This window comes from Phacochoerus africanus, chromosome 9 (genome assembly GCF_016906955.1).
Source record: "Phacochoerus africanus isolate WHEZ1 chromosome 9, ROS_Pafr_v1, whole genome shotgun sequence".
NCBI classification, from domain to species: domain Eukaryota; kingdom Metazoa; phylum Chordata; class Mammalia; order Artiodactyla; family Suidae; genus Phacochoerus; species Phacochoerus africanus.
Window position 1 is genome coordinate 33,098,961 of NC_062552.1, and position 252,394 is coordinate 33,351,354.

The window sequence follows — 252,394 nt, forward strand, 5'->3', positions numbered from 1 at the left end:
AGCTCAGCGTTAATGAACCGACTAGTATCCATGAGGACGCGGGCTCCATCCCAGGCCCCACTCGGTGGGTTAAGGATCTGGCGTTGCTGTGGCTGTGATGTAGGCTGGCAGCTGCAGCTCCAATTTGACCCCTAGCCTGGGAACTTCCATATGCCAAGGGTGTAGCCCTAAAAAGACAATATATATATATATATACACTTGTCATGCTTTAATATCATGTCCCTCTTACTGGGAGGACACTGAACTCAGAGAGGGGAAGGTATTTTGCCCAGGATCACACGGCTGGTAGTTCAGAGGCAGGACGGGAATTAGGGTCTCCTTCCCAGCTTGGTTTCCTAACCCCCCACCTGGATGGTAAGAGGGCAGAAACCAAGGCAACGACATTGCGCCAGTGTCTGGGGGGAGAAGAGCAGGGGGGCCTTGGAGCTCAAAGAGGAGAGAGCCCCGGGGATGTTCCCGGTGACCCCAACCTCTTCCACTTCCATTCATGACTTCCCAGCCAGGACCATCCAAGGTACGTCTCTCCAAGGCTGCAGAGTAAACACAGGTATAGCTGAGGAGGCCAGAGATGGGGGTCACTGTCATAGAGTCTGAGGCCTGAGTCACTTCCTGACCATTGCTTAAGAGGCATCTGGAGCCACAGCCTGAGTGGCCAGCTCATGCCCTTGCAGGATTGCACCCACTTGGGCAATGAGCACTTCCCTGGTATTCCTCACCTCTCTGGGCTCACCTCTTCACGCTCAGGCAGACACACAACGCAGAGGCTCATGGCCGGTCCCTGCCCTGGAGAACAGGATCCTCAAACCAGAAGGAAACCTGAGTCTCCTGGACAACTCTCTCTTGCCTGTGCCCAGCCCTCGACTCTGGCTTCCGGGATCCTGCCCAAACTTCAGAGTCAGAGAGGCTTCCACTGGCACTACTGTTGCCGAAATCTCGGCCACCTCTGTTCCTGATGACAAAGAGAAACACAGAGACAGAGTTGGAAGAAACAGAAAAAGTAGCTTTCATGGCCAGACAAAGAGGGGAACACAGCAGGCTAGTGCCTCAAGAACTTGGGACCCCCCCTTGGAAGGGATAGTGAGGTGTCTTACAGTGTTTGAGGAGCAGGGTGTGATCAGCTTGGGGACATTTCCCTGATGGGTGGGTGAGGAGGTCATTGGGAATCGGCATCATGAACCTTCTGGTTCCAACTGGTCTGGGGTCTGCATGCATGTGGGCAGCATCCAGTTGATTTCCTCCACCTGGTGGGGCTTCAGCACCTGCCAAACAGCGCCAAGCACACGGCTCAGAATATTATCTATAGTCTTTGAAGAACTGAAGGTCCTTGACTTTGTTGAGGCTAAATTATTATTACTGTTTTCCTTTTTCGCTGTATTTTCTTACTTTTCTGATTAAATTTGTTCTTTGAGGACATGAGTGGAGGTCAACTCTGGGGAGGCCTCCCAGGGTCCTGCTCGGTTACAGTACCAACCCCAAAGGTCCAAAACTCCACACTCGATATCTTAGCCAAAAGGCCAAGAAGCGATCAAGGGTCTGAACCTCCTGCAGCCCTTCCAGGCTCGTAGTCCCTACCCTTTTCTCCCCCAGGGTCTCAGGGCTTGAGGAGGGAGTGGAAGGGGGAGAGGGTAGGGAATGTGTCAGATCCCCAGGGTGGGATGAACGAGGGAGATGTGGTTTGATCAGTAGACATGTCCTTATGATGGATGAGGCAAATGATTTGAAACACGCCGATCTCCTTTAAGGAGCAATGCCTCTCAACCCAGAAATGCTGCATAACCTCGGAACCTTGAATTCGGTGGTCCTAGCATCTTTAACCCAGCTCTGGCCCTTACCAGCTGTGTGACCTAGGGCAAGTGACTTAACCATTCTGTACCTCAGGTTCCTCATCTCTAAAATGAGGATAATAGTACTGACTCATAGGCCTCTTACCAGGATTAAGGGAGCTGTGTATGTAAAACACTTAGAATAATGACTGGTACATGGCAAGCCCAAGTGTTCATTAAGTAAGTATTTTTTTCATTTCTAATGGGCTGACTCTTCCATTCATTCGCCATATAGTTTTTGATATCCTACTAGGTGCTGGATATGAATAAGACAGTATCCCTGCCTGCAATGCCCGATGGGCATTTCTGTGGGGTTCAAGCACCCCTCCCCCACACCCCCAATGGTCTTCCAGGACTGCACAGGAAGGGCTTGGCACAGGGTTTGGGTTCTGAAGACTTCCTAGGGAGGGCCCCCAGCTTTCTGTAAGCCACAAGCTAGTTCCTTTCCTTCTTCTCTCCTGTTGACAAAGTGAAGCAAGTGGTCCCCACCCTTTCCGCAACCCCAGGCCAGCAGGGGGTCAGACAAGCCAGGCCAGGCAACTGGATTTCTTGTGGCCATTTTCTGCCCCGACCCTGTTCCTCGGAGACCTCTGTGATTTAATTTGAGCACAGAATCTTCCTCAGGCTGCACAAGCCATCAGACACAGGTGGCAGAATACCCTGACTTGTCATTGCCCTCTCATGGAATTAGAAGGCCAGCAAAAACCCCATTCAAAACAGGAAATTTGAACCTAGACTAGATAGTTGGTATTACAGAATTAGTTAATTAACTTTAGGTGTAAAAAAGGATATTGTGGTTGTGTTTTTATTTATTTATTTATTTTTTGTCTTTTGTTGTTGTTGTTGCTGCTATTTCTTGGGCTGCTCCCGCGGCATATGGAGGTTCCCAGGCTAGGGGTTGAATCGGAGCTGTAGCCACCGGCCTACGCCAGAGCCACAGCAACGTGGGATCCGAGCCGCGTCTGCAACCTACACCACAGCTCACGGCAACGCCAGATCGTTAACCCACTGAGCAAGGGCAGGGACCGAACCTGCACCCTCATGGTTCCTAGTCGGATTCGTTAACCACTGCACCACGACGGGAACTCCGTGGTTGTGTTTTTAAAATAATCCTTATCTTTTAGAGACACAAAAATATTTGTGGGTGAAATGATATACTGCCTGGTTTTGCTTCAGAATGATGGAGTGGGTGGGTGTATGTAGAGGAAACAAAACTGACCAAGAGTTGACATTGTTGAAGCTGGGACTGGGGTCAGGCAGGGTCGTTAAAACCTCTCTATCACAGTGCAGTCCCAGGATCCCCTGAGCCTAGGAGCTGGTTAGAAATGCAGAATCTTGGCTTCTTTCCAGACCTTCTGAATCAGAATCTGTACTTAATAACACGTCAGGGGATCCATGTGCACATTCAAATGTGAGAAGCACTGAGCTATTATCTACCTCTGTATATGTTTGAAACTTTCCATACTTCCATAATCAAAGTTGTGGAGTTTGGTTTTATTTTCCAGAACGGTTTCCAAAATCTCTGGGAGATCTTCCTACAGAGTCCCGCGCTTGAGGGAGCCAGGAAGCCCTGTCCTCCCGCCCTCTTGCCCAGGGAGCCCCTGGGTCGCTCGGGCCCCCGGCCCCCGGCCCAGCTCATGGAGGAGGAAAGCACCCCTTCCTGCAGGGCAGTGCACCTGCCGCTCCTGGCTGCTCTGTGCGGGGGCCCCGCCCACCACTCTCGGGCTGGCGGAAATCTGGGGCTCCGCGCGCGAGCCGTCGGGCAGGCCTGGGCGGGGCAGCGGCGCACCTGGGCGAGCCGGCAGGTGGGCCGCGCGGCCCGGGCCCCCGCCCTCGCGGGGGAGGAGCAGGCGGCGCGGGGAGGGCACGGCGGGGACCGCGGGCGGGGTGGGGGGGGGGACCGGTGCTGAGAGCCTGGCGGGCGGCGATCGCAGCCACCGCGCTGGAGGCCGCGAAGATTGAGTGCCCGGGATGAGCCTCACCCGGAAAAGGGGTTTCTACAAGCAGGACGTCAACAAGACCGCCTGGGAGCTGCCCAAGACCTACGTGTCCCTGACGAACGTAGGCAGCGGGGCCTACGGTGCAGTGTGGTGAGACCCCCGGGCCTGCGCGCCCGCGGAGGGGCGCGGGAGGCGTCTGGGGCGTCGGGACGAAGGCCGGCGGGCGCCTGGGCACCCGGACGCCGGTGGAGCCTCGGGATGAGCCGGGGCCCAGCCAGTGCCCTCTTCCCGGACCCGCCTCCGCTGTCCCCTGTCCTGCTGAGCTCTCGAGGCTGGGCGCCCACCAGCTTGATAGAGGACCCCAAGGCCCAGAGCCCTGCGGGCTTGGAAGTCCTTGGCGGGTGCTTTTCTAGGCTGAACCCCAGGAGAAGGCGGCCGGCTGGGCTGCGAAGCCGGGAAGGAGCGGGAAGCCTCAGGCGCCATCCCACTTTAATCACCGGCTTGGCAGGGGTCTCTGTGGGTTGAACTAGGACTGGATCTGTTTCTTCAGGACTTGAACCTTACCCGGGACCCCAGAGTTCATGGGGGCGAATCCCCATTGTTACAAACGGGTACACTGAGGCCCAAACAAGAAGGGACTTGCCAAGTTGCTCTGGGTCCTGTTGGCATTCACCTGTGTCTGAACCCGTGCTGCACACCTCTCGGATTCTGCCCGCTCCCTCTCCATCTTCCACCTCCCACCCCACTGTGCTCTCAGCTGCCCCCTCACAGTCCAGGAGGTGGGGCTTCACCACCACCCCAGCCTAGACTGCTGACTGGGAGAGATAGGGGTGAGTCTGAGGAAGCCGCTGCCTGCTGACCTGCCTGTGCCTCCACAGCTCAGCCATTGACAAGCGGTCGGGGGAGAAGGTGGCCATCAAGAAGCTGAGCCGGCCCTTCCAGTCTGAGATCTTTGCCAAGCGTGCCTACCGGGAGCTGATGCTGCTGAAACACATGCAGCATGAGAATGTAGGCTGGGTTGGGGGGCTGCCTGGGGAAGACAAAGGGGAGGGGGCCCCAGAGACCTGGCTAGGCCCCTCCACGTGTGGGGAGAAGGCCCTGGAGGGTGCGGGGAGCAAAGGAAGAATTTCCTGGCTCCTCTGACCCTTGATTCTCACCTAATAATTAAAACCGGGTGCCAGGACCCACCCTGCCTACTTCCCAGAAAGGGTGCAAGGAGAATTTCTGGCAGTGGAGCAGAACAAACCTTGTGAGGTGCTCCTTGTAGTTGTTCTAGATCGAAGAGCTGATGCCCAGAATCCTCCTTAATGTTGTTTCCACATGTGACCCTGATAATAATAATAACAACAATAATGGATACTCATCGGGGACTTACTATGTGCCCAGGGCAGTTCTAGGAACTCTACATGCAACTAACTTGTTTAATCCTCACACTATCACATAAATACCATTGCTCCCAAGTACAGATGGGGAAACTGAGGCACAGACTCAAGGATTATATGGTTAATCAATGGCAGAGCTGGGATTTGACCCAGGCAGCCTGGCTCCAGGCCCTAATCTGTAGGCTGTCCTGTCCGATTGAAAGAGCCAGGAAAAGTAGTGACTCAGTGCTGGGCCTGCTGCAGGATACCTAGAATGGAAGGCAAACATTTAAAATAATGATTTCAAAATATTGTGCACATTTAAAGCCCCAGGCCTCTTCAGCAAACCCTCCCCCATGGCCTCCAACCAGGGTAAGCTTGCCCCCAGACCCAAACCACCCTTCAGCAGGCATGGCTGGATGTGGTGAGAGACCCAAGGTCAGGGGCAGGGAGCCTGCTGGCTGCAAGGCCCCTTCTCTCTTCTCCCCTTGAGTCCTTTTACCATTCATGGGTCCCTGCTTACACTGAGAGTGGGTTTGTGCTGCTTGTCCTGAACAGCAGACTTGGGGTCAGTGAGCGCAAGAAGGTCCACCTCCCCTTCTCCCCGGCTTGACTCCATCACTGTGCCCTACAGACTCTCCCGTCGCCCCTTTGACTGCCTCCAAGAAGGTGGGGGACCTGCCTCCTGCTGGAGATGGTGTTTTAGGAAAGGGCAGATGGTCCCGGACAGGGCTAGGGCCCCAGGAGGTAGCAGAGGGCTGCAGGGGCTGCCTAGCCCTCACTGGTAACCTTCTTCCCAGGTCATTGGGCTCCTGGATGTCTTCACCCCAGCCTCTTCCCTGCGTAACTTCCACGACTTGTGAGTAGGGCCTTGCTGGGTTCCCAGACATTTGCAAGCCCAGAAGGGGAGGGACCAGACTCTCTCTTCTGGGTAGGGAGGGGCTTCCTGTCCCAGGAGTCCCTGGGCCTTTGGGCTATAGAGAGGTTCTTTCAGCCAAGGGTGGAGAGAAAGGCAGGTAGGGAGAGGTGGGAGGGAGGGGCTTTGTAGGCTGCTTGCCTGACACAGAGCCATCTGCTAATCAGATGGCTTTGCTCTACCCAGTTTAACACCACAGAGACACCAGGGCAGTGTCCACAGGGTTCAAATCAACCTACCTTGCCATTTCCTGGGGACACAGATGTGGATCTGGACCTTGGGGCTTTTCCTAGCATGAAGTGAGGATCAGGAAGCCTTGGCCACCTCTGGCTGATGGACACAGAATGAGAAAATTTAGTTGCTCAGAGTTCCCCTGGTGGCTTAGTGGGTTAAGAACCTGACTAGGATCCATGACGCTGCAGGTTCAATCCGTGGCTTTGCTCAGCAGGTTAAGGATCCAGCATTGCCGTGAGCTCTGGTATAGGTCGCAAATGAGCCTTGGATCCAGCGCTTCTGTGGTTGTGGTGTAGGCTGGCAGGTACAGCTCTTATTTGACCCCTAGCCTGGGAATTTCCATATGCTGCGAGTGTGGCCCTAAAAAGACAGAAGGAAGGAAGGAAGGGAATTTTGTTGTTCAGTGCACAGCTTTGCCAATGTGTGCCTGGTCTAAAATTTAGGAACTTTAGGAAGGTGAATTTTTTTGTCAATCGTATTTCAATTGCAGCTGCAGGTCTCTTTGTGAGGATGCTTTTGTTTTCAATTTAATGAAGTGATTTTGAATGGAGGTTTTTCCTAGCTGCTGGGCTTTGCATTGGGAATTGAAAGTGGACCGGCCCCTTGGGGGTGGCGGTGGTGAATATTGGCTGTGGTGGTCAGTGCCCAGGTCTGGGAAGAGCGCTGGCAACTGCAAGCTGCCTCAGCAGGCTCTACAGAGGAGTCAACTTGAACTCAGTCCTGACGGGTGAGCATACATTTGCCCTGAGGCAGCAGGGGTTGAGGCAACCCAGGCTGAAGGAACTGCACCAGCAAAGGCCCCCGATGCGTGACAGACACTGGACCCTTTGGGCAATATTGAGTTCAGTGTGGCTAGTGGAGGCCAGCGGCTGGTTTGTTTAGGCCAAGTCCTGACTTGATCCCACAGGCAGCCTCAGGTCCGAGGGAGTTTGGAGCAGGGAAGTGATGTGGTCAGACCAGGGTTGGGGGAGGGGCTCTGGTGGCAGCTAGAAAGGAGCTGGGAGCAGCTCTGGGAGGCTGAAAAGGTCAAGGCCCAGCCCTTGATCTAAATAGAAGTGACGGATCCGAGAGCAGACGTGAGACCCACTGGGAGGCACAACTGTCAGGATACTGTGTCCCTTGGGATGTGGTGGCTGGGCAAGGTGGCAGGGGTCAGGGGATGCCGGGTCCTGTGTGAAATACAAGGTTGAGGAATAGATCTTGGGAGAAAGATAAGGAGCTCCATTTTTTTTCTTTTTCTTTAGGGCCACACCCATGGCATGTGGAAGTTCCCAGGCTAGAGGTCGAATCAGAGCTGTAGCTGCCTGCCTATGCCACAGCCACAGCAACACCAGATCCTAGCTGTCTGTGTCCTACACCACAGCTCACAGCAAAGCCCGATCCTTAACCCAGTGAACAAGGCCAGGGGTCGAACCCGTATCCCGTGGATACTAGTTGGGTTTGTTACTGATAAATCACAACGGGAACTCCATTTTGGACACCTCATTTTTGAAAGGCCCATGAACATTCAAGTGTTTAATCAGCAGCTGCAAATAAATCTGGACCTTAGGAAAGTCTGGGCCAGGGATGTGGATTTAGGCCAGAATAACCGCCTGTGGATGGCAGCCAAAGCCCAGGGACAGGCTAGTGCAGAACCTGAAGAGATACTGTTGGAGTTCCTGTCGTGGCTCAGTGATTAATGAATCCGACTAGGAACCATGAGGTTGCGGGTTAGATCCCTGACCTTTCTCAGTGGGTTAAGGATCCAGCATTGCCGTGAGCTGCAGTGCAGGTTGCAGGCGTGGCTTGGATCCCATGTTGCTGTGGCTCTGGTGTAGGCTGGTGGCTACAGCTCCGATTAGATCCCTAGCCTGGGAACTTCCATATGCCGCAAGGGCAGCCCTAGAAAAGGTAAAAAGACCAAAAAAAAAAAAGAGAGAGAGAGATACTGCTGATGAAGATGTCAGCATTAAAGGCACAGGAGGCCGAGCAGGTGAAGAGCTGAGAGAGCCTGCTCAGTGGTAGGAGCGGCAGAGAATCTTGAAAGAGTGTCAGACTTTGCTGGGGTTTCAGTAGAAAGAAAGAGAGCCATGGCTGTGTGTGCTGGACTGTCACTGGTGACCTTGGTTCCAGCAGTGCTGGCTGTGGGGCAGAAGCAGATGCCAGGTCCTCGGGGAACCGGAAGTGAAGGCAGTGGGGTCAAGAGGTGAGGACCACTCTCTCTAGAAGTTTGATGGGGGAGGGAGAGAGAGAAGGGATGGTTACTTGTAGAAACAAGGTCAGGGGAAGGTGGTTGTAGCACAGGGAGATTTGAGCAAGTTCATCAGCTGAGAATCAGGTAGAGGTGACACTCAAGGTGGGAGGGGCCTGTGCCTAGAGCTGTCTGGTCCTGGAGCGGGTGTGATCAAGGTGGAAGAAGGCTCCAAAAGTCATAGGCTCCTGGAGATGGCCTCTGCATCCTTTTCTTTTCTCTTTTTAAATTCCTTTTATGATCTTCATCCCTTTTTGTTCTGGACTTCGCTGTTACTTTCTTGAGTAATAGTTGCATTTTGTTGACCTGGACCTGTTTTGCAATCCCACTAAGAAGGTGCCTTGGCTCCGCTACATCCTTCCTTCTTCACTCTCCTGGAAACTGTTTTATTGTTTCCTTCTTGGATGGAGAACTTTTTGGATGTTTGAGGAGCCATCTTAGCAGGGCATGAACCTCTGGGGGAGAAAATATTTGTACAGAAGCAGAAGGAAATACTGGCAGATGTTTCTAACTCACAGCCAGGCTTTCTGTGGGGTGTGGAGGGGTACCTTTGGGGTTTCTCTGAGCAGCTCCAGATGAAGTACTTACCCTGAGGTCTGCCAGCTGGGTGGCCCCCTGGCCCAGGCTGGGATCCAGGAGGCCCCCTGCACAGGGGTCTGGTGGGCTGTGGTGGGGCTGGTTCACACAGAGGTCATTTCTAAGGCCCCTGTTCTGCCCCAGTTCCTCGCCCCTCCTCTGAGCTTATGCCTGGGCTGGGTGGGCCTGGGGACTGTTCAAGAAGCCCTCGTGCCTTGCAGCTACCTGGTGATGCCCTTCATGCAGACAGACCTGCAGAAGATCATGGGGATGGAGTTCAGTGAGGACAAGATCCAGTACCTGGTGTATCAGATGCTCAAGGGTCTCAAGGTGGGTGGGAGCCTGTAAGATGGCAGAGGAGGGGGGCTTGCTGTTGAGACCTGGGGTTTGGGGAGGCTGGGAGAGCCGCTGTGACAGGGCAGATGAGAGCTCTGAGCCAGCCTGAAACACCTTGTGGGAAAGCCGGGCACTGGACTCACCCTTCTCTCTCTGTCTCCCCAACACAGTACATCCACTCCGCTGGGGTGGTCCACAGGGTGAGTGCTTTCCCTGCCGCCTCAGAGGCCCCACCCACTGGGGGGGGGTTCTCCTGTTGGGGGGATGAGGGGAGGTGGAAGGAGCAGGGAATGTGGATTTTTCAGACCCAGCCTTGGCCTGGGAATTGCTGTGTTCTGGAGAACTTTCTGGGAAAACGTTGCAAGTACTGAGCTGAGTGTTTTGGGCTCCAAGAGTCAGGCACGTTTTTGAGCTGAATGGCCACGGAGGACACCTAGTCCAATCCTCATTCTACACAGGGAATCAGCACCCAGAGAGGGGAAGGGGCCTGGCCGAGGGCGCATGCTGGGTGGCAGCCAAGTGGGGACAGCTTCCATCTGTGCCTCTGCCCAGTGCTTGCTCTCTCCCCATCTAGGACCTGAAGCCAGGCAACCTCGCTGTGAATGAGGACTGCGAGCTGAAGGTGAGCGGAGCCAGGCAGGGTCAGCCTGGTGTGGGGGTGGGCCCCTCACTCCCGGGAGCCCCCAGAAGCTGCCCCGAGAGGCTCTTCACCTCAGCAAGCTCCTTTTTCCCATGTGCCCGAGTTAGATCTTGGATTTTGGGCTGGCTCGGCCTGCAGATGCAGAGATGACTGGCTACGTGGTGACCCGCTGGTACCGGGCCCCTGAGGTGATCCTCAGCTGGATGCACTACAACCAGACTGGTCAGTGGTCAGATGCCCAGGGCGAGGAGCAGGGGGCGGCAGGGGTGTGTGTGTGTGTGGTATCTTTGCTGGCAGCTGCCCCAAGGCCATCCAGGTAACTGTGGGGTGACTCACTGCTGGGTCCTGGTCAGCCAGTCCAGGTGACACTTCCTCTCCCGCCCTCTGCAGTGGACATCTGGTCTGTGGGCTGTATCATGGCAGAGATGCTAACTGGGAAAACTCTATTCAAGGGAAAAGACTGTATCCTTTGCTGGAAAAGCCAAACTCCATCCAGGGATTCATTACTTTAGCAGACACTTTATTATTTAAACCTCTCCTTTGTGGAACAATTTCAAAATGCAGAGAAGCAGAGTTCCCTTTGTGGCTCAGTGGGTTAAGGATCTGGTGTTGCTGTGAGCTGCAGTGTAGGTCTCATACAGGGCTCAGATCCTGTGTTGCTGTGGCTGTGGTGTAGACCGGCAGTTACAGCTCCGATTCAACTCGTAGCCTGGGAATTTCCACATGCCTCAGGTGTGGCCATTTAAAAAAAAAAGAAAATGCAGAGAAGCAAAATGATGAAAACTAGTCACCTGTCATTCCACCACATGTAGGAAACACTTGGCATTTTGGCACCACGCACACACAAAATAAGCGCCTGTGTGTGCTGTGCAGGGACTAGGAGAAGATGTGGGGTCTGTGCTGTGAAACTCAGAGTGGGAGGGGAGACGATGACAAAGAAATGGGTGGGGTGAGGCTGGGAAGGTGACCCATGCAGGAGCATTTGTGGGGAGGGACCTTTAACCCAGCATGGCAAGCGAGCAGCCTTCCAGAGACCTGAGCCCAGAAGTAGAACCTCCCCTCCTGAAGCAGGGGGAGGCGAGCTCCTGGAGCTTGGATGGTCCACGCTTCAGGGTGGGCTTGATAGAGGCATGGTGGGGAGGGTGGCTTCAGACCCGCCCCCAGGGCATGAGGCTGAGCCTTAACCTGCTGCCAAGACCTGGACCAACTGACCCAGATCCTGAAGGTGACCGGGGTGCCGGGCGCCGAGTTTGTGCAGAAGCTGAAAGACAAAGCGGTGAGTGGCAGAGGGGCCCAGGCGGGCCGGGGCTGTGCGCGGGGCTGACCAGGATCAGGTGAGCCGTAGGCCTTTGTGGAAGTGGGCTCACCTGGGCCTCCCCTCTGCCCTGGCAAGGGCTCTGGCCTTTACCTCCCCTTGGATTCTGACCTGAGCCTTCAGCCCTGTGTGGGGGCTTTTCTGGGGGGGTCCCTGCTCCATACTCCATGGCCTGAGCCCTGAGGAGCTGCCAGCTGGGGATTACTCAGGGCTTTTCTGTCTTCCAGGCCAAATCCTACATCCAGTCCCTGCCACAGAGCCCTAAGAAGGATTTCTCTCAGCTCTTCCCGCATGCCAGCCCCCAGGGTGAGTCTTGGGGCCCAAGGGCTGTCTCAGCAGGCAGGCTCTCCCTGGCCTGGGCTGCAAGGCTCACACTCCATTGCTGCAGCTACAGACCTGCTGGAGAAGATGCTAGAACTGGACGTGGACAAGCGCCTGACGGCCTCGCAGGCGCTCACCCACCCCTTCTTTGAACCCTTCCGGGACCCCGAGGAGGAGACAGAGGCCCAGCAGCCACTTGATGATTCCTTAGAGCATGAGAAACTCACAGTGGATGAATGGAAGCGTAAGAGCGGGGGCCTCTGGCCCCTTCCCCCCTCTGCCCACAGCCGCTCTCCCCTCTGCCTCCTTGGCTCCAACGCCCTCCTAGAGACTCCCCTCCTTCTATGAGCAGGCATCGGCTCCTGCATGCACTTCTTTCTCCCTAAGCTGGGCTGACTTCCTGCTCCACGCCGTGTCTGCTGGGGAGGTTGTTTCTCTCTTGCCCCCAGCACGCCCTACCCACCTTGAACTGCCCTGCCTTTCTCAGAGCACATCTACAAGGAGATTGCGAACTTCAGCCCCATTGCCCGGAAGGACTCGAGGCGCCGGAGCGGCATGAAGTTGCAGTGACCTGTCGAGCCCCATCCTCAGCTGAGCCCAGGAACCACCACATGGCACCACCTGCCAGCCGCTGCCCCTGGGACCCCTATTTATTTGTCACTACTAATGTTTCCACTTGGACTGTAGCCTTCCAAGTGGAGGAGAGAGGGCTGTTGTCCTGGTATAGGAAACAGGCCTCATAGATACAGAGTTGAGAGGGGTTGGTTGGGAGAAAACGGCTCTGATCATAACTGGCCTCATTAAAGCACCCTTCTGGAGAACTGCCTATGTGAGGGGTCCTGCCCTTCTTGGTGCTGAGGGGTGGGCCGAACCAGGGCAGGGGGCTAGGGCAATGCTGATGTATGAGTGTGCTAGGGCTGCATCACAAATTACCACGAACTGGGTGGCTTAAAATAATAGAGGTTTATTCTCACAGTTCTGGAGGTTAGACATCTGAAATCAAGGAGTTCCTGTTGTGGTTCAGTAGGTTATGAACCCGACTGATATCCATGAGGATGTAGGTTCGATCCCTGGCCTCGCTTAGTGGGTTAAGGATCTGGCATTGCCGTGAGCTTATGGTGTAGGTTGCAGAGGTGGCTTGGATCTGGAGTTGCTGTGGCTGTGGTGCAGCCCGGCAGCTGCAGCTCCAATTTGACCCCTGGCCTGGGAATCTACATATGCTGCAGATGCAGCCTTAAAAAAAAAGGTGTCTGAAGTCAAGGTGTTGGCAGGGCCATGTTCCCTCTGAATGTTCTAGGTTAGAATCCCTCCTGGCCTGTTTTTAGATTCTGGTGGCTCTTGGAGTCTCTGGTGCTCTTAGGCTACAGCTGCTTCCCCCTGCCTCTGCCTCTGCCTCTGTCTTTGCACGGCCTTCTCCCCCGTGTGTATCAGTCTTGGGAAGGTCTTACAAGAACATCACTGAATTTAGGACCCACTCTAATCCAGTCTGGTCTGGTCTGGTCTTAATCCTTACTAATTACATCTGCAAATATCTTTTTTTTTTAGGGCCACACCCATGGCATATGGAAATTTCCAGGTTGGGGGTGGAATCAGAGCTACAGCCACCAGCCTACACCAGAGCATAGCAGTACAGGATCCAAGCTGCCTCTGTGACCTACACCACAACTCACAGCAATGCCAGATCCTTAGCCCACTAAGCGAAACCAGGGATCAAACCCGAATCCTCATGGATCCTAGTCGGGTTCGTTAACCACTGAGACATGAAGGGAACTCCTTATTTTCAAGTAAAGTCATGTTCTGAGGTTCTGGATGGCCGTGGATTTGGGGGGGCACACTATTCAACCCAGTACAGTTGGCCATGAGGGAGGGGCGCCCTCCCAGAGCCCCTTTGTTGTGGAGCCAAACATGTCTGGCTGCTAAATTAGAGGAGTTACAGAGCGCTGCAGCTGGTGAGGCGCTGCGTGCAGGTTATTTTGGGTGAGTGATCAGCAATCAGGATAGGAAACGACAGCAGGCTTGGTGACTGGGAGCTGCAGAAACCAAAATGGGCTTTTTCCAGGAAATCGGTCTTGCTCGTTTCCCTTTTGGGGAATTGAACATCTCTCCTGAGCTTTAACCTGACGATAGATCGGATTTTTCTGTTTAGGTTTCGAAACTTTGGTGGAACAAATTCCCAAGAGCAAGGAGGCAGGAGATTAGTCCAGTGGATTCTGCTGCCCTGGGCAGGGTGGGTCTCAAACATCCCTATGCACCAGAGCCTGGTTTAAATGCAGATTCCTGGGGAGTTCCCACTGTGGCGCAGGGGGTTAATGATCCAGCTTATCTCTGTGAAGGTGCCGGTCCAATCCCAGGCCCAGTGCAGTGGGTTAAGGTGTTGCTGCAGCTGTGGCATAAGTTGCAGCTCTGGCTGGGATTTGATCCCTGGCCCAGGAACTTCCATAGGCTGTGGGTGGGATTCCTAGGCTCTACCCGTGGGATTCTGATTTAACAAATCTGGGGTTGAGACCCTAGAGCATTTGAATGAGGACACCCCCTCACACAAACCCAAGCCTGGTGATTCTGATGACTGTCAAACAACATTTAGAGAAACATTTTTTTTTTTCCAAAAGAGGAACTGAATGGTTAAACTTTATTTTATTTATTTATTTATTTATTTTAAAATTTTCCCACTGTACAGCAAGGGGGTCAGGTTATCCTTACATGTATACATTACAATTACATTTTTCCCCCAGCCTTTCTTCTGTTGCAACATGAGTTTCTAGACAAAGTTAGAGAAACATTTGATTTCACTACCGCTTAATTTGTCAAAAGGCCTAAATTAGAAACTTTGATGGGAGACTGAGGGGCTTTAGATGAGTTTCACACTCTCATTCTAGAGAAGTTAAAAGCGAGGCTCCATCAGGGCATTTTTAGAGCAGTGACACTATTCTGAATGACGTAATGGTGGATACATGACATCATGCATTTGTCACAACCAATGGAGCTGTATAACACAAAGAATGAACCCTCAAGTAAGCTGTGGACTTTTCTTTCTCCTTTCCTTCCTCCCTCCCTTCCTTCCTTCCTTCTTTCTTTCTGCCTTAGAGCCGTACCCACAGCATATGGAGGTTCCCAGGCTAGGGGTCCAATCAGAGCTGTGGCCACCAGCCTATGCCACAGCCACAGCAATGCAGAATCTGAGCCGCATCTGCAATCTGCACTGCAGCTCACTGCAACGCTGGATCCTTAACCCACTGAGGGAGGCCAGGGATCGAACTGGAATCCTCATGGATGCTAGCCAGGTTTGTTAACTGCTGAGCCACGACGGGAACTCCTGGACTTTTTTTTAATAATGTACCGATATTGGTTCATCAGTTGTAACAAATGTACCACATTAATGTGAGATGTTAATGTTTAATATTAGGGGAACCCTTGGATGGAGGTGGGAGGGAGAGAGTGTACGGAGCCCTCCGTACTTTGAGCAGCACTTTTCTGTAAATCTAAACCTGCTCCAAAAAATAATGTCTGTTTAAAAAAAGAAGAGGTAATTCCTGTTGTGGCTCAGTGAGTTAAGAACTTGACTAGTATCCATGAGGATGCAGGTTTGATCCCTGGCCTGGGAACTTCCATGTGCTTCTTTCAGAGCCTTGGTGGAAAAGGCCCACCCTTTCTCCTTTCTCCTCCCTAGAGAAAATCCCCCTATCACTCAGGACTTTGCCTCAGGCTTCTCTCCAGGAAGTCACTCCCCTGTCACCCTTCTCTGCCCCAGGGGACAGTGTGTATGGTTCTGCCTCCCCTCCCCCCTGCCCACCTCTAGTGCCTACTTGAAACAAACATCTACAAATGAAAGATGTCCTGGGGTCCTGCGGTCATTTCTCTGCCTTGATCAGACCAGCTTGGTATCCAGGGCAGCAGAGAACCCAGCAGGAAGCAGAGCCTTAGAGCTGTTCCCCTGAAAATCTCAGGCTCTCAGACTCCCAGGTCCCTCAGCATCCTCCAGCCCTTCCCTCCCCCAGAATTAAACAACTATGTGCCACCTCAGCTCCTTCCCTACAATTATCTCACCAGAGGGAGGTGAAGGTGCTGAGCTGTGTGAAGGGGTTTGGTGGGTCTGACCTTACCCTGTGCGCACCTGGCCAGAGTGACAGGAGGCTGGTGGGGGCAGAGAGGCTGAGCTTGGGGATCCGGGCGCAGTTACTCTCACGGCTGGTCTACAGAACCTCAGGCAGGTCTTTTGCCCCAGCCCTTAGTGGATAAGGGGGTTCTCTGCTTTGCCCTGTGGCCAGTGGGGCAACTCAAAAGGTCTTGACAGGAGTTCCCGTTGTGGCTCAGCGCTAACAAACCCGACTAGTGTCCACGAGGATGCAGGTTTGATCCCTGGCCTTGCTCAGTGGGTTAAGCATCTGACATTGCTGTGGCTGTGGTGTAGGTTGGCAGCTGCAGCTCTGATTCAACCGCTAGCCTGAGAACTTCCATGTGCTGCAGGTGTGGTCCTAAAAAGACAAAAAAAACCCAAAAAAACAAAAAACCTGACAGAGACAAAGAAGCCACTCAGGGGACTGGAGAGAGGTCAGTAGCAGCAATTGTTACTGGATTCCCTCCTTTGTGAAGTGGAGGGTGTGTGTGCATGAAGGCACAGCTCCTCTGCTGAAGCAGCTGGGGCCTGTCACTAGGGTCTGGCCATTTGTGTCACCTGGGGCAGAGCTAGCCTGGCATGAAATGGGGGTGGCACTGCTCCCATGGAGGGGAGCACATGTGAAGGCAGAGACGGGGGACCTGCCCCCACCAATGGAGAGTGGTGTGTGTGGATGCGCGGTGCCTGCAAGGCTGGAGGCTTGTTTGAAGAGGGCTTGGCTCAACTTTGCCCTGGCACATGGAAATGGCTTTTGTTCTCCAGGAGGGTGTGGGTCACTCTCTCCTCCTATCCCTGAGCTGAGCTCCAACCACAGCTGGGGAGAGAGGAACGTCTTCCTGCCTCTTCTGACCACACTTGGATGTTGTGTCCTTAAACTGCGCTAAAACGATTCCCTGAGAACCAGAGCTGAGGGAGATCCCATTGTGGCTCAGCAAGTTAAGAACCCAGCTAGTATCCATGAGGATGCAGGTTCAATCCCTGGCCTCAATCAGTGGGTTAAGGATCTGGTGTTGCCATGAGCTGCGGTATAGGTGGGAGACAAGGCTTGGGTCTGGCGTTGCTGTGGCTGTGATGTAGGCCAGCAGCTGCAACTCAATTTAACCCCTAGCCTGGGAACATATGCTGCAGCCTTAAAAATAAATAAACAAGAACCAGAGCTGAGTGCTCCCTTCCCTTTATTCCATAGTGAACTTAGGGCTCTGCCGTCATTCTCCCTAAACCCCCTGTGACTTAGGGCAAGAGGCTGGTGACTTTTCTCCTTTTCTGAAATCGGCAGCAGAGGCCCAAGGCCATTCCATTAAGCTAAAGATCTTAGTGAGTTGTCACTGTCGTTCATGCCTCCCCCACCCCCCATCCCAAGATTTCTGGGGGCAGGGGCCACACCTGGTGGGATCTGACCTGGTTCCTCCTGCAAAAGCCTGTGCTCAGCTGGGTGGCTGCCCTCACTCTGGGCCAGAGTATCAACAGACCCCCTCCAGTCTGTCTGGGGGCCCCTGACCTTCTTTGTGCTGTGAATCCCTTCCCAAAATATTTTCATACTCATAAAGTAAAATACACAGGGTCGCAAAGGAAGCTAGTTATGTTGAAACACAGTTGTGAAAATATTTGTGTGTGATATTGTAACACACGGGTTTCTTTATTAACACATTAAATAGCAAGATCGAGGGGCGAGCCTAATAAACTACTGTAATCTTGAAGTAGAAATGAGTACAAGTAAGGTTTCAAGCTCTCTGTAGCAAGTATAAAGGGAAATGAAAAGCCCTGCTTTCTCCTGACCCTGCTGATGCAACTGTAGTTTGCTGCCTTTATTCATAACTGAGGAAATGAAGGTGAGCGAAAGGAAAAGTTGTAATATTTTCCAATTCAAGTTCATGGACCTTTGAATTCCAGTGCAGAGTCTATGGTGTGTGAACCTCAGTTAAAAACCCTTGTCCCAGATACTAGAATGTGACTTTAGGGATCCTCAGCTGCTTCTTAGCCTACCCCCACTCCGCCAGCTTCGGCACCTGCCCCACCCCCGTAAGAGCACAGAGCCAGGTTGGAAAGCCTAGACCTGCACCTGGACGCCTACAGCGCATGTTACCTACCATTTCCATGCCTCCCAACCTCGATGTCCAGGTAGGAATGCGTCTGACTGGGGCGCTTTGCTGGGGGATTTGCCGAGGCCTCTACATCTAGTTTTCCACTAGGTGGACCCCTCCCATCCCCACCGTACAGGGTTCCTCTAAACAGTTTTACTGATGAAGATGTCTGGGCCCAGACATCACACTGTGTGGCAATAGCAATGTCACCGCCTATTGCGATCACTGTGGGCTTTTCTCTCCTGCATTACTGTCCCTCTTCCCGCAACCACCACAGGCACAAAAGCAGCCGAGCCTTTTCTTTCTTCCTTCCCTTTTTTTTTTTTTTTTTTCTTTTTAGGCCTGCACCTGCAGCATATGAAAGTTTCCAGGCTAAGAGTCGAATCGGAGCTGCAGATGCCGGCCTACACCACAGCCACAGCAACACCAGATCTGAGCCACATCTGTGACCTACACCACAGCTCGTGATCCTTAACCCACTGAGCAAGGCCAGGGATTGAACAGGCATCCTCAAGGATACTTGCTGGGCGTGTGACCTGCTGAGCCACAACGGGAACTCCCTAACTATTCTTTTTAATTATTTTCTCTGCCACATCCTCTTCCCTCCTTGATCACCCCATCTTCCTGACATCTTGACCTCTTCCTCTCAACAGCAGTTTTTGCCACTCACCCGGTCTCCTTCATGTTAAATCTCCCCTCAGAAGTCCTCAAGAGATCTAATCGCAGTCACTCACACCACAGACACGGTACACTTCCCACTCTGGTGTCTGCAGCTTCTCGTGCAGGGTCTGGGAGGCAGCAGAGAGTGGAGTTGAGAACTGGGCTTTGCATCTGAAAAGACCTGGGGTTGAGAGAGAAGGGGGATGGGTTTAAGGAATTGGCTCATGTGACTGGGTGGGGCATGGTTAGCAAGTCTAAGATTTGTAGGGAAGGCTAGCAAGCTGGAAATTTGGGCAGAACCCTTTTTTTTTTCTTTCTTTCATTTTAGGGCCACAACCGCAGCAGATGGAAGCTCCCAGGCTTGGGGTCAAATCGGAGCCACAGCTGCCGGCCTACACCACAGCCACAACAATGAGGGATCCGAGGCTCACCTGTGACCTACACCACAGCTCACAGCAACGTGGGATTCTTAACTCACTGTGGCTACTAGTCGGATTCGTCTTGCCTAGTTGTGCCACAACGGGAACTCCAGAATTTCTATATATATTATAGCCTTTTTTGGGGGCTGCACCTGTAGCTTGGAGAAGTTCCCAGGTCAGGGATCAAACTTGCACTATAGGAGTTCTTGTTGTGGCTCAGTGGTAACCTGACTGGTTCCAGAGGACATGGGTTCAATCCCTGGCCTCGTTCAGTGGGTTAATAAGGATCTGGCATTGCTGTGAGCTGTGGTGTGGGTCACAGAGGTGGCTTGGATCTGGCGTTGCTGTGGCTGTGGTGTAGACCAGCAGCTACAGTTCCAATTCAACCCCTAGCCTGGGAACTTCCATATGCTACAGGTACAGCCCTAAAAAGACAAAAACAAACAAAAACCCACACCATAGCTGTAACCAGAGATATAGCAATGACAACACCAGATCCTTGACCTGCTGAGCTACGAGGGAACTCCCCATATTAGAGTCTTGAGGCAGATTCTTTCTTCTCTAAGAAACCTCGTGAGTTCCCTCCGTGGCTCAGTGGTTAACTAACCTGACTAGTCATGAGGATGGAGTTTGATCCCAGGCCCTGCTCAGTGGGTTAAGGATCCAGCGTTGTCATGAGCTGTGGTGGTATAGGTCCCAGACACAGCTCAGATCCCAAGTTGCTGTGGCTGTGATGTAGGCCGGCAGCTGCATCTGATTCAACCCCTAGTCTGGGAACTTCCATATGCTGCAGGTGCATCCCTAAGAAGCAAAAAAAAAAAAAAAAAAAAAAAGAAAAGAAAAGAAAAGAAAAAGAGAGAAAAAAGAAACCTCAGTGTGTGCTGGTAAGCCCTTCTACTGATTGAATGAGGTCCACCTATACTATGGAGGACAATCGACTTTAAGTCAACCGATTCTAAGTATTAATCACATCTACGAAATTTCTTTCCAGCATCATCTAGACTAGTGTTTAATACTATAACTTGGACACAAAGCCTAGCCAAGTTGACACATACGATTAACCATCACACCATGTGTTTGGGGGCAGGGGGTTTAGTCCTCCGGCCCTCATTTTTCTTTCTCTAAAATGGAATAATAGAAGGCCTGCCTCTCAGGACTGGTGAGGGGTACGTGCACACAGAGTGCACAGTAAGTGTTAGTTATTGTACCAGGATACACATATGGACGATGACAATCCTCTTGGCAAACATGGCCATGGCCACTGCTCTCAGGCTGCTGGCTGAGTCACCGTGCATCACACACGCCTGTGTGCGAATGCAACCCTGCTCCCACCCAATGGCATGGCTCAGAGCCTTTCGTTCACGTGAAGAGTCCCCAAGAAATGAACCATCCCCCTCTTTTTTAGGGAGAGAGAAAAAGTTTCTCCACTGGGTTTCTTCATCTTTGAGACAGCGGAGGGCTGGAAGCAATACGTCAGAAAGAATTAGATTTCACTTCTTCAGCAGCCATTTCACATTTTGGGAGAATTGCATATTCATGTCGGTAAACAGCCAAGGAGGAACCAGATGACAGCTCAGTTTTCCTGGAAATCAGGAAATCAATCAAGCTGCCAAAATGAGATGACTGCATTGTGAAATACTGCTAACATTCCAGAAAGTTGTTTTAAGTAAGAGGAATTTTTTGAAATGGAAATTCTCTGCTTCTCCCATCCTCCCTCCCTCTTCTCCTCCTTCCCCCCTCCTTCCCTTCCTTTCTTCAAGGCAGTTTTAGCCACTGTTCCATTGCTTCTTTTAATACGTTCAGCCTGGGCATGAGTTTTTGAAAATAGGTGAGATGAGACATGGTCTCTCTGAGACCTTTCATTGTTCCGACTAATTGGCACCCCTCTCAGATTGTCCAGGAGTCTGCTTGCTTTTGTCCACACCTCTCCCTTCTATTTCCCATTCTTTTTTTTTTTTTTTTTTAAACAGTGAAACCACGACTTCAGCTCCCTCCTTCAGAATCAGGAATAAAATGACTCCCCCCAAATCTTCTCTGTGTCCAGTGTCAAGCTGTACCTTAAAATTTGTTTAAGTATATAAAATAAACTTGGGGTTGAATCGGAGCTGCAGCTGCTGGCGTACACCAAGCTGCAGCAACACCAGATCCAAGCCTCGTCTGTGACCTAGGCAGCCAAAGCTCAGGGCAATGGTGGATCCTTAACCACTGAGTGAGGGGCCAGGGATCGAACCCGCATCCTCATGGATACTAGTGGGGTTCTTAATCCACTGAGCCACAACAGGAACTCCCTAAAATAAACTTTTTAGGATAGTTTTAGATTTATAGAAAAGCTGCAAAGAGAATACAGGGAGTTTCCATGTACTCCACACCCAGTTTCCCTATTATTAGTATCTTATGTTAGTATGGCACATTTGTCACAACTAATAATATTGATAAATTATTATTAACTAAAATACATATTTTCAGATTTCCTCAGTTTTTACCAATTCTTTGCTACTCCAGGACCCCATCCCAGATGCCATATGTCTTCTTAGGCTCCTCTTGGCTGTGACAGTTTCTCAGACTTTGTTTTCAGTAACTTGAACAACTTTGAAGAATATTGGCCAGGCATTTTGTAAAATGTCTCTCAGTTGGGGTTTGTCTGATGTTTTCTCAGGATTAGACTGGGATAATGGGATTGGAGGACCAAGACCACTGGGGTAAAATGCCATTCTCATCACATTATATCAAGAGTATATGGGGGTTCTCTAGTGGTGCAGTGGGTTAAGGATCCAGTGCTGTCACTGCTTTGGCTGGAGTCACTAATAAGGCACGGATTCAAACCCTGGATTGGGAACTTCCACAGGGCACAGGCATGGCCAAAAAAAAAAAGAACAAGAACATTAAAAAAAAAGAGTAAGGAGATCCCATTGTGGCTCAGGGGTCACGAACCTGACTAGCATCCATGAGGACAGAGGTTCGATCCCTGGCCCCACTCAGTGGGTTAAGGATCAATCCAGTGTTGGTATGAGCTGGGGTGTAGGTCGAAGAAGAAATGGCGTGGCTGTGGCTGTGGCGTAGGCAGACAGCTAGAGTTCTGATCTGACCCCTAGCCTGGGAACTACCATATGCCCCAGCTGAGGCCCTGGGGAAAAAAAAAAAAAAAAAAGAGTACAGCATGTCAAAAGGATTTATCACTGTCAATGCTAACCTCAATTACCTAAGTAAGGTTGTATTTGCCAGATTTCTCCTATGAAGTTACTTCCTCCCCCTTTTCATCCTATGCTTTTGGAAGCAAGTCACTAAGCACAGCCCACACTTAAGGAAGGGAGTATCTACAAAAAGCATCTTTAGTTCTCCTGCATTGGAGATATATTTAACAATTTATATTAGAGTAGACTCATGAATATTTACTTTATACTTTGGGTTATAATTTGACAAATAACGTAATAAAACGATAATAATAAATAATAAAATCTTTACCTTTTGACTTAATCTGTAGGTTTTCTTCCTCTTGTGTGGCTTGAGCCCATATCCCTGAAGGGACCTGGAGGTGCTGCCCACAGCCAAGAGAGTCCATTCATCAGTCTTGCAAACACATAGGGTCCTAGATTCAGTGGGAAACAGCTTTCATGTCTCCTATTTATTTATTTATTGTCTTTTTTTTTTTGCCTTTTCTAGGGTTGCTCCCAAGGCATATGGAGGGTCCCAGGCTAGGGGTCTAATCAGAGCTGTAGCCACTGGCCTACGCCAGAGCCACAGCAACTCAGGATCCGAGTCTCATCTGCAACCTACACCACAGCTCACAGCAACGCCAGATCCTTAACCCACTGAGCAAGGCCAGGGATCGAACCCACAACCTCATGGTTCCTAGTCAGACTCGTTAACCACTGAGCCACGACGGGAACTCCCATGTCTCCTATTTAGATGCTGGTCAATCCAAAGTCCGCTTTAGACAAACATCCTAAAGGCCCTTCCCTCTCTTGTCTGTCTTCTTCCTTGTTAATCCTCTCAGTCTTTTCCATCCCTCTGCCCACCTACTCCTGGTAAGGAATCAGGGGGACCTTCATTCTATTTGCATAAAATAATAAAGCTAAACACAACAAATAACATTCATAGGTGTTATCACTATCCTCTAGTTACATGTTTCCTAGGTGCACTATTTGGGGGATTTTACATATATTATTTCTAATTCTCACACGAAAAACAAGGTCACTGTTATTCCCATTTTATAGATGTGGAAGCTGGGACTCTGAGAGTCTAAAAAATTCAACCAAGATTTTCCTCCTACTGTACAGTCTGCTCCCTCTTGGTAGTCTCCTTCTTCCTCTTCTCATCCACCTTCTATGTGACCACGGGCAAACCACTTCCTTCTGAGTCTCAATGTCTTGTCTGCTGCTGATGCTGTCGGACATATTCAATAAGATGCATGGAAAGTCTTCCACAAAGGGTTCAGTAAATAGCATCTGTTATTACTGTTAATTTCATGAGGATTAAATCAATTTTTAAAAACTTTTTCTATTCCTTTTTTGGCTGCAGCTGCAGGATGTTTTGAACCCCAGTAGTGACCTCTGCCACAGCTGTGGAAATGCTGGATCCTTAGCCCACCGCGCCACTTCGGGAACTCCTTTATTCTTCTATTCTTGTTTCCCCTTTCTATTTATGCTCATCTCTTAATGGTCTCATCTATTATCATGGCTGTAAATACCATCTGTAGGTCAGTGAATACCAAATATATACATCTACCTTGGATCTTTTCTTTAAATTTCAGACAAGTCAACATCCTCACTGGAGTGTTTTGAAACAAAAGTTGGAGGTTCTGCTTCCAGGAGTGGTGGAGTAGCCTATATTGTATTATAACAATTATGGACTCTGGACAAAATAAAAGAATACAATTATTTGAAGGAACTGAAGAGAATACCAGCAAGAGGAAACTGGAGGGGAGTCAACCATGGTCAGAAGGGAGGTGCCGTGGATAAGATTTGTGATCATAAGGATTTTGTCTGAAGGTACTATCCGGAACACCTAGCATAGGATGGCCAGAATTCAAGCATAAAGTTGCTAGTCTTACTGGTTTGACAAGTCAGAGAATCAAGTTTTTTATTTTATTTTGTTTTGGCTGCACCCACGGCATACAGAAGTTCCCAGAGCAGAGATCTGAACCTGTGCCATAGCAGTAACCAGAGCCACAGCAGTGACAACGCCAGATCCCTAACCCACTGAACCACTAGGAAACTCTAGATAATCAAGTTTAGAAAAAAAATCTAAGAGGAAGAAACCACAGAGGCTTCTTAAAAATGCATATAAAATCTGATCAAATCCTTGGCTGACTCCTGACCTGTGCATGTGCAGAGACTACCAAGGAGCCCAGCAGAAAACAACTAGAAAAAGACAACTGGAAACCAAAAGAACCGAGCAGAAATAGCAGCTGCCGCCCATCTCAAGTTAATTGCTTGATAAAAATAAATAGTCTCTAGAGAAAGATAACAGAATCACCTACAATGTCCAGTATTAAATTTTTATTTACTTATTTATTTTATTTTTTAACATTTATTAAATACCATGTTTTATTTTTAATCAAATGTTTGTATCATTGAGCTTCCTCAATACACTCTTTTGAGCTTTCGCATATATGGATACTGGCTGAGTTTGGTAAAATTTTTTCTATTTTTTATTTTTATTTATTTATTTATTTTAGAGCCACACCTGTGGCATATGGGCATATGGAAGTTCTCAGGGTAGGGCTCAAATCCTGCACTGTTGCCAGCAGCTACAGTTCTGATTCAACCCCTGGCCTGGGAATTTCCATATGCCAAGGGTGTAGCCCTAAAAAGCAAAAACATAAAAATAAAGATAAAAATAAATAAATAAAAATACTTCCTTTACCTCCCAAATTCCCTCAATTTGGAGTCAATTTGTTCCCTCAACTCCTAGTACTTGGCAACCACTGGTATGAATTTTGACCCTATGCCTTGCCTTTTACAGAATGTGATTTATATAGACTTGTACATGATGTATCCCTTTGTATCTGGCATCTTTCACTTGGCATAGAATATTTTTAAATGGATGCAAGGCTTAAAGAAATAAAAGTGCCATCAGGGAGTTCCCTGGTTAAGGATCTGATGTCACTCCTGCAGCTTGGGTAACTGCTGTGATACAGGTTCAAACCCTGGACTGGGAACTTCCACATGCCAGGGGGCACACCTCAAAAAAAAAGTGCCATCATACTGGAAGTGAAAAACAAGACCCAAAGTGGAACATAAAGAGATAAGAAGTTGAAAAGCTCTGAAAGAGTTTAAGAAATATGGGGGATAAATGAAGCCTAGTGTAATCAAATCAGTCACAGCAGAAGAAAAGAAAGAGATGAGAGAAAAAGTGCCTAGAAAAGCAATTACTGAGAACTTTTCAGACTTGAATCCTCTGACAACAGAAGGCAGAATGTATACCAAGCCAGCTAAATAAAAAAGAGCCACATCTAAGCACAATAATAGTAAAACTCAGAACATCAAAGACAAAGAGTAGGCTTCCAAAGCAGAAAAAGAGAATAGGTAGATCACCTACAAAGGAAAAACAAACTGACTAATAGCAGATGTCTCAACAGCAACAGTAAATTCTAGAGTATTGGAATAGGGCCCAAAGTGTTAAGAGAAAATAGTTATCAACCTAAACTTGTAACTAGAAAATAATCTTTTTTAAAAAAATTATGAACTAAAAATATTTCCACATTAACAAAACACAACTAGCCTTCTCTGAAGGAATTTCTTTTTCATTTTCTTTTCTTTTTTTTTTTTTTTTTTGGCCTTTTAGGGTTGCACCCGTGGCATATGGAGGTTCCCAGGCTAGAGGTTGAATTGGAGCAGTCGCAACTGGCCCACGCCACAGCCACAGTAACGCAGGATCCAAGCCGCATCTGTGACCTACACCACAGCTCACAGCAACGCCAGATCCTTAACCCACTGAGTGAGGCCAGGGTTCCAACCTGTGTCCTCATGGATGCTGGTCAGATTCATTTCCACTGAGCCACGACGGGAACTCCTGAAGGAATTTCTAAAGAGTGTAATTCATGTAAAGGGAAAATGATCCTAGTAAGAAGGTCTGAGATGCAAGAAAGAATGGCAGACTGAAAAAATAAAGTGTAAAAATGTGTGCAAATCTGAACAAATATTTCATATTTGAAATATGCAGTGTTTTCTTTTTTGTCTTTTTAGGGCCGCACCCACAGCATATGGAGGTTCCCAGGCTAGGGGTTCAATTGGAGCTGCAGCTGCCAGCCTACGTCACAGCCACAGCAACGCCAGATCCAAACCACATCTGCAACCTACACCACAGCTCTTATGGCAACACCAGATCCTTAACCCACTGATAGAGGCCAGAGATCAAACTTTCATCTTCATGGATATTAGTCAGATTCACTTCCACTGAGCCATGACGGAATTCCTGATGTGCAAAGTTAATAAAAGGCCAAGGGTGGAGATCCCATCATAGCTCAGTGGAAGCAAATCCAACTAGGAACCATGAAGTTTCAGGTTCAATCCCTGACCTTGCTCAGCGGGTTAAGGATCCAGCATTGCCGTGAGCTGTGGTGTAGGTCACAGATATGGCTTGGATCCCACATTGCTGTGGCTGTGGCTGGCAGCTGTAGCTCTGATTAGACTCCTAGCCTGGGAAACTCCATATGCCATGGGTGTAGCCTTAAAAAAAAAAAAAATTTAAAAAGGCCAAGGGTTGCTGAGAGCAACTTCTCTCTTGTTCTTTTGTTTTTGTTTTTGTTTTTGCTGGCCACACCTGTGGGATGCGGAAGTTCCTGGGTGAGGGACTGAACCCAAGTCAAAACAGTGACACTGCCAAGTCCTTAACCACGAGGCCACCAGGGAACACCCAATTTCTCTTTTCTTAAAGATGTCTTACAAAAACTGTAAGATACATGGGGAGGGGAGATAAAAGCCAGTAAATTCCATTTTCAGGAAAACTGAGTGATAGATATCATCTGTATATTCAAAAATGCACAGGTGCTGCCAGAAGCATCAGAGAAGCTGAGTGGGGATCAAGTAGATACCACAGGGATTAAGAGAACAGAAAGAGGCCAGAGGTGACAGATCTCAGAAAATATTAGTAAAACTACATTTCCTGTGGGTAAAGGGCTCAGCCCGAAGTAAGCAACCTACATCCTTTACATACCACAAGAGTTGAGAGAGCTGGAAATCACCAAGCAGAAAGCAACTGGTCAGAAGTTGTGTGGGTGGAAGTACAAGAAAGTTAAAGGGAAAATAGAGAAATGACCCAGAGGTGGCTGATCTCAAAAAAATGCCCATAGAATACAGTCACTGCAGGAATCTTTTACAAATGGCTGCGCCAGAAAAATCCAACTCATTGAATAAAGAGTGATAAAAAAGGAACTGGCAGAAGACATACGGATGGCCAAACAACACATGAAAAGATGTTCAATGTCGCTAATTATTAGAGAAATGCAAATCAAAACCACTGTGAGGTACCACCTTACACCGGCCAGAATGGCCATCATCAAAAACTCTACAAACAATAAGTGCTGGAGAGGGTGTGGAGAAAAGGGAACCCTATTACACTGCTGGTGGGAATGTAAACTGGTGCAACTACTGTGGAAAACAGTATGGAGATTCCTTAGAAAACTAAAAATAGAATTACCATTTGATCCCGCAATCCCACTCCTAGGCATCTACCCAGAGAAAACCATGACTCGCAAAGACACATGTACTCCAATGTTCACTGCAGCACTGCATACAGTAGCCAAGACATGGAAACAACTTAAGTGCCCATCAACAGAAGAGTGGATAAAGAAGATGTGGTACATATACACAATGGAATATTACTCAGCCATTAAAAGGAAAGAAATAATGGCATTTGCAGCAACATTGGACCTAGAAATTATTATGCTAAGTTAATTCAGTCAGACAATGAGACACCAACATCAAATCCTATCACTTACATGTGGAATCTAAAAAAAGGACATGATGAACTTCTTTGCAGAACAGATACTGACTCACAGACTTTGAAAAGCTTATGGTTTCCAAATGAGACAGGCTGGGGGGTGGGGGGATGCACCGAGGGTTTGGGATGGAAGTGCTATTAAATTTGGTTGTGATGATCATTGTACGACTATACATGTAATAAAATTCATTGAGAAAAAAAAGGAACTGGCACATCATCATTACAAAGATATTATAAGAAAAAAAAAAGGCAGGAAGGAATAGCAAAAGTTAACCAAAAACTAACTATAAACAAAACAAGCATCTACCTCGATGAAGAAAGGCTTCATAGCAGAAATGCAAGAAATCAATGAAGAGATAGCAAGAAAATAGGAGATGGACTATGAGTTGGCCAAACTTAAGAAAGAAGTAGAAGAGGAAAAATAAACCACCCCTGAATTCAGGATCTAATTAGTAAGAGCCCAAGGGGGAACAGACATGAAGCAAAACACAATGGGGGACACAGAGGACAGAATGACAAAAGCAAACAAAATGAAATGGAAATAAAGAAAAGTTCAAATGAATGGCCCTGCCCAGTAGAATCTCCTATGATAACAGAAATGATCTATATATGTGTTATTTAGTATAGCAGCCTCTAGCCACGTGGTAGCTAAAAGCCATGTTGTTGATCACATGAAATGTGGCTACTGTGGGTGAGGAACTGAATTACTCATTTAATTTAATTTATTTTTTCTTTTTCAGCCACATCTGTGACATGGAAGTTCCTGAGCCAGGGACTGAATATGAACCTATGTCACAGCTGCAGCAACATCAGATCCTTTACCCATTGCATTGGGCTGGGGATCAAATCAGCACCTCCACAGAGACAAGCCAGATCATTAATCCACTGTACCACAGCAGGAACTAATTTAATTTAATTTAAATTAAATTAAATTAATTAAATGGCTACATGTGACCTAGTGCATGCACACACATTATTTTATACTCTGATATTGAGACTATACTTTCTTTTCAAAGGGCCATGGATACCTATCAAACACACACACATACATATACACACACGAAACTTCACTAAATTCTCAAGAGTAAAAGATAATACGAACTGCATTCTCTGAATTCAAATGTAGGAATTAACAAAACAGAAAACAAAAAAGCTCCTTCTTGGAAACTTACACCCTCTTAGACAAACTTTCAGTTAAAGAGGATCTCAAAACTGATATTACAGAATTTCTTGGAGTTCCTGTCGTGGCGAAGTGGAAACAAATCCAACTAGGAGCCATGAGGTTGCAAGTTTGGTCCCTGGTCTCGTTCAGTGGATTAAGGATCCATCTTGTTGCTCTGAGCTGTGGTGTAGGCCGGCAGCTATAGCTCTGATTAGACCCCTAGTCTGGGAACCTCCATATGCTGCGGGTGCAACCCTAAAAAAGACAAAAAAAAAGAATTTCTTGAAAAACAAAAATATAAAACTATATATTAGAATCTGTGGGATATAGCTAAAGCTACACTGGAAGGAAAATGCACAGCCTTAAAAACTTCTGTCAGGAAAGTTCCAATTGTGGCTCAGCAGGTTACGAACTGAACTAGTATCCATGAGGACGCAGGTTCAATCCCTGGCCTTGCTCAGTGGGTTACGGATCTGGTGTTGCCCTGACCTGTGGTACTTGTTGCAGACATGGCTCAGATCCCGCATTGCTGTGGCTGTGGCATAGGCCCCACAGTGTAGGTCTGATTCAACCCCTAGAGCTTGGGAACTTCCATATGCTGCAGCCCTAAAAAGCAAAAATACAAAACAAAAAAACTTCTGTCATTGAAAGAGAATGAAAATAAATACATTTATGCAACCCACTCAAACAGAAAACAAACAAGATAATAAATCAAGGAATAAACATGAGAAAAATAAAAGTAAAGGCAGATATTAATAAGGTAGCAGACAAAATGAAAAAAACCAATAAATAAATGGAAAAGGTGTGTGTATGTGTCAAGAAATCAAACCACTCTAGCTTAACCTAGCGAAGAAAAGATGGAAGGACAAAATCACAAAATAAAAAATAACCATAAAAACAGAAAGTTTATTTATTATTATTATTTTATCTTTATTTTTTGTCTTTTTAGGGCCGCACTCATGGCATATGGAGGGTCCCAGGCTAGGGGTTGAATCAGAGCTACAGCTGCCAGCCTACACCACAGCCACAGCAATGCCAGATCCTTAACCCACTGAGCAAGGCCAGGGATCAAACCCGCGTCCTCATGAATACCAGTTGGATTTGTTAACCACTAAGCCACAACAGGAACTCCAAAACAAAAAGTGTTTAGAGAATCACTTAAAAATTACTTTGTGGAGTTCCTGTCGTGGCTCAGTGGTTTATGAATCTGACTAGGAACCATTAGGTTTCGGGTTTGATCCCCGGCCTCGCTCAGTGGGTTGGGGATCTGGCATTGCAGTAAGCTGTGGTGTAGGTCACAGACACGGCTTGGATCTGGCATTGCTGTGGCTGTGGTGTAGGCCGGCAGCTACAGTTCTGATTGGACCCCTAGCCTGGGAACCTCCATATGCCTCGGGTGCAGCCCTAGGAAAGACAAAAAATAATAAAAATTACTTTGTTTTGGGAGTTCCCTTGTGGCAGTGTGTTAGGATTCGATGTTGTCACTGCAGCAGCTTGGGTTGCTACTGTGGTGTGGGTTCAATGCCTAGCCTGGGAATTTCCACATGCTGCAGGCATAGCCAAAAAAATAAAAATAAATAAAAATAAAAACCACTTTAACCCTATTCAAGCAATTCTGAAAACCAACATGAAATACACTACTTTTGAGGAATTATATAATTTATCAAAACAAACTCCCAAATAAGAAGAAAATCAAAACATGATAGTTTTTAAACACCCTTATCAGAAAAATCAGTCCCACTTTTCACAAGGAAGTTCTACCAGCCTTTAAGAAACAGATGGGTTTGTCCAATTCTTCTTTCTCAAATGCTTTTAAAACTATTTCAAGGGAAAAAAAAACTATTTCAAGGCATTGAAAAACCCGCAACCTCATGGTTCCTAGTCGGATTCGTTAACCACTGCGCCACAACAGGAACTCCCAAAAGACCTATTCTTGAACAGTAAGACTTACTATCAAAGAGGATTACATTTTCCCTTTAAAAATATCAAATTACTTCTTTTTAAAAAGTCTCTCTCTTTTTTTCTTTTTTAAACCAATTTCAGGGAGTTCCCATCGTGGCTCAGTGGTTAACGAATCCGACTAGGAACAATGAGGTTGTGGGTTCGATCCCTGGCCTTGCTCAGTGGGTTAAGGATCTGGCGTTGTCGTGAGCTGTTGTGTAGGTCGAAGATGCGGCTTGGATCCTGAGTTGCTGTGGCTCTGGCGTAGGCCGGTGGCTACAGCTCCGATTAGACCCCTAGGAACCTGCATGTGCCACTAGTGCGACCCTAGAAAAGACAAAAAAACAAAAACAAAAAACCAATTTCCTATCCCCAAATGGTATGGAAAAACAAACAAGAATAGCCAGCAAGAGATCATCTATAAGATTGTCTAAAAGAAAACTCTTTATGGTAATTTAATAAGAATGTGCAAACCCCTGCACTGAAATCTAAAACATACCTTGCTGAAATTAAAGACAAACATACATGGAAAAAATACTCTATTAATGGGTTGTAAGACTTGTATGGTTAAGCCATTCCCCCCAAGTTGATATAGAGACAATGTAATCCCAAATTCTCAAGCAACCTTAATAAAAGAAATTGACAAGCTGATTCTAAAATTTATGTGGAACTGCAAAGGACAAAGAATACTCAAAAAAACCTTGCAAAAGGAAGTAAATTTGGAGGAATTATTCTCCATGCCTTCAAAGCTTATCATGAAGCTAAGAAAATCGAGACAGTTTGACATTGGCAAAAGAACAAATAGGTCAATGTTATAAGAATAGAGTCAAGAAGTAGACCCACACATATACAGTCAAATTATTTTTTACAAAGTCATTAAATAGAGAAATAAAAATTTAAGAAATGACACTAGAAGTGTAATTTACATACAGTGAAATGGGCAGATTTAAAGTGCACAGTTCCATCAGTTTGGGCAAATACATATACAATTTAATCTGTTCATATTCTTGTCAATTCCTAGGAAAATGGCTTTAAACATATGAAAGAATGCTCAAAGTGATAATAATAGAAATTCAAGTTAAAACTACATCAAAATATTTTTTTCACCTATCGGATTGGCAAAAATCTAAAAGTTTGCTAACACATTCTGTGGATGAAACTGCGGGAAAACAGGCACTCTCATACCTGACTTACATGAGTATAAACTGGTACAATTCTTATGAAGAACTATCACAGTTCCAAATGTATACAGCCCAGTTTGGGTGATTTATCCTATAGATATACTTCCAAGTGGACGAAACTATATATGTATAAGCTTATCCTTCACAGAGTTTCTTTCAAGGATAGGGCTTGAAACAACACAAATTTCACCTGTATGGGACTGGTAACTAAATTATAGGAATCCATATGATGAAATATGGGTAGCTTTTTTTTTTTTTTTTTTGTCTTTTTAGGGCCGCACTTACAGCATATGGAGGTTCCCAGCCTAGGTAGGGGTCCAATCAGAGCTGTAGTTGCCAACCTACGCCAACCTATGCCTCAGCCACAGCAGCGCAGGATCTGAGCCACGTCTTTGACCTACACCACAGCTCACAGCAACACTGGATCCCTAACCCACTGAGCGAGGCCAGGGATTGAACTCATGTTCTCATGGATACTAGTCAGGTTCATTACCGCTGAGCCACAGTGGAAACTCCTGGATAGCTATTTAAAAAAAAATAATAACTTCAATGCACTAATATGGAAAGGTCTCCAAGATTCTGTAAGTGAAAAAGAATAAGATGCTGAGCAGTTAAAGCAGCATGTTCCTGTTTTTATTAAAAAGGAGAGGTGAAGAACTAAACAAACAAAAAATCTATGTTAATAGTTGCTTGTGCATAAAAAAATTCTGGAAGGATACATAAACTAAGACCAGTGATTCCCTATGGGAGAGAACTGAACAGACAGGGGACAAATGCAAGATGGAGACTTATTGCTCTATAACATTTACTTCTGGCTTTTAAATCAGATGAATCTATTACTTAGCCATAAAAATTAAATTCAAAAGAATAGGTCCAAAATACTAGAAAATTATAGTATGTAACCAGATGGTCAGGTAGTTGGAGTAGAAGAGTTCCAAGTTTCTTGTATGGTTTAGGAGGACTTACCTGTGCACGTACTTACTTGCCTATGCCTTCTTTTTCTCTTTTTAGAGCTGCACCTGCAGCATTTGGAAGTTCCTGGGCTAGCGGTCAACCAGATCCAAGTCACATTTGTGACTTATGCTGCAGCTTGCAGCAATGCTAGATCCTTAACCCACTGAGTAAGGCCAGGGATCGAACCTGCATCTTCACAGACACTATGTCAGGTTCTTAACCTGCTGAGCCACAACAGGAACTCTTGTGCCTTCTATCTGATTTCATGGATAACTTTGTGCCATCAGTTTAGTCCTATAGCACAAGGAAAAAAATTTCTTAATCAAGATATAATCTACATATAGCATTATTTTAGTTTCAGGTATGCAAAACCATGATTTTCTATCTGTATATATTATAAAATGATCATCAAACAAGTCCATACAGGAGTTCCCATTGTGGCTCAGTGGTTAACGAATTCGACTAGGAACCACGAGGTTGTGGGTTCAATCTCTGGCCTTGCTCAGTGGGTTAACGATCTGGCGTTGCCATGAGCTGTGGTGTAGGTTGCAGATGCGGCTCGGATCTGGCGTGGCTGTGGCTGTGGTGTAGGCCGGCGGCTACAGCTCTGATTAGACCCCTAGCCTGGGAACCTCCATATGCTGCGGGAGCGGCCCTAGAAAAGGCAAAAAGACAAAAAAAAAAAAAAGTCCATACATGGTTACCAACATTCTTTTTCTTCTGGTGAGAACTTTGAGGACCCCTCACTCTTAGCACTTTCTTATATACATTCAGTATTGTTAGCCATAGTAGTCATGCTGCACATTACATTCCCAGAACTTATTTTGAAACTGGAAGTTTGTACCTTGTAACTTCCTTAACTCATCTTGCCCACCCCAACCCCCACCTCTGGCAACCTTCATTCTACTCTGTGTATCTATGAGTTGTTTTGAAAGTCCACATAAAATTGATACCATATAGTATTTGTCTCTGTCTGACTTATTTTGCTTTGTGTATAAGGCCCTTGTGGTTCATCCACATTGTCACAAATGGCAGGATTTCCTTCTTTTTTATGGCCAAATAATATTCACATATATATAGTTGATTTATACAGCACATCTTCTTTCTCCATTCATTCATCAATGGACGCTCAGGTTGTTTCCATGTCTCGGCTATTGCAAATAATGCTGCAATGAACATAGAGGTGCATATATCTTTTCAAGTTAATGTTTTTGTTTTCTTTGGATAAATACCCAGAGGTGGAATTGTTGGATCACTTGGTAGTTCTATTTTTAATTTTTTGAGGAATCTCCATACTGTTTTCCACAGTGGGCACACCAATTTACACTCCCACCAACAGCTCAGGAGGGCTCCCTTTTCTCCACATTCCCACCAACATTTGCTACTTCTTGTCTTTTTAATAATAACCATTCTTGACAGATATGAAATGATACCTCATTGTTTTGATTTCTCTGATGATAGTGATCATGAGCATCTTTTCATGTACCTGTTGGCTATTTGTATCTTCTTTGGAAAAATGTTTACTCAGATCCTCTGCCCATAAGACATCTATAGGGGTCTCTGAAATGTTCTAACACATTTTTGGGTATCTGGAAGGCCACATGTATGTGCAGGGCTGTGTGCATGCCCAGGACAAGTGTGAGAAGTCCCTAACTCTCACTGCTGGGAGACCTTGAGACACTGTACAAGCAGGAAGTAAAGACTAAAGCAAAGTTGTCCAGTGTGCTAGAGTCTGGAAGATACACTACACACAGACACACAGACACACACACACAGATGCACACCATCCTTGGTAAAGGCCAGGAGACATTAACTCAAGGCATGTAAGGAAACAGTTTGTCCATTCAGAACCTGGGATTGCTGAACCAACCAAGCTGAGACTATAGTGACCATGCATCGTGATGAATACAGATTTACAGAATTAGTTCAGTAAAGTCACTAAACAAACTGCAACACAGCAGTAGCAACAGCAAACAGCAACAACAATAAACCCTGGGAAGTAAGGGGAAGGTGATTTCTAGAGTTGCTACATTACATTGTTTAAAATGTCTATTTTACTGGAATCCTCCTCCTCGATCCACAGAAACGAATCTGACTAGGAACCATGAGGTTGCAGGTTTGATCGCTGGCCTTGCTCTGTGGGTTAAGGATCCTGTGTTGCTGTGAGCTGTGGTGTAGGTCGCAGATGTGGCTCAGATCCAGCGTTGCCATGGCCGTGGTACAGGCCAGCAGCTGCAGCTCCGATTAGTTCCCCTAGCCTGGGAACCTCCACATGCTGTGGGTGCAGCCCTAAAAAGCAAAAAAAAAAAAAAAAAAAAAGTCTAATTTTCAAAAAACTTATGAGACACGCAAAGAAATGGGAAAATATGGGAATCCCCCAGTGGTTCAGTGGGTTAAGGATCTGGCATGTAACTGCTGTGGCTCTGGTTATTGCTGTGGCACAGGTTCAGTCCCTGACCATGATGGTGGACAAAAAGAAAGTTTAAAAAAAAAGAAAGAAAAAGAGCTTTAGTGCAATAACTGAAATGAAATTTTTACTAGAGGGGCACAACTACAGATTCAAGCTGGCAGAAAGAATAATCATAAAACCTGAAGACAGTTCAAGATTTTCTAGTCTGAGGAATATAGAGAAAAAAGAATGATAAAAAATGAACAGAACCTCAGACACTTGTGAAACACCATGAAATGTACCAACATGTGCATCACTGAGGTCCCAGAAAAAGAAAGGAAGGAACCAAAAAAAAAAAAAAGTCTGGCCCTAAAAGTCCCAAATTGACTGAAAATCATGAATCTACACATTTAAGTTCCACACACTCTAAATAAGATAAAATCAAACAGATTCATATCTAGACACATCACAATCAAACTGTCAAAAGACAAAGAGAAAAATCTTGAAAGTAGCAAGAGAGCTATGACTCATCACATATAAGGGATCCTCACAAAGATTAACTGCTGAATTCTCATCTATGTCAATATCCTGGTTGTGATATTTTCTACAGTTTTGCAAGATGTTACTGCTGGAGGAAACTGGGTAAATTATTATACATGGAATCTCTGTATTATTTCTTATAACTGCTTATGAATCTATAATTATCTCAAAATTAAAAATTTAACACACACATACTTCAAAAACAACACTGGGATGCAAGATGAAATCCTAATAGAAGTGTAAAAATTTTTAGAATTGAGCAATAATAAAGATACAATGGGAGTTTCCTCATGGCACAGTGAGTTAAGAATTTGATTGCAGTGGCTTAAATGGCTGCTGAGGCACTGGTTTCACCCCTGGCCTGGCACAATGGGTTAAAGGATCAGCATTGCCACAGCTGATTCAACCCCCAGCCCAGGAACTTCCATAGGCCATGGGTACAGCCATTTAAAAAAAAATATATATCATGAACCAAGACTTGAATAACAAATAAACAATAGTGGTAATTCGAGGTGAACTTACAGTCTTGAATGCTTATATTAGAAGTGAAGAAAGTCTGAAAAATTAAAAAACTAGGCACCTAACCTAAGTTAGACACGTAACACAATAAAGTGGAAGGAAGTAGATTAAAATGATTAGAGAAACAATCAAAAAATAGACTAGAAATAATTACCAAGGCCAAAAGCTAGCTATGGGGGGGGGGGTGTTAATAAAATGGAGAGGGGTAGGGGTAGAGGAAAGAAGAGAAGATGTTCGTAATGCAGAGGGGGACATAACTATTGATGAAGCAGAAATTCAAAAGAAAACACTTTTGAATTTACAAAACTTAAATGAACAAAATCCTAGAAAAATATTCCAGCTTCCCAAGAAACAGCTCATTTCAATCATATAAAACTCTTCCAGAAAATTGAAAAAGAGGAAATATTTCCAATGCATTCTATGAGATTAATACAACTGAATTCCCAAAGCACTCAAATTATAGCCAATCTCAATTGTGAACCTCGATGCAAACACATCAAAGTATTAGCAAACGAAATCAGTGATGTATAAAAGAGGTAATAAATCATGACAAAGTCAGGCTAATTCCAGAGATACAAGAATGGTTTAATATTAGAGAACCAATTCCTCACATTAACAGTAAAGGAGAAAACCAATTACCATCTTAATAGGTGCAGAAAAAGCATTTGATAAAATTCAACACTAATCATGATAAAACAACTTTTAGCAAAGTGAGAATACAAATGATATTTCTGAATCTGTTAAAGTGTATCTAACATAACACCTAAAGCAAACATCATTCTTAGAAGGGAAATGTCAGAAGCATTTCCTTAAAACTGAGTAACGAGACAAGGATGTCTACTGCCTCAATCTAACACTGTGCTGAAGGTCATTAAGAGAGATAAGGAAGGAAGGAGGGAGGGAAGGAAGAGGGAGGAAGGCAGGTCCTGTGTAATGTTTGAAAAAGGAAGATCAAAACTATTAGTTACAGGTAATATAATTATCTATAGAGAAAACCCTTAAGAACCAACCAAATCATTAGAAACAATAAAAAAGTTTAGCAGGATGGCTAAACATAAGATGAATAGGCAACAATAAACTATTATTTCCAATACCCGTAACTAATGGGAAAAAAAATTAAGATAATATTTATAATATAGGCAATATAGCCAGGAAATGACCTGGCTTGATTATATTTGATTTCTAGCTTGCTCCTCCAGTCTCCTTTCAATTCTGTGAGCCCCCTTCAGCCCTTCTAATAATTTCTGTTTTTTCCTGAGACAGCTAGAATTGGGTTTTAGTGCTTGCAAGCACATATCCTGTAATTACACTATTATTTTAGTGGGTATTTGGGAGTAAAATATGTGTGTCGGGGTCCTCAGGACCACCCCCAAATTCAATAATTCCATAGGAGGAATCAGGATGCCACTGTATGTATGGTTATGATTTACCAGAGAGAAAAGATACAGAGCAAGCAAGGATACAGCAAACCCAGTAAAATCAGCAAAGAGAAAAGGCACATGGGGTGTAGTCTTGAGGAAACCAGGACCAAGCTTCATGACCTCTCTCACACGGGATGCACTTAATTCCCTCAACAATGAGTTGTAACAACTAAGTCAAATGTTGTTTACCAGGAAGCTCATTAGAGACTGTCCAGAGTTTTTACTGGGGACTGGATACAAAGGTACCCTGAGCCTGGTGGCGTGTACTCAAATTCCAGACTTCCAGAAGGAAAGCAGATGTCTAGCATAAGCCATACCATTTGCACAAATAGTTTAGGCACAGCAAACCCCTCTTATCAGTGAGGGTGGTGAGAACCTTCCTGAAATCCAGGAAGTTCCCAGATGCCAGCCTTGGAAGCAGGGATTTCAAACGACAGCAGTCAGGCCTGCTATGTTAACTGTTTCCTGCATAGTGCACATTCTTTCTGCCATACTGAATTGGAATGCTAATTTATTATAGCTACTTTTCAATACATTCACTTCTGAAATAATCTCACTTAACTTTAAATACATTTCATATTAACTTTGTGTGTGTGCGTGTACGTGTCCTTTTGCCTTTTCTAGGGCCGCTCCCGCAGCATATGGAGGTTCCCAGGCTAGGGGTCTAATCAGAGCTGTAGCCACCTGCCTACACCAGAGCCACAGCAACTCAGGATCCAAGCCGCATCTGCGACCTACACCACAGCTCACAGCAACGCCGGATCCTTAACCCACTGAGCAACGCCAGGGATCGAACCCGAAACCTCATGGTTCCTGGGCAGATTCGTTAACCACTGAGCCACGACAGGAACTCCAATTTCATATTAACTTTTATGAAACTACATAGTTTTAAAAAGTCAAATAAAACTATGAGGTTTAAAAATAAAACTAGAGATCCCTGTTTCACCCTAATTCCTGCACTCCCAATCCACAAACTGTTTCAAACTCTTTAGTAGTTTCTTCTAGTTTTTATCTTTCTTTTCTAAATAACACGCATTTACTATTAGTTCTAGATTCTTTTCAATTTTATACATTATTAACTTTCAACTATAGACAATGAGGATTTAATTCTTGTATCTCCTACCACTCATCTCGTATTCCCGAAATTGTTTTATCATTATTTTTAGTTAAATATCTATTCTGTTTTTCATTACTATGATTATACAGATGTTTGCAGATGAGTCACATAAGCTCAACAGAAATTATATTTCTTTCTTCTCATGAGTTGTCTTTCCTGGCATTAATAATTGCCTGTTTTAAAATTTTCATTGTCTATGTACATATTATTAAATCCATCTTTAAACTCTCCATCAGTACTGAAAACCTCCTTTCATACAGTGAAATGTACCTGGCAAATTAGGCATGCCAATTCTTCTTGGAGTCTTTCAACATCAATGGTTGCACCCTAGGCCTGCCATACAACAACTCCTGAGATTTTCCTTCACCATAATTGAGGATGCATTATGCATCTTTCTTGTACAGGGTCCCATTTCATGGATCCCATGAATCCATAAAATGGATTTTCTTTTTGGGCTGCCCCATGGCATATGGAGTTCCCCAGCCAGGGATCAGATCCGGGCAGCAGTTGCCTCCCAGGCCACAACTGTGGCAATGCTGGATCTTTAATCCACTGTGCTGAAGGGTATTGAACCCACATCCCAGGGCTCCCAAGATGCCACAGATCCCGTTGGGCCACAGCAGGATCTCCACCACGACTTTTTAAATTTCATTTTTCCTCTATAGTTTTTGTGGAAGATGTTATCCAGTTGCTTCTTGAGAAAGAATAAATGTAACCTTGCATGGCTGAAAATATCTTTATACTATTCCCATATTTAATATTTTGGCTAGGCATAGACTTATACATGGGAAACTGTTCTCTTAGCATTTGAAGGAACTAGTCTGATGTCTTCTAACTTGGTATTCTGATTCCTGATCTTTTCTGTGTGAACTTGCTTTCTCCCTCTGGAAGGTTTTAAGGTCCTCCCTTTTTCTACCACAAGTCTTTTTTTTCTTTTGTTTTCTTTTTTTTTTAGAGCCGCACCCACGGCATATGGAGGTTCCCAGGCTAAGGGTCCAATTGGAGCTGCAGCTGCCGGCCTACACCACAGCCATAGCAACTTGGGATCCTTAACCTGCAACTTCATGGTTACTAGTCGGATTTGTTTCCTCTGTGCCACAATGGAAACACCTATCACAAGTCTTCTTGGTTTAGATATCTTTTTGCATTCATTGTACCAGGGCACTGGGGGAAATTCAAGACCTTCATTTCTGTGAAAATTTCTCTTTCTAGAATTGCTAGAAATGGGATGTCTGGTGTCCTGAATTCATTACCAAATTCTCTTTTCCTATTTCCCCCCTACTCTCTTGGAGACTTCAACTTCACCTTCCAAATATTCCACTGTATCTTTAGAAATCTTTCATATTTTAAATTTTCAAGACTTTGTTTTCTTTCTTTTCTTGTCTTTTGTCTTCTTAGGGCCACACCCGCAGCATATGGAAGTTCCCAGGTAGGGGTTGAATTGGAGCTGTAGCTGCCAACCTGCACCACAGCCACAGCAACTCGGGATCTGTGTCTGCGACTTACACCACAGCTCATGGCAACACCAGATCTTTAACCCACTGAGCAGAGCCAGGATAGAACTTATGTCCTCATGGATACTAGTCTAGTTCGTTAACCACTGAGCCATGACAGGAACTTCTGTTTTTGTTTTCTGACTGCATCTTTTCCTTCTCCCACCTTCCCTCCCTCCCTTTTCATGGATGCTACTCTTTGAGGCAGAGATTTTTGTTTTTTAAGACTTCTTTGGTTCTCTTCATTAACCATTTCCCTCTGTTGCTTTGTTGTGGGCTATGACATTGGTTTAATATATATAACATGGGGGCTCACATATCTGCTGATTTCTGACTACTCAATTTTGAGTGAGATAATAAAAAGCTGCTTAAAATTGTATGTGTCAGGGGAAGGGGAGGGAGTACTTTGGCATCTGGTGGGCTTCAGTATAAGGCAAAAGGTAACAAGTTGGATTTTTTTTTATTGGAGGTCTTCCTCCATTAATATTCATAAATAGGTCTTTACTTTCTGAGAGGAATCCTGGAATTCTCTAATATCCTCTAATCCACTGCTTCTCAAACTTTAATATGCATACGAATCACCTGGGGGAATCTTATTACGAGGCAGGTTTTGGTTTGGCAGTGGGGCCTGAGAGTCTGCATTTCTAACCACCTGGGGGGAGTGTGCCAATACTACTGTTTCTTGGACAACAATCAGCAAGATTCTAAAATGAACATGGCTCCTGGTGTTCTGAAGTGTGAGGTGGGGGAAGAGGCTAGACCACTGAGGATTTTGATCTCATGAAAACATTTTTTTTTCAATTCCCCACTGAAAGGATAAACTGGCTAACAATATTTTCACGGGATTTTTTTTTTTTTTCCTTCAGCCTCCTTCTGGACCACCAGATCCCAGCAATTTGGACAAGCTTCCCCTTTCCTCTTTATGCCCTGAGAAGGGAAATGAGGTGGTGGGGGGTGTCTTATCATTCAGTATTTTAATTGCCATTTTCAGAAGAGCACTTTGTCCCCGTCCTCAGTGGTGCCTGGAATCCCCAAGTCCTGATCTCTTCGGTTCAATTTCTTGAGACGGCAAATCTCCAAGGGGTAGCAGGGAGATCTGGTGGCATCTTTTAACAAGTTTTTCAGCCAATCCTACTTTCTGGCCTACTCTCTTAGCCACTGCCAACCCCTCACAATACCCACCGCCCAAGCACACACATTTCTTCAGAAGTACCTGCAGTCTCCTAATTTTAAGCCTTTCTAGTGGTCTAATGTGAATCAGCTGATTTTTACCAGCTCTTTTTGCAGACTTATGTTTTAGCTTTCTCTGATTTGTTCATTTGTCCACTTCCATTCTCCAAAATTTTATTATTGACTCTTCTCATCTGCTGTTGTTTCTTTCCTCCATTCTCTTTGTTCTTGTGGATTTTATTATCTTTTTTTTTTTAATCTTTTACTAACATATTAAGTGAAGTTTGGGGGATTAATGCATGTGATCAATCCACGCATTTTAAACATTTATCATTAAACTTTCCCCAAAATATTCCTCTCACTATAGATTATTCATTCTGTGGTGTAGAATGTAGATTGAGTTTTTTTTTTTTTTTTGGTCTTTTTGCTATTTCTTTGGGCCGCTCCCACGGCATATGGAGGTTCCTAGGCTAGGGGTCTAATCGGAGCTGTAGCCACTGGCCTACGCCAGAGCCACAGCAACGCAGGATCTGAGCCACGTCTGCAACCTACACCACAGCCCACGGCAACGCCGGATCGTTAACCCACTGAGCAAGGGCAGGGACCGGACCCGCAACCTCATGGTTCCTAGTCGGATTCGTTAACCACTGTGCCATGACGGGAACTCCTAGATTGAGTTTTTTATTTTATTTTTTGTCTTTTGTCTTTTTAGGGCCGCACTCACGGCATATGGAGGTTCACAGGCTAGGGGTCTAATTGGAGCTACAGCTGCCGGCCTACACCACAGCAACGCCAGATCCGAGCCACATCTGCGACCTACACCACCCTTCAGGGCAACTCTGGATTCTTAACTCACTGAGCGAGGCCAGCGATCAAGCCTGAAACCTCAAGGTTCCTGGCTGGATTTGTTTCCGCTGCACCATGATGGGAACTCCTGGATTGAGTTTAAATCTGCCATCATCTTACTGCTTATTTGTTCTACCTTTGCTGTTTTCCTTTTTCATTCTTTGTCTTCTTTTTGATTGGCTGAATATTACTCCTTTTTTCCCTCTCTACCATTTTGAGTTATATCCTCTTTTTCTCATTCTTTTAACGATTAGTTTAAAATTACAACAGGTATTCTTTTTTTCCCCCTTTTTACAGCTGCACCTGCAGCATATGGAAGTTCCTGGGCAAGGGTCAAGGTGGAGCTACAACTGCAGTACCACAGCCACAGCAACACCAGATCTGAGCCACATCTTCAACCTACGCTGCAGCATTCAACAACGCTGAATTCTTAACCCCCTGAACCAGGCCAGGGATCAAACCTGAATACTCAGAGAGACAACGTTGGGTCCTTAACCTGCTGAGCCACAACGGGAATTCCACAGGTATTCTTTTTCAATCAAATTGTGACAAAATTTATGTAAAATCAATCACAGCTATCCAGTAGTTTGATGCCTTTTGACAAAATTTTCTCTACCACCATAATCAACATATAGAATGCTTCCATCACTCCCTCAAATTCCCATGTGCCCCTTTAGAATCAGTTGCCTGCTCTGCCTCCAGGGAGCTACCAATCTGCTTTCTGTCACTATAAATTAGTTTACATCTTCAAGAATTTCATATATATGGAATCACACATTACAATTATTCTTGACAATCACAGGCTCAATCTTGGAGTTTTCCCTTTTCCCAGACAATGCAAGGACCTTAAAACCCTTTAATCCTAGAATTATCTAATATATTACAGGAATTGGTTCAAGCAATTAAGGAGGCCAAGGAGTCCCATGGTGTGTCATCTGCAAGGTGGAGAACCAGGAAAGCTGCTGGTATAATTCAGCCAAGTCCAAATGCCTGGGAGCCAGGATCACCAATGTCCAAGGACAGAAGATAACGTCGGGGCTAAAGTAGAGAGCACATTCAGCCTTTCTCTACGTTTTTGTCCTATTCAGGTCCTCAACAGTTTGGACAATGCCCAGTCACATTAGTGTGGGTGATCTTTACTCAGCCCACTGATTAAAATGCTAATCTCTTCCAGAAACACCTTTACAGATGCAACCAGTAACAATGTTTTGCCAGTTACCTGGATATCCCTTGCCCCAATTAAGCTGAGAAACAAATTAGCCATCATACCCAAGGGGATTTTATTAAAATGCAGGTTCAGGTTTGGTAGGTGCTAATATTTTTGTGCATTTTCTCTCTTCAGCAAAATTATACCAAGTTGGTTTACTGAGCTATCTGGTCAGTTCTTTTGCTGAAATATAGAAATAACATGTTTTATGGTGTCTGGATTTCACTCATGATTGAAAGTTTAGGATTTAACAGAAATGCTAATTAAAGGTTGAAATGAAAGGATATTAAATCAGGTTGAACAATTTACACTTGCCACATTCTATTAACTTTCAGGTTTGTGGTTTAACATTCCACTGAGTATATGGTAGAAAGTTCTAGCCAGAATTCAAGTCCACAGAGGATAACGTAGGCCATACTAGGTAGATAATTTAAACCATATTGTACCATACTCTCTTGCCTGGCTGGTTCTCAAAGCATGAACTATATAAGAGCCATTTCCTTGTGCTAAAAATCATGAGGCGGGGGAGTTCCCTTGGTGGTGCAGTGGAAACGAACCCAACTAGTATCCATGAGGATTCGGGTTGGATTCCTGGCCTCCATCAGTGGGTCTGCGACCTGGTGTTGCCGTGACCTGTGGTGTAGGAGGTTCTCTAGCCTGGGAACCTCCATGTGCCAAGAGTGCCGCCCTAAAAAACAAAAAAAGCAAAAAAAGCAAAAAAAAAGGAACTTCACATCTAATACCCTACCCAACAGACTTCATGCTCTTTGTTCCCAGTCTTTTCTCTCACTTTTTTTTTTTTTTTTTGCTTTTTTAGGGCTGCACCCACAGCATATGGAAGTTCCCAGCTAGGGGTCCAATCAGAGCTACAGCAGCAAGTCGACGCCACAGCCACAGCAACATGGGATCTGAGCCACATCTGCAACCCACACCACAGCTCACAGCAACACCAGATTATTTACCCAGTGAGTAAGGCCAGGGATCGAACCCGCATCCTCATGGATCCTATTTGAGTTTGTTAACTGCTGAGCCATGAAGGGAACTCCATCACATCTCTCATTTTTGATCAAAAAGAGTAACCCACTGTTCCCTGAATCAACATTATGATGCCACACCTTTCTCTGCTCATGCTGTTGCTTAGCCTGTACCACACTCCCTCTACCAGCCTCCTAATTGACACCCAACCCGAGCTTTAAGGTGGAGCTCAAATGGCATTTTTTTTTTTTTTTTTTTTTTAGGGCACATGAAAGTTCCCAGGCTGGGGGTCCAATTGGAGCTGCATCTGCCAGCCTATGCCACAGCAATGCAGGATCTAAGCCCCATCTGCGACCTACACCACAGCTCATGGCAACACTGGATCCTTAACCTACTGAGCAAGGCCGGGTATTGAACCCGAGTCCTTACAGATACTAGTCAGGTTCGTTACCGCTGAGCCATGATGGGAACTCCTCAAATGACATTTTCCTCATAAAGACTTCTCCTCACTCATCTCTAAACTCTCATACCACTTTCCTTGCATCTCTTTCAAGGTGCTTATATGCTACTGTATGTTCCAGTTACTAACATACTTGCTTTACTACTGTGATGAGTTCTTTTTTTTTTGGCTTTTTAGGACTGCACATGTGGCATACGGAGGTTCCTAGGCTAGGGACAGAATCAGAGCTGTAGTTGCTGGCCTACACCACAGCCACAGCAACTCGGGATCTGAGTCACGTCTGTGATCTACACCACAGCTCACGGCAATCTGGATCCTCCTTAGTAAGGCCAGGGACTGAACTTGCATCCTCAAGGATACTAGTTGAGTTAGTTAACCGCTGAGCCATGACAGGAACTCCTTCTGTGACTAGATTTTAAGTGACTTCAAGTGTGAGAGCATAGACTTTTCACCTTTGTGGTCTTCACAGGCATAAAATAGAACCTTCTGTAACTTACAAATAATTACTGAATGAATATGTATTTTACCGTGACTAAAAGAGACTCTGGAGAACTTGAGCTGACTTATCATTTCCTCCATCCTCTGGGCCTCAGACCCAACGGGCCCCTGAGTAACTCTTTGCCACCTCTTAATCTGCAGTGATTTATCAGCATTGTCAAAACCTCCTAAATGTGAGCTTAGATTCACCCTCGATCTTATCCTTTGTTCCTACAGCCAATCAGTCATTGAACTGTTGATGTCTTCTGATTTCTGATCTGACTCTTTTCCTCCTCTTTCCCCACATCTCTTATACCATTCTTGTTAATGCCATTTTATTTTCACAATGCCTAATTATCTACAGTAAATTCTTCCTGGTTTATGTAATACTGTTCCTGTTCTACTTTATCCTATGTGTAACAGGGACCATAATGATAATTTTATGGGGGGTTATAAATTGATAAATGAGATACAGCATGCATATTGGATCTATTTTGTACATGTGTCCACTGTATCTTTTGAGAATCACCTCCTGCCCTGTCCTTTGGTTCTCGTAGTGAAAAATGACCAGACCTCATCAGAGTATCATGTCTTTCTCATCACATCTATTAGTTCAGGTTGGCTGAATAGACTACGTCCTGATGACATAATTAGAATCTCTTGACTTGATCTTACCTAAAACCAGATGCAGCTCTGGACTTTCTGGTTACGAGAATCAGTAGGTTTTACTTTATTAGTTAAACCAGTTTGAGCTTGCAACAAAAAATTTTAATAAAGCACTAAGCACAGTACCTTGCACATAAGTGTTAGATATTTTTATCTAAGAGTATCCTTGCCATATCTCATATCCAATTCAGACTTCCCATACAGACCAGCTATGATAATTTCCTTATTGTTTCCTACATATTGTCCCTTTGCCTGGGCTGCTAGGTCATCAACCTAATAATGTCATTCTACACTTTTTACCAATTCACGTCCATCACTATTTAGAACCAGGCTAAAAGAAACCTCCTATCCTCCATTTGGGTGGCTCTATACTATTCACTGCCTTACCTAATTTCTTTTTGCTTGCTTCTTGAATATACGCTATTCAAGGCAAGGGAAAACATATTCTATGTTTAATATGTTCAATGTGCTTTTCTAGGTTAAGATTTTGTCATTATTTTCAAAGCAACTTGTACAGGGTTGGATACAGTAGCTGTTCAATAAGTGTCTGCTATAGGAATGAGTTAAATTTAGAGGGTGTGGTATTCGATTTAAAGTCTCTTAGCATAGCTATTTTTTTCCTTTTTCTATGAAAACTATATTCTTAAAAGCATTTCCATTTTAGCATGAAAATATCACAATGATTCTAAACCCCAATATTCTTCGTACTTATGGTTTCAGAATTCTTTTAGCCAAGGTCTAAGGTAGGAATAGTCTATTAAAAATAATTTAACAATCAATCAAAGTCTATTTTCTTTTCATCACACTTATGTTATTAATCCAGTGGGTACTGCATCTGATCTTTCAGAGGTTTCTTGCCTTTGGTAAACCAATGATAGTAGTAAGTCACTGACAAAGTTATTCTGAGATGCTGGGAAAAAAAATCGAGAGGGAAAGTTGTATACATGCTTCCTCTTCTGGGTCTAAATAGTAAAACAGTCTCCTACTCCAAATTAAGTCAGTCTCCACTTAGAAATAGAGGATTTTTAAAAACTACTTTTTGGAATCAAAAGTCTATGCCTCTGTTTGTTGAACTCAATTTAATGATAAGGCCAAGGGCTGGTAATTTAAACTCTAAAATAGCTAAAAGATTAAAGGGAATTAAATTTAGTGCCTCTGGGACTCTTGATAGCTATGTTCGAAATTTGTTTTTAATGATATAATTGTCCCACCTTACATTTAAGATTACATCATAGTAAATTGGTTATGCATGCAGTTACACTAACAGAAACTAATTCCAAATGCCAAAAATAAAAGTGAGGACAACTGTAATGTTGCCACTAAGAAAGAAGTTGAAAATAGAAAATACTTAGGCTGAATAAGGTTTTCTATGAAAGTTCTGAATAGAAAAACCTGGAAATCATATGTATCAGGTTAACAATGCATTTTCAATCACCTTTAAATCATTATTTTACTTACTGTTACAAGTGGAAACCAATACATTTTTTCAAAGTATTTATTCATCAATTTTAGTGGAAAAAGATAGCTCCCAATCACACAAATGGGAATTGTACTAAATAAATTTTGAGACCATCCATCAAGAAATAAAAGTTACTAGTCATATGTAGAAATGGTTCTATTTCACATTTTAAAAGAAGAAATGAAATTCAGTGTTCTTCTTTCCATTAGTCTTCTTTTTCCTTTTCCCTTAACTAAGAGCAACTGTAATAGTCTATTGCCTCTGGGGCTTTCCCTTCCACAATTAATCATCTTTTCTTCCACACCTTCCCTCCAAATGATTATTCCTCCTAGCCCTAAAACACTTGACGGTTAATTCATACTATTTCATCTTTACAGTTTTCAAACACTGCCCTGCCCTTACTTAGATCCACAAGCCACTCCCTTTTTCTTTTCTTTTTTTTTTCACTCCCTTTTTAAAACAAAATTGGTTAATGAAGTATTTTTGCTATCAATTTGCCAAAAGGTGCTACGGTATAATCAGGAAAACATCTTTGTAATACAAATTAGCTTCCTTACTTTTATCAAACTTTCAAACCCAAAACACAGTATGTTTAAATTCCTCAGGATCATAAACATCTATACCTCAAAAGTTCGTTCAGTTTAAACATTTGGAAGACTTGAATCCTAAGCTTTTATCCTTCATGCTCTGACTCTACAATCTATGTTCTTGATTGTCAGAACCAAGAGAGAAATTGTGAAAGTCTTACCAAGCTGTACTAAGAGCGCGGACAGCGGAAACGCTTTCAATATGTCATTCATCTTCACTTTTAAGGCAGTCTGTCCATACATACTTTCTGAACATTGTTAAATATTGGTGCTTAAGACTTCAGTCATGTGAGGTAAACGTTCCAATTCATAGGCAAAGTGGGTGGTGGTGGCAAAGGAGCGCTTTTCTAAAATTTATTTACCAAAGTAAAAGCCAAGCTGATTGTATCTGAAAGTCTGAAGCTGCCATTTGTCAAATATCAATTAGAAAGCCGCTTTTGCGTTAACCGATTCCTAGCCAAATCAGTCTTAAGGAGAGACTGTTTCCCTTGTCTACAAACGAGGTGCCAGACATCCTTAAGCAGACCGTCAAACTTTTACGTTTTTTTCTTTTTAAACACAGGAGGGAGACGATGGGACACTGAGAAACGTCAGGTCTGTTTCTTAAGAAGGATGTCTCTGGGGGAACCAGACGCTCACCTGTACCCAACAGTGGCAGGTCTTCCCCGGCTGTCTTCCCTGGGGGAGGGTACGGACATCGATAGACCTTTGTCCTCCGGACTGCAGCAAGGGGGTGGGGGGAGGGGCGCGACTTTCTGGGAGTAGTACAGGCACCTGCACCCCGAGACGCAGACCGGCTTTGACATCAATGTCTGCCGTGGCTTAACCTTTGGAGGGACCCTCAAGCCCAGGGAGGGGTTTGTTGCCCTAAACCTTGGCCGCCTCCCCCGCAGGGCTGGGGGAGGGGACGGCTGATCACTCTAAAGAGTTAGGGACCCCGGTCTTTCCCAATAGGACCTGAACGTCCTCCAGCTCTCTAGCCCGGCTTGCCCCGCGGCGAGCTGGGCCGGGGTAAGCCGGGGCAGATCCTTCTTTGCTCCGCGCCCCTACCGCGTCCGCACCGCCACCGTGAGGCCGAGCAGGGGACAGTGCCCTGTGGCGGCAGCGGCTCCGCGCTCCTCTCCGCGCAGCCCCGGCTGCCGCCGCGCCGGGCACGGGCGGGGGGATTTTTTTCCCCCGTTTCCCCCCCTCTTTCGCGCTCTCGCTCCTGTTCAGCGGGAGAGCCCGCGGAGCCAGGGAGGGAGCGAGGGAAGGGGTGGAGGTGGCGGGGGGGGTGGGGGAGGCCGGAGGGGCGGATCCTGCCTGGGGGCTGATCCCTCCCTCCCCTCGGCCGGGCTCCGTGGCGGCAGCGGCGGCGACGGCGGCTTCATTCCCCCTCCTCCCCCGGGAGCGGCGGCGGCGGCTGGGCTGGGGCCCCAGCGCGGGCCGGGAGGGGGCACGTCAGTGGCCGCCGAGGCTAGCGCGGGAGGAGGCCGCGCTTCGCTCCCCCGGCCGAACCGACTGCTCGACTGCCGGCCCGCCCGCGCCCAGGGGCCCCCGAAAGGTGGGGCCGGGCCAGCGGCTGAGGTAATGGGGGCGGCAGCGGGACCAGACGGAGCGGGGGCCGAGGGCAGAGGGGCCTACGGGGACCGGGGACTGCGCAGGGTGGGGGAGGGAAGCGAGGGGCTTCCCGAGCTGGGCGGGGGCGGTGCGAAAGCTGTTTCCTAGAGCCAGGGCGGCGGCGGGGAAGGAGAAGGCGAGCGAGGGGGGGAGCTGAAAAGCAAGGACCCCCTCCCGCAGCCGCCATCTTGTTTTCCCCCCGGCCCTGGAAGCTGAGCCACCGAGCCCCGCCCCCACCACGCTCTCCAATTGGACGAGCCAGAGGAGAGTTCCACCCTCTGAGCGTCCCTTGGCGCCCCGGTTTCTCCTGACGGGCAGGTGAGGCGGCCAATGGGTGCTCGCTTCTGTGCCCCGCTTGTTCTCAGGGGCTCGCTTTCTCTGTGTGAGGGTCGGACTCCGCGTCAGTCTGTCGCTGGCGCGCTCGCCCCCTCCTCTCTGGTGAGGAGATATTATTTCCCTCCTTTCTCCTCAGAAGGGTCGAGATTTTTCTGGAAGAGGTGCTTCTTTAAAAGGGCAGGAGCCTTGGCAGGGGTCCTCACTTGTCTCCTGAATATCTCGTGTAGGGTGCAGTGGGGGACGATAATAATTGCAGAAAGCCCTCATTCTTTCCGGACCTGGGTGGGGTGGGCGAGTGGGGGGCTCAGGGGATGCGGAGAAGACCTCCGGTGGTGTGGGAAATTTTTGGAGTTGTGTATGTGGGAAGGGCTGCGTGGGATAAGAAACTCCCGCCAAAAAACTAGATTGTAAGCTCTTTGCGGGCGAAACTCATCTCATTTTCCTCAGCAGCAGCCCTTCCCCCTCTAGAGTTTGCCCCTCAGAGACTTGAATGGGACAGCAGAGGTCTCTGTAGGTACTTGATGCTTGCCTGAGAGATGGCTGAACTGCCTGGGAGGCAGCCGGGAGGGAGGGAGAACACACAGTGGCTTTAACAAAAGAGGGGGCATGTCGCCTCCCTCAACTACTGAGGTAGCTTTTCACAGCTCTGCAAGGGTCTCCGTGCCCTTGAAGGGGTGGGGGCAGGTCTCTTGGCCCGGGCTGCCCCTATGGAGTTTGCATTTATGAGGCACGTAGTGGCCAAGGGTCCCTGGAACCTGTTCAAAATTGCCGTGATGATTCTCTTTCCTTTGGTTATGAATAGGATTGTGCCCGCCTGCCACTGTGCCTCAGCCAAATTGGTTGTTGGTAGTCTCACTTTGGGATTGGAAGGCCTTTTAAATAAGGATGTTAATAATAGCTCATTAACAAATAGGAACGCTTAAAGACAGATTTCATTAATTTCATTTTACTGATTAGAGTATGGGGGCACCAGAGATCGAGTGACTTTCTCCAGTTACCCAGGGCCAAGATTAGAACCTAGATTGCCCCCAGGCCTCTTTTTGTACCAGACCATGGCCTCTCTGTGGTGTTTTTACATCTTGGTGAGATGAGCTGAGCAGATCACAAGATCTGGGCTTGAGTTGTAGCTTTACGACTTAACCAGCTTTGGGTGGAGTGACACTTTTGTGAGCCTTTGTTTCTTCATCTGTAAAATGGAGATGAGAATATTCTACCTTCCAAGGTAGCTGAGAAATATTACAAGTAAAAGGGCTTCGTAGTTTATAAAAGTGTGCTAAATTATCACCATCTCCACTTTATGGGTAAAGATGGTAGATCCTGCAACCAGGGTGACAAGTTCTGTTTTTCTCCTTGAAATAACTTCTGTTTATACCCTTACAAGTCTCTGCCCATACCTCAAGGTGCCATATCCCCAAAGGTCTTTCCTTGTACTGATGGCCTCAATAACTGCCTACCACAGCTCCCTCCATCCCAGAGAATGATGTGGGAAACATTTAGGGCTTTCTTTTCGTTGCACAAGGGTAGATGGTATTTTGCGAGAGAGGGACTTTTGAGATAATAGAATGCACTGAGAGCTTACCCCAGGTATTTCCCCGGTTACCTTGGCCCTTAGATCCAGTGAGAATTCCAGATAGGCCACTCGCAGAGTTTCCAGGGTTTCTGCTTAGAGGTGTACTAGCCACTGTATGCTGCCTTTTGCAGAGAAAACCCTGCATGTGTTAGTTTATAGTTCTTGGGCCACATGTAATAGGCATTTTAGGTCCCTTCACACCTTTACCGCTGGTCATGGTCAGGGGATAGGGTTTCTGATCAGAATAAGATGGGTTGGGATAGGGCTCTAGACCTGTGGAGTTTTGATCCCTGATGGGGCCAATGTTTATGTATAGAACTTGTAAGTGGATGCTATTCTTCTTTATTTCTGAAGCCTTTACCCCACCCTCTTTCCATAGTAAACTGTGTCGCAACCTTATGTACATCATCAGAACATTAGGCCTCTCCCCACATGTTACACTGTTTACCTTTCTTTCCCTTCAGTCATAGCTGCTTGAGGGCAGGAACCGTGCATATTTGATTTTCATTCAACTGACACTTAGTGAGTGCTTACTTAGCAGTCAGGCACCATTCTAGGTGCTGGAGATAAGAGTAGTGAACAAGACAGGCAAAAATCCCTCTCCTCACGGACCTTTCATTCTAGTGGAAGGAAGCAAATATACACAAAAAATAGGTAAATTATATAGCACAGTAAAAAAAAAAGTGTTATAGTGAAAAATAAAACAGGATGAAAGGTTGGTGGTGGGAGAAAGGATTTTGCAGTTTTGGATAGAATGGTCAGAGAAGGTCTCCGTGAGAAGCACTGTTTATGGAAAGACTTGAAGGAGGTGAAGGAGCAAACCATGTGGGTGCCCGAGGGGCAGGATGTTCAGACAGAGGGAACAGTCAGTTTGCTCAGTGGCCGCTTGATAAAATGGAAGGGTGAATGAGTGCATGCATGCGTGCTCATCCAGCTCACGGTCTCCTGGCCTTCTCTCCTTAGGCCTGTCTCGTTGGTTCTCAGGTGCCATGAGGAAGCTTCGCCGGAAATCGCGGCAGAATGCCGAGGGCCGGCGCTCCCCATCCCCCTATAGTCTGAAGTGCTCACCCACTCGGGAGACCCTGACATATGCCCAGGCCCAGCGGATTGTCGAGGTGGACATCGATGGACGTCTGCACCGTATTAGCATCTATGACCCACTCAAGATCATCACAGAGGATGAGTTGACCGCCCAGGATATCACTGAATGCAACAGTAACAAGGAAAACAGTGAGCAGCCTCAGTTCCCTGGTAAGTCCAAAAAACCCTCATCCAAAGGCAAGAAGAAGGAGTCCTGCTCGAAGTATGCATCTGGCACTTCTTTTCACCTCCCGCAACCCAGCTTCCGTGTGGTGGACTCAGGCAGTCAGCCAGAGGCTCCCCCCCTGCCTGCTGCTTACTACCGCTACATCGAGAAGCCGCCTGAAGACCTGGATGCAGAGGTCGAGTACGACATGGATGAGGAGGACCTGGCCTGGCTGGACATGGTGAACGAGAAGCGGCGGGTAGATGGGCACGGTTTGGTGTCAGCAGACACCTTTGAGCTGCTGGTGGACCGGCTTGAGAAGGAGTCATACTTGGAGAGTCGTAGCAATGGAGCCCAGCAGTCGCTCATTGACGAAGATGCTTTCTGCTGTGTGTGCCTGGATGACGAATGCCACAACAGCAACGTCATTCTCTTCTGTGACATCTGCAACCTGGCTGTACACCAGGAGTGCTATGGTGTCCCCTACATCCCTGAGGGCCAGTGGTTGTGCCGCTGCTGCTTGCAGTCTCCTTCCCGGCCTGTGGATTGCGTCCTCTGTCCCAATAAGGGTGGCGCCTTCAAACAGACCAGTGATGGGCACTGGGCCCACGTTGTGTGTGCCATCTGGATCCCTGAAGTCTGCTTTGCTAACACCGTGTTCCTGGAGCCCATTGAGGGCATTGACAACATCCCCCCTGCCCGCTGGAAACTAACCTGCTATATCTGCAAGCAGAAGGGGCTGGGCGCAGCCATCCAGTGCCATAAAGTGAACTGCTACACGGCCTTCCATGTGACATGTGCACAGCGGGCTGGGCTCTTCATGAAGATTGAGCCTATGCGTGAGACCAGCCTCAACGGCACCATCTTCACAGTGCGCAAGACCGCCTACTGTGAGGCCCACTCGCCGCCAGGTGCTGCCACTGCTAGGAGGAAGGGTGACTCCCCTGGAAGCCTCAGTGAGGGTGGGGAGGACGAAGGACTGAAGGAGGGATGTGGGGAGGAGGAAGAGAAGGAAGAGGTGGAAGAGGAAGAGGAAGATGAAGGCCAAGGTGGGGTAGGCGGCTCCCTCAAGGGTGTGTCCAAGAAGAACAAGATGACTTCGAAGCAAAGGATCAAGAAGGAGCCAGAGGAAGTGGGCCGAGACACACCTTCTACTGTCCCCATGGTCACTGTCCCACAGATACCCTCTTACAGGTGAGCCTGCCCAGGAGGGCTCCCCAAGGACTCATGGTTTCTTCTTGGGCTGGTGTTGGCCCTGAGCCAGACCTCCTTCCCCAAGGTTGGTGGATATCTGTTCTCTTCTGTGCTCTCAGATTTAGACTTCTCCTTTGGACCCTGGGCTCACCTGGCATGGTTGGTAGTTTTGATTGTGCCCTTCAGAGCAGAGTGTCTCATTTGGTTCAAGGAGAGACAGACACTAAGTTGCTTAGAAACCCAGGTGACAGGATGTCTTAGGCAGTATTTCTTCAACAGGGCACAAGTGGCATTTTGGATAGGATGGTAATTCATTGTTGGGATTGTCCCGTGCATTTCTCGATGTTTAGCATCTGTGGTCTTTGTCTATAAGTGCTATTTGTATCCCCTTCCTCATTGCCTGGTCTTTGTGACAACCTCAGACCTCCCCGCATATGTTTCCAGTAACCCTCATGGGGATAGAAGTACTTCCAATTGAGAACCACTGTTTCTTGAGGGCTCAGTATGGGCCTCTGCTGTCCTGGGAATCATGGAGACTGTATGTAAGGGTGTGGTCGGGTAGAAAAGATATGCTATTTCTCCTTCTGAGAAGCATTTAGATTTAGAGAAAAGATCATTTAATTCAGCTGTGTAACTAAGCCACCTTGGCCTCCACTGAATTTGCTGTACAGAAACCATTGTACCTGTTTTATTTTATTATTATTATTATTATTATTATTTTTGTTTTTTAGGGCTACACTTGCGGCATATGGAGGTTCCCAGGCTAGGTGTCCAGTCGGAGCTACGGCTGTTGGCCTACACCACAGCCACAGTAACGCGGGATCCGAGCCGCGTCTGTGACCTTCATCGCGGTTCACGGCAACGCCCGATCCTTAACCCACTGAGCGAGGCCAGGAATCGAACCTGCAACCCCATGGTTGCTAGTGGGATTCGTTTCCACTGTGCCACTACAGGAATTCCCACTGTACCTGTTGTAAACAATCAGAAAAATAGTTGGAGCTGTTGGAGGGATGGGAGCTTGGCAGAGAAGCAAGAGACAGGAAAGGTTTTCCAGTAGAGGCTCATCTCATTGGAGATGTTCATTAAAAAGTGTACAGTGTCATGTTCCCTTGTGGCGCAGCTGGTTAAGGATCTGGCATTGTCACTGCTGTGGCTTGGGTCACTGCTCTGGTGCAGGGTTCAATTCCTGAACTGGGAACCTCTGTATGCTGTGGGCACACCCAAAGGAAAAAGTATATTGTGATAGAGCAGGAAGGAATCTTGGAGATTATTCATCTAACATAGTCCTTGCACCTTCTCCCACACCCCCAGATGAAGAAACTGCGACCACAGGAGGTAAAGTTCTTCACTCCTTAATTCATTCACCGAGATGTTTATTGAGTACTTACTATATGCCAAGTCCTTTTCTCAGTGCTGGAAGGCACCAGGGGGAAAGCAACAGACCCTGGACCACAGGCTGGGGTTCATGATGCCTCTCGCTTCTATTCCTGCTGTCTGTCTCTCTTGATGTGAGGGATGGGGAGAAAGGAGTACTGGAGTGGGGAGTGAGGTGTGTGAAGGAAACAGGCAGTCGAACCAAGACACAAGAGCGGAGGAGATCCAGAGGGAGAGGCTCCAACTCAGTCAATGGGAAATGGGTCTTCTGGCCACAGAGCTGTTCAAGGCTCCCCTCTTCCCTTAGGGGAGTGGGTCCATGCTTAGTCCGCATCTGCAAGGTGGTTATGGCCTGGACCAGACTTTCTGGTTGTTAGGTCTGCTCTTAGAGGTGGTCTCTTGCAGGGGCGAGCACAGTGTGCTGGCTAAGAACCAGAGAGACCTGCACTGAATCTTTTTTCAATGACTTCTATCACTAATTACCTGTGTGATATTTGGCAAGTTACTTAACGTCTTTTAGCCTTAATTTATTTATTTGTAAATGAATCTACCTCATAGGGATGTCAGGAAAAATAGATGAGATGATACAAGTAAAGCACTCAGCATAGTGCCTGGCAAATAGTAAGCGCTCAATAAATGGTGGCTGCTGCTGCTACTGCTATTGTGTTACTATTCTTTTCCCCACCTGCACAAATGCTCTTGGGGCCTTCGGTGGCCAAGAGTAGTGGGGGAGGGGGCTGCCTGCATCTGGGCAGGTGTGCTTGGCATGGGTGTTGGTGGGGGATCTGTCCTGTGGGGAAAGGCCTAGGCCTTGATTTTGTACGCTTGGCTTTGGGGCAGGAATGTCTGACCATGGAAAGGCACAAGGCCTTGGGTGAGCAATGTCCAGCCCAACATGCACATCCTTCTTAGGTTCTACCTTGTTGTTTAGCCACAGTTATCTTCCTTTCAGTGGAGTGAGAGGAAGAGAAGCAGAAGAAACACCACAGGAGCACTGAGGCCTTGCTTAACCAATTTGGGAACACAGCATGGTGTAGCAGAGAGATCATGGGTTCAAATCCTTCCCGGCTTCACCATCTTAACTGTATTAATGCCTTTGACAGTGCATTTAGCCTCTGTTCCTAAGCTGCCTTTTCCATCTTTTTTAACATGGGGATGATGTGATCCACTTTGCAGTTTGGGCATTAGGGTGGAGATTGTGGTCTCTCATTAATTCCATTCTCACCCCTTCCCATTCCCCACTTCCCAAACTCTGAACTTAAGACTTCTCCTTTGGAGTAGTTGAGCCAGCTAAATTTTTTTGTTTGTTTTTGTTTGTTTGTTTGTTTGTTTGTTTTTCCCTTTTGTCTTTTTAGGGCCTCACCTGTAGCATATGCAAGTTTCCAGGCTAGGGGTCAAATCAGAGTTGTAGCTGCCAGGCTACACCACAGCCATGGCAACGCTGGATCTGAGCCTCATCTGCGACCTACACTGCAGTTCACGGCAATGCTGGATCCTTTAACCCACCAAGCAAAGCTGGGGATTAAACCCGAGTCCTCATGGATCCTAGTTAGGTTCCAAACTCCTTGAGCCATTATGGGAGCTCCAGCTAAATTTTTTAAATTTATTTTTAATTTTTTTGTCTTTTGTCTTTTTTAGGGTCGCACCCGTGGCATGTGGAGGTACCCAGGCTAGGGATCTAATCAGAGCCACAGCTGCCGGCCACAGCCAAAGCAACAGCAACGCCAGATCTGAGCCACATCTGTGACCTACACCACAGCTCATGGCAATGCTAGATCGTTAACCTACTGAGCGAGGACAGGGATCGAACCCGCAACCTCATGGTTCCTGGTCGGATTCATTTCCACTGCGCCACGATGGGAACTCCCTAAATTTTTTTAATATTTATTTTTATGCAGGTTTTATTTTATTATTATTATATTTTTAATTTCTTTAGGGCCGTACTGTGTGGCACTTGGAAATTCCTGGGCTGGGGTCAAATTGGAGCTGCGTCTGTGACCTACACCACAGCTCATGGCAATGCTGGATCCTTAACCCACTGGGCAAGGCCAAGGATTGAACCTGCACCCTCATGGATACTAGTCTAGTTCTTAACCTGCTGAGCCACAATGGGAACTCCATTACACAGACTTTATTTTATTTTGTTTTTTAATTGATTTATTTATTTTTGCTTTTTAGAGCTACACCTGAGACATATGGAGGTTCCCAGGCTAGGGGCTGAACGAGAGCCAAAACTGTCGGCCTCCGTTACAGCCACAGCAATGCCAGATCTGAGCCACATCTGTGACTTACACCACAGCTCACAGCAACGCCAGATCCCCGACCCACTGAGCAAAGCCAGGGATCATATGCACATCCTCATGGATACTAGTCGGATTCGTTTCCACTGTGCCACAGTGGGAATTCCCTTTACACAGATTTTAAAGGTTACTTTCCATATCCAGTTATTACAAAATATTGGTTATATTTCTGGTGTTGAACATCATCTTTGAGCCTATCTTAACACCCAGTAGTTTGTTTCTCCCACTCCCTCATGCCTGCATTGCCTTCCCACCCCCACTGGTAACCACTAGTTTGTTTTCTGTATCTGGGAGTATGCTTCTTTTATATTCAGTAGTTTGTTGTGTTTTTTAGATTCCACATATAAGTGATATCATACACTATTTATCTTTGTTTAGCCAGCTAAATTTTCAGATTCTCCATCCTCTTACACTTTTAGATCCATTTTTTTTAAGTTTGGTTCAAATTAGGCATTTTTAGACTACTGAGATTTTTGTTTGTTTGTTTGTGTTTTTCTGCAATTTTTGGGGCAGCTCCCGTGGCATACGGAGGTTCCCAGGCTAGGGGTCGAATCGGAGCTGTAGCCAGCCACCAGCCTACGCCAGAGCCACAGCAACTCGGGATCGGAGTCTTGTCTGCAACCTACACCACAGTTCACGGCAACACCGGATCCTTAACCCACTGAGCAAGGCCAGGGACCGAACCCGCAACTTCATGGTTCCTAGTCGGATTCGTTAACTACTGCGCCACGACGGGAACTCCCAAGACTACTGAGATTTTTAATGAAAAGCCAGAGGTCAGACAACTCCAAGGCCTCAGAAAGCAGTAGCCTGCTGTGTTCCTACTAACTTTCTTTCCATCTTGGCTGTGGTCTCCTCCCTGGTCTGGTGGATGCTTAGGCACAGTAAGCAGGAAATAGTGACCACATTGGCCACAGTTTACTCAAGTTTCTGTTCTCTTCTGCTGCCTTTATCAAGAGTGGGGTTGTTGGAGCACAGGCCTGTTACTCAGGAGTCCATGACTGCAGGATCAGAGTTCCTGGGAGAGGATTCTTTCAGAGGATCAAGACTGCAAGGCAGGAGGTGGAAAATCAAGTGAAATATCTCATGCTGAATCTGAGCTGCTTGACTTGCTGTCCTTTTCAAGCCTTAGAGGCGAAGCATTTGGCCACTTTATTCTGTTCTCCTCTCTAAGGTTCAGAAATGAACCAGGGTCTGGATAGGAGGCTGTAATCCGGGCTGCTCACTGACCTTGTCTTTTACTCCCTGTGCCTCTACTCAAGGTTGAACAAGATCTGTAGTGGTCTCTCCTTTCAGAGGAAAAACCAGTTCATGCAGCGGCTTCACAACTACTGGCTGTTGAAGCGGCAGGCACGGAATGGTGTCCCCCTCATCCGGCGCCTGCACTCCCACCTGCAGTCCCAAAGGAATGCTGAGCAGGTAGGTGAAGTGGTAATTCGAGGGCGGTGAAGGGAGACGGAGAGTATGGAAAGAGAGATGGGAGTTCCTGCCATGGTGCGGTGGGTTAAGAATCCAACTGTAGCAGCTCTGGTCACTGCAGAGATGTGGGTTTGACCCCCTGCCTGGCACAGTGGAATCAAGGATCTGGCATTGCAGCAGCTGTGGTGTAGGTTGAGGATGTGGCTGGGATTCAGTCCCTGGCCTGGAACTTCCATATGCCATGGGTGCGGCCGCCAGGAAAAAAAAAAAGGAGAGATGGTTGGGGTGCCCCCCCTGAGCTCTCTGTGGGGCCTTTGCCTGTAGCCATCACCCCTCTAGGTAGTTCATCTGAGCAGGATCCACCATCCTTCTGGGTGAGATAGGCTTGGCTTAAAGCAAATTCCAGGGGAGTGGAAGGCAAGCTCAACCTTTCCATTTATGTGGGCAACCCTTTAGATAGGGCAGAAAGGAAGAAGTGGGCTAAATAAGAGAGGACCACATTGCATGAATTAGGAAGAGGCACAGTTTGCTCAAGACACTCTACCACTATCTGCCAAAAAGGTGTTTCAGAAATTGGAAGTTCCCATTGTGGCACAGTGGAAACGAATCTGACTAGGAACCATGAGGTTTTGGGTTTGATCCCTTGCCTCGCTTGGTAGGTTGAGGATCCAGCATGGCTGTGGCTGTGGCATAGGCCAGTAGCTATAGCTCCGATTTGACTCCTAGCCTGGGAACCTCCATATGCTGAGGGTGCGGCCCTAAAAAGACAACAGACAAAAACAAAACAAAACCCCACAAATTAACCACCTAAGTTGTAGTGCGCAGCCTGCCCAATTGTGACATTTTTTAGCCATTAGAAACTGGAGCTGCTGCACGTTTAGTGTTTGCCCAGATGGTGGAGGCCTCCTGAAAGCCCTTTTTTTTAAAAAGCATATTTAGTTCTCTCTCCCTCTTCACTTGTTCCATTATTTCTGCCTTTAAATATTCCCTCACCAATGCCCCAGAGATGAGGCAAACCTTTCCATGACTCTGGTGCCCTTTGTTGTGTCTAATTTCACTTTTGCTTTTGTAGGTGAAATCCTGAAGGGGGAGTGTGTATTTGCTCTCCTTGAAATGGTCTGCTTGCTCCCCTATAGCCTCTCCTGGAGCATCAGCAACCCTCTCCCAGCCTAGCAAGTCTTTCCTCCAATTCCCATCTTATAGACCGTTGGACTGCATTTGATACCACAATCACTTTGTCTTAGAGTTTCTCCGTGACACCATTTCTCGCCTCCTCTACCGCACTGACTGTACCATGTGCTGATCCTAATTCTTACTCCTTAATGGTAACACTTCCAGGGGCTCTGCTGCTGGCCTGTTGGCTTGAAGAGCTTGTCTACTCATAGTTGTCAATAACTGTGTAGCAGTAGCTCTAGGTTTCTTGTCCTGTCCCCTCTCTTTTCTGCCCTCAGTCCCTCTGGGGCAGAGGAACTATAGATGTCCATGTAGACATTGTTTTCTGTAACTCAAATATTAGAAACTGAATTCGTTATTGTTCTTCCTGTCCATAAACGTATTCTCTATAATTGTTATGGAACATTCTTCCTTCTTACCTCAGGCATTGCCCACCTTGGGGTTACTTTTGATTCTTCATTCCATAATGAGCGACAGTTCATCATCCTCCAACCTGTTTTAGGGGGATATATCAGTATCTGGCTCTTTATCTCCATTTCCCAGCTACCTTGCTCACCTTTGTCCCCTTGATTTCAGCCGCAGCTTCCTGGGTTAGCCTCCAGCTTCTAATTCTTTCTTTGCTCTACACCTGGTGCTATTTTAACTGTCTTTTATCCTGTCATTTCATTTCCTTTTGTAGAACACGTTCCCCTCTCCAGGAAGGCCATGTCCAGGCTTCTTTGCCTGGCACTGGAGGCTTCTTGCTAGCTGGATCCTGGGTGTTCCTTGGCTTTTGTGGTTTTCCAGTCTCTGCTCTGGCCAGCCCATTTTTCTTAGCAAGCAAAGGATCACTAATTCTGCCTCCATACTCTGCTCTGTGGTCCCTCCGGTTCCAAAAGAGGCCTTTCTTACTGCTTTGTTCACCATGTCGATTACTACATGTGAAACCCTAGTAAGATTGCTTGCCCCAGGAATCCCTAACACAACCCCAGCCACTGAGATCTGCTCGATTTTATGTCCTCTCAGCATCTTATATTCAGTTTATCTGATCAGTTTTTGTTGTCTTTATGCTGCTGTGCCCTTTATATCAAACTCGGGGCCTCTTTCTTCCCTCAGCTACACTGTAACCTCTTCTAGGGCAGGAGTCACGTTTGTGCTGCTGGTGGTGGTGTTTAAAGTATGTTCAAGTCAGTCAGTACAAGTTTGTATTAAAAACTTCGCTTTGTGTTCTAGCCAGGCCGAAGCTCTAGGGCGAAATTTTTTCCATCCTGAGGTGTCTATTAGTTTCCTCCTGAAATTCTTTCTTGCCCTGAGGATGCACAGCTGCTCTTTGGTATCCCTGGGGGTAGGGGGATCAGTCCCAGCTCTCACACCAGCAGTGAAGGAACATTGTTGTAAGGCTGAGGACACACAAGAGGAAGGCATGGGTGTAGAGGGGGAGGAAGGGCTCTTGGGGAGCGTGGGTCCAGGAATTGAGGCCCCATGAGGCTTGGGCAGGGAGAGGACTTTAGGTAGGAAGGAGGCCCCCAGCTCCTCTTTCCTTTCCCATCCTTCCTGCAGCGAGAGCAGGACGAGAAGACAAGTGCGGTAAAGGAAGAGCTGAAATACTGGCAGAAGCTCCGGCATGACCTGGAGCGGGCACGGCTGCTAATTGAGCTGATTCGGAAACGAGAGAAGCTCAAACGGGAGCAGGTGAGGAGGTGCCCCCAGGGGTCTTGCTCAGGATCTTTTTCTCCCCTGTCATTGCAGCTTCAGGAGACCCAGGAGCCTTGTATCTGCTGTCAGCTTTCTCACCTTCCTGACCAGCACTGTGGGCTCTTGTCTACTCTGCTTTGGGTGTGGTGCTGCTGATGGCTTCAGACTTTGGGGGTTTACTTTCTCGTGGTCTCAAGCATAAGCTTAATATCATAGGCTTGGGCCCATCCCTGGAGCTTCTGACTCAGGAATTCTCAGGGGCAACCTGGCCTTGACTATTTTAAAAAGCTTCCCAGACCATTAAGATGAGTATCACCTCTGACCAGGGAGCTTCTGAGGGTTCTCACTTGGCCGTTAAACACTTACAGTCTTGGAGTTCCCTGGTGGCTCGGGTTAAGGATCTGGTGTTGTCATTGCTGTGGCTTGGGTTGCTGTTGTGGCACAGTTTCGATCCCTGGTTTGGGAATTTCCACATGTTTTTGGTAGCCAAAAAACAAAACCAAAAAATACTTAATAGTTTTGAGTCATTTAAATTTTCTAACCTCTGTTCGAGGAGATTCTAAGCCTCTGAGCATAGGGAATGCTGAGGTAGATAGTGTAGCATAGGAATTAGGAATATGAGCTGTGGCACCAGGCTGCCTGGGTTTAAATTCTGGCTTTGCCAGTTACTCCTTGTGTGACACTGAATAAGTTGCTTAGTCTCCTTATGCCCCAGTTTCTTTGATTATAAAATGGGAGTAATAGTAGAACCTACCTCATAAGGTGGTGAGGATTAGATGACTAGTACCTGGTACATAGATGTGGCAGCTGCTATCATCATCATCATTATTGATACTCTTTGCATCCCTGAAGTGTCTCCTGTGGCCCTTTGCACATGACAGAGCAAAAACTATTAACTGAATGGATGATGAGCCAAAACTGTTCTCCCTGGTCCAGGAATATCAGCTGTTACTCACTTGCTTCAGAGGCCTGGGTTAGAGATGTTCCTCTTTCTCTTTTTCCAAACTCCACTTCATTGTTTGGCTCCAGCACAAGCCCTTCTCTCATGGACTTATAGCCTGAGTTTCCACCTCTGAGCCTGGGCAGCCATACTTAGCATGAGTGGCATGGAGGACATCTCATGACCCCGTCCATGGAGTCAAACTGGGTCATCCCAGGCCTGGTCCCATGTCCAAGCTTTTCTTCGCATTCAGAGAAATATATAAGGGAAAGGATATGGGCAGGCCTGTTTTGATGTAGCCAAGAGGCAGGGGTTCTCATAGTCTAATCCATGGATTCCCAACCTTTTCACATTAGGGCACACATAGAAAATAACATTTGTACATCATAGTGCTGCAAATATGTCAGGCTACTTGCTGCCTAAGGAGCTAAGCCCAGAGGCTCTGGTCACCCTAGGCTGACCTTAGAGAGTGGTCAGTGGTCAATGGGATCAGTCTCTCAGAATACTACGTGGGAATTCTGGCCCAAGGCATATTTTATATCATCAGTGTGCCCCTTGAATTAAGTCTGACCTGGGTTTAAATCTTTTCTCTGTTCTTTCCTGGCCAGGTGACCTTAGGTTAGTAACTCCCCCTCATGGTCTTTTTTAGGCCTCAGATTCCATGTTTGTAAAATGGGAGTAATCCTTCAGGGTTATTGTGATGCCTAATTAAGGTAATGTAAGTAGAAAGACTGTGTGGTGTAGTGGTCAAAAGCACACGCTGTGAATCCCAGCTCTGTCCCTTATTAGCTGTGTGTCACTTGGTTACTCCCTGTTTGTCTCAGTTTTCTCTTTGTAATAACGTTACTTGGCACTTAGTAAGGACTCTAAGAGTATTAGCGATTATTACTATAAGTGGTGCTGGATATATAGGAAATGTTCACAAGTGGTAGCTGTTGCTATAATTTCTAGGCTGAGGGTTCAGTGATAGTTCCTCAAATATACTGATCAGCTTAATATCCTGTGTAAATTTATTGTTCATGATTGGTGAAAGTCAAGTTATCAAGAAAAGATTCGGTGCTTCTTTGGAGGGTGTCCTGATTTCTCCGCACGTCCCCCATAGGTCAAACTCCAGCAGGCTGCCATGGAGCTAGAGCTGATGCCATTCAATGTTCTGCTGAGGACAACACTGGACTTGCTGCAAGAGAAGGATCCCGCACACATCTTCGCTGAACCTGTCAACCTGAGTGAGGCAAGTTCCCCTCTTACTTCCTGAGCAGTGAGCCCCACCTGAGATGGAAGTGGCGTGTGAGTAGGCCAGGAAGGGGTGGGTCACAGGGTGCACAAAATATGGGGGTGTCTGGCAAGGCTAGTAGACTTGCCCATGGTGAGGACTCAGCAGGCCAGGATGGGCCAGGGCCCTGGGCCTGTGAGTGAGACCCGTGTGGCCAAACCAGAAAATGGGGAGGCAAGAGTGCCGGTGAAGGGTGCGCCTGTTTGGCTAGTAAATGGTTGTTGTAATTGTACAGGTTTTATATGTTTAGGTTCCAGATTACCTGGAATTCATATCCAAGCCAATGGATTTTTCTACCATGAGGCGGAAGCTGGAGTCCCACCTGTACCGCACCTTGGAGGAGTTTGAGGAGGACTTTAACCTTATAGTTACCAACTGCATGAAGTATAATGCTAAAGACACAATTTTCCACCGAGCAGCTGTCCGCCTGCGGGACCTGGGAGGGGCCATCCTGCGGCACGCCCGGCGGCAGGCAGAGAACATCGGCTATGACCCCGAGAGGGGCACCCACCTGCCCGAGTCACCCAAACTGGAGGACTTTTACCGCTTCTCCTGGGAAGACGGTGAGAAGCATGGATGGGTGGGGATGAGAGGAGCCACAGCCTGAAGAGCCAGGGACCTGGGTGGGTCTGGGGGATGTAAGGTAGACTCCAGAAGCAAAGTGGGGTAGGCACAGGCTGGGGTATGTGTGCTTGTGGTTGGGAGAGTTCTGAGGGTGAAAGTTTAATCACTGAGCACTTACTGAATGGTAGGAGAGGGGTGTTAGGTGCTAGCTGTTTGAAAAGCTTCACCAGGGGCCTTTCTCTCCTGGGCTCTCTCTGTGTGGGCAGCACGAGTTCAAGGCTGGTATATGTCTGGCCCATTCAGAAGAATGTAGGTAGAGGACCAGAAAAATAGAATTGCCTCTGAGACCCCCATCCCCCACCCACCCCTGCCCCTGCCCTCTACTTCTCGGTGGCAGCAGCCAGTCAGTCACTTGGGCCATAGGATTGCCAGACTGCCTCATGCCTGCTTTACAGAGCCTGTAATTGTGACTGTGAATTGCTTCTGCAGATGTTTCCCAGATTCTGACCTTGTCTCTGTGGCTGCCCTCTGGGCAGTGGTGTTGTCAGGGGCAAGGCTCCACAGTGATGATGCTGGAAGCTACTGGCCCAGCATCCCAGGAGCATATTTTGCATCCAAAGAAATCAACTCCTTCCTTCCCCTTGTCCTGGCTGGGCAGGTCCTTCAGCCCCTTCTGTCCTCCCTTCTCCCTGGCAGTGGACAACATCCTCGTCCCAGAGAACCGGGCCCACTTGTCCCCGGAGGTGCAGCTGAAGGAGCTGCTGGAGAAACTGGACCTGGTGAGTGCCATGCGGTCCAGTGGGGCCCGGACCCGCCGTGTCCGCCTGCTGCGCCGGGAGATCAATGCCCTTCGGCAGAAGCTGGCACAGCCACCGCCACCACCACCACCGCAGCCACCATCACTGAACAAGACTGTGTCCAACGGGGAGCTTCCAGCAGGGCCTCAGGGGGATATGGCTGTGCTGGAGCAGACCCTGCAGGAGGAGCCAGAAGATGATGGGGACAGAGGTGAGAGACAGTCATGGGGGGGGAGGGGGCCGAGGCCAAGGTAAGGGGGAGGTATCTGAAGTCCCATACTGAGGGCATCCTTCTCCAACTCTACGTCTGACCGTCGTGGGCGAGAGAAGCCCTTCAGAGTGGCCACACTTCTATGCGTACCCAGGGATGATATTCAAGATATTTAACAATCTGGAGAGACCCAAATTAAACAGTCAGAGTAGATGTTGACTGTTGCATTAGAGGGAGCTCCCGAGGGCCACTATGTGGATATTTAGTTGCCGGATTGTGAGCAGATTTGGTCTGGGTCCCAGCAGCTGTTTACTAAAAAGAAGTATTTCAGCATTTTGTACCTGATATGGCCATATTGTACATACCAGTTAACTATGAGCTCACCTTATCCCATCATGTAGAGAGGCTTTTAGAGCAGGTTAGGTTTGTGGTATGTAAGGATAGAAAAGAAAGACAGACCCTAAAGATGGTCTGGGCTCGTGGCTTTGACCCTAGATGGCCACATCTATAGGCCCATCCCAAGCAGCTATAGGGCCCAAACTGCAAAGACAGCTGGGGGATGTGATTCTCAGAGACCCAAGGGCCTTACCTGGGTTGCTTTTCATCCTGTCCACTTTGTTGGAGACAGAATTGTCTCGCTTATGCCAACCCTTGGATCTGAGCCTATAGCTCTCATCCACACAGTCTAGAAGGTCAGAGTTAATCTTCAGAGGAAAAGGGGCCAAATTACAGAGAATGACCCATATTATTTTAGGTTGGTACATGGCTAAGAGGTCACTTTTAGTACTAGAGGGCTTCATGTTCATCGAGACTCTTGCCAGCTCCCCATATGGCTGTCAGCGTGCCGCTTGTATCCATCCCCGCTCCTGCGCCGAGGCAGTGCAGAGTCATGCCCAGTGGATCGGTTGCAACAACATCTAGAGTTTTTAGAATATTTTTAGTCTTCATTTTGCAGAGATTCAGATTAGGGAAATCTGAGCTCTGTCTTGGAAGTCTCAGTTTTTAACATTTTCAAGGTGGTAGGCGAACAGACAAGTTCGGAAACGACTGATTTAATTTCCTTGCTCTCATTTTTCCATATCAGTGAGCTTATTCTTTCTGCTCCTCCTACTTCACTTGGGTGACATGAAACAAAATACATTGACAGATGGGAAAACACCTGAGTCTAAAGACAGTTGTAGATTTCTAATCCTGAGGCTGAGGCTTATCTAATTATTGATTAAGTAGGAGGCTTTGGGCTTTCTTGGGTGTAGGGCAGTGGGTTGTAATCTGACTTCTTCAGACTTGGCTGATAAACTTAAAAAAAAAAATCCCATCTTTAGCAATTTTGTTTCAATTTGTCTGGGATAGGACCTCAGCATTGGAATTTTTAAGAAACTTCTTAGGTGATTCTGATACATAGCCAGAGTTTATAACTCCTAGTGTAGACACAACTTTATCCTAAGTCCTGCATTTTCCTCACCTCAGACCTGAGACCTAGGATGTGTCAAGCCTTCTGATAGGCTACGCTTTTGTTTCTTAGTTGTCAGTGTCATTATCTGGCTTATAGCAACAGACTTTTTCTAAAATGTTCAAGCAGGTTCTCTTTTTCTCTAACAGATGATTCTAAACTGCCTCCCCCGCCAACTCTGGAGCCCACAGGGCCTGCACCTTCCTTGTCTGAGCAAGAATCCCCTCCGGATCCCCCTACTCTGAAACCTATCAGTGATAGCAAACCTTCAAGCCGATTCCTAAAGCCCAGAAAAGTGGAAGAAGATGAGCTTTTGGAAAAATCACCTCTGCAGCTAGGGAGCATGCCCTTGCAACGCCTGCTAAGTGACAATGGCATCAATAGGGTATCCCTCATGGCCCCCGACACATCCCCTGCTGGTGCCCCACTCAGTGGCGTGGGTCGCCGCACATCAGTCCTCTTCAGGAAGGCCAAGAATGGGGTTAAGCTTCAGAGGAGCCCAGATGGGGCCCTGGAGAACGGCGAGGACCACGGTGCAGTGGGCTCTCCGGACTCCCCTGCCAGCATTGAGGATGAACGGCATTCCCGGAAGCGGCCCAGGAGCAGGAGCTGTAGTGAGAGCGAAGGGGAGAGGTCCCCCCAGCAGGAGGAAGAGACAGGTGACCTTGCCTGGGACTTCTCTTGCCACTTCTTATCTGCTTTTCTGCTTTGCCTTGCCAGCCAGCACTTGGCCCCAGTTGGCTGCTTCCCTTACGGCCCCTGTGGATACCAGTAGTATCATCGAGGGCTCCAGAGCCCACAGTTGGGTCTGGCACACGAGTAGTGACCTGGGGAAGTGGAAAGTAGTGGCCTTGAGCAAATGTTTTGAGAGGGCCACATTTTGTCTGGGGCTGTCTTTGGCCCTGAGGGAGATATAAAGCTATTTAGGATACAATGATTCCTACCTTCATTTTAGCTTACTTATTCATCAGATATTTATATCAGAGACTATATAAGCACTAAAATGTAGGGGGGAAATCAGTAAATAAAACAGGCAGATCTCCTCGCTTATCGGGAGAGAGATCAAAAGCAAATAAGTGAATTACATCCTATATGAGAGGCTATGGAGAAAAATTGAGCAGGGAAGAGGGGTTAGGGATGCAGAAGTGATATATTAGAGTGTGGCCAGGGGAGGTCTTCTGCATTGGTGACATTTGAGTAAAGAAGGAGCTGAAGGTGGGAGCTCTTTGGGTATCTGAGGAAAGAACATTCCAAAAAGATAGACAAGAGTTCCTGTCGTGGCTCAGTGGTTAACGAATCTGAGGTTTCGGGTTCAATCCCTGGCCTAGCTCAGTGGGTTAAGTATCCGGCATTGCCATGAGCTGTGGTGTAGGTTGCAGACGTGGCTCGGATCCCGAATTGCTGTGGCTGTGGTATAGGCTGGCAGCTACAGCTCTGATTAGACTCCTAGCCTGGGAACATCCATATGCCATGAGAGTGGCCCAAGAAATGGCAAAAAGCCAAAAAATAAAAAATAAAAGTAAAGGTTATAAAACAACAACAACAACAAAAATGATAGACTAGCAAGTGGAGGTGGAAACGTGCTCTGCCTGTCTGAGGAACAGGGAGGGAACCAGTGTGGCCACAGCAGAGTGAACCAAGGAGGCCCAGAAGTAGGTAACTTGTCACTGAAGAGTCCTTACTGCATGTCCAGCTCATCACTGGGAGGGTAGGAGGGTGGGGGTAATAAGTCAGACTCAGCTCCAGCTCTGAAAGAGTTCACAGTCCAGTGGGGAGACTACATGGTCTCCCAAGGTGCAGAGATGTCACAGTGCTGGACAGTAGGTGTGAGGTGACAGCACTGCTAGAGGTGTTCAGGGGGTAAGGCCTTGGGTGGGGTTGGGAAGGCTTCATGAGGAGTCAGTGCTGAGCTGACCCAGGGGATGAGGACAAAATATAAAGGAACAATGGGCTTGGGCACGAGTGTGTGGACACAAGGAGGGACAGTTTGGAGAGGGGCTTCTGGGAGCATCAGGAGCCAGTGCTGTGGGCGAGATGGGCCTGGATATACAGGGCCTCCATCACTAGGGTGGTTTAGTCCTGGTGGGATATGAAGACCAGCTTGCTTGGCAAGGAAGGGCCTGCTCTTGGGTTTTGCTCTTCATGTCCTGTTATGTGGTGGCTTTGTGCTGTGTGGCTAGCGCATGCTTTTCTCCGCTTTTCTCTCTAATGCTTTGTTTCCAGCATTGCCTTCCCTTTCCGTCTGGCCCAAGTTCCCCTGTTGGCTTCTGATAGGTAAAATGAATAAATACGTCACTTTTTGATCCCTGTGACTAAGATGTAAACGTTTGGGAAACTTAATGGTAGAAAATCTGACAGGAGGGGAACATTCTACAGGTTGGGCCTCGTTTAATATGCACCAAAAAGATGCAGGGCTGGGATCTCCCGACTGAAGAGGCCACTCCTTTTTTTTTTTTTTTTTGTCTTTTTAGGGCTGCACCTGGGGCATGTGGAGGTTCCCAGGCTAGGGGTGGCATCAGAGCTGTAGCCACCAGCCTACACCAGAGTCACAGCAACGCCAGATCCGAGCTGCGTCTGTGACCCACACCACAGCTCACGGCAACGCCGGATCCTTAACCCACTGAATGAGGCCAGGGATCAAACCTGCATCCTCATGGATACTATTCAAATTTGTTTCTGCTGAGCCATGACAGGATCTCCCAAGACACTGCTCTTTACTGAAAATTGTGAACTCTAAGAGTCAACAAATTTGCTAGAACAAGTTGTTATATTAGTTTTCTATGTTGGAAAGCAAATTACTGCTAGTCTATAGGCCTAAAATAACACCCATTTATTATCCACAGTTTCTGTGGTCAGGGGGCCAGGTATCTGCAATGAAGGTGTTGTCTGGGCTGTCTTCTCATCTGGGCCTTGTGGTCCTCTTCTAAGCTCTTACAGGTTATTGACAGATTTCTGTTTCTCATGGTTGTAGGAGTGAGGCTCTCAACTCCAAGATTAGATACCATCATTCTTTACAGAAAATACACAACGTGGCTAGTAGGTTGGTCATAGAGTCAAGAGGTTGAGGCATGAAGTTAGGCAAACTTGAGTTCAAATCCCATCTTCTTACTAGCTGTGTATGTTGGGGCACATCAGTTAACTTCTTGAGCCTGTTCTCAGCCTTAATATGGGGCAAGTGATACCTTTCTAATTATGAGTCCTGAGGATTGGAAATTGCCTATATAAAGCATTTGGTATATAGCAGTAGATGGTAGCAGTTATTCTTGCCATCCTCTCTGCTATATCAGGTGCAGCGAAACGGCACTGAGAATACTGTGCATTAAAAATGAAGAATCCTGCTGTTGGGAAACAGATCTCGACGTTAGGCTCATTCATCATGAAAGGGCCCACTGCTTAGGGTTACTGCTGAATCAATTTCTTCTCCGCCATTCCAGGTACCTGGTGCCCAGGAATATTTTTGCACAACTTTAGTAGAGTCTCATAAAAACTGGTGTTGATCCTTTCCAGATGAGGCACCTGAGGCACAGCTGGCCTTGGTGGTTTAAATTGAGGTCCGAGGTCGTAATGTTAGAGGCAGTGTCACGTGAGAGTCCAGATATGTTGGCTCAGATGTTTGCTTTTACAGGTGTGATGTGCCTCCTAGTTTTCTGGCCAAAGAGTATATGACTTAGAGCTCTTGGCTCAGCTCTCAGATGTTTAGGACTCTGGATTGTGGTTGGAATTAGAGAGAGGGGAGAGTTGAAGCCTTCACAGGTGAGGGTCAAGTTCCAGGAATGACCAGACAGTCATTTGCTCTGAAGGTCTCCCTGCTGTAAACAGACCTTCCCTATTCATACTTTACAGTATCTTCCATAAGTAAGAAAGTATTACCTGCACTTTTTTTTTTTTTTTTTTTTTGCCATTTCTTGGGCCGCTCCCGTGGCATATGGAGGTTCCCAGGCTAGGGGTCCAGTCGGAGCTGTAGCTGCGAGCCTACGCCAGAGCCACAGCAATGCGGGATCCAAGCCTCATCTGTGACCTACACCACAGCTCGTGGCAATGCCAGATCATTAACCCACTGAACAAGGGCAGGGACCGAACCCACAACCTCATGGTTCCCAGTCGGATTCGTTAACCACTGCGCCACGACGGGAACTCCATTACGTGCACTTCTTGAAAGGAAAAGCCAAGACTTAAAGAGAAAAAGGAACCCGTGTTTGTTTATTTTATTTTTTTTTTTATTTTTAGAAAGTGGGGAACCAGGAGGCACTCTTGTTCTGTAGAACAAAGGTGCCTAGGCTTTAGCCCATATCTTTTTTATTAAGGAAGGTGATGAGATTATTATTAATGGGATTAAGGAAGGTGACAAGATGAGTGGGCAGGGACAGGCATAGTCAATAATGAGGTTATCATCTTAGTAACATCAAAGGGGGTATCCTTAGGACATAGTGCAGCTGTTAGGAACCCATGTTTAAGGCCCAGTCAAGAACCCAGGGAATCTGACTCCCAATCCCAGGAAGGTCTGGTCTGTTGTACATCTGCTGAAAAGTTCCCCCGTTGTTAACTCTGACTAGCTCTGCTAGATGTCTTAGGGTGTGGTTGGCACAGTCCTTATCCTGCCCCAGCTCCCCTGACACCATCCCAGAAGAATGAAGCTAGCTGTTGCCAGCTGTGTGATGGATAGGGTGTGTGAGTGTTTATCTGAGGAGGCAAGGTGGGTGGGCTCTCCAGGAGGCAGAGGAGACTCCTTGATAATTGAGGGGAATTAGAAGCACATCCAGGGACTCTGCGGAGTGAGGAAGTCTTGGTATTTCCCTTTGTAGTCAAATGCCAGTAACTGGAATGAGCTGGGTGCCGTTTCACATCAACCCAGAAGGATGGGAAAGAAAATGCCATGTCTGCCTGCTGCCCTACCCAACATTACCCCCCAAAACCTTTATCAGGTTCTCTCCACCCCCCAAGACCTGTTTCCTAAGAGGAAGGACCAGCCATCCTCTCTACCCCTTCTGAGCTTCCCAAGGCAGCTGCCTTATGCTGCAACCTGTGTCGGGAAGGGGAGTTTCTGTGCTCAGGCTCACTTTATTTGTTCTTGGCAGGTGTGACCAACGGCTTTGGAAAACACACCGAAAGCGGGTCTGACTCAGAATGTAGTTTGGGTCTCAGTGGTGGACTGGCATTTGAAGCTTGCAGGTAAGAACACTTATCCCAAAGCTTTGTTGGCAGCTCTGCCACTTCTCCATTTATTTTCCTTTCAGTTGCAGATTGAACCTCCTGCTTATCTCAGTTTTTTCCTTCCCCACCCCTGCTGTTTCCTGAGGCCTCTTGTCTGTGACTGAAAGCTCCCAGGAATAACCCTAGGCAAAGCCCATGACTGCCAGGCCTGATGTGACTAGGGAAGGGAGAGGGTACTGATGGTTTACAAGGTTTGTAGAGCTGAATTTGGCTTCAGAGGATGGGGACAGCTGAGTCTTTATTGCCCAAAGAAGTTAACATTTGAGCCAGTCTTCACCTCCCCACCTTCCACCCCACCCCCTCCTGGCCCATTTAGATAACCCAACTACAGACACCCATTGTTTTACCCATTGTTGCTTTTGGGGGTATCATAACAATGGCCTTTTCATTTTATATTACTTTAAAAAATTTTTAAGAAACATTTTATTGTGGTATGGTTGATTTACAGTATTGTCTTAGCACGATGGCCTCTTTAGAGGTGTGGTGTGGGAATAAGAAATGAGCCAGAGTTCCTGTCGTGGCTTAGTGGTTAACGAATCCGACTAGGAACCATGAGGTTGCGGGTTTGGTCCCTGCCCTTGCTCAGTGGGTTAAGGATCCGGCGTTGCCGTGAGCTGTGGTGTAGGTTGCAGATGTGGCTCGGATCCCGCGTTGCTGTGGCTCTGGCGTAGGCGGGTGGCTACAGCTCCGACTGGACCCCTAGCCTGGGAACCTCCATATGCCGCGGGAGCGGCCCAAGAAATAGCAACAACAAAAGACAAAAAAAAAAAAAGAAATGAGCCAACAGGAAATTTGGAAACAGCCTTTTGGTGAGATAGAGGTCCCAACTGTTCTACCATCCTTGAGCTGGGGAGGATTGGGTTCCTTTTCCCATTCTTTTTTTTTTTTTTTTTTTTGTCTTTTGAGGGCCGCACCCGTGGCATATGGAGGTTCCCAGGCTGGGGGTCAAATTGGAGCTGTAGTTGCCGGCCTACACCACAGCCACAGCAACACCAGATCCTAGCCGCATCTGCAACCTACACCGCAGTTCACAGCAATGCCGGATCCTTAACCCACTGAGCAAGGCCAGGGATCGAACCTGCAACCTCATGGTTCCTAGTTGGATTTGTTTCTGCTGTACCATGACAGGAATTCCCTTTTCCCATTCCAAAGGGAGGATTTCTGAAGGGAGTCTAGAAAACTAAGTTTCTTCCAAGTCTAAGAGTTTATTGAGAAGTTCTCTCTGGCTTAGTGGGTTAAGGACTTGGCATTGTCACTGCTGTTGCTCTGGTTATATCTGTGGCATGGGTTCAGTCTCTGGCCTGGGAACTTCTGCATGCCACAGGTATGGCCAAAAGAAAAAAGGAAAAGTTTATTGAATCTCTGCTCTGTGTTGTGTCCTCTGCAAGACACCAGGAAGCATGGGACTCTTGGAAATGGGAGACTCTTGATGCCATAGAAGAAAAATGACTTATCCTGAAGGCTGACCTCGTGGTCCCTCCACATGGCTGCTGAATGGACCCTGGGTTCAGAGCTGGGGAGGAGTGGTTGCAGGGCAGCACCAAAGACTGTGTCTGTGTTGAAGTGCTTCCACGGCAGGCTGCATGTATTTTGTTGGGTACTGACTCCACCCCGGTGCTGGGATCCTGGAGGCTCCAGCTGCTGCTTAGGCCTGGACTGCTCCCCCACTTTAGCAGGGCTCAGCTTCCAGTGGCTCCCTTGAGATTTTCTTCCCCACCAAGCCTGAGAAATGTCCTAGCTTTTTCCCACCATGCTGCAGCTCTAGAGATATAGGGGGAGTGGATGGGAGGCAGAGATTTCAGAATCTTATAGGATGCTTCTGGCCTGGTCCTGGGTTGGATTTTCTCATTCCCTTCAAAGATAGGGTGCCTAGAATTCCCTCTGTGGGTGGGTGCTGTCTCTGGAGCGCTGGGATGCAGGTTCACCTGGCACAGTAGGTTAAGGATCCAGCATTGCTGTGGCATAGGTTGCAACTGTAGCTCGGATCTGATCCCTGGCCTGGGAACTCCATATGCCCTGAGGTGGCCAAAAACCGAGGAAAAAAAAGGATAGGATGCCTGGAAACGCAGTTCATTGGGGTGTGATAGGAGAGGGGTTATTAGATTCTCCCCTCCTAACCCTTGACTAAAAGGTAGATGATGTCTTGGGTTCTTCCTTCACGTAGGGTGCTCTTCCCAGCTGTGACCTGCAAGAAGCAAGCCTGGCCAGGCTCTGGTCAGCCTGCACATCCAGGCTGTTGGCCTTTTTGTAGAACATTCCAAGGCCGTGATTTCTCCAGGTCCCTGCTTAGTTTAGGAACATTGATGCCCTTGAAAGGAATTTCCTCTTAACTCAATAGCTCTCAGTAGAATTTCAGGGTTTAAAAGAGGAGATTCAGGACTTCTGCAGGATTTTTTTTCTTTTTCCACACTGTGGTAGTGAATACATAAAGGAAGTTTGTTGGTGGTGGTGGTGGTGGTGATTTTTTAGGTCTCATCCACGGCACATGGAGGTTTCCAGACTAGGGGTTGAATTGGTGCTGTAGCCGCTGGCCTATACCACAGCCACAGCCATGCCAGATCTGAGCCATATTATGACTTACACCACAGCTCAGGGCAATGCTGGATCCTTAGCCTACTGAGCAAGGCCAGGGATTGAACCTTTGCCCTCATGGATACTAGTCAGGTTGGTTCCTGCTGACCCACAATAGGAACTTCCGAGGAAGTTCTTATTAATTAGACCAGAATCATACTCAAAGAAGAAAGAACCTTGAAAGGATTTCTGGTCACTAATCCCATCCCCTTTCCCTCCTGTCTCTGAGTTTATCTTTTCTGATGACTTTCTGAGCAGGTTGGAGCTGCATCCTCTTCTGTGGGTCACTCATTCAGTTACTAATTGAACGCCTACGGTGAGCCAGGCACTCTTCTAAACCCTGATAATGTGTCTGTTCTCATGGAGCTTATAGAAGGGAGAGATGAATGGTAAGCCAGTAAACAAAATAATTATTGGAATTCCCGTCGTGGTACAGTGGAAATGAACCTGACTAGGAGCCACGAGGTTGCGGGTTCAATCCCTGGCTTTGCTCAGTGGGTTAAGGATCTGGTGTTGCCATGAGCTGTGGTGTAGGTTACAGACAGGGCTCGGATCTGGTGTTGCTGTGGCTGTGGCATAGGCTGGTGGCTATAGTTCCAGTTCGACCCCTAGCCTGGGAATCTCCATGTGCTGCAGGTGCAGCCCTAAAAAGCAAAATAATAATAATAATTATTATAATTAGAGATTAAGCTGTCTGCCTAGGCCTAGATAACTTGGAGAGAAGGCTGAAATGCAGGCCATGATCAAGTCACTTGTTCTTTTTTTCTATTAAACAGGAATATATGGATCTAGTTTTGGTGTTGCATCCTTTCTTATTGCGCTCATTCTTCTCAGAGCTTATCAAACAATAGTATAACAGTAGTAGTTTATAATATTTAAAGTGAGACATTACTATTTGTTGTCCTTTGTATAATAGCATTTACTATATATGCTGCTTATCGACTACCTGATAGATGCTGTACTGAATGCTTAATCCATTAACTCCTCACAGCAGCACATGGGCAGCAAAGGCCTCAGGTTAAGTAACGTGCTCAGGGTCACAGGGCAAACATGTAGAGGAGCCAGGTTCTGAACCCAGGTCCTCTGGCTCCAGAGTTTCTCCTCTTAACCACTTGGTTATGCCCTCTTCTCTTGTATTTGGAGTTGTCTCCCCAGATCCATGATGTGTTCTTGGAGGTGCTTTTCTTCTTTTTTTTCTTCTCTTGGCCACCCTGAGGCATATGAAATTCCTGGGCCAGGGACCAGATTCCAGCCACAATTGTGACCTGCAACACTGGATCCTTAACACACTGTGCTGGGCCTGGGGTCAAACCTGCATCCCAGAGGCGCTGCTGTTCCTATTGTGCCACAGTGGGAACTCCTGGAGAGGCTTTTCTAACAGAACCACCAGCACCTTACATTTTCATTTTATTTAAGTTGAAAAACTTAAAACTAGTTTTTAAAACTATGGCAGTGCCTGCCGAATGCAGAAGTTTCCAGGCCAGGGATTGAGCTTAAGCCATAGCAGTGACCCAGTTGCTGCAGTGACAATGCTAGATACTCAACCCATTGTACCACAAGGGAACTCCAGCACCTTACATTTCTATAAGGTCTCAGATTCTCTAAGCCCAGTGACAGATTTTTGTAGTGTGCATGGAAACTGAATCCTGAATGTAAACTCTCTGTTACTTGTTTTTTCCCCAATAGGTCCTAATTTTGATTATTAGGAAAAAAGCTCCCAACCTACTAGTTACTGAAAGATTATGATTCAACAGGGGTTCTGGTTATGCCAGTTTTTTTGTATCAGACCATGATAAAGTCAGTTATGAGTCAGTAAATGAGGAGTACCCTAATCTCCAACCAGTCTTAACCCTGGCCTCTTCTTTCTCCCACTAGGGGTTTCTTAAGCATTTCTGCTCTTCTGCAGGTGTTGTAAATGCTTAAAAGCACTTTTTTTTTTTGATTGAAATGATTATATAGCAGTAATATTTTTTAACATTGAGTGAAAGAAACCCTAGCCACATTATTCTTGCCCAGAGGTTTCTAATTATGGTTGTACATTAGAATTGCATTGGGAGCAGTTTAAAAACATTGATGCCTGGTTGGGTTCCAGTTATATCATTATTCTGTATTAGTATTGTCATTTTTGCTTATTACCTTCTAGTCTTTGTCTAATATATATTTTTTACCTCCTTGCAGTGCTATATATAAAAGAAAGTCTACTTGTTTAAAAAATTCATCTCTAAGAAAAACTTTGTACACATAAAGTAGAAGTGAGAAGTGGATTTTTTTTTCCAATTTAAAAATGTTTTTTCTAATTGAGGAGGTAAAGCGTGTCTATTATAGAAAATTTGGGAAAGAGGCAAAGTTTTGTACCTCAAAGATAAATTGGTTTCTAAAGAAGAAGCGGTGGTAAGAAATTCTGGGCAAATATGAGACAGGCCCTCCTTATGCCAGGCTGTTTAGACTCTGGGAGGACTGACAAGTGCCTGGGGTGACTTTCCCTCTGGGTGAAATCCAAGGCCCCCAGGCAGGGGAGCAGGCGTCTCTTTCCAAGTTGAGTCCTTCCACATGGATGAAATGGTTCCTTAAAGCCTTGTGGGAACATTTGGACAGCAGTATATCATGGGTTAGTGTGAATTTTTAGGGGAAGGTGAGAAACCATTCTCCTTGAAGTGTTTTTGCAGCTCTGCTCCTAGCAGAGATGGGAGAGTGGGAGTGGGTATGTGAGTCATTAAAATTGCTCATTTTGCCCCCCTTTTCCTCCCTGCTCTGTATGCAGTGGTCTGACACCCCCCAAACGCAGCCGAGGGAAGCCAGCCCTGTCTCGAGTGCCCTTCCTGGAAGGTGTGAATGGAGACTCTGACTACAATGGCTCAGGTGAGGGATGCTTTACAGGTGCATCTGGGGGGACCAGACCTTCAAAGTACCAGTTCTATAGGCAGCAACCAGATTTTGAGCTTTTCCAAACGCAGGGGGCACTGGACAAGGAGATGGCTCTTCCTCCCAGGTCATTCATACTTTTTTTTTTAATTCACCTTATTTTGAATAGGTAACACATGCCATGGTGATAAAGATCAGAAGGGTACAAAAGGGCGCGTAATGAAAAGGCAGCTCTCCCCTCTATAGAATAGCCACTGTGTCTTTGCATACATGCACAAGCCAAAAACTTGGGTGTGTGTATAAAAGAGTAGAAAAGCCTAACATGCACATTCCTCTAAACCATGCCTTTTTTCAGTTAATAATATATCTTAGAGAGTCTTCTGTGCCTGTTTTTGGCTACCTAATGCCCCGTTACGTAGGAGTGCTATCATTTACTTAGCTGTTCCTCTACAGTAGGACATTTAGGTTGTTTTCACTTATTTGTCACAGTCAGTGTTGCAGTGAGCAATCTTGTACGTGGATCATTTTGTACCCATGGGGAGTGTATCTGTAGAAGTAGAGCTGCTATGTTGAAGGAGGTGTGCAGTTGTACTTTCTGTAGACATTTCAGTCTGCCCTCGCAGGAGTGGAGATTGGATGTATCACTGAGTTTCACACGTGACCCTGTGATTTCATGTGACCCAGTGCTTCCATCTTACTCATGAGACATTCTACTCCAGCTGGTCCAGACAGTAAAATACATGGATCTTGTTTCCTCCGACCAAGGGAATAAAGGACAGCAGAGCCAAAGGAGAGGGCTGGGTGGGGCTCAGGTGGAGGGGCGTGGGGCAGGCTGTTCTCTGAGCAAACCTCTGTCCAGTCCTCCCGTGGGGGCTGTGCAGTCTGGATGCTTGGAAGCTTCCAGTGAACATATAGGCTCCGGGGCTTCTCTTCCCCTCTTTCTTCTTCCCAGCCTGGTTTATTTTCCCTTAGCACCTATTTCTTTTTCATATGTGTGTTGATGAGTGCATGCCTGCATGTTTCATTACTGTCTGGACTGTTGGTGCCCAGAAGGCAGGGCTCGTGTCGAGGTTAATTTGTACAGTATTTCGTGCAAGACCAGAAGCAGATTGGCACATACTTTGTGCTTCTGGTAGTGACACTGTGTTCTTATTTTAAAAACCACATACTTATTAAAATGATGCCAAAGGAAATTTAATAGGGAAACTGACTTCCCACTGTTCCATCACCTTAACACAGTTGTCTTCAGTTCTCTCTGTTTGTTGCCTTCTTTTTATTTCAGGCACATTTTTTAACAAAATGGTAATCTATAACACATGCTTTTGTATTCTGCTTTTTTTCAGTGTTATCACATACTTTTTAAAAAAATGTTGACATAATCTTTACATCTCATAGTATTGGAACATTGTATCTTCCAATCAATGCATTATAATTTACTTGCCTCAGAGTTCCCATTGTGGCACAGCGGAAACAATCCAACTAGGAACCATGAGGTTTTGGGTTCGATCCCTGGCTTTGCTCAGTGGGTTAAGGATCTGGTGTTGCCGTGAGCTGTGGTGTAGGTTGCGGATGAGCTTTGGATCCCTCGTTACTGTGGCTGTGGTGTAGGCCGGCAGCTGTAGCTCCAGTTCGACCCTTAGCCTAGGAACCTCCACATGCCACTAGTGCGGCCCTAAAAAGCAAAATAATAATAATAGTTTACTTGCCTCTTTCTTAGACATTTGGTTATTTCCAGCTTTTAACATAGTGTATTAAACCCATATTTTTGTTCAGAAAACCTCTTACTTATTTTTAAAGTATTTTTTAAAGAATAAATTCCCAGGGAAGGAATTTACTGGTGCAGATGGTTCATACTTTTTTTTTTATGGCTTTTGAGATTTACCACCAAATTGTGTTCTCAAAGGATTAGACTGGTCTGCAGTTTCCTCAGCAGTGTATGATTGCACCAGTTTCCCCACAGATGGCCTGCCTCTTCAGTATTGGATTTTATCTTTTTATTGTTATTAATATTGATTAAGTAGGTGGCAAATGAGACCTCATTATTAGTAGTACATTTTTAAAGAATTATGAATATGGGTGGTAATGTTTCCTTAACAACATAATCTCTAGACTGTGGGATTTGGGCCTTTTTCCTTTGTTGAGTGTGGTCACCTCCCCGTTGCCGTTTATAGATGTGTGGAGAGGAAGGGAAGGTTCCTCTGTATGTCCAGAGGGATTTGTGAAGTACCCCATCCATGTGTGCTAGTGCCTCGGATGCAGAACAGAGTAAGCCCAAGAGATGTGGTGCCTGCCCCAAGTGGAGCCCCCCAGTGTGAGGTTCTGACTAAAACAGGCAGGAGATAACCAGCAGGTCTGCTTGGTTCTGCTGAGTGCTGTGCAGCCAGGTGGCTTGGATGGCCAGGTGTGGCCCTGTCAGAAAAGAACTCATTTAGAAGTAGTTTAACTAGGATATCCATCCCAGGCATCTTTTCCCATGAAGCCTCCATTGTGAGGCCCACTATTCGGAGAGGCCCAGAGAGCAGTTTGTGTCTTTGTCAAGCTGGGTTATAGTCCTCCTTCCTGGTGTCCTGATGATGAAGCAATTAGTTTTCCAACCTAGAATTCTGGTTCAGATGTCAGGAAACGGTAACCTGTTGCCTGTTTTTTTGTGGGGCCCACGAGCTAAGAACAGTTTTTACATTTACATTTTCAAATCATTAAAAAATCAAAAGATGCTATTTTGTAACACATGAAAATTACACAAAATTCAGATTTCAGTGTCCAGAAATAAAGTTTTATGGGGACACAGCAGTGCCTATTTTACTTATGAATTATCTGTGGCTGCTTTCGTGCTACAACAGCAGATTTGAGTAGTTGCAGTGGAGAGTGTAGCCTGCAAAACCTAAAGTATTTACTGTTTAACCTTTTACAGAATAAGCTTGCTGACTCCTGATCTAGTCTTAAGAACTAGGAGAGGATAGGGAAGAGGAGGGGTGGAGGGGGTGTTGCTGGCTCCTTCCTGGGCTGCCCCAGTCAAATGGAGGCCCCAGGCAGGCTTCCTGGGCACCATTCCAAGTCCCCTTTGGGTGCTATCTCCTCCCCTCCCCCGCCCCCAGGCAGAAGTCTCCTGATGCCCTTTGAAGACCGCGGAGATCTGGAGCCCCTGGAGCTGGTGTGGGCCAAGTGCCGAGGTTATCCCTCCTACCCCGCCTTGGTGAGTCTGCCCCTCCCTCCCCACCTTGCCTTGGGGGCTTATCTGACTGGATCAAGCCAGCAGAGTGTTCTTGGGGGTCAGGGTGCTTTTAGGTGCAGGAGAGGGAGGTTTTATCTCAGCCTGGGTGGGTTAGACCAGTAAGGCTCCCTGCTTAGGGCATTTAGAATAGGCTAAAGAATGAAGGAGGCTAGGGTTCTTAGGGATTTAATATCATATATTTATTTGCTAAATTAAAAAAAATTATCATTATGCATAAAAGTAGTAGGTGCTCATTATTGAGAATTGTAAAAGCTGCTAGAAATGGCTAGATGTTTTCATAAATATATGTCATGCTAAGTTCTTGAAATACTGAGGAAGGTATGGTTATTCTCATTTTGTAGGGGGGAAAAACTGAAAACTGGTACCCATGACTCTAGCTATGAAGTGGCGGGGTTGGAATTAGAACCCAAGGCTCAACTTGTGTGATGTCAAAGCCTGTGTTCTGAGCCACTGAGTTCAAATTCACCCACAGTCCCTTCTATCCAGAGATTGCCTCTTGATGTATATCCACTCAGCCTTTTTTTTTTTTTTTTTTGCTCAATATGTAAATATGAGACCATACTGTGTTCAGCCTCCCCCTTACTTGCAGCACACCATGAGCATGCGTGTCTTATGCCATTAAACATTCTTCATCAACATCATTTTAATGACTGCATCATCTTCAGTTGAGTGCATATACCTCATTTTAACCCTAGTTGATCATTTTGAATTTTTCACTGTGATAAACAGCTAGCAGTAATCATCATTGTAGTTTAAGTGCTGTGTACATCCGTGATTATTTCTTCACAGTGAAGAAGTCTCAGGAATGCCTTCTTGGGGCAAAGTCTATGCAAAATTCTGATACAAATTGCCAGGTTGCCCCTTAGAAAATTAGTTCTGGTTTATACTAGCTCCAGCAGTAGCCAAAATTTCCATTTTTGCCATAGTAGCAGTAGCTCAAAATTCTATTTTTACCACCTTGGTTATTATTTCTTAGGGTTCTTTCTATACTGGGGAAGTAATGTCCACCTGTCCCTGGAAGATACTGATTCTACTAACCTTCAGGACATGTCATCATCTGGGGAATTTTTTTTAAACAATGCAGATACCGAGGTCCCATCTCAGAACTACCATTTTAGACTCTCTGAAGCCAGACCAACGTGTGAATATTTTTTTAAAAGCTTCCCAGGGGGTTCTCATTGTGGCGCAGCAGAAATGAATCCGACTCTTAACCATGAGGTTGCGGGTTCCATCCCTGGCCTCACTCAGTGGGTTAAGGATCCAGCGTTGCCATGAGCTGTGGTGCAGGTCACAGACAGGCTCGGATCCCATGTTGCTGTGGCTATGACATAGGTTGTCAGCTGTGGGTCTGATTCAACCCCTAGCCTGGAAATTTCCATATGCTGCGGGTGCAGCCCTAAAAAAAAAAGCAAAAATAAAAAAAGACTAAAAAGCTTCCCAGATGATCTGTAGCTAGGGTTGAGAACTACCCTGCTGGCTTCATGCCAGCACACACCGTACTCTGAGCCTCTCCAGCTCATTGGTGGCTGTGGCTCTTTCCAGACAGCATCCTCTTAAGGTAAAAAGTGCAGGAACTCTGATCCTTTTTGGACAGGTGAGGAAACTAGCTCCACAGGGTCTTACAACTTGCTGAAGCCATATTGGAACTCTGCTGCTTGCCCCATACCCCCTGTGGCAGGTGGAAGATCCACACTGATCCCAGGCTGAGGAGGCTGGGCCTGGGGCCACTTTCATAGGCTCTGTGTCCTGCCATCCTTGAGACCCCCTGCTTAGTTGCTGAAGAAGTGATTAAGGCTGTGTAAATTTGACTTTTTTTTTTTTAATCTCACAACACAGAAAAGGCTGGCCTAAAGTTAGTCTTTTATTTTCTTCCTTTTTCATTACCTTCTTCTTCTTTTTTTTTTTTTTGGTCTTATGTCTTTTTAGGGCCACACCTGAGGCATATGGAGGTTCCCAGGCTAGGGGCCAAATCAGAGCTTATAGCTGCTGGCCTACGCCACAAGCACAGCAATGCCAGATCTGAGCCGTGTCTGAGACCTACACCACAGCTCAAGGCAACGCCAAATCCTTAACCCACTGATCAAGGCCAGGGATTGAACCCGAGTCCTCATGGATACTAGTTGGGTTCATTAACCACTGAGCCATGACAGGAACTCCTCCATTGCCTTCTTAATCATACGTTTTCTTTCGTGACTAAATAAATTCAACCACCACCTGAAAATCCCACCTTTGAACAGAACCTGTGTTTTTATTTTAGTTTATGCTCTCCCAGTCGTTTTCCTCTGCATACTTAAATATGTACTTGCACCTATAGTGAATACACAGTTTTTTTAATTTTCTGAGGCTCTAGTTCTTTAAAAAAAAATTTTTTTTTTCCTGTAAAAAATAATGTATCTACCTTATAGAAGCTTTGGAAAAATAGAGAAAATCAACACAAATCCCCAGCATTCTGACACCATCTATAAACATTTTGTATTGTTGTTCCTTCTATTTATTGTTTGTGTATTATAGCTATAATAATATTTGTACGCATGTAATAATGTTATATGTTATCACAAACTTTATTTCCATATTGTTGTATATCTGTATAACATTTGAGTGAATGGACCATTGTTTATTATTTTGGGACCCATTGGCCTCTGTCTTTAAAAAGGGAGGAGAGCTCAGTCTGCCCCACGTTCCAGCAGTCAGGCAGCATGGCTTGGTGGGTGGGAAACCTAGCAGAGTAGCCCCCCTGTCAGTCATTGAGGGAGTTCAGGAGAGCTTTCCTGGCGGTTCTGATTAGGACCCTTAGCTTCAGTCCCAGGAGTGACAGACAGGCTAGGAGTTAAGAGTTTTTACCAAATCACACAGCTGGGGGCAGGGTAGAGGCTATTCTTCCTTAACTCTTAATCAGAGCACCTGCTTTTAGCTGCTTATCTTAAAGAGGATGTAGGGAAGCTGGCAGACACCCAAAAGTAAATAGAGCAATTTATTACTATGAGAAGAGGCCCCCTGGGACAGGGTATAGGAATTAAGATCACTCCATCTCTGGAGAAAGCTGCTTCCTCCGTAAGTTCCAAGTCTCCCTGGCCTTGGCGCACAGAGCTTGTCAGCAGCTGCTCTGGAAGCTGGGCCGGTGTAGGAGAGAGTGGGCAGCAGAGGCCCAAGCCTGTCCAGACACCTGGTTTTAGTCCCTGCCAGCTACATCCTCCTTCTGGGCTTAGTGTTTGCCTCTCTCAGCTCATTCCTATCAGCAGACTTCTCAGTTTCGGCAAGAGGAGGAGATAAGATGATAGCATGTGAATAAACTAGGATCTTTGGTAACCTGGTCAGTGCTCCACAGAGCTGGAGAACGATTGTTGTGTCGATACCACCAGGCATTTTGCTGAGCCCCTGCCCCGGGGAGTGTGCAGCCTCAAGAAATAATTCTTTCAGTGGCCCCTATTTCCAGCCACATTATTCTCCCCTCCAGCAGCCCTCCAAATTCAGTCTTTTAGCTTCCCTCTGGTCTTATGGAAGTGTTAAAACTGTGTTCTACACCCCAGGAAGGATTAGAGTTAGACAGAAAGGTGGTGGGTAAGCAGGTGGTAGAACCAAAAGGATGGGTCCTCTTGCTGATGCCCAGCGTTCTTCACAGCCATGGTTTCTAGGAAGGACCTTGAGAGTTTGAAGTGAATTACAGAGGTTCTAAAGGGAAATCGACAGGAGAGAAAACAGCCTCCATTCCGCTCCCGTAAGGGACATCAGGAGGAGGGCTTTTGTCCATCTGGCCTGGACATCAGAGACACTCCAGCGGCTCTGACAAGCCTCATGCTGGCTTCCCAGGATTTCCGGTCCTGGGTCCTGACATTTGGTGAGCAAGCCCCCTCGTCAGGACTGAGAAGGGCCAAAGCGTTAGAACAGAATCTGGGGAAGCAGAGTCAAGAATTCATTTAAGGGTGCTGAGGTCATTGGAGGAGGTCAGCCCCTCCATCACTGGGTCCCCTGCAGAGCCTCAGTGTAGCATGGTTCAGTGGTTAGTCCTACGGCAGGGTGCACTGTTCACCCCATCTACCCTCAGCTAGCTAAAGGCCATCTCCTTTCCTGCCTCCAGATCATCGACCCCAAGATGCCCCGGGAGGGCCTCCTGCACAATGGTGTCCCCATTCCTGTTCCCCCACTGGATGTGCTGAAGCTGGGAGAGCAGAAGCAGGCCGAGGCTGGAGAGAAGCTCTTCCTTGTCCTCTTCTTTGACAACAAGCGCACCTGGTGAGTGGGTGCTGCTGCTGGGGGCTGTGTTGGGATGCAGGCTGAGGGGCCCCACTGGAGACTATTCTAATGCTAATGTGCTGGAGGGGGTACACAAGGGGGTAATACTTTGACATGTTAATAGTAACTAAGGGGTATTGCAGATAAGATCCCCTGGGAAACACTGATATTTGTATTAGGAGGCTTACTGGGGAGATCTGAGGAGGGTGAGTGGCGCAGCTGCCATGCACTTGCTGCAGAGGCCTCAGCCAATCCCGTTTGGAGCTCTGGTGCTGGATGGCCCATTAGAGATGTCAGGAACTGGGGCTATGTCTTTGCACCCCTTTGTCAGCCAGTCACCGAATGCTGGCTGCCCTGGGAGAGGGTGCCTCCTGTGGAGGTAATCTGCCAACACTCCTAGCAGCTGCAGGGACGTGTGTCCCAGTCCTGGGCGCAGAGTTCTGGGCAGTGCAGGAACCACTGCAAGTGGTTGGTTGGCTCGTAGTTTACCAATGCCAGCAGAAGAGTCCTCCCACCTCTGCTTCTGCAGAGGGAGGACGTAGCTAATAGCTATCATTTTTTGAGTATTACTCCATATCCTTATGCAAGTTGCTTTACTACATGCATGATTTCATTTAATCCTCATTTAAATTTTCATTAATCTCCTCCCAATCCATTTTTCTGATGAGGAAGCTGAGGCTCAGAAAGCCAAGACCCCATAGCCAGAACCAGGATACAAACCAAGATCTGGCTCCAAAGGCTGGGCTCTCAACCATGTTGGAGTCACGCAGGGATCTTTTAAAAAACACCTGGTGCAGGCCCCAGCAGAGATCAGTGCATCGGTTCCTGGCATCACCTCCACTTCCTAGCCATTGCTCCCTGATTGGCCAAGGCAGGGTGAGCCTCAGAGCCCTCCCAGACTCTGCTCCACGGCTTTGGCACCCCTGTAAGCCAAATGAGTGTCCTGGGCCCATGGAAGGGCCTGATTGCAAAATAAGTCCCTTGGAGGCCTCCTGCCTGTAGCATCCCAGTCTGTCCCTCTGCCTGTCTCCTCCCCTGGCTTTGCTGGTCCTGGGCAGATGGGTCTGGAGGAGCCCCCCTTGTGGGATCCCCCATGGTCTAGGCCTCTTACTGTGCTTGTGTTTTAGGCAGTGGCTTCCGAGGGACAAAGTCCTGCCCCTGGGTGTGGAAGACACTGTGGACAAGCTCAAGATGCTGGAAGGCCGCAAGACCAGCATCCGCAAGTCAGTGCAGGTGGCCTATGACCGCGCGATGATCCACCTCAGCCGAGTGCGGGGGCCCCACTCCTTTGTCACCTCCAGCTACCTGTAAGGGCGGGGCCTGGCCTGCATCTGTTTGCCCTGCCTCCGTTCCACGGGGCACAGGAAGCCTGTTCCTGCCCCAGCCAGACAAATGGCCGGCAGCTTCCCCTCCCATGGCAGGCCGGGGACCGGGCTGTGTCCTCCCCAAGAGCAAGGCCCTAGTTTTGACCAACTGCATGGTTCCCGCGGTGGGCCTGCTGTGTGCCAAAACCTCCCACCTGAGCTCCTCCAGGGCCATTCTGCTGATGACTAGTTAGGAGCAGAAGCAGCTGTGAGGCTTGGGCCCAGCTGAGGGATAGACCTGGCCCAGTGGTGAGAGGTCCCGGGCTCTTTCTCACGGGTGTGCTGGCCCCTCCACTCCACTCCCAACTAACTACACCTCAGGGCGAGCGAGGCCCTGACACGACCCCAGAGGTGCTGTGCATCCCTAGGGCTGCGCAGGGAACCTCTTGGAGCCTACCTTCTCTCTCCCTCCGTCACCCATCCTCATTCCTCTTCCCTGTCCCATCTTCACCTCTGCCCAGTCTCTCTTCTTCCCGTGTTCCTTTCCCTACTTTCTCTTGTGCCAAACTGACAGAAACCATCACCAGACTGATCTTTTTCTTTTTATGTCTCATTCCCTTTGAGGCCAGCTGTTAGGTGGGTCCCTCAACCTGGCCCCTGGGGGCCCAGGACAGAGGCCAGCCCACCCCCTTGGGTGACCCCCTCACGAGCACACCCACACCCCTTCATATCTGCTGTAGACAACAGCTGAGGCCAAGCTGCAAGAGCTTGCCCCTTGGGTTCGAGGCAGGGCCCCTCCTGCCCGCTTCCATCTTGCCAGGAGGCGGGCTTCTGTCAGCAGCCCAGGCTGGGGTGTGCATGTCCATTGGTCCACTTGGGTTCTGGGGCTTGTTGGGGTGAAGCTGGTGCCCTTTGGCTGGGTCTGCCCTCTCACCCCTCCTGCCCTCTCCTTGTGGGCTTTTCCTTTTCTGCAGCGGCAGCCTCTTGCCTCTGCTCCACATGGATGGCGCGGTGCCTGCACTTCAGCACCTTCTGTCTTGCGCCTTGCTCCCCCCAGCCTCTGCTGCTCCGAACTCCAGGGAACGCAGCACTTTTATTTCAAACCCTCAGTCTCCTTCCCTCTTTTCCTTCAACCCCCTCACCACCTTTACCTTCTCAGAAACAGAAGGGAAGAAAAAAACTGTGAAACGGGGAATGCTGACTGACAAACCAACACAACTTTCAGAGGCTTCGATGTCTGTTCTCTGGATGTTCCTTTCACCTCTTAAGCACCAAAGTCGCAGGGCCAGGTTGCAGGCCACTGATCGCCATGTTGATTTTTAACCTGATGTTCTTTTTAATTGTTTTAAATTTTTCGTAGGGGAGTTTTGGACAAAACGAAGTCACTGGGGAGATCACTGCCATTTTTACATACTTGACTTTTTAAAAATACAACCAACCAACCGCCACGACTTCTTGTACATTTGGGACATGAGCCAGAGTTTACAAGGGAACCAACAAAACTCTCTATAACATAAAGGATGGGGTTTTGGATTTTGTACAATAATAAAACTACAATGCAGCCTATGGCTAGGGAAGGACATGATGTATATAATTGTAAAATACTGTTCTAAATTATTCAGGCCTATAGTTTCCATTACTGGAGTCCTCCATTGTGTGGCTGAGTATTTGACATGCACACAGTGTGGTTTATTTTAAGGAGCCAGTGCGCCCCCCTCTCCCCAGGTAGTTGGTTGGCTGTGGACTCTGTGACTTTTGTCTCAACCTGTGTTGTAAGATCTCGGGGCTCTCGTGCTTTCTCTTTCTGTGTCTCTTTCTTCCCCAATCTCTTCCTTCTTTTCTTAGTCTCTCTTTTTTTTTTCAATCTCTTTGACTCTTTCAGTCTCTCTCTGAGTCTCATTTTTAAAACTGCTCTTTTAGAATGGGAAACGGCTCAGATCCTGCTGTGGCATGGGGCCTATGTGTCTCAGTCGCATCTGCTGTGAAGCACACGATGCTCTATTTATTGTAGAAAGTGACTTTATTTGCTTTCTAGAATTGTTTATAACAGATGGTATAAGAGAGGTAATAAACAGAGAAGAATCTATGCTTGTAAAGAATACAAAAGTTAATTTTACCTACTATAATATGACTGTCTGAAACTTATTTTCTCTCTGAGAAATAAATGTTCTAATGGGCAGCAGTTGCTGTGTTTGATGTCATCAGTGGGTCTGCTCTCTTCCTAATCTCTGCAGCCTTCCCCATCATCAGGAAGCCAGGGGCCATTAAGAATGGGGTCGTCTAGCTGTTGTAGAGCCTCAGCTGGAAAGGGTTCTGTCTGTTTCCCTGCCTCTCTGTTTATTGGACCCCTGAGAGGGGTGCCAAGATGGTTTCTGACATTTTCCTCCCTAACAACACTGCGTGCTGTTTGCTGTGGCAGGTCCAGCTTACTTCCCATGCCTCAGCTTCCCTATGGCCTCATTCTCTCAGGGGCATCCTGATTCAGTGGGAGAACTGGCCCTTTGGACACCTGGGGCACCTGTTCACCCAAACTGCGCAATCGGAGACTCTAGGCTGCTTCCAGCTCCTCTGCCCGCTATTGCCCTTCTCATTCAGGCAGAGAGGGAGCCAGGACACTTAGCAGAATGTGAACCCAGCTCCTTTTACAGCTGGAAGGAAGCCTTGAGCTTACCTGGTATTCATTTTGCAGACATGGAAACAGGTCAGCAGGATTAAAGACTCGTCTGTGGTGAGCCAGCCAAGAAATGGTGGCAGATTCGTGGGACAAGGGCCTGGCCAAGGCTTTTCTCGCGGGCTCCATAGCACTTCAAGGCTATGCCAGCCTGTTGTGTACCTCCCTCCCCTCTCTTAGTGGCTGTGGCCCCAACATTTTGGAAAGGGATATCTTGAGCTGAAGCAGGGGCAGAGTTCCCAGGGACAGACTGGTCGCTGGGCCTAGGATGGCTTGTCCCTGTCCCATTCTTTCCAGTTCTGCCTGGCTCCTGTGCTTCCTGGGAGTTGTGTGTGTCAGTGTGTGGCTGGAGGATGTGGGAGTTTCCTGATCTCCTCCACCAGGCCTTTGAAATTCTTGTCATTGAAGTCACTAAAGTGTAAAGGTTCTCAATCTAGTATAACATTAACAAAGTATCTGTAGTGTACTCATAGTCCTTCTATTACCTGTTGAGGTGCAAAGTTACACATCTCTAGTCCACACTGCAACCTAGGTAGACACATTGCAGACAACTCTGAAAAAGAAGAATGAAGCAATTAATTCAAATCTTGAAAAAATGGTAAAAATCCCTATATGTGAATTTATATTGCGAATTACAAAAGCAATTTAGAGCAAAATTACAAACTCACCCGTTAAAACATTTTGGAAATAAAGGGAAGATGACCAGATGAATAGGATGTTAGCAGAGGAGGTAAAAAACCCTGTATAAATAGATGAGGCAGCTTAAACAAAAGGAGGCCTCAAGGACATATAGTGTGTATTCCAGCTCCAGTTGCTAACTGCCATCCCCTTTGACTGGAAGCAGTTTAAGAGGTGAGGCAGTATGTAAGGAGTGAGAGCCCTGTCACTCACTTGCTGTGTGACCTCAAGCATAGTGCTGTATCCCTCTGAGCCTCTCTAAGGCTGACTTAGTAGAGGACCCTGAATGCATTAGTTGAGGCACTAGTACTGGGTAGATGGCAGCATCTACTGAAGGATTTAAATAGAGAAGAAACTTAATTGGAATTTGGCAACATCAGAGTCCAAGAGGAGTGTTAACACGAGGTCACTGTGTGGCTGGAGGGGACCAGCAGTGGGTTTGCGGGGAAGAAAGAAGAGTTTAGTTTTTGATGAGTTTGTGTTGCCTACAGGACAGCTGAGAAAACCCCCCAGCAAGCAAATGGAACTGGACCTGGAGTTCCAGAGGAAGGTAGGAGCAGATGACGTATGCAGGGCCGCTGGAGCCCAACAGGGTAGTTAGGAGAAGGGCCAAGTAGAGCGAGGGGGAAGGACAGTTGAGGAGAGTCCCTTATATTGAGAGCTGGGGCTGGGGGACAGGATGAAGACAAGTGCCTTCAGAGGGGTTTGGTCCCCAGGGAGGGCCTCCTGCAGACAATGTCAAGCCCTGAGGGTCATCGAGTGCCCACCTCCCCCAACTCATTTCACAGAGAGAGTCAGGTTAGGTGTGCTCAGCATCACAGAGCAGGAAGAGGCAGTGCTGGACCAGAACCTAGAACCCAGCACTTTGCTGTCTTCACACCCACATATTCAGAGCCCTTGAGATGAGTAGAAGTTTCCTTAATGTTTTCAATGTTCTGATTAAAATATATGGCCTCAAGTCTGAAATATTATGACACTGGACCATGTGGGGGCACTCTGAATAGGATAGGAAGTCTCGCTTTCCTGACAAGTTTAAAAATAACATTAAAAGCATCTGCCAAAACCCTGGTCAGCTTGGCTGCTTTCATTAATGTAATAGTTGCCATTAACACTTGAGTGTGAATTTGTCTTTAGACAGGCTCTCCTGACGTGGCCAGTCGGTGAACTTTGACTTTGAGAAAAGGGTGGGGCGGGTGAGTGGTAGGACTGCTGGCCTCTGGGACAGGTGCTGAAGGGAGAGAGTGTAGGGCCTTATCTCTACGTTGTCCGAAGGGCAGTGAATGTGGCCATCTGGTCCTGCCAACTGCAGCTGGTCTGACCTTTACCAGGGGCAAGGGAAGGAGAACATTGGAGGAGGAAAATGGTTTCTCTGAAGGATGGGGAAGTTTCTGCCTCCCTGTGTGTTGGGGAAGACAGGCCAGGTTTGAATCTGGGCCAGGGCTGGAAGGGAGCTCTGACTTCACGTTGGCACTTGGAGGTTCCCTTCTGCTTGTCCTTTCCCTTCAAGGGTGGAAAGAAAAGGAAAAAAAATTTTTAATATATACATATGTATGTATATCACATGCTGTATTGTATATATTATATAATTACACATATACATGTTACTATTCTCTACCCTTTTATTTCTTTTTTTGGCTGCAACAAGTAGCATGTGAAAGTTCCTGGGCCAGGGACCGAATGGTACCACAGCAGCTGCAGTGACAATGCTGGATCGTTAACCCACTGAGGGAGGCCAGGAATTGAATCCACATCCTCATGGATACCAGTCAGGTTTTTAACCTGCTGAGCCACAACAGGAACTCCTATTTTTGTTTTTGATATCACTTTGCATGTAATAATTAAAATACACAAATTTTAAGTTTAATCTCCATAAACTTTTACCTTTATATCCATCCATGAAACCACCACCAGAACAGGACATTTCAGTGACCCAGAAAGTTCCTTCGTGTTCCTTCCCTGTCAGTATTCTGCACCCCCCACCTTACGCCCATCCCACCACGAGTAACTGCTATTCAGGATTCTACAGCCATAGATCAGTGTTGTCTGTTCTTATAAATGGAATCATACAGTGTGTGCTCTTTTGTGTCTGGTTTCTTTCATTCAGCATCATCTCTCTGGTTTCCCTCCCTGTTTTGCACGTAGCTGTAGCTTGTATGGAGAGGTATACTGCTATACAGATCTAGCACGGTGTGTTTATCCATTCTCCTGCTGGTGGGCATTGAGTTGTTTCCACGTTGAGCTATCAAAACAGGACTGCTTTGAACACGCTGGTACGGGTCATTTGGTGGACGCAGTGCTCGTTTCTCTTCAGGAGTGGAATTGCTAGGTCCTAGAGTGGGTATGGTTAGCTTTAGTAGATTCTACCAAATGGTTTTCCGTTGGCCGGATAACCTCTGGTGGCAGTGTAGGTCCAGGCGCTCCACATCCTCGTTCACACTTGGTATTGTCAGCCTGTGGTGGCTTCCACCAGGCTCATCACACAGCCAGACTAATTTCTTCCTTTACATCACTACCTTGCTCCTGAGGGAGGGTTATGAGTGGCCAAGGTGTTTTCAACCAGGGAATCCGCCCACCCCGGGGCTGGGGGAAGTGGGAGAGCAGCGTCTGTCCTGACCATGTGGCCCAGCTCCAGCCTGCAGTGCTACCCAGATTGCTTCATTGGCTCTTTGGGGAATAAGGCCTTCTTAGCTCAGAGTCACACAACCCTCCCTGCCCCCTCCTCCTCCTCCCTGGTCACCAGGCTCTAGGGGACTGAGCCCAGCCTCAGGGCCTCCCCCCTCATAGAGACCCATGCCCTCAGGCATCCTGGGTACCAGCTGGGCAGCGCACTTGGTGTCCACATCCTTCCTGCCCCACTGGCTGAAATTCCATCATCCCTTTACTTCTGGAATGTATGTATCCTTGGGGGCATGCCCATGACTCTGGTTTCCTTTGAGTTACTGGTATCCCAGTGTGATAAAGAATGTGCTAGCAGGTTTTGATAAGGCTGTAGAGCAGAGGACGCCAGGTCCTTGACGGGAGGATTAAAGGGGATGAAAAGGACCTGTTTGCTGTTGGCTGACCTTGGTGATACAGACGCACATTTCGGAACCATCAAGAATGAAGGATCCCTGAAGCGACTTCAAAGGAATTGTTAGATCACAGGTGAGTGAAGGTCTGAGATAAGACCATAGGGTCAGGCATGAAGACCCAGGGAGAGAAACAAGATTGAGGAGCCTGAGTTGATCTGGGCAGTCGTGTGAAGCCAGCCCTTGTCCTTGGCTCCAGGTGGTCTAGGCCAAGCTGTGGGATGAAGACCCGCCTCCCTGGGCTGTCCAGTGGGGCTTCCATCTCCACTTGTGATTCTGGGCACACCTGGAAGGTTTTGGTGGCCAGAGCCCCACCATTTCTCCTCCCGACCCCCCTGTCCTTCCCTCTTCCCTCCCTCACCCTCCCTTCCATTTCTCCCTCCCCTCTCTGACTCCCTCTCAGCCTCTCTCTCTTCAAACTTTATTATTTATTATTTTTAATCTCTGTTGATTTATGTGAGTCAAAATTTTTAAAATTCAGGAAAGTCTTCCTCCTTGTCCCCAACCTTTTAGTTTTCTGGAGGCAACCAGTTTTACCAGTTACATGTGTAACTTTTCAGAGGTAGTTTAATGTCAGTGTGTGTGTCCCCTTTTATACAAATGGTAGCATACTGTTCACAGTGATCTAGACCTCATTTTTTTTCCCCCTAGGGCTGCACCTGCGGCATGTGGAGGTTCCCAGGCTAGGGGTCCAATTGGAGCTGTAGCCGCTGGCCTACACCACAGCCATAGCAACGCAGGATCCGAGCCACGTCTGCGACCTATACCACAGCTCATGGCAATGCCGGATCCTTAACCCACTGAGCAAGGGCAGGGATCAAACCCAAAACCTTATGGTTCCTAGTCGGATTCGTTAACCACTGAGCCATGACAGGAACTCCTAGATCTCATTTTTTTAAATTATTTTTATTAAATATTGAATAGACCTAAAAATAATAGTTATACAATTTAACTTTTAAAAGGTGATACAACAAGCCACCTGGTACTTAATACCTGTCCTAGACAGAGAAGCAAAGCTTTAAAAATCCTCCCTGTGGCCCTTCCCAACCTCACCTTTTCTTCCCCTAAATACTGTCCCGAATGTTATGCTTATCATGCCCTTCTTTCCTTTATAGTCCGCCATGTGTTTATATCACTGTACAATGAATATCGTGTAGTGTCTCACCTTTTGGGATTTTGAAGAGAAGGAAGTGAATTGCATGCAGGCTTCTACATGATATCCTACCCATGATTAGATTGCAGGCCTGAGAGTCATGTGACACCAGTCGTTTTTTCGCTCTGGTATGGAATTCCATTGCATGAAGATGCCATAATTAACTTTTCATTGCACTAAATAAGGACATTTGGGTTGCTTTCAACTTTTTTTGCTACTAGGATCAGTGCTGGTGTGAATGTTCTTTTTTTTTTTCATGGCCATACCTGCGGCATGTGGCAGTTCCTAGGCTAGGGGTTGAATCCGAGCTGTGGCTGCCGGCCTGTGCCACAGCCACAGCAACGCTGGGTTCAAGCTACATCTGTGACCTACAGGAGATCCTTTAACCCACTGAGCAAGGCCAGGGATAGACCCTGCATCCTCATCGATAATAGTCGGGTTCTTAACATACTCAGCCACAATGGGATCTCCCAAAATGACTTTTCAATGGAGGCCAACTTTTTCCTCTGAAAGACTTGAGTCCTGTCAACAAAAGGAACTCTGATCCTCTGAAGTAGGATACAGTGTGGCTTGTAAAACGGGTTTTGGAGGCATTTCAGCCACAAGTCCGAAGGGGAAGTGTCAGAGGGCAGAGGAAGGGAACACACACCTGCTGAGGCCCATTTTGTGCCAGGCGCTTTCTCCACATTAGCTCCATTCCATTCTCACCGCAGGCCCTGGCCATGGGTTCCCACAGCTCGTTGGTGGTAGAAGTGGGATTTCTAGCTGTACACCTTTTACTCCAGCAAGAGGCCTCCCAAGTATGTGTTATACAAGACACATTTAAACTCCACAAATAAAGCATTTCTGTGTCATGAGCTTGGAATTTAAAGTAATCTTGGTAAGTCCCAGCTGAGGCTTTGACCATTACATGCTTTCCTTCCTCTTTATCACTTGAGAATTGAAAGATTTTGTACAGACTAGACTTTCCACTGAGATGGGTAAAAGAGGTTGAACCACTAATCACTAAGTTTTTATTGACTCCAAAAAAGGAAACAACTTGTTCTAATATGCCAAACCTTAAGCAAAAAAAAAAAAAAAAAAAAAAAGATTTTTAAACTGAATTGTCCACAGGAGCCTGTTTGGCTTTTTTGTCTTTTTAAATATCAGTGAACTAGGAGTTCTCTTGCGGTGCAATGGCTTAAGGATCCAGCATTGTCATTCCTGTGGCTCAGGTCACTGCTATGGCGTGGGTTCAGTCCCTGGCCCAGGAACTTCCACATGCCTTGGCCACAGCCAACATAAAATAAAATGAAAATAAAGATCAGTGAACTAAGGTGAGGTTTCTAAAGAGAAGCAGCCCAGTGTAATAAAAACTGTAGCCTGGGGGTTAGGACTCCTGGGGCCTGGGCCTGCCTCTGACTTAGGTTTGCTGTGTGACCTTGAGCAATTTACCTCCCATCCTGGGCCTCAGCACTATGAAAATAAAGGACTTGTGTCTGATGAGCTATCTGTTCCCCTCTAGACCTCATGGGCTCTGGATTTAGACATTGTAGCTCAAGCCCTTGTGTCATCTTTTACTAGCTGATAAGTGAGCAAATTGGACAAGCTGCTTAATTAGTCTGGGATTCAGTTTCTTCTAATGTAAGACAGATTAGTAGTACCTTTGTCACAGGGTTGCAAAGACTGAATGAGAAAATTCTGTGATGCCCAGCACAAACAGAAGATGCATGCTCAATACTGATTAGACACAGCGGTGATCAGGGTTCTCTGTATGCTATTAATCAAAAAGAATTAGATCATGGAAATCTAAACTTCCATCAACAAATATTTATTGAGCACAGAGTCTTCATTTGTGGTGACCTTTTGGCTGGCTACCCAAACCATTCCTAGCCCCATCTGAGCCATCTCCAACTACAAAAACTTGGAAGCTCAGAAATTCTCTTTCCCATTCTTGCTCAAAACTTAGGGTGGCTGTGTGATCCATGTTTTGGCTATGAGACATAAGCTTCTGAGTGGCTTCTAGGAAAGCTTCTGCTCTCTGCTGTAAAGGACAGTCATGGAGGAGAGCCCCTTGCTGCTGCCCCTTCTGTATTTTTCCTGCCTTAAAAATAAGTGTGTATGTGTGTATATATACATATATATATATTTTTGAAAGTCTGTTAATGAGGAGCAGTGGCAGCAGTCTTGTGACGATAAGGCACAAGCACAGGGAGGAAAAGCCAACAAGCCAAGCATACCAAAGTGTAATACTGGAAAGATTCTGAGTCCTAGGTGACATTGTTGAACAGAGAAACCAACCCCAGCTGCTGGCTGAGACATCTCACTATGTTAAAATACAAACCCTTTTTGTTTAAGCCCCTCTCATCTGAGCTTCCTGTTCCATAGCTGAGCCCATCCTATCTTGTACATCATTCAACAAACATTTATTAAGTTTTTTCTAGTACTAGGCACAATTCTAGGTATGAGCTTTACAAGGAGGAATAAGACATCTTTTGGGTTTTATAGCCTATTCAGGCAGGTGGCCAAGTTTTCTTTTCTTTTTTTTTTTAATGCAATAAAAATGTAAGAAGTGGCACAACTGAAGTCTCTAAATGTTAGCCTGAGCACATAAAGGAAGGGGTAGACTATTCCTCCTAGACTGAAAATGCTTTCAGAATGCATACTTTGTTCTTACCAGTACATCACTAGTGCCTCTCTGAGCATATTGTCAATGCTCAATAAATATTTGTTGAATTTGGTAACTGTTAGTGCTGCTTACTCTGCGCAAAGAATGGTTTCACCTCCATGCCCTTTTGAAGTTGAGTGTGGCCATGGGACTTGCTTTAGCCAATGAAAGGTAAAGCAGAATCGATACATGCCAGTTTCAGGTGGCAGCAGATAAAAATTGGTGCCAATTGGGGGGAAAATGTAATTGTAATGTATACATGTAAGGATAACCTGACCCCCTTGCTGTACAGTGGGAAAAAAAAAAAAAATTGGTGCCAAGCTCTCTGCTCTCTCTTCCTCTCTGTTTGTTGCTAGAACATAAACTAGCCAGACCTGATTGATACATCAAATGAATCACTAATTAAGTAAATGGACAAATGAGTCAATAGTGGCAGTGTTAGGAATGGATGAAAGGTGTGGAGAGACCCAAGGCAGGAAGTTTGGGGCTAACACTATTGGTTTCCTACCCTAATAGAAGCTGCCCCCTCACCCTTTTTTCTTTCCCGCTGGGAGAGCCTGCATCCCACTCTAGTGATCAAAAATGGCAAAAGCTCTTTTTTTCCAGCCTCCCCTGCTGCTAAGGCATAACTATGTCACTCAGTGCTGGCCAGTGGACCCTGGGGGAGAGTCTTCTGGAGGGCTTTTCTCTCAAATAAAAACACTTTCCTCATGGTTTAAGCCTCTCCACATAGAGTTTCTGTTATCTGGAGCCAAAAGCTTCCTAACTTAAACAACATTGATTGTGGGAGGTGAGGCTTAGTTGAAGAGAGAGAGGAAAGGGTTGAGCTGAGGAAAGCTTGGAAATAAAATCCAGAGCACTTGATGACTGATTGGGTGCAGGGGTTGATCAGTGTGCTGTGCACAACAAAAGAGGTTTAAAATCCAGTCACTGGAGTTCCTTGGTGGCTCAGCAAGTTAAGGATCTGACATTGTCACTGTAGTAGCTTGGGTCACTGATATGGCATGGTTTGGTGACTGGTTCTGCATGCTATAGGTGCAGCCAAATAAATAAATAAAACCCAGTCACTGATGTCAAGGATCCTGGTGGGAGAGATTCGTACTGAATGAAAACACCAGCTGTACCAGGCAGCCTATGCCAAAGGCCAATGTTTACTGTGGGAGTTGTGAGGAGGGAAGGAAAAGGGGTTGGTTCAGGACTCGAAGAACGGCTAGAGGAGTTCCCTTCATGGCTCAGCAGTTAACAAACCTGACTAGGGTGCATGAGGATTTGGGTTCAGTCACTGGCCTTGCTCAGTGGGTTAAGGATCCAGCATTGCTTTGAGCTGTGGTGTAGGTCGCAGATGTGGCTCAGATCTGGTGATGTTATTGCTGTGGCATAGGCCGGCAGCTGTAGCTCCAATTAGACCCCTAGCCTGGAAACCTCCATGTGCCGTGGGTGTGGCCCTAAAAAGCAAAAAAAAAGAATGGCTGGACTTTGGATTTGGATGGATAAAGAAGATGACGATAGTCTAGGCAGGCCCTTCCTAAAATATCTTAGATCAGATTTTATAGTTAGTACTTTACAAATAATCTTTGCCTTACAACTTTCATTTTTAGCTTTGTTTCAGCCATTTTCGTGTATTAGATGAAAGGCAGTAGAGGGACAATCTGGTTCTAACTAAATATGTAAGCATCATTTAAAATATGGCAATGGCTACTTAGAGTTCCTGCTGTGGCATAAAGGGACTGGTAACGTCTTTGGAGTGCACTGCACTGGGACACAGGTTCAATCCCCAGCCCGAAACTGTGGGTTAAGGATCCAGCATTGCCACAGTTGTGGTGTAGGTTCCAGAAACTCCACATATCAGGGATTGGGGAGGCAAAAAAGAAATATATATATGTGGCTACTTAATAAATCATTAGGTAGATACACTGTAGTTCCTTTAACTATTTCCTTACTCTCAGATGCTATGAGTTTTCTATGCTTGAATATCTAAAATAGTGCTGTGGTGAGCTCTTTTGGCTGCAGGTTTTCCTATGCCTCAAATTATTGCTTTAGGATGAATTTCCACAAGTAGAATAACTTCTTCAAAGAAATAGTGAAAGCAGCGAGCCTCACCAAGACACAACTGCTGCAATTCTTGATAAATAGCTAAATTGCTTTCCAAAATGGTTCTATCATTGCACATGAGAATTTTACTCCACATTGGAAAGTGCAAAACTGGGGAGTTCCCACTGTGGTTCAGTGGTAGTAAACCCGACTAGTATCCATGAGGTTGTGGGCTCAATCCCTGGCCTCACTCAGTGTGTTAAGAATCGTGTTGCTGTGAGCTGTGGTGTATAGGTCACAGATGAGGCTCAGATCCCAAGTTGCTATGGCTGTGGCTGGGTGTAGGCTGGCAACTGCAGCTGCAATTTGACTCCTAGTCTGGGAACTTCCATATGCTGCACGTGGGGCCCTAAAAAGACAAAAAAAAAAGTGCAAGACTTAGGAAGAACTTCATATATGTTATGGCTATCTTTATCTGTGAGCTAGGATCTCAGGACTCTCCTTTTCATCTACTTAGATTCCTAACAGGGCACCCTGCTCGTGTTCTGAGCTCACATGGTCTGAATATAGGGCTTAAGTTGTGGATATAGTTAACTGACCTAGAAAGCAATATATCTTTTCTAGAAATGAAACTCCAACCCTTTACCAAACAGTTAAACAAAGAAACCATTAAATGGCCAAGTAAATAATCCAACATAATGAATTGCTTTAAAACAACAACAACAAAAATTCTCTTGGTCTAAATAATAGTTAGGTTTCTTGAGAAATAAATGCTTCTGTCTTTCCTCACTAATCTTGAATTATTTTCAAATACGGCCCATTATGGTCTCCGTCCTCTGATTAGAATGGGCCATTCTAATTGGATTAGAATTAAAAAGGCCCTGCAGGCATTGAGAAAGGAACACAATCCTGCAAAAGGATGTTTCAAAGGGATGGCAGGGGCTTACCTCCCAGTTTGGCTAGATACCAAATGTCTGCATCATTGAAAGAAAAAAAAGAAAAAAAACACCTTGAGGTTACCTGCACAATGAATTGGCAACCTTTCCCCCAACTATAGGACTAATCAAAATTGAATATAGTAAGCTTCACTCCTCTGAAGTTCATTTCCTCTTCTATAAACAAAGGTTTTAACTCTAACTCTTAGTATTGCTATGAAAACCAAATGAGGTGATTATGTGAAGGTCTATGAAAACAGATTAAGAAATTATAATTAGCTTTCTGTTTTCATGAATAATAATGCAGCTGACATCTTGCAATTTATAGTTTACAGTACGTTCTTCTCAAACACTAATGTGCATGTGGATCTTAGACTCATTAGGCCTGGGGCATGAGCTGCTTCTGCTGCTGTTTCACACACCACACTTTGGGTAACAAGGGCTTGCAACAATTTGTAAACATGAAATTTTCTAATAGTCAGTTGTTCCTAGCAGACTTCACATCACCAATTTAGACGGTAGTTAGTGCATCCCATGTGTTATGTGAACACAACTTGAGGTCTTTACTGATTGCTGGAATAGACACCATGGTGGCCAAGTAATTGTCTTGGGTTTGACAAACTGTTCCTGGAAGGTGGATATCTCAGGAAAAATCCAAAGACAACAGGTCTTTCCTTGTAACCAGAGCTAAAGTTAGAGCTCAGAGCCTTGCCCCCGACAATTATTTAAGCTGAGGAAGTGGCAATTTTCATGGGTTTACTGCTTGGCAGGTTATCCGTTTCCCAGTGCTAGGGGATGCCTCCCTCTAAAACCATTGATTATCTCCTGAAAACAGTTTAAAATATGATCTTTTTAAAAAAGCTATTGAAAAGATGATGTGAGATACCAGGAAGGACCACCTTGAAAATGGAAGATTTCCCACAATCCCAGCACACTGTGGTTTTTACTGTTACAGTTCCTTTCCAGATGACACATTTTTATGTGCCATATATTCTTGATTCTAAAATACCACCAATTTTGTATGCTCCTCCTGTTGCAGTGGGTTAAGGATCCCGCACCATGGCTGCAGTGACTTGGATCACTGCTATGGCGAAGTTTCCATCCTTGGCCCAGGAATTTCTGCATGCCTCGGGTGTGGCCAAAACAAAACAAAAAACTCATGCTATAAGACTCAGCATCAATTTGGTAAAAACTTTTTAGGGAAAACAAAAAACAAAAAAAAAAACCACCACAGGAACCGATTAAGAATGTCCATCAGAGTTCCTGTTGTGGCTCTGCAGCAGCAAACCTGACTAATATCCATGAGAATGTGGTTTGATCCCTAGCCTCCCTCAGTAGGTGAAGGATCTTACATTGCTGTGAGCTGTGGTGTAGGTTACAGACACAGCCCAGATCATGTGTGGCTGTGGCTGTGGCTGTGGCTGGCAGGTGCAGCTCTGATTCAGCCCCTAGCCTGGGAACTTCCATATGCTGCTAGTGCGGGCCTAAAAAGCAAAAAAAAAAAAAAAAAAAAAAAGTCGGTTTAGAATTGCACCTTATGTTGTAGTCTCTGTACACAGGTGGAAAAAAATTTTTTCAGATACAAAACAAGGTTTAGAAAAGACAGGTTTATTGAGGCAAGAGACACTGTTAACACAGCAGATGGACTTCCTGATAATCAGGGAGAGCTAACCTGGGTTCATGGCTGTGTCTCTTTTTATAGCCCAAAGACAAAGCAGTTCGAGGAGTGGTCTTGCCATAAATCTGTTGACCTGCTGATTGGTTGGGGAAGAAGGAGGTTTTTCTGATACATTTGCGGGTTGGTTGGGGGCGTATGTTGCCCCTGTATGGGTGGGGTAAGGAGTGGGCCACATACCTTTTCTAGTAGGGGCTGGAAGGAGTAAACCAGGTTGATCAAGTGGAGGAGGTGAGGAGTGGGCCACATACCTTTCCTAGTAGAGGCAAGAAGGAGTAGGCCAAGTTGCTGGGATGGGGAAATGCTTAGGAACATTGTAACAGTTACAGTGAGATGGGTGGGATGATAAGGGTCTGGCAATTCTTTTTTTTTTTTTTTGGTCTTTTTTTGTCTTTTTGCCTTTTCTGGTGCTGCTCCCTCGGCATGTGGAGGTTCCCAGGCTAGGGGTCTAATCAGAGCTGTAGCTACCGGCCTACACCACAGCTCACAGCAATGCTGGATCCTTAACCCACTGAGCAAGGCCAGGGATCAAACCTGCAACCTCATGGTTCCTAGTCAGATTTGTTAACCACTGCGCCACGACAGGAACTCCAGGGTCTGGCAATTCTTATCTCGGCTGGAGGCTTTTTTCAGTTTTATCTCCTTGGAGGAGCCTTGAAGTCCCACACCTTAGAGTTGAGGAATATAGTAGGAAAAAAAATATTAATCTATTTTACTTCGCTGGTACCAGGAAGTGTTTTGTTTTTTGTTTTTTGTTTTTGGTCTTTTTTTCTTTTTCGGGTGGTACCTGTGGCATACGGAGGTTCTCAGCCAGGTGTTGAATCTGAGCTGTAGTTCCCGGCCTACACCACAGCCACAGCAATGTGGGATCCGAGCTGCGTCTGTGACCTGTACCACAGCTCATGCAACGCCAGATCTTAACCAACTGAGAGGGCCTAGAGATTGAACCTTATATCTTCATGGATATTAATTGAGTTCATTAACCATTGAGCCAGGAGGGGAATGCCAGGAAGTGTTTTAAATTACTTGATTTTTTTAGTCAGAAGCATATTCATCTGGTTCAACATTCAGAAGATACAAAAGTTGTCAGTGACTTTTCTCAGCTGTCCACCTCTCTACCCCTCCCTAGAGGCCCCTGAGCTTTCAGTCTTGTGTGCTGGTCAGAGGTATTTCGTGCTTGTAGCTACAAGTGAAGTCATTATTTATTTATTTATTTATTTAGGCTGCACCTGAGGCATATGGAAGTTACCAGGCCAGTGACTGAATCTGAGCTGAAGCTTCAATCTTTGCTGCAGTTGCAGCAACCCTGGATCCTTAACCTGCTGTGCCACAGTGGGAACTCCTGAAGTCATATTCTTTGCCCCCTTTTCTTACATGAATGGGGTCATATCATACTTCTTTTCTGGAATCGTGAGTTTTCACTTAACAAAATATTATCAGGGTTGATCCGCTTTGGTGGCTCAGTTGGTTAAGGATCTGGCTTTGTCACTGCTGTGGCTCTGATTACTACTGTGCCACAGGCTGGATCTCTGGTCTGGGGAACCTCCCCATGCTGTGGCCACAGTCAAAAAAAACAAACCAACAACAACAACAAAAACTATTGATCCATCCACATCAATCCACATCCATCCACATGCCCAGACCGTTTGATTTCTTTTGTTTTCCTGAGATTGCATCATAAGTATTTCTCTATCTTTCTATCCAATCACTATAATTATCCTTCTCAATTGCTGTTTGGTTTTGTGGGGTGACTGGGTTACAATTTGATAACAACTCCCTGTTGTTGAGCCTTTAGGCTGTTTCAGGGTTTGGCTATGACAGGGAACATGGGATGACTATTTATTCATTCAGCAAGTATTTATTTGACAACCATGAATTGCTATTCATCAGTGTACCAAAGTGCCTTTCCCTATAAGGAAATAAATAAGAGCACAGAAGTGCCCCAGCCCCCCATGGAGTATCTGAGTATAGTCCAGGCTCCCACATGGGGAGAAGAGAGGTAATGACAGATCCGCCTATAAGCCCTGGCCCCTGTGAATGAACGAGTCTGTTAACAGCTTATTCATCAGGTGTGTGAGCTTGATTAACGTGCATCCAGCTCCCACGTGTTGACCAAGTCACTGCCCAGTCACTGCAGTGAATGTACTAAGGTGGTAAATAAGGAATTGCAATGATTAATACTTTGTAAGCACTTACCATATGCCAGGACAACCCTCTAGGAGGTATTATTTTCCTATTTTATACATAAGAAAACTAAGGCACAGATGTTAAGTAACTTCCAATCCACATAGCTGTGATTTGAACCCAGACAGCCCAGGTCCCTGACCAGCTACACTGCGATGCCCTCAGGAATGTTGTTGGACTCAACTGAAGGGCATGTTTGGTCTTTGTTCTGTGAGACCTGATCTCTTTCCCTTCTTAAATTTCAACAAGGGTAAACTTAATGTGCCTTTTCTTTTTTCTTTCCATTTGCTATAATAGAAAAAATAGGAGTTCCTGTCGTGCCTCAAGTGGTTAACGAATCTGACTGGGAACCATGAGGTTGCAGGTTCAATCTCTGGCCTTGCTCAGTGGGTTGAGGATCCGGCATTGCTGTGAGCTGTGGTGTAGGTTGCAGACGCGGCTCGGATCCTGCGTTGCTGTGGCTCTGGCGTGGGCCGGAGGCTACAGCTCCAATTTGACCCCCAGCCTGGGAACCCTCCATATGCCATGGGAGAGGCCCAAGAAATGGAAAAAAAAATCATAAAATAAAAAAATTCTTTACTAAAATGACAAAAAAAGAGAAGTGGGTTTGTTTGTTTGTTTTTACAGCCACACCTGCGGCATATGGAAGGTCTTGGGTTAGGGGTCGAATCAGAGCTGCAGCGAAGGCCTATGCCACAGCCACAGCAACACAAGATCTTGCAGCAATGCCAGATCTTTAACCCACTGAGTGAGGCCAGGGATAGAACCTGTATCCTCATGGACACTAGTTGAATTTGTTTCCGCTGTGCCACAATGGGAACTCCCTGCCCCAGTTCTTTTTTTCTCTTTTTCTTTTTGCTTTTTAGTGCCACACCCACAGCATATGGAAGTTCCCAGGCTAGGAGTCAAATTGAAGCTACAGCTGCCGGCCACAGCCACAGCAATGCACGATCCGAGCCACATCTGTGACCTACACCATAGCTCACGGCAACGTCGGATCCTTAACTCACTGGGCGAGGCCAGGGATTGAACCCACAACCTCATGGTTCCTAGTCGGATTCATTTCTGCTGCGCCACAATGGGAACTCCCCATGCCCCATTTCTGATAACTCTATTTCTTCTCAGCTGTTGGGACAAAAGGCCCTCTTCACCCCAGAATACTTCAAATGCCAAAACAAATAGCAACTTACTGCCAATGGGTCCACCTACAGCAATTTTTCTTTGTTTACTGTAATGGAAGTAACAATGAAGACACAAAAGACTGACAATGAAAAATGGGTCCCCCTCCTCAGAAGTAGCCACTCTCGGTAGTGCTGTGTCTGAACTTTTATATGTGTACACATAGGGAATCTCCCCCCTTTTCAGTATAAATGGTAACATTATTTACTCCTCGGATCCTTGGGGTTTTTTATTTTAACTTTTCCTATTTACCGATATATCTTGGAGAACTTTCCCTATGAGCACATTCAGAGCGCCCTTACTCTTTTCTATGGCTGCAGAGAATTACAGTTTATGATACTTAGGTTACTTCTAGATTTTTACCATTACACTTGGTGCTGTATTTAACAACCCTGTGCATATATGGTTGGGGGGCAGAGGGACTCCTGTGAGTATTTCTGCAGGATGAATTCCTACAAGCATTTATTTTAAAACAGATGGCACCAAATTGCCCACCAGACTGCAGTTTTTCAGTGGAGACTGAACGAATAGGCTTGATAGCTAAATCATTTAAAATAACCAAGACTATTTTTATATGAGAGGGCAACTTTACAACTTTAAAACATAAGCACATAAGCAATAAAGGAGAAGAATTGTAGTGTTTTGTTTTGTTTTGTTTTTTTCCTTTTTTGGCTGCCCATGGCATATGGTGTTCCCTAGCCAGGGGATCTGAGCCACAGTTGCGCCCTGAAATGCAGTTGTGACCTAAGCTGCAGCTGCAGCCACACCGGCTTCTTAACCTCACTGCCTCCCAGTGCTCCCAAGACACCGCCTATCCTGTTGTGCCACAGTGGGAACTCCTTTCTTTTTTTTTGATTGCGCTCAAGGCATACAGAAGTTCCTGGGCCAGGGATCAAACCTGAGCCACAGCAGTAACTTGAGCCACAGCAGTGACAACACTCAGTCCTTAACCACTAGGCCACAAGGGAATTCCAAAAATGATACTTTTTACTGCATTAAAATTTTAAATTTCTGTTCCATAAACACATCATTAAAAAGTTAAAAGACAAAGCCACAAACTAAGAGAGGATATTTGCACTGCATTCAATGGAGCTATTATTAGCATCAACATCTACACATTAACAAAAGGCAAACACTTGCCTCACCCCAATAGGGAGAAGCCAAGAACAAGCAGTTCAGAGAAGAGGAACATGAAAGGGCAGTGAACATACAAAATGATGCCTAGCCTGTAATCAGGAAAATATCAATAAAGTGACAGTGAGATAGTATTTCACACCCCTCAGTTTGGCAACATTTAAAAAAATCTGGTAATACAAAGAGAAGGGATTAGATAATAAGGTACTGCCTGGGAGACTCCATATGCTGTGGGTGCAGCCCTAAAAAGAAAAAAAAAAATGTGTAAGATCATAAATGATTGTTATTTGCGGGAATTAAGTTTTGAGATAATTTGTTTTTTTTGCTTTTTAGGGCCGCACCCACGGCATATAGAGGTTCTCAGGCTAGGGGTCTAATCAGAGCTACCGCTGCCGTCCCACACCACACCAGGATCCAAGCCACTTCTGCGACCTGCACCACAGTCCACGGCAACACCAGATCCTTAACCCACTGAGCAAGGCCAGGGATCGAACCCGCCACCTCATGGTTCCTAGTCAGATTTGTTTCCCCTGTGCCATGACTGGAACTCCTTGGGGTAATTTGTGACACAGCTGTAGATGACTAACACAGTGTGTCTGCGATGTTTTGCCTGATGGGTACCAGATGGCTGCCTTAGCTCCATCTTCCATGTTTCCGTAGGACAGCATCTCAGGCAGGAGTAAGGGGGGAGGAGAAAAAGAGTATCTCCATATGTACCTTGCTCCTTTTATCAAGGAGGAAAACCTGGAGTTCCCACTGTGGCTCAGTGGTAATGAACCTGACTATTATCCTTGAGGATGCAGGTTTGATCCCTGGCCCCGCTTGGTAGGTTAAGGATCCAGTGTTGCCATGAGCTGTGGTGCAGGTCACAGACATGGCTCAGATCTGGTATTGCTGTGGCTGTGGCATAGGCCTGCAGTTGCAGCTCCAATTCAACCCCTAGCCTGGGAATCTCCATATGCTACAGGTGCAGCCCTAAAAAGACCAAAAAAAAAGGAGTTCCCGTCGTGGTGCAGTGGTTAATGAATCCGACTAGGAACCATGAGGTTGCGGGTTCGGTCCCTGCCCTTGCTCAGTGGGTTAATGATCCGGCGTTGCCGTGAGCTCGTTGCAGACGCGGCTCGGATCCTGTGTTGCTATGGCTCTGGCGTTGGCCGGTGGCTACAGCTCCGATTAGACCCCTAGCCTGGGAACCTCCATATGCCGCGGGAGCGGCCCAAGAAATAGCAAAAAGACAAAAAAAAAAAAGGAGGAAAACCTTTGTTGGGAACCACCCTGCAGATTACCCCTTCTTGTTTTTTTGTTTTTGTTTTTGTTTTTTGTGTACCTGGGGCATGTGGGAGTTCCCCAGCTAGGGATCAAACCCAAGTCAGAGCAGCAACACTGGCTGCTGCAGTGACAACACCTAACCTGCTGCTCCAAAATGGAATTCCACCCCCTTCTCATTGGCCAGAACTAAGTCTCGGAATGGCCTCTAGCTGCAAGGGAGGCTGGGAAATCAAGTATCCAGCCTCTCAGCTCCTCTGCAGGAAGTGGATAAGGACCAGTGGGCTGGGAATGGCTTCAGTGCAGCAACAAGTGTCTCCCAGCCCTTTCAATCTGTCTGGTAGTTTTCACCTGGCATCATTTAACTCGTTTCTTCCCACTCTGTATTCACTGTGACTAGATGTTAGGCCTCCATTAGATTCAGGTTAAACACTATTGGCAAGGTTACTTCTGAGTGATGCTGTGACCTTCATGCTCTCACATCAAGAAGCCCCAAGTTCTTCACTAAATAAACCTTTTACAAGATTTAACTAAAGGGTGGTGCACCATCAATGAAAAGCTAACTCAGAATCTCCATGTCGTCTTACTTCCCGAGAGAGCTCTGTCCTGGGCGGTTTCATGTATTTTATGTTTATGGAAACTCTAGATTCTCCTATAAATTCCTTTTGGCTTGGCTTGGAATGGTGTGTGATAAGAAGTCTCAGTTTCTTGCATGTCATTTCCTCAGGGCTGATGAGTCATATGAACAATGGAAGCCCAGTGTAAAATGCCTGAGAGGATTATGAGCAGACTTTAAAAATCAAATGCAGAAATGTCGGAATGTGATCCTTTCTCTATGGGGTCCAGTGGGGGTTCTTGGGGCTGTGAGTATAATGTCAAGAAAGAGAGGAAATGAGATGAACCTTCTCAGCTGTTTAACATCCAGGCACAGGAATGGGGGAAGAGACACTTCCCATAGGGCCTTCCCAGGGTGCACTGGTGAATTTCTGCTTTGCTTGTTTGCATAGAGGCTGTGCTGTGCCTCCTGTGGTCTCCATTGTCCCCGTGGAACTGAAAAATATTCTGACTCAGTGAGGACTGTGGCCTAATCCAACAGCCAGGTCTGTGGAGCTAGGTGTCAGGGCATGGCGCTGTCTTTGAAAGAGGCTTCTCCAGGCCCCAAAGTATGCAAAGAGCAGGAGACCTTGCTTTCTGTTTCACTGGAAATAGCCAAATGACCAGGAAGGATAATACTTCAGCATGACCTTGGTTGGGCCCATCTCCAGCTGCTCATCCTTTCTCTGCCACTCAGTGGCAGAGGTCTCTGTCTCCCTCTCTGGAGCCTTCCCTGTCCATCCCCAAAGCTCCAATATCCTGCTGTCACCTCAGACACATCTTAGATAAACTCATCCTCCAGCCAGTTTTCCCAGCTCTGTCCCAGGTAGAGCAGCCCCACCCCTCCCAGCACCCAGACTAAAAATGAGGCACCAGCCATGACTCATCCTGCCCATCTAACCAGTCTCTAGGTCCCAAGAGTCTCTGAGGCAATGGCTTCATTAACTTATCTTTCTTCAGCCAACGCCCTGGCCTGGCCACCAGCATCCCTCAGAGGATGAAGCACTGTCCTCCTTCCCCATCCTCCAGCCTGTCTCATCGCCCTTTTAGGACTCCTGCCTGAGACTTCTCCCAGCTCCTCTTGCACGTTACAAACGGATCATGCCTTCCTCTGCTGACTCCACATTTCTGTTCTACCTCATCTCCCAGATCTATCTGTTCCAGAAGCCTTGGCCTTTACTACCCTTTGAAAACAAGAGACATGCTATGTGCCAGGCATTTTATAGCCATATCTTAAATTTAACAGTTCCTCAACAGCATAGGCAGTATTGTCCCTTTTACAGATGAGAAAAACTGAGGCTGGGAGAAGTTACACACTGTTACAACGCCTATAAATAGCAGAGCTGAGATTTAACCCTTGTCTGCCTGATCCAAAGCCCTTCATCCTGTGTAATTGCCTGCCATGACACCAGGTTCCCTCTCTGTAAGGATCTCATGCAGCTCCTTGTAACACTACCCTCCCTCTTCCTTCGAGCTTCTTCAAACCCCTTCATGCACAGGCTCTGCCGCATAGCTTCTCTGATGGTTCCAGCCCATGCTCCTCATTCTCATCTCTTAGCTTTTTTGGCAGGAATCTCAGTCCTGGCACAATTTGGTACTTAATTATAGATTGCCTTGTGTGGCTTTCTGGCTATTTCTCATTTGTCTGTCTTGTTCCCAAGAAGCGTAGGTGTCTGAGTTAGGGGATGGTGCCTCCACTCCCTCCCACCTGCCAGGGCCTCCAGGATGGAGCTGGACAGGACAACCTGATTTCCCAGAGTCTCAATGTTCCAAAAGCTGACTGGACTCCACCCATCCTTTACCCCAGCCAATCGGTGGCCTCAGATCTCTGTGTGTTTGTGATCCTGCACCTGCGCACCTGCATGCACATATATGTGTGCGTGCGTTTTTCTCTGTTGCGGACACGTTTGGTCAAAATACACCCTGCCAGGAGTTTCCATCGTGGCGCAACCATGAGCTTACGCATTTGATCCCTGATGTCACTCATCGGGCTTGCCGTGACCTGACCTGTGGTATAAGTCTGTGCTGAACAGCAAAACAAACAAACAAATAAAACGGAGGTTAGAGACCCTAAGAAAACCCCTCCTGACCAAAGACGGTGCCTCTATCGTGAAATTTCACTAACATAATCAATGGAGTTGGGGTTGGTGGGAGCATAGACTGTCACAGCTCCTAGATTATGGAGCTGTACTGGGGCATTGAATAGACAGGGGACAGGGGAATCTATTCCAGTTCCTTTTTCTTTTTCTTTTTTTGTCTTTTCTAGGGCAGCACCCACAGCATATGGAGGTTCCCAGGCTAGGGATCTAATGGGAGCCATATCCTCCGGCCTACGCCAGAGCCACAGCAACGCCAGATCCGAGCCGCGTCTGCAACCTACACCACAGCTTACAGCAACTCCAGATCCTTAACCCACTAAGCGAGGCCAGGGATTGAACCTGAAACCTCATGGTTCCTAGTTGGATTCATTAAGCACTGAGCCACGACGGGAACTCCTCTATTCCAGTTCTGATTCTGCCTCCGTATGGAACAGAGAGATGTGATGAACTGAGAGACGTGATGACGTGATCTCATCACTTCGCTGCTGCTTTGCACCACTTTGGGGCTTGCAACATCCTCACCTCACCTCAGGTGGTGAATGGTGTATGGTGAAATTGGCCTCCAGGTGGGTGCAATTGCCCGCCGGCTGTAAGGAAGCTCCAATCATCTCTACCCAATCACCTCCCTACCCATCTCTCTACCCGGGTGCCCCCATACTTGCCGTCCCAAGCTGTGCATCTTTGTTGGGGTTAAATATTGGCATCTCAAACTTCTCATTTCAAAGTGAGAAGAACACTGTACAGTATGATGCCCCAGACACTTAGAATGATCGAGAATTTAGGTTGATTTCTTCTGGATGCTTAGGATGCAACAAAAAGATTTGAGGCTTGGAGGGAGAGCAGTGACTGAATATTGATGTGCCAGTGAAGGGAAGGGCCAGGGAGAAGAGAAGGTGAGAGATGGAGAGGCAGTGGTGAAAGCCTCTCTTACTTTACAAATTTGCTAGTGGCCAGTCCTAACATGTGAATGAACACACTAATGAATAAGCAAAGGCATGCTTGCGTAAGAAGAGCAAATAAAAATAATTGTGTAACACATCACACATGCCCTACGGAGCCTGCAGAAGGAACCTAGGGAGGGGCGTCACTGTGAGATGCATGGGTGGTATGATCTGGGTTCTCCTTAAAAACCAGAGCCAACTGGGCAGCCCTGGGAAGGGGTCACCATCCCTCTGAAGGGAGGCCAGCATTTCATTCCTCTACTGCCTCAGTGTGTTGGGGAGGGAGGTGCCTTCTGATAACCATCTTTGGAGGTTTTGCAACCCCATGAGTGAATCCTTGAGGGCTGAGAGCTGAGCAGCACCCTCCTTAAGTCTGGCCCAGCGCGGCGGCCACCTGTACTCCTGGGATACAAAGCATGGGCAGAGGGGGCGCTAGCAGGGCCAGGACGCTGCTCGCGAATCCATCCGGGGCCTTCTGTGCTTTGTCCAGGGCTTGGGGCCTTTACCAGCCTTTGGGAACTTCCTCCTGACAGAGCCTGACAGGTCCAGGCAGCCGCTGCCAGCGCCACCCGTGGGTGTCCCTGCTGCCCGGGAGAGACAGCTCCATTCCAGGCTCCAGGCTGGCAGGGCAGCTTGGCGGCGAGTTCTGACAGGAGGGCGGCCCGTGCTCGGGCAGCCCGCCTCTGAAGGGTTCTTCCCCACCACCGGAGGCCCTGTGCTGGGCAGATGGACGAACAGGTGTTCAAAGGGGACCCGGACACCCCTCATTCCATCTCCTTCTCCGGCAGTGGATTCCTCTCCTTCTACCAGGCCGGAGCTGTGGATGCCTTTAGGGACCTGGCCCCTCGAATGCTGGAAACGGCCCATCGCTTTGCCGGCACGTCGGCAGGTGCAGTGATTGCGGCCTTGGCTATCTGCGGGATTGAAATGGGTAAGACCTTTGTTCTGGGTTCCCTGTGGAATCTGGAGGGATTCCACAAAGCAGGAGGATGCTTGGCGATGCTTTGGGGATTAAAGCCAGGTCTTGTGGGTGACAGGACAGGAAGAAGCCAGTGGAATGGGACATCATTTTGAGGTTGGGATCTTCCAGGTCCCAGTCTCTGACCACTGAGTGAGATTGGAATGGTCTCTCCCTCTTGCTCAATGCCCTTACCTGTGATGCTCTGTCTGCCAGGGTCTGGGAAGGGGAAAGGCAGTATCCCTCCCAAACATGCTGGGCTTGGCAGTTACACCATGGCACAGTCATACACTGGGGTGGAGAGCTGCTCCTGCCTGGCCTCCTTTCAAATGCAAATATCCTAAAACAGCTTTACCTCTTCCCAGCTTGCTGTGGCTGGATTCATCAGACCAGCTTCCAGGTGGCTGGAGGTGAAAGCCCTGGGGCTGGAGGGATGGCCAGAGGGGGCACCTGGGAAGGAATGTGGGAGATCTCTCTTTGCCTTCTGCCCCGCTAGTCCAGGGGGCCCAGAGAGGATGATAGGCCACACCAGAGGCAGAAGCACCATCCCATGTAAAGGGAGCAGCCCCACACAGCAGGCCTAGACCAGGTCTGAGAGGGGCCCCACATCCACTTGGGCTGCCTCGGTGGTGGTTGAGGGGGCACGTTTATTTACTTTCTGCTCTGCTATTCCATGCCAGTCTCTGTTCCAGGCTCTGGGAACAAAGTTCCTGCCCTCATGGAGGAGGGAGAGGAGACATGTCACAAACATCCAAACAAGCAGTCTTACAATGTCATGTGTGGAAGTGATAAGAGCTGTGGTTAACATTACAGCAGGAAAGGGTCAGAGAATAAAGTGGGGATTATTTTAGAAAGGGTGGTCAGGAGTTCCCGTCGTGGCTCAGCATTTAAGGAACCCGACCAACATCCATGGGGACGTGGGTTCGATCCCCGGCCTCCCTCAATGGGTTAAGGATCTGACATTGCCATGATCTGTGGTGTAGGCCACAGACATGGCTCGGATCCACAGACATTGCTGTGGCTGTGGTGTAGGCTGGCAGCTGGAGCTCTGACTTGACCCGTCGCCTGGGAACTTCCATTTGCCACAGGAAAAAAAAAAATTGTAATGCCCATTCACTGAGTACATTTTGTGCAAGATACTTCTTTTCTAATAATTCACAAGTAATAAATTCTTTCTCACTGTACAGAATTCACACAATGCAAAAGTACTCACAGGTTTTTTTGTTTGTTTGTTTGTTGTTTTTTAAAGCCTCCACTCACTTCCTCCTTGTCCCCAATCCCACTTTCCCTCCTGTAGCCAATGGAAGGGCTCTGCTTGGACCCCCCCCCCCTCTTTTTTTTTTTTTGTGCTCGGCTGCAGCAATGCCCGATCTGAGCTGCATGTACAACCTACACTGCAGCTCACAGCAACGAGGGATCCTTAACCCACTAAGGCAGGGATTGAACCCTTATCCTCATGGGTACTAGTTGGGCTCTTAACCTGCTGAGCCACAATGGGAACTCCCTTTCTAGATTCTTTTTTTATGCCTAGTCCTCTATGAATGTAGCAGTTTATGCTTCATTTACACAATGGACGCTAGGACAGCCTTCAGAAAGGGGCTGGGGTGAGGGCTCCCACTCCCTCATCCTGGAGTCACAGAATTCCTGCCTTTGGGACACCGTGCCTCTGGGAACCTCTTTCCAGGCACCTGTGTCGCTAACTACTCCATTCATTGCTCCTGCCCTCCTCAGGTCTTTATTTCAACTTCTTAAAATACACCATCTGAGAGGGTCAATGGTGTCCTTACATCCAGGCATTCAAGGACTTCAGAAGTCATTCAGTTCAGTCTGTTCAATAGATACTGCCCCAGACTGCCTTGGACAGTATGGGAGAGGAACTCAGACCCATGAGAAGGACACTCGACTGCAGTGTAACCAAGGGCTGGGCCGCATGCTGGACCATGTGTGTGTGATTGGGAGGGAGTTGAGGGAGGGGTGAGATGCACGTGGGACTTGCTCTTTATACTCGGCTGCGTGTTCATGAGATTAATCCACATCACTCCTGTGTACATCATTCGTTTTAACTGCCATGGAATTTATTATTAACCAGCACCTCCTCTGTAGCAGGCGCCAATCTAAGTCTTTGGCGTGTTAACTCATTCAGTTCCTGACAACAACCTCGTGCGGCGGAAACTATTATCATGTGCATTTTACAGAGGAGGAAACTGAGTCTCTGAGAGTTGAAATAACTTGCCTAAGGTCATACAGACAGTGGGTGGTAAAGCTGGTGTTTGAACCTAGTCTGGCCTGCTTCTTGACATTGCAGTGTCAGGGGGTGTGGACTCTGGTGGTGTGGATACCACAGTCAGAGAAGCCTCTCTGAGCTGGTGAGATTTGCATAGAGACCTGAAGGAGGTGAGGGAGTGAGCATGAGAGCATCTGGGGAGAGCATTCAACGAAGACGGATGTGTGCCTTGTGTAGCATCCTGTCACCAGTGAGAAACAGAGCAAGAACCAGGACTCGGTCTCCTGACGTTCTTCAATCCTCTTTACCTCTTTGATCTCTGTCAGTATTTATTTCATTAAGACTATATCACAGTTCATCTAGCCGCTCTGTTGATGGACACGGCCAAGTTTTTGTTGTTGTAAACAATACTGCAGTGGGTATCCTCGTTTGTGTCTCCCAGACCCACGTGGAATTTTCCCCAGGGTACACATCGAGTGAACTTTACCAGACTTGGCTAAATTACTCTCCAAAGTGGTTGTACCAAATCTTTTTCTTTCTTTCCTTTTTTTTTTTTTTTTCTTTTTAGGGCCTACCTACAGCATATGGAAGTTCCGAGGCTAGGGGTGGAATCAGAGCTGCAGTTGCCGGCCTACGCAGCAGCACTAGATCTGAGCCAAGTCTGCACCCTACGCCGCAGCTTCTGGCAGTGACAAATCCTTAACCCACTGAGCAAGGACAGAGATTGAACCCACATCTTCATGGACATTACATTGGGTTCTTAACCTGCTAAGCTACAATGGGAACTCAATTCTTCTTTTTTTTTTTTTTTTTTTTTGTCTTTGTAGAGCCACACCTGTGGCATATGGAGATTCCCCAGCTAGGGGTCTAATCGGAGCTGTAGCCGATGGCCTATGCCACAGCCACAGCCACAGCCACGCTGGATCCTTAACCCACTGAGTGAGGCCAGGGCTCAAAGCTGCATCTTCATGAATATGAGTCAGATTCGTTTCCGCTGAGCCACGACCGCAACTCCTTGACTCTTCTTCTTGACCCCATCTTCCCCTATTTGAAAAGCTCTCTGGGGATTTTAATTGAAATTATATATTCCCAAATATAATATAGTCTGTCTATTTCTTCTGGCCTGTTTTGTCTTTCAGTATAGACTATGCTTGGCTTTTATTTAGATTTATTAGTTTTTGTTGCTATGAGGAATAGGATCTTTTTTCCTGTGGCATTTTTTAATCTAATAGATTCTTGCTGATATATTGGATGTTGATGGTTTATGATTATTGATCTTATTTTGACCAACTTTGTGAGATTTAATACTTCTGAAAGTTTCTTGGTAGAATATGTCATACTTTATGTGTAAATAATCACACTATCTGTGTATAGACAGAGGTTTGTCTCTCTTTCAAAAATTCTTCAGAGTTCCCATTGTGGCTCAGCGATAAGGAACCCGACTAATATCCATGAGGTTGTGGGTTCAATCCCTGGCTTCACTCAGTGAGTGAGCTGAGGATCTGGCATTGCTTTGAGCTATGGTGTAGGTCGCAGACAAAGCTCGGATCTGGTGTTGCTGTGGCTGTGGTGTAGGCTGGCAGCTACAGCTTCAATTCTACCCCTAGCCTAGGAATTTCCATATGTTGCAGGTGTGGCTATAAAAAGAAAAAAAATAGAAAAGAAACTTTATGATAGAACACTTACCATGCTCTCTGCCATAATTTTTATATTTTCTTCAAGTCATTAAATTCTTCACTTGGAGTTCCCATCATGGCTCAGTGGTTAATGAATCTGACTAGGAACCATGAGGTTTCGGGTTCGATCCCAGGCCTTGCTCAGTGGATTAAGGATCTGACATTGCTGTGAGCTGTAATGTAGGTCACAGACGTGGCTCGGATCAGACATTGCTGTGACTGTGGTGTAGGCTGGCGGCTGTAGCTCTGATTCGACCCTTAGCCTAGGAACCTCCACATGCCACGAGTGCAGCCCTAAAAAGCAAAATAAATAAATAAATAAAACGTCCATTGCCCAGGCTTCTCCCCCAAACAAATTAAATCAGGATCGCTGGGGATGGAACCCAGCACCAGTGTTTTCAGCTCCCAGGTGATTCCGATGTGCAGGATGGCTGAGCCCCAACACACTTTGCAAAGCTAGGGTATACTCCCTCCCTAAGATTCTAGGACTGCTATGACCAGGGGTGGACTTTTCGTATGGGAACCTGTATAATGCCCATCATAGTCCTGAACTAAAATTCCATATCTGATTATTAATGGGGAATGGATTTTTCGAGGGAGAGAAACAGTTTTACGACAGTGGCTTTACGACGGGAACTCCTATGTTCTCCTTTTTAAATCCACTCATCAGGTAATTACATTTTTTTAACTTTGGATTATTATGAATAATGTCATTATGAACATTCATGCACATTTAAAAACTTTTTAATAACTTTTGTAGTGGAAAAATGTCTGATATCTTGGGAAGATAATATAATGAACCCAAAAGAACCCATCCTCTAACTTCAACACTTATCAACATTTACCAAGTTTCACCTATATACCCCCGACCATGCTTTGTTTTGTTTTTTATCTTTTAATTTTTTAAATTTTTTGGCCACACCTGCAGCATGCAGAAATTCTCAGGCCAGGGATCAAACCTGCACATAGCAGTAACCTAAGCCACTGCAGTGACAACATCAGGTCCTTAACCCAATGAACCACATGGGAACTCCTGATTTTTATATTTTTAAATTTTGAAATAAGTCTAAATCTGCACAGAAGTTGCATGTAACCTCACTAGGCTTTGTTTTCTGTTTTTGTTCTTTTTTGTGTGTGTGTGTGTGGGAACGTTTTGGGACATGTCTCTGCAGATAAAGACTGTGAGTCTGAACAGATGTTGGGAGGAGTGAGGCCAGTCAGTCTCACAACATAGGCCTGTGCTAGGCAGGTACCAGCTTCAGGGGCTGCCCCCCCACCCTTGCAGGGTGATGGGAGGGACCAGGGACTTAGCTGACTTTCAGTTGAGCTCATCAGATGATTTTGTTTTGTCCTCTAAAAGTAATTATTTTCCACTTCCTTGGACCCTGCTTTCCTATCCATGCCAACCCACCAAACACCCAAACTGCTAAATAAAGTATGAAAAGGACAGCGCTGAGGATTAGGGTGGGGATTGAGAGCTCTTCGCTTCCGGTTCACAGCAGTCTCAGGACATGGCATATCTCTGTGCCTTTGCTGAAACTGTTCCCTCACCCAGGAACGCTATCCCCCCTGCCCCGTGTGGCATCTCTCCATCCCCCGAGGCCCTCCACAGACATCACCTCCTCTGAGAGACTCCCGATTTGCAAAGTCGAATTGAGCACCAAGGCACCAAATCCTTGGTGCTCCCACAGCCCCCTCTAGGAAAGCACCTGTCTGAGACTGGAATCCCCCCGGGGGAAGAGCACTTGACTAGAAGACAGGCTCTCTGGGTTCTGAGAACAAAAGCAACTGCAGTCAGATTGTGAGCCAGCCTAGCTTGCCTCTCACATTATGGTCTTTCAGAGTGGGGTTTAGGAGTTCCCATCATAGCTCAGCAGTAATGAACCTGACTAGTATCCACGAGGATGCAGGTTCAATCCCTGGCCCCGCAAAGTGGGTTAATGATCCTGCGTTGCTGTGGCTGTGGCATAGGCCGGCAGCTGCAACTCTGATTCAACCCCTAGCCTGGGAACTTCCATATGCTATACCTGCAGCCCTAAAAAAAAAAAAAAAAAAAAAAAAAACCCGCAACCCAAAACAAAAATTAAAAAAACAGAGTGAGTTTAGTGACTAGGGTGGTGGGGTTCAAACCATAGTTGGTCTGACCCCAAAGTCCAACCTATGCCCACTTGCCCTTCCCCTGAGCCCAGGAATCCACTCAGCAATGAGTCAAGTCACCTTGGACAGGCCACCCAGAGCCTCTCCTCAGCTGCTGAGCCCTCCCCACAGCTGGTCTGGGATCAGCAGTGGTCCTTAGGAATGAGCTTTGCAAAGTCGAATTGGTATTGCAGTGGCACTGGTTGGGGCAGCAGAGGCTTCAACACGACAGAAGAGTATTGCTCACTCCTGTGGCCTTTGCGTTCCAGCCCCTTAAGGCTGCTGTGTGGGCTGCACAGAGTTAGGACTCAGGTTCCTCCATCATGTTGTTCACTATCCAGAAGGGGTCCCCACCATGTCGGCATTCTGGCTATCTGGAGAGGGAAAAGAGGGGAACCTTTCTCCCCTTTAAGGGCAAGCCTTGAAGGTGACAAACAGCATGTCACCTTACATCCTATGGATCAGAACTTCGTTACCTGGTCATGGCAGTCATCTGGGAAGTATCGACTTTGTTCTCAGAGGACATGGCCAGCTAAAAATTGGAGGTTCAGTTACTAAGGAAGAAGGGGATAATGGGTATTGGGGACAACTAGCAGTCATTGTCACAATAGCTGTGATTGGGTAGAGTATGATGATGGAAAAACTCTGCCCCTGCCTGGAACCAAGACCATGACTCCATAACCAGAGGGCTCATCTCTGAGCCATCAGCAGGCAACCAGGATGTGAGTGTGGACAGGATACCAGGGCACCCACTGTGTCCCCTACCTAGAATGACCTTCTGTTTTTCTCTCCAGAGGTAACACTTCGTACCAACACACCCTCCCACTTTATCCACTGGATCTCTTTCCATGATCAAGCTTGACCATAGAATCTGTCTACCTAGTCGAGCCCTTGACAGCATCCTGTCTTAATTGTTCCAGACGTGTCTCTTTCCATCAACTGAACAGTCTGAGATCTTATTGGTCCCGTGGTTCCCAAACTGCTCGTCCAGAAAGAACTGCTTGACAGACTTCTGACAATTGCTGGCCGTTGTCAAGGGTGACACTGAATGTGTTTTGCAGTTTGTACTTTGGGGCTTACCTGACTCACAGATAATTTTCTGTAGTTATGGATATGGCTTCTAATACTAGAATGTCATAGAAGGAAGGTCAATGAGTCCGAGTTCTGCACTTTACGGGTGATTGTATTTAGACTTTGGAGGAGGAGGTGACTGGGAGTGGGCCTCACTTAGGCCATTGGTTTCCAAGTTGTGATCTGAGGAACTCTGGGGTTCTATGAAGGCTGAGGGGAGGCAGGGAAGAGGGCTCAGGGGGCAGGCAGAGGACGCACATTGAAGCCCTAGGGCCTTCCCCAGCTTCAACGAGTTCAGCTCTGCTATTGCCCATTCTTTCTAAAATTTCACTTAAAGTGTTCAGGAGTTCCCTTGTGGTGTAGTGGGTTAAGTATCCAGCATTGTCACTGCAGTGGCTTGAGTCACTGCTGTGGCGTATGTTCAACCCCTGGTCCCAGGAAATTTCATGTGCTTTGAGTGAGGCCAAAAAAAAAAAAAAAAAAAAAGTCAAGAAAAGAAAATGTTTCAATGATTTTTGTTTGTTTGTTTGTTTGTTTGTTTGAAAGACATCATTTATGTCTAATGCACTTAATGTGCAGAAAAGAAGTTGAGGACAAGATTCTGGCTGAATTTACTGTGCTAAAATAGGCCATTTATCCAGTCACTTATTCTAGGTCCTAGGGATCCAGCAGCAAACAAAACGGGCTGTCTCCTCTCATGAGGCTGACCTTCTTTTGGTGGGATCAAGCCATAAATAACTAAAACTACTGGAAAACATTAGCATTCATGCTCCAAGAAGAAAATAAAGTAGGTGAAGGGTGTGATGAATGGTCCCAGGGTGAAGTTTCAGGTGGCCTGGAGGGGCGGCCTCTCTGAGGCGGAAGGAAGGGAGGGAGAACCACGTGCCCTGAGAGAAGAACGTTCAGGCTGTGAGATCAGCAGGTGCAACAGCCCTGCCCGCAGATGTGCTTGCATTTTCAGAAAGGAAGGCAAGCTGCCTTTCCGGACAGGAAGTGGGCTCCAAAAGGACCTTGCAAAGCACAGGAGTGGGCCAGAGGAGTAGTGGGGGCCCCATCCAACAAACGTGGGCACAGTAGGACCTGGCCTGACTCCTTCTGTAGAGACAAAGGATGCTGCAGGTGCTTTGGTCTGCGCTCCACACCTGGGCCAGTGCTTCCTTAGGCAGCTCCCGCCACCCCTCCTGGACCCCAGAGCCTAGTGTGGCTGAAGTGATTGTCATTGGCAGGTGGCTCAGGTGTGTTCTGGGCAGTAGACGTGCTGAGGTCTCAGGGGCAGATGCTGGGAGGACAAGGCTGCCTCTGTGGGAAACTGTGTGTCACCCATGTTATCTGTCTTTGTCACTCAGTCAAGGGACAGGACACCCCAGGGTTGATGGAGAACTCAGCTCCCAGGAACAAGGAGGACCGGGCTGGTGGTCCAGCTTTGCCACTAATCACTATGGGTCCTCGGCCTGCCAGGGACCTCCCTCTCCCTCAGTTTTCCTGTTTGTAACTTGGGGGTAAGGACACATCCCTTGGGTATTACAGTGAGGGACAAAGACGTCATGGATGTGCCTGGCACAGTGCCTATCGAATATTCATCACAAAATAAGTCTTTGGAAGTTCCCATCGTGGCTCAGTGGTTAACAAAACTGACTAGGAACCATGAGGTTGTGGGCTTCATCCCTGGCCTCGCTCAGTGGGTTAAGGATCCGGCATTGCTGTGAGCTGTGGTATAGGTTGCAGACGCAGCTCGGATCCCACGTTGCTCTGGCTCTGGTGTAGGCTGGCAGGTACAGCTCCAATTCTACCCCTAGTCTGGGAGCCTCCATATGCCGCTGGTGTGGCCTTAGAAAGGCAAAAAAAAAAAAAAAAAACTTGAAATAGAAAAGCTTAGGTAGGGGTTCCTTTGTGGTGCAGCGGGTTAAGGATCCGATGTTGTCAATATAGTGGCTGGGGTTGCTGCTGTGACACAGGTTTTATCCCTGGCCCAGGAACTTCCACATGCTACAGACACGGCCAAAAAGAAAAGCATAGGTAATGCAGCAGTTTTCAAACTTAACTGAAGCACATCCTAGAGAAGTTATTAAACTTATTAAACCGTTATTGGATTCCAACTTGGTCTGATTTTAACTGTGAGCTCATCTGCACAAGACTTGGCTTTTCTATGAGATTCTATGTGGCCTGAGCAGTGGATGGACCATCTGAGCTGGTTTGTGGGGCCCTGGCCAGGCATGCAGAGTGATCAGCATTAGGACCAATTTTCGTGGTAATTGCTCTGTGGGTCGTATCTATTCAAGCGCTAAACCACAAGTAATACAGGCTCTGAGGCTTTGTGTCTTTATGGGAGATTCTGTGTTGTTTCACCCAGAGTCCTGGGCAGAAACAAGCTATTGACACATTTTCGTCGGCCCAGGAGCTGTTGGAGGGCCCTGGCTTTAAGCAGGGTCTCAGTTCAACTGCTCCTCACACTGCCCAGGACCACAGTCCCCCTGGCCCGGCCCTTCCAGTTTCTGGTCTGACAACCACATCATCAGTTTTCTGTCTCACAGCACTAGCTTTCAGTTCCTTCTTCATTTCTACTTGCTTTCTTGTGAAGTCAACCTTGTCTCATGGTTTTATTTTATATGGAGCCAGTTTGGGTCATGTGGTTCCATTTCAGCACTCTATTATTGTAGCTAGAACATTCCCCAGAGGTTCTTTAAGACATGAGCGAGATTTTTCCCTGGGGTGTGTGTGTGTGTGTGTGTGTGTGTGTGTGTGTGTGTGTGTTTTGCCCTGATAGAACCTGAAGCTTAGTCCTGGCTCCTGGGTGCAATTTCACACTCAAAATGTCTTCATCAAAAATCATTCCCAGTTACCTGCCTGAGATGGCAGCACTTTCTGTAAAATGAACTCTGCTCTGATTCACATCTTAGTGTCACACTAATAATACTATTTATCAGATACTTGGAGTGTGCCAGGTACTGTGCCCAAAGCTTTGCATAAATCATTTATCTTCTTACAACTTTATCAAGTAGATAGTATATTTATACCCATTTTATAAAGTGGGAAACAGGTGTTTGAGATAACACAGTGAGCCAAGACTGGGATCTCTCTTAATTTCTTTACATTTCTGTGTCTTCTTTAACCATGATTTCAGAAGTTACTTTGCAAGCAACACCACAGCTTTCCTATCAGAGTCCATTGGCCAAGCAATTAAGAAAGGGAGATCAGGAGTTCCCGTCATGGTGCAGTGGAAATGAATCCGACTAGGAACCAAGAGGTGGCAGGTTTCATCCCTGGTCTTGCTCAGTGGGTTAGGGATCCGACATTGCTGTGGCTGTGGCTGGCAGCTACAGCTCTGATTCGACCCCTAGCCCGGGAACCTTCATATGCCATGGGTGCAGCCCTGAAAAGACAAAAAAACCAAAAAAAAAAAAAAGAGAGAGAGAAAGAAAGAAAGGGAGATCAAATGACATGATGTATGCAAAGAAACCTTTTTCTTGGCTGCATATGCAGCATGTAGAAGTTCCTGGGCCAGGGATCGAACCTGCATCACTCCAATGCTGTATCCTTCACTTACTGAGCCACAAGGGAACTCAAGAGAAACCTTTTTTATAAAGTGCTGTAGAGGGAGTTCCCTTGTGGGTGCAGCGGGTTAAGGATCTGGTGTTGTCACTGGGGTTGTTGCTATGGCACACGTTTGATCCCTGGCCCAGAACTTCCACATGCAGCAGGTGCGGCCAAAAAAAAAAAAGCTGTAGAAATGACATCCCTTGGTGGTGGTGGTTGTAACTCCACTACCACATTGGAATTGATATCTTTCAATTCACTCAGAAAAATTTCTGTTTTCTATGTTTAACCTCTCCAACCAAGTGGACAAAGATTTATTCCCCCCCCCCCAATCCTTTGGACTCCCTAACAGAGAAGAATTGAATGGAAAATCATAATTGAATGTGTTGGTTACACAGTAGAAACATCTATTTAAAAAGCAGCTCATACATATGATCTATGGTTCATTCATTCCCCTCAACAACAGCAGGTATTAACTGAGCCCCTGCTAAGTAGCAGGCACTGACTGTCAAACACACTGTCATGTGTGTTTTTTAGCTTTAATAATAATAAGATTGTTATTCTGGTTAAGAACCCGATATAGTGTCTGTGAGGATGCAGGTTCGATCCCTGGCCTCGATCAGTGGGTTAAGGATCCAGCATTGCCTCAAGCTGAGGCTCAGATCTGGTGTTGCTGTGGCTATTTTCCTGCTGGTTTTCCTTGAAAACAAAACAGAGCCAGAGGGAGTTCCCATTGTAGCTCAGCGGGTTAAGAACATGACGTAGTGTCTGTGAAGATGCCGGTTGGATCCCTGTCCTTGCTTAGTGGATTAAGGATCCGATGGTGCTGCAAGCTTTGGCGTAGGCTGCAGTTGTGGCTCAGATCCAACGTTGTTGTGGCTGTGGGGTAGGCTGGCAGCTGTAACTCTGATTTGACCCCAAGCCTGGGAACTTCCATATGCCGTGGGTACAGCCAGAAAAAGAATAATAAATAAAATGTCCTTTCCTTATAAGCACGAAAAACCATTTGAAAATATAATTGAAAAATAAACTTGTTATTCTGGAATAATTATAGATTACAGAGAAGTTGCTGAGATGGTACAGAGAGTTCCATGTGTCTATAACGCAGTTTCCCCTAACGTTACCGTCTTACACAACCAGAGTACATTTGCCAACTCTCAGACATTAACGTTAACTTGGCATTACTATTAAGCAGAGATTTGACCAGTTTTTCTACTGATATCTTTTTTCTGTCCCAGGATCCAATTCAGGATCCACATCTGGTGGATCCATTTTAGACCAGCTCACTTTGGGATCAAATTTAGCAAAGATGACTGAGCTCCATTTCCAACTCTACAAGGGAAAAAACCAGCAAATGATACATCGTCAGACTGATTTGGCTCTCATTTGAATTAGGAGCTGACCCATCAACCTGAGGGTAACCCAACTCTGTCCTCCTGAGACCACCACATAAAGAAGAATCTCCTCTTCAACCCCAGCTCAGGGTCTTGTGTCCATTGATGTGGGGGCAGGCTTAACAGAGCAAACTGCCCTGTGCTTTGCCCCCTCACAGCCCCAAGTCTGGCTGTGTCACTGAAGAATTCCACCTTCCTGACCACCAGTTGGAAAAAATGTCAACAGCCCAGTAGAGAGACATTCTTGTATTTCCTCCTTCAATTCATTCATTCATTTTTTACTATTTATTATTAATTTATACAGCAAACATTCATTAACTCCCTACAGCAGGGAAGGTACTGGATTAAGTGGTGGGGGTATAATGGGGAACAGAACAGAAATATGCAATATTAAATAGTGGAGTTTTTTTGGCTGCACCTGTGATATGTGGAAGTTCCCAGACCAGGGACTGAACCTGCACCACAGCCATGCAGTGACAATGCCCGATCCTTAACCTGCCCCACCACAAGGCACAGAACATTAAATAGTTCTTTGACGCATTCGTTTTGTGTGTGTGTGTGTGTGTTTGTGTGTGTGTGTGTGGCTGCACCTGTTGCATATGGACATTCCTAGGCGAGGGATTGAATCTGAGCCACAGCTGCAGCTTGTTGCTGCACCTGCAGCATTGCCAGATCCTTTAAGCCACTAAGCTGAGGTTGGGGATTGACTCCATGCCTCCATAGCAACCCGAGCTGCTACAGTCAGATTCTTAACCCACTGCACCACAATGGGAACTCCTAATTCATTCTTGAATACCTACTAAGTGTTCAACACTGAGCTAAGCAATAATGGGGGAGAAAGTTGTTCTTGATGCAGATCCTGTCCTCAAGGAATGTGTTAGCCAGAGAGACAGGACAGGCCACTCAAGGCAGCCGGAAATAAAGGGTACAGATGGCAGGGGGAGAGAGAGAGAGCTGACAGCGGGGTTGATCAGGGAAGGCTTTAAGGAGGAGGCCCAGGTTTTTGTTTTTTTTTTTTTTTCTCTTTTTAGGACTGCAACCTGCAGCACATGGAGGGTCCCAGGCTAGGGGTCCAATTGGAGCTATAACCGCCGGCTACACCACAGCCACAGCAACTCGGGATCTGAGCTGCATCTTTAACCTACACCACAGCTCACGGCAACGCTGGATCCTTAACCCACTGAGAAAGGCCAGGGATCAAACCTGCATTTTCATGGATACTAGTCGGGTTCGTTAACTGCTGAGCCATGACGGGAACTCCGAGGAGGCCCAGATCTTAAGGTGGGCATCTATGACGTCTGCATAGATGGTAAAATAAATAAATAAATAAATAAATAGAAATGTGTGCAGCGGGAAGAAAAGTGGGATTGTGCACTTTATGTTTACTGATGAGAGCAGAGACTGGCCTAGCTTGGGAAGGGGCCCTGGGTGTGCGGGAGGAGGAGCATACGTTTGAAGATGTGATCTGAGTTCTGTTGCTCTAGAGAGAGTCTTCCTATCTCCCAGGGACATCTAAGCCCTTAGGAGATGTGCTTCAACTAAATCCTAGAAATGCAGTCCTGGGAGCCTTTGTGGAAATCACTCCCCCACCGCCTGCCCTCTACCCCCATGGGAACTGGAGACTTTGGAGATGAAGGGCGTGTCCCTCGTGCAGGCAGCAAGCTCTGGTGGATTTAGGGCTTTAGGGCTCTCACAACTTCAAGGCCCAGCTCTGCTCTTTTCCAGCATGTGACCTTGACCAAGGTACTGGTTGAGCCTCCATTTCCTCATCTATGAAGAGGAAATAATCATAGTACCTACGTCAGAGGAGTGTCATGAAGATTAACTGAAACGATGAGCCCTCGAAGCCTGGCACAGCACCTGGCACCAAAAAGGTACCACAGAGTGGCAGCCAGTAAGAGCAGTAAACAGCAGGATGGGTTCATGAGAACTTGTAACATAGATGGAAAGAGGCATAGGTAACAGACCCAACCAGCTGAAGTTTTGGACAGTGAGGGCAGTGAGTACCACCAGTCCGTAGAAGTGAACTTTAGTTGTCATGGTTTTGAAAGAGAAGAGGCCTGGGCCTTCCTCTGCAGTGGTGCCCTCATTTGGGCAAATCCTGAATGAGGAGATGCTCTGGAAATGGCCATTTTTCTTTATAGCAGAGGCTCACCTGGAGGCCCCCTGACCAAACACCCAGAAAGACTGGAGGATGACTAGTTCACGGCTTTGCATTATCCCAACATCGCCTCAGCAGTGCAGGGAGAGTCTGTAGGGTAGGACTAGCCACAGCCTGGAGAGGGGCAGTATTGGTTTCTACCTTGGAACAGAACCCCAAAGGACTTCTGGGTCCACCAAAGAAAATAGAGAGAAAAGAGCAGGGACAATGGCCCTGAGGACATTGTAAAGTTACAGAGAACTTTCTGGACACATGCTCTCTGCCTGTTTTATCTCCAGGTAATCAGTAGATCCTTCAGTGGAAAGTTGTGGGGATTGTGCCTGGATCCTGGTAAAGAGACACACAGGGAAGGGTGAGGCCCCAGGCCCTGGGAAAAGAGCTACATGAGCATCTTGATAGGAGTCCAGGTGATGAACCAGAGGGAAGCAGTGCTGTTTCCATAGCAACCTGACATAAGATGCTCTGACCCTTTGATGCCAACTCTTTGGTAAACTCTCAGGGTTAGAAAAAGGTCTGTGTGGAAGATTGTTATTATCCATAAAAGATATTATTTTCAGTTTTTGTTTCTTTTAAGTGCTTACTAGGTCAGTGTTGTTTTGCTTTTGGCTAAAGCCCATAATGCATTCAGAACAAAGAAGGAAAATGGGAGTTTGCTCATACATTCTAATTCCAGTTCCTGCTAACATAGACAATGTGACCTAGAGTATATCCATCCTTTATTTCTCCATTCAGCCAGCCAGCCAGTCAGCCATTAATCCATATTTATTGAGCTTAACCTTTATCCTGGGCTGTGTTTTCTTAACTGTAAAAAAAAGAGAGTTAGTCTGGTTTAGTATTTTTGACCTAGGCTCCTAGATCCTTAGGCATTTCAGGGCCTTCCTTCTTAGGCTGGGTTGGGGTGATTGGGCAGGACCTAAGACCCCACTTGCCTTCAACCCAGAACAGCCTTGTTTTTAATTGTTGTATATAGTGGGTTTCCATTTAAGATTTCTTTTGAACAAAGGTTTCCAGACTGAAAAATCGCTGCCCCAGAGGGTCTCTATGGACCTTCCAGTGGTAACACTGCAGCTTTAAGCTAAAATTATTTTTCAATGCTCCTATAGTTTAGGATATAGAAATAAGATGGCAAATAAACCAGCCCCCCTCCCCCATCGTCTGCCCCTACTCTAGGCCCAGGGGCTCCTGTCTTGTGAGGATAAACTGAGATTTTAAGTGTGAAAACCTGCTTGGGTAAACAAATGTTGTTAGAAATACTACTAATAATAATTATGGTAGTGGAGTCAGGCAGTCAAGATATCAAGATATCCCCACAGGAAAATGCAGCCTATAATTCAGCCCACAATCAGGGACCAGGTAAAAGCAGTAGACTCCCAGGGTCTCCACACAGGGACTTGGAGAATGGCGGGCTTTCCTGGGAATACAACTCTGCTCCCCAACGCCTCTCCAGGGGCTGCTGAGCCCCCTGCTTCCCCGGAGCCCACCTCACCCGCAGCTGGGGGAGTGGGGCTGGCGGCAAGAGGCGCCTCGCGATGATTGGCTGAGCTGGAAAGTTGTTGCTAGGCTACCAGTCTGCAGGAGACTGGGATCTCTAGTCCCATCCTCCATCGCAGATGCATCCTGCACAGCCAGCTTAATTTGGGCACCCTGTGAACGGGATCCTTGGCAGTTTAAATTGTCAGCTGCCAAGTGTGCCCTTCTTTCTAGGATTTAACACTTAGCAGAGAGGCTATGTGGAGGAGGGGAAGAGAAGCCCTCTGTTTTTATACTCTGGGTCACCTTGAATAGCTGTTTCTCTCTCTGGGCTGCAATGTCCTCCCTTGATTTCTGGGTTCATTCATTTACTCATTATCCATGCAGGCATCCATGTTTATTAACTGCCTATCATGTTCCATGCACTATATCAAGTACTAGGGACAAAGGGACGAATGAGATGGAGACCATCCTTGCCCTCAAGAAGGGGGAAGCCTTAGGTACTTAAGCAAATAAATAAGATAAACGCACATCTAATTATGTCTTTCTGGAGTTCCTGTCGTGGCTCAGTGGAAACGAATTTTGACTAGTACCCACAAGGACGCAGTTTTGATCCCTGGCCTCGCTTAGTGGGTTAAGGATCTCGTGTTGCCCTGAGCTGTGGTGTAAGTCACAGATGCAGCTGGGATCTGGTGTTGCTGTGGCTGTGGCGTAGGCCGGCGGCTACAGCTCCAATTTGACTCCTAGCCTGGGAACCTGCATATGCTGCAAGAGTAGCCCTAAAAAGACAAAAAAAAAAAAAAAAGTATTTCTTTCCTTCCTTTCATGATTTTACTTAAGCTCCCTTCTCCTACTAAATCTGTGGGGTTCCCCAAGTTCAACGGGAAGGAATGATCCTGCAAAATGTGCCTAAAATACTTTACACCTAACCCACCCCCAACCATGCCCTGAAACAGCCTGAGCACACCTTGATGAAGATGTGGGCAAGGATCACTGTCCCCCTGTTCAGATGAGAAAACTGAAAGCCAGAAATATCAAGAAGCCCTGTCCATGGTCATATGGAGAATACTGACAGAACCAATACTGAGCACTTACTGTGTGCAGGCTCTTAAAAAACTATTTTACTCATAACAGCTCAGCAAGTAACTATTATTATTCTTATTTTATCAGTGGCAAAATTGAGGCTGGAAGAAGTATTTGACTTGCCAGGGATGACCCAGATAGTATGTGGCAAAACTGGGATTTGAACCACATCTCCCTGGTTCCAAAGCTGGGCTCTTTCCAAGAAATGGATTTGGTTACAGAAAAGAATCTCCGAGTGGCTGAGACTTGGAGTGGCTTCCTTCAAAACCTTTCAGCCACAGGGTCTTATTTTTCTACTGAAGCTCTTGGCACAATAGACTCATAAAACTGGTGAATTGGCCTACTTATCAATATAGTTACCTACTGTTATCTATCCATCTATCCAGGATCATCTTGCCTTCAAGCTTTTAATGGGTAATTAAGTCAAGTAGCTCTTCCCTATAAGCATCTCCATCGCTTGTTTTATTTTATTATTATTATTTTTTAAATTTTCCTTTGTTCACCAAGTGCTGTGTGAGGTTGGGTGAGTGTGTCCCTCCCCTTGAGGAGTTCCCACCTTAGAGCAAAGTTTCTGAAGGGTATTTGGTGGGCACAGGGCAGTGGCAGGCCATGGAGAGCCTCAGAGAATCTCCCTGGTTTGGGAGATAGACTCCAAATTAGAAAATTCAAGGGCATGAAAGGAGGTTGGGGTCGGGGAGCAGAAGTGAAAGTGGCCGGTGTGGGCTGGGGGTGGAAGCAGCCCACCTTGAGTTTCCTCCAGTCCTGCTCGTAAATTGCCATCTTGCTGTGGTCACTGGGGGACTCAGACCCCTCAGCCTACAGCTTGGAATGGGGCCTTTAAATGGGAGAAGGTGCTGGAAAGAACAGAGATGCATAAAGAAGCAAGCTAAATTTATCCCTCCTCCCAGCACCCAGCAATTGCTATGCTTAACACTTGACTCTCTACCAACAGAGTCTTGTGCAACCAGAAGATAAGTTGCTTCTCTCTGAGACGAAAGAGGAAGAGACAAAGAGAGACAAAGAAGGAGAGAGAGACTGCAGACAGAGATGCACAGAGAGAGAGACCTGAAGAGAAGCAGGGAGAGACAGCATTAAACTGGGCACCCAAGTGGGAGAAATCAGACAATCTCCTGCCTCCTTTTCCTCCTTGACCACCCTGTAATTTCCAGCTAGGCGTAGTTTTCAGACGTCAGTATACAGAAGAGGTCCATGATATTTTGGCCACTATTTTGTTCCTGTTTGCCCATTATCATCCCTAGATAGCTAAGAGTTGACTACTAATGGATAATACTCAAAAGCAACGATATAAATAAGTATTACAAGTCTTACGTATTCATACGTTTGACCTGGAATTCCCACCTCTGGGAATTTAGCCTAAGGAAAATAACTCAGGACAGAGGCAAAGAATTTAGCAAGAGATTATTCATGGCAGCATTGTTTGGAAAAACCAAGGAAACTAAAAAGCTAACTCCTGTTGGGGACCTGCTCAATAAATAATGGTATAACTTTACAGTAGCTGTCCATGCTGCTCGTAAATTAGGTTGTAAGTGAGTACTTATAGATGTGATATCATTTATTATATGAAAAGCATGATTTATTATTAGGTGAAAAAAGCAAGTTAAAATAGTGCATTTAGTATGACTCCATATAATTTTTTTTTTTTTTTGCAGTGCCCATGGCATGCAGAAGTTTCCAGACCAGAGATCGAATCCAAGCCAAAGCAGTAACAACTCCAAGTCCTTAACTGGCTAGGCCACCAGAAATTCCTAAATACTCTTATAAGTAAGAAATATATAGTCTAGGAAGACATAAACCAAATGTTAATCTCTGGGTGGCGGGATTCCAAGACATTTAAATGGTTTTTTTTTGCTCATCTGCATTAAGAAAAAATTTTTTTCCACAATGAACATGTATTTCTTGTGCAGTGAGAAGGCATTTTCTCCCAGCAGTCCCAGAGAGCGCCTCCTGCTGGGAGTCCAGGCACGTATGGGCTGAAGCAGGTGCTTCTAGCTATGAGGCCTTGTGGGAAAGGCCACCAACCCTTGTGAGGCCACTTCAAGCTGCTCATGAAGAATTCCCAAAACAGCCCTGCCCCATTCGACTTCCCATCCTGACTGGTCTTGTGGGCAAGAACTCAGTGACCCAACACTTTGGTATCCATATGCTCAGTTGCTTCATAACCTACTGGTTGGTTGGCTGCCACCCTCCCTGGAGGGAAAATAGGGTTTGTACAAGTTGGTACTTGGTAAATCAAACCTTGCTTAACCTGCAGGACCTTCCCAGCTCACCAGGAGCACCCGCCCCTGTAAAGGCGTGATGGCTAAGACGCTGTGTTGATGAGGTCAGTCCCTACTACTCATACAAGCAGCTGAGAATCTGAATGTTGGAGAGAAAAGGCCGTCACCATGGCAACTCAGGCTTGCTCAGCCTCTGGGATCAGTTCAACACACAAGGAAAGAAGGTGGGGTCCAGAGTCAGAACAAACACTGCCTGGCTGTCTGACCTCAGGCAAGGCCCATAGCTTTTCTCTGCCTCCATTTCTACATCTGTAAATTGATACTGAAGCTCCTTATCCAATTTGCCAACAGGATTAGTGAGGACTAATCTGCGAATGGGGAAAATGCAAGAGTAGTAGAGAGTCCCCAGCTTTGGTTTGTCCCCAAATTGCTGTGTGACCTTGGGTAAATCACTTAACCTTTTTGTGCTTCAGATGCTCTATTTGTAAATAAGAAAGTAACTGATGGCTTCTCAGATTTATTGTCAGGCCACCATGAGAATCCCAGAATCTCAGAGTTGGAAGGAATCATGGGTAGTCCTTACTACGCATGCCAGAATCCCTTTGATAAGTTCTTTGACTGAGTTGCTTGTCCCTCCTCTGCTTGGTTACTGCCAGTGGCAGAGAGCTCATGACCGTACAACTCCCCAAGTAGCCATTGCCACTTGACACTAATTGTGAGAAAGGTCTTCTGTATAGGATGTTTTACAGTTGAATTTTTGTTAAAAAAAAAAAAATTAGCAGTCAGGAGTTTCCTGGTGTCTCAGTAGGTTAATGATCTGTCACTGTCACTGCTGTGGCTTGGATTCCATCCCTGGCCTGGGAACTTCCGTATGCCATGGGCATGGCAAAAAAAAAATTAGTCTTTTTCAGAGTTATTTCTGCTTCTGCTTTTCTCAGAGGATTTTCACAAGATAGAAATTAGCAGTAATTGGCAAGAAGCAGGTATAAACCCAGCTCTGAAAGCTTTCAGCTTAGCATAGCCAAAGAAATGTGGGTTCTGGGGTCACCCACTCTAGGTTAAAATCCCACTTTGTCCCCTTACTAGATGGTTAACCTTGGGCAAGTTATATTACCCCTCTGAGCCTTGGTTTCCTGATCAATCAAATGAGAATAGAAAAACCTGCCTTAGGAGTTCCCTGGTGACTTAGCAGATTAAGGATCTGGCATTGTCACTGCTGTGGCTCTGGTTACTGCTGTGGTCTGGGTTGTATCCCTGGCCCGGGAACTTCTCCATGCTGTGGGCACAACTGAAAAAGAAAAAACAGAAAAAGAAATAGCTGCCTCACAGTATTTGCTGTGATTAAACTTTTTTTTTTGTCTTTTTGTTTTTTCTAAGGCCACACCTGCGGCATATGGAGGTTCCCAGGCTAGGGGTCTACAGCTGCCGGCCCATGCCAGAGCCACAGCAACGCGGGATCTGAGCCATGTCTGCGACCTACACCGCAGCTCACAGCAACACTGGATCCTTAACCCACTGAGCAAGGCTAGGGATTGAACCCGCAACCTCATGGTTCCTAGTCAGATTCATTAACCTTCTTATTAAGTCAGATTAAACTTCTTATTAAGAGACTACCCTAACTCCTCTGGGGGAATTCTGGGGATTGTGTAGGGTAAGATAGGTTATACCTTCCTCAGCCCACACCCCTGGATGACACATCTGCCCTCTGAGCCCCATCTGGCACACGTAAGCCCTTCTATGCCCAGGCTGTGCTTCTCTCAGAAGGAGGCAAAGGCCTTCTCCCTCCCAGGCCTGTACCAGAGCCTTAAAAGGAAGGTGATGCAATGGTTTCAAGACAAATTCACTCTTCCCTGTAATTCTCCTGCCTCAAGTCAGCACTCACTCCCACCCACAGACGTAGCAGGCACTAAGCGAGCATCCCAGAGTGTCACTTGGTGAGGGCTTTCAACTATATCACTGTTTTAATGGGAAACACATGTAGGGCAAAAAGTCTCTTAAAACCCAAAGAATGCAGTCGGGCTGTGGACTTCCATGCATGGTGACAGGAAAGCTATTTGGGGTTGGAAACCACCCCTTGCCCTTTGCCCTCAGTGTGAAAGGAGGCCTGACACCCTGGTTCCTCTGGAGCCAGTGACTTCATTGCTCTGTGCCTTGCTTTCGTGTGCAGGTTGACAGGTTGATGCCCGGGACCTTCTTGGTGTCAGAGTTCTAGGTTTTCCCAGGATGAGATGGCAGAATCGCCACCAACCTCTTTTTGACACGGGGGCTGCTGACCACCCGCTCACCTCTGCTTTCTCCCCAGATGAGTACCTCAGAGTCCTCAATGTGGCTGTGGCAGAGGTGAAGAAATACTTCCTGGGGCCCTTGTCCCTGTCCTGTAAGATGGTACGGATGATGAGGCAGTTTCTGTACGATGTTCTGCCTGAGGACTCCTACAAGGTCACCACGGGAAGGCTCCATGTGGCCCTCACGCGGGTCCAGGATGGAGAGAGTGTGGTGGTTTCAGAGTATACGTCCAAGGAAGAGCTCATCGAGGCAAGGGGGCGGCACCGGGAATAGGGGCGGGATCAGGGGTGGGGCGGGGCCCGGGAGTGAGGGGCGGGGCCTGGGAGTAGAGGCTGGAGAGAGGCGGGTCCTGCTTCTCCCGGCAGGGCCTCTGGTTTGGTCCACCTGCCTGCCTCACTTCCTTCCTTCCATTTTCTGCTTCCGTAGTTCTTCTCTCTCGTCACCCTTCTGACATCTATCTCTCTGTGTCAGGCGCACTGTTAGACTAGATGGACACAGAGAAGCCAAAAACAGGAGTTCCTGTCGTAGGTCAGCGGAAATGAATATGATGAGTATCTATGAGGTCGCAGGTTCGATCCCTGGCCTCGCTCAGTGAGTTAAGGATCTGGCGTTGCCCTGACCTATGTAGGTCACAGACAAGGTGCAGATATGGTGTTGCTGTGGCTGTGATGTAGGCCAGCAGCTGAGCTCCAATTTGACTGAAAACCTCCATATGCCACAGATATGGCTCTAAAAAGACAAAAAAAAAAAAAAAGCCAAAACCAAATCAGACCTGGTCATCATTATACACTTCAACCTTGGTACCCCTCCTTTTGCCTCTGCCTGGCCCTCTGCACTAATCCTGCTGCTTCTCAGAGGCCCATATGTATCACCGTGGCTCCCTTAGGGCCTGGGTTGCGGCATGTCCTCCCTGAATTACTCCTGGTTTTGGGAAAGGCTTCCCTTCTGCCCCCTCTTTCATTGGCCTTTGATGTGTTATCACTAGATGAGTTAACACGTAGGGAAGAGGACTCTGACAGGGCACTATTCTAAGCTCATTTATATAAATTTTAGTTATGAATTATTGCGGGAGAGTTATGTGGCTATGCCAGATCTTCTTTCTTTTTTTAAATAAGTTCTTTTTCTTCTTCTTTTTTTTTTCCTTTTTTGGCCGCCCCACAGCATATGGAGTTCCCGGGTCAGGGATCAGATCCGAGCCATATCTGTGACCTAAGCCACAGCTGCAGCAATGCCGGATCCTTAACCTGCTATGCCTGGCTACGGATTGAACCTGTGTCCGAGCGCTCCCAAGAGGGTGCCAATCTCCTTGTGTTACAGCAGGAACTCCATGCCCTGTTTTGTTGCAGGACAAAGAGGTTGAGCTGCATGACCCTCCACCCACATTTCCACTCCCCTTCCCTCCTCTGAATACGAGGCCTTGTGTCCTCATTTCCCCACACTGGCATGGCCGTGATCTTGGCAGCTGGGGATGAACAGACACTGGGCATGGGCCCCCCCTCTAGTCACCTCATGTGTCCCTGGGCTCATCAGCCCCCAGACTTTCTCTGCCCAGCCCTCTCCCACCACCTCCCACTCTTGCCCAGGCCAACCAGAGCAAATCACCCATGGAGCCTTTGCACCTGCTGCGCCTCCTGCCTCTGATGCTCTCCCCTCCTCCCCACCCCACTTCACCTGCTTGGTGAGACTCCAGTCACCCCTGCCAGGGAGTTCTCCTTCATCACCTGCCTGCCCCGCAGCCCTTGGGTTGGCTGCTTCTCCTTTGGGGCCCCAGTGCCCATGCTTACCTTCATCATGGCATCTGTCACCCCACGAACTGTCTCCTGCTTGCTCCTCCTCTTTGAGCATTCCCAGGGATGGTCATCCCACCCTCCTTTGATTCCAGGCCCAGGCCAGACACACATTAGTAGTTGCTGGATCCCATTGGATTCATGGAAATTTAGTGCTGCAATCAAACCTGAGGCTAGTCTCTCCCTCTAAAACCCGGACATCTGGCCCAGGCTGACCAAGCAGGTTACCAAGGGCTCAGCCAGGGACTGCACCTGGGATTCCTCTTCTCAGGGCAGTGCCTCCACCTTGGGTTTAAGGGGGGCCAGGCTGGTGGGGCCCAGAGGCCTGAGGGTGAGCCCTCCCCACCCAGCCCCCAAGCCTCAGGCATCTCAGCCCTGTTCTCCCCCCACAGGCCCTGTACTGCAGTTGCTTTGTCCCTGTGTACTGCGGCCTCATTCCTCCCACTTACCGCGGTGTGGTAAGTGCTTCCATGTGGGAGGGGGGCGAGCTGGGACCCAGGGGTGCCTCACAGCCCCTGTGACCCACATCTGGGAGGGACAGGCTCAGAATTCAGTGGGAAAACCAAGAGTTGAAAAGTTCCTTGTGTTTTCCTACTCAGAATTCCCAGTGTAGGTGGATTTCTGGGGCTTTAAGACGGCCTTCCTTGCCTAGGTTGGGCTTCTCTCTGGACCTGCCAACCCTTTACTGAGCCCCGGCAAGTCAAGGCTTCACAGGCTTTGCCAGATTTTCCCAGTGGGAAAATCCAGCAGGTTTGAGACTCTGCACCTCTGACCGGCTTCAGCTGGCGCAGTGCTGCTGGTGCACGGACCACACTCTGAGTGGGATTTAACTCCCGCTCCTTCCTCATCCTGTATAGAGGGAAAATGAGATCCAGAGATTAAGAATCAGCTAGCAGATGGACCCCTTGATGCGTGTTGTCCATGTAGTTCTCAGGCAGCCCAGAGAGTCGAGCCTCCTCGCATGGTCCTTTGCTCATCGCTGAGGAAATAGAAGCCCCGAAGGGGGAGGGGCTTGAAGGGGGACACGTGGTGGTCAGGGGCCATCTGGTGGGTGTCAGGAGTGTCCGACCTCAACAGAGGGAGGTGGCTCGGACCTGGGGCAGTTTGGAGGAAGGATAGCTCACAACCTGCTCAGACTCGCCACACATACACCTTCTCAAAAGGCCATGGGGTGGGCTCCATTCCCCAGGCCTGCCCTCAGCTGTTGAGGGCCTCCGCGAGGGCTGACTGTGACAGGGGCTTCTGCTCCTACTTGGTCCAGAGTATGGATGCCCTCTTCCCTCAGGGGCCTGGGAGCCCCAGCCTCAGCACTATTAAGATGGCAAAGGGGGGTTCTTGTTGTGGCTCAGTGGGTTAAGAACCCAACTAGTGTCCGTGAGGACACGGGTTCGATCCCTGGCCTTATTCAGTGGGTTGAGGATCCGGCATTGCCTTGAGCTGTGGTATAGGTCTCAGACGCAACTCGGATCCTATGTTGCTGTGGCTGTGATGTAGGCTGGCAGCTACAGCTCTGATTTGACCCCTAGCCTGGGAACCTCCATATATTGCTAGTGCGGTCCTAAGAAAGGGGAAAAAAAAAAAAAAAAAAGACGGCAGGTTCGATTCCCTGACCTGTGCAGTGGGTTAAAAGACCCTGCGTTGCTGCAGCTGCTGTGTGGGTCCCAGCTGCAGCTTGGATTTGATCCCTGCTCCAGGTGCCCTCAGTATGCCCATTAAAAACAAAACAAAAGCAAACAATGACAGAGGGGAGACAGGGCAGGAATAGAGCATGGAGACACGGCTCACCACCTGGACCTCTGCATCAAGGGGACCCATCTCTAAATCCCCTGAGTGAGGGAGGGGACCTCTGACCCCAGGTAAGCATTCCTAACTCTGCCCACCCCCTCCGCCCTCACAGCGGTACATGGATGGGGGCTTCACAAACATGCAGCCCTGCTCTTTCTGGACCGACAACATCACCATCTCCACCTTCAGCGGGCAGCAGGACATCTGCCCACGGGACTGCCCCGCCATCTTCCACGACTTCCGCATATTCAACTGCTCCTTCCAGTTTTCCCTGGAGAACATCACCAGGATGACCCATGCCCTGTTCCCCCCAGACCTGGTGGTGAGAAACAGGAGTGACTTGGGGGGCAAGGGGAGTCGGGGAGGCTAACGGGGGCTGTGGGGGATGAGGGGGCCATGGGGCCCGTTCAGGCCATCTGTGTCTCCTCCCGTCAAATGATTTTTTTTTTTTTGTCTTTTGTTGTTGTTGCTATTTCTTGGGCCGCTCCCGCGGCATATGGAGGTTCCCAGGCTAGGGGTTGAATCGGAGCTGTAGCCACCGGCCTACGCCAGAGCCACAGCAACGCGGGATCCGAGCCGAGTCTGCAACCTACACCACAGCTCACGGCAACGCCGGATCGTTAACCCACTGAGCAAGGGCAGGGACCGAACCCGCAACCTCATGGTTCCTAGTCGGGTTCGTTAACCACTGCACCACGACGGGAACTCCTCAAATGATTTCTTAAACTTCCTTCTAAAGCCTTATCCTGGCCTTGCTGCTGAGCACATAGGTGACCTTGAACAAGTGCCCGAAGTACTCCCGGCCTCAATTTTCTCTCCCATAAAATGAGATGATGTCAGTCCCGCCCATAGGAATGTTGACTGAACTCTCCCATTCTGACATGCAATGTGAGGTCAGCAAATGATGGCCCAGGGACCAATACAGCCTGGGAGCTAAGAATGGGTTATTTTTAAAGCATTGTTTAAAAGAAGAAGAAGCAACTGAGACTATACATGGCCTGCAAAGCCCGAAATATTTACTATCTGGCCCTTTAGAGAAAAGGCATTGTGGGCAGTATCTCTTGTAATCCTCCAGGATCCTCTGTGATAGATATTATCATTATTCCCATTTTACTTTTTTTTTTAAGGGCCACACTCAGCATATGGAAGTTCCTGGGCTAGGGGTCAAATTGGAGCTGCAGCTGCTGGCCTGCACCGCAGCCATAGCAATGTGGGATCCAAGCCATGTCTGCCACCTGCGCCACAGCTCACGGCAATGCCAGATCCTTAACCCACTGAGCGGGGCCAGGAATCGAACCTGTGACCTCTTCGTGGATGCTAGTTGGGTTCGTTTCTGCTGAGCCACAACGGGAACTCCCATTATTCCCATTTTATAAGTGAAGAAACTGAGGCTGTGGGAGGTTACATTCACACAGTGACCCAGCCAGTAAGTGGCAGCACTGGGATTTGAACCCAGTCTCCAAATTCTGCCCTGCATCCAGTCCAAACAGACCTTCTGTGGTCCTACTGTAAACATCCCACCCTCTCCCCCCCGGGGGAAGCTGACGATCAGCCGTGAATGGTTTAACACCTGAGTGCAGCACACATGCGCCCGTGACCAGGCACAGCTCCCCACTTCCTAGCAGATAGTGAGGGATGGGACACCGGATGGGCACGTTTTGGAAAGCAGCTGCTCTGGGTGAGGGGACCTTGGGTCTCTCTGTTGCCGCAGGCTTGCTCATCTTCCTGGTGCTCCACTTTGCAGATCCTGCACGATTATTACTACCGAGGATATGACGATGTCGTTTTGTACTTGAGGCGTCTGAGTAAGTACCATGTGGAGCCCCAGAGGAAGAGAAGGAGGTGGGGCAAAGAGGGGAGGAAGAAGGATTGAGCAGAGGAGCATTTCTCCCAGTCTGAGAACTGGGGGTGCCCTTTACCCAGGAAAGCCAGCAAGGGGTGCAGGGACCTGACAGCCTTCTTTGTCCAGGACAGGCCACTGGGGCCAGAAATTAGGGTCTCTATGGAAAAGGGGCCTTGGTTATTGACGTGACAGTGTCTAGGCCTTTTGTACAAGTTTATGTCTTTAAAACCTATGTTTAAGGAGTTCCTGTTGTGGCTCAGTGGCTTAAGAACCTGTCTGGTATCCATGAGGATGCAGGTTTCATACCAATCAGTGGGTTAAGGATCCAAGCTGCTGCATAGGTCGCAGATGCGGCTTGGATCCAGTATTGCTGTGGCTGTGGCGTAGGCCAGCAGCTGCAGCTCCAGTTCAACCTCTAACACGGGAACATCCATATGCTGCAGGCGTAGCCCTAAAAAGAAAAAATAGATAAAAATAAAAACTATGTTTAAGAAATTCATGGAGTTCCCTGGTGGCTCCATGAGCTAAAGACCTGTTATCACTACTGTGGCTCTGGATATACCTGTGGCACAGGTTTGATTCCTGGTCTACAAACTTCCACGTGCTGTAAGTGCCGCCAAAAAAAAAAAAGTGAAAACTATGTTTAGGAAATACATAGCTATATCTCCCTGGAGAATTCCATTTTCATGTCACTATACTCTCTTCCATTTTATTCTCTTTCCAGTAGAAGACTATTGTTAATGTAGAACTAGATGTGACTAGTTCATTTTTGCATGAGACTTTGAGTCTCATAAACAGGAGAGAAGATCCCTGGCCCTATGTTGGTTTGGAAAGCATGGTCCCACCCCTGTGTGTCCTCTGTGTATCATCTGGGTGCAAGGAAGATTCCAGTTACACACTCTAACTCTGTGAAGGCCATGCAGACATCCCTGTTACATGAAAATGAAAAAAGAAATGAAAAATGAAAAAAATGAAAAAACACTTTTCTGTATTTGATTAATTCCATAGGAGTTCCCTGGTGGCTCAGTGGGTTAAGGATCCAGCACTGTCACCACTATGGCTGTGGTTACTGCTATAGCACGACTTCAACCCCAGAACTTCCTCATGCTGAGGGCATTGCCAAAAAAAACAAAACAAAACAAAACCAAAACCAAATTAATTTCACAGAGCATATTTACAGAAAAAGGGATTCCTGGATCAAAGTGTGTTTACCTAATTATTATAAATTTTTTCTTCCATGTTGCCATATGGCTTTTTGCAGGGGGGGTGGCGCTGAGTCCAAGGCATGTAGAAGTTCCTGGGCCAGGGATCGAACCTATACCAAAGCAGTGACCTGAGCCACAGCATTGACAATGCCAGTTCCTAACATATTGAGCCACCAGGGAACTCTGTAACTGGCTTTTTTGGCAGCTGTCTAATATTCCATCATGGTTGTGCAGAATACTTTGATCATTCCTTCGAGTTTCCAAATGTTCACTATTATAAACAGTGCTGTGGTGAATTTTTGTGGATGTAGTTTAAAAATATATATATTTTAGGAGTGAGATTAAACAGTTGAATGAGTTTTTTTCCTAGGATATTTGTACTTTTTTTTATACAAAATTGCTTCCTGCTTTCCCAAGCTCCCCTTGTAAGGACTCTACTTTCTCCTGAGTTCATTATCCGCACAAGGGGGGTGGGGAGCATACCTGTGGGGATATACCTGTGGCACGGGTTTGATTCCTGGTCTACAAACTTCCACATGCTGTGGGTGCCACCAAAAAAAAAAAAAAGTGAAAACTGTGTTTAGGAAATACATAGCTATTGCAGGGAATGGAGAGAATGGGGCCTCTGGAAGCATCCCCCAGCTATACGACCTCCAGGAAACCAATCTCCCTCTCTGAGTCTTGGCTCCTAATCTGTTAAAAAGGGTGTAGGAGTTCCCACTGTGTTGCAACAGGATCAGCAGCATCTTGGGAGGGCTGGGACGCAAGTTCGATCCCCAGCCTAGCACAGTGGGTTAAGGATCCAGCATTGCTGCAGCTGTAGCTTAAATTGCAACTGCGTCTTGGATCTGATCCCTGGCCCAGGAGCTCTGTATGCCCCGGGGGCAGCCATAAAAGAAAAAAAATGGGGGTGTATATCTTGGTTCTTGACACACCGACTGTGTGACCTTAAGCGAGTAATTCATCTCCTAGGGCCTCAGTTTTCTCATCTGTACAAGGGGCTGATGGTGGCCCCTACCTCCGGGTTTTATTCCTCGCCGTCGTCAATCCGGTCCACTGCCTCCTCTGACCTTGGGGACAGGCCCCTCCCTTTCCCTCTCTGCAGGACAGACTCCTCCTAAACTGGACTGTCCTCTGACAGCTCCCCCATCCTCCACGTGTGTTCAGGTGACAGCTGTGAAGCTGAGCTCCAGGTCCCCCAAAGGAGGACAACCTGGAGGATGCAGCTGGTGGTGGAGATGAGGTGTCGCCCACACAGCCTCGGGAGTAGGAAGGTCTGGCGAGGGCCTGGGTTCTTCCCACCACCAGCTGGGGTGCTCTGTATTCTTTCCTCAGGAATAGTGTATATGGAGGACCTGGGGCTGAGGGGTTCCCTGATTTGGTTCTTGGATCTTGGAGCAGACATCCCAGGAAACCCTTTTCCACCTCAGATTTCAGCCTGGCTACCTGGCTGCCTCCATACCTGTCTCTCCCCTAGAATTTCCCTTCCTCCTCTTCCCAGGGCAAGCCCCAGGCAGAGTTATAAAGTGGGTTGTTAAGCATCTCTAGTCTCCCCTGCTTCTCAGTAGCTCCTTCTTCCACCCTCTGGGAAGAGCTGGTGCCCTCTCACCCTGCCGCTTTCCACCTTCGCTGGTGTGGACGTTTTCACAGGTGTGGATGATGGTCTTAAACCCAGGCCTCCACTTCTGCATTGGGGCCACCTAAGGAGGATGGCAGTTTTTCCTGAGGGCCCTGGGATCACTCTAAGTGGGAACAGACACAACTCACAAAGGGACACGATGTCTTGTGCTGGCTACCACCTGTTTTTGCTTCCTCTTGTGGTTTGCCAGCATGTGCATGGGTTTCTCAGTGCAAATTTCAGCTCCAGCACCTAAATCCTCTGGGGTTTGGTGGGGCTGGAGCTTTCTCCCAGCACCAGATGAGAGCAGGAGATACAGACATATTCCTGAGATACTGTGGTTGGTGCCCAGAGTTACACTCTTTTTTGTTTCTCTTTTTCTTTTTAGGACCGCACCTGTGGCATATGGAAGTTCCTGGGCTAGGGGTCAAATCGGAGCCACAGCCACCCCAACTCAGAATCTGAGCCGCATCTGCAACTTATGCCACAGCAGCAACACCTGATCCTTAACGCACTGAGCTAGGCCAGGTATTGAACCAGCATCCGACTAGGATACTAGTCGGGTTCTTAACCCGCTGAGCCACAACAGGAGCTCCCTAGAGCTACACTCTTAATCTCCACCTAGCATCTGGGAACAGACAATGGAAGTGGGCTCCAGCCTCCTGCCTGCTCTCTGAATGGGGGGTCGGCTCCGGCAGGAAGCTGTACCTGCAAGTTGTGACCTTCAGCTCCTTAGCTCACAGTCTGGCATTGTCTTTCTTTTCTTTTCTTTTCTTTTTTTTTTTTTTGTCCTTTTAGGGCCGCACCTGCAACATATGGGAGTTCCCAGGCTAGGGGTCTATTTGGAGCTGTTGCTGCAGGCCTATGCCACAGCCACAGCAAGCCAGATCCAAGCCGTGTCTGTGACCTACACCACAGCTCTGGCATTGCCAGATCCTCAACCCACTGAGCGAGGCCAGGGATCGAACCCACAATCTCATGGTTCCTAGTCGGATTCCCGCCACGCCATGACGGGAACTCCTGGCATCCTCTTTCTCCTCCCTCCTGAGGACTCACATCCACCTGATTATTCCTGTCGCCAGGTGAGCCTCCATCCCCACCCTTGGCCTCCCTTGGCAGCAGCCTTCTGCCAAAGGGAAGGGCACTACTTGCCGGCATCCTTGAAAATCCACATCCTCACACAGACTCGTGGGCTTGGGCAGTGAGTGAGTTTGGAGCTCAGGGAGTGCCATGTCTGAAATACCCATCCCGTGTTAGGCATGCCTGGGCATAGTGCCTTCCTCCTTCCTTCTCTCTCTCTCTCTCTCTCTCTCTCTCTCTCTCACACACACACACACACACCCACACAGAGTTGTCAAACCAGTACCACGATCAAGATAGTGGACAATCTTTTCCTCCCCAGGACTGTCACGGCTTCTGTTACCATCCATGGATGGGGCTCCCAGACATATCTCCAACCCTCTTCTCTTCTCCGAGATCCAAACCCACATGCCCAGCTGCCCACTTGTCATCTCTTCTTGGGCATCTCAAACGTCCCCTAAACTCAACATGTCCCCAAACAAATTCATGACCTGTGCCCTCCCAGACCCACCCCTCCCTGGTCACATGCTCAGCCAGCAGCACCGTCATCCATCCGGCTGTGTGAACCACGGCCCTCCCCTCACCCTCCAGCCGATCCATCACCGATTCTCATTGATTTTACCTCCTAAACAGAATCCTCTGCTGCTCTCGATCTCCTTTCAGGTGCCCGCTCCACACAACTATCCGCAGCACCCTGACAGGGCCCCCTGGGTCCCCCCTTGCTTTTCTCAGGGAATCTCTGCACAGCAGCCACAGTGATCTTGTCACAACCAGAGACAGCGCATTACCCACCCCCGCCAGCTCATAGGTCGTCAGGGGCCCCATGAAAGCCAAGGGTTCTTTGGGGTTGGCAGATGCAAACTGTCACATTTAGGATGGGTAAGCAATGAGGTCCTACTCTGCAGCACAGGGAACTATTTCCAATCTCTTGGGGTAGATCATGATGGAAGATAGTATGAGAAAAAGAATGTATATGACTGGGTCACTTTGCTGTACAGCAGAAATTGATACAACACTGTAAATCAACTATATTTAATTTTTATTTGTTTTGCTTTTTAGGGCTGCACCCATGGCATATGGAGGTTTCAGGCTAAGGGTTGAGTCGGAGCTACAGCTGCTGGCCTATGTCACAGCCACAGCAACTCCAGATCCAAGCCGCATCTGCGACCTACACCACAGCTCACAGCAATGCCGGATCTTTAACCCACTGAGCAAGGCCAAGGATCAAACCTACAACCTCATGGTTCCTAGTTGGAGTCATTTCTGCTGCGCCACAACGGGAACTGCTAAATCAATTATACTTAATAAAAATTTTTTAAAAAGAGGAGTTCCCACTGAGGCGCAATGGAATCGGCATCTTGAGAGTGCCAGGACACAGGTTTGATCTCCAGCCTGGCACAGTGGGTTAAGGATCCAGCATTGCCACAGGTGCAGCTTAGGTTGCACCTGTGTCTCAGATCTGATCCCTGGCCTGGAAACTTGATATGCTGAGGGGTGGCCAAAAAAGAAAAAAAAAAAATTTGTAAAAAGAGAAAACCTAGGATCCTAGATCCCGCCAACAAGCCCTTGGGTGGTCTGGTGCCGGCGGCTTCCCCAGCCCCATCTCCCGCCGCAAGCATCTCCACGCCTTTTCCACCCACACTTACCTTTCAGAGACGCTCCCCAGAACCTGTTGCCTTCTTTTGGGCTGTTCCCCTGTCTGGAATGCTCCTCCCTAGCCCACCCTGACCGCCCAGGGACCTCTCCCCCTTCACATCTCAGCTCACGTGTCACTCCCTCTGAGAAGCCCTCCCGTGAAGTCCTTCCTGCTTCCCTCTCTCCTAGCACCGTGTTCCTCTCTTCCTAGCACTTTTCTTGGTTAAAACTTGAAGTCATTTGGATGATCAGTGCCTGCCCCCGTGCTCGATTGTAAGCTCCAAGAGGCCAGGAACCATCACCCCTATTTTTGTCTCCCCTACCTCCTCAGTGCCTGGTATAACGCTGGGTTCAATAAGTATCCACTGAATGAGTGGATCAATACACAATCAAATATTCACTATAAATTCAAGTAAGTAAAGGAAAGCCATGGAGGGAGTTCTCATTGTGGCTCAGCGGGTTACGAATCTGGCTAGTATCCATGAGGATGCAGGTTCAATCCCAGCCTTGCTCAGTGGGTTAGGGATCCCGCATTGATGTGAGCTGTGGTGTAGGTCACAGACATGGCTCAGATCTGGCATTGCTCTGGCTGTGGTGTAGGCTGGCAGCTATAGCTCTGATTTGCCCTTAGCCTGGGAACTTCCATATCCTGCAGGTGTGGCCCTAAAAAGAAAAAAAAAGATTGAAAAGCACTAATCCTGTTTATGAAAATAATTTGGGAAACCATTTTTTGCAAGCACCATGCTGATGTCAGGGGTTACTAATGCCACCTGTGACCCCATGTTGTTTTTCCTAGATGCTGCTTACCTTAATTCTCCTTCCAAGAGAGTGATTTTCCCTCGGGTAGAAGTGTACTGCCAGACAGAACGTGCCCTGGGCCACGAATGTCCTGAACACAGTCAGGCAAGCCTCCAAACAGAGCAGGCCAGTCTGGAAGAATCTACACAACTGGCTCCCGAAAGGGAAGGAAGGGGTGACCATGCTCCACCTCTGTCCCCACCTGTGCAGACCCCTGACTCCACGTGGGAGAGGCCTGTGGAGTCACCTCTTTTGCCACCTGGATCACTCCCAGCTGTGCACTTGGACCCCAGCTCAACACCTGGGCCATCACCTGGATCACCATCACTGCAGGTACAATCGACTGGATCACCACTCGGAACCCCATCCCCCCAGTCATCTCTGTCACCCAGGCCATTCCTGGGGCCTTGTGCTGGGGGGACACCTCCAACATTGCCCCGATGTGCTCCTTCAGCGTCACCTGCACAGCTACCAGTGGAGGAACTGGGCCCAGAACTACCCCAGGATATGGACCCTTCTGGCTTCTTACAGCTTCCTGGTGTCTGGAGCCAGCTGGCATGTGTGTAACAACATGGTGGCTGAGAACTTTTGCTTCCAAGGGTGCATTGGTGAAGATAGGCTCTGCCTATCTACCTGCTATGAGGACAGGCCACCACAAGAGGGCAGTGTATTGGGTTTGTTTTTGGTTGGATTTTTTGTTTTTTGTTTTTCCCCAGTGATTTCTTCAGTGATTCTCAAAGCGTGGTCTCCAACCAATAGCAATAGCATCACCTGAGGCCTTGTTAGAAATGGAAATTCCCAGGCTCTACCACAGACTTACTAAATCATGAACTGGGGGTGAGATCCAGCTGTCTTGCTTTTTTAATTTTTTTTGCCTTTTTACGGCCTTTCCCATGGCATATGGAAGTTCTGCTGCAGCTGCTAGCCTATGCCACAACCAAAGCAGTGCAGGCTCTGAGCCACATCTGTGACCTATGCTGTAGCTTGCGGCAACACTGGATCTTTAACCCACTGAAAGAGGCCAAGGACCGAACCTGCATCTTCATGGATGTTAATCAGATTCTTAACCCACTGAGCCACAACAGGAACTCCTGCCCTTTTTTTTGGAACCACAATACCAGACTCCCTTGCTGACTGGATGCCAGTTGGGTTAGCCAATGGAAGGCAGCGGTAAGAGATCAGAGGGTGGGCCAAGGGTATTTCTGTCCTCTAGCCTCATCCCTCCCTGCCTTGGGAGAGCTTGGGCAGAGACTGAGTTTGCATATGGCCACAGTTGCAGAGAACAGGGCCTGAGGCACTTGTATTTTTGCTATTCCCACTTGATATCACATCATGTATACTAAAACATACCTGCTTATGGGAGTTACCACTGTGGCACAGTGGGTTAAGGACCTGACCTTGCTGCAGCTGCAGCATAGATCACAGCTCTGGCTCAGATTTGATCCCTGGCCTGGGAACTTCCATATTCCACAGGTGTGGCTGAAAAATAGAAAAAAAAAACCCTGCTTCTTCTGTTAAGTATAATTTTTTTTTTTTTGGCCACACCGGTAGCATGAGGAACTTCCCAGGCCAGGGACTGAACTCACGCCACAGTTGCAGCCCGAGCCACAGCTACAGCAATACCAGATGCTTAAAGCACTGTGCCACAAGGGAATTTCCATTAAGTGTACTTTTAATTATAAAACTTTTTGAAAGAGTTTGCATAAATTTAATAATTTTGTGCTTGATCATACATTATGCATTTTATTCAGGTGGTTTAAACTTCATTGCATTGACATATAAGTGTAGAAAAGTTTCATTGTGTTTCATTTCACTTGTTGGCGTAAAGTTACTTAGATAACTATTCATTGATTACAAAACCAAAGTCCTCTGGGGAGCGCTAATGTTCAGCCAGGGTTGAGAACCCTGGCATTGGTGTGTCTGTCTACTTTCTGGGCTGGGGTTGGGGCAGGGCTCGGATGGTGGCGGACACAGGACAGGTCACGAACCACCGTTACTTCATCTCTTTGCCCAGGGAGAGCCCAGCTGAAGACTCCCATTGTGCGAACAAGGTGTTCAAGAGAAACAAACAAAAGGCAAGTGGCACCAGAAAAGTCTTCCCAGGACATCCACAATCCCAGAAACCAGGCAGCAAAGTGCAGTGACCATGACTGAAGTTTCCTAATTCCATGGGGAAGAGCAGTTTGGGGAATGGTCTGCAGGAAGTTTATGGAGGGTGGGCGTTGCGGGGGGCGGGGGGGGGGGCGGTCAGTAAGGATGGGAACGAGGAGCTGGGTGGGTTTTGCTGTCGGATGCACCCAACCTAAAATCCCTGCTCTGCCGCAGTCTCACCCGGCGAGTGAGCTGAGGACACTTGGTCGTTCTGCACCTCTGTTTCCTGATCTGTAAAATAGGGCCGAGACCAACTCATAAGGCTCTTGTGAGGGTTTAACAAGGTCAGCCTTGTATATTGCTTCCCAGAGCGCCAGAGTGTACAGCACTCAATAAGCAGGAGATATTATGGTTCTTTAACTCTCAGAGGTTAACATGCCACCTCTCAGCTTCTGAGTAAAACTTTACGTAAAAACCAGCCTGGAGTTCCCGTCGTGGCGCAGTGGTTAATGAATCTGACTAGGAACCATGAGGTTGCAGGTTCCATCCCTGGCCTTGCTCAGTGGGTTAAGGACCCGGCGTTGCCATGAGCTGTGGTGTAGGTTGCAGACGCGGCTCGGATCCCACGTTGCTGTGGTTCTGGCGTAGGCCGGCGGCTACAGCTCTGATTAGACCCCTAGCCTGGGAACCTCCATATGCCGCAGGAGCGGCCCTAGAAATGGCAAAAAGACAAAAAGACCAAAAAAAAAAAAAAAAAAGCCTGTATAGGTGGGTGCCCACGTTGACTCAACATGGAGAGCTCTGAATTGTCACCAACCTCCAGCTAAAAGCTCTGATCAGTGTAGGCCTGCGTCTTACACCTTTCGACTGTATTAGATTGTCATTGATTTAGCCAGTCAACCTTTATGAGCACGTACTAAGTGCCAAGCACTCTTCTGGGCTGTGAGGATATCAAAGATGAATTTAACTCAGTCCCCAACATTCAAAGGTTTACCCCCAAATTGAACTTTAGACCAAAGACAAGAGTAAAACCAACTAATTTGCCAAACTGTGAGCCACATAACGTCTTAATTTTTTTCTTACTAAACTGTAACATTGTTTTTATTTAAAAAAATTTTTTATTAATGTATAGTTGATTTATAATGTTCCTTCAATTTCCACTGTACAGCAAAGTAACCCAGCCACCCATACACACATATTCTTTTTTTTTTTCCATTTTCCGTCTTACCCAAGAGACTGGATACAGTTCCCTGTGCTGTACAGCAGGACCCCATCACCCACCTGTTGTAAATATAAATCTGCTTCCACCAACCCCAAACTCCCTGTCAGCCCCCTTCTCTCCCCCTCCCCCCCTTTTTTTTAGGGCTGCACGCATGGCATATGGAGGTTCCCAGGATAGGGGTCAAATTGGAGCTACAGCTGCCAGCCACAGCCACAGCCACAGCAACACCAGATCCGAGCTGTGTCTGCAACCTACACCACAGTTCACGGTGATGCCAGATCCTTAACCCACTGAGCGAGGCCAGGGATCGAACCCGAAACCTCATGGTTCCTAGTCATTAGTTTCTACCACGCCACAACAGGAAGTCCTGTAACAAACATTGTTCTTAAAGGCACAGCAGAGATTTTCTAGTGCCACAGTGGGTTAAGGATCCAGCATTGTCACTGCTGTGGTGTGGGTTTGATCCCTGGCCTGAGAAATTCCATATGCCATGGCATGGCAAATTAAAATAAAATAAAATAGAATGGAATAGAATAGAATAGAACAAGTGGATAAGCAATGAGATGCTGCTGTATAGCACAGGGAACCATATCTAGTCATTTTTGATGGAACATGGTGGATAATGTGAGAAAATGTATATGTATGTGTGACTGGGTCACTTTGCTACACAGTAGAAATTGACAGAACACTGTAAACCAACTATAATGGTAAAAATAAAAATCATTTAAAAAAGAATAGAATAGAACAGAACAGAATAGAGAATGTCACATGCATACATACACATTTGAAGATTCAAAATGCCAGCTGATTCAAAATTCAAAAAACAAGCTGTGTATCATCTGCAATTATTTCACTGAATTACCAAAGTATCCTCTGAATGGAATAGATCCTTCTATTTAATTTACTTCAAGCCTTTATTGGTTTAAAAAATCCCTGTATTGGAGTTCCTGTTGTAGCTCAGCAGTAAAGAACCCACCTAGTATCCGTGAAGACACGGGTTCAATTCCCTGGCCTTGATCAGTGGGTGACGGATTCAACCCCTAGCCTGGAAACTTCTATATGCCACAGGTGTGACCCTAAAAAGGAAAAACAAAACAAACAAACAAACAAACAAACAAAAAACCCCTACCGTCAGAAAGGGAAGACTAACATAAAAGCTGCTTTAGCCAGGAATTCCCCCTGGGGTACAGAGGGACTGTTGGTGTCTCTAGAGCACTGGGACGAAGGTTTGATCCCCGACCTGGCACAGTGTGTTAGGGATCCAACATTGCCACAGCTGCAGCATAGGTCACAACTGTGGCTCAGATCTGATCCCTGGCCCAGGAACTCCATATGCCGAAGGGTGGCCAAAAGGAAAAAAAAAAAAAAAAAAGCTCAGGGTAGATGTTCCCTGAATTAGTGTGTATGTGTTTTAAATCAGATGTTCAAATCCATGTACTCGTGTGGATTGTGTTAGTTATTGCTACTATGGAAATGCTGTGTAACAACCCCCTCCCCCAAGATCTCGGTGAATTTCATAGGTCTGCCTGGGCTGGGAGGGAGCTCTGCTTAGGGGAGAGGTTAGGGTCCAGTCTTCCCCTGTCCCTTTGTATTCCAGGACCAGCAGTCATGCCAGATAAGCTCTTCTCCTGGGACCTCGCTAGATACATGCATCAGCCTAGCTTTCCTCTGCTACCCATGGCACATCCCTCCTCTAGTAAGAGTTCAGTGGCCATCTGACTTAGGTTGTGTGCTGGCCTCAAGGCAGAAAGACAGATTGAGAAATCAAGAGACTACCTATGGGGAGTTCCTGTTGTGGCTCAGTGCGTTAAGGATGCAGTGTTTTGTCTATGGGGATGTGGATTCAGTCCCTGGCTTCGTTTAGTGGGTTGAGGATCTGTCGATGCATCAAACTGCAGCATAGATCACAGATGCAGCTTGGATCTGGTGTTGCTGTGGCTGTGGTGCAGGCCGGCCCCTGGCCTGGGAACTTCCATATGCCACAGGTGCAGCCGTAAAAAGAAAAAGAGGAGTTCCTGTCATGGCGCAGCGGAAACCAATCCGACTAGGAACCAAGAGGTTGCGGGTTCCATCCCTGGCCTCACTAACTGGGTTAAGGATTCGGCGTTGCCATGAGCTGCAGTGTAGGTCACAGACGCGGCTCGGATCCCCAGTTGCTGTGACATAGGCCAGTGGCTACAGCTCCGATTGGACCCCTAGCCTGGGAACCTCCATATACCGCAGGTGCAGCCCTAAAAAGACAAAAAGACAAAAGAAAAAGAAAAAGAGACTGCTGACAGGAGTCAATAGTCTGACTACAAGTGGAAAAGGAGGAGGTCCATCTTGCTGACTGCCACCCACACCCTCCCAACGGCTGCTGTCTTTCAGACTTCCCAAATTCCCACCATTAGAGAGCCCCTCCTTTGAGTTACTGTGGAATCTCCTCCTATTCAAAGGAGGACTTAATCTAGTAGATAAACCTTGTGTAGTAGTTATTATGTTCCCAGGCACTGTGGCACAGAGAGGTTAGGTAACATGCTCAAAGTCACTCACTTGGTAGATGGCTGTGCCATGAACCCAGATCATCTGTCACTCGGAGGTACAGCCTCCCAGGGTAGAAGGGGCACTGGAGTGAGAGTAAGAAGTCACAGGCCTACTCTAGTTCTTCCAGTCTGGGCAGAGAGAGCCCTGGAGGTGCACTTGGACATGGCGGGGGTAGGTCAGGCTGGCTTGGGTGCCATGCTGATAAGGCTGGATTTTGCCTGTGGTGCTGGGGAGTCATCACAGGATTTACACAACAGAATGACACACAGATTTGAAAATTTTCCAATAATGTGCAAGCTCACATTCTAGCATTTCTCTGAGGTAGATTCTTCCATTGTCTTCCTATAGTTTCTCAGAGACTTGCCCAGGGTCACACAGCAGATGCAGAAGGGCTTGGAAATCAGAACTTTCAGTTCCCCACTGTTCATCCCATTTCCCCTCAAATGTGCTTCCTCGAATTCTCACATCCAGGTCTACTCCCTGTCCACTCGACTTCTCTTGCCTTTCCATCTCCGAGACAATCTGAGTCACTTAGAGGCCTCATCCCAGCCAGATCTAGGAATACAGCTGCCCTGAGGGGTGGAACTCCCCAGGGTGCCACTGGAGGCCAGACACTGCCTGCCTGTCCCATGATACTGTGATGACCCCTGAGCCCCGTCTACCTAGCTTCCTTTCTACTCCCACCTGCCTCTTCCTTGTCACAGTCAAGGCCAACACTCACCCATTTAATGCCTTGTACACTAAGAAAACAGCACCCCTTCCTCAAGAACTTGACAGCCAGCTGCCCGAAGATTGTCATAACACACTGATTTCATTTGAACTGCCGACTGCTAGAAAACTCTATGAATGACATACAAAGCTACAGAATGTATAAATAACATATAGAAAACTATACAAATAACACATGACCTAAGAATGTCTATGACACGCCTACCCTTTTCTGCTGGCTTTCTACCCTTATACAGGACACGATCTGCACAACTGTACTTAGCATGCTGGAGGTCACTCTACCTCTTCCCCTTTCCTGTAAAATCAAACAGCAAATGGACTTTTGTAACTCAAATTATGTTCTAAACACTTTTTTTTATCAACCCTTGCTCTGCAAATGGAATTCTTCCTTGGCAAAAAGACCCCTGTATATATGTATACATTTTTTTTTTTTCTGCTTTTTAGGGCCACACCCATGGCATATGGAGATTCCCAGGCTAGGGGTTTACAGGCCTAGGCCACAGCCACAGCAACTCGGGATCTGAGCTGCGTCTGTGACCTACATCACAGCTCACGGCAACGCAGCTCATGGCAAATGCTGGATCCTTAACCCACTGAATGAGGCCAGAGATCGAACCTGCAACCTCGTGGTTCCTAGTTAGATTCACTTCCACTGTGCCACGACAGGAACTCCATACCCCTGTATAATAAAGTGAACCCTCAAACTGGGTTTTGGTATAAATTGAGATTTCCAGTTTCTACACATCATCCTGGCCGCTTGCTCAGGATGCCCCAGGTGTATCAAGCTGTGAGGAATGTTCTCAGTGGAAGGGAGGTTGGAAGTCCTTGATGCAGGACTTAGAAATGATGACCTAGAGTTCCCACTGTGGCCCAGGGGGTTAAGGACCCTACGTAGTGTCCATGAGGATGCAGGTTTGATCCCTGGCCTTGCTGTGAGCTGTGGTGAAGGTCATAGATGCAGCTCAGATTCTACCCATAGCCTGGCAATTTGCACATGCCACAGGTGTAGCCCTAAAAAAGAAGGGAAAAAAAAAAAGAAGAAGGAAGGAAGAAAAGAAGGGAGGGGAAAAAATAGAAATGATGACCCGTGTCCTTTTTCTAGGCAGCTGTGAGCCAAGAGAGAACACTTGAGCTGGGATGAGAGAGAACCTGACTACTGGGAGGCCGAGCCTTCTCCCCGATGCTCTCAGCCGCCCTCCCCTCACCCCAGGCCTTTCTCTAAGCTATTTTAGTTTTGAATTTTTTTGTTTTTGCTTTGTTTGTTTGTTTTGGCTGTGCCCACAGCATGCATAAGTTCCCAGGCCAGACATCAAACCTACACCACAGCAGTGAAGCCCCGAACACTTAAGCTGCTGAGAACTCCATTTTGAGTTTATTTTGGTGTAGGGTGTGAGGGAGTGTTCTAATTTCATTGACTTACATGCAGCTTTCCAGCTTTCCCAACATCACTTGCCAAAAAGACTATCTTTTCTCCATTTTTTTTTTTTTAATTTTTAGGGCCAAACCCTTAGTATATGGAAGTTCCCAGGCTACAGGTAGAATCTGAGCTGCAGCTGTTGGCCTATACCACAGCCACAGCAATGTGGGATCTGAGCTGCATCTGTGGCATACACCACAGCTCACAGCAACACCAGATCCTTAACCTACTGAGTAAGGCCAGGGATCAAACCCACATCCTTATGGACACTAGTTGGGTTCATTACTGCTGAGCCACAGCAGGAACCCCTCCATTGTATATTCTTGCTTCGTTTGTCAAAGATAATTGACTGTAGATGTGTGGACTTATTTCTGGGCTCTCTATTCTGTTCCATTGGTCCATTTGTCTGTTTTTGTACTAGTACCACACTCTTTTGATTACTGTAGCTTTGTGGTATTGTCTGAGGTCTGGGAGGGTTATGGCTCCAGCTTTGTTCTTTTTCCTCAAGATTGCTTTGGCAATTCTGGGTCTATTGTGTTTCATATAAATTTTAGGATAATTTGTTCTAGTTCTGTGAAAAAAAATGCCATGGGTAATTTGACAGGGATCGCATTAAATCTATAGATTGCCTTGGGTAGCATGGCCATTTTAACAATACTATTTCTTACAATGAATGAATTGCTTTTGATGTGCTAGTCACTGTGCTTTGAAATTGGGAGGTATCACTGGTGCCAAAGCCAAAGCTGGAATACTCCCTGGTCTTCCAAATGAGCATCTCTGGCACCTATAGCACAGCCCTCCCCTAACCCAGCCAACCACCTGAGCTCAGCCAGGTCTCTACCAACCCCATTACCTCTGACTCATCCACCCAGCCTGGAATTAGGTTCGTTACATCCTAATGTCACTTGTCCCCCTTTCAAAAGCCTTTCAAAGCAGCAGGGTCTCCTCTGCCCCTCACAGATCTTGAAGCCTCCATGCTGTGACTTGAGGGAGCCCCACCCTCACGTGGCATCCCACTGCCCTGGATTCCTCTTGGCACAAAGTTCCCATACCCAGGGTGAGGGTATGTGTCTTCTGCATCTGTGTTTTCCATAGAGCTAGCCTCAGACCTGGCACATAGTAAGTGCTCAACAAATGATGGTTGAATAAATGAACTCATGGATTAGACAATAGACACTAAAACAGGGCTTCCCGGAACAGTGTCCTGGGCTGGTTCTCTCTGCAGCTGGCTGTGTGGCCTTGATTGCTCCCAGCCCCAGCTTCCTCCTCTGTGAGATGAGGACAGTTATGCTGCCCTCTCCTGCCCTCCTCACAGCAGGAAGCTGCCCCTCACAACAGAAGACCAGCCATGGGTAAAAGTTCTTCTCCCCAGGCAGCCGCTGAAAGGACTCACGTGTTTTCTGAGACAGGGGCAAGGAGGCCTAAAAATGCCTTTCAATGGAGCCCACATTTTCTGGACCAAAAACCAGGCACTGTATTCTGTTCATTTTTATCCAGGTTCTGAGTGACAGAGTTTGGGCACCAATGTTTAGGGATTAATAAGACAGATGGTGTAGCATCAGATTTTCCTGACCGTATAATTCACTGTCACCCAAACAGTCATGGAACTGTAGAATGTCCAGTCCAGAGGGGAAGTGTCTTATCTCCAAGGTCATCAGCCTATAGGTGGCTGGACTAAAACCCAGGTCACCTAATGCTCATCCCAGGACAGTTTTTTTACTGTCTAGTATCCAGACAAGGCCCCCCAGCAGGGACAAAGACCCCCACAGACTGGCTTAGATGTGGCAGGCAGTCCCATCAGGCCCCCACAGTGAATAATCCAAGGCGAGTTTATTTGCTCAAATAACACAGTACAAAAACAATATTCAGATGCCAGCATCGGGAACTCATACCAAATACTCATACAATTGAAGAACATCATTCCAAGTAAGCTATGTACAGAAGGTTCCTGACCCTCATGATTCTGACCCTTCACATTTTGGCGTGAAGTGTTTCTGAACACTGCTTAAAATAAATCCATAAATAGCTCCCCTCTCCCCTACTTCTTAGAAGCAGAAATAACACTAAATTATGTTCAAAATCTAAAACTTTGCCTCATGTATGAGGCCAGTCCGATCTAAGTGCCTAGGGACTCTCTGCCCTTGGCTTCCCTCCCACCCCCCAGCCACATCCCATGGTGCTCACCACAAGTTCAACACAGCAAAACAGTGTCCACCAAGGGTTACAATAATGAACTTGCCATCCAGGTGTTAACACCCTCTCCCCTTTGGTCACATGCGCCAGGCAGAGTCCAAGGGCTATGTTCTTAGCCCTGTCAGGCCTACATGCGGATAATGGATACATGGCAAGTTGTCCACCTGAGCCAAGCTGCTGGAACTCTTCAGTCGTGTAGAAGACAAAACCTCACCCTTGTGCATAAAACAAAAAAGGAGCCCCTTTCTCAAGACACTTTACTGCCCTCTGCTAGAAAATCATCATCATAAATCTTTCAATCCAGAATATCTTGGAAGTGAAGAGCACTTCCTGGGGTATGGTGGTCTTGAGCAGTGCACACTCACGCAACCGTCCATGGCAATCCAGCTCAAAGCCCTTCCCCATTTCCTGAAAACTACTGAGACTGTAGCTATAATAAGAATAACAACATATGTAGACACAGAACTATGTGGTTTCAGAACTCTTCACGTTCTTCTTACTGGCTTCTGGCAAACTCCTATGAGGTGGGAGAGATGCAAGGCATCAGCTTCATTTCTCTGGTCATAGAATTATAGGATAAAAGGTTGGAAGGGTTCTGAGAGACCAGTTGTCCCCAGTCTATAGGTCTTCCATATCTGGAGACTGCAGAGATCCTGGGAGGGTTTACAAATCCATATGGTATTAAGCACTATTGGTCAACTGAATAAATTATGTGTTACACACAGATGCACATCTGTTACGTGCATGTGAATGTTCTGGTGAGAGATTTAAAAAAAAAACTATTTTTAAAATGAAGACATTTAAAGCTAGCATCTGTAAAAGTATGGGCAGGCCTTTTACATGATGTGGGCATGTTTTTAGCCCTGGTGGATCAAGAAAAGACATGATTAAAGGGGGGGGGGGCACAGAAGTCAGCAGTAGACACTAGGGTTAGCCCAAGAATGCAAAAGCCTTGACTCCTGTTCAGTGTTTTGGACCAATGCCTGTTGAGGTAGCTCCCCCATTTCTTCCCTGACTCCCAATTTAGAGCTGGAACAACTGGTTGCACAATTCCAGTTGGAGACCAAGCTCTCCAAGGGAATGGCTGGCAGAATTGCCTGGATCTCGGGAGCCCCCCTCATTCATTCATTCTTTCATTCAATCATTCATTCATTCATTCACTCATTCATCCATCCATTCATTCATTTGGTCAGTACTTAAAGACTGCCTCCAGCTCATAGGGTGGATGTATTTAGCCATAGAGTGAGGGCACTTACTGCCTCTAAAGAGATATGTCAGCATAACAGAGCCAGAAAGGATCTGATCGGTCACTAGTCCAGCCCAGAATCCAAGGTCTGGAAAGGAGAGGGGACCTGGGACATGTACAGGGTGTAGCGGCAAGTTTGGGGCAGATCGGCAAGTGGAGTCCTGGTCTCCTAACTCCCAGTCCGGTGCTCTTTCCCCGCCATGGCCTCTGCCTCCAGCTTTATGGAAGACGTCTTGTGCATTCGCTGTCTCAATAAGCCCATGCTGGTGGACACCGTTATGTTGGTGAGGCACTGAACTGGGACATCATGGAGCATCTTCAGGGTTTCCTGGCTAAAGCTGCCGATGTTCCGATAGTTTAAGGGAACTTGAGTGCAAAGCACAGCTTTCAGTCTGGACTCTGGCTCTGAGGACTTGTGATGTTCTGGGTGAAGAAAAAGAACACAGATATTAGCCATAGCCCAAGTGCGTGCGGGTCCCACCCTGATAACAGGCTTCTCGCTAGCGCCCACCTCTGGGTTTTTGCTCACGCAGGACCTCCTGCCTGCAGTGTCCTCCTGGTCCTTTCTCCCCATCTACAGCCTCTCCATCCTCACAGGTCAAAATCAATGCCTGCTACCTCCTGGAAGTCTCCCAGAACCAACTCGTTTCATTGACCTCGGTTAGCGCTTTTAATTGATGCCAAATTTTGTCATCAGTAAACATTTGTCTCTTCCCCTAGCCCTCTAAAACCAAACAGCCCAGAGTCTTTCTCGTCCACCTCACTCATCCCTTATTTGATAGATAATCTTACTTTGCTTTGTTCTTTCAATTTTATGACAGTCTCAATTGGAAAGCCAAGCAGCATAACCCATGAAATAATAAGAGGACAGGCTAAGACGGTAGCCAGTTCAGTATTCCATACTGAGGTCAAGAAGTATGAACACGCACATCCAACTGGAGACCAGAGCCAAAGAAAGAAGATACTAGTTTCCAGATAAAGCCAAGAAGGGTTTTGGAAAACAAAGGCCACCCTGGTGTAGAATTGTCTCAGAAGGCCTCAGCAAGGAGGAGGCATTTGACTGCACCCCCAAAGGCCTGAACGAAGCAGGGGAGGGACGAGGACAGTGAGCAGCCCCTGTTGTGAATGTGAGCCTGTCCCCCTTGTGCCATGTTGTCCTTTCTCACCGGCTGCGCCTCTCTGTACGGGAACTGGCCGTAGCTGGGTTGCCTGTAGCGCAGGCCCACGAGGCTGAGGACAGCCTGGTAATTGTTGCCAGCAGGTTTGTTAGCCAAGTCGAAGACAAATGGGTAGGATCCCTCGGCAAGGTTCCTGTCAGGCTCAGCGGAGTGGGCCTCCTGGCAGTGCAGGGTGGCTACCAGCTTTCTGAGGGAAGAGTCTGAGAGCCTGTAAAAAAACCTCTTAAAGCTGGGGTATCGTCTGATCTGGAAGGAGAAATGAAGGCGGGCTGTCAGGGTTACTGGCAAATAGCCTCCTCCCACCATCGCCCCCTCCCCCAACTCCATGCAGCCTCATTGTCCCTGTGATGAGCATCCTTTGTTAAATTCCACCCCCCATCCCCAGCTGCTCAGAATCTGTTCTGCAAGGCTCAGCCCAAGCAGCAGAACAAAGCACACACACACAAAAGTACAGGTCTTTAGATTCCGGTAATGGATGCTTCAATGGCATTTCATAGCTGTGTGACCTCTCTGAGCCTCTGTTTGGTCATGTGTAAAATAAGAGTAATAATAATAGCCCCCAACATTGTTGTTGAGGGGAAGGGATTAAATGAGATGGTTGAAGGTTTTGTGCAGAGTGGATGCTGGATGAATTTCAGTTCCCACCCTAAGCCTTTGTCCCTTGATCCTAAATGTCTTAGGCTGGGTTCCTCCCCACCACCCAGAGGCAGATGCAGAAAGACTAGGACACAGGCATAGCTCACTTATGTGGTAAATGATCCTGGCAAACATGGACGGGGGACTGGAGACCTGGGACAAGGATGGGAAGGCAGCCCACTGGGGCTGGCAGCTGAGCCTGATCCCCTCGAGGTGCTTGGGAGCTCTGGAAAAACACACTCCTCGGGGTTACCCCTCAAGGAGTGAGGGAGCTGGGATATGTATACCTCTCTCCCATCAGCTCTTGGTTGGGGGTTATTCCTGGGGGGCGGGGCAGAGTGCTCGTCCTGGCCCACTATCTGGGTGGGAAAATGGTTCTGGGGGCAGTCTTCAGGTGAAAGGATGCAGGTGCTGGCAGTCAGGATCTGGGCCAGGTGCTCTGTGGCGATCAGGTGAGGCTCCAGCATCACCAGGTACACCGATTCCTCATCTATGACCTGTGCTCACACCTGACACCTCTTCCTATGGGACCAGCGATTGTCTCTCCAAGACCGGGAGGTTTTCCAAGGCAGGGAATCTCCTGTGACAGGTTCTCTAGCAGAGGAGGAAAATCTAAAAGCTTAAAAGAATCGGAGACTTTCTAAATGCTGAAACGTGTGCCTAGACAGATGGCAGAGGATGAGATCAGAGGGACTGGCAGTCCAGACTCGGGGAAGGAGGCTTCCTGGGAGGTGGGATAGGAGCTGAACTTCAAGGAGGATTTGGACTCAGGGAGGTCTTGGATGGCAGGGGGAGCCACAGAGGTATGTATATTTGTCTTTTTTAGGGCCGCACTAATGGCATATGGAGGTTCCCCAGCTAGGGATCAAATTAGAGCCATAGCCGCCTGCCTACGGCCATACCAACATCAGATCTGACCTGCATCTATGACCTACACCACAGTTCATGGCAATGCTGAATCCTTAACCCACTGGGTGAGGCCAGGGATTGAACCTGCATCATCATGGTTGCTAGTCAGTTTCATTTCCACTGAGCCACAATGGGAACTCCAAATTAACATTTATTTCAAATGCTATGTGTCTGGCATTTTCTATATCTTCTATATATGATTCATGTACCTATCTGGCAAGTAGGAATTTCTCTATTTTGCAAAAGAGAGAAAGGAGGCTCACGGAGGTTCAAGGTCATAGTCATCTAGATGCAGAGATAGGGTGGGGGGTGGGTACTGAGCAGTCCTCACCTGCTCCCCCAACTGGCCATCAGCTTCTTGGAGAAGGGCCACCAGCTTCTGGATGTTCAGCTCCTCTAAGGAAAATAAAGAACGTTGAGGGACAGTTGACCAGTTCTGCAACAACACATCCTTCGGTCACTGTCAGTATTTTGTCTCTAAAATGCAACACAGAGCTTCCCCTAAACTAGGGCAGGAGCATGAGAGCTCTGGGTTTTCTTTCTAGAAATAGATAGGACTTTGGCCTGCAGACACTCACCTGTTACCACATTCGGCCCCGTTTGACAAATGGGGAAACTGAGACCTTATCCAGGCTACAGAGTATCTCAGTCAAGAATAGGGTTGGGACTGGGAGCAGCAAATCCAAATGCAGGGAGGGGAAAGGCCACGGTTACTGCTGCAACAAGAATGCTGCACCACAGTCTGGGCTATAAACAGCGGCATGCAGGTGGCTGCTTGCACCAAGTTAATTGTAAAAATTCAGGAAATTTGTGGACCCACTCTTAGAATCTGTTGGCAGCTTGAAAATGGCCATGGTGGGAATTTTATACCATAGAAATCTGCAAATACTACAAATAGGGCTCCCCCCACACTCCCCCCAGAGTTTATTTGCCAGAACACCACTGGTTATGAGATCCAGAGCAAACTAGGCATTTTATATGAAACATCCAGGCAAAGCAATGGCATGCAGCTGGGGGTGAAACTGTAGCCCTCTTCTACCTGGAGAAGGCAGTCCACCTGCAACTCCACCCATCAGCCCCGTTCAAAAGCCAACTCTGTCTCCTCCCTGCCTTTTAAGTCTCCTGGGGTATTTGCCACCCACCTCCCCAGTTCCTTACTAGATTCAGCCTGAGAAATCCATGCAAAAGGGAAGCCCCCGGGCAGCTGTCACAGAAGAGAGCAGGGTGACACTAACTTGATTCATCGGCTCCTTCTGGCTGAAGCCCCACTTCTGGTTTGTGGCTTCTGGCCTGGAAAGGTGCTTCTGAGCACCCACCTGGGCTCCCTTCTGCAGGTGAGAACTCCTGGAACTCAAGATCCTCCAGATCTAAGGGCCAAAAGAAGTTGGTATGAGCACCTTTCTTGAGTCCATAGTTGAAGCCAAGTTCTAACAAGACGCTGTCCAAATGCACTGGCTCCAGAGGGGCCTAGTTTCTCAGGCTCCCTGGGGAAGCCTGAACCCCACTGGACCTGCCTCAGTGGAATTCACGGTCCTCTTAGCCCCTCCAGAAATCTCATTATTTCTTCCACCCACTCCCTCAGCCTCCTCACAGCCTGGGAGGAAAGCAAGCAGGTCTGCCATCAGGTCCCACCAAGCTGGCCCACTTTCCTTTTAACTCTGAGGGCCTTTGCCGAGTCACTTAGCCTGTCTAAACCTCACTTTCTCCAACTGTCAAATGGGAGTAATAGGACTGACCTCACAAGGTTGTGAGTGGTTTAAATGAGATACTATGTGTGACAGTGCCATGTAGTGGGCACTCTGTACGTGTCAGGGTAATTGCTGGATATCAGTGGCCCTCAACTTGGATGCAGTGACAAAATAGGGGACCAGTCCCTATAGCCTACCTCTTCACACCAGGGTCTCTGGTTTTCTGTCAGCTTTTCAGGTGATTCTGATGCATGTACCTGATGAGCAGGTACACTGCTCTTATACCACATTTGTTTTTAGGTGTTTATGTGTGGGGATGGAAGGTCAGTGTTGTGGGGGGTGGGTCCTGGTGGCAACCAGCCCGTTTCTCTCTCCATAGCCCTCCACACCTCCCCACTCTGCTCAGAGCAGAGAGCAAAAGTCAGGGCTGAACAGAACATCATGCAGCTGGCCACCCCTGCCCTGAGGAAAGCCTAGGGACCAGAGGCAGCCTCTGTTACCATGGCAACCCCGGGCCTGCTCACCAGGGTTGCTGCACGTGGAGGACCGATGGCCGCCAACACACAGGGGCAGAAAGCTGGGCCTCTTGGGCGGCCGGGACTCCGGGCTGGCAGCACCTGCAGCCCCTGTTCTCTTGGTCTCCTTGAAGCTGTGTTTCTTATGAGAAAAGGCTTTTCTGAAGCTGGACTTTTTCTCTTGGCATTTCTTCCTGCAGGCTGTGGCCAGGTTTTCTACAGCCACTTCTGGCTCCTGGACTTGCTACAGGGGGAAATAAGAGAAACTGAGTCAGGGCCCCTGACTTTGAGGAGGTTGCAAGTAAGCTGAAAGCATCTCCTGAAACTCCAGCATCTCCTGAAACAGAGACCCCACTGTGGATCAGAGGAAGTAGCCCAGGGAGAAGGGTGATGGATGCTCAGAGCTGGGGAAACAAATACTGCCTGCAGTGGTCAGGGGAAACTCTGAGAAGGAGACTAGAGCTGGGCTCTGGCAAGATGTAGCATTGGGGGAGGGGCAGGGAAGCAGTTGTGCCAGGTGGAGGTGGGGTATCCACAGTGAGGTCAGGGGAACACAGGGAGTGTCTTCCTCACCTTGTCTGCCACCTGCTCCTCCGCATCTTGGAGTAGAGCAATGATCTTCTGGATAAATTCCTCTAAAAAAAGAACAAATTGGTTGCTTGAGTGCTGAGGAAAGCTTTTCTATGGTCAGTCTTTCCTAAGGCCCAGTGGCCTCCTGGGCAATTGGCACAGGTTTCCAGGGTGAGGTGCTAATGAGCTTACATTGGAGGTTGTCCCAGGCCCAACCCAGGGGACCACAGATTCCTCAAAGGTGGCCTGAAGGCACAGCTGTTTTCATGGGAATACACTCACTTATTCACTGAGGGCCTAGATGTGCCATTTAGGGTGTGAGGAAACAGCCTGAGGCCCCTGCCTCAGAAAGTGACAGGGCCTGGTCCCCACAGGTCCCCCCCACCCTTCCCCTTTCTCCTCCTCTGGGTGAAACAGAGGCCCTTCTCAATTCCCCTTTGAGGCATATTTTCTGTGAAAAGCGAACAAGACAGAATAGGGGAGGTAGTGGAAGCAGATCTTCAGACAGCCAGAATCCATAGGGACTATATGATGGGAGGCTTGGCTCTGCCAATGATAAAATAATAATAGTGACAGCAGCCACCATCAGTTCTGCTTCTCCCCCAAGACCCCTATCCCGCCTCCTGTCCCCTTTACTCCTCTGGAGGCTCTGTTCTCAAGCTGCGCTCCGCTATGTGACAACAGTAATAACAGTCACAATAAACGGCAGCTAACATTTATCAGCTGCTTTCAGGTCACTGCTCTCCCTGCTTTATGGTCATTAATTCATTTAGAGCCTCCAACAGCCCTGGGGAGTAGGTATTATTATTATTATTCCCATTTTACAGATGAGGAAACTGAGGCCAGGGATGAAGTAACTTGGGCACGTTCACATAACTGGAGAGGTCAGAGTCCAAACTCAAATCCAGGCCCCAAAGATCATACTATCTACGGAGCCCTGGCCAGGGGCCTGAGCTTTCCCTGCTTTTGTTGGCCTCATCCTATTGTGATTTTACATCCGAAGCTCTGACAGGGTGAGAACAGCAGCCTGGCTCAGGGCCTGTGCTCTGGACCCCACGCTGCCTCCCCAGCCCTGCCTCCCCAGACCTCAGAGGGAGGTCAGGACAGGACTTGGCCTGTCTCTGGTTCAGCTTCTCTTCTGCAAGACCTTCCTTCCAAGGTCTCTGAGGAAGGGAGGGGGGTACTGACTGAATTCTGAGGCTCTGTCCAGCTGCAGGTCCTCTTCAGGTCCCCGACTTCCTGCAGGGGTGGAAAGCTCCAGGGGACTGGGGTCGCCATCGGCTGTTGACGGAGCCACTGGGACTTCAGGTGCTTCCATGCCTGAGAAGCAAGAGGAAATGGAGAGCTGCCTCATCAGTCTGAGGGTGTCAACCCGTGCACAGAAGTCAGCAGAGACCCCAGGTGTTCCCCGTGACTAGTGCTAGTGCACCCACAGTTTGCTCATCTATGAAACAGGAATCATGAAATGTGCTTCCTAAAATGAGGACTGAGTGCATGTAGATACACGGTGGGGAAGTGTCTTATTTTACAGGAGTGGCAACTGAGGCACAGAAATGAGGGATGACATAGAAAGCACAGCCCAGAACCCCGGTCTCCTGCCTCTCAAGCTCCAGTTCCTTTCCGCACACGCTGCCCTCTGCCAGGGTGTGGAAGCTGAGGCTGCAGAGAAATGGAGGTCGTTGAGGGGAACACAAATTTCCCCTGGGGGCTTAGCTGGGTTGCCCAGTCTGTGAGGCTTTGTATGTGGAAGTGACCTTGTAGTCTCCCTTTTGCCCTCCCCATGCTTGCTCAGGGCAGAGCAAAAGTCACAACTGGGAAGACAGCTCTTAAAATGGCCAACTCAAGCCTTAGGGAAGGTTCCAGTGCCTGGAGGCAGCCACAGAGTTGCTATGGTAACGGTGAGCATGCTCACCGAGGCTGCTGGAGTTGGAGGGCCGATGGCTACCAACACACAGGGGCAGAAAGCTGGGCCTCTTGGGTCGCCGGGATTCTGGGCTGGAAACCTCTGCAGCCACTGTTCTCTTGGGCTCCTCCCGGCTGTGTTTCTTATGAGAAAAGGCTCTCGTAACACTGGACTTTCTCTCTTGGGATTTCCTCCCGACGACTGGTGCTGGGGGATGTGGAGCCACCTCTGGCTGGGAGGCCTGACGCTGCTGTAGGGGAGAGGAGAGACTGGGTCAGGCCCCTGATCTTGAGGAGAGGGGAAAGCTCCCTGAGAAGCAGCCTAGGAGCAACCAAGGGCTTCAGGGTGGCCCCAGGTAAGGGAGATGACAAAGCTTGGAGCGAAAGGGCAACAGAGGCCTGGAAGGATGGGTGGGGCTTGAGCAAAGAGGAGGAAGGGAGGGGGAGGGGGAGGAGGAAGAGGAGCAGGAGGAGGAGGAAGAGGACGGGGAGGGGGAGGGAAGGCAGCAGGGCCCTGGGCACCTATGTAGAGTTTGCTTCTTTCCTTTTTTTTTATTTTTTTAATTTTATTGAAGTGTAGTTAATTTGCAAGGCTGTGATAATTTCTGCTGTACAACAAAGTGACCCACTCATATACATACATACATGCTCATTCTCTCTCAGATTCTTTTTCCACATAGATTATCACAGAATACTGGGTAGAGTTCCCTGTGCTACATAGCAGGTCCCCGTTGGGCAGTCGTTCCATATACCTCAGTGTGTGCACATGCCAATCCCACACCCCCAGTCCATCCCTCCCACCCCTGCTTCTTACCTCTTCCTCCCACTGGTCTCCCACTTTCTGGAGCAATTCCACTATCTTCTGGATGATGGTATCCTCTGGAAGAAAAATGTACCCGGTTAATCTTTCTAGATACAAAGAGAACTCTTTCTAATGACTGTCTTGGACTTCTGAGACCAGCTTGGGCCTTTTGTATTATATGAGGATACTCTTAAAACAGATCCTTTAGGCCACAGAAAGGGGGTCGTGGTGGGGGTAGTTTCACATCACAGGGGCTGGTTTTTCTGAAAGAGGGTTGGAAGATCAATGGCGGAATGGCACTAGGCCAAAGCATGAAACTTCATGCAGGAAGTTTCACGTCAGTCCTTCAAGTATTCAACTGGTATGCTGCTATTTCCTTTCAACTTTATAGATCTATGAATATCTACTTTGGGTTTGACAAGCTGTGTGACCTTGGGTATGTCTCTATCCTCTCTGGGCCTTCCTCTCTTCCCCTGTGAAATGTGGATCACAACCCTGTCCTGGTTCCCTCAGAAGGCCGTCGGGTCATCAAATGAGGGACAGTGCTTGGAGACACTTTGCCAGCCTAAGGCTGACCTTCCAACCTACAAAATTCCAGCAGGCAGGACACAGATAGCCTGCCATGTTAGTGCCTAAACCACACTGCCAAGCCCTTAACCACAAACAACAGAAAGAGGGTTCTTTGATATTTCAGCCAACCTACCAAAGACAGGGTACCCAAAGGGGGCTCTGCAAGTTGCCAGCTGATCAGTTTGCACAAAAGAAGGTACAAACAAAATTCCCTCTTCTCAGACTCTCTGCAGGTTTTTTCACGCCTCACTTCTCTCTCATTTATAAATCTTGCTGGGCTTTTGCTCCTTGACTCCTGTCTACCAGCCAACTCCCTCTCACAGGAGAAAATGATTAGCGTGTAAAATGAAACATCCTGCAAAGTAACCAACTGCATGCCTTTTGGCTATTCTTTGACAGATACATAGCTCCTTCATTTCATATCTTTTACAATATTTCCATTCTTTGCAGGGAATTAGACTAATACAGTACTTTTGCTTTTATTGGGGCAGTGACAAAGTTGTGGTTGTGTATGAGACTGTCCTTATTTCTTGTAGATGTGTGCCTAAGTATTTAAGGATGAAACATCATTTTAATTAAAATGGTCCTGCAACAAAATCATACACACACAGAGCAAATATGGCTGACTGTAAACAATTGTGAGTATATGAGTATGCACAGAACACTCTTTCCACATATGTATGTACATATGTGTGTATATACGTATATACACACATACATGTATATATACATATACACATATGTACGTACACATATACACCTACATACGTATACACATATGCATATATACATATACACATAAATATCTACACGTGTATATTCTACACATTTTATTTTATTTTTTTATTCTATAAATTTAAATGACTGGGGAAAAAAATGTCGCATACTCATGAACACATAAAACAGGAGGATTTGTCACCTAATTCCTGGGAGTCCCTTCCATGAGGCTCTAACATAAGCAAGTTTGACCAGAAGCACCAGAAGGGGCATGATAGGCACATGTTTTTCGAGAGCCACCAGCCAAGGTCTGAGCAGTCCATCCGGTCTGCTATCGGCTGCCCCAGCAGAGAGCCCAGAGCAGATTCTGACTCACTGTCAGGCTTCTGGAGCTCCTCTTCCCGCTGGTGACCTGTGGCTTGGGAAGAAATCCCCTGGACTCCAGCACTCCTGCCTTCGAAGAGCAAGAAGCAATGGAGATCAGAAATGTCCCCTTCTGGAAAAAAGATGAAAGCAAATTTTGGGGGGTGGGTATGTGGCAGGGCGGGGTGGGGGGGTGGACTGTCCGTGACATTCTTCTGACTTTGCTCATCAGCACAATAAAACGGCTCAGAATTCACAGCAGGACACGTTCTGCTGGAGCCAGCTCTAGGCTTAACCAAAAAAAATCAGAAACCCACCCAGCCTCAGCCCAGACATCCTTCCCCTCCACACTCTAAAACATCCTGGATCTTCCTTGAGTCTCTTCTTCCCGATAAAATCAAGGAGAGTTTTGAGTCCTACAGGGAAATCTCCACCTTTCTCCAGCTGCCTCTGGGACATGCAACTCCAGGACACTAAGCGTCAGAAAAGGAAGGCACCTTGGGGAACAACTCCCTCATTTTATGAATGAGAATCAAGTGTTCCAGAGAGGGACAGCAACTTGCTCAAGGTCACACAGCAAGTTTAGCCCCACCGGAGGCAAGTCTAGAACCAGCACCCCAGCAGCTGGCTCTTTCTACTTCCCTGTCACCCACCCCCAGTACTTGACTAGTGTTGGGGGACAGGGCTTCCCTCCTTGCCTCCCCCACCCCCACCCCCCACCTTCCTATTTCTCCCTGGTCCCTGCTCCTCAAACCAGAGTACTTAACAATAACAGCTACCATTTACGGAGCGCTTCCCTTGTGCCAGCTCTGGGCCACAGCCACCACAAGGGACAGCAACTGTCATAATCTCCATTGCATCAGTGAGAAAAATGGAGGCTCAGAGACAGAAGTCACCAGCCCCAGATCACACAGCCAGTGAGCAGTGGAACCAGGGTTTGACCTCAGGTGCTCACCTCGGTCCTGTTCTGCCTCAAAGAAGTGGTATTGTCCCTGATAGTGGCCCTACTTTGCATTTCCCCTCTGTTGAGAGGTTTGAGGTGCCGCTCAAAGCACCCTAGCCCTTGGGGGTGGGGCCCTGGGGTTACCATGGAAATAGGCACGGTCTGCTCACCCCCAGCTCCTGGGCCCAGGTCAGCCTTCCCACAACAGGAGGCAGCGGCCGCCTTGGCCTCTTGGCCTTCGGCCCCCTTGACTTCTTCAGCACTGTGTTTCTTATGACTGTGCTTCTTGCGGCTGGCCTTCTTGTGGTGGGCTTTCTTCCTGGGAGCTGGCTCCCCCGGTGTCTCGGGGGTTTCTGCAGGCTCAGGGGGGCCCTCCTTCCCCTTGGCCCTCTTGCTGGCCTTTTCCTTGGACTCCTCATGGCCTGTCCCAAAGAAGAAGTTCATCATGGTTCTCAGCCATCCCTGCTGGGTCCGCCACTGGGCCTTGTCCTTCTTGGTGTCCTGTGGAGGCCTTGGCTCACTGGGGAGAAATTCCCGGGTCTCCTCGGGGCTGAGGGCTGTGGCCGTGGGGCCCTGAGCCTCCGAAGACTGAGCCAGACTCTTGGCGCATCTAGTCCCATCGCTGGCCGTTCGGCGAAGCATCCTCCTGCAGCGGGAGGTGGGCATGGAAAGGCACTGGCAGTCCCCCGGCTCTGAATCCCTCCTGGGGTCCTGCAACCTGTCCAAAGACCTGGCTCTCCTCCCAGACAGAGGCTTCCTTGGGCCCTGAGGAGGCTCCATTGCACTGCAACCAAACAAGCAGCTCCCTTAGAAGAGGCCCCGTCGACTGCTGACATGAGCCAGCAATACTGCCCTTGCGCCCACCCACCCTCCCCATTCATGTGAGTAATATCAACTCTCAGAGCTGTTGTCTCGGAGTTCCTGTTGTGACTCAGCAGGTTGAGAACCCAACTAGGGTCCATGAGGACTTGGGTTCGATCCCTGGCTTTGCTCAGTGGGTTAAGGATCTGGTGTTTCTGTGAGCTGCGGTGTATGTTGCAGACGTGGCTCGGATCTGGCATTGCTGTGGCTGTGGCTTAGGCTAGCAGCTGTAGCTCCAATTTGACCCCTGGCCTGGGAACTTCCATATACTGCACATGCAGCTCTAAAAAGCAAAAAAAAAAAGAAAAGCTGTTGTCTTGTATAAATTCTCAGTGACTCTGTCCCCAAGTCCCAGAGGAGGAAGCCGAACCCGGAAGTCATGCCCCAGATCACAGAGCGAGGCCCCCAGAGCCTCTAGGAGGAACACAGTCCTGCCAGAAGCTTGATTCTAGTCCTTTGCCACTGATTCTGGACTTCTGACCTCCAGATCCGTAAGATAATTAATTCGCCTTGTTCCAAACCCACCCAGTTTGTGGTCTTTTGTTACAGCAGCAACAGGAAACGAACATGGCTGGAGCCAGAGGCCACGTCCTGTCCCCCCCGCCCCCCAGGACTGCAGGCAGGTCCTGCAGCTTCTCTGCAGTGTCTTCATCTGAAACGTGCCTGAGACCTGTCTCCCTGTCTCACAGGCTATGAAGGCTATTTCTCAAGACAACTCAATTATTGACAACTCTGTTCTAATCGCTAGGGCCAAACAAGGGAAGCCATCCCGACGCCTTTCTCTCTCACTCCCCACATCTGATCCATCAGCAAAGCAACATGGCCTCCAGTTTCAAAGCACATCTGGGCCTGAACCGCGTCTCCCCACCTCCTCACCACTGCCCAGGTCTAGGCCGCATGGCCACGCACCTGGGCTCTTGCCGTCACCTTCCAGCTGGTCTCCCTGCTCACCTCCCGCCGTCCTTACAGGAACTCTCCTCAGCAGCCACGGACACTTTTACAGCAAAAGTTAGATCCTGTCACTCTCCTTGCTCCAGTGGCTTAAGGTCTAGGTCCTTCCAGTGGCCGGCAAGGCCCCACCGACCTGGCCCCATCACCTCTTCTGTCCTTGCTCACCCCACTCCACTCTCTTCATGTGCTGCCTCAGGGCCTCTGGCTGTTCCCTCTTTCTAGAACATTCTTCCTCTAGACCCCCTTATGGTTGTTCTCCACTCCCTTCAGGGCTCTATTCAAATGTCGCCTTCCCGTAGAGGCCCTCCCCCACGAGCACACACACCCTCTCTCTCTCTGTTATGTCACCACCAGTGTTACTCAATATTGTTTCTTTATGTGTTTAGTGGTTTATCATCTGAGCCTCTCTTCTCCTTTGTCTGTTTTGCTGTGTCTTATATCCTGAGTATGTAGGAGGCCTAGCACATCACGGGCACTCAGTGAGTACTTCGTAAATGAAGAAAGAAATGTATAACACAAACATTTAGTCAACTGTATGATACCTAAGGTATCTCTGGATGTGGTGAACATGCAATAAACATATTTGGACCAGTCCCATCTTAGAGCAGCAGAGGCCCTTCCGTTCTCCATCCAGAATGAAGCAGCTGCCCATGGAAAAGACAAAGGAACCACCTGCTCCTGGGCAGCATTTTAAGAAAGCTGGGGTGTTGACAGTGTACTTCACTTGTGTTTTTTGTTGTTGTTGTTGTTTTGTTTTATTTATTTTTTTATTTGGCCACACTCTCAGCATGTGGAAGTTTCCTGGCCAGGAATCAAACTCACACCACATCAGTGACCCAAGTAACCAGGAGGATGAGGGTTTGATCCCTGGCCTTGTTCAGTGGGTTAAGGATCTGGTGTTGCCATGAGCTGTGGTGTAGGTTGCAGACACGGCTCCGATCTGCTGTTGCTGTGGCTGTGGCATAGGCCGGCAGCTATATAGCTCTGATTTGACCCCTCACCTGGGAACTTCCATATGCTGCAGGCATGGCCCTAAAAATGCAAAATAAATAAATAAATAAAAATTTTAGGTGTTCCCATCATGGCGTAGCAGGAACGAATCTGACTAGGAACCATGAGGTTGCAGGTTCGATCCCTGGCTTCATTCGGTGGGGTTAAGGATCTGGCATTGCTGTGAGCTGTGGTGGAGGTCGCAGACACGGCTCAGATCTAGCGTTGCCATGGCTGTGGCATAGGTTGGCAGCTGTAGCTCTGATTAGATCCCTAGCCTGGGAACGTCCATATGTGGCGGGTGCAGCACTAAAAAAAAAAAAAAAAAAAAAAAAAAAATTAAGAAATAAAGCCTCTAAGTCCTGAGAAGATTGTGTTTTGATATCACCTCCCCCCCACACACACCATACATATACATGCGTGCATGGAATTTGTGTGCTGAAATTAAATCTTTCCAGACTTCCTGATTATAACTGCTGCCTAACCAGAATCTGTCAAAACAAGACTTTCTTTTTCTGCTTTTCTCTTGTTTTATGCCCTTGCTTTGCACAAAAGTCCTTGCGCAAGAGACTTCACCCAAGTCCTGCCTGGCTGTCGGGGATTCCCACCCAGTCTGGGATGCGCTGACGGGCAGTGACCCTGACACAGTAGCAGGCTCATTGCGTGGAGGCCGGGCTGCTCTCGTAAACCTGGTGATGGCCTCGGCAGAAACTGGATTTCGGAGCAAAGTCCACGTATGCTCAGAAAATACCCCAGTGATCTGCAGATCACAGGACTTCTGGTAAGACATGATGTGTGCCAGTGACGTGTTTAAAAACAACAAAACACCAGAGAAAGTGCACAGAGCTGACCTTGAGTTGCTGCCCTTTGGGGTTTATTTTCTAAGTGATACACTGATCTCATCCATACACCTATCCCCTTACCCTGTAACTGCTCTGGCACCATTTCCTAGAGGAATTCAGCCACTCCCCTGTTCCACTCTTGAACCTCACACAATAGAAATTCAACAGATAGCTGGCCCCTCTGAGGCAGAGTGTGTGTGGACTCAGAGTCACACCCACAGACACTGGCTGCTATGGCCTGAATGTCTGAGTCCCTCTCAAATTCATATGTTGAAACCTAATCCCCAGTGTGATGGTGTTGGGATGGGGCCTCTGGGGTGATGAAGTCATGAGAGCAGCGCCCTCCTGAAAGGGGTTAGTGCCCTTGGCAGAGAGCTCTTGTGGTACAGCAGGGTTAAGGATCCAGCATTGGCACTGCAGCGGCTCAGGTCACTGCTGTGGCACGGATTTGACTGCTAGCCCAGGAACTTCCACATGTCATGGGCATGGCCAAAAAACAAATAAAAGAGGCCCCACAGTGCTCCTTTGTCCCTTCCACCACGTGAGGACAAGAGAGACCTGATCCCTTCAGGAAGCCCTCACCAGACATGGAATCTGAGTCTGGACTTCTAGCCTCCAGAACTCTTTCTAAGCCACTCAATCTACAGTAGTTTGTGATTGCAGCCCAAACAGACCAAGACACTCGTGTGACCCACAGGCACAAATACCATAAACCTACAAGGACTCATAAACTCTGGAATGTCCTGCCCCAAGCGTATAGGGGGTGATTATCTGAGTATCTGTTTGCCGTCTGTCCTCCACATCTTCCTCCAAGTACCAGAGAAAGGATAACCACATCCACGCACATGCCTGCTGTGACCTGTACACTTGGAGTCACACATTCACGTGTGCCCAGGTATCGACATCTGTGTCTCAGAGGCAAAGACTGTAAACACAGGGCGGGACTCACAGGCCTCTTGGCTGGAAGCCAGTCCGTGGTCAAGGGCTGCACCCTGAGCTCACCTATACTTCTCATAGGCACAGGTGACCCCATGGAGCCCCAAGGCTGTGTGCCCGTTCAAGTTCAAAGCCCTCCAGCTGAGCTCCTTGGCTCCCATCCCACATGCCTGGGGGACACCCCAAGCTCCACTGGCAGGACTCGCGTGGGAGACAAGGTGGTCACGTCTTCATTCAACACTAGACCCGTGCTGCTCCTGCGCCCACCTCCCTGGTGTTATGTGGGAACAACTCAGGTATTCCTTCTCCTTTGTGGGGCCCCTAGCAGGTTCCTAGGGTTGAAAGGGATGAGAAGTATGCAGCCCGCCTCCTGTGGGGTAGGACCCCCTTGTGCCACACTCCCCACAGGCAGATTCACAACCCCTGTCGGAACCCTTCCTGCAGTGGGGGCTCACCACCCTTCATTCAGATCATTCCACTGTGACCAGCAGGAATTAAGGACCGTCCTCCTCAGACCAAGCTGACTTGGCCGTTGGCAGTCCCTCACGCCCTGAGGAGAGGTCACCTCAGCCCCCGAGTCCTCTCTGTTCCAGCCCACCCCCGATGGCCCAGGTCTCTAGGTGGTTCCTCAAATCATGTTGCTTCTGAACCCATCCCTTGCCTGGGCACCCATTCCGGGGTACTCCCTGGCTGGTCCCTGTCCACTTCAAAATGTGAGGCCAGGCTGGGAGGGAGAGTTCCAGCCACAGCCCCACCATGGCAGAGTCCAGTGGAATTTTGCATGAAGCCTCATATCACATGGGGCCCCTGGGGTGTCAACTCCACCTGAGCTGAACTTACACTGCCCAAGTTCAATGTAAAGAGCTAGACTTGGATCATCTGCTGGATCCTTATCATCCCCCTCAAACACATCACCTGGTACCCATTTTCCAAAAGGTTGGGGATTTGCATCTTTTGAGGATCTTTCAAAAGCCCCCCAAAGCAAACTTTAGGCACATTGATAGAGCCCTGGGGCTGACTTGCAGGGGGGCTCATTGCTCACGAAGCTAGAGGATTCCGAAAACAGACGATAGCTCCCCTCCCTCCAACACTAGAGCTTATGTTCCGCAGGCGCCCCCACCCTATTCTCACCCTGTCCTGTCCTCCACCCAAGTCTACAGACCATGCAGCGTTATAACCCCCCTCAATCCCTGTCAGAGCCGCAGGCCACCAGAACTCTTTTCATAAGATCCCCCTGTTCTTGAACAAGCCACCAAGCACCCTAAAATGATGGAACCTTAACCCAGCCATAGGGAATAATAACAACATCTCCACTTACGGGACGTTTCCCTTTGCTATGTACCTTCACATAAAGTCTCTAACTTGACCTCCACAACATCCAATAGGGAAATGAGCAGGAGAGGTATGTAACACGGCCCCATTCTACAGATGAGGAAACTGAGGCTCAGGGAAGTGAGGTCCCTTGCTCAGAATCATTGAGCTAATATGCAGCAGGGCAGGGACTTGAGTTCAGAGCTTGCAAGTCAAAGTCATTTCAGAGCTGTTTGCATGACACCTGGTTGAGAGCACATCATCAAACTTTCTGTCTTTCTAGAGATGACAAGAAGCCCAGCAAGCTAGAAGCAACACTCGGACTGCACTCAGGGTCTATCCTCCTTTCAGGCTCCCAAGATACCAACCCACACCTGCAGGCTTATAAGAAAAGTGTACCATTCAACCAACCTCAGACCAGGAAAGCTTCCTGTCCCAGGGCGCCTTGGGCTGGGACCTCCTGATGGGGGAAGGGGGGCTCTGCCTCAGGTTGTCCCCAGAACGTCCAGGCACCACTCTCTCTCTCTCTCTTTCTCTCTGCTGGAAGTTGTATCCAGTGAAGGGTAGTGGGCCCAGCTCCCAGGGAGAAGATGCTGACAGTTTCCAGACTGTCTCAGAAGACACTTTGGTCAGAGGCATATAAACCCTATCTCCCAGGAGTGACCTCATGCCCAGCCAATCCAGGGACTGCCCTACAGCCCCGATGCCCTATCCCAGCAAGCTTCCCGCACCTCCAGCAAGAGGAGGCTTACCTCAGCCACCCTGGAAAAAACAGTTTCGCTTGACAACTTCCTTATTACACCCAAAGCCCAGCAAGAAACCCAGGCTCATAAAATGACCTTAGTCCTGGGTGGAGGAAGTCCAATCTATGGGATAGAAAACAAGAAGCTCTTATGGAAAACGTGGGGGGCGGGAGGGGTTGGCCTTTTAGGGCCTCACCAGTGGCATATGGAGGTTCCAGGCTAGGGGTCGAATGGGAGCTACAGCTGCCAGCCTACACCACAGCCACAGCAGTGGCACCTTTGACTTATACCACAGCTCACGGCAACGCTGGATCCTTAACCTGCTGAGCAAGGCCAGGGATCGAACCCACAACCTCATGGTTCCTAGTCAGATTCATTTCCTCTGCGCCACAACAGGAACTCCTCACCATGATATTGACAGCACAGTCTAAGAAGTCTTAAAAATTCAAATTTTCACTTTCTGCAGTGCCTGATTTTTTTTTTTTAAAGATAATTTATACATGGGAATTCCCATCATGGTGCAGCGGAAATGAATCTGACTAGGAACCATGAGGTTGGGGGTTTGATCCCTGGACTCGTTCAGTGGGTTAAGGATCCAGCGTTGCCGTGAGATGTGGTGTAATTTGCAGATGTGGCTCAGGTCTGGCGTTGCTGTGGCTGTGGTGTAGGCTGGCAGCTGTAGCTCCGACTCAATTCCTAGCCTGGGAACTTCCAATATGCCGTTGGTACGGCCCTAAAAAGCAAAGAACAAAACAAAACAAAGAAAAGAAAAAAAAAAATGTTGCATCTGGTACTTTTCTAAGCCGTTTATGTAGACTGAGTGCCTCACTCCTAGTAAGTGCTTAATAAAGAGTCAATATTTTATTATTGGGAGCAGAGTTAATGCTTTAGTCATTGTCAGCAAACAGGCTTTGGATCTAGCACTGTGTTGGGTACTGACTGGCTCAACGCTGAATTTAGAGAATTTTTAGCCCAAGAACTAGCCCAGTCTTCAAACCAGGGTTAAATTATATTCCATACTTTTATTTAACAAAACTGTTTTCTTTTTTTGGGGTCACACCCACAGCACATGGAGGTTCCTGTGCTACAGTGAGCAGTGACAATGCCAGATCCTTAACCTGCTGCACCACAAGGGGACTCCTAGGCTCTGTTTTCTTAACTATGTCCTCCAGGCCCCACGTGCATCATGAATGTGTCTCCTTATTCAGAGGGGAGTAAAAACCACGTGGCCTGCATGGAGCTCACAATGTAGTTGGGAAGAGAGACAGGAAAAAATTTACTAAAACAGGTGGAAGGCAATGGGGAGTTATTGTTTCAGGGGTACAAGGGGTCAGTTTGGGAAGATGAAGAAGTTCTCCAGGGGGATGGGGGAGATGGTTGCACAACAGTGTGAATGTTCTTAATACTGCTGGGCTATAGACTTTAAAATGGTTGAGATGGTCAATTTTACGTTTGTATATATTTTTAACTTTATTGGCGTAAAGGTGACTTACAAAGTTGTGTTAGTTTCATGTGTACAGCAACATAAATCAGTTATACATATTCATATATCCATTCCTTTTCAGATTCTTTTCCTATATAGGTTATTACACGGTACTGAGTAGATTTCCCTGTGCTGTACAGCAGGTCCTTGTAACTATCTGTTTATATATAATAGCGTGTATATGTCGATCCAACCATCCTTATTTAGCCCTCCCCTGCCCCCCTGCCCAATGTTTCCCCTTTGGTAACCATAAGTTCAGTTTTGAAATCTTTGAGTTTGTTCCTGTTTAGTTAAGTTCCTTTGTATTATTTTTATTAGATTCCACATACTTGTGATCACATGATATTTGTGATCTCATGATATTTGTCTTTGTTAGTGTGATAATTTCTATGTCCATTCACGATGCTGTAAATGGCATTATTTCATTCGTTTAATGGCTAATATTCCATTGTATTATGTACCACATTCTTCTTTATCCATTCTTCTGATGATGGACATTTAGGTTGTTTCCATGTTATGGCTATTGCGCATAGTGCTCTGCCCTGTGCTTCTATCTGCCTTAAAAAACATGAAGTTATATATATTTTACTGCAATTTTTTTTAAAGGCAGATGGAAGCAAAGGGGCAGAGAGCCACACATGGCACTAGGTGTGAATCTACCCTCTGACTTAGTAATTCCATCTGCAGATAAGTACAATCCCAAATTCTTGCTGAAGGGAAAAGCACCCCGGGGCCATCATGGGCACTTGGCACCTTCTCTAAACAGACAGTGGGGCAACCAAGCCCTGTCCTCAGTGCCCATCAAGGACCAAGCATTAGGTGGGTTCTGTGAGAGACACTCATAGCTGCCTGTGACCAGGGTGTCTACATGTGTAAAGCCCAGTGCCAAATGCAAACAAAAGACCCCTTGTTTAAAAAGTGTTAAGAATTTCAGGACAAAGACAGCAGAGCATGAAACTAATGGCAGGTCCTTCTGAGTGCAGAACCTGTGCAACTGTACAGGTCACACGGCCATAAAAGAGACTCTGATGCAGATAGTTCCCAACAAAGTATCACAAGGGAAGATGACAGAGGAAGAGAAAGAGGGAGATTGAAACAATATTTTTTGGAAAAAAAAAATTTGTTTGGCTACACCTGGGACATGCAGAAATTCCCAGACCAGGAATAAAGTCCACATCACAGCAATGACCCAAGCCACAGCAGTGACACCAGATCCATAACCCTCTGTACCACCAGGGACTATATCAACAAGAATTAATGGGCAGGAGTTCCTTTCATGGCTCGGTGGTTAACGAATCCAACTAGAAACCATACGGTTGCGGGTTAGATCCCTGGTCTTGCTCAGTGGGTTGAGGATCTGGCTTTGCTGTGGCTGTGGTGTAGACTGGCAGCTGTAGCTCTGATTAGACCCCTAGCCTGGGAACCTCCATATGCCACAGGTGCGGCTCTAGAAAAGACAAAAAAAAAAAAAAAGAATTAATGGGCAAATCAATAGGGAAAAGAAAATAGATAACTCTGAAACCATTCTGAATAACATATGAATTTATTGAGAAAGAAAGCTCACAAATCAATAAGAAGAGAGGATAAATGCAGCAAAAGTTGTTGGAGAAATTGGCTGGAAATCCGATCAGTTTCGACCTACACTTTATACTGTGGTATAAAATATTTTCCATATGCTTTAAAGCACTACGTGTAACAATAATTACACTTTAAAAAAAACTAAAACGGGAGTTCCCTTGCGGCTCAGTGGGTTAAGGACGAGCGTTGTAGGATCACTGCTGTGACTCTGGTTACACCTGTGGAGCGGGTTCAATCCCTGGCTCGGGAAATTCTGCATGCGGCGGGGACAACCCCTCCAAAAAAAAACCCCACAAAAAAACAACCAACCAAAAAAACCAAAACAATAGGTAGATAACTAAGTTTTGACGAAGTATAACTAAGTTTGAATGAATAAAATAATGAGGGAGGCTCGACCGCAGCGCTCCAGAGGCGGAGCACGCAGCAGGTTGATCCGAAGTGCCACCGCGGTTCCCAGGCGCGTCCGCGCTCGGGCCGCAGCCCTCACCCCAATCTCCGGGCCGCGCGTTGGGAAGTGAGCCGCTCAAGCCTGGGGAGCCCCCCCCCCCCGCCCTCGTCGCACCCGTTCCCTCGCCAGCCGCAAGCCTTGCTCGGGGCTCGGTCCCGAGGGCAGCCCATCTGCGGGAAGGAGCCCGCCCTAAGGCGCGCTGAGCCGCCGAGCCCCGCAGGGGCGGTGGGGGCTGGGCGCCCGCCCTTCCTGCAGCCCCTCCCCCAGCCGTCTGGAGCCGCGGCGGGGACGAAGCCCGCCGGGCTGAGGCGGCGGCGCTCCCCCTGTTCCGTCCCGTCCGCAGGCCGAGACGTCGGGAAGCTGAAGAAATTCCTGCGGGCGTTCGTGGGAAAGCAGAGCGGTGAGTGCCAGCTGGTCCGCGGAGGCTCCCTGCGGGCGCGCGTCCGCGCTCTGTCTCCGCCAGGGCCCGTGGCTGCGTTCGCCCACCCCTCTTAGCTGCTGGTTTCGTGTCGTCGGCTCCGTCGGTGGGACTTTGACCTTTCGGTCTTGACTCTGCCCGCTCCTTTCCCAGCCGCGGGGCCCTCTGCAGTCCCCAGCCCGCCCAGGGTCCCGTAGCCTCGGCAACCCCCGCCCGCTTCCCTGAGCCCCACCCTTGTTCCCAGTCCTCTTCCCGCTCCCAGCGCTCTGAGCGTCCGCCTCCCTGGGAAGTCCACCCCCCCCACCGCCGCAGCATTTACTGTTTGTAGACTTTTTGATGACGACCATCTGATTCGTGTGAGGTGGTACCTCTTTGTCGTTTCGACTTGTATTTCTCTAATAATTAGCGATGTTGAGTGTTTTTTCATGTGCCTGCTGGCCATCTGTATGTCTTCTTTGGAAAAATGTTAAGGTCTTCTGCCCATTTTTCAATTGGGTTGTTTTTTTGTTAAGTTATTTGAGTTGTTTGTATATTCTGAAGATTAAGCCCTTCTCCCACACCATGAGTTGTCTTTTCGTTTTTTTTTTTTTTTATGGTTTCCTTTGCTGTGCAAAAGCTTGTTAAGTTTGCTTAGGTCTCATTGTTTATTTTTGTGTTTATTTCTATTGCTTTGGGAGACCTAAGAAAACATTTGTAGAGTTGATGTCAGAGAATGTTTGCCTATGTTCTCTTGAGGAGTTTCATGGTGTCATGTCTCATATTTAAGGCTTCAAGCCATTTGTGGTTTATTTTTGTACATAGCGTGAGGGTGTATTCTAGTTCCATTAATTTATATGCAGCTGCCCAGTTTTCCCAGCACTACTTGCTGAGGAGACTGTCTTTTTTCCCATTTTATATTCTTGCCTCCTTTGTCAAAGATTAATTGGCCATAGGTGTCTGGGTTTATATCTGGGCTCTCTATTCAGTTCCGTTGATCCATGTGTCTGTTTTTGTACCAGTACCATACTGTCTTGATTACTGTAGCTTTGTATTATTGTCGGAAGTCTGGGAGAGTTATGCCTCTTGCTTTTTGTTTTGTTTTGTCTTGTTTTTGTTTTTTTGTTTTGTTTTGGTTTTGGGGGTTTTTTTTGGTTGTTTTTTGATGTGTTTTTTTTGTTTTTTTTGTTTTGTTTTGTTTTTTGCTTCCTGAGGATTGCTTTAGCAATTCTGGATTTGTTATGGTTCCATATAAATTTTTGGATTATTTGTTCTAATTCTGTGAAAAATGTTATGGGCAGTTTGATAGGGATCACATTAAATCTTTGGATAGTATAGCCGTTTTAATGATATTAATTCTTCCAGTCCAGGAGCATGGAATAGCTTTCCATGTCTTTGAACCCTCCTTAATTTCCTTGATTAATGTTTTATAGTTCTCAGCTTATAAATCTTTTACCTCCTTGGTCAGGTTTATTCCTAGGTATTTTATTTTTGGGGGTGTGATTTTAAAGGGTATTGTTTTTATATATTCCTTTTCTAAGATTTCATTGTTAATATATAGAAATGCAGCTGATATCTGAATGTTAATCTTGTAATTTATAGTCTAATTCACATTACATAGTTTTATGACTTCTCATTTCTTAATGTAAGTCTTTATTAACTCCCCTCCTTTCCACCGTAATTCCTGAAGCCATCTTAGTTTTTTTTTTTTTTAAAAGTATACTTGATTTTTTTGGAGCAAGTTTAGATTTACAGAAAAATTAAGATCATGCAGAGGATTCCCATGTACACCCACTCTATTTCCCCTACTATTAACATCTTACATTAGAATGGTACATTTGTTACAATGAATGAACCAATTTCGATACATTATTAACTAAAGTCTGTAGTTTATTCAGATTTCTGTAGTTTTACTTTTTTTCTGTTTCATTTCAGAATACCACATTACATTTGATTGTCCTGTCTCTTTAGGTGCCTTAGATTTTTTTTTTTTCAGTATTGTGTTTGCATGCTTTTTAACTCTGTGGAACTGTGAGGTTAATTATCTTTCAAGGCTACTATATTGCTAAATAATGCCCTCTAGTAGCTCTGACAATGAAAGCTTGATCTCTGTTTTCACTGGCAGTCTGTAGTTTTCTTATTAGCAAAGGTCTGTCATAACATAGCGTGTATCTTTTTGAGATAATGGTTTTGTTTCCTTTGGATATATACCCAGAAGTGAGATTGCAGGATCACTGGTAATTCTGTATTTACTTCCTTGAGGAACGCCATACGCCATGCTGTTGTTCATAGTGGCTGCATCGTTTGACATTCCCACCAACAGTGCATGAGGATTTCTTTGCTCGGTATCCTCACCAGCATTTGTTATCTCTTGTTTTTTTGTTTTTGTTTTTATCATAGATATCCTAATGGTGTGAGGTGATAATCTCATTATAGTTTTGATTTATATTTTCCTAATGATTAGTCATGTTTAGCACCTCTATATGTACATATTGACCACCTATGTCTTTGGAAAAATGGCCTTTCGAGTTCTTTGTGTGTGTGCGTGTATGTACATATATTGCTTTTTAGGGCTGCACCTGCGGCATACGGAGGTACCCAGGCTAGGGGTCCAATTGGAAGCTACAGCTGCCAGCCTACACCATAGCCACAGCAACTCAGGATCTGAGCCATGTCTTTGACCTACGCCACAGCTTATGGCAACACCAGATCCTTAACCCACTGAGTGAGGCCAGGGATTGAACCCGCAACCTCATGGTTCCTAGTCAGATTCATTTCTGCTGTTCCGTGATGGGAACTCCATCTTTGCCCATTTTTCAGTTGGGTTGTTTGTTTTTTGGTATGGAGTTGGTTGTATATTTTGGATATCAATCCCTTATTGGGTATGTAGTTTACAAATATTTTCTCCCCTTCAGTAGGTTGCTTTTTCATTTCGTTAATGATTTCCTCTGCTGCATGTGTGTGTTCTTTAAAATAGAAATACAGCCACCTAAATATTTTAAATGACTTTCCTTTGAAATGGAATTATAGGTGGTTTTATTTTTTATTCTTTGCCTCATGTTCCAACTGTTATCTAGGAAGTGTGTGTTATTTACATACTCCAGAATTGGTTAAAGCATTTCCCTGGCTTGGCCCCACCAGGCAAATGATAGAAATGGCTCTCCCCTTTCACAAAGGGGGTTGCAAGGGAGGATTCATGGAGTATCTTCCCTGGTGACAGTTCCCAGGTTGCTGGGCCTCCCAGAAACCTTCCTTCCTGTCCACGTGGGGCCTCAAACATGTCCTCCTGGGTTTCATTTCATGGAGAAACACTGGCCGTGGCCCAGGTCCTCTCTGTCATGACCTCCCTCTCAAAGAGAATGCCAAACGGTGGTCTGGCTTTTCAGCCACTGAACAAACCCAAATCAAATCTCCCCATCTGGGAAGGTTGGGGAGGTGGGAGGTCCCCACTGGCCCAAGGCCTGGGGGTGATGACAAGCAGAGAGGAGAGGGGATTCAAGGAGGCCGCCTGCCCCAGATGCCCATCTATTTCTCCTTCCATTCAGCCTCCCAGCTTCCTCTGCAAATGAACTTCATTACACTCCTCCTGGTGCCAGGTCTGAACTGGTTGGAAAGGATGCAATTTAGTCTCCAGGAGCTGGGACCTCTTTTTCAGATAGGAAATTATGCAAAATTTTAGGCACAGAGAGATTTGCAACATGATACCAATAGCTGTAGTAGCTCCTAGGGCAACAGGAGCAGCCACTGTCCTTGGTCCCACTGGGCCCCCTCTCTGTAGTGAGTTGAGCAGTGACCCCTCAAAGGGTATGTTCAGGTTCTAACTCCTGGAACCTGTGAATGTGACCTTATTTAGAAAAAGTCATTGTGGATAAAATTAAGGATCTCAAGATGAGATCATCCTGGATTTAGAGTGGGCCCTAAATCTGATGACAGATGTTTTTATAAGAGAGGCAGAAGGAGATTTGAGATTCACAGAGACACACAGAGGGAAGAAGACCATGTAAAGATGGAGCAGAGATTGGCATGAAGCATCTACAAACCAAGGAAAGCCTGGGATTACAACTAGAATCTAGGAGAAAAGTGTGGAATGGGTTCTCCGTAGAGCTTCCCGAGGGAGCCAACCCTTTTGAAACCTCGACTTTGGACCTCTGGCCTCCTTTGAAGAAAACATTTCTGTTGTTTTAAGCCCCTAAACTTGTGGCAGTTTGTCACGGTAGCTACAAGGAACTGATACATACTCTTTCACACACAGCCATTCAGCAGTCTGGGTCTCCAGGTCCCAGAACTCCCACCAGCTAGGCCATCCAGGCTCATGATTCAGTTGCCCATCTCCTCCGAGTCAGCTACTGGGATATTCCCCTTCCTGCCGGAGGAATCACTCAAGAGCACACGCTCTGATTGCCTGATTGTCCAGCAGAACGCATGCTTGTCAGGCAGATGACAGTACCATCCTGTCACTTTCAAAGTGTTCCCTTGGAGTTCCTTTGTGGCTCAGGGGGTTAAGGACCAGACATTGTCTCTGTAAGGATGCAGGTTCGATCCCTGGCCTCACTCAGTGGGTTAAGGATCCAGCATTGCTGCAAGCTGCAGTGTAGGTGGCAGATGTGGCTTGGATCTGGCATTGCTGTGGCTGTGGTGTAGATCCCAGCTACAGCTCTGATACAACCCTGGCAACTAGCCCAGGAACTTCCATATGCCACAGGTGCAGCTGTAAAAAGACGGGGAAAAAAGTGTTTCCTTCATGGGCCCTAAAAAATAAGTGAGTAAAAGAGAAAATAATTCATCTTGAGATTAAAAATGTGAAGCCAATATCGAGGAAATTGAAGCCAAGGTTGATCCCTAAAGTGTTAGTCACAACTCTTTCTGCCCTTCATGACTTTCATTCTTTTTTTTTTTTCTGTCTTTTGTCTTTGTTGTTGTTGCTATTTCTTGGGCCGCTCCCGCGGCATATATGGAGGTTCCCAGGCTAGGGGTTGAATCGGAGCTGTAGCCACCGGCCTACGCCAGAGCCACAGCAATGCGGGATCCGAGCCGCATCTGCAACCTACACCACAGCTCAAGGCAACGCCGGATCGTTAACCCACTGAGCAAGGGCAGGGACTGAACCCGAAACCTCATGGTTCCTAGTCGGATTCGTTAACCACTGCGCCACGACGGGAACTCCATGACTTTCATTCTTAGTGCTGACTTTCCACTGGAGTCCAGGGTAGAACCAGGTTTCCACCTGTAAAGGTTGCCCACAAGGTGAAACCTGAGGGCTGGGCTCTTTTGACCATCCTGAAATTCCCCAGAGGAGCATGATCAGATGGTGGAATTTCAGGCATTAGGACTCAACCTGGAAGGAGCCGTGTTTCAGGGAAGAGGTGGACCTTTGCATTAGCAGGTGACTGTGCCCTCAGTTGATAAGTAAGATCACTCCCCTCTCACTAGGGAGCCTGAACGTGAGCTGTTCGGGCAGACTTGGAAGGTCTTATCTTATCAAAGGTATTGCCTTGTTGACAGGCAGGCAAGCCTGTGGGGCTAGCTTTGCTGGAAGCAGAGCTGTTGCACTGCTACAATATACATGTCTGGCTATGACTTAAAATGCCAGGCGCCTGGTTATACCCGCACATGTGGGAGAGAGCCACTGTTTTGAATATGCTCTCCTGGGATACTTTTAATAGAAAATAGTGTAGCTTCATTGTTTATTATTATTATTTTCTTCACAGATGGGAGCATTCAACATACACTGTTCCATATCTCACTTTTTCTTTTTTTAATGTTCTTGTGATGGTTCCATAGTAAACATTGTCTTAAGGGAGTTTTTGGCCAAAAAGCAGGGAAGACTCCCTTCTCCCTTCCAAGCCCGAGATCGTTTCTTTTTCTAACATAGTGTGTGAAAGGGTTCAGACCCCCAAGAGACAGCCAGTACTCAGGAGGGGTGTTCAGCAACATCCCTGTGTTTCCCACACATGGTGACATGAAGAAAATTGCATTTTACCTACACGGGCTCCTCCGCTTTCTGTGGGTGACCTTTCTCCTTGAAACTTTGGAAAGTTGGAGTGGAATTCCCAGCCTGGACTCCGGATTCCCACATCAACCTAGGCAGCAGGGGTGAGGGAGGTGGGCCCAAATCAGCTTGTCCACAGCTAGGTCACTGCCTTCCTCCCCAAGGCAACCCCCATGCCTATTTTAAACCCAAGATGGTTGACAGTTAAGACATCTAAGTTCAACTTTTTCTATCTCCCTTGAGGCACTGAGGCACTGACTTAACGGAAGACATGAAGCCTAGAGAATATCCCATGCTTTAAGTCTAATTCCTTGGTGCAGGTTATATAAATTATCTTATAGAACAAAGAGACCTAAGCCTTACTATGCCATGTTCTCAGATTCTTGGTTTTACTGGTTCCAGATATTCATAGACAAGGATCGCATCACCGCTTAACAAACAGCTGAGAGACCTCCCAGCCCTGCATCTGCAGGAGTGCCCACATTTCCATTCCATGGCACTAAGTACGGATCTTCTTTACATTAGCTGCATGGTATTCCGTTGTATTTATCCAAACCTCATTGCTGGTCACCTGAATTTTAGCAGGTGTTTGTGGTTGTAACCCAGTGCTTAGGAGGGTACTTTTTTTTTTTTTTTTTTGGTCTTCTTGCCATTTCTAGGGCTGCTTCTGCAGCATATGGAGGTTCCCAGGCTAGGGGTCTAATCGGAGCTGTAGCTGCCGGCCTACAGCAGAGCCACAGCAATGTCTGCAACCTACACCACAGCTCACGGCAACACCACATCCTTAAGCCTCTGAACAAGGCCAGGGTTCGAACCTGTAACCTCGTGGTTCCTAGTCGGATTCGTTAACCAGTGCGTCACGACGGGAACTCCAGAGGGTATTTCTTTAAATATATTTCTGTGGTATGCGAGAACATTTCTGAAAGGTATATTCTTAGAAATAGAAGAATTGGGTCACTAGGGAGACATTTAAATCTTTTGTAGACCCAACCGAATTCCTTTCCAAGACTGCCCCTCTTTGAAAAACTTATGGTTTCCAGATGAGACAGGTTGGGGGGGGGTAGGAGGATGAGCTGGGGGTTTGGGATGGAAATGCTGTAAAATGGGGTTGTGATGATCATTGTACAACTATAAATGTAGTAAAATTCCTTGAGTAATTGAAAAGACTTCACACCTCCAGCTCTGGTCTGTGAGTGTGGCAGCTGCGTCCACTCATGACACCTCTGAGTCTGTTCATTGTTGTCTGTCAGATGATCACCTGGTTTTAATTCACCTTTATTCAGTTTTTTGTTTCATTTTGTTTTTTAGGGCCACACCTGCAGCATATGGAAGGTCCCAGGCTAAGGGCCGAATCGGAACTCCAGCCGCTGGACTACACCACAGCCACAGCATCGTGGGATCTGAGCTGCATCTGCAACTTATGCCACAGCTTGTGGCAACACTAGATCCTTAACCCACTGAGCAGGGCCAGGGATCGAACCTGCATCCTCATGGATACTAGTCGGATTCTTAACCCACTGAGCCACAACAGGAACTCGCCTTATTCAGTTATTAATGAAGCTGAGCATCTTCTTAAATGCTTCTTGGCCTCCGATTTTGTTCTTGAGCAGCTGGTTCTTTAATTGGAAAAAAAAAAAAATACAGCTTCTCAAGTTATATTGTTTCCTCCAGGAAGTGCTCATTATGCCTAAGAGAATACCAGGAAGTTCTTGCTGCCTATAACGCACAGGAGTTTCTCATCTCCTGTAGAGAAAGCAATTATTCACATCAACATCAGCCAAATGCAAAGTGCTCACAGCCAGATATGAGCAATGCTCAAGGGAAACCACCTTTCCAGGTTTCAAGGGCTTGTGTCACAGATGGGGCTTCAGGGGTAAATTTAGACTCCATGGATGGGAAAAAGCCATTTCACAATGCAAGTACAGATTTTACCCAGGCAAAAAAAAGGAGGGAATCATCAATTGTTTAGCTCGAGTACCGAGCCAAGTTAAATGTGATTTAATGTATTAAATGTTAAATTTATGTAAATGTTGTTAAACATTAAAATCCCGATGGGTTGACCCCATTTGCATTCATCCAAATCTCCTCCCCTAAGGGTCTCTTCCTGTGCTTCATAATTGGCAGCTAATTTCCGATGTGAATTCAGATCTGACAACTCTCACGCCCTGGGCCATGATTTGGAAGGAGCCAGTGAGATGGGGGCTGCTTTCCTTGACTTCAGCTGCTGCTGGAAAAAGCAAGGTGAAGAGAAGCCGTGTATTTTTTAGCACCAGGACTCCATCATATTGCTGTCTGGTGGTGGTGTTCTGGAACATTCCTGAAAATCCCACCTGGAACCCAGTCCTCTAACCTTTCCAGTGACTTTGTAAGGCCCTGATTCCTGTTCAAAAATTAGCTGATGTAGTTTCTGTTTTCCTCCAACTAAACCCTGACTGATACAGCTCACAAATGCTTATCTTGATGGAGCCACGTGAGATACGGGAAAGAAAAGTCTATACAAAGGGCAGTGCAGTCAGGAATCTTGCTTGTTATGGTTTCCCTACTAGCATTTTATTTTATTTTATTTTTATTTTTTGTCTTTTCTAGGGCTGCTTCCCATGGCATATGGAGGTTCCCAGGCTAGGGGTCTAATCGGAGCTGTAGCCACCGGCCTACGCCAGAGCCACAGCAACCCAGGCTCCGAGGTGCATCTGTGACCTACACCACAGCTCATGGCAACGCCGGATCCTTAACCCACTGAGCAAGGCCAGTGATCGAACCTACAACTTCATGGTTCCTAGTTGGATTTGTTAACCACTGCGCCATGATGGGAACTCTCCCTACTAGCATTTTAATCAGATACCTCGTCCCTGGAGGAAATTTGAAAAGTACATAAAAGGTACAAAGAATGAAATAAAAACCATCTGTTATTCCACAAGAATCAAATTTTGTTTTTTGTTTTTTTAATTAATTTTTTAAATAAACTATAGTTGATTTACAGTGTTGTGTCCATGTCCATTTCTGCTGTACAGCATAGTGACCTAGTCACACATATTTATACATTCTTTTTTTTTTTTTTTCTTTTTTGCTATTTCTTGGGCCGATCCCATGGCATATGGAGGTTCCCAGGCTAGGGGTTGAATCGGAGCTGTAGCCACCGGCCTACACCACAGCCACAGCAACGTGGGATCCGAGCCGCGTCTGCAACCTATACCACAGCTCATGGCAACGCCGGATCATTAACCCACTGAGCAAGGGCAGGGACTGAACCCGCAACCTCATGGTTCCTAGTCGGATTCGCTAACCACTGCACCACGACGGGAACGCCTATGCATTCTTTTTCTCATACTGTTTTCCATCATGTTCTGTCCTAAGAGACTGGGTATATAGTTCCCTGTACTGTACAATATGAGCTCATTGCTTATCCATTCTAAATGTAATAGTTTGTATCTTCTAACCCTGCACTCCATCCCAGCTTCCCCTTGGCAACCACAGGTGTGTTCTCTATGAGTCTGTTCATTTGTGCCATTTATTGGATTCCATATATAAGTGATACCATGTATTTATCTTTCTCTTTCTGACTTTACTGTATGAGAATCTCTAGTTGCATCAGTGTTGCTGCAAAAGTCATTGTTTTGTTCTTTTTTATGGCTGAGTAGTATTCCATTGTGTATATGTACCACAGCTTCTTAATCCATTTATCTGTCGATGGACATTTAGGTTGTTTCAATGGCTTGTCTATTGTGAATAGTGCTACAGTGAACATAGGGTTGCATGTTTCTTTTTGAATTACAGTGTTGTCTGGATGTATGCCCAAGAGTGGGATTGCTGGGTCATATATAGCTCTATGTTTAGTTTTCTGAGGAACCTCCATACAGTCCTCTATAAACGGCTACTGCCCTGCACTTCCCAACTGTAAGAATCAGGTATTGATGAGAAGAAAACATTCAGGCCCTCTGGAGTGTTGGTCCTAATGGGCTTGCTGCTCCTGTTTACTGAACGTGGAATGACCAGGTCAGCCAGGGGGAGTCTGGGCTGAAGCTGATGCTCACAGAGTCAAGGGGGAAAGCTGGAGCAACAGAACGTGATGATAATAGCTTGTCCCATTTGTCTTCCAGTTCTAACCCACACACCAGGCACAGCGGGAGGCTGTGTTTATACTGTTTCTCTTCGTCACCCTCCCTGGACCCATGCTGACCGCTCCCTGTGCCTGGAGAGGACCCTTCGTATCCCTTGAGCCTAAGCTACAACCTCCAATATGTTTGTCTCCTTATTTCAGCTGAGCCTCTTCTTTCCACTTTCTTTCTTTCTTTTTTTTTTTTTTAATGGCTGCACCCGTGGCATATGAAAGTTCCTGGGCCAGGAATTGAATCTGAGCAGCAACACCAGATCCTTTAACCGACTGTGCCAAAACAGGAATAGAACCCACGCCTCCACAACAACCAGAGCCACTGCAATTGGATTCTTAATCTACTGCACCACAGCAGGAACTCATCTTCTTTCCACTTTTCATCCAAGGCCAAAATTTCCTTCCGGAGAACTCCTTCCTCTATCTAAGAGAAAATAATAATAAAAATACCTGTCATTTACTGAAGTTCCCACTGTGGGGCAACAGAATTAGCATCTGCAGCACCAGGATTATTATTATTTTTTAAAAATTTTCTTGGGGTATCGTTGACTTACAATGTTGTATTAATTTCAGGTGTACAGCGAAGTGAATCAGTTATACATATAAATATATCCATTCTTTTTCCCCATATAGGTTATGGAATATTGAGTAGATTTCCCTGTGCTATGCAATGGGTCTTTGTTGCCTATCTATTTTATATAGTAGTGTGTATATGTCAGTCCCATCCTCCTAATTTATTCCTCCCTCTCACAGTTTTCCCTTTAGTAACCATAAGTTCACTTTTGAAATCTGAGTTTGTTTCTGTTTTATTTTATTTATCTATCTATCTATGTATTTATTCATTTTATTTATTTTGCTATGCCTGCAGCATGCAGAAGAAGTTCCTCACCACAGCAGTGACAGTGCTGAATCCTTAACCACTAGGCCACTAGGGAACTCCTGTTTCTGTTTTATAAATAAGTTCTTTTGTATCATTTTTATTAAATTCCACATGTAAATGATGTCACAGGATATTTATCTCTCTGACTTACTTAGTATTATAATCTCTAAGTCCATCCATGTTGCTGCAAATGGCATTTCTCATTCTTTTTTTATGACTGAGTAATATTTTGTTGTATATATGCCCCTTATCTTTAGCCAGTCCTTTGTCAATGGAAATTTATGTTCCTTCCATGTCTTGGAAATAGAGCTGCAATGAACATTAGGGTGCACATATGTTTTCAAATTGTGGTTTTCTTTGGATAGATGCCCAGGAGTGGGATTGCTGGGTCATATGCTAAGTCCATTTTTAGTTTTAGTTATCTGTTCTGCAAAGAAGTTCATCATGTCCTTTTTTTAGATTCCACATGTAAGTGATAGCATATGATGTTGGTGCCTTATTGTCTGACTAACTTCACTTAGCATGATAATTTCTAGAGCCATCCATGTTGCTACAAATGCAGTTATTTCTTTCCTTTTAATGGCTGAGTAATATTCCATTGTGTACCTCATATTCTTTATCCACTCCTCTGTCAATGGACGTTTAGGTTGTTTCCATGTCTTGGCTATTATATGTAGTGCTGCAATGAGCATTGAAATACATGTATCGGGAGTTCCCGTCGTGGTGCAGTGGTTAACGAATCCGACTAGGAACCATGAGGTGGCGGGTTCGGTCCCTGCCCTTGCTCAGTGGGTTAAGGATCGGGCGTTGCCGTGAGCTGTGGTGTAGGTTGCAGACGCAGCTCGGATCCCGAGTTGCTGTGGCTGTGGTGTAGGCCGGTGGCTACAGCTCCAATTCAACCCCTAGCCTGGGAACCTCCATATGCCATGGGAGCGGCCCAAGAAATAGCAACAACAACAACAACAACAACAAAAAGAAATACATGTATCTTTTCGAGTCATGGTTTGCTCTGGATAGATTCCCAGGAGTGGGATTGCTGAATCAAATGCTAATTCTATTTTTAGTTTTTTGAGGAATCACCATACTGTTTTCCACAGTGGTTGCACCAATTTACATTCCCACCAACAGTGTAATAATAGGGTTCCATTTTCTCCACACCCTCCCTAGCAAGTATTGTTTGTAGCCTTTTTTTTTTGTTTTTTTGCTTTTTTGCTTTTTAGGGCTGTACCTGTAGCATATGGAGGTTTCCAGGATAGGGGTCAAACAGCTGCCAGCCTATGCCACAGGTGTAGCAATGCAGGATGCGAGCCATGTCTGTGACCTGCACCACAGCTCACTGCAAGGCTGGATCCTTCACCCACTGAGCAAGGCTAGGGATCCAGCCCACATCCTCCTGGTTCCTAGTCGGATTCCTTTCTGCTGCACAACAACAGGAACTCCTGTTTGTAGACTTTTTGATGATGGCCATTCTGACTGGTGTAAGGTGGTACCTCATGGTGGTTTTGATTTGCATTTCTCTAATGATTGATGATGTTGAGCATCTTTTCATGTGTTTTTGGCCATCTGTCTTCTTTGGAGAAATGTCTATTTAGATCTTCTGACCATTTTTTTAATATATATATAAAGTGCATGAGATGGTTATATATTTTGGAGATTAATCCCTTGTTGTCACTTCATTTGCAAAGATGTTCTCCCATCCTGTGGGTGGTTTTCAGTTTTTTTTAATGGTTTCCTTTGCTGTGCAAAAGCTTTTAAGTTTAATTAGGTCCCTTTTTTTTTGGTCTTTTTTTTTTTTCTTTAGGGCTGCACCCCTGGCACATGGAGGTTCCCAAGCTAGGGGTCTAATCGGTGCTGTAGCTGCTGGCCTGTGCCACAACCACAGCAATGCAGGATCCAAGCTGCGTCTGCAACCTACACCACAGCTCATGGCAATGCCAGATCTTTAACCCACTGAGTGAGGCCAGGGATTGAACCTGCATTCTCACAGATACTAGTCAGATTTGTTTCTACTGAGCCACGATGCAAACTCCCAGGTCCCATTTTTTGTTGTTGTTGTTTTTGTTTTTGTTTTTATTTTCATTACTCCAAGAGGTGGATCAGAAAAGCTATTGCTGTGATTTACGTCAAAGAGTATTCTGCCTATGTTTTTCTCTAGGAGTTTTATAGTGTTTGATCTTAGATATATGTCTTTAATCCATTTTGAATTTTTTTGTGTGTGTGTATGGTATTAAAGAATGTTCTGATCTATTTCTTTTACATGTAGCTGTCCCAGTTTTCCCAGCACCACTTGTTAAAGAGACTGTCTTTTCTCCATTGTGTATTCTTGCCTCCTTGGTTATAGATTAGTTGACCATAGGTGCATGGGTTTATCTCTGGGCTTTCTATCTATATAATCCATTTTTGTGGATTATATAGATAGATCCACTGATATATATAATCCATTTTTGTTCCAGTACCATACTGTTTGATGACTGTAGCTTCATAGTATAGCCTGAGGTCAGGGAGCTTGATTCTTCCAATTCTCTTTTCCTTTGTCAAGATTGCTGTGGATCTTCAGGTCTTTTGTGTTTTCATGTAAATTTAAAAAATTTTTTGTTCTAGTTCTTTGAAAATCTGTGAAAAATGCCATTGGTAATTTGATAAGGATTTCATTGACTCTGTAGATTGCCTTAGGTATTACCGTCATTTTGACAATATTGATTCTTCCAAATCCAAGAGCATGTTATATCTTTCTGTCTGTGTCATGTCATCTTTGATTTCTTTTATCAGCATCTTACTGTTTTCTGCCTTCTTTTGCTTCTTTAGGTAGGTTTATTCCTAGGTATTTTATTCTTTTTGATGCAGTGGTCAATGGGACTTTTTTCTTGATTTCTCTGTCTGATTTTGTTAGTGTATAGGAATGCAAGAGATTTCTGTGTATTAATTTTTTTTTCTCTGTCCATTTTAGGGCCACACCCATGACATATGGAGGTTCCCAGGCTAGGGGTCTAATTGGAGCTACAGCTGCTGGCCTACACCACAGCCACAGTAATGCAGGATCCAAGCCACATCTGCAACCTACAATCATAGATCATGGCAACATCAGATTCTTAACCCACTGAGCGAGGCCAGCAATCGAACCTGCAACCTCAGGTTCCTAGTCGGATTTGTTTCCACTGCGCCACAATGGGAATTTCTGTGTGTTAATTTTGTGTCTTAAAACTTTATCACATTCATTGATGAGCTCTAATGGTTTTCTGGTAGCATCTTTAGGATTTTGTATAGTATCATGTTATCTGCAAACACTGATAGTTTTACTTCTTTTCCAATTTGGATTCCTTTTCTTCTCTGATTGCTGTGGCTAGGACTTCCAAAACTATGCTGAATAAGTTCACCCTTTTAAAGTGTACAATTCTTTGGTTTTTAGTATATTACACAGTTGTGTGTCAATTGCCACTATCTAATTCCAGAACATTTTTTATCACCCTGCAAAGAAATCTCATACCCATTACTGTCACTCCCCATTCCTGCCTCCCTCAAGCCCCTGGCAGCCACAAATCTACTGTCTACTTCTATGGATTGGCCTGTTGTGGACATTTCATATACATGGACTCATACAATAGGTAGCCTTTTGTAGTTGGTTTCTTTCACTTAGCGTAATGTTTTCAAGGTTCATCCATGTTATAGCATGTAACTGTACTCCTTTTATGGGCCAAATAATATTCCATTGTATGGATATACCACATTTGTTTATCCACTTATCAGTTGTTTGTTTCTTTGAATTGGGTGGTTTTGTTTTTCTTTTTCTGATATTATGAATAATGCTGCTATGAATATTTGTGTATGAACATTTATTCATACATTTTTAATTCTTAGTTATATATTTAAGAACGAGATTGCTGAATCATAAGGTAAATCTACTTTAGCTTTTTGAGAAAGTGCTACACTGTTTTTCATAGCAGATGCATACCAGAAATATATGAGGGTTCCAATTTCTCCACATCCTCTGCGACACTTGTTATTGTTCATCTTTTTTGTTACAGACTTCCTAATAGAAATGAAATGGTATCTCATGGATTGATCCATGTTCCCTAGTGATTAACTCTGTTGAGCATCTTTTCATTTGCTTATTGGCCATTTGTATATTTTCTTTGGGGAAACATCTATTCAAGTCTTTTGCCCAATTTTTAATTGCTTTATTTTTCTTTTTATTACTGGGTTTTAAGTTTTCTTTGTACATCAGGATACAAGTCTCTTGTCAGATACATGATATTTTCTCCAATTTTTGCGTTGTCTTTTCAGTTTCTCTCTCTCTCTCTCTCTCTCTCTCTCTCTCTCTCTTTTTTTTTTTTTTTTTTTGGTCTTTTTGCCATTTCTAGAGCCGGTCCCATGGTATATGGAGGTTCCCAGGCTAGGGGTCGAATCAGAGCTGTAGTCACCGGCCTACACCACAGCCACAGCAACACGAGATCTGAGCCATGTCTGCAACCTACACCACAGCTCATGGCAATGCTGGATCTTTAACCCACTGAGCAAGGCCAGAGACCGAACCTGCAACCTCATGGATCCTACTCAGATTTGTTAACCACTGAGCCACGATGGGAACTCCCTCTTTTCAGTTTCTTGATGGTATCCTTTGAAGCAAATTTTAAATTTTGATGAATCGCAATTTACCTATTTTTTTCTTTGTTGCTTGTGCTTTCAGTATCATATTTAAGAAACTATTGCTTTATAGTCATGAGGATTTACTCCTGTGTTCTAAGAGTTTTATGATTTTAGCCCTTATATTTTATGTCTTTGACACATTTTGAGTTATGTTTGGTATATGGTGTGAAGTAAGGATACAACTTCATTCTTCTGCATGTGAATATGCAACATTGTTTTTTGTTTTTTGGGTTTTTTTAAATTGTTATTTCCCCAATACAGTTTTTTTTCCTACTGTACAGCATGGTGACCCACTTACACATACATGTATACAATCTTTTTTCCTCCCATTATCATGCTCCATCTAAGTAACTAGACATAGTTCTCAGTGCTACACAGCAGTATCTCATTGCTAATCCATTCCAAAGGCAATAGTTTGTATCCATTGCAAGCTATTGCTATCCAAGCTTCCTATCCATCCCACTCCCAACCCCCTCCCCCTAGGCAACCACAGGTCTATTCTCCAAGTCCATGATTTTCTTTTCTGTGGAAAGGTTCATTTGTGCTATATAGGACACAGCACAAATGATATCACCAGATATAAGTGATATCATATGGTATTTGTCTTTCTCTTTCTGACTTACTTCACTCAGTATGAGTCTCTAGTTCCATCTATTTGCTGCAAATGGCATTATTTTGTTTTTTTTTATGGCTGAGTAGTATTCCATTGTGTATATATACCACATTTTCCTAATCCAATTGTCTGTCGATGGACATTTTGGTTGCCTCCAGGTCTTGGCTATTGTCAACACCATTTGTTGAAGAGACTATTCTTTACCCATTGAACATTCTCTGTACCCTTATTAAAAATCAGTTGCCATATGGAGTTCCCATTGTGGCTCAGCAGTAATGAACCCGACTAGGATCCATGAGGACTCAGATTCAATCCCTGGCCCCACTCAGTGGGTTAAGAATCTAGCATTTCTGTGAGCTGCAGTGTAGGTCTCAGATGCAGCTTGGATCTGGCGTTACTGTGGTTGTGGCTGTGGTGTAGGCCAGTACCTGCAGCTCTGATTTGACCCCTCACCCAGGAACTTCCATATGCCACAGATGTGGCCCTAAAAAGCCAAAAAGAAAAAAAAATCAGTTGCCATAGATATATGGATTTACTTCAGGATTCTCAATTCTATTTTTTTGGCCTATATGTCTGTCCTTATGCCTGTACCACACTGTTTTGATTATTGTAGCTTTGTGGTAAGTTTTGATATCAGAAAATGTGGGTCCTCCAACTTTGCTTTGCTTTTCAAGATTGTTTTGGCTATTCAGGGTCACTTGAAATCCCAAATGAATATTAGAATCAGTTTGTCCACTTCTTTTTTTTTTTTTTTTGTCTTTTTGCCATTTCTTGGGCCATTCCCACAGCATATGGAGGTTCCCAGGCTAGGGGTCTAATTGGAGCTGTAGCCACCGGCCTACGCCAGAGCCACAGCAATGCAGGATCCGAGCCGTGTCTGCAACCTACACCACAGCTCACAGCAATGCCAGATCCTTAACCCACTGAGCAAGGCAAGGGATCGAACCCACAACCTCATGGTTCCTAGTGGGATTCGTTAACCACTGAGCCACGATGGGAACTCCTTGTCCACTTCTTTAAAAAAAAAAAATGTTGGAATTTTGCTAGGGATCATGCTGGATCTGTAAATCAATTTGAGAAGTATTGTAATAATACTAAGTCTTCCCATCTATGAACATGGGATGTCTGCCCACTTATTTTGGTCTTCCTTAATTTCTTTCAACAATGTTTTGTAGTTTTGAGAGTATCTCTAGCTTTTTGTTTGTTCCTAAGTGTTTTATTCTTTTTTTTTCTTCTTCTTATGGCTGTATGTGCAGCATATGGAAGTCCCAGGCTAGGGGTGGAATTGGAGCTGCAGCTGAGGCCTATGCCATAGTCATGGCAACACCAGATCCTTAACCCACTGAGTGAGGCCAGAGATTGAACCTGAATCCTCACAGAGGCTACATTGGGTCCTTAACCCTCTGAGCCACCATGGGGACTCCAGTATTTTATTTTTCTTGATACTACTGTAAGTAGAATTGTCTTAAAATTTCATTTTCAGATATTCATTGTATAGAAATAGAGTTGACTTTTGCAGATTGATATTGTATCCTGCAACCTTACTGAACACACTTATTAATTCCAATAGATTTTTTTCCTTAAGATTTTTATATACAATATCATGTCATCTCTGAACAGACTTAGTTTTACTTCTTCCATTCCAATCTGGATGCCTTTTTTTTTTTTTCCTTGCCTAATTCCCCTGGTTAAAACCTCCTGATATTGGGAGAAAGCATCTATGATAGTAGTAGTAGGGCTTTCAAAAATGGCCTTTATCAGGTTGAAGAAATTTTCTTACAGTATTAGCTTGTTGAGTATTTTAATCATAAAAACATTTGGACTTTTTCGACTGCCTCTTCTGTGTCCATTAATATGGTCATGTGGGTTTTGTTTTTCATCTCGCTAATATGGTGTATTACGTTGATGCTCATAAATTCTTGGTCTGTGGGTTTGAGAGAAAACTAGGACTGTATTCAAATACTAGGCCTCTAATCCCTGGCAGGAGGATGATATACACAGTAGGACCAGTGATTATTACTGAGGATCGTTGATGCCACCCAGTTAAATCTCTTTAGCTCCAAAGCAGTAATTCCCTCTGACTCATCCCAGACAAAGGACATCCCTTCTCTGCTTGAAAACCTCTAGTGATGGGGAACTCACCTCCTAGAAAAGAGAGAAGTGGCAGGCTTGGGAGTGAACTTGAAAGGTTTCAAGCAGAGCTCCCTGGTAGCTCAGTAGGTTGAGGATCTGATGTTGTCACTACGCTAGCTCTGGTGGCTGCTGTGGTGTGGGTTCAATCCCTGGCCTAAGGAACTTCTGCATGGTGTGGGTACAGCCCCCAAAAAGAAAGGTTCCAGTCAATCCTTTGACTGAAAATTGTACCACCTCCTCAAAATACAGTCAGAGTCTTCTGATTTGCATAGGACAAAAACCCAGCTCAAACCAGTTTAAGTGAGAAATTTATTAGAAGGTATCGAGTTTGTCAAAGAATTGAAGGGAGAGCCCCAGGGATTAGGACAGCTCAGAAATCCCACCAATTGGACATGGGCGGCCAGCCCCTGTTGGGACCCCACTTCACCTTAGTGCTTCCCGGCATCCCCTCATGGCCACCACAGGCTTGGGGATGACTTCCTGCCAGCTCCAATTAGAAAAATCTCTGACTGGCTTGACCTGGGTCATGTGCCATCTCTGGGCCAATCACAGTGGTCAGGGGAAGGAGTTTCTTCCAGGGCCCTCCCCCACTGCCAGGAGCAGGAGACTGTGATGGGGGCAGAGAGGAGCCACTCCCAGAGGCAGAATCAGTTTTCACCAGGAGGATGGCAAGAGGGTGCTGGGCTGATCCCTGAATTACCTCACTGCCAGTCTCCCTTAGGGGTTAGTCACTAAAATTTGGGTTTCAAGTTTAGATTTTTTTTTTTTTTTAGGGCCACACCTATAGCATATTGAGGTTCCCAGGCTAGGGGTCTAATCGGAGCTACAGCTGCCAGCTTGTGCCATAGCCACAGCAACGCAGAATCCGAGCCACGTTGGCCACCTACACCACAGCTCACGGCAACACCAGATCCTTAACTCACTGAGCAAGGCCAGGGATCAAACCTGCAACCTCATGGTTCCTAGTCAGTTTCGTTTCCACTGCGCCACAGCAAGAACTCCTAGATATGTTATTGAGGGACATTTGAAAGACTCCACCACCTCCACTAAAACATCATTGCAGGTTAATCTATCAAAGTCCTGAGCCATAACACAGAGAAGCCCTAAAGGGCCAGAACCTAGGACAAGACATATATTAGTTTGCTCAGGTTACCGCAACAATGTACCACAGGCTGGGTGGCATAAACAGCAGATACTTCCTCACAACTCTGGAGGCTGGAAGTCCAAGATGAAGGTACCTGCAGGGTCTGTGTTTTCTGAGGCCTCTCTCCTTGGCAGCTGCCTTCTCCCTGTGTCCTCACATGGTCTTTACTCTCTGCTTTTATAAGACACCAGTCCAACTAAATTTGGGCCAGCTGCAATGACCTTGTTTTAACTTCATTACCTCTTTAAAGACCCTATTTCCAAACAGTCACATTCTGCAGTATTGGAGGTTAGGGCTTCAGCATAGGAATTTGGAGGAATACAATTCAATCTATAAGAGGAAGTTAGAAGATATATGGCAAGTCATGATTATGTTGAGTTGTATATGTGTATATATACATATCTATAGTCATGTAAACCTCATGGTAACCACAAACCAAAAATCTATAGTAAATACGCATACACACAAAAGAGAAAGGAATCCAAACGTAACACTAAAGATAGTCACCAAATTACAAGAGAATAGAGCAAAAGAAGAAGAACGTAACAAAAAGAACTACAAAAACAACCCAAATACAATTTTTTAAATGGCAAGATATGTACCTACCCATAATTACTTTATGTCAGAGTTCCTGCTGTGGCAGATGGGTTGAGAATCCAACTGCAGTGGCTTGGGTCACTGCAGAAGTTCAGGTTTGATCCCTGGCCTGGCTCAGTGGGTTAAAGGATCCGGTGTTGTTGCAGCTGTGACATAGGTCACAGCTGTGGCTCAGATTCAGTCCCTGGAACTTCCATATGCTGTGCGTGTGACCATACAAATTTTTTTAAATAATTACTTTATGTAAATGGATTAAATGTTCCAATCAAAAGACATAGAGTGGCTAAATGGAAACAAAACAAGACCCATATATATGCTGCCTTTAAAAATTTGACTTCACTGTGGTGTAGGTTGCAGACACGGCTCGGATCTGGCGTTGCTGTGGCCCTGGCGTAGGCCAGTGGCTACAGCTCCGATTCGACCCCTAGCCTGGGAACCTCCATATGCCGTGGGAGCGGCCCAAGAAATAGCAAAAAAAAAAAAAAAAATTTGACTTCAGGAGTTCCTGTCGTGGCTCAGCAGAAACAAATATGACTAGCATCCATGAGGACGCAGGTTTGATTCCTAGCCTCGCTCATTGGGTTAAGGATGTGGTGTTGTTGCGAGGTGGTGTAGATCACAGACGTGGCTCAGATCCCATGTTGCTGTGGCAGTGGCATAGAGTGGCAACTACAGCTCCAACTTGACCCCTAACCTGGGAATCTCCGTATGCCGCAATGTGGCCCTAAAAAAACAAAAGACCAAAAAAAAAATTATTTTCACATCTAAAGACTGAAAGGGAATGGAAAAAAGAGATTCATTATTTACAACTGCCAGGATATGGGTGCACCCAAGTGCCCATCAACATATGAATGGATAAAGAAGATCTCACACACACACACACACACACACACACACACACACACACACACACACGCTGGAATATTATTCAGCCATAAAAAAGAATGAAATCCTGTCATTTCAACAACATGGATGCACCTTGAAGACATTATGCTAAGTGAAAATAAGTCAGGCAGAGCAAAAACAAATACTGTATGATCTCACATGTTGAATCAAAAAACAAAACAAAAGAGCAATGATAACTAAACAAACAGAGTCATATATACAGAGGACGAACAGGTGGTTGCCAGAGAGTAGGGGGATGGGGAGGGAGGGAAATAGGTGAGGAAGATTAGGAGGTGCAAACTTTCAGTTACAAAATAAATGAGTCATGGGTATGAAATGTACAGCATGGGGAATATAGCCTGCTGTGGCCTCCTTTGCCTGGCAAAGCAGTAAATCTATTTTTTTCTCCTTCGTCCCAAACTCTGTCTCCGTATTTCTATTTAGCACCGGTGGACAGAGGCCAAGTTTCGGCAACAGCCTTCCTGTCTGAGTTATTCATACCCATTAGGATTGCAATGGGTCGCATGTAACAAAACAACATCACAGAAACAACAACACTGACTATCTCAGGCATGACTTTCATGGTGGAAACCACAGGCCAAATAGAAGGAGGACAGGCAGACTACAGGGGAAGCTGATGTAGGTGAAGATGGCTTGCTTCTACCTTCACGTGTTTTTCACACCTCTGGCAGGTCAAATTAAAGCTAGCCACTTCAGAGTTCCCGTCATGTCTCAGCAGAAGCAAATCTGACTAGTATCTGCGAGAATGCAGGTTCGATCGCTGGCCTCAATCAGTGGATTAAGGATCCAGCATGGCCATGAGCTGTGGTGTAGGTCGCAGATGTGGCTTGGGTCTGGCGTTGCTGTGACTGTGGTGTAGGCCAGCGGTTTAGGCTACACCAATTCAGGCCCTAGCCTGAGAGCCTCCATATGCTGTGGGTGTGGCCCTAAAAAAAAATTAAAAAAAAAAAAAAAAGCCTTGCCCCTTCACTTGACTGTTTTCCTTCGTGACTCTTATCATCACCCAAGTCTTACCTGTCCTGGTTACCTCTGTACTCCCCAGTTTCTAGAACAGTGCCTAGTATATCATGGGTGCCTAGTAAATATTTGTTAAGTAGGAGTTCCCATCATGGCTTAGTGGGTTAAGAACCCAACTCATATTCATGAGGATGCAGGTTCCATCCCTGGCCTTGCTCATTGGGTTAAGGATCCAGTGTTAATGCAAGATGCAGTGTATGTCACAGATGCAGCTCGGATCTGCTGTTGCTGTGGCTGTGGTGTAGGCCGGCAGCTGCAGCTCCGATTCGACCCCTTGCCCGGGAACTTCCATATACCACAGATGCAGCTGTAAAAAGAAAAAAAAATTGTTAAGGAGTTCCCGTTGTGGCTCAGTGGGTTATGAACCCGACTAGTATCTCTGAGGATCTGGATTCAATCCCTGGCCTTGCTCAGTGAGTTAAGTATCTGATGTTGCTGTGAGCTATGGTGTAGGTTGCAGACAAGGCTCAGATCTGGCATTGCTGTGGCCGTGGTGTAGACCAGGAGCTTCAGCTCTGATTCGACCATGGCCTGGGAACTTCCATATGCTTCAGGTGTGACCCTAAAAAGACCCCCAAAAAAAAAATTAAATAAATGAATAAAGTATTTATTTGAAGTTTCTCAGTAATTTAATGTGGTCAGCAGGAGAGAGGATGCTCTTACTCATTTTATGGACATGGACACAGAAGGCCCAGGAGGCTGACTTCACTGAGGCCACCAGGGAACTGAGGGAGCCATAGTCCTTTTGATTCTTAATCAGGGGCTGCAGGTGTGGGGAGAGGGTAGCAAGTGTTTTGACTCACCCTGGGCTATGTCCCAGGAAGGTCTCATCTGGGCCTCTGTTCAGAAAGTTAATTAACTACTCAAAGATAAGGTGATAAGAAAAGGAGATGAGTTAGTCCCAAGAAAGAGACTGGGAAGACAGAAATTTCATAAACCACTGTCCTGTGGGTTGGAAGAGGAAGGGTAACATTAGTGAACAGGTAGCTTTTTGGTGCCCTCAATTCCAACCCCGCTCCTGCTATTGACTCTGTCCCAAGAGGCAGCAAGCTCCCCATCACTAGAGGTTTTCAGGCAGGGGTTGGATGTCTACTTACAGACCACGCCTGAGCTGGAGAGTAGTACTTACATCTTAGCAGGAGAGGGCAGCCGTGCTCTGTCAGAAAGGATACTGGCAGCAGAGAGTAGCTTTGCGCCACCTGGTGGACATGATTTTAAACTGCAGGCTCTCCCAAGGAGAGATGCCTTGAGTGTCCCCAAGCTAAAGAAGCCAGAAGGGAGTTTCTGAGTGTTTTGTGAGGACTGCAGGGTTTGTGAGAGCTTGGGTCGGGGGAGGTTCCTGCACTGGGCCAGGCACCAGCAGGCATCAGAGAGGTGACTATTACAGGGAAGGCTTATTAATGGGACTCAGGGGTTGCTGAGACATGTCCCTGGAGTTGGAGGAGACACACCCTTCTCAAACTTTATTCCAGACTCCTGGGATGACAAACTGGGAAGCTACCTGGAGGAATATAGGAGGAGACTCATTTGTTCATTCTGCTGATTTGGGAGTGGCCCTGAATTGTCTTAGCCCAGAATTAAAGTTTCCCAGTTGAGTTCAGTTCTGCTGAAGCCTCCATGAAACTACAACACCCTCCCCCCCAAAAAAAAACCTTCTGTTATTGCTCCATGGGTATCAGATTCTGAAAGATTTTGTCTATCGAAGTGCATATTTCATTATATTTGTTGTACTGTTTGTTATTTGCTTATCTTACTGCATTATTTACTATCCTCAAAGGCCTTGGCATCTACTGGTAGAAGCCACGAAAAGCTTCATGTGTTAGGCTTACCACACAGAATCCACTTACTTTGAGCAAAAGCAAAAACACCTGAGAGCTCAGTGGGCCAGCACAGCACCATCTGGTGTGGGTGCTGGATTCTGCTTATCCCTCCTCCAGCCCTGAAATGGGCCCCAGCTCCTGCTCTGGGTGGTGAACCGCAGGGCACAGCTGCCCCTGGGGGAACATGCCCCATTCTGGGCTGGCTGCTCCTCTTACTTTCCCCTTCTAGTTTCTCTTCCTTTCTGAGAAAAGAGCAGGCATTTCAATCAAAGGTCCATCCCAAACCAGACTCTGGTGTCAGAGGCCAGCTAGGCTCCCATGACAGGGAAGCACAGGGCCTGGGACTGAGCTTCTCCATTGAAAGCTCCCTCCAGACAGGCTTCCAACAGTGTTTTTTATCCCCACAGCATCAATTGCCACGTGAAATTGGTGCAGGGGCTGCGGGGAGTTTCCCCTATGTCTCTCATGGGTCAGAGGCAGGAGGGCCCCCCCAAAGGCTTTCTCCTCATCCTTGCAACCCCTTTGCCCTTCCTCAGGGAGGGGCCTCTGCAGTCAGCCCTGCCCCCATTTCCCCTGCACCCTGCCTTTCTCCCGGACCCCTCTTGATCAGAAGTCCCCCCACCCTGCTTCACCTCAGACCTCACCCCTCCAAAAGGGAAGGAGAAAACAGAACAGAAGCCTGAGTGAGCCTCCTCAGGGACACTCCCCCAGCCCCTTCCCTCCCAAGCAGAATTCACCAGAGCCACCTGGTCCCCACAGCCACCTCTCATTCACCTCTCCCTGGAGACAAAGTCTGCTCATCAGTCACTTCTGCTTCCCACACTGATGTGTGACCTTCCCAAGGGCAGCAGGGCCCTACTCTCCTTTGGTTTTTATTTAATTATTTAAAAATGTTTTTTTTTTTTTTCTTTTTAGGGCCGCACCTGCAGCATGTGGAAGTTCCCAGGCTAGGGGTCAAATTGGAGCTGCAGCTGCCGGCCTACACCACAGCCACAGCAACACCAGATCCTTAACCCACTGAGTGAGGCCAGGGATCAAACCTATATCCTCACAAAGACTGTGCTGGGTTCTTAACCTGCTGAGCCACAACGGGAATTCCTCTTTTTTTTTTTTTTTTTTTTTTTTTTACCATTTCTAGGGCCACTCCCACAGCATATGGAGGTTCCCAGGCTAGAGGTCTAATAGGAGCTATAGCCACCGGCCTACGCCAGAGCCACAGCAATGCCAGATCCGAGCCACATCTGCTACCTACACCACAGCTCACGGCAACACCAGATTGTTAACCCACTGAGCAAGGCCAGAGATCGAACCTGCAACCTCATGGTTCCTAGTCGGATTCATTAACCACTGAGCCATGACAGGAACTCCAGGAATTCCTCTTTTGTATGCTACCCCCATCTCCCCATATGAGCAGTTAACTTACTAGGTTAGGGAATTTTTAAAATTAAGATCATGATTAAAATATTTCTTAAACATTCACATTCTGATTTCAGGGCAACTCACTTTAAACTCCCCACCCAAAGGGAGTGGGCTTAGTTCAGCGGTCGCCCTGAGTGGCCAGGCCAGCATGGAGGAGGTGCCTGAGGGGACCTGACGCCAGCATTGGACAATCAGTCCTCTTCCTGAGCCCAGACCACCTTCACATTTGCCGCTAGACATGAATGGCTTGGAGGCATCAGGAGCTTGCTCTGTAAGTGTGTGTGTGTTCTGTGTGTCTCTATAAAGCTTTTTTTTTTTTTCCCCCATACGGCAGTATATGGAAGTTCCCAGGCCAGGGATGGCACCACGCCACAGCAGTGACCCAGGATGCTGCAGTGATAACACCAGATCCTTAAGCCGCTGAGCCACAGGAGAATTCCTCTATAAGACTCCCGGGAGAACACATGAAAATGTAGAGTAACATCATAGGGAGGACGAAGCCAAGAGAGGCTGGCACAACTAGGATCCTACCCAAGAAAGACACAGGGTCACCAGTGTCCGCCCGGGCTTCCTGCAGTAAGAGCCTGAGACAAGGCTGGGCCACCAGGATTAAAATGTTAGGAGTTCCCGTCTTGGGGCAGTGGTTGACGAGTCCGACTAGGAACCATGAGGTTGCGGGTTCGATCCCTGCCCTTGCTCAGTGGGTGAACGATCCGGCGTTGCCGTGAGCTGTGGTGTAGGTTGCAGATGCGGCTCGGATCCCGCGTTGCTGTGGCTCTGGCGTAGGCCGGTGGGTACAGCTGCGATTAGACCCCTAGCCTGGGAACCTCCATATGCCGCGGGAGCGGCCCAAGAAATGGCAAAAAGACAAAAAAAAAAAAGAAAGAAAAAATGCTAGACATTGTACACCTTAAACTCGCACATTATATGTCAGTCACATCTCAGTGAAGCTGGGGGGAACGTGCTCGATCTGGAGCTTCCTTTCAAGAGTAAGAGCCTTGGAGTTCCCGTCGTGGCGCAGAGGTTAGCGAATCCGACTAGGAACCATGAGGTTGCGGGTTCAGTCCCTGGCCTTGCTCAGTGGGTTAACGATCCTGCATTGCCGTGAGCTGTGGTGTAGGTTGCAGACGCGTCTTGGATCCCGCATTGCTGTGGCTCTGGCGTAGGCTGGTGGCTACAGCTCCGATTTGACCCCTAGCCTGGGAACCTCCATATGCCACGGGAGCGGCCCAAGAAATGGCAAAAAAGACAAAAAAAAAAAAAGAGTAAGAGCCTTCGTTGGCAAGAATCCATATAAGGAGAGATGGACGTGATGCAGCCCGGGCTCCTGGGTTAATGCTGTAAATGACTGGACTGGACGTGGAGCACCCGCTCCTTAATACACTCACTTTTTTTCCCATAAACTCTTTATTTCCTGTTAACATTAATATAATGTGGCACAAAGGGTCACGGCTGGCTGCTTTTTCAAACCATGGAACTCTATTTCTTGCTTATTAAAATGATTTGTGAGAAAGTCCATTTTGACATAATTTGTTTTCAGTGATCCACCAGTTTTCAGGAATCTAATGGTATAATAAATAGATATAAACCCAAGGCCTTCTCTGGTGCCAGGTACATAGCAAGTGCCCAATTAATGCTCATGGAAGGAAGGGCTGAATGAATCCCCTTATTCCTGGCACCTGGGTGTTCATCCCAGACCAGGGCCGAATGTGCTTGGAGAAGTGGGGTGCACTTCAGCCCAGAGCCGAGTGGGGAGTCCAGGCCTCTGGGATCTGGGCTGGTGGACTCTGCCCGGGCCCACAGCCCACCCCTGGCCCCAGAAGTCCCAGCATGGAGTAAGATTTAACCCCCCCACTGTGAAGCCACAGTCCTTGGGATTCACAGCTGCTGACAACCATGAACATGACAGCAGGCAGATGCCAGCACTGTAACTGGAAGAAGTGACTTACCACTCCATCCTTTCTTTTAAACCTCTGCATCTCAGACCTGTGAGCGAGATACAAAGCAACTAGAAATGAGGCAACGCTAGGGGGCGGCACCCTGAGCAGGGCTGTGTGTCCTTGGGCAAGTCACTCCCCCTCTCTGGCCTCAGCAGCCTTATCTATAGCAGGAGAGCCTGGACGAGTCAATTTCGCTGGTCCCTCCCAGTCTAACTCTGGGCCTGGGATGATAAGGGCTGTGGGGTGTGCATTCATCCTGAAGCAAAGTCAAGGAGAGGGAACAGTCTCAGGAAAGACTCAAAGGGCCCAGGATGTTCCTGCTGAACGTTTTTGCTGAGGCCCCTGTTGGGCCTCTTCTGGTGCAGAATTGTCCAGGGCCCCAGGCAGGACTAAGCCAGGATTTTCCCTGCTTATGGGCGGTCACAGTTGGAGCCCCCAAATCCAAGAATCCTTATCAGCTTCACTACAGTGACCCAAGGCCAGCTCAGGCGCAGCCAGGCGGGGGGGGTTTCCTGATCTGTTGGAGGCAAAAGGCCGAGGTGGTTTCCTCCTTCCAGAAAGGAAGATGCGAGTCCAAGAAGTTGTGTTTTCGATGTAGTGAAAACACTCCCTTCACTTTCCCACCCTGGGGTTTTGAGGGCAGAGGCTCTGACCCCATCAGGAGGTACCTGGGGGGCTGGGGAGCTGAGCCAATAGGAGGGGCATTTTCATGCTTTGGAGCAGCTTTGGATTTGTGGGGTTTCCTTAGCTCCTCACACAGCAGGCCTGCACTAAGCATAGCACAAATACTGTCTTATTGAGGTTTTCTGGGAGTCCTATGAGGTTGGGCCAGGAATATCACCCCCACTTTGCAGACAAGAAACATGAGGCTCCAGAGAGATGGAATAACCTGCCCGAGGTCACCTGGCCAATGCAGGTAAATAATAAGCTGGGGTGGGGATGGGTCAGAGTCGCCAGGCACTGAAAACTGAGGACAAGGGGGTTGGGCCAGGTGAGGTGAACTGTTCAGTGAAGATGCTGAGGATGGAGAGGCAGGGCCATGGCCTCTGCTTGAGAAGCGCCCAGTACATTCAGTGGTGCTGAGAAAGAATAGGTCACAGCGCTGGGCTCAGGGCAAGCATCCCAGTTCTGCCAGCCTCTGCCTCCTTTGCCTCATCTTTAAACCTCAGGGGGCTGGAATGTGAATTGAATGAGATAAAATGTAAGTTAGGCTCTTGGCACAAGGCCTGGCACACAGTAAGCCCCTCAATGTCCAGTATCATTATTATTATCACCAGAGTTGACAAAGCAGCAATCCTTTTTTCCATTTCATGCACCAGCCCCCAAGGGGGTTTTCATGACATGCCCTTTTGCAGATGAGGAAAGCGGAGGCTCAGCGAGGGACCTCGGCTTCCTTCTTTGGACTAGATGTTTTCTTGGAGATCAGCTTCCTCTCCTGAGCTGGGCAGGGACCAAGGCGAAGGGCAGGAAGAGAGCTCACACTCCCTGTGCCCCCGCCCAGCCTCAGGGCTGCCCTGCCTGAAGAATGATACTCCCGCCATATCCTCAGCCCTTCTCACTCCCCAAGCTTCCCAGGCGGCTCTGAGGTCTGAGACACCAGCTGTGAGTGCAGAACTCTGCTGGGCTTTCCTGCTGCCCTGGGTGGAGGGAGGAGGGCTCTACAGCGGCTTTCATGTGAGACTCTGTCTCTGTCCTACAGGTGCCTGGCGCCTGGAGTCCACGTGCCGTTCACGGAGAGACTTCCAGCATCTCCTCCTTGGAATCTAGTCTGTCCTGCTCCTGGCTCTCCAGAAGCTCCCTGCCGCTGTCCTCGTCCTGGGTGGTCTTCCCGGGTGTCTTCAGAAATCTGGAATTCAGGGAGTTCCCGCTGTGGCGCAACAGGATTGCTGGCGTCTCAGCAGCGCCAGGATGCAGGTTTGATCCCCAGCCCCGCACAGTGGGTTAAAGTATCCAGTGTTGCTGCAGCTGTGGTATAGGTCACAACTGCGACTCAGATCTGATACCTGGTCCCCAGGAACTCCACATGCCGCCACGTGGCCAAAAAAAGAAAAAGAAGTTCCTATTGTGGCATAGTGGTGATGAACCTGACTAGTATCCATGAAGATATAGGTTCAGTCCCTGGCCCCTCTCAGTGGGTTAAGGATCTGACATTGCTGTGAGCTGTGGTGTAGGTCACAGACATGGCTGGGAGCTGGTGTTGCTGTGGCGGTGGTGTAGGTGGCAGCTACAGCTCCAATTTGACCCCTTGCCTAGTAACTTCCATATGCTGCAGGTGCGGTCCAAAAAGAAGAAAAAGAAAAAGAAAAAAAAATGGAATTCAGGCCCTAGCTGCAAATCAGCCCCTGCCCCAGCTGCAGGGGGGCCTCCAGGCCACCCCACCCCAGCCCCACACGTGCTTGGCACCTCAGCTCCTAGGCCACTCACCTGAACAGAAGTTTCTGCCCAGGTTCCTTCTTAATGATATTCAGCTTATAGTAGTGGCGCAGGGCACGCGACATCTTCTCGTAGGTCATGTTCACCCGGTTCTGGAAGGCAAAGCAGCTGCATCACCTCGATGCCCCACCTTGCGCCTTCCAGGCCTCAGTTTCCACATCTGGTTGGAGTGCATGGCTTCTTACGCCCCTCAGCCCGGGAGTCTGTGAGGCAGTGTGTTCTCTTGAGTTTGGGAAGAGAAAGGCAGGGGAGGCTGGGGCATAAATACTGGGATGGTTCGGTCACTGGCTGTGACCCTTGAGGGGGAAGGAGTGAATTGTTATGTTGCTTTTAAATGGCAGAAGTCATCTCAAATAAATATATGTTTCCTGGGAGAGACAGCATGGTGGGGTAGCACGAGGGCCTTGTCACCAGCTGCGTGACTTTGACTGAGTCATTTTGTCCCCTCTCTAGGGATGGGCAGTGCAGAGCAGGGGCAAAGAGGCTTTGGTGTCAGTTTAAGCCCCAGCACCACCATTTGGCACTGTGTGAACTTGGATCTGTTTATTTACCTCTCTGAATCAGTTGCCCCAGCTATAAAATGATGATTAAAAAAAGAGCCGTCTCACAGATTTGTTGTGAAGATTAGATTATCTTGTCCAGGAAGAGGGCGCTCATTCAGTGGAATTGCTGGAATTCCCGTGTGGCTCAGTGGTAATGAACCTGACTAGTATGCATGAGGACATGTGTTCGATCCCTGGCCTCATTCATTGGGTTAAGGATCTGGCATTGCTGTGAGCTGTGGTGTCGATCACAGATGCGGCTCAGAACTGGTGTTGCGTGGCTGTGGTGTAGGCCACCTGCAGCTCCAATTCAACTGCGAGCCTGGGAACTTCCATATGCTGCATATGTGACCCTAAAAAGGCAAAAATAAGTAAATAAATAATAAAAAGAGTCTTTTAGGAGTTCTCTTGTGTCTAGTCAGGTTTGTTACTGCTTAGCCACAATGGGAACTCCAAAACTCTTTTTAACTTGAATGAATTTATATATAGACTAGGACACTGGCTTTATAGCACCACTGAAAATCATGAGATTGATAAGGCAATTAGGAGTTCCTGTCGTGGCACAGCAGAAACAAATCCAACTAGGAATCATGAGGCTGCAGGTTCGATCCCTGGCCTCACTCAGTGGGTTAAGGATCCAGCGTTGCCCTGTGCTGTGGTGTAGGTCACAGATGTGGCTTGGGATCTAGTGTTGCTGTGGCTGTGGTGTAGGCTGGCGGCTACAACTCCAATTAGACCTTTAGCCTGGGAATCATCATATGCCATGGGTATGGCCCTAAAAAGCAAAAAATAAAAAATAAAAAGATAAGGCAGTTAAATTTTGTAATCTTAATTCTTACTAAGGTAAATACTTATTAGAATTTGGAGTAAACCACCTAAAATTCCCGTGTGGACACCCACGTAGTACGGGCGTTCCTCACACCGGGAATGCTGACCTCAGCCATCCCTAGGCCTTTCCAGCCCTGACACTGCTGACCCTTTGGGCCTGAGACCTGGGTTTCTGGCCCAGCTTCCTCCAGGGAACCAGCTTCCTCATCAGGCTTAACAGCATACGATGCCCAATTCCTGTAAACATGCTTTAAGAACCTCAAGTGCTCAGCAGGGGTGTGATTCAGCCATCAGAAGGCAAGATTCCTGAGTTCCAAGGACAGCCCCCATCAAGAAGTAACTGCCTGTCCCTCATGGTCTCTGCAAATAAAATGATCCCAATACATCTCAGGCTGCTAGTGAATCCCCTGTCCCCTGAGGCCTGACCCTTGGGCTGGGGCTCCACTCTGACCCCTGCCCTGTCCTCTTCTGGATATATCTGTTGAGACCATCCTGCCTGCTGGCTGAGTTCACCTTGTGGTTTCCCCAGAGTCTGGCGAGCCCATTAGGATCCACCACACGGAAGATCTTGGCGTTCTTGTCTTCCCACTTGATGTAGGGCTCGTACCTGGTGTCAGAAAGCAGCTGGTACACATAATCCCATAGCAGCCGGCAGTCTGCAATGGAGCACAGGGGTGCAGACAGGGTGCTTTCCTGGAGCTGTGAGGACAGGCCTGAGAAAGGCACCCTGCGGCTCTTGGATCCGCGCCCTGGCAGGCAGCAGAATGGTGAAGACGATGGTGTTAACAGAAGCGGCCACATGTAGGGGCTTATGGCTCATCTCATGCAGTCATCCTAACCTCAAGGAGGTGGCTGCCTTTACCCCCAAGAAGGGAGGAGGAAGTGGCCTCAGACAGGTGTGGACATATCCCAGTCACCAGGCCCCCAGGTGGCAAGCAGAGCGGGGCAGGCCATGGGGACTCTGGCTGGTGGCCAGAGCCCTGCCTCAGGTCCCTCTCAGCCCTGGCCTGGTCTCTCAGCCTCCTGGAATGTGACATCCATCCTGTCAAGCCAGCTAACTGGAGGTCTGGGAAAATCAGATGTGCTGTCTGGAGAGCGAGTGGCAGAAGGAGCCTGCAAGCAAGATCTTAAGTCCTTCACGGGCTGCCTGGCTCAGGCGTTGGCAGGTTACCCAACCTCTTCCAAGCCATTGGTCCCTCGGGTGGGGTGGTGTGAGGATTAAGTAACATAATAGACCCCAAAAACCCTTAGCGCAGTGCCTGGTATGAGGCGAGTGCAGTGTCAAGCATGATATTACAAAGATCATACACCTGTGTTTCAGGGACTCCTAGTCATTTCCAACCCAGGAGCTGGGCTGCTGCCCCCTCTGTGGCATCTAGAATAAATACAGTAGCTCTGCCATGACTAGAAAACACACTTTGGGAAGGCAGTCAGCTTATCTGTCAGCCTATCTGGCTGCCTGTCTGTTAGTCAGTCCTTTAGCAACACATGTAGAGAAGTGTATCACCTGGTTAGAGCTTGGGCCCTAGAGCCAGGCAGCCTGGATTCACAGCCCAGTTCTGCCACTTACTTCTTTGTGATCATGGAAAGGCCACTTAACCTCTCTGTTCCTCATTTTCCTTATCTGTAAAATGGGCCAAATAATAGCACTAACCTCAGAGGGCTGTTGTGGGATTAAATAAAAGCATTAGAACTGTGCTTGGTACATAGTAAGCACTCAACGATTTTATTTTTTTCTTTTTAGTGTCACACCTGTGACATATGGAGGTTCCCAGGCTAGGGGTCAAATCAGAGCAGCAGTTGCCGGCCTACACCACAGCCACAGCAACGCCAGATCTGAGCCACATCTGTGACCTACACCACAGCTCACGGCATCACTTAATCCTTAACCCACCAAGAGAGGCCAGGGATTGAACCTGCATCCTCACAGGCACTGTGTCAGGTTCTTACCCTGCTGAGCCACAATGGGAACCCACTCAACTATTTTTAAATAGTTTTAAAGGGAGAGGGCCATTCTCCAGGCCAGTCTGTCTGACTGTGACGCAGACACAGAGTGGGTTTGGGGATATCCCAGGCAGCACTTGCTGCCCCCTGCAGCCACACTGTGGTCAGCACACAAGACAGTCACCCCACTCCCCCACGGGCAAGCACAGACCCTTTCACCCCCAGGTCCAAACGACCCTCCCCCTCGTCACCCACTACCACTCTGGGACTCAGCCTCAACCCACCTCCCTGGGGGCCAGGGGAGCGCAGCCTCCTACTCACCTGCGATCCTGCCATCAATGGGGGCCTGCCGTGTTGGCGTTGTGGGGAAGGAGCCGGCTCCCTCTGCCCTGCAGCCGAGCTCTGCCCAGCGAGAAAAACTGAAGGACTCCTGCTTACTAAGGGGCCAGCTGGCTGGGCCAGGGACATCCAGGTGGCTCCAGGAGCTGGCAAGCCCTAGGTCGGGTGGCTGCTGCAGGAAGCCAGTCCCCTCTGCAAGCAGATGAGCATGGTTGATTCTTCAGGCCCAGACCCCGCAACATGCCCATGGAGCTGGACTCTTAGTGCCCTGCCGGCTGCCAGCCTCTGGTTAGAAGGTCAGGGAGGCAGAAGAGGGCACAGGTGAGGGCCAGACAGCCCAGGTGGTAACCCCAGCTCCCAGATAAGCAGCGTAGTCTCTCAGACCTGTTTTCTCATCTGTAAAATTATTCACAAAGCCAAGAGCAGACAGAGCCAGGTCCAGAAGCCAGGTGTCCTCACCATCCACCAATTAATATTTATGGAGAAACTTCTATGAGTCAGGCATTGTTCTAAGAACTTTGGGGACACATCACTGAACCCAAAAATCTTCTACCTTCATGGAACTTCTATTCTCATGGAGGTGGGGCCAGGGTAGAGATGATTAAAGTAAAAAAGGAGGAGTTCCCATTGTGGCTCATTGGGTTAAAAACCTGGCTAGTATCCATGAGGATGCAGGTTCAAGCCCTGGCCTCGCTCAGTGGGTTAAGGATCTGGTGTTGCCATGAGCTGTGGTGTAGTCACAGATGCAGCTCGGATCCTGCATTGCTGTGGCTGGTATAGGCCAGCAGCTGCAGCTCTGATTAGACCCTTAGCCTGGGAACTTCCACATGCCATGGGTGCGGCCCTAAAAAGATAAAAATTAAAATAAATTAAAAAGAAAACAGTGTGCAATGTGGGGGTGGGAGAGAAATAAAGGCAGTTCTGGGAAAGGCCTCACTGCTGTGTTAACATGAGTATAGACACCTGTGGAGCGAGCTCTGTGGGTTTTTACAGGACAGAGTGTCAGGCAGCGAAAATAGTAAGAGCAAAGGCCCTGAGGCAGGGGTGTCTGGCTTGTTCCAGGAGTAAGGAGGCTGGTGTGGCTGGAGCAGTAAGAACAAGCAGGAGGGGGTGGCAGAGGGTGAGGAGCTCTTTGTAAGGGCTGTGGCTTTGACAAGTGAGATGGGAGCCACTGGCAGATTTTGAGCAGAGAAGTAACATGATTGTCGTATGAATCTCTGGCTGCTCTGTTGAGGTCATAGGAGGTCCAGGGCAGAAGCAAGGAAACCAGCGAGGAGATTCTGCAGAGGTGGCCACAGTGGAGGTGTGAAGTGGTTGGATTCTGGATAGATCTTGATGGTAGAGCCAACGGGATTTGTTGACAGGATGAGGGTGAGAGCGAGAGAAAGTAATCAAAGGTGTTGTCTAACATTTTGTCCCCAGCAAAGGAAGGCTGCAGCCGGGAGTTAGGACTGGGGTGACCTGGACAGTTCGTGCGCAGGTCCCTGGAATCAGACCCTTATGGGAGCGGTTTCCATGGCGAGATCAGGAGAAGAGATGGAGGTGCCACTCACACAGCCGGGGCTGGAGAGGAGAGCAGAGCCGAGGAAGGAGACAGGCCTGCGGCACAGAGGGCCATCTCAGCGCGGGAGGCGGGGCTGGGGAGGCGGGGCGCTGCCTCCTCTTCATTTTGCCTGGAGGGAGCCCCGCCTTCCCCTTGAGGCCGATCTGGGGAAAGGTCTTGGAGTCCCAGGAGAGCCTCCTCACCTTCCAGGGAGTAGGGGCAGGGCTGGGGGGGCATCCTCTGCATGAAGACCCTTCCGAAAAAGGGCCCACACATCAGGGCTTGCCGCTGGGTCTTGATGTACTGGAGTAGCTCGTACAGCACGTCACCTGGGGGTGGGGTGGGAGGGCAGACTGCTGACCAGGCCCCTGCCGTCACCTGCCTTCAGGTGCGGGTCGGCATGTCCCGTCCCAAGCTTCGTGCTGAAGGAGATGCGAGGCCGTAGGGTGGAAATGGGGAGGGGAGAGTGAGGGAACAGGACAGCCCCCCATCCCCCATCCCAGGCTCTGAAAGGACACCCAGGTTGACACCTTTGCTGGTGGCCTGCTCGAGGTGGGAACCACCAAGCACATGTGGAAAGAGCGCATCTGCAGGGCTGAGAAGGGAGCATGATCCTCCAGCCAGCACCCCCTCTGCCTCCCTCCCCGTCCCTGCCCCCCGGGGTTGCATCAGAGAAGCCAGTGAGTGTCCCTGACCTGAAGCCGGGGCGCGGAGCCGGAAGTCATCCTTGGTGAGGATGCACAGGGCGCGGCCGTTCATCTCAAAGCTGTGTTCCCCCGTGTGCTGCAGAGAGTACTCCTGCTCAGCCCAGCGCAGCCAGTGTAGCACGTCCTCCCTGCTCCAGAGCACGGGCTGGATGCCTGCAATCCGAGGACTGAGGCTAGAGGGAGGCCGGGGACAGACCCTCACCCTCCTACTTCAGGCCCTCGCTTGAATGTCACCTCCTCAAAGAAGCCCTCCATCTGAGCAGAGGCTCTCCTCTCTTGCCCCCCACCTACAGTCATTTCCTCTGTCACCATGTCCTATTCTTGTCCTTCAGTCACCTTACTTTTTTTGTAACTATGTCTTATATCTGATGTAATTGTATGTTTGTTTATCATTATCTGTGCATTATGTATATATTCACTTATTTTTGGTACCCCCTTCACCCACCCCCAGGCCCATTTTCCAATTATTCAAACAACAGATGGTTAAAGAAGACCTACTGTGTGCCAGACACCGAGTCATGTATGCTGGGCACCCTGTTGTATGTATTCAACACCTGGGACAGTGCCTGGACCCCAGGAGGTGCCCCATAAACACACAGTGAATGACTGGTGAGTGACCAAACAGTCCTGCTAGGGAGAGGTCAATGTAACTCTTCCAAATGAAGAAACTGAGGCTCTTGGAGGTTATGTGACCAGCTAAAGGTCACCAGGTAGCGTGAGGTACAGTCAAGCCTAGAACCAGGTCTGTCTGGCTGCCATGCTTTTCCACCCTGTTGTGCCAGCTCAGATCTGGGTTTGCTCAGGAAACAGCCTGAGGGATGGAGAGTCTCCCACACCCATCTTCATCTCCTGCACTCTGTTTCTGGCAGTACTCACTCAGGTGGCTGCTTTCTTCCAGTCCCCCATGACTCGACTCTGACTGGGCCCCTTGTACTCCTAAAGCCATTTTTTTTTTTTTTTTTGGCTGTGTCCTGGGTCAGTGATCAAACCCACACCACAGCAATGACCCAAGCCACAGCAGTGAGTGACAATGCCTGATCCTTGACCCACTGAGCCACCAGGGAACTCCTTACTGCCAAGTATTTACCTTACTAATCTGGGTTGCTTTTAGCACGTTATGACTTTCATGGGGTCCCTTCCTCCACTAAAAAACAAACAAACAAAAACTTGTTTTTTTTAGGTCCAAGCCTATGGCATATGGAAGTTCCCAGACTAGGGGTCAAATTGGAGCTGCAGCTCCCAGCCTACGCCACAGCCACAGTAACACAAGATCCAAGCTGCGTCTGTGACCTAAACCACAGCTTGTGGCAATACCAGATCCTTACCCCACTGAGTGAGGCCAGGGATTGAACCTGCATCCTCATGGACACTAAGTTGGGTTCTTAACCCACTGAACCACAGTGGAAACGCCTAAAAAATTTTTTTAACTTATATTTTAATGACTGTATTGTTATAAAGATGAGTACAATATTATATATATTGATACATTTTCTTCTGCCAAAGGTGGTGTTTTTTTTCTGGAAACAACCATTTCCATGGACCCCCAGCACTGTGCCCACTGTGATGAGTCAGCCTGGCATTTCACTTTGTGAGGTGCTTCTCCTCCCCAGAGCCCTTCACGCCCTGTGGGCCCCTGGATGTAAGAGGGGAAAGAGCTCAGGGCTCATCAGATCCAGCCTGACAGGTAAAAAAAACTGAGGTGGAGGAGAGAAGCCACTGTCTGAGGCCACACCTTGGCACTGACAAGGACTGCACAAACCTCTGACTGCTCGATTCCCAAAAACAACACGAGAGAACTGGTTTTCATGTTTAAAAAAAAAGGAATTCCCTGGTGGCTCAGCAGCTTAAGGATCTGGCTTTGTCACTGCTGTGGCTCAGGTTGCTGCTGTGGCACAGGTTTGATCCCTGGCCAGGGAACTTTTGCATGTTGTGAGCATGCCCCCCCCCCAAAAAAAGATATGCATCACCCCTCCCTCCTTCATTCATTCCACCACTAACTAACAAGCACTGGCCATGTGCCAGGCCCTGTCCCACTGCTGGGGACAAGGCACCAATGAGGCTGGTGGGAAGGATGGACCCCAGCCACCAGTGATCATCTAATGACAGTCCTGCTCAGCAGAAGGAAAGTGCACTGTGCTGCAAACACAGAAGGCTGGGCTATGTAACCCAGTGTGGGAGGAAGGAGAGGCTGCCGTTATTTATCTGGGGACCTAAGAAGAAGGAGGAATGTCTGAAATTGACCCCAAAATTACCTAAGGGGGGGTAAAGAATAGCGGTGACAGCTGGCCTTTGTGGTACTATAAAGCCATATAATCCAGATCCGATGGTGTTAACCTAAGATTGATAGCTACCACTGGAAAAGAAGAAGGGGGGGGGGGGATTAATTCAGTGGGAAAGGATAGTTAATTTAAGATTTGACAAAGCCACAACTGGCTCTCGACCTGGAAAAATCTGTATGTGGACCTTCACCTGCCACCATCACAAAAATCCACTCCAGAGGGACTAAGGCCTAATGAATAGAACAATAGAAACCTTAATACAAGTAGAAATAGGAAACCATACGTGCTCAACAAGGGTAGTATTGACCTCAACCACGACAGGAAATGCAGAGGCTGTAATAAAAATGAAACACATTTGACTGTATCAATTTTTGTATGTGTGTTGGAAGACCATAAACTAAAAGAGGACAGATTTCGGGGACACACTTGCCATGCAGATGACAGATAAAGGGCTAATGCCTGTCATAAGTAAGAGCATCTCTAAATTGATTTTTTTTCTTTTAGAGACAAAAATAGTCTTACCAGCAATTCACAGCACAGGAGGATTTCTCAACCTCAGCCCTATAGACACTGTGGGCCTGACAAGCTCTGGCTATCCTGAGCTTGGTAAGATGTTTTGCAGCATCTCTGACCGCTACTCCCTAGATGCCAGCAGCACCCCTCCCCCACTGATGAGTTGTGACAACCAAAAGCGTATGCAGACACTGCCCCATGTCCTTGGGGAATTGAGAAAAAAAACGTTGCCTCTTAAGAACCTCTGTAGTAGAGCAAATCCGCTAATAAGCATGTGGCATGACGCTTCAGTAGTCAGAGCAGGGAGAGAAGAATGAGATGACACATTAATAGTGATACGTACACCTGGCACAAATGCAGGGAAGAGGATGCATTGAGGGTGGAAATAGTAATTTAGAGCCTCCATGGAAGATCAGTCTGGTGATGCAGAAGCAAGACACAAAAAGCTGTGTGACATGAACCTCTGAGACTGCATGGTGATGACCTTCAGGAGGTGTCTGCGCAGCCTGCACGGCCAGCCAGGGTTGCTGGGGCTCCAGGGACCAGCTGCCCATTGCATTTTGTTCAAAGGCTCCCTAATCCATGGTGCTTGGGGCTGCCAGCCTTAAAATGCAAAACTTCAACTCCTGAGTCAAAGGAGTCTTTTCCTGGGTTTGTCCAGAGAACGGGGTTGGATTCCACACCCTCTGGCTGGTCTGCCTCCGTGACAACACAGAAACTACAGCGAAAAGGGGAAACCCTGAATGTTGCAGACATCATCAACCACAGATGTGGTCCTGGTCCCAGTTCCGGAAAGATGGGCAGGGGATTCCCATGCTGTCTCTGAGGGACCCTGAGGTCACACACATTCCCTGGTAGCACCTGAAACTTTGAAGCCTGTCACCTTCCTGCGGTGCAGTTGGGTTTTCCTTCCATTTCCTCCTGCTCACTCCCACCCTCACCTTCATCCCCTTGCAGTCAGCACCTCCAGTCCAGCGATAAAGAAAAGGGACTTTTTGGCCGCGCCCACGGCGTATGGAAGTTCCCAGGTCAGGGGTCAAACCCCATATCACAACGGCAACCCACACCGCTACAGTGACAATGCCAGATCCTTAACCTGCTGCATCACAAGAGAGCTCTGAAAAGGGACTTTTTTGTTCCTCGTGTCTTCAATGAATATTAAGGTCAAAAGTCTTTTCCAATAGGACTTGAACCCCAGAAAAGCCCAAGTTCCAAGCATTGGGTCAGCTGCCAAGGTCTCCATCAAACCCAGCAGTGGGTCGAAGCCCCTCACACCAGTCAAATTGCCACTCACTGGATCAGCCACCTAAGTTCTAGACCAAATCCCCAAGCTCAGGGACCAGTTTCCAGCTCAGTTTCCCACTCTGAAAAATGCGAACTTAACTCTGCCCGTCTGAGATGCTGGGCTGTTGGAAGGGAAGTGTGGTGCAAAGGTTAGGTGCCCAGGCTACATACCATGCTACCCAGCACTCCCATCCCCCAAGTAAAGACCTGAGACATGGTGAGCGCATCTACCAAAGACATGGGTGTGAGTGCCCATGGGGGCTCTGCTCACATAGGAAAAGAGCTGGAGGAGTGGCCTAGTAGTTAATGATCCAGCATGGTCACTGCTGGGGAGTGGGTTCCATCCCTAGCCCAGGAATTTCCACATACTAGGGGCGAGGCCAAAAAAAAAAAAAACACCTGGAAACATCACAAATATCCATCAGTCAGAGAATGGACAGTCAAATCATGATGCTTCCATGCAATGGAATGCTGCCTGGCAATAAACCAGAAAGTACAAACAACTTCAGCTCTGACACATGAATGAAGCTCCAAGATGCTGCCTTGGAGAAAGAGGGCAGCTAGGGAAACAGGATCAAAAGGAGATGGTGCTTTTTTACAGTAGCCCAGACACGGAAGCAACCTAAATAAGTGTCCATTGACAGGAATGGATACAGAAGGTGTAGTACATATATATCATGGACTACTACTCAGACATAAAAAGAATGAAATAATACCATTTGCAGCAACATGGATGGACCTAGAGATTATCATACTAAGTGAGGTAAGTCAGAAAGAAAACAGCAAATACCATATGATAACACTTATAAGCAGAATCTAAAATATAACACTGGAGTTCCCTTCATGGCGCAGTGGTTAATGAATCCGACTAGGAACCATGAGGTTGCGGGTTCGATCCCTGGCCTTGCTCAGTGGGTTAAGGATCTGGCGTTACCCCGAGCTCTGGTGTAGGTCGCAGATGCGGCTCGGATCCCAAGTGGCTGTGGCTGTGGCGTAGGCCGGTGGCTACATCTCCAATTCGACCCCTAGCCTGGGAACCTCCATATGCCGTGGGAGCGGCCCAAGAAAATGGCAAAAAGACAAAAAAAAAAAAAAATATATATATATATATATATATACACACATACACAACATCACAAATGAACTTATTCATGAAACAGAAATGGACTCACAGACATAGAGAACAGACTTGTGGTTTCCAAGGCGAGGGAGGGTGGGGAGGGATGGAGTGGGAGTTTGGAGTTAACAGATGCAAACTATTGTACATAGAATGGATAACAACAAGGTCCTACCATATAGCACAGGGAACTCTTATCAATAACCTGTGATAAACCATAATGGAAAAGAATATTTAAAAAATACTATATTCTTCTCTCTCAAAAAAAGGAATAGATAGTGCTAATCTAGGGAGAGAAATCAGAATAGTGGTGGCCCTTTGGAGGGGAATTGACAGGGAAGAGGAAGAAGGGACCTTTCTGGAGTGTTCAAAATGGTCAAAATCTTGATCTGTGTGATGGCTGCATACATAAAAATTCATGGAGCTGTATGTTTAAGATTGGTACACTTGACTGTACATAAATTACACCTCAAAAAAAAAGGTGAAGAGTTCCTGTTGTGGCTCAGTGGTAACGAACCCAATTAGTATCCACGAGGATGCAGGTTCGATCCTTGGCCTTGCTTAGTGGGTTAAGGATCCTGCATTGCCATGAGCCGCAGTGTAGGTCACAGACATGGCTCAGATCCTGTGTTGCTGTGGCTGTGGTGTAGGCTGGCGGCTACAGCGCCGATTAGACCCCTAGCCTGGGAACCTCCATATGCTGCAGGAGTGGCCCTAGAAAAGGCAGAAAGACAAAAACAAAAACAAAAACTGTCTCCTCTCAAAAGGCCACAAGCTGTCCCTGGAGGTTGCATCACCCCCTCTCAGACTCCCTCCCCTGTGACCCTAGGCTGGGTCCTGCAAGTGGTCCTGGGGCCTTCACTACCTTCATAGCTCCTGAGGCTCCCCCGAGAGATGCAGATGGGGTGGGGTAGGGGAAGGTGGGTGCAAATCCCCCTTCACCCTTCACTTCCACAGAGGGAAGCATGGTTGTGAATCTTGTTTTGTGAGTGGGGGCCCTTGGCCGGAGCCCCCGTGGATCCCGCCCTGCCATCCCTGCCCACCTCCTGTCACTGGACATCAGAGTGGACTTTCCACTGCTCCATGGTACGTCTTTGTTTCTCCAGCCAAGAAACATGGGAAAGTGGGCTCTGCAGGGAACTAGCTTGTGTGCTCCATTTGGCCCTGACTCCCAAAGCGAAGCAAGATTTGTCTGTTCACCTCCCTGCAGAGGCACGTCAGCCCCGATGATGAGACGGAAGCTGGAAGTGGAGGCAGGAATGGGGTGGACGCCTGGGAATAAACGTCAGAAAGATGTCCAGCAGCAGAAACCCAGTAAGAAACGGGGCTGACCCCACCACAGCCACCTGAAAGGTGAAACCCTCATTTGGGGTCTCAGCAGGTTGCTCATTTGGGATCCTGTTTATAGGAAAGTGAGCCTTATCTTTCAAGATGAATAGATATTTACCAAAGGCCAGAACTGTGTTGCCTGACTCTTTTCAGAAGAAAATATGAGTCATGGAATCTAAGATGAATATAGAAGACACTGCTGTATAGAAGGCCCTGCCCATGACCCTTGATTCTCACCTCTGCACTTGAAGGCGACAGGATGCCAGATGCTACCACCTGACTCAGTGCTGGACTCAGCCAGTGTACTGGGCAAGTGGGGAAGCTGGGACTCAGCACCCCTGGAAGCAGCCCTTATCCCGAGATGGATAGGAAGTGGGCTCAGCTTCCTCCCCTCTGGGTGGGGTAGGTGTCCCCCATAGGTCCTCATTGGTTTTTTTCTTTTTCTTTTTCTTCTTTTTAGGGCCACACCTAAGGCCTATGGAAGTTCCCAGGCTAGGGATCCAATCAGAGCTGCAGCTGCCAGCCTATGCCACAGCCACAGCCACAAGAGATCCAAGCTGCATCCTAGACCTACACCACAGCTCACAGCAACACTGGATCCCTAACCTACTGAGAGAGGCCAGGGATCAAGCCCACATCCTCATGGATCCTAGTTGGGTTCTTAACCTAATGAGCCATCGTGGGGATCCCAGGACCCCATGCATTTTGAATTCCAGTTGCCCATGGTTCTGCTCTTGGATTTCCTTCTTTCTTCTGTGGGGAAGCATTTCAGGGTCTGCTTCTGGAGAAATCTACCCCAAGGCAATGGGACTAGTACCTTGGGAACTCAAAATAGGTCACAATGACTCTGCATCCTGAGCTGAGTAAACAGGGAACAAGCTGCAGTTCTCCTTGTGGCTTGGTGGGTTAAGGACCTGATGTTCTCTGAAGGTGCAGTTTCCATTCTTGGCCTTGCTCAGTGGGTTAAGGATCCAGCATGGTTGTGGCTGTGGTGCAGGCTGGCAGCTGCAGCTCTGATTCAGCCCCTGGCCTGGGAACCTCCATATGCTATAGGTTTGACCTTAAAAAAAGAAAAAAAGGAATAGACTGGTGCAAGAGGGGAGGAAATTTCTGTCACTAGAAAAGGGCAGGAAGACCTGGTGACCCTCTCAGAGGGGCCCCACCAAAGGGGCTTCAGAACTTGAAAAGGCTGTGTAATTGTATTTTGCAAGATGATGACTAAACTTTCTAAGTCCCCTGCTTCTCCTGCACCTTCTCCGCCAGCAACCTTGAGCTTCACACCCAGGGAAGGGGAGGGGACTGAAGGTTACGTGGGCAGAACACAGCCTTCTGGGCCTCACTTTTCTTATTATAGGAGGGAGTTGCCTGAGGTGACAACCAGGGTCTCTGCCAGTGTGAGCCTTCCAGGATTTGGTGAGCCAATGAGGGGTGGTTTTTGAATAATGGGGAGACATGGGGGACAATCTAGAGGGCCCTGTGGGACCTGCAGAGAAGCCCCTTCCTCCGAGGCTTCACGTCCTCAGCGGCCACGAGGGGACTGGGTTAGATGACGTCTAAGATCCTCCTCAGCAGCAACACTCAGGGTCTTCAGGTCTGATCCGAAGCCCTGTTTTTCCTGGGCTGGGAATGGAGCCCAGATCCTACCGTCTGTGTAACTATTGCCAGATATCTCCTTGGAGCAGCCCGAAGCCCCAAGCTGCTGGTCAGGACTGGTATTTGGACAAAAGGATACAGCAGAGGCTCTTTACAGAGCTGCCCACCGTTCTCCCAAATCACACTGCCACCTCCCTCCTCCGCTACACAGACGTGCCAGCTGTCCTCCAGCTCTGGGTTCTCGTGTGTCCGTGAGTCCCTACTTTCCCTCTGACCCTGAGAAAGGTAGGGTCTGTGCTCCATTAAAGGGATGCCCATCATTTGGGGGCAGCAAGCTCTTCCCAAAGCATGTGAAGTCATAGCCCACATTTTAATCCTGTCAGCAGCTCAAAAAAATAGGTTGTGCCTAGGAAATCAAAGAGTGTTCCAGACCCTGGGCCAGCCACGCAGGAAGTGGCCAGGATGCTTCACAGCCAATATGCCTGCCCACAGCTGTCCCAAGACCCCCACCCAGGTTAAAGACCCCACCAGTGATCAGCCAGCCACCTCTCCTGTGATTTCCACAGCTTAGGAAGTGCATCTGAAAATCTCTTAGTGGAGAACCTACAGAACCAAGGTTTAACCTTAGCATGGAGACCTGTGTGAGCGTGAGCCTGTTGCCCAGCTTTTCTGCCTCTCAGCTCTGCCACACAGGGCCATTAATCTGCAGCCTGTTCATGGTTAGGAGTTTCCTCAGGCAAGGGTCTCACTTAGGAAAATGAAATGAAAGGATATGGCCCATACGTTTCCCGTGGGTGTCTTTGAGTGGATTGGATAGTTCTCTGTATTCTTCTCATGCTTCTCTGTCATTTCCTGATTTTTGGCAATAAGTACATGCTTCTTTTGTGACAACGGAAATTAAATATAATTACTTAAAAGAGTGTTCTCCACACATACAGCTGTTCCTTGGTTAGCCCCATCTGGCTTCCTCACTGACAACAGCCTCAACTCTCTGTCCTTAGGCTGGAAAGGACCCCATGGCTCATCCAGTCCCAACAAGAAGACTGCCGCCTTCACAATGACACGCTCGGCCATGTCAACTGTGTTCCCCACGGGAGAATTCACATTGACCTCCTCTGACTTCCTCCCCAAGGAAAGGTTAAAGAAAACCAGCAAAGAAATAGCAAATGGAGGGAAGGTGCTTCCTTGGCTAAGTTTACACGTCACGTTCACATCCTCTAAAAACATCAGCCTCTTTGCTCCCTCTACTCACGGAGTCTTCCTGGCAGCTTGCAGATTCCCCTCTCCAACAGCAGTTTTACTCTGGCTTCACATCTGCCTCGGGCCTGGGTGCCTGGGTGCAGTGTGGCTGCTTCAGGGCTCACAGGAGAACTGGCCAAAGCTCTCTCCTAGAAAGAGGAAAACCAGGCAAAGATGAGCGTCTTGGTGAAGGTTCAGGCATCCTTAAGAATTTTTTTCAAAGGGGAAGAGTGTCCATCACTGTCTACCTTACAGGTAGGAACCACATATGTCTTCAGCTTGGTACCATCAACATCTTGTACACAGTGGACACTTGATAAATTTCGTCGTTTCAATTCAAGCTTTTTGTAACCCCACCAGAAGGCTCCCCTGCCAAGACTTGACTTGTAAGCTGGAAATCTGAGATCCTACAAACCTTGGTGAGAAGACACAGGAAACTTGAGGGGCCAGGATAAAAAAGTCCTTAAACCAGAAATATATGGAAAAGCAAATGCTCAGAGTCCCCCGATAGCCTAGTGGTAAGGGTTCCATATTGTTACTGCTGTGGCTCAGGTTTGATCCCTGGCCCTGCAATTTCCACATGCCTCGCACAAAAAAAAAAACAACCAAAAAACAGAAAACAAATGCTGTTTTCAAAAGAGACAAAGGATAAGTTTCCGAATCCCAAGGTCTCACCAAGGGCAGTCTGTAATGCCCCAGTGTTACCATCAGCCTACCCCAGAGGTGATTGGGCTCACCATCAGGATGAGGGGATGCAAAAAGTGACAGGATTTTGTAGGAACAGGGGGTCCTTAGGGATGCATCGTGAAAGTAAAAGCGAAACCAATCCCAGCAAGAGTCATTTTTCTCACCCTGGAATTTTCAAGAGCAGTGTGTTCATCTCTTGGTTTCTGAGGAGGGCGATGTGCAAAGCAAGCTCCAGAAGCCGTGGCCACTGCAGAAAAGGACTAGACACCTTTGGGGGTAGTTCTCCTGCATTTCTTGTCTGCCCCCAGCCCCCCTGCCCTCGTTGGTGCTGTTTCCGAGGTGACACCGCCTCAGAGGTTGCGACCTGGCAGAGGGGGCTTGCCAAGCTAGAGAAGGGGCTAAAGCCTAGGCTTGCCTGCCTGGTTCTTGCAGGCAGTTCCCTGACTGACACTCTTCCAAGTGTGAGGCAGGGAGACTCCAGCTGTGGCTGCCTGGGAAATGCCCGCCAGGGAGCTTCGGAGGGCGTTAGCTCTGGGTTTCAGAACGAAGGCCAGAGAGAGGTCTGATAAAACATGGATGTGGATATGGATCCTGGAGAGAGGGAAGTGGAGAAGGGAATCCAGCCCTGAGAGCACCTGAGGCTCCTGGGGAAATGGGCAAATGGAGCCAGACTGCTGTGGGGAGTGAGTCTCTGGTTGCATTGCTGGCTGTGAGGGTCTGGCTAGTGCCGGAGCCACATCTGGTTGATGGAGGGGTGAGAAGGAGCAGCACAGAGAGGCTTAGAGGGAGAGAGTGAGGGGCTGGAAGTGAGCAAGGTGGAGCAGAGTGAAAGACAGGTAAGGGATGGATGGTGAGGTTTGGGGGGTGTTGAAAAGTGAGGTTCCAGGCTGGGAAAAGGTTGGTAAGACGGGTATGGAAATTGAGGAGCTGGAGAAACAGGTGAAAGGCAGGTGGCTCCCTGTGCTCGCTGCGTGGTTTGTCCTCCAGGCTCTTACCTGCATTACAGGTGAAGGCGAGGGAGCCTCCCGGCTGTACGTCGTGAGCGCTCCGGTGGCTGCAGCCGCTGGGCCCTAGGCCTGCGCGCTCTCGGGCCCTCTTCCCCCAGACCCCTAACTTGGCCTCAAAACGGGAAGGTCGCTTGGGAGGAAATCTCTTTCATATAGCCGGGTCTGTGCCCTCGGTTCCCGGGCAAGCAGGCGCGCACGGCGCTTCAGTAATTGCTATCCTTCCGGGAAACGAAAATGAAAGAGCGGGATCCGGCTTCCACACCCGCCCAGGTCGGCTTGGCGAAGGGCGGGGGCTGGCCGCTGCGGTAGCGGAGGCCCGGGGCGCTCTCTGCTGCCGGCTGGGAGGCGGCGGTCCTGCTCACATCCTTTAGCGGATGGACAGCTCCTCATGCAGCCTGGCACAGAGGTGGGATTCTGTGCCTCTAGAGAGCGGAAGGAACCCCTGGTCCTGGGCTGGCGACAAGAACAGGCTAACTTCACGACACCCTTGTGCATCTTCGCAAATGGATAGGAGGAGCCTCTCATGCTGTCTGCCTGGAACAGATGCCTCTTCCCTCAGGAGTGAGTGACCCAGGCCCCAGCTCGGCCTCCGCCTGCCCTTTGGCCTGAAGGAGTCCCCACTACCCCAAGTCCAAGGGCCACTGTCAGAGAGGCTGTGATGCTCTTCCTGACCTAGATCCAGGTCTCAGTGGCATCTGACTGACACCTTTCCTCAGGCCTCTGGCTGCTCCGGTGTGGTGCCCACCCGCCTATCCACCCCCTACCCCCACCCCCCACACCTGCCTCAGCTCCCTCTGCCTTGAGAGGAAGCTGAGAAAGGTTGTAAGCACTAAAGCAAACCAATACATGGGGAAGATAAGAAAGCAAGAAGCCTTAATAACTTGCCCAGACTCTTGAACGTGTAGATGCTGTCGGCTTAGCACTGCTAAAGCATGAGCTTCTAGAAACCAATGGGAACAAGACCAGAGGAGTTCTCTTGTGGCAGTGGATTAAGGATCCCGTGTTGTCACTGCAGCAGCTTGGGTCACTGCTGTGGCGAGGGCTTGATCTCTGGCCTGGAAACTTCGACATACTGCGAGTTCAGCAAGAAAGAAAGAAGAAAACAGAGAGAGAGGGAGGGAGGGAAAATTTAAGTTGTTCTGAGATATTTTTAATCCTTTAGCTTGGAAAAGAAAAGTCTCGTAGCATAAGCTGATGGAGAGGCTGAGGGGAACAGAACACCAGGCATGTAAAGTGATGCGGTCCCACGGAGGCCAGCGAGGCAGGCCTAGCAACGTCACAGATGTATTTCCCCTTCACCAGCAGTCCCAATGCTGGAAAAGTATTCGACACATACACCCACACATATCCAAAATGTACGTGGTTATTTTTTTCCGTATGGCTTCTAATACCAAATGATTAGAAGCAACCCAGGCATCAGGGGGCTGATGAGACAAATTCTGCTACATCCATTTAACAGAATCCTGTGTGTTGTCTGAGGGCGCTTTCTGCGAATCGTGGCAAGCTCTCCAAGAGGCAACGTGGCAGAGCGGTTAAGAACCTAGACCCTGAGGACAGTTGCCTGCCTGCCTTGGAAACCCAGCTATGCCACTTACCAGCCACCTGCCCTTGAGCAACTCAGTTAACCGCTGCACTGCCTCTCTCTACTAACTACTGCCTCAGTTTCCTTAACAGTAAAATAGAGCTAATAATAAAACCTGTCTCATAAGGTCCTTAGGAAGAGTGAATGAGTTAACATTTGTGAGACAACTAGCATAGTGCGTGAGCACTATGTGAAGCAAAAAATGAAGGTACAGAACAGTGTATATTACATGCTTCCTTGTGTGTGTGTAAATAATATGGATACGCACCATATACAGTACTGGTATTTGTACAAAGAAACTGAAAGGATATGTAATACATGATAAATGTAACTGGAATTCAGGATAGAAAATAAGAGCAAAGGTTTTCATTGTAAACCTTTTGATATGGCTTTGATTTTTTTTAACCATGTGAATAAATAAATACCTATTCCAAAGGGGAAAAAATAAATAAGAAAGACATTTTAGGTTCTATTCCCCACTATGAAGCCAAAACCTAAGTGATGATAGGCATTGCCTGAGACAGACTAAAAAATCAGGGACATTTCCTTTGGAAGGACATTTCCCTTTGTAGAGTTTGATCAAACTCTACAAAATTATGAACTCATATGAGCAGAAACAAGTGGAATCCCTGCTTCACAAAGAAACGTGCACAGGTGTTTCATGCTCAATAAAATAACCATGTTTATTTCATCTTAAAAATTATTAGTTTTAAATAACACTTTTCCTACAAAGAACTCAGAATGCATATACAGAACTTATAATTTATAACAAACTTTCTTAACAGACTTTTCAAAGAGGGGAGGGAGGGAATATGAGGTAGACAAAAAGGTAAAAAGGACAGGGCACTGCAGATCTGTTCACAGGTGGGCGGGAGTGGGGCCAACAGGGCCCGGGACCCAGGGAGGGGCCCAGGAGAAAGCACCCATTTCTGTGACCTCTGGTTTGGGCATGGGGTTCAGTTTCACTCATGGAAGGAAATGGTCAAGGCTTCCTTCGGAGGAGCACCGGGACTATCCACAGCACTGGTGTGACGTGTTTAAAGTCTTCTGGGTTCCTTGGTCAAACATCTCATCCATGGTCGTTCTGAACAGACGAATGGCCATTGGGTCCACAGTTCTCCAACAAAGCGGGCACAAAGCAACAACGGTGAAGAGGCAGGCGAGGGGCTTCCTCCCACCTGCTCCAGTGGGATTCCTGTTTCCTTGGAGGATAGAATGACATTTACATTCCTTTCACATCAAATGGTTATTCCAGAGAAAGCGCAGTAACACGTGCACGCCTTCAGCAAAAACTAAGACAAACTGAGCCAGGAGAGCTCTGCCTTCCTGTTGAAAATCCTGTTTAAAAGAAGAGAGAAGTTTAAACAAAAAAACCAACAACAGGCATTCCTGCCATGGCACAGTGAGTTAAGAATACGAACTCTAGGAGTTCCCGTCATGGCTCAGTGGTTAATGAATCCAAGTAGGAACCATGCGGTTGCGGGTTCGATCCCTGGCCTTGCTCAGTGGGTTAAGGATCCGGCATTGCTGTGATCTGTGGTGTAGGTTGCAGATGCAGCTCGGATCCCGTGTTGCTGTGGCTCTGGCGTAGGCCGGCGGCTACAGCTCTGATTTGACCCTTATCCTGGGAACCTCTATGTGCCGTGGGGAGTGGTCCAAGAAATGGCAAAAAAACAAACAAAAAAAAAAAACGAACTCTGGCATCTGGGGTTGCCGCGGAAGCTTGGCCCATTGGCCCACGCAGCGGGTTAAAGGATCTGGTGTTGCCAAAGCTGCAGCTCAGATTCAGTCCCTGGTGTGGGACTGCCCATATACTTTGGGTGCAGCCATAAAAAAAATAATCCAGGAGTTTCCATTGTGGTGCAGCAGAAATGAACCCGACCAGGAACCATGAGGTTGCAGGTTCGATCCCTGGCCTCGCTCAGTGGGTTAAAGATCCCACGTCTCTGTGAGCTGTGGTGTGGGTCGCAGACGTGACTTGGATCCATGTTGCTGTGTCTGTGGCTCAAATTTGACCCCTAGCCTGGAACCTCCATATGCCACGAGTGTGGCCCTGAAAAGCAAAAATGAAATAAAATAAAAAATAAAATAATCCAAAATTAGGACTTCAGCATAAATATTAATTCAATCAATGCCATAAACAAGCTTCTGGGGCTGCTCTATGAATTGGAAGACCATCTTGGTCAGTTCCATAATGTCCATATCCTCCACACCGCCTTGGGAAGCGTTCCTATGGACGGGTTTTCCCATCTTGAGCATCAGCAGCTTGGGGCCCTTTGCAGGGGGTGATAACTGATGACTCTTGCTCTGGCTTCCCAGAGCATGATCTTAGTCCTCTCCAAGGAGCAAGGACGTCTGCCTTGGGGTCAGAAGAACATACTTAGATGGTAAAGAGGGGAGTTAATATGGGCAAAGCTGGACAAAGAATACAGCAGTTTTGTGGAGCTGTAAGTAAATGCCACTGTTTATATGGGAGCATCGGGAAAAGAAGGCTGAGGGCCCAACACAAAGGGCTGGCCCTGGCCCTACCCTCCTCCTGCACCCTCTTCTCAGCACAGCATCCTCAGGGACTGTTGAGATGCAGCCCCTCTGCTCAGGGACCTTCAGTGGTGCAGCCTCACTCAGAACAGCCCTTTCAGTGGCCCCCAAGGCCCTACCACCCTCCCCTCTGACCGTACCTTTCGCTGCTTTCTCCAGTACTCAGCTTCCAGCGCCCTGGCCTCCTTGCTATTGTTCAGACACGGCAGACAGGATCCTGCTTCGGGTCTTTTCTATCCACCTCCTCACTGCTCTCCCCATTTCCACAAGCCCTTCCCTGCCCCCTCTCAAAGTTTTACTCAGAAGACCTCCTTCCCTTAAAACTGCACATCTGGGAGTTCCCGTCATGGCTCAATAGTAATGAACCCAACTAGTATCCATGAGGTTGCAGGTTCGATCCCTGGCCTTACTCAGTGGGTTAAGGATCCCCCATTGCCATTGCCAGAGCTGTGGTGTAGGTTGCAGACTAGGCTCAGAACCTAGTGTTGCTGTGGCTGTGGCCGGCAGCTGCAGCTCTGATTTGACCCTTAGCCTAGGAGCTTCCATATGCTGCAGGTGTGGCCCTAAAAAAAAATTTTAAAATAAATATGAATCAGCACATGGCACTCTCCTGTCCTCCCTTTTCAGAAGCTTCCCTTCTATCCAAACATCTTACCACTGCCTCTAAGAGGAGGTCAATTCTAGATCTCAACTCACTCCATTCCAGCCACTCTGGCCTCCTTGTTGTTCCTTAAGTCTGTTCCTGTCCCAAAAGCTTTGCACTCCCAGTTCCTTCCGGAACACCTTTCCCCCAGGTGCTCCCGTAGCCTACTCCCTCACTTGCAGTCTCCACTCAAATATTGCTTCCCCAGAGAGGCCTTCCCTGATGGCCCATCAAAGTCGCTCTCCATCACTCAGTATCTCCTGATCCTGCTTTGAACCCACATCCCTGTCTGACTAGAGTCTAGCCATCTGCTTTTACGGTTGGTCTCTCTCACGGGACTCAGTAAATATTTTATTGAAATTGGTCTATCAACATTTTATTTGATTGTCCATGTTTGTTTCCTTCTTACTTTTAGTAACATTGCTTTTTAAATTAATTTTTATATTGAATTATAGTTGATTTAGAAATTAGTGAACTTGTCTTCCAGATCAACAGATAAGGGAACAGTTTGTTAAAACCTTTGCTAGTAAATTGCCTTCATTAAGTTTGCTTTAGTTTTCTTTCTTTTTTCCTCTTTAAAAAATTTTTTTAAAGTATAGTTGATTTACAGTGTTGTCAATGTCTGCGGTACGGCAAAGTGACCCAGTCATACATATGTATACACATTCTATTTCTCATATTATCTTCCCAAGTGATTGGATATAGTTTCCTGAGTAACATTATTGTTGAGACCTTCCATTCTTTTTTTTTTTCTTTTTTCTTTTTAGGGTCACACCCACAGCATATGGAAGTTCCCAGGCTAGGAGTCGAATTGGAGCTGCAGCTGCCAGTCTACACCACAGCTGCAGCAATGCCACATCCTAGTTGCATCTTCGACCTGTATCACAGATCATGGCAACGCCGGATCTTTAACCCACTGAGTGAGGCCAGGGATTGAACCCACATCCTCATGGATACTATTCGGGTTTATAACCCACTGAGCCACAAGGGGTGCTCCTAAGATCTCCCAATTTTTTTTGTCTCAGGGGATGTTTTCTTTGAGGGAATGGCGGAGTACTGCCACAGTGGGACCAGAGCACAGAAGAAGGTCTGGCACTCTCTGAAGTCAGCATGATGAAAGTAGCAGTGATCAACAGGAAGTCAGCACAGGTACCGTCCTGGGATGAATTTAAGGGCAGAAAGTTGGGCTCTGAGGCAGCCACCCCTCTACCGGAGTCCCACGTGATCATCCTCTCTCTGAACAGCTTGTTCTGGAGGAAAACTAAGTTGGCTGAGTATTTCATCACCCCGAAGATTTCAAAAAATAATCATTATTCTGGAGTCCCCGTCGTGGCGCAGTGGTTAACAAATCCGACTAGGAACCATGAGGTTGCGGGTTCAGTCCCTGGCCTTGCTCAGTGGGTTAACGATCTGGCGTTGCCGTGAGCTGTGGTGTAGGTTGCAGATGCGGCTCGGATCCCACGTTGCTGTGGCTCTGGCGTAGGCTGGTGGCTACGGCTCCAATTCAACCCCTAGCCTGGGAACCTCCATATGCCGTGGGAGCGGCCCAAAGAAATAGCAAAAAGACAAAAAAATAAAAAAATTAAAAAATAATCATTATTCTTTCCTGTTTTTTCTTAGGAGAAACAAAGAAATCAGAAGAAGCAAGGCTTTGGTCATAACCTCTGGGTTGATTCAAGGAGGATAATAACCACAATCTAAGGCAAAGGTTCTCCTCCCAGACTGAGCCTTAGATTCACCTGGAGAGCTTTTAAAGTGACTGCCTGGGAGTTCCCATTGTGGCATAGCGGAAACGAATCCAACTAGCAACCATGAGGTCTCGGGTTCAATCCCTGGCCTTGCTCAGTGGGTTAACCATCTGGCGTTGCTGGGAGCTGTGGTGTAGGTCGAAGACATGGCTTGGATCTGGCATTGCTGTGTCTGTGGCCTAGGCCGGCAGCCTGTAGCTCCAATTCGACCCCTGGCCTGGAACCTCCATATGCCGAGGGTGCAGCCCTAAAAAGCCACACACACACACTCTCTCTCTCTCTCTCTCTCTCTCTCTCTCTCTAAAGTGACTGACTGATGCCCAGACTAACCTCATGCCAATGAAATCACTGTCTCTCAAGGTGGGGCTCAGGCATTGTAGTTCTTAAAACCCCACAGGTGATTCTAACATGCATCCTGGTTGGGGTGTGGAGCAGAATTGCTCACACGTTAATGTGTGCACAGATCTCCTAGGGTATGTGTAAGATGGTCAATTCAGATTCCAGCGCTGTGGGCTGGGGCCTGAGATTCTGCACATTTGACCAGCTGCCAAATGCTGCTGCTGCTGCCAGTACAGGGACCATGCTTTGAGTAGCAGGTATGAGATCAAATACTGGCTTTCACTCAGGTTCACAATTTTCAGATCTAATGTTCGGTAATCTGCGCAGTATTAATCTGTGTGTTCTGCTAATTCCTGGGCATCCCAGTCACTTGGCAGCCATTGTTCTCTTTGCTCTTTCTTCTTCCCTGACAGGCCCTTGCTGGGGAAACTGAGGTCTCACCTCTCGAACCATCCTCTGATCGATGCTGTCCCCAATGTTTCTCAACTGAATGGCCAGCTTGTGGATTATTTCTTCCTCATGATGGTTCTGGCCAATGCTATTCTCCTTGGGCTGAAAAGGTGGGTTGTGATCTGCATTGACAGAAAAGAGGTCACAGAGAAAATAAGCCACAGGGATACATTATACGACATCCGGAATCTAGCCAGTATTTTATAATGACTGTACGTGGAGTATAACTTAAAAATCGTGAATTGCTATGTTATTTGCCTGAAACATACAATATTGTATAGCAGCTATACTTCAGTTTTAAAATAGAGTTCAGGGAGTTCCCGTTTTGGCTCAGTGGTAACGAACCCAACTAGTATCCATGAGGATGCAGGTTCAGTCCCTGGTCTCGCTCAGTGGGTTAAGGATCCGGCATTGCCTGGAGCTGTGGTGTAAACTGCAGACACAACTCGGATCCTGCATCACTGTGGCTGTGGTATAGGCTGGCACCTGCAGCTCTGATTTGACCCCTAGCCTGGGAACTTCCATATGCCACAGCTGCAGCCCTAAAAAGACAAAAAAATTAAAAATTAAAAAAAGAGTTCGAAGAGATTACTCCATTAACTATCTGTTACTCACTACGAGTCACTAAACCCTTAGACAATGAGAAGGATGAAATCCCGTCAGTATAATAATCATCAAAAAGCAAAGCCTTGCATTGGAATAGATCAGCTCTGTCCAGTAGAAATATAATTCAAGCAACATATTAATTTTAAATTTCCTGTAGTAAAGCATTGTTTACCTTCTTAGTAGGAGGCAAAATAATGGTACATTTTACAATTGATGGAATATTAAATTTAATAAGATACCATAGTAACTACCTCATAGAGGGGCTGTTGAGATGACTAAATGAGTTAATATATTTAGCCTGTGTAGGACGGTACCTGAAACATGGATAGATGTTATTTAAGTGTTAACTACTGCTACCACCTGGAAAAACAGTCCCACTCATATAACAGCAGAAAAAAACCCACACTAGTTAGCTGGTCCATGTTTCTTTAAAATAACAAAGGATCACCAGGCAATTGAGAAGAATTACAGACTGAAGGAGAAATACCAGATAAACAAAACAGTAGTCCTGAAGAAGACAGATATTATTCAGGGAAAAGAAGAGAATATTTGCAAATTTTAATGTGTGCGTTTAGAGAGACTTAAGAAAATATTACATTCAGGAAACAAAAGAGAATGCTATGAAAAAAGAAGAATCCTACAATAAAATCTTTCAGATTTTCAGTAATACAATTGACAAAATTAAAAATGTAATTGATGGTCTGAAAAAAACAAAGTCAAGGAAATCACTCAGAAAAAAAGTCAGAAATCTTAAAATATGAGAAAAGATAGGCGATACAGAGACCAGCAACTGATAGGAATCACAGAACGAGACAGATAGAGGGGGAAAATTATGAAGACAGTGTAAAACAAGTTCCCAGAACTAAAGGACACCAAACTTCAGATTAGAAAGTCCCGTCGAAAACAGAAAGTCCCACAACATTTTAGGACAGCAAATGGGGAAATAAAATCCTTCCCTCTAGAACACACTGAAATTTCGAAATGCCAAGCATAAGAAGATGCTAAAAATCTCCAAAGGGAAACATGGATTCATTTGGTGACTGACTCCGCATCAACAATGGATGCTAGGTTGTAGCAGAACGATGAATGCCTTCAAGGTTTTTCTTTTAAAAATCATTTCACCCTAGAAGTCTGCACCTATCTAATTCTCTGTCATCTGTGAGAGGTGAATAAGGACATTTGCAGACACGCAAGGATTCACGGAGTAGTTCTCCCATACATAATTTCTTAGGAAGTCTCTTGAGGAAGTAATGCAGTCAAGCAGAGTATGACTAAACCAAGAAAAAGAAGATTTAGCAAAAAATGGATCCAACCCGTGAGAAGGGAAGTCTCCGGATGACAATGGCGCAGGGGGGCCGAGAGAGTGTTGAGATGGGAGCAAGGAAACAGCCCTAGGAGTGAAGTCCCTGAGGAAAGTGAGATTAGATGGAAGAGACAGCATGGCTGAAAACAGGGGAAACTTGAGAATATCATAAGAAATCATGTGGGGAGGAGAGGAGAGGCAAGAAAGCAATAAAAGTTCATACAGGAAGTGTATGGTCCAAATATGAAGCAAATTAAAATGTGCCTTAAGTTTAAACTAAAGGAGGGAGTTCCCTTCATGGCTCAGCAGTTAATGAACCCTACTAGGATCCATGAGGATGCAGGTTCCATCCCTGGCCTCGCTGAGTGGCTAAAGATCCAGCATTGTCATGAGCTGTGGTGTAGGTCCCAGACTCGGCTCAGATCCTGCGTTGCTGTGGCTGTGGTGTAGGCCAGTGGCTGTAGCTCCAATTTGACCCCTAGGCTGGGAATTTCCATATGCCACAGCTGCAGCCCTGAAAAAGCCAATAAATAAATAAATAAATAAAAATAAACTAAAGGATTTGTTTTAGAGTTCTTTTCAAAAGCATATTCCTCTGTGTTAAACTTTGCAGTGCTTGACCTGTATGACGAGTGATGAAATAAAATTCATTTTTCTGTTTGTCGTCTTTTTTTGTTTGATTGTTTTTTGTCAATACCAGATCCTTAAGCCACTGAGCAAGGCCAGGGATTGAACCCTTGTGCTCAGGGATACTAGTTGGGTTCGTTACAGCTGAGCCACATTGGGAACTCCCTCAATCCCTTGTGGAGCAGTGGCTTAAATATCTGGTGTTGTCACTGCAGTGGCTTGCGTCGACTGCTGTGGTGCAGGTTCAGTCCCTGTCCTGGGAACTTCCACATGCCATGGGCGTGGCCAAAAAATAAAATAATTCAATCACTTTTAACATTTAAATCTTTCTAGTTCAAGATCAACAGTAATTGCTCCATCTCCAAGGACACACCCTCTCATAATCAATCAAAGGTATTATAGTTGAATGTCCAATTGTTACCTAATCTGAATAATAATTTCCAAAAATCGTGCTTACATTTAACTACTAGTCTTACCAAGGACACACTGCACTTTTAAAAAGGATTGCTAGCATCACCCAGAATTGAAGTATAAGAGAACTGGTCACACATGGAGAATGAAAGGAAATTTGCTCACAGCATCGAAATTTGAGTTTGAGCTACCAGACTAGAGTTGGCGTCAGGGAGTGTAGACAACTCTTCCAAGAGGTGCCCTGATGAAGGATGGGAGAGAATGGACAGGAGCCAGAGGAAGAGGTGTGTTGAAGGAATACTCTAAGTTGAGTCTTGAGCAGGTTCGTAGGTTGAGGAAAGGCATTAGAGCAGGAGGGATGGAAAATGGAAGATTGGTGAAGCAGAGTCCCAAGGGTTTAGGAGAAATGAGAAAGAAAACACGTGGAAGGATTCATTTTGAACAGGAAAGGAGGTCCTTCCTTTGAGACAGGACAGAAAGCGATGAGATGTGATGCTCGTGGAGGGAAGCCTTCAACAGCGGGTGAGGGGATTCGGGTGTTTACCCTGCTGACATCAGTGTTATACATGAAGCAGAAAACTCGACCCTCTGCCGAGAAGGAGGGGAATCCTGAGGCAGCCAAAATTAGTCACTAATAGAAATGGAAAACAGGAAGCTACCTAGAGTTGTATAACAGGAGCTAAAGAATATTTATATGACCTTGATGTGCATTCTCTTTCCAGCTGGCCAGAGTCCTAAACTTGGATCTAAAGAAAATTTTTATCCTATCCTTACTTAGGAGACAGTCTTGACTCAGTAACTTTTTTTTCTTTCTTTCTTTTTTTTTTTTTGGTCTCTTTTTGTCTTTTTAGGGCCGCACCCGCAGCATATGGAGGTTCCCAGGCTAGGGGTCGAATCGGAGCTACAGCTGCTGGCCTATGCCACAGCCACAGCAACACAGGATCTGAGCCATGTCTGCAACCTACGCCACAGCTCACGGCCACGCCAGATCCTTAACCCACTGAGCAAGGCCAGGGATCAAACCCACAGCCGCAAGGCTACTGGTCAGGTTCGTTAACCACTGGGCCACAACGGGAACTCCTAGACTCAGTAACTTTCTAATTTCCTGTTCTTAGCTTCTCTGTGCCTCAGATTTCTCAGTTGTTAAAAGGGACTTTAAGGGGTGGCTTAGTGGTTAAGGATCCAGCATTGTCACTGCTGAGGTGAGAGTTTGATCCTTGGCCTGGGAACTTCCACATGCCATGGGTGTGGCCAAAAAAAAAAAAAAAAAGTGGGAGGGATGAGATGGGGAAAGAAAGGGACAGGGAAGGCCAGGGTCTCAGTGCATTAATTCACCTCAACCAAGGGTAAGGAGGCTTAAATAGTAGGTGAAATAGATGGCCCTTTGACTAAAATTGCAACCATATTGCCTGTCATTTCAGTTTCTGTTGCTGTTTTCAAGAGTATCTCACCTCAAGCCATTTTGAAATGATACCTTAATAGTTAACAGCCTAGCAAGGATAATTTGATAATTACCTAAGAAAAGGAGAGAGATCCCCAGTGAGGGCTGAGAGTCACCCCAAAGGCAAGGTGCCCAGAGAGAAGAAAGGGCAGCTGAGTGGTGAGACCCTTCAAACGGCAAAAAGGGTTGAGCGCCAGCCCTGCTCGTGCCAATCAAAAGCATAATGATTTGCAAGTTATTTTCTTTTTTTTTTCTAAGTTATTTGTATTTTGTTTGTTTGTTTTTTGTTTTTTAGAGCTGAACCCGAGGCATATGGAGGTTCCCCAGGCTAGGGGTCGAATTAGAGCTGTAGCTGCTGGCCTACACCACACCCACAGCAGCGCTAGATCTGAGCCTAGATCTGAGCCTCTTCTGTGACCTACACCGCAGCTTGTGGCAATGCTGGATCCTTAACCCACTGAGTGAGGTCAGGGATCGAATGTGCATCCTCATAGACACTAGTCAGATTTGTTTCTGCTGAGCTACAACGAGAACTCCCTTTTTTTTCTTTTTTGGCCGCTGATCCAAGCCACAGTTGCAACCTACATAATGCCAGATCCTTTAACTGTGCTGGGCTGGGAATTTCAACCCACATCCTGGTGCTGCAGAGACAGCACCAATCCCATTGCACCATAGCAAGAACTCTTGGAACTATTATTTCAACTGATTGTCAGCTGGGAAATACAAAATCAAGTATCTGCAGTAGGAAGATGGAATACAAATTGAATAAGTTCCAGTAATGGACAAATGGGAGAAGCGAAGAGCTATAAGGATGCCAACAAGCCTTGGGTATCTCACTTGAGTAGGTAAAGAGGCAGAGAAGGAAGGACCTAGAAATAGGATGCAACAGGAGCACTGAGTGTGCCTGAAGCAAGAGAGGTGTTTTGCATTCTGGAACTCAACATAATAACTATTTCTATTTTATGCGTGTCTGACCAACTAAACGGTGAAACCCTTGAGGACATGTATCTTTTTCATAACTCTGGGACCTAGCTCATTGCCCCACCCAGATAGTGCTGATTATGATTATAAAGATGCAGATGCATAGGAGGGTGGAGAGAATGGGACATAGAAGCTTAGGGTTGGAGGGAAAAATGTTGGCTACGCTGTCAGTTTATCTCAGGACAGCCCTACCTTTTAGTTTGTCTTGAAGACAGCTGCCCTTTTCATTTAAAGTCACAAGATAGCAACAATAATGTACACATGTTCTAAACTCTTGGAACCTTTTGACACTCTCACAATTGGTGGTGGAAATTAGTACAACGTCTGTGGAGGGGCAATGTATTATCAAATTTTACAAATGCAGATGTGCTCAAGGTTATCTGTTGTAGCAACAGGTTTCAGTATTAACCAACTGAAAGACAACCCAAGTGTACATTAATAGGAAACTATTTAAATAAATTATGGTGTATCCCTACCATGGACTATTATACCACTGTAAGAATGAGAAAGCTCTGTACGTATTAATGCAGAAAGATTTCCAAAAAATTGTGTTAAGTGAGAAAACAAGAACAGTGTGCTTAATATGCTATCTTTGTCTAAAAAGGAAGAGGGTATAAAATCTATATTCACCATTTTTCATATTCACATAAAAGACCTCTGAAAGGATACTTGAGAATCTAAGAACAATGGCACTGACCAAATGGTAGGAACTGAGCAGCAGATGGGGGGGATAGAACATGCAGGATAGACTTTTCACTACATGCCTTTTCATATTCTTTAGATATTCATGAAAATATCTTTTTTTACGTAAACACTCATACAGCACCTACAATGTGTCATTGTTGCAAGCCATCAAAACCAAGTGGTGCGTTTTTATTATTTATTTATTAACATAAATATTATTCAAATTTTAATTTTAAAAGTATCTCAGAAGTGTCATAATTGTATTGTGGTTATGCAGAAAATATCTTTGTTCTTAGGAGACAATATGGGGAATTACTTAGAGATGAAGTTAGTTATGTCTGCAACTTTATGTCAAATAGTTTGGCAAAGAAAAACATCTGTGTATGCATTCATGAGTGTGTGTGTGCATGTATATGGTTGTGTGTGTGTGTGTGTGTGTGTGAGGAGAGAAAGCAAATGTGGCAAAAAAAAAAAAAAGAGGTAACTCCATGCAAAGACCATGTGAACAGCATATGAGTAACCATAGACTTATCCATGCAACTTTTTTTATAGATTTTACATTTTCCAAGGTAAATTTAGAAGGGGAAAACATCTTTTCAAAGTCCTTAAAACTTAAAACATTTCTATGTAGTTTTCTACAAACTCTTTCGACTGATTTTCAAGGACTTTAAAATAATTGCAACTTATCTGTTCACCCTCCTTACTCTTCTTGAACCTTATGCCCTAACTAAACTGACCAAATCTCCATTTGACCAAATCTTACCTGTAAAGTATATCTCAAAAATCACTTTCCCTAAGATGCTTATTTTGAGTCTTTCAAACTAATGTGATCTCTCATCACTTTGAATATCTATAGCACTTTCAGTTCTATTGAGAAACATCATGATCTAGATTTTGTTACAATCATTGCATGTTTTCCTTATGTAAAATAACAGATGAGAATGCACGTTTAACAATAACTATGGGTTATCATTACTCCTTAAGAACTCAGAACTGAATGAAAAAAGTGTCTTCTGAGAACTAGGAGGCAAGATTCAGGTATGCATAGTGGAAGTGGGTGAGATGGGCAATCCTTGGAAGAGGAGAGACTACTGGCTCTCCCTCACACGAGCTGCTCCCTCTGCCTGCAACCTGCACCCTCCTTAACCCCCTCGCGTCTCAGTCCAGGGTGACATCCCAAAGGATGCTTTCTCTAACCTCCCTGCTAGGTCAGAGCCCCATTATAGCATCTGGAGCTGTTCTTAGCTTCTCTCACATTAACATTATATGTGCTACCTGCCTCCTTCACCAGACTGCTCCAGGAAGGGAGGCACTGTTAGTATTTTTTACTCACTATTGTCACCCCAGTACCTAGCACAGTGCCTAGAATATGGTAGGCCCTAGTATTTTTTTTTTTTTTTTTTTGGATGATTTGAAAAAGTAAACATGTCCATCTAGAGGAGGAAAGGGAGAGGCGATGAGCCTTAGAAGAGACACACACACACACACACACACACACACACACACACGGCAAAAATGAGCATCTGAGCACACTCAAAGAGAGAAAGAACTTGAATAACTGACTTCTACAATTAATAGATCCTATTTATACTACCTTTACAATATGTGTATGCATACATATGTATTTTGAATTCTGCCCTTTCCTATCAATAATTATAACATTTTTAGAGGTGGGCAGGGCCTCTTTCTGCTTTCAATTATTTTTGTTTTCCCAAGAGTGTCTAATTTCTCTTAAATGATGCATCAGGATGGTTGCTCTGGACTTCCCAAAATCCTACCCACCCTCTCAACTTTTCTAAGAAGTGTCTAAATTCCCCATTCAAATATTATGGTTTTTTTTTTTCCCTCCCTCAAGGAGTTATGTTCATACGTGTAGTGTAGATGTTCTCAAAGTAAGAGACATATACATTTGGGCTTCAGCGAGTCTCTTTTCAGCCAACAATAGCTTGTGATGTCCATTTACAGTCTGTGTCACAACCCTGGACAAAAAAAGCCACTAAAAGGAGAAAGGGACCTTCTCAATAATCAGCTTCCTAGGTAAGAGTTTTACTTCGGGCAGTATTTAGGGTATGTCTGTCTGTCTGTCTGTCTGTCTGTCTGTCTGTCTGTCTGTCTATCTATCTATCTATCTATCTATCATATATCCATCCATCCATGTAATCCAGTGTATCTGTCATCATCCATTTTTAAGGTTCCCAGCAGGAGAGCTTCCCAGGGTCCTGTGCTCTGTGCCTGGCACCTGGGCGGGCTCCGAGTCCAGCTCTCTGGCGGGAAAAGAGCTTGGGGCGGGGCTGGCGGTAAGGGTCACGTGGGCGGCTGTCACCAATGAGAAGTGCACACAGCTCTCAGCCAGAGGCGATCTCCCGCACCCGCGGTGGCGCGCATTGCTCATTCCTACCTTCAGACCTGAGTGAGAGGTCGGGAGACTTAGCAGTTGGGTTTACCGCCTGGCGCCTCAGCTTACCCTGGCTTTAGGGTTCTCCATGACGTTTTAACAACTCGGTCCCTCTCACATCGCCCCCGCCTCAGTCTCCACATTCCCCACTTCTTCCGCGATACAGTAAAAGGGAAGAAACGCGCTGTTTCCCCGTGAGCTAGTGAGGGAAGGAAATGGGGGGAGTGGGAGGAGTCTGCTGCCACCTAATTGGGGGGCGTCCCCTCGTTTCTGTTTGGCAATCCTTGAATGCACATTGGTTGGGCAGCAGACGAAAATGCGAGGCACAAGTAAGGTTTTACGGACATAGTAAAACCAGAACTCCGGGCAAGGAAACACGTAGATTAGGTTGTTAGCTGTTAACTCTCTAACTCAAAGGTAGTAGCATTATTAATTCTCCACCTCGCTTCTGCTTTTGAGGTGAAAGTGTAATTAGGAAAGCATTAGAGGGTCGATGTGGCAAGAGCCCACCGTGCACCTCAGCTTCATGAGGGATCTGTGAGGATTAAGTGGTATGAAAGTGAAATGAAAACATTGCAAAAGGTTCACCACGAAATACAAGTTCTAGAATAGCGGTGGCTATTGCACAGCTTTGTGAACATACAAAAACCACTGAATTGTGTGCTTTAAAAGTTTGAACTTTATGGTGTATGAGTTACGTTTCAATTTAAAAGAACAAAATATATGTTCTAGAAGTCTCGGGCTTTGAGAAATAATTGTTGACACCCGCCCTGATGAAAATTCAAAATTTTAGTCAATTAGGTACTTTTTAGAAAATGGATACCGTATTAGACATGGTGGTAAGAGACCATCAGGATGCTTGAAATTTCTGCTTTCTCAGTGGCATGTAATTCTTTTAAAATTGAAGAATAGTTTGAGATTAGTTTTAATAATTCCTTTCAGGTGTCTAGCATATTTTTAATCTAAAAGTCTAAAACCAAAACCCCATACATTTAACCCGAATGTTTAATGTTTTTCAAAACATAACACTTTAATTTCCTAACATTTTTGGGACATTTAGGAGTCATACATTTTTGCAAAACAAAATTTCAAGTTTATCTTTCTCTCATCTTTGCTATAGTGACAAAAATCAAGAAGGACTCCAAACTGAATTTTCCCTGCTTTAACAATACAGAGACTTTTGGGTCAAACTTAAAGATGAATTTTTATTAAAAGATAAATTTGATCTATTTTAGCCAATTTGGAATCATCTTAATTAGTTGTCACATAAATGATTCAGAGCTAATAGATATTAAGAGATTTATACCATGAAGCAAAGACAGCTTTAGATTTTTACCACGGAAGAACTTTGATGGATAGATTTACCACTCCTTCTCACAGTTAATGTTTAAATACTCTGTTTAATGCCCAATTTTATGTCCTCAATACCAAGAAAAATACATGCTAAGTAGAATATTTAACTTAGTTTAAGACAAATAATATCTTACCTGGGTTCCTTGACATGGCTGGAACTGGCTGGGAGCTGACAAGTCTAGTCATGTAAGCCTTCTGAAAACTGTATTTCACCCACAGTGATTTGCAACAATTTGTTACTTTGGGAGAGGGATTCAGTAGTTCTTTAGGTTCACAAACAAATACAATGGCATCATGTTTTTTCTTCATGTTTTTTCCCTGTTGGAAGATATAAATTTTCAGAGGCTTTCCCCCTTTTCTCAGTATATATGTTAGATGAACACTGATGTTCGAACACAAGCAGGCTTTATCCCATATAGAAAAGGGTAGTTGGAGTTCCCGTCGTGGAGCAGTGGTTAACGAATCCGACTAGGAACCATGAGGTTTCGGGTTCAGTCCCTGGCCTTGCTCAGTGGGTTAACGATCCGGCGTTGCCGTGAGCTGTGGTGTAGGTTGCAGACGCGGCTCGGATCCCAAGTTGCTGTGACTCTGGTGTAGGCCGGAGGCTACAGCTCCGATTCGACCCCTAGCCTGGGAACCTCCATATGCCGCGGGAGCAGCCCAAGAAATAGCAAAAAGACAAAAAAAAAAAAAAGGGTAGTGAATTTGGGTGGAAAATGGAACAGGGTCATCTTTCTCTACAATCTTCTTCAACTTAAGTGAAAGTCTTTCTGTGTGTTTTTGGTCTTTAGATTTGCTGCACCACCCAGTATCCTCATCTCCCAGCAGTTTTCTTCATCTTTTTAATAGCCACATACCATCAAGTGAACAGTCTAAATTAGTACACATAGAAGAAGAGAGAAAAATTACTGTAGCCAAAAGAAAAATAGATTTAAAAAACTAGGCAGGTAGGAAAGGATGGAAATGAAACACATTCTTTGTCTTATTTGTGTATTTGTGTGTGTGTCTCCTCCGCAGATGTCTTGTATTCCCTCTTTAATCCTCTGTATACACACTTTCCATCTCTATAGACACTAATGAAAGCTATCCTCCTGTGCCCAGTCCCCCCCACCCTTTATTCTAGTATTGTAGCACCCATCAAATAAGTTGAAGAATTGAAGATTTTCATTGTCTATCAGTGCACTTAGTTCTCTTATTTAAAGGCTGGCTGCAGCTTGACTTGCCATTTCACCTTCCAAATCTAAGCAGTTACCGGAAAGGGAAGGAATGGATAAGAGAGGTCAGACTATGAAAAACAATTGAAGGGAGGTCCCATTGTGGCTCATCAGGGTTATGAACCCAACTAGCATCTACGAGGATGCAGGTTCAATCCCTGACCTTGCTCAGTGGGTTAAGGATCCAGCATTGCCCATGAGCTGTGGTGTAGGTTGCAGATGCAGCTCGGATCCCGCATTGCTATGGCTGTGGCCTAGACAGGCAGCTGCAGCTCCAATTTGGTCCCTAGCCTGGGAACTTCCATATGCCAAGGGTGCAGCCCTAAAAAGCACAAAAAAAAAGAAGAAGAAGAAAATGACAGGGGAGGCCTTTACGAACCTTAGATCAATGATCAGTACTAGCCAGTAAAAGTATGTGAACTATATATGTAACATTAATTTTTCTAGTAGCTACATCAAAAAAGTGAAAAGGAATAGGTGAGATTAATTTTAATGATATATTTTAATTAAATATATCCCCAAATAAAACCCAGTGTTATTTCAATAAGTAATCAATGTGAAAAATGAATAATGAAATCTTTTACACCTTCATTAATATAAGTCTTCAAATCTGGTATGTATTTTACACTTAACAATGCATCTCAACTCAAACCAGCCACATTTCAGGTGACCAGTAACTGCATATGGCTAGTGGCCACTGTATTGAACAGTAAGCACTGTAAGACTGTATTGCAGCTTTAGATAAAGAAGCAAGAATTGAAAAGAAATGACTTTGAGAGAAAGGTGATAAGCAGCTATCTCAGCTATACAAAACAAGGAGGGAGAAATCGTCAAGTAAAATGGTGATTCATCATTTTTCAAATGTCCCACATTTTCCAGTGTAGAATGCTACTACAAATTTTTATTATTGTAATTTGGGCCAATTAGGGGAGAGGGAGCTGTGGGGTGAAGGGTTGTGTGTTCCTGGACATTTTGGGTGCCTTAGGTGGCTTGACGTTTTAACAACACTCATCAGGCAGTCTTCTAACCTTAATTTGATTTCTCGAATAAACTTTCCATTAGGAAAATGATATCCTTTCCAGCTAGTGCATCAGAGCCAGATCAGCCCTGGATAAAATTCCTAAATGGGCAACTTTGACAGTCAAGATGCAGTTTCAGGGTGAGAGTCTTACCTGACAGAACCAGCAGGAAGCCTTACCCATCATCTCATTATGAAACTATCATTTTGTTCTTGTTGTTCATATAACATTGCTAAATAACCGAGAGTAAAATATCTAACTATGGTCTTTTAAAATAAACAATGGGGAATGTTGGACTTTATTTTCCCCAAGTAGATTGAAAAATAATCAGTGCCAATTATAAGCCATCTTTTGTTATCTATGGGGTATTGATTCCAGGTTCCTCTTTGTTGTTGTTTTTGTTTGTTTTTGTTTTGTTTTGTTTTTTGCTTTTTAGGGCTGCACCCAGGGCATGTGGAGGTTCCTAGGCTAGGTTTCAAATCAGAGCTATAGCTACTGGCCTACACCACAGCCACAGCAACGCCAAATACGAGCCACATCTGTGAACTACATCACAGCTCAAAGCAATGCTAGATCCCTAACCCCCTGAGCGAGGCTAGGGATTGAATCCTCAACCTCATGGTTCCTAGTCAGATTGTTTCCACTGTGCCACAAGGGGAACCCCTCCAGAATCCTCTTTGGATACCAAATCCAAGTATGATAGATGCTCAAGTACGGTATTAAAATGGCATAGATTTGAATATAACCTGTGTACATCCTCCTGTATACTTTAAATCATCTCTAGATTATCTATAATACGTAGTATGTAAATGCCATGTAAGTAGTTAGAATGTAAATGCTCCGTAAATAGTTGGCAGCCCACAGCAAATTCAAAGTTTTGCTTTTCAGAGTTCCTGTCGTGGTGCAGTGGAAACGAATCCAACTAGGAACCATGAGGTTGAGGGTTTGATCCCTGACCTCGCTCAGTGGGTTAAGGATCTGGCATTGCCATGAGCTGTGGTGTAGGTCACAGAGGCTTGGATCTGGCATTGCTGTGGCTGTGGTGTAGGCCAGCCGCAACAGCTCGGATTAGACCCCTAGCCTGGGAACCTGCATATGCCTTGGGTGTGGCCCTAAAACAACAACAACAACAACAACAAAAAGTCAAAGTTTTGCTTTTCAAAACTTTCAGGAATTTTTATTCCCAAATATTTTCCATTTGCATTTGGTTGAATCTGAAGATGCAGAACCAGTGGATACAGAGGGCCCACTATATTTTTCATCTAAAGTTTATTTTTAAATATATCTAAGAAAAACAATATGCACTTTTTTTTTTTTTGGTCTTTTTTGGGCCACACCCATGGCATATGAAGGTTCCCAGGCTAGGGGTCTAATCAGAGCTGTAGCTGCTGGCCTACACCACAGCTGCAGCAACTTGGGATCCGAGCCACATCTGCGACCTCACTATAGCTGATGGCAATGCCTGATCCTTTTTTTTTTTTTCCATTTTTTTTATTACTCAAATGAATTTATCACATCTGTAGTTGTATAATGATCATAACAATCTGATTTCACAGGATTTCCATCCCACGGCAATGCCTGATCCTTAACCCACTGAGCAAGGCCAGGGATCGAACCCGCATCCTCATTGATGCTAGTTGGGTTCGTTAACCGCTGAGCCACGACAGGAACTCTATGCACTTTTATATAGTGATTGGTATAATTGCCTTGAGACCTTTATGCTGCGCCAACCTGAAAACTCCAGGAAATTCCAGGGTTCTCTAAAGCATGAAAATAGAAGACATTAGGAAAGCCTAGGCAACTACAGAGCTGATATATATTGTCTATTTAATAATCATTGGTTTATGTTAGGTATTTGTCTTTTTTTAGGGCCACACCTGCAGCATATGGAAGTTCTCAGGCTACTGGTTGAATCAGAGCTGGAGCTACAGCTGCAGCTGCAGGCCTATGCCACAGACATGACAACAACAGATCTGAGCCGTATCTGCGACCTCCACTGCAGCTTGTGGCAATGCTGGATCCTTAATCCACTGAGCGAGGCCAGGGATCAAACCTGCATCCTCATAGATATCAGTCAGGTTCTTAACCCACTGAGCCACAATGGGAACTCCTAGGTACTTGTCTTATGTTGATACTTATTTATGAATTTTTCACTTAGTAATTTTATCTGGTTTGGAGGTTTTTCTAATATAAGTGTATATATATATATATATATATGCTTATTATTTCTTGCAGCGACTCATTCATTCATGGGTTCATATTTTGCTATCTGTTTGTGGGAGGCTGAAAAATGATTCCCCCAAAGATGTGCACAGGCTAATTCTCAGAACCCATGAATATTTTCCTTTACATAACAAGATGGACTTTGCACGTATGGTTAATTAAGGCTGTTAAGAAACAGATTATCCTGGATTATCTGGGCCCAACCTAATCCTGGGTCTTTATAAGAGGGAGTTAGGAGAGTCAGAGTCAGAGAAGGAGGAGGCAGTGGAGGCAGAGGCAGAGTGATGTGAGAAAGGGTCTAGGAGCCAAGGGATGCAGGCAGCCTCTGGAAGCTTAAAAAGGCAAGGAAACTGATTCCCTCCTAGAGCCTCCAGAAGGAATACAGCCCTGCCAACCTATTTTTAGATTTCCAACCTCCAGAACCATAAGATAATAAATTTTTATTGTTTTAGGTCACCCAGTCTGTGGTAATTTGAAACAGCAGGAATAGCAAACTCATATACTATGTTGAGTTGAGTGCACTTCATATTATTGTCAGTGCACAATAATTTAAAAAGGGGTCACTGTAAAATAAATTTGGAAGATGGACCAGAGTTCATATTATAGTGTTTTCATATCAATACCTAGACAATTATAATAATTGGGATTGTTGAATTCTGAATAACTACTTACTGGTGGCAGCAATTGTAAATTAAGCTACAAATCTTTAGAGTGAGCAATATATGTTATCAACAATGAAAATATATATTGATCCCCCACTGAATGCAGTTAAATGGTCCCTTCCCTGTGGGGGTGACAGTCTAGCAGAGGAGACAGGCATTTACGCTAAATAGACTCATGGCAAGTGTTCTGAGAATCTGCCATGGGGAGTGTACCTAACCTAGTCGGGATGATCAAGGACTCATCTGGGAATGATGTTTATTTTATTTATTTATTTTGTCCTTTTGCCTTTTTTCTAGGGCCGTACCCGCGGCATATGGAGGTTCCTAGGCTAGGGGTCTCATCAGAGCTGTTGCCCGCCGGCCTACACCACAGCCACAGCAACGCCAGATTCGAACCTCATCTGCGACCTACAGCACAGCTCATGGCAATGCCAGATCCTTAGCCCACTGAGCGAGGCAGGGATCGAACCTGTAACCTCATGGTTCCTAGTCAGATTCATTAACCACTGAGCCACAACGGGAGTTCCCTAGGAATGATATTTAAACTGGAACCTAAAAGATAACTTGGAATTGGCCAAGAGGGAAGATGAGGAAGGGAAAAAGAATGTCTCAGAGAGCTGGAACACCAAATGCCAAAGGCCAGGGACAGGAAAGAATTCAAGGCATTTGAAGAACTAAAAATTAAAACAGTGAAGACCCTTCAGTTCAAGGTAGCTGAGGGAGTTCCATAGTGGTGCAGTGGAAACGAATCTGACTAGTATCCATGAGGATTCAGGTTCAATCCCTGGCCTTGCACAGTGGGTGGGGGATCCAGTGTTGCTGTGAGCTGTGGTGTAGGTTGCAGACGAGATTTCGATCTCGCATTGCTGTGGCTGTGGTATAGGCTGGCAGCTGTAGTTCTGATTTGACTCCTAGCCTGCGAACCTCTATATGCTGTGGGTGCAGCCTGAAAAAAAAAAAAAAAGCTGAAATAGCCCCCATACCACCTCTCTCACAAATAAAAAGGAGGAAAAACAAAACCCAGAAACACAAATTTCACCTTTATTGAACTGATAGTCACCCCAAAGTACAATGCATGAAAATGGAAAATGGATGGAGGATTGTAAAGGACTTAGCAGACCCAAGGTAGGTCGAATCTAAGTGGTGGAGAAGGAGGAAGGAAAAGCAAGGCTGATCACCAAGAGAAACCCTGCAAAGACTCAGGAATTGGAAGCTGATAAAGCACAGGAGAAAGTTGAGATGGAAGGAGTATAGTGTCGAAAAGAGAGATTTGTGTGAATATGTGTTTAAGAAATGGTCAGGGAGTTCCTGTTGTGGCTCAGCAGTCTGACAACCTGGCATAGTGTCCTCAAGGATGTGGGTTCCATCCCTGGCCTTGCTCAGTGGGTTAAGGATCTGGCATTGCTGCAAGCTGCAGCCTAGGTCACAGATGCGGCTCAGGTTCGGTGTTGCTGTGGCTGTGGTGTAGGCCGGCAGCTGCAACTCCAATTCGACCATTAGCTTGGGAACTTCCATATGCTGCAGATGTGGTCCTAAAAAGAGAAAAGGAAAAAAAGTGGTCAGATTCCCAGGTCCCGACTTTACCTGATATAATCAGGCTATTATTTTTACCTTCATGGAAAATAAAAAATGTCACCTCTGGCAGTTTCCACTGTGGCACACTGGGTTAAGGATCTGGTGATGCCACAACTGCTGCATGGTTGAAGCTGTAGCTCAGATTCTATCCCTTGCCTGGGAATTCTATATGCCACAGGTACAGCCAGAAGAAAAAAAAAGAAAGAAATGTAGGGAGTTCCCGTCGTGGCACAGTGGTTAACGAATCCAACTAGGAACCATGAGGTTGCGGGTTTGATCCCTGGCCTTGCTCAGTGGGTTAAGAATCCGGCATTGCCGCGATTGGTGTAGGTTGCAGATGCAGCTCGGATCCCAAGTTGCTGTGGCTGTGGGGTAGGCTATCGGCTACAGCTCCGATTGGACCTATAGCCTGGGAACCTCCATATGCCGAGGGAGCAGCCCCTTAGAAAAGGCAAAAAGACCAAAAAAAAAAAAAAAAGAAAAAGAAAAAGAAATGTCACCTCTGGAGAAAGTAAGCCAAGGGAGTTCTAGATTCAGGGATACCAGGCATAGAGCAGATTGTCAATGAGACATCTTACTGAAAAGAGAGAAATTAAGTCCAAATCTGAAAATGAGACCCTCAGGTCTCTTCTCTTGCTCGGCTACATAACTTCACAGCCAAGTTCTACTCCCTAGCAGAAAATAAATGGTACTTCTCAGGAAAAATTAATCATGCTGGAAATAAGAGCCACAGATACTGACATTTAGGGGACTTGTGGGAAAAGCCTACAGTGAATCTCTTCAATTGACAAGACTCGAACACACACTCAGGCCCCCAATCAACTTTTAGGACTTAACGCTTAAAATATAAGTGGACAAAGATCACCAGATATCAGCTACTTCAACATAAAAAAATAAAAAGCCTCCAGCATGTAGAATCAGGAGAAAAAGGAATCAGAGGAAACAAGAGAGTGCAAGGAGCACAAAAATACTTCAAAGAAATCATAGTATCATCAGATAACTATGAAATAAGAACAGCATGCTAAAAGAGGAAGTAGTCTAAGAGCAATAAAGAGCAGCTGGAAATTACAAATACTGTAACTATATAAAATTCAGTTAAAAAAATTAGGTACTGAAAGATAAGGACGAAGAAATCCTCAGAATAGAATGACCTTGGAAATTGCTCTAAGTCTGAAAAGTCATCAGAACATTCTGCAAGCTAACTGGCTAATCTCTTTTTTATTTATTTATATATTTGTTTATTTATTTATTTATTTATTTTTGTCTTTTTGCCATTTCTTGGGCCGCTCCCGTGGCATATGGAGGTTCCCAGGCTAGGGGTCTAATCGGAGCTGTAGCTGCCAGCCTACGCCAGAGCCACAGCAACTTGGGATCCGAGCAGCGTCTGCAACCTACACCACAGCTCAAGGCAACGCCGGATCGTTAACGCACTGAGCAAGGGCAGGGATCGAACCTGCAACCTCATGGTTCCTAGTCAGATTTGTTAACCACTTCGCCACAACAGGAACTCCAATCTCTTTTTTAAAATTAGTATTGGGAGTTCCCTGGTAGTCTAGTGGTTAGGACTCAGCATTTTCCCTGCTATGGCTGGGCTTTGATTCCCCAGTCTGGGAACTAAGATACCACATCAAGCCACTGCCCGCTATGGGTATGGAAAAAAAAAAAAAGGAAAAAAATGAGTACTATAGGAAGATAAAATGGTGGGCAGATGGGGAGTACTGCCCTAGTTTAAACAAGGCAAAAGAGATAAAACAACCAAATTCAATACGTGAACTTTAGATTCTGGTTTAAAAAAAAAAACAAAAAAACAGCTCTAAAAAAGTGTTCTAAGGTCCTTGCATTGTCCCAGAGAGGTAAAAGTATAAATTTAAATTTGCTATACTTAGCAAGTTATACTTTTTATATGATATAAAATTAGATATATGTGATTGTTGGCCCCATGTCTCTATCTTGCATCCACATCTCTGCAATGGCTTCATGACTCTGGAGCAGAGTGACAGGGTGCTATTTCCAAGCCTAGGCCTGAAGAGGCCTGGTGTACTTCTGCTTGCCCTTTTGCACCTCTGCCATCTCCATCAGAAGACTTTTCCCAGGGTAGCTGATGCCCCTCAGACTGAGCATCAGAAAGAAAGCAAAACAAAAGACAGCAAAATGTCAACAGGCTAGAATTACAGTTTGTTTTTTTACCCCTCCTTTCTCCAGAGAAAGAGGATTAGAGTTTCTTTATCCCACTCCCATTTTCTAAATTTTCTAAATAAGCATAAGTTACTTTCATTCTCAGGAAAAAAAAAAAAAAAGTTACTTAAGCAATGAAATCATGAACTCTTTTTGCAGTAGAGTAGTGCATATTTTTTTCTTTCAAGGAATGAATTTAGGGGAGTTCCCATTGTGGTGCAGTGGAAACGAATCTGACTGGGAACCATGAGGTTGAGGGTTCGATCCCTGGCCTCACTCAGTGGGTTAAGGATCCGGTGTTGCTGTGAGCTGTGTTGTAGGTTGCAGGAGAGCCTCTGATCTGGCGTTGCTGTGGCTCTAGCGGTGGCCGGCAGCTGTTCCAAGTCTGGGAACCTCCATATGCCGTGGGTGTGGCCCTAAAAATCAAAAAAAAAAAAAAAAAAAAAGACAGAAAAAGAAAAGCCAGAAAGAAAAAGAAAAAGAAAGAAGGAAAGAAAGAAAAAAGAAATGAATTTACCAGAGTGCCTTGTAAACTGTGGATGGGCAAAAAATATTTGTAGAGGAGTTCCTGTCATGGCTCAGTTGTTAATGAATCCGACTAAGAACCATGAGGTTGTGGGTTCAATCCCTGGCCTCGCTCAGTGGGTTAGGGATCTGGTGTTACCTTGAGCTGTGGTTTAGGTCACAGACACGGCTTGGATCTGGCGTTGCTGTGGCTGTGGCGTAGGTCAGCAGCTACAGCTCTGATTAGACCCTTAGCCTGGGAACCTCCATGTGCCGTGGGTTCAGCCATAGAAAAGACAAAAAAGAAATATATATATATATAATATTTTATATTTTTAATTATATATATATATATATATATAATTAAAAAAAGAACTCCTTTGGAGTTCCCTGGTGGCCTAGCAGTTAAAGATCCAGCATCGTCACTGCTGTGGCTCAGGTCACTGGTGTGGTAAGAGTTCGATCCCTGGCCCAGGATGTTCCACATGCAACGAGCATAGCCAAAAACAAAAACAAAAAACTCCTTAACTCACCTAACCTTTCTACCTTTGTGTCACTCCCTCTTCTTTTCCTTCTTCTCCTCAACTCTTTTTTTCTTCCTATGTTTCTCTCTTTTTCTTTCTTTCTTTTTTTTTTTTTTTTGGTCTTTTGACATTTCTTGGGCCCCTCCCACGGCATATGGATGTTCCCAGGCTAGGGGTCCAATCGGAGCTGTAGCCGCCGGCCTACACCAGAACTACAGCAACATGGGATCCCAGCCGTGTTTGCAACCTACACCACAGCTCACGGCAACACCGGATCCTTAACCCACTGAGCAAGGGCAGGGATCGAACCTGCAACCTGATTGTTCCTAGTCAGATTCATTAACCACTGTGCCACGACGGGAACTCCATCTCTCTTTTTCTTTTTTCATTCCCCCTTTTTCTCTTTCTTATTTACTTATTTATTTATGTTTGCTTTTTAGGGCCGCACCTTCAGTATATGGAGGTTCCCAGGCTAGGGGTTCAATTGGAGATAGAGCTGCAGGCCTACTCCACAGCCACAGCAACGCAGGATCTGAGCCACGTCTGTGACCTACGCCACAGCTCACAGCAACTCAAGATCCTTAACCCACTGAGCGAGGCCAGGGATCAAACCTACATCCTCATGGATCCTGGTCGGGTTCGTTAACCCCTGAGCCACGAAGGCAACTCCCATCCCCCCTTTTTCTTTTTAATTTGATATTGCCTCCCCCTTTGCTTCTTCTCTCCTCTCTCCTACTTCCTTAGATTGCTCTCTCTTAGCTGGACATAATAAATAGTTGATTATTATGTTTATTCAAAGTGTATTATTTAAAG

General features: G+C 47.0%; 6 protein-coding genes and 2 long non-coding RNA genes across 13 annotated transcripts; 5 read left to right on the forward strand and 3 right to left on the reverse strand.

The window, feature by feature from the left end:
• The first annotated feature begins 3,706 nt into the window (after window positions 1-3,706).
• On the forward strand, window positions 3,707-12,518 carry MAPK13 (mitogen-activated protein kinase 13). 3 transcript variants are annotated; one of them, XM_047796430.1, is made up of 12 exons: window positions 3,707-3,913; window positions 4,642-4,771; window positions 5,925-5,983; window positions 9,302-9,410; window positions 9,587-9,616; window positions 9,991-10,038; window positions 10,164-10,278; window positions 10,447-10,518; window positions 11,253-11,332; window positions 11,599-11,677; window positions 11,760-11,936; window positions 12,180-12,518. In XM_047796430.1, exons 1-12 carry the CDS (start codon window positions 3,795-3,797, stop codon window positions 12,260-12,262), a joined length of 1,101 nt encoding a protein of 366 aa, XP_047652386.1. In that variant the 5' UTR covers window positions 3,707-3,794; the 3' UTR covers window positions 12,263-12,518. The 3 variants fall into 3 exon arrangements, with proteins under 3 accessions (XP_047652386.1, XP_047652387.1, XP_047652388.1); XM_047796431.1 differs by having other exon boundaries at window positions 3,821-3,884; XM_047796432.1 differs by lacking the exon at window positions 3,707-3,913 and adding an exon at window positions 3,964-4,542.
• A 37,382-nt stretch (window positions 12,519-49,900) lies between these two features.
• BRPF3 (bromodomain and PHD finger containing 3) lies at window positions 49,901-91,853 on the forward strand. The gene is made up of 13 exons (XM_047794829.1): window positions 49,901-50,039; window positions 52,942-54,418; window positions 59,355-59,511; window positions 62,224-62,355; window positions 64,401-64,529; window positions 64,822-65,134; window positions 65,832-66,143; window positions 67,743-68,252; window positions 72,669-72,762; window positions 78,137-78,234; window positions 81,333-81,430; window positions 85,545-85,699; window positions 86,827-91,853. Exons 2-13 carry the CDS (start codon window positions 52,968-52,970, stop codon window positions 87,008-87,010), a joined length of 3,633 nt encoding a protein of 1,210 aa, XP_047650785.1. The 5' UTR covers window positions 49,901-50,039; window positions 52,942-52,967; the 3' UTR covers window positions 87,011-91,853.
• Window positions 91,854-111,384: 19,531 nt separating this feature from the next.
• PNPLA1 (patatin like phospholipase domain containing 1) lies at window positions 111,385-151,610 on the forward strand. Its single transcript, XM_047797454.1, is given in 8 exon segments — window positions 111,385-112,189; window positions 133,505-133,737; window positions 135,668-135,733; window positions 137,173-137,382; window positions 138,805-138,865; window positions 145,238-145,802; window positions 147,191-147,379; window positions 151,547-151,610. Coding segments are annotated over 8 exon segments (1,593 nt in total). The 5' UTR covers window positions 111,385-111,984.
• Window positions 151,611-155,032: 3,422 nt separating this feature from the next.
• BNIP5 (BCL2 interacting protein 5) lies at window positions 155,033-169,530 on the reverse strand. 3 transcript variants are annotated; one of them, XM_047797102.1, is made up of 12 exons: window positions 169,224-169,530; window positions 167,624-168,099; window positions 166,524-166,643; window positions 164,873-164,937; window positions 164,069-164,309; window positions 163,345-163,476; window positions 162,160-162,221; window positions 161,596-161,830; window positions 160,619-160,750; window positions 159,715-159,779; window positions 157,827-158,084; window positions 155,033-157,083 (listed from the first exon to the last, which is right to left on the reverse strand). In XM_047797102.1, exons 2-12 carry the CDS (start codon window positions 168,093-168,095, stop codon window positions 157,048-157,050), a joined length of 1,818 nt encoding a protein of 605 aa, XP_047653058.1. In that variant the 5' UTR covers window positions 168,096-168,099; window positions 169,224-169,530; the 3' UTR covers window positions 155,033-157,047. The 3 variants fall into 3 exon arrangements, with proteins under 3 accessions (XP_047653058.1, XP_047653056.1, XP_047653057.1); XM_047797100.1 differs by having other exon boundaries at window positions 167,624-168,237; XM_047797101.1 differs by lacking the exon at window positions 166,524-166,643 and having other exon boundaries at window positions 167,624-168,237.
• An 8,186-nt stretch (window positions 169,531-177,716) lies between these two features.
• Window positions 177,717-206,963, forward strand: LOC125135667 (uncharacterized). The gene is made up of 4 exons (XR_007137027.1): window positions 177,717-177,996; window positions 203,335-203,531; window positions 206,556-206,802; window positions 206,900-206,963. It is a non-coding gene; the product is annotated as an uncharacterized LOC125135667 (long non-coding RNA).
• Window positions 204,718-225,015, reverse strand: ETV7 (ETS variant transcription factor 7). Its single transcript, XM_047796000.1, has 8 exons — window positions 224,573-225,015; window positions 222,904-223,039; window positions 213,525-213,689; window positions 213,033-213,158; window positions 211,269-211,478; window positions 209,517-209,659; window positions 207,625-207,725; window positions 204,718-207,046 (listed from the first exon to the last, which is right to left on the reverse strand). Exons 1-8 carry the CDS (start codon window positions 224,576-224,578, stop codon window positions 206,929-206,931), a joined length of 1,005 nt encoding a protein of 334 aa, XP_047651956.1. The 5' UTR covers window positions 224,579-225,015; the 3' UTR covers window positions 204,718-206,928.
• LOC125135668 (uncharacterized) lies at window positions 213,649-223,230 on the forward strand. Of its 2 annotated transcripts, XR_007137028.1 has the most exons (4): window positions 213,649-214,145; window positions 215,040-215,220; window positions 219,940-220,043; window positions 222,653-223,230. It is a non-coding gene; the product is annotated as an uncharacterized LOC125135668 (long non-coding RNA). The 2 variants fall into 2 exon arrangements; XR_007137029.1 differs by lacking the exon at window positions 219,940-220,043.
• A 1,882-nt stretch (window positions 225,016-226,897) lies between the features above and the next one.
• PXT1 (peroxisomal testis enriched protein 1) lies at window positions 226,898-241,994 on the reverse strand. Its single transcript, XM_047797243.1, has 3 exons — window positions 241,820-241,994; window positions 231,876-232,006; window positions 226,898-227,504 (listed from the first exon to the last, which is right to left on the reverse strand). The coding sequence occupies exons 1-3, from the start codon at window positions 241,992-241,994 to the stop codon at window positions 227,400-227,402; spliced, it is 411 nt and encodes a 136-aa protein (XP_047653199.1). The 3' UTR covers window positions 226,898-227,399.
• Window positions 241,995-252,394: the final 10,400 nt, after the last annotated feature.

What these genes read in the sequence shown, in the direction of transcription:
- BRPF3 (XM_047794829.1), top strand. Translation starts at nt 52,968, where the DNA reads ATGAGGAAGCTTCGCCGGAAATCGCGGCAGAATGCCGAGGGCCGGCGC. An exon ending in CCACAGATACCCTCTTACAG is followed by an intron (nt 54,419 to 59,354) that starts GTGAGCCTGCCC and finishes CCTCTACTCAAG; the next exon opens with GTTGAACAAGATCTGTAGTG. An exon ending in CCCAAAGGAATGCTGAGCAG is followed by an intron (nt 59,512 to 62,223) that starts GTAGGTGAAGTG and finishes TCCTTCCTGCAG; the next exon opens with CGAGAGCAGGACGAGAAGAC.
- PXT1 (XM_047797243.1), bottom strand. Translation starts at nt 241,994, where the DNA reads ATGAAGAAAAAACATGATGCCATTGTATTTGTTTGTGAACCTAAAGAA. An exon ending in AGCCATGTCAAGGAACCCAG is followed by an intron (nt 232,007 to 241,819) that starts GTAAGATATTAT and finishes CTGTCAATGCAG; the next exon opens with ATCACAACCCACCTTTTCAG. An exon ending in ATCAGAGGATGGTTCGAGAG is followed by an intron (nt 227,505 to 231,875) that starts GTGAGACCTCAG and finishes TCTTTTAAACAG; the next exon opens with GATTTTCAACAGGAAGGCAG.
- BNIP5 (XM_047797100.1), bottom strand. Translation starts at nt 168,233, where the DNA reads ATGGAGCCTCCTCAGGGCCCAAGGAAGCCTCTGTCTGGGAGGAGAGCC. An exon ending in GAGACCAGTGGGAGGAAGAG is followed by an intron (nt 164,310 to 164,872) that starts GTAAGAAGCAGG and finishes TCTCCCCTACAG; the next exon opens with CAGCGTCAGGCCTCCCAGCC. An exon ending in CTCCACGTGCAGCAACCCTG is followed by an intron (nt 160,751 to 161,595) that starts GTGAGCAGGCCC and finishes TTTGGCCCTTAG; the next exon opens with ATCTGGAGGATCTTGAGTTC.
- MAPK13 (XM_047796430.1), top strand. Translation starts at nt 3,795, where the DNA reads ATGAGCCTCACCCGGAAAAGGGGTTTCTACAAGCAGGACGTCAACAAG. An exon ending in ATGAGGACTGCGAGCTGAAG is followed by an intron (nt 10,039 to 10,163) that starts GTGAGCGGAGCC and finishes TGCCCGAGTTAG; the next exon opens with ATCTTGGATTTTGGGCTGGC. An exon ending in CACAGTGGATGAATGGAAGC is followed by an intron (nt 11,937 to 12,179) that starts GTAAGAGCGGGG and finishes TGCCTTTCTCAG; the next exon opens with AGCACATCTACAAGGAGATT.
- ETV7 (XM_047796000.1), bottom strand. An exon ending in CTGCCCCTACTCCCTGGAAG is followed by an intron (nt 211,479 to 213,032) that starts GTGAGGAGGCTC and finishes ATCTGCTTGCAG; the next exon opens with AGGGGACTGGCTTCCTGCAG. An exon ending in CATTGATGGCAGGATCGCAG is followed by an intron (nt 209,660 to 211,268) that starts GTGAGTAGGAGG and finishes GCTCCATTGCAG; the next exon opens with ACTGCCGGCTGCTATGGGAT.